The sequence below is a fragment of the Plectropomus leopardus genome, chromosome 22, assembly GCF_026936395.1.
Source record: "Plectropomus leopardus strain MGB_pleo_1.0 chromosome 22, ASM2693639v1, whole genome shotgun sequence".
Lineage (NCBI taxonomy): Eukaryota > Metazoa > Chordata > Actinopteri > Perciformes > Serranidae > Plectropomus > Plectropomus leopardus.
The window spans coordinates 20,427,695-20,716,052 of record NC_142197.1 but is presented as its reverse complement, the minus strand read 5'-3'; the positions used below and the strand labels follow the sequence as shown (position 1 = coordinate 20,716,052).

Below are 288,358 nucleotides of genomic sequence, written 5' to 3'. Positions count from 1 at the left end.
ACCGGGTTGTCCCACTGAGTCATAATGAGCATGATCATATACTGTAGGTCTATATAGAGCCTTTGTACAAACACCAAAAAGCCCACATTGACCCATTATGTTTTAACTCGAGTGTACTTGAGATGTTTTGTCGGAGAGGCGCACTGCACTAATAAATCCAATTTTAAAACGCTGATAGTTATTGACCTGGAGAGCATTTATGACATCCTGTAAAATGACTCCTTCTCTGCTTTTTCTAGAATTTCTTGATATTTTTGCTATTTTTATTATCATATATATTAGTTTTATTCTGCAGTGTGTGTGTGTGTGTGTGTGTGTGTGTGTGTGTGTGTGTGTGTGTGTGTGCGTGTGTGTGCATGCAGCTTGCTACAGTATCCAGACTAAATAGAGCAGCTCACTGGGGTTCTGCTGGTTTACAGTTTCAACCTGAAGCTTGTATAACTAGGCTGCATATGGAGAGGTCAGATGAACTTACACATGCACACACACCATCTCATTGCACTGTAATCTTGCATATTTTTTAGATATAATACATCAGACCTTAAAAGCTTTTTGACATTGAGTGAATCCAAATGGAGCAAATCTTTTAGTTGCAAGTGGCTTTTAGTGTGCCCATGATGTTTGTTGCTGACTTCATCATGACCTCATTCAGTTTGCACTTGCAGTTATTATCCCATGAAAGTTTGTAACCAAATTTTTAAATGTGCTAAACTAGGTGACAACTCATTATTGACCTGTATACCTTTATGTCTACAGAACACTGTGAAATCTGAAAATCTGCAAACTCAATAATTAGATATAAAATAAACACAAATTAAGATGAGTTGTTCTTTTGACTTACATTTTTCAAGGCAATCGGTTTCCCAGATTTTTAAAAACTATAAAATCAGCTTGTCTGATTTTACAATGTAGTAATATAATATTCCCTGTGGTTCATTGTAGCTGCACTGTAAGAAGTATTTGATTCAAAGTACTTCACCAGTGTCTGCAATTCAACCTTTTACAGTGTAGTGAAATTCCTCCATTGCCTCAGTTTGGAGTTGCACTCTTGAAAGCCTCTGAACTCTCTTCAACCTTTTCCACAAGACCTTATTCATGGTTCTTCAGCTGATATCCTGTTTATTTAATTGGGTCTATTCATCAGAGTGACAAACTGTTTTCTGTTGACCATCTGAACAAAGGGCAGCTGGGAGATAAAAGAGAACAGCAGTATGCCTATGATATTTATGTGTTGAACATCCTCCTAAAGCATTAAGTACGTGTGCAGGGAAAAAACAAAACCTGTACAAGGTCAGGTCATGATGTCTCCACCTAAAGGATTCAGACGTGTCACAGTGTGAACTGAAAGTGCGTGGGTGGAGAAACTGTGGTTGTGAAACCACATTTGGTTTGTATGTGCTGTTTGTCGTGATAGTGAGACACTTGTTAAACTTTGCCCTGGATTGAAAGAGAGTGCAGGAAAGATAAAGTTTATATAGGGAAAAAAAGGAAAGTTCTGGGGTTTTAGATGATAACATTATCCTCTGCGGTAGTACTCTTTATTTTTACTCACAGAGGAAAAACGGGCCTGCTAGATAAAAGCTGCTGATGATTCAACTAAGGCTCGTCGAATTCTTATGACTCTGCACTTTCAATAGCCAGAGGCATTGTGTTTTCAGGTTGTCAATCTGGACGTCCCATTCTTGTGAATGTGATAACTCAAGAATGTCCTACGGAAATTTCTACAAGTTTGGCACAAAAATCCACTTGAACTCAACAATGGATTGATTTGATTTTGGTGGTCAAAGGTCAAGATCAGTGAGTCCTTGCATCTGTCTCGTTTTCATAAACGTGTAATCTCAAGACCACCTTTTCGAAATTTCTCCAAATTTGGCACAAACGTCCGCTAAATGGACTCAGCAATGAACTGATTAGATTTTGGTGGTAAATGGTCGATGTGACTCACAAAATACGTTTTTGGTTTTAACTCAAGAATTCCTATGCTAACTATGACGAAATTTCAAGCAAAGTGTAATAGGATAAAATGATGCAGGGATGACATTCTGTCAAAGTCAAAGGTAAGCTTCACTGTGACATAATGTTCTGCAAAAAACACTTTTTCTGTGTTTTCTGTGTTTCAGCAACAAGTAGGGAGATGTTTAGTTAGATATTGAATCCACCATAAAACTGAGCTGATTGTATAGATCTTCTATGCTGGGGGGGGGGGTTACAGACCTGGATCTAAACTGTTACTGGATTGCAGAGGCATAAAACAGCAAATCCATAATTCTAGTTTTTGTTGTATCTCATTGTTTTCTTAAGTATGGACATATATAGGAGCCGCCATTCCTGGTGTAAAATGTGGAATACTAACCTGTCTGGTAGAGATCACCATTGTGTCCTGGTTGTCCTTTTATATAGGAAGGAGACATTCTTTCAATGACAGGTGTTGCTAGATGGAGCATATATAGTTTTTTGCATAGACTGTATTTAAAAATGGACAAGTCCCCCCCGTTATGCCAAAGTGACGCTAAAATATCCAGGAAACGACCACTGCCATCTTGCACTGGTGTCGTCATTCGCAGCTGGAGTCTGTGCACTAGCGACCTCTGCAGTGGGGGAATTCCCACCAAACAACCATCCAACCAATCATGAGCAGCCCCATTGAACGCAAGCACTTGGATTGGCTGACGTGACTATCAATCATGGTGGAAATTCCCTTTTTTGTAGAATTGAATAACTCATTAAAACTGAACTTATCACTAAAACGCCAAACAAACATCAGGGTGATGAGAACTACCTACAGAAAACATATTTGGGAAAAATTTGTTTGGCGTGTACTTTGACTTTTTTCTTTGAACTATGTCCCGGGGGCCGGCTTTATGACCTGCGCTGCAGCCAGACACCAGGGGGCGATTGAGATCAAAAAGCTTCACTTTGGGGGAACTGTCATGTTGTCCATCTTCATATACAGTCTATGGTTTTGTGACTGCTATACCCAGCCATGTCATGCCAGGTGTGTGCTGCTATCATAGTAGTGAAATATTGTTCTTTTGTATGTTTATGGAAACAGATTGGTGGATTCTTGCATGTTTTCATTGAAGATCACGATGGTGAGAAATTCACAATGCATCAAAGACAAGGGGGATATACTACGGAGTGAGATTAGTGCCTTAGCAAGGTTTGTTGAGCGTAAAGCCAGAGTTTTCTGTACTACGAAGGTGGCTCTCTTTTAACCTGGCTGGATCGCCATGGTAACTCATGTGGCAAACTTAACATGGTTGGGAGCAGGTTATGTTTTGAGTTTCAGCTTGAAATCAGCTGAAAAGTATCTTTCACAGCTTCTCTGAGGAGCGTTACTCTATAATAAGTGTCAGCATATGAACCGAAAATATTATACATACACTTGATCCAACTTTTTGAGCGGTAATGTTACATAGATGCCTCCAAACAAAGCTGTGTAGAAACAATATCGCTATGTGCATTGCAAAGCTTTTTTTTCTCCCCACGGGGAGCCTACAGTTTATCAGGGATGCAGAAAATCAGAATATTTTTTACCTTATTCATGTGTTTCTCTCACTGAACTCCTGAATGTGTCTGTGGTGTTGCTGGTCAGTTTGTCCAAAGTGGCTCTAAAAGAAACTTCTATAAAACCACACATTGCATTAGGCTACACATTAACAGGTCACTATATATTTTTAATTAGGAAGATGTAATTAATTTAACAATTTAACAATGCAATATAATTCCTTCAAATCACACCATACCGTTACCACTTCTTATATTTGGTTCTCGTTAGCTGAAGTCTGTTTTTAAACTGCTGTTATTTGACAGGTGATCGATTAGTTTGTTGGTATTTATCACAGATATTCAATGCGTAAAATTCATTTTATTTTGATTTGTCCGATACATCTCCTTCATTACAGGACAGTGTCGCCCCTAAATATAGTTCTTGATTACAATGTTTAAATCTATTGCATTAAGTTTAAAGTTTCAGATCTGCAGAATGAGCAGCTGTCACATTAGAAATAACAGAGTGATATAACAGCCTAAAGAGTCAGCCTATATTAACTTGTGCATTCACTATACATCATTTTCTGTCAGCTCTTGGCTTTATTGAAGTAGCAATTTTGCTTTGTGCTGTAGTACATTTTAATGTTCTTCAAAGGCTGAAATAGGCGGCACGCAATTGATTATTTGTGTGTCAAATGACGTGTGCGACGTCATTTGGGAGGGAATCACCTGACTGACTTTTAAGTCTGTAGTGATTATTTGTAATAATAATTAATTATTTCTGAAAGCCATACTTTAATAATTGGTGATCCATGTGTGAGGCCTAATCACAAAAAGGGTTGCCCCATGTTAAAGCCAAATCCCTACAACATGCTATACAATGGGGTTTCCAGCCCTTTTTTCAACATGTCATGTTTCACATTTTTCGACATAATATTTTCAGTCATTTTTTCAACATGCTATATTATGATCTTTTTGGACAATGATATATCTCGGCATGATATTTTTTGTCATTTTCATCTGTATTTTGGACGTGTCATATTTTGACATTTTTCTCCAAACCATAGTATGGCGTTTTTGGTCATTTTTTCAACATTTTATATTATGGCGTGTCTCAAAATACAATTTCATTTCATTTCAAGCAGTTTTTTAAACATGTCATATTTTGACATTTTTCGCCATACTATAGTGTGGCATTTTCTGTCATTTTTTTTGAAATGCTATATTATGACATTTTTTGCTGTTTATTAATAATGCTATACTATGTTGTGTCTCAACATGCTATTTTATGTCATTTTCAGCCGTTTTTGAACTTGTCATATTTTGACATTTTTCGCCATGCTATGGTATGCGATTTTTGTTTACATGCAAAAATATGATGTTTTTGGTTGTTTTTAGTCCTTTCTTCAACATGCTACACTATTACGTGTCTCAACATGCTATTCTATGTTGTTTTCAGCCCTTTTTTTGACATGTCATTTATTGATCATATACCTATAGTATGCAATGTTTTTCATTTTTTGGACACGCTAAAATATGATGAAAAATAAATGAACGACTGCTTTAGCTGGAGTCCCACCAGTACCCCTGACATACAATGGGGTGCGAGGGCCTGTTCATCACTGCTTGCAGCTTTAATTGAGGTTTGGAATTCATGACATTGAGACTCCTTGTGGCTCCTATTACCAACCAGAGTAGAAAAAACTTGAAAAAAAATGTTTCCTCATTCACATTCTATGTACTATATTCATCTGTTGCTTATTAATTAATTTATTTCCTCTCTGACTGCCAAGTCGGGTCAATCATCATTCCCACATAGAGAATGGGTGAAATCAAAATAAGGCAGTTACGCTGGGGCACCAGGCCCCTAAAAAACTAAATCTGGCCCTGATAAAAACGGAAGCAATGGAGAGCAGCTAGAAAAGAGACAAGTAATGTGTTGTTGTATTTATAAAGAATTCCATCTAAAGTCTGACTTTTGGGCTGCTAATCCTATCAACATGCTTCAAAAAGAGACGTAAAGTGGAGAATCTAAACTTTCCACTGATATCAGATATGCCCTGTTTCGACATCCAGACGCTCCGCACTGAACGTGATTACGTCATCAGTTTCTGCGCATTGATTCGCCAGCGAAACCCAAGTTGTTCCGTCCTCTGAGCCAAACAGCGACGGCTGCGAAGGCTTTGTCCCGCCTCCTGTGTCCCGATTGGATGACAATTTCAATCTCCATCTGCTCTTCACGGAAATTTGAACACACGGAGGGAAAACAAGACGAAATACGTGTGTTTGTTCACATGGAAACATGCACAAAAATAATAGAGTACCAAGACAGAGCTCAGCAAAAAGCGAGACCAAGATGTCAAAATGACGGTGAGCAGCTGAGGAGGCGCTGGAGTCATTTTGTCTGAAGGAGCGGCCTCGCGACGTCGCAGCTGATCCTCATCACAATCAGCTGATGCAGCAGGAGGAGGACACGCAGGACAGCGGACACTTTGGAGATATTAGGTGAGTAACTTCTTTTTTACTCTGTACTTTTAGTGAATCTCTTTGCAGGACTCTCTGATTGAATTAAATGTTACAATTCAAGAATATAAATGTGTAATGTGCCACACTGACTATGCCTGCTGCTCAAACCCACACACACACACACACACACACATACACACACATATATATGTGTCACCAAAGTGACTTTGATGTTGTTTTTGTGTGTTTTATAGGAAACTGGGGCGTCTCCAAAACTGGAAAGCTGGAGAGGACAGGCGCTATGATGCAATGCAAGCATAAGATTTTAAGAAAAGGCTGAATGCACTGTGCTGAATGTGATCAAAATGTGTATCAACCATAATATCTGTGTTGTGTTAATAGCAGTATTAATTGTACTGCTTGTGTTTTCAGCTTTCTAAAAAATAAAGCTTTACTATTTTCAAAATGTTTTTTTTCTCAGTGAATTGATACTGTGACAGGTGTCTCCAGTAACTGTAAAATATTAATATTAACAATAATTAGTTAGTAGAGTAAAGTAGGTGAATATTATGCCAGAGGTTGATGCTTTGACACTCAGTTGACACGTGATTTTTGAAGACCTCCACATACTTTACAAACAGGTAACATATGTGGAGGTCTGGCTTAGTGGATAGAGCAGGTGCTTGATGTTCAAGAGGTTGATGGTTCAAGACTCCCTTGATACGAAGCATGTTTCATTCTTATTCCATGAATCAAATACAAATATCAGCCTTACCAAGAATGTAATAGAATATCAGTCTGACTCATATCAGTGCAGTTTTCAATAGCTGTCACTGGCGAAACTGAGATAAAGGGGACGCCGAACACAGTCAAAGTGTCTGGAGGTTTGGCTCAGTGGGTAGAGCAGGTGCTTGAGAAGCAAGAGGTTGTTGGTTCAAACCTCACTTGATACAATGCACATTTCATTCTTACTCCATGCATCAAATACAAATATCCGCCCTACCAAGAATTTAATAGAATATCAGTCTGACTCATATATCAATGCAGTTTTCAATAGCTGTCACTGGCGAAACCAAGATAAAGGAGGCAACGAACACAGTTGAAGCATCTGGAGGTTTGGCTCAGTGGGTAGAGCAAATGCTTGTGATACCAGAGATTGTTGGTTCAAATCCTGTCTGGGACAGGTGACTTTCAGTGGCTGATGTCTTGGCACAGAGTTCTCAATAGAGCAAACAGATATATCAGCTGATACTTTTTATTTTATTTATGCCATAAAATATCATTTGGCTGTAGATTCATAACTTTAGACACTATTTGTGATATTACAGAACAAATTAAGGCATGTGAAGTTGATTATCTGTTTTGGGACCATGTCACCTGTTTTTCAGCCAAAACCATATATTTATAAAACTTGACATGCCTTAAATTGTTCTGCAATATCACAGTCAGTGTCTAGACTGTATTAAACTACAGCCAAATGATATTTTATGCAGTACAAAAAAAAAATATCGGCTTTTATATATCTGTCTAAAATCGACAGACGTCGCTGCCGATACTGGTTTTACCTGTTTTGGGACCACTTCACCTGTTTTTCAGCCAAAATGATAAATTAATCATCTTTACATGCCTTAATTTGTTCTGCAATACCACAGTCAGTGTCTAGACTGTATTAAACTACAGCCAAATGATATTTTATGCAGTAAAACAAAAAAAATATCGGCTTTTATATATCTGTCTAAAATCGACAGACGTCGCTGCCGATACTGGTTTTACCTGTTTTGGGACCACTTCACCTAATTTATTGGCCAAATTAAAGCATGTAAAGTTGATTAATATATCGTTTTGGCTGAAAAACAGGTGAAGTGGTCCCAAAACAGGTAAAACCAGTATCGGCAGCGACGTCTGTCGATTTTAGACAGATATATAAAAGCCGATATTTTTTTTTTTTCTACTTCATAAAATATCATTTGGCTGTAGTTTCAACAGTCTAGACGCTGACTGTGGCATTACAGAACAAATTAAGGCATGTAAAGTTGATTAATTTATCATTTTGGCTGAAAAACAGGTGAAGTGGTCCCAAAACAGGTAAAACCAGTATCGGCAGCGACGTCTGTCGATTTTAGACAGATATATAAAAGCCAATATTTTTTTTGTTTGTTTTACTGCATAAGATATCATTTGGCTGTAGTTTAATATGTAGACACTGACTGTGATATTGCAAAACAATTTAAGGCATGTAAAGTTGATTAATTTATCATTTTGGCTGAAAAACAGGTGAAGTGGTCCCAAAACAGGTAAAACCAGTATCGGCAGCGACGTCTGTCGATTTTAGACAGATATATAAAAGCCGATATTTCTTTTTTTTTTTACTGCATAAAATATCATTTGGCTGTAGTTTAATACAGTCTAGACACTGACTGTGATATTGCAGAACAATTTAAGGCATGTAAAGTTGATTAATATATCATTTTGGCTGAAAAACAGGTGAAGTGGTCCCAAAACAGGTAAAACCAGTATCGGCAGCGACGTCTGTCGATTTTAGACAGATATATAAAAGCCGATATTTTATTTTATTTTTTACTGCATAAAATATCATTTGGCTGTAGTTTAATACAGTCTAGACACTGATTGTGATATTGCAGAACAAATTAAGGCATGTAAAGTTGATTAATATATCATTTTGGCTGAAAAACAGGTGAAGTGGTCCCAAAACAGATAATCAACTTTACATGCCTTAATTTGTTCTGCAATATTACAATCAGTGTCTAAAGTTATGAATCTACAGCCAAATGATATTTTATGGCATAAATAAAATAAAAAGTATCAGCTGATATATCTGTCTGCTCTATTGAGAACTCTGTGCTAAGACATCAGCCACTGAAAGTCACCTGTCCCAGACAGGATTTGAACCAACAATCTCTGGTATCACAAGCATTTGCTCTACCCACTGAGCCAAACCTCCAGATACTTCAACTGTGTTCGTTGCCTCCTTTATCTTGGTTTCGCCAGTGACAGCTATTGAAAACTGCATTGATATATGAGTCAGACTGATATTCTACTAAGTTCTTGGTAGGGCCAATATTTGTATTTGATGCATGGAGTAAGAATGAAATGTGCATTGTATCAAGTGAGGTTTGAACCAACAACCTCTTGCTTCTCAAGCACCTGCTCTACCCACTGAGCCAAACCTCCAGACACTTTGACTGTGTTCGGCGACCCCTTTATCTCAGTTTCGCCAGTGACAGCTATTGAAAACTGCACTGATATGAGTCAGACTGATATTCTATTAAATTCTTGGTAGGGCTGATATTTGTATTTGATCCATGGAATAAGAATGAAACATGCTTTGTATCAAGTGAGGCTTGAACCTACAACCTCTCACACACCAAACACCTGCTCTATCCACTAAGCCAGACCTCCACATACTTTACCTGTTTTGGATGTTCCATGTAGCTCATTACTGGTAGTGACATCTGTTAAAAACTCTACTGACATATAAGTCAGACCAATGATCAACAAAGTTTTATGTATCCGTCTGCTCTGCAGTCATATGGTGTCCTTCCGTCCTGTCTCTCAACCCAACTTCAGAAATGACCTGTGTCAGCTGAGTCTCAAAGCATCAACCTCAGGCATAATATTCACCTGCTTTACTCACTGAACCAAACCTAACATGTTTCAACTGGGATGGACACCCTGCTGGACAGTGGGTGGGTTGTCCTTCCCATCAATTTCACTATAATAATAATAATTTCTTACTGGTATTATTACTGATTTCATAATTGTTATTATTAATATTTGACAGTTTCTGGAGACACCTGTCACAGTATCAGTTCATTGAGGAAAAAGACACATTTGCCAGGAACATTTTGAAAATAGTAAAGCTTTATTTTTTAGAAAAAAAACCCAACTACAACATAACATTCTACTGTATGTGGTTGTCAGCCCTTTTTTTTCAACACGTAACATTTTTCAACATACTATATACTACTTTTTCTGCCATTTATTTGACATGCTATATTTTGATGTCTTTGGCTGTTTATTCGACATGCTAATGACGTCACTCTACATGTTATATCATGTTTTGTTGAGGCTTTTAAATGACGTCATATTTTGATATTTTTCGCCATTCTATAGTATGCGAATTTTGGTCATTTTTTGTCCACGCTAGAAAAGGATTGTTTGATTGTTTTCAGTCCTTTCTTCAACATAATACACTATAACGTTTTTTGACATGCTTTTCTGTGTAGTTTTCATCCCTTTTTTTTTTACATGCCATATTTTGACTTTTTTCGTCATACTATAGTATACTGATAATAATAACAATCAATCAATTTTATATAGTGTTATTCATCAAACTCAAAGACACTTTACAAACCACATAAGACAAGCAAAAACCAAATGAACAGGTGAAATGGTTGATGGAGGTTAATGGAGGTTAAATGCTTGTTGAAATAGGGAGGTTTTTAACAGTTTTTGAATGCTAGAGATGAGTCAGAGGCCAGAGGCATGGATGTGTTTGGGGAGAGAGTTCCAGAGGGTGGGGGCGGCTATGGCGAAGGCCCTGTCCCCCAAGGTATAGTGCTTGGATTTAGCCGTGGGAGTGAGGAGGTTGGAGTCAGAGGATCGGAGACAGCGGGAGGGGCGAGAGTGCTGCAGAAGGTCAGTGAGGTATCGGGGGGCCAGGTTATTGAGGGATTTGTAGGTGATGAGCAGGATCTGGAAGTGGATGCGCTGTTGTATGGGGAGCCGGTGGAGCTGTTGGAGGACAGTGGTGATGTGGTCTCTGATGTGGTGTGAGTGAGTAACCGGGCAGCTGAGTTCTGTGGAGGGAAGACCATAAAGGAGGCTACTGCAATAATCAAGTCTGGAGGAAATAAAGGCATGGATCAGTTTCAGTGGCTGGTTTGGAGAGGATGGTACGAAGGCGGGCAATGCTGCGGAGGTGGAAGAAGGCTGTTTTGGTGATTTGATGGATGTGGGGTTGGAAGGAGAGGGTGGGGTCAAAAATGAATCCAAGGGTTCTGGTCTGTGGGGAGGGGGTGAGTGTGTGACCATCAATGGAGAGTGTGAAGTCCTGGGTAGAGGGGAGGAGAGATTTTACTATTTTTTGTTGGTTTTTTTTTTGACACCCTAAAAAAGGATGTTTTTCATTATGTTGAGTCCTTTCTTCAACATGCTACACTATAACATTCCTAGACATGCTATTCTATGTTGTTCTCAGCCCTTTTTTTGACATGTCATCTTTTGACATTTTTTTTGCGATTTTTGGTCATTGTTTTGACATCCTAAAAAAGGATGTTTCTGGTTGTTTTTAGTACTTTCTTCTACATGCTTCACTATAACGTGTCTCAACATGGTATTCTATGTTGTTTTCAGCCCTTTTTTTGACATGTCATGTTTTCACTTTTTTCGCCATACTATAGTGTGCGACTTTTGGTCATTTCTTTGACATGCTAAAACATGATGTTTTTGGATGTTCTTAGTCCTTTAATCAACATGGTACACCACAATATGGCTCGATATGCTATTCTGTGTTTTTTCAAGCCTTTTGTTGACATGTCTTATTTTGACTTTTTTTGCTATACTATACTATGCGATTGTTGGTCATGTTTTTGACATGCTAAAATATGATGTTTTTGGTTGTTTTTAGTCCTTTCTTCAACATGCTAGACTATAAAGTGTCTCGACATGCTGTTCCATGTAGTTTTCAGGACGTTTTTTGACGTCATATTTTGAATTTTTTCGCCATACTACAGTATGCGACTTTTGGTCATTTTTTTTGACATACTAAAAAAGGATGTTTTTGGTTGTTTTTAGTCCGTTCTTCAACATGCTAGACTATACAGTGTCTCGACATGCTGTTCCATGTAGTTTTCAGCACTTTGTTTGATAGTGATATTTTCACATATTTCGCCATTTTTGGTTGTTTTTTTGACATGCTAAAATAGGATGTTTCTGGTTGTTTTGAGTATTTTTCTTCAATATCCTACACTATAACGTTTGTCAACATGCTATTCTATGTAGTTTTCAGCACTTTTTTTGACATGTCATATTTTGAATTTTTTCGCCATACTATAGTATGCAACTTTTGGTCATTTTTTTGACTTACTAAAAAAGGATGTTTTTGGATGTTCTTAGTCCTTTAATCAACATAGTACACCACAATATGGCTCGATATGCTATTCTGTGTTTTTTCGGGCCTTTTGTTGACATGTCATATTTTGACATTTTTTGCCATACTATAGTATGCGATTTTTGGTTGTTTTTTTGACATGCTAAAATATGATGTTTTTGGTTGTTTTGAGTCTCTCCTTCAATATCCTACACTATAACGTTTACCAACATGCTATTCTATATAGTTTTCAGCACTATTTTTGACATGTCATGTTTTGACTTTTTTCGCCATACTTTAGTATGCGATTTTTGGTCATTTTATGACATGCTAAAATATGATATTTTTGGTTGTTTTGAGTCTTTTCTTCAATATCCTACACTATAACATTTGTCAACATGCTATTCTATGTAGTTTTCAGCACTTTTTTTGACATGTCATGTTTTGACTTTTTTCGCCATACTTTAGTATGCGATTTTTGGTCATTTTATGACATGCTAAAATATGATATTTTTGGTTGTTTTGAGTCTTTTCTTCAATATCCTACACTATAACATTTGTCAACATGCTATTCTATGTAGTTTTCAGCACTTTTTTTGACATGTCATGTTTTGACTTTTTTCGCCATACTATAGTATGCGACTTTTGGTCATTTTTTTGACATACTAAAAAAGGATGTTTTCAGTTGTTTTTAGTCCTTTCTTCAACATGCTAGACTATAAAGTGTCTCGACATGCTGTTCCATCTAGTTTTCATCCCTTTTTTTGATAGTGATATTTTCACATATTTCGCCATACTATAGTATGCGATTTTTGGTTGTTTTTTGACATGCTAAAATATGATGTTTTTGGTTGTTTTGAGTCTTTTTCTTCAATATCCTACACTATAACATTTGTTAACATGCCATTCTATATATTTTTCAGCACTCTTTTTGACATGTCATATTTTGAATTTTTTCGCCATACTATAGTATGCGATTTTTGGTCATTGTTTTGACATACTAAAAAAGGATGTTTTTGGTTGTTTTTAGTACTTTCTTCTACATGCTTCACTATAACATGTCTCAACATGGTATTCTATGTTGTTTTCAGCCCTTTTTTTGACATGTCATATTTTGACATTTTTCGCCATACTATAGTATGCGATTTTTGGTTGTTTTTTTGACATGCTAAAATATGATGTTTTTGGTTGTTTTGAGTCTCTCCTTCAATATCCTACACTATAACGTTTACCAACATGCTATTCTATATAGTTTTCAGCACTATTTTTGACATGTCATGTTTTGACTTTTTTCGCCATACTATAGTATAAGCTTTTTGGTTGATTTTTTGACATGCTAAAATAGGATGTTTCTGGTTGTTTTGAGTTGTTTCTTCAATATCCTGCATTAAAATATTTGTCAACATGCTATTCTATGTAGTTTTCAGCAATTTTTTTGACACGTCATGTTTTGACTTTTTTCGCCATACTATAGTATGCGACTTTTTGGTCATTTTTTTGACATACTAAAAAGGATGTTTTTTGGTTGTTTTAGTCCGTTCTTCAACATGCTAGACTATACAGTGTCTCGGTTACATGCTTGTTCCATGTAGTTTTCAGCCCTTTTTTTGATAGTGATATTTTCACATATTTCGCCATACTATAGTATGCGATTTTTGGTCATTGTTTTGACATACTAAAAAAGGATGTTTTTGGTTGTTTTTAGTACTTTCTTCTACATGCTTCACTATAACATGTCTCAACATGGTATTCTATGTTGTTTTCAGCCCTTTTTTTGACATGTCATATTTTGACATTTTTCGCCATACTATAGTATGCGATTTTTGGTCATTGTTTTGACATCCTAAAAAACGATGTTTCTGGTTGTTTTTAGTACTTTCTTCTACATGCTTCACTATAACGTGTCTCAACATGGTATTCTATGTTGTTTTCAGCCCTTTTTTTGACATGTCATATTTTGACATTTTTCGCCATACTATAGTATGCGATTTTTGGTCATTTTATGACATGCTAAAATATGATATTTTTGGTTGTTTTGAGTCTCTCCTTCAATATCCTACACTATAACGTTTACCAACATGCTATTCTATGTAGTTTTCAGCACTATTTTTGACATGTCATGTTTTGACTTTTTTCGCCATACTATAGTATAAGCTTTTTGGTTGATTTGTTGACATGCTAAAATAGGATGTTTCTGGTTGTTTTGAGTTGTTTCTTCAATATCCTGCATTAAAATATTTGTCAACATGCTATTCTATGTAGTTTTCAGCACTTTTTTTGACATGTCATGTTTTGACTTTTTTCGCCATACTATACTATGCGACTTTTGGTCATTGTTTTGACATACTAAAAAAGGATGTTTTTGGTTGTTTTTAGTCTGTTCTTCAACATGCTAGACTATACAGTGTCTCGACATGCTGTTCCATGTTGTTTTCAGCCCTTTTTTTGATAGTGATATTTTCACATATTTCGCCATACTATAGTATGCGATTTTTGGTTGTTTTTTGACATGCTAAAATATGATGTTTTTGGTTGTTTTGAGTCTTTTTCTTCAATATCCTACACTATAACATTTGTTAACATGCCATTCTATATATTTTTCAGCACTCTTTTTGACATGTCATATTTTGAATTTTTTCGCCATACTATAGTATGCGATTTTTGGTCATTGTTTTGACATACTAAAAAAGGATGTTTTTGGTTGTTTTTAGTACTTTCTTCTACATGCTTCACTATAACATGTCTCAACATGGTATTCTATGTTGTTTTCAGCCCTTTTTTTGACATGTCATATTTTGACATTTTTCGCCATACTATAGTATGCGATTTTTGGTTGTTTTTTGACATGCTAAAATATGATGTTTTTGGTTGTTTTGAGTCTCTCCTTCAATATCCTACACTATAACGTTTACCAACATGCTATTCTATGTAGTTTTCAGCACTATTTTTGACATGTCATGTTTTGACTTTTTTCGCCATACTATAGTATAAGCTTTTTGGTTGATTTTTTGACATGCTAAAATAGGATGTTTCTGGTTGTTTTGAGTTGTTTCTTCAATATCCTGCATTAAAATATTTGTCAACATGCTATTCTATGTAGTTTTCAGCAATTTTTTTGACACGTCATGTTTTGACTTTTTTCGCCATACTATAGTATGCGACTTTTGGTCATTTTTTTTGACATACTAAAAAAGGATGTTTTTGGTTGTTTTTAGTCCGTTCTTCAACATGCTTCACTATAACATGTCTCAACATGGTATTCTATGTTGTTTTCAGCCCTTTTTTTGATATGTCATATTTTGACATTTTTCGCCATACTATAGTATGCGATTTTTGGTTGTTTTTTTGACATGCTAAAATATGATGTTTTTGGTTGTTTTGAGTCTCTCCTTCAATATCCTACACTATAACGTTTACCAACATGCTATTCTATATAGTTTTCAGCACTATTTTTGACATGTCATGTTTTGACTTTTTTCGCCATACTATAGTATAAGCTTTTTGGTTGATTTTTTGACATGCTAAAATAGGATGTTTCTGGTTGTTTCGAGTTGTTTCTTCAACATGCTAGACTATACAGTGTCTCGACATGCTGTTCCATGTAGTTTTCAGCACTTTTTTTGACAGTGATATTTTCACATATTTCGCCATACTATAGTATGGGATTTTTGGTTGTTTTTTTGACATGGTAAAATATGATGTTTTTGGTTGTTTTGAGTCTTTTTCTTCAATATCCTACACTATAACATTTGTCAACATGCTATTCTATATATTTTTCAGCACTCTTTTTGACATGTCATATTTTGAATTTTTTCGCCATACTATAGTATGCGATTTTTGGTCATTGTTTTGACATACTAAAAAAGGATGTTTTTGGTTGTTTTTAGTACTTTCTTCTGCATGCTTCACTATAACATGTCTCAACATGGTATTCTATGTTGTTTTCAGCCCTTTTTTTGACATGTCATATTTTGACATTTTTCGCCATACTATAGTATAAGCTTTTTGGTTGTTTTTTTGACATGCTAAAATATGATGTTTTTGGTTGTTTTGAGTCTCTCCTTCAATATCCTACACTATAACGTTTACCAACATGCTATTCTATGTAGTTTTCAGCACTATTTTTGACATGTCATGTTTTGACTTTTTTCACCATACTATAGTATAAGCTTTTTGGTTGATTTTTTGACATGCTAAAATAGGATGTTTCTGGTTGTTTTGAGTTGTTTCTTCAATATCCTGCATTAAAATATTTGTCAACATGCTATTCTATGTAGTTTTCAGCAATTTTTTTGACACGTCATGTTTTGACTTTTTTCGCCATACTATAGTATGCGACTTTTGGTCATTTTTTTTGACATACTAAAAAAGGATGTTTTTGGTTGTTTTTAGTCCGTTCTTCAACATGCTAGACTATACATTGTCTCGACATGCTGTTCCATTTAGTTTTCAGCCCTTTTTTTGATAGTGATATTTTCACATATTTCGCCATACTATAGTATGCGATTTTTGGTCATTGTTTTGACATACTAAAAAAGGATGTTTTTGGTTGTTTTTAGTACTTTCTTCTACATGCTTCACTATAACATGTCTCAACATGGTATTCTATGTTGTTTTCAGCCCTTTTTTTGACATGTCATATTTTGACATTTTTCGCCATACTATAGTATGCGATTTTTGGTTGTTTTTTTGACATGCTAAAATATGATGTTTTTGGTTGTTTTGAGTCTCTCCTTCAATATCCTACACTATAACGTTTACCAACATGCTATTCTATATAGTTTTCCGCACTATTTTTGACATGTCATGTTTTGACTTTTTTCGCCATACTATAGTATAAGCTTTTTGGTTGATTTTTTGACATGCTAAAATAGGATGTTTCTGGTTGTTTTGAGTTGTTTCTTCAATATCCTGCATTAAAATATTTGTCAACATGCTATTCTATGTAGTTTTCAGCATTTTTTTTGACACGTCATGTTTTGACTTTTTTCGCCATACTATAGTATGCGATTTTTGGTCATTTTATGACATGTTAAAATATGATATTTTTGGTTGTTTTGAGTCTTTTCTTCAATATCCTACACTATAACATTTGTCAACATGCTATTCTATGTAGTTTTCAGCACTTTTTTTGACACGTCATGTTTTGACTTTTTTCGCCATACTATAGTATGCGACTTTTGGTCATTTTTTTTGACATACTAAAAAGGATGTTTTTGGTTGTTTTAGTCCGTTCTTCAACATGCTAGACTATACAGTGTCTCGACATGCTGTTCCATGTAGTTTTCAGCCCTTTTTTTGATAGTGATATTTTCACATATTTCGCCATACTATAGTATGCGATTTTTGGTCATTGTTTTGACATACTAAAAAAGGATGTTTTTGGTTGTTTTTAGTACTTTCTTCTACATGCTTCACTATAACATGTCTCAACATGGTATTCTATGTTGTTTTCAGCCCTTTTTTTGACATGTCATATTTTGACATTTTTCGCCATACTATAGTATGCGATTTTTGGTCATTGTTTTGACATCCTAAAAAACGATGTTTCTGGTTGTTTTTAGTACTTTCTTCTACATGCTTCACTATAACGTGTCTCAACATGGTATTCTATGTTGTTTTCAGCCCTTTTTTTGACATGTCATATTTTGACATTTTTCGCCATACTATAGTATGCGATTTTTGGTTGTTTTTGACATGCTAAAATATGATGTTTTTGGTTGTTTTGAGTCTCTCCTTCAATATCCTACACTATAACGTTTACCAACATGCTATTCTATGTAGTTTTCAGCACTATTTTTGACATGTCATGTTTTGACTTTTTTCGCCATACTATAGTATAAGCTTTTTGGTTGATTTTTTGACATGCTAAAATAGGATGTTTCTGGTTGTTTTGAGTTGTTTCTTCAATATCCTGCATTAAAATATTTGTCAACATGCTATTCTATGTAGTTTTCAGCACTTTTTTTGACATGTCATGTTTTGACTTTTTTCGCCATACTATAGTATGCGACTTTTGGTCATTGTTTTGACATACTAAAAAAGGATGTTTTTGGTTGTTTTTAGTCTGTTCTTCAACATGCTAGACTATACAGTGTCTCGACATGCTGTTCCATGTAGTTTTCAGCCCTTTTTTGATAGTGATATTTTCACATATTTCGCCATACTATAGTATGCGATTTTTTGGTTGTTTTTGACATGCTAAAATATGATGTTTTGGTTGTTTTGAGTCTTTTTCTTCAATATCCTACACTATAACGTTTGTTAACATGCCATTCTATATATTTTTCAGCACTCTTTTTGACATGTCATATTTTGAATTTTTTCGCCATACTATAGTATGCGATTTTTGGTCATTGTTTTGACATACTAAAAAAGGATGTTTTTGGTTGTTTTTAGTACTTTCTTCTACATGCTTCACTATAACATGTCTCAACATGGTATTCTATGTTGTTTTCAGCCCTTTTTTTGACATGTCATATTTTGACATTTTTCGCCATACTATAGTATGCGATTTTTGGTTGTTTTTTTGACATGCTAAAATATGATGTTTTTGGTTGTTTTGAGTCTCTCCTTCAATATCCTACACTATAACGTTTACCAACATGCTATTCTATATAGTTTTCCGCACTATTTTTGACATGTCATGTTTTGACTTTTTTCGCCATACTATAGTATAAGCTTTTTGGTTGATTTTTTGACATGCTAAAATAGGATGTTTCTGGTTGTTTTGAGTTGTTTCTTCAATATCCTGCATTAAAATATTTGTCAACATGCTATTCTATGTAGTTTTCAGCATTTTTTTTGACACGTCATGTTTTGACTTTTTTCGCCATACTATAGTATGCGATTTTTGGTCATTTTATGACATGTTAAAATATGATATTTTTGGTTGTTTTGAGTCTTTTCTTCAATATCCTACACTATAACATTTGTCAACATGCTATTCTATGTAGTTTTCAGCACTTTTTTTGACACGTCATGTTTTGACTTTTTTCGCCATACTATAGTATGCGACTTTTGGTCATTTTTTTTGACATACTAAAAAAGGATGTTTTTGGTTGTTTTTAGTCCGTTCTTCAACATGCTAGACTATACAGTGTCTCGACATGCTGTTCCATGTAGTTTTCAGCCCTTTTTTTGATAGTGATATTTTCACATATTTCGCCATACTATAGTATGCGATTTTTGGTCATTGTTTTGACATACTAAAAAAGGATGTTTTTGGTTGTTTTTAGTACTTTCTTCTACATGCTTCACTATAACATGTCTCAACATGGTATTCTATGTTGTTTTCAGCCCTTTTTTTGACATGTCATATTTTGACATTTTTCGCCATACTATAGTATGCGATTTTTGGTCATTGTTTTGACATCCTAAAAAAGGATGTTTCTGGTTGTTTTTAGTACTTTCTTCTACATGCTTCACTATAACGTGTCTCAACATGGTATTCTATGTTGTTTTCAGCCCTTTTTTTGACATGTCATATTTTGACATTTTTCGCCATACTATAGTATGCGATTTTTGGTTGTTTTTTTGACATGCTAAAATATGATGTTTTTGGTTGTTTTGAGTCTCTCCTTCAATATCCTACACTATAACGTTTACCAACATGCTATTCTATGTAGTTTTCAGCACTATTTTTGACATGTCATGTTTTGACTTTTTTCGCCATACTATAGTATAAGCTTTTTGGTTGATTTTTTGACATGCTAAAATAGGATGTTTCTGGTTGTTTTGAGTTGTTTCTTCAATATCCTGCATTAAAATATTTGTCAACATGCTATTCTATGTAGTTTTCAGCACTTTTTTTGACATGTCATGTTTTGACTTTTTTCGCCATACTATAGTATGCGACTTTTGGTCATTGTTTTGACATACTAAAAAAGGATGTTTTTGGTTGTTTTTAGTCTGTTCTTCAACATGCTAGACTATACAGTGTCTCGACATGCTGTTCCATGTAGTTTTCAGCCCTTTTTTTGATAGTGATATTTTCACATATTTCGCCATACTATAGTATGCGATTTTTGGTTGTTTTTTGACATGCTAAAATATGATGTTTTTGGTTGTTTTGAGTCTTTTTCTTCAATATCCTACACTATAACGTTTGTTAACATGCCATTCTATATATTTTTCAGCACTCTTTTTGACATGTCATATTTTGAATTTTTTCGCCATACTATAGTATGCGATTTTTGGTCATTGTTTTGACATACTAAAAAAGGATGTTTTTGGTTGTTTTTAGTACTTTCTTCTACATGCTTCACTATAACATGTCTCAACATGGTATTCTATGTTGTTTTCAGCCCTTTTTTTGACATGTCATATTTTGACATTTTTCGCCATACTATAGTATGCGATTTTTGGTTGTTTTTTTGACATGCTAAAATATGATGTTTTTGGTTGTTTTGAGTCTCTCCTTCAATATCCTACACTATAACGTTTACCAACATGCTATTCTATATAGTTTTCAGCACTGTTTTTGACATGTCATGTTTTGACTTTTTTCGCCATACTATAGTATAAGCTTTTTGGTTGATTTTTTGACATGCTAAAATAGGATGTTTCTGGTTGTTTCGAGTTGTTTCTTCAATATCCTGCATTAAAATATTTGTCAACATGCTATTCTATGTAGTTTTCAGCAATTTTTTTGACACGTCATGTTTTGACTTTTTTCGCCATACTATAGTATGCGACTTTTGGTCATTTTTTTTGACATACTAAAAAAGGATGTTTTTGGTTGTTTTTAGTCCGTTCTTCAACATGCTAGACTATACAGTGTCTCGACATGCTGTTCCATGTAGTTTTCAGCCCTTTTTTTGATAGTGATATTTTCACATATTTCGCCATACTATAGTATGCGATTTTTGGTCATTGTTTTGACATACTAAAAAAGGATGTTTTTGGTTGTTTTTAGTACTTTCTTCTACATGCTTCACTATAACGTGTCTCAACATGGTATTCTATGTTGTTTTCAGCCCTTTTTTTGACATGTCATATTTTGACATTTTTCGCCATACTATAGTATGCGATTTTTGGTTGTTTTTTTGACATGCTAAAATATGATGTTTTTGGTTGTTTTTAGTACTTTCTTCTACATGCTTCACTATAACATGTCTCAACATGGTATTCTATGTTGTTTTCAGCCCTTTTTTGACATGTCATATTTTGACATTTTTCGCCATACTATAGTATGCGATTTTTGGTTGTTTTTTTGACATGCTAAAATATGATGTTTTTGGTTGTTTTGAGTCTCTCCTTCAATATCCTACACTATAACGTTTACCAACATGCTATTCTATATAGTTTTCAGCACTATTTTTGACATGTCATGTTTTGACTTTTTTCGCCATACTATAGTATAAGCTTTTTGGTTGATTTTTGACATGCTAAAATAGGATGTTTCTGGTTGTTTTGAGTTGTTTCTTCAATATCCTGCATTAAAATATTTGTCAACATGCTATTCTATGTAGTTTTCAGCAATTTTTGACACGCCATGTTTTGACTTTTTTCGCCATACTATAGTATGTACTTTTTGGTCATTTTTTGACATACTAAAAAGGATGTTTTTGGTTGTTTTTAGTCCGTTTCTTCAACATGCTAGACTATACAGTGTCTCAAATGCTGTTCCATGTAGTTTTCAGCCCTTTTTTGATAGTGATATTTTCACATATTTCGCCATACTATAGTATGCGATTTTTGGTCATTGTTTTGACATACTAAAAAAGGATGTTTTTGGTTGTTTTTAGTACTTTCTTCTACATGCTTCACTATAACATGTCTCAACATGGTATTCTATGTTGTTTTCAGCCCTTTTTTTGACATGTCATATTTTGACATTTTTCGCCATACTATAGTATGCGATTTTTGGTCATTGTTTTGACATCCTAAAACGATGTTTCTTGGTTGTTTTAGTACTTTCTTCTACATGCTTCACTATAACGTGTCTCAACATGGTATTCTATGTTGTTTTCAGCCTTTTTTTGACATCTCACATTTTGACATTTTTCGCCATACTACAGTATGCGATTTTTGGTTGTTTTTTGATATGCTAAAATATGATGTTTTTGGTTGTTTTGAGTCTCTCCTTCAATATCCTACACTATAACGTTTACCAACATGCTATTCTATATAGTTTTCAGCACTATTTTTGACATGTCATGTTTTGACTTTTTTCGCCATACTATAGTATAAGCTTTTTTGTTGATTTTTTGACATGCTAAAGTAGGATGTTTCTGGTTGTTTTGAGTTGTTTCTTCAATATCCTGCATTAAAATATTTGTCAACATGCTATTCTATGTAGTTTTCAGCACTTTTTTGACATGTCATGTTTTGACTTTTTTCCATACTATAGTATGCGAATTTTTGGTCATTTTTTGACATACTAAAAAGGATGTTTTGGTTGTTTTTAGTCCGTTCTTCAACATGCTAGACTATAAAGTGTCTCGACATGCTGTTCCATCTAGTTTTCAGCCCTTTTTTTGATAGTGATATTTTCACATATTTCGCCATACTATAGTATGCGATTTTTGGTTTATTTTTTGACATGCTAAAATAGGATGTTTCTGGTTGTTTTGAGATGTTTCTTCAATATCCTACACTATAACATTTGTTAACATGCCATTCTATATATTTTTCAGCACTTTTTTGACATGTCATATTTTGAATTTTTTCGCCATACTATAGTATGCGATTTTTGGTCATTGTTTTGACATACTAAAAAAGGATGTTTTTGGTTGTTTTTAGTACTTTCTTCTACATGCTTCACTATAACGTGTCTCAACATGGTATTCTATGTTGTTTTCAGCCCTTTTTTTGACATGTCATATTTTCACATATTTCGCCATACTATAGTATGCGATTTTTGGTCATTGTTTTGACATCCTAAAAAAGGATGTTTCTGGTTGTTTTTAGTACTTTCTTCTACATGCTTCACTATAACGTGTCTCAACATGGTATTCTATGTTGTTTTCAGCCCTTTTTTTGACATGTCATATTTTGACATTTTTCGCCATACTATAGTATGCGATTTTTGGTTGTTTTTTTGACATGCTAAAATATGATGTTTTTGGTTGTTTTGAGTCTCTCCTTCAATATCCTACACTATAACGTTTACCAACATGCTATTCTATATAGTTTTCCGCACTATTTTTGACATGTCATGTTTTGACTTTTTTCGCCATACTATAGTATAAGCTTTTTGGTTGATTTTTTGACATGCTAAAATAGGATGTTTCTGGTTGTTTTGAGTTGTTTCTTCAATATCCTGCATTAAAATATTTGTCAACATGCTATTCTATGTAGTTTTCAGCCCTTTTTTTGACATGTCATGTTTTGACTTTTTTCGCCATACTATAGTATGCGACTTTTGGTCATTTTTTTGACATACTAAAAAAGGATGTTTTTGGTTGTTTTTAGTCCGTTCTTCAACATGCTAGACTATACAGTGTCTCGACATGCTGTTCCATGTAGTTTTCAGCCCTTTTTTTGATAGTGATATTTTCACATATTTCGCCATACTATAGTATGCGATTTTTGGTCATTGTTTTGACATACTAAAAAAGGATGTTTTTGGTTGTTTTTAGTCTTTTCTTCAATATCCTACACTATAACATTTGTTAACATGGTATTCTATGTTGTTTTCAGCCCTTTTTTTGACATGTCATATTTTGACATTTTTCGCCATACTATAGTATGCGATTTTTGGTCATTGTTTTGACATCCTAAAAAAGGATGTTTTTGGTTGTTTTTAGTACTTTCTTCTACATGCTTCACTATAACGTGTCTCAACATGGTATTCTATGTTGTTTTCAGCCCTTTTTTTGACATGTCATATTTTGACATTTTTCGCCATACTATAGTATGCGATTTTTGGTTGTTTTTTTGACATGCTAAAATATGATGTTTTTGGTTGTTTTGAGTCTCTCCTTCAATATCCTACACTATAACGTTTGCCAACATGCTATTCTATATAGTTTTCAGCACTATTTTTGACATGTCATGTTTTGACTTTTTTCGCCATACTATAGTATAAGCTTTTTGGTTGATTTTTTGACATGCTAAAATAGGATGTTTCTGGTTGTTTCGAGTTGTTTCTTCAACATGCTAGACTATACAGTGTCTCGACATGCTGTTCCATGTAGTTTTCAGCACTTTTTTTGACAGTGATATTTTCACATATTTCGCCATACTATAGTATGGGATTTTTGGTTGTTTTTTTGACATGGTAAAATATGATGTTTTTGGTTGTTTTGAGTCTTTTTCTTCAATATCCTACACTATAACATTTGTCAACATGCTATTCTATATAGTTTTCAGCACATTTTTTGACATGTCATGTTTTGAATTTTTTCGCCATACTGTAGTATGCGACTTTTGGTCATTGTTTTGACATACTAAAAAAGGATGTTTTTGGTTGTTTTTAGTACTTTCTTCAACATGCTAGACTATACAGTGTCTCGACATGCTGTTCCATGTAGTTTTCAGCACTTTTTTTGACATGTCATATTTTCACATATTTCGCCATACTATAGTATGCGATTTTTGGTTGTTTTTTTGATATGGTAAAATATGATGTTTTTGGTTGTTTTGAGTCTTTTTCTTCAATATCCTACACTATAACGTTTGTGAAGACGCTATTCTATGTAGTTTTCAGCACTTTTTTTGACATGTCATGTTTTGACTTTTTCGCCATACTATACTATGCAATTTTTGGTCATTTTATGACATGCTAAAATATGATATTTTTGGTTGGTTTGGTTGGTTTTTAGTCCTTTCTTCAACATAGTACACTACAATATGTCTCGACATGCTGTTCTATGTAGTTTTCAGCCCTTTTTTTTTGACAGGCCATATTTTGAATTTTTTGGTCATACTATAGTATGCAATTTTTGGTCACTTCCGTGACATGCTAAAATATAATGTTTTTGTTCATTTTTATTCCTGTCTTCAACATGCTACACTATTACGCATCTAAACATGTTACTCTAAGTTGTTTTCAGCCCTTTTTTTGACATGTCATATTTTGACATTTTTCGCCATACTATAGTATGCGATTTTTGGTCATTTCTTTGACATGCTAAAACATGATGTATTTGGATGTTCTTAGTCCTTTAATCAACATGGTACACCACAATATGGCTCGATATGCTATTCTGTGTTTTTTCGGGCCTTTTGTTGACATGTCTTATTTTGACTTTTTTTGCTATACTATACTATGCGATTGTTGGTCATGTTTTTGACATGCTAAAATATGATGTTTTTGGTTGTTTTTAGTCCTTTCTTCAACATGCTAGACTATAAAGTGTCTCGACATGCTGTTCCATGTAGTTTTCAGCACTTTTTTTGATAGTGATATTTTCACATATTTCGCCATACTATAGTATGCGATTTTTGGTTGTTTTTTGACATGCTAAAATATGATGTTTTTGGTTGTTTTGAGTCTTTTCTTCAATATCCTACACTATAACATTTGTCAACATGCTATTCTATCTAGTTTTCAGCACATTTTTTGACATGTCATATTTTGACATTTTTCGCCATACTATGGTATGCGATTTTTGGTCATTTCTTTGACATGATAAAACATGATGTTTTTGGATGTTCTTAGTCCTTTAATCAACATGGTACACCACAATATGGCTCGATATGCTATTCTGTGTTTTTTCGGGCCTTTTATTGACATGTCTTATTTTTACTTTTTTTGCTATAACATACTATGCCTGAAATCTACCACAATCATCCCTGTCCTTAAAAAGACAACACCCATAACCAGCCTCAATGACTACCGCCCTGTTGCCCTCACACCCATCATCATGAAGTGCTTCGAGAGACTGGTCCTACAGCACATCAAGGACTGTCTTCCCCCACACTGACCCGCATCAGTTCGGGTGATACCAGGCGGTAACAGATCCATCTTGAGGACGCCATCCACATAGCTCTGCATGCAGTACTGTGTCACCTGAACAGCAGCAGATCCACGCCTAGGATGCTCTTTGTGGATTATAGCTCGCATTCAACACACAATCCCGGACATTCTGACCACCAAACTGACCATCCTGGGCCTCCCTCCCCTCACATGCAGCTGGATCAAAGACTTTCTGACCGACAGACCCCAGACTGTGAGACTTGGCCCCCACCTCTCCTCCACCCGGACCCTGAGCACTGGTTCACCACAAGGCTGCGTGCTGAGCCCCCTCCTGTACTGTCTCTACACCTACGACTGCAGTCCGACCCACAGTACCAACATCATCGTAAAATTTGCCGATGATACCACTGTGGTCGGACTAATTTCACGGGAAGATGAGACAGCCTACAGAGAGGAGGTCCAGAAGCTGACGACCTGGTGCTCAGACAACAACCTGGCACTAAAACACCACAAAAACAAAGGAGATCATTATGGACTTCAGGAGGAACAGAACCGACCCGCCTCTCTACATCAACGGTGAATGCGTGAAGAGGGTCCACATTCAGGTTCCTGGGAGTCCAGATCTCCGACGACCTCTCCTGACCGGGACAACACCACAGCGGTCATCAAGAAGGCTCAGTAGCGACCACACTTCCTGAGAATCCTCAGGAAGAACAACCTGACAGGAAGCTGCTGCTGGCGTTTCTTCCGTCGTCCATCGAGAGCCTGCTGACTTACTGCATCACCACCTGGCACGGGAGCTGCACTGAAGCAGACAGGGAGAGATCATGGAGGACAGCGTCAGAACAGCCCAGAAGATCATTGGCTGCCCTCTCCCTCCCTGGAGGACATATACACCACCCGTGCCTCAGCAGAGCACATAACAACATGATCAAGGACAGCTCACACCTGGCGCCAGTTGTTTGACCTGTTGCCCTCAGGCAGGCGCTTACAGGTGCATCAAGGCAAGGACAAACAGACTGAGAAACAGTTTCTTTCCGAGATTGGCCACCACCGTGGAACTCTCACAAATAACCACCCTGACATCACAACAGACAATAGACATTGTACATCACATCCCTACCTTTCAATCCACCCGGTAATAATTCCCTAATTACCTACCCATGTGCAATATATTTCTGTGCAATATATTTCTATTCTGTGCAATATACTTCACATACTCAGTAATATGTCATGCAATACACTGAAGTCACTCTGTTCATATTTATAATTTAATCCTATACCTCCACACCCATGTACATAGCTTGTATATAAGTCTATTTTATTTTTATTTCTATCTTTTTTATTCTTATTCCTATTGCTATTTTTTTTTTACCTATTTGTACTTAATTCTGTAAAAAAGCTTTTGTACTTTGCACTGAAGGAATGGAGAAGCTCTCCAATCTCGTTATACACTGTATAATGACAATAAAGAGCATTCTGATTCTGATTCTGACTCTATGCGATTGTCGGTCATGTTTTTGACATGCTAAAATATGATGGTTTTGGTTGTTTTTAGTCCTTTCTTCAACATACTAGACTATAATGTGTCTCGACGTGCTGTTCCATGTAGTTTTCAGCACTTTTTTGACAGTGATATTTTCACATATTTCGCCATACTATAGTATGCGATTTTTGGTTGTTTTTTTGACATGCTAAAATATGATGTTTTTGGTTTTTTGAGTCTCTCCTTCAATATCCTTACACTATAACGCTTGCCAACATGCCATTTTATATATTTTCAGCACTCTTTTTGACATGTCACGTTTTGAATTTTTTCGCCATACTATAGTATGCGATTTTTGGTCATTGTTTTGACATACTAAAAAATGATGTTTTTGGTTGTTGTTAGTACTTTCTTCTACATGCTTCACTATAACGTGTCTCAACATGGTATTCTATGTTGTTTTCAGCCCTTTTTTTGACATGTCATATTTTGACATTTTTCGCCATACTATAGTATGCGATTTTTGGTTGTTATTTTGACATGCTAAAATATGATGTTTTTGGTTGTTTTGAGTCTCTCCTTCAATATCCTACACTCTAACGTTTACCAACATGCTATTCTATATAGTTTTCAGCACTATTTTTGACATGTCATGTTTTGACTTTTTTCGCCATACTATAGAGAAAGCCAGGCATGTCAAACTGGTGTGTGGCTGCAGGTTTTGTGCCAACCAACCAAGAGCACACAGTTTGACCAATCAACTGTCTGAAGACGGAGATCAGTTGATTAAATGAGTCAAGTCTGGTGTGCTGCTACTTGTTGAAACAAAACTCAGAGCCACACCGCCCCCTGTGGACCGGTTTGACATGCCTGGTATAAGCTTTTTGGTTGATTTTTTGACATACTAAAAAAGGATGTTTTTGGTTGTTTTTAGTCCGTTCTTCAACATGCTAGACTATAAAGTGTCTCGACATGCTGTTCCATGTAGTTTTCAAACCTTTTTTTGATAGTGATATTTTCACATATTTCGCCATACTATAGTATGCGATTTTTGGTTGTTTTTTGACATGCTAAAATATGATGTTTTTGGTTGTTTTGAGTCTTTTTCTTCAATATCCTACACTATAACGTTTGTTAACATGCCATTCTATTTATTTTTCAGCACTCTTTTTGACATGTCATATTTTGAATTTTTTCGCCATACTATAGTATGTTGATGTGGCCTGGTGGCGCTGCTCAGCTGGCGACCCGGACTCGTGCTGCTGCTCCTTGTCTTTAATGTTTTTTAATGAGTAGACTGTGTCCATCAGCAACTGCAACGTACTCCTGGTGCCCCAGTCTTTGTTCTGGTGGATTTTAACCACTGCAGACTGGAATTTTCACTACCCGGATTTGAACAGTACATAACTTGTGTCACGCGGGACAATAAAATTTTAGACAAATGTTATGGTAACATCAAAAACGTGTACACAACAAAACCAAAGCCCCCTCTGTCAAATTCTGATCATAATACAATCCAGTTAATACCAGTCTACAAGACTGTTCTCAAACGGAGTAAGCCACAAACCAAGACGGTGACTGTGTGGGACAGAGACAGTATAGAGACATTAAAAGGAGCATTTCTCTGCACAGATTGGGATATATTTCAAAATCTGGAAATTGATTTGGCCACTAAAACAACTACAGACTACATACAATTTTGTGTGGACGGTGTGGTCACCAAAAAGGACATTATAGTGTATCCCAACAATAAGCCTTATATAACTAAGAGTGTGAAGGACTGTATTAATAGGAAAAAGATAGCTTTTAAGAATAATGACAGAGCAGGGGTGAAAGTAGTGCAAAAGGAGCTCAACCAGATGTTAAGAGATGCCAGGAAGCATCATAAGGATATGTTAGAGCAGAATTTTATGGCAATGGACTCTAAAAAGCTGTGGGACTCAATGAAGACATTAACCAACATGAACACAATCAAGAAGCGCCTTATTACTGATGATGATATGAGGAAAGCAAATGAATTGAATAATTTCTTTCTTTGGTTTGAAAAACATGACTTCTCAGAGGAATGTAGCAGTGCACTGGATACAATCTCAGCTGATCCATGCTGTGGGACTGTTGTTGACCCACACAAGATCCAGTCATTTTTTAAACATGTGTGTACTAAAAAATCCACTGGCCCAGATGGTATCTCTGCGCTGCTCTTCAAGGCATGTGCGGAAGAACTCACCCCACCGTGGTGTCCCATCTTCCAGCAATCCGTGGATTTACACACTGTACCTGCTCTCTGGAAAAACTCTGTTATAATTCCAATTGCTAAGAAACCCTGTCCATCTTAGAATAATGATTTTAGACCCGTGGCCCTGACTTCAATTGTCATGAAATGCTTTGAAAAATATATGGTGTCTCTGCTCAGGGCAGAGGTCAACTCGGCACTTGACCCACTCCAATTTGCTGACAGGCAGGGCAGGGGTACTGATGATGCCATTAACAGCATCACCCACCTCACTGTTAAGCACTTAGAAGACCCCAAGGCCTATGCACGTATTTTGTGCATAGGCCTTGGTCACTTCCGTGACATGCTAACATATAATGTTTTTGTTTATTTTTATTCCTGTCTTCAACATGCTACACTATAACGTGTCTAAACATGTTACTCTAAGTTGTTTTCAGCCCTTTTTTTGACAGGCCATATTTTGAATTTTTTGGTCATACTATAGTATGCGATTTTTGGTCACTTCCGTGACATGCTAACATATAATGTTTTTGTTTATTTTTATTCCTGTCTTCAACATGCTACACTATAACGTGTCTAAACATGTTACTCTAAGTTGTTTTCAGCCCTTTTTTTGACATGTCATATTTTGACATTTTCCGCTATACTATACTATACGATTTTTGGTTGTTTTTTTGACATGCTAAAATATGATGTTTTTGGTTGTTTTGAGTCTCTCCTTCAATATCCTACACTATAACGTTTACCAACGTGCTATTCTATATCGTTTTCAGCACTATTTTTGACATGTCATGTTTTGACTTTTTTCGCCATACTATACTATGCGATTTTTGGTCATTTTATGACATGCTAAAATATGATATTTTTGGTTGTTTTGAGTCTTTTCTTCAATATCCTACACTATAACATTTGTCAACATGCTATTCTATGTAGTTTTCAGCACTTTTTTTGACATGTCATGTTTTGACTTTTTTCGCCATACTATAGTATGCGACTTTTGGTCATTTTTTTGACATACTAAAAAAGGATGTTTTTGGTTGTTTTTAGTCCGTTCTTCAACATGCTAGACTATAAAGTGTCTCGACATGCTGTTCCATCTAGTTTTCAGCCCTTTTTTTGATAGTGATATTTTCACATATTTCGCCATACTATAGTATGCGATTTTTGGTTGTTTTTTGACATGCTAAAATATGATGTTTTTGGTTGTTTTGAGTCTTTTTCTTCAATATCCTACACTATAACGTTTGTTAACATGCCATTCTATATATTTTTCAGCACTTTTTTTGACATGTCATATTTTGAATTTTTTCGCCATACTATAGTATGCGATTTTTGGTCAATGTTTTGACATACTAAAACAGGATGTTTTTGGTTGTTGTTAGTACTTTCTTCTACATGCTTCACTATAACGTGTCTCAACATGGTATTCTATGTTGTTTTCAGCCCTTTTTTTGACATGTCATATTTTGAATTGTTTTGCCATACTATAGTATGCGATTTTTGGTCATTGTTTTGACATGCTAAAAAAGGATGTTTTTGGTTGTTTTTCGTACTTTCTTCTACATGCTTCACTATAACGTGTCTCAACATGGTATTCTATGTTGTTTTCAGCCCTTTTTTTGACATGTCATATTTTGACATTTTTCGCCATACTATAGTATGCGATTTTTGGTTGTTTTTTTGACATGCTAAAATATGATGTTTTTGGTTGTTTTGAGTCTCTCCTTCAATATCCTACACTATAACGTTTACCAACATGCTATTCTATATAGTTTTCAGCACTTTTTTTGACATGTCATGTTTTGACTTTTTTCGCCATACTATAGTATAAGCTTTTTGGTTGATTTTTTGACATGCTAAAATAGGATGTTTCTGGTTGTTTTGAGTTGTTTCTTCAATATCCTGCATTAAAATATTTGTCAACATGCTATTCTATGTAGTTTTCAGCCCTTTTTTTGACATGAAATGTTTTGACTTTTTTCGCCATGCCATACTATAGTATGCGATTTTTGGTTGTTTTTTTGACATGCTAAAATATGATGTTTTTGGTTGTTTTGAGTCTCTCCTTCAATATCCTACACTATAACGTTTACCAACATGCTATTCTATATAGTTTTCAGCACTATTTTTGACATGTCATGTTTTGACTTTTTTCGCCATACTATACTATGCGATTTTTGGTCATTTTATGACATGCTAAAATATGATATTTTTGGTTGTTTTGAGTCTTTTCTTCAATATCCTACACTATAACATTTGTAAACATGCTATTCGATGTAGTTTTCAGCCCTTTTTTTGACATGTCATGTTTTGACTTTTTTCGCCATACTATAGTATGCGACTTTTGGTCATTGTTTTGACATACTAAAAAAGGATGTTTTTGGTTGTTTTTAGTCCGTTCTTCAACATGCTAGATTATACAGTGTCTCGACATGCTGTTCCATGTAGTTTTCAGCCCTTTTTTTGATAGTGATATTTTCACATATTTCGCCATACTATAGTATGCGATTTTTGGTTGTTTTTTGACATGCTAAAATATGATGTTTTTGGTTGTTTTGAGTCTTTTTCTTCAATATCCTACACTATAACGTTTGTTAACATGCCATTCTATATATTTTTCAGCACTCTTTTTGACATGTCATATTTTGACTTTTTTCGCCATACTATAGTATGCGATTTTTGGTCATTGTTTTGACATACTAAAAAAGGATGTTTTTGGTTGTTGTTAGTACTTTCTTCTACATGCTTCACTATAACGTGTCTCAACATGGTATTCTATGTTGTTTTCAGCCCTTTTTTTGACATGTCATATTTTGACATTTTTCGCCATACTATAGTATGCGATTTTTGGTTGTTTTTTTGACATGCTAAAATATGATGTTTTTGGTTGTTTTGAGTCTCTCCTTCAATATCCTACACTATAACGTTTGCCAACATGCTATTCTATGTAGTTTTCAGCACTTTTTTTGACATGTCATGTTTTGACTTTTTTCGCCATACTATAGTATGCGACTTTTGGTCATTTTTTTGACATACTAAAAAAGGATGTTTTTGGTTGTTTTTAGTCCGTTCTTCAACATGCTAGACTATAAAGTGTCTCGACATGCTGTTCCATGTAGTTTTCAGCCCTTTTTTTGATAGTGATATTTTCACATATTTCGCCATACTATAGTATGCGATTTTTGGTTGTTTTTTGACATGCTAAAATATGATGTTTTTGGTTGTTTTGAGTCTTTCTTCAATATCCTACACTATAATGTTTGTCAACATGCCATTCTATATATTTTTCAGCACTCTTTTTGACATGTCATATTTTGACTTTTTTCGCCATACTATAGTATGCGATTTTTGGTCATTGTTTTGACATACTAAAAAAGGATGTTTTTGGTTGTTGTTAGTACTTTCTTCTACATGCTTCACTATAACGTGTCTCAACATGGTATTCTATGTTGTTTTCAGCCCTTTTTTTGACATGTCATATTTTGACATTTTTCGTCATACTATAGTATGCGATTTTTGGTTGTTTTTTTTGACATGCTAAAATATGATGTTTTTGGTTGTTTTGAGTCTCTCCTTCAATATTCTACACTATAACGTTTACCAACATGCTATTCTATGTAGTTTTCAGCACTTTTTTTGACATGTCATGTTTTGACTTTTTTCGCCATACTATAGTATGCGACTTTTGGTCATTGTTTTGACATACTAAAAAAGGATGTTTTTGGTTGTTTTTAGTCCGTTCTTCAACATGCTAGACTATAAAGTGTCTCGACATGCTGTTCCATGTAGTTTTCAGCCCTTTTTTTGATAGTGATATTTTCACATATTTCGCCATACTATAGTATGCGATTTTTGGTTGTTTTTTGACATGCTAAAATATGATGTTTTTGGTTGTTTTGAGTCTTTTTCTTCAATATCCTACACTATAATGTTTGTTAACATGCCATTCTATATATTTTTCAGCACTCTTTTTGACATGTCATATTTTGACTTTTTTCGCCATACTATAGTATGCGATTTTTGGTTGTTTTTTTGACATGCTAAAATATGATGTTTTTGGTTGTTTTGAGTCTCTCCTTCAATATCCTACACTATAACGTTTACCAACATGCTATTCTATGTAGTTTTCAGCACTTTTTTTGACATGTCATGTTTTGACTTTTTCGCCATACTATACTATGCGATTTTTGGTCATTTTATGACATGCTAAAATGTGATATTTTTGGTTGTTTTTAGTCCTTTCTTCAACATAGTACACTACAATATGTCTCGACATGCTGTTCTATGTAGTTTTCAGCACTTTTTTTGACATGTCATATTTTGACTTTTTTCGCCATACTATAGTATGCGATTTTTGGTTGTTTTTTTGACATGCTAAAATATGATGTTTTTGGTTGTTTTGAGTCTCTCCTTCAATATCCTACACTATAACGTTTACCAACATGCTATTCTATATAGTTTTCAGCACTATTTTTGACATGTCATGTTTTGACTTTTTTCGCCATACTATACTATGCGATTTTTGGTTGTTTTTTTGACATGCTAAAATATGATGTTTTTGGTTGTTTTGAGTCTCTCCTTCAATATCCTACACTATAACGTTTACCAACATGCTATTCTATGTAGTTTTCAGCACTTTTTTTGACATGTCATGTTTTGACTTTTTTCGCCATACTATAGTATGCGACTTTTGGTCATTGTTTTGACATACTAAAAAAGGATGTTTTTGGTTGTTTTTAGTCCTTTCTTCAACATGCTAGACTATAAAGTGTCTCGACATGCTGTTCCATGTAGTTTTCAGCCCTTTTTTTGATAGTGATATTTTCACATATTTCGCCATACTATAGTATGCGATTTTTGGTTGTTTTTTGACATGCTAAAATATGATGTTTTTGGTTGTTTTGAGTCTTTTTCTTCAATATCCTACACTATAACGTTTGTTAACATGCCATTCTATATATTTTTCAGCACTTTTTTTGACGTCATATTTTGAATTGTTTTGCCATACTATAGTATGCGAATTTTGGTCATTGTTTTGACATGCTAAAAAAGGATGTTTTTGGTTGTTTTTAGTACTTTCTTCTACATGCTTCACTATAACGTGTCTCAACATGGTATTCTATGTTGTTTTCAGCCCTTTTTTTGACATGTCATATTTTGACATTTTTCGCCATACTATAGTATGCGATTTTTGGTCGTTTTTTTGACATGCAAAAATATGATGTTTTTGGTTGTTTTGAGTTGTTTCTTCAATATCCTACACTATAACGTTTACCAACATGCTATTCTATATAGTTTTCAGCACTATTTTTGACATGTCATGTTTTGACTTTTTTCGCCATACTATACTATGCGATTTTTGGTCATTTTATGACATGCTAAAATATGATATTTTTGGTTGTTTTGAGTCTTTTCTTCAATATCCTACACTATAACATTTGTCAACATGCTATTCGATGTAGTTTTCAGCCCTTTTTTTGACATGTCATATTTTGAATTTTTTCGCCATACTATAGTATGCGATTTTTGGTCATTGTTTTGACATACTAAAAAAGGATGTTTTTGGTTGTTTTTAGTACTTTCTTCTACATGCTTCACTATAACGTGTCTCAACATGGTATTCTATGTTGTTTTCAGCCCTTTTTTTGACATGTCATATTTTGACATTTTTCGCCATACTATAGTATGCGATTTTTGGTTGTTTTTTTGACATGCTAAAATATGATGTTTTTGGTTGTTTTGAGTCTCTCCTTCAATATCCTACACTATAACGTTTACCAACATGCTATTCTATGTAGTTTTCAGCACTTTTTTTGACATGTCATGTTTTGACTTTTTTCGCCATACTATAGTATGCGACTTTTGGTCATTGTTTTGACATACTAAAAAAGGATGTTTTTGGTTGTTTTTAGTCCGTTCTTCAACATGCTAGACTATACAGTATCTCGACATGCTGTTCCATGTAGTTTTCAGCCCTTTTTTTGATAGTGATATTTTCACATATTTCGCCATACTATAGTATGCGATTTTTGGTTGTTTTTTGACATGCTAAAATATGATATTTTTGGTTGTTTTGAGTCTTTTCTTCAGTATCCTACACTATAACGTTTGTCAACATGCTATTCTATGTAGTTTTCAGCACTTTTTTTGACATGTCATGTTTTGACTTTTTCGCCATACTATACTATGCGATTTTTGGTCATTTTATGACATGCTAAAATGTGATATTTTTGGTTGTTTTTAGTCCTTTCTTCAACATAGTACACTACAATATGTCTCGACATGCTGTTCTATGTAGTTTTCAGCACTTTTTTTGACATGCCATATTTTGAATTTTTTGGTCATACTATAGTATGCGATTTTTGGTCACTTCCATGACATGCTAAAATATAATGTTTTTGTTTATTTTTATTCCTGTCTTCAACATGCTACACTATAATGTGTCTAAACATGTTACTCTAAGTTGTTTTCAGCCCTTTTTTTTGACATGTCATATTTTGACATTTTTCGCCATACTATAGTATGCGATTTTTGGTCATTTCTTTGACATGCTAAAACATGATGTTTTTGGATGTTCTTAGTCCTTTAATCAACATGGTACACCACAATATGGCTCGATATGCTATTCTGTGTTTTTTCGGGCCTTTTATTGACATGTCTTATTTTGACTTTTTTTGCTATAACATACTATGCCTGAAATCTACCACAATCATCCCTGTCCTTAAAAAGACGACACCCATAACCAGCCTCAATGACTACCGCCCTGTTGCCCTCACACCCATCATCATGAAGTGCTTCGAGAGACTGGTCCTACAGCACATCAAGGACTGTCTTCCCCCCACACTGGACCCGCACCAGTTCGCATACCAGGCGAACAGATCCACGGAGGACGCCATCGACATAGCTCTGCATGCAGTACTGTGTCACCTGGAACAGCAGCAGAACTACGCCAGGATGCTCTTTGTGGATTATAGCTCGGCATTCAACACAATAATCCCGGACATTCTGACCACCAAACTGACCATCCTGGGCCTCCCTCCCCTCACATGCAGCTGGATCAAAGACTTTCTGACCGACAGACCCCAGACTGTGAGACTTGGCCCCCACCTCTCCTCCACCCGGACCCTGAGCACTGGTTCACCACAAGGCTGCGTGCTGAGCCCCCTCCTGTACTGTCTCTACACCTACGACTGCAGTCCGACCCACAGTACCAACATCATCGTAAAATTTGCCGATGATACCACTGTGGTCGGACTAATTTCACGGGAAGATGAGACAGCCTACAGAGAGGAGGTCCAGAAGCTGACGACCTGGTGCTCAGACAACAACCTGGCACTAAATACCACAAAAACAAAGGAGATCATTATGGACTTCAGGAGGAACAGAACCGACCCGCCCCCCCTCTACATCAACGGTGAATGCGTGAAGAGGGTCCACACATTCAGGTTCCTGGGAGTCCAGATCTCCGACGACCTCTCCTGGACCGACAACACCACAGCGGTCATCAAGAAGGCTCAGCAGCGACTACACTTCCTGAGAATCCTCAGGAAGAACAACCTGGACAGGAAGCTGCTGCTGGCGTTCTTCCGCTCGTCCATCGAGAGCCTGCTGACTTACTGCATCACCACCTGGCACGGGAGCTGCACTGAAGCAGACAGGGAGAGACTGCGGAGGACAGTCAGAACAGCCCAGAAGATCATTGGCTGCCCTCTCCCCTCCCTGGAGGACATATACACCACCCGGTGCCTCAGCAGAGCACATAACATGATCAAGGACAGCTCACACCCTGGCACTCAGCTGTTTGACCTGTTGCCCTCAGGCAGGCGCTACAGGTGCATCAAGGCAAGGACAAACAGACTGAGAAACAGTTTCTTTCCGAGAGCCGTCACCACCGTGAACTCTCACAAATAACCACCCCGGACATCACAACAGACAATAGACATTGTACATCACATCCCTACCTCAATCCACCCGGTGCACACCCTAATTACCTACCCATGTGCAATATATTTCCTGTGCAATATATTTCTATCTGTGCAATATACTTCACATACTGTGCAATATGTCATGCAATACACCGAGTCGCTCTGCTCATATTTATAATTTAACTTATACCTCCACACCCATGTACATAGCTGTATATAAGTCTATTTTTATTTTTATTTCTATCTTTTTTATTCTTATTCCTATTGCTATTTTTTTTTACCTATTTTGTACTTAATTCTGTAAAAAAGCTTTTGTACTTTGCACTGAAGGAATGGAGAAGCTCTCCAATCTCGTTATACACTGTATAATGACAATAAAGAGCATTCTGATTCTGATTCTGACTCTATGCAATTGTTGGTCATGTTTTTGACATGCTAAAATATGATGTTTTTGGTTGTTTTTAGTCCTTTCTTCAACATGCTAGACTATAAAGTGTCTCGACATGCTGTTCCATGTAGTTTTCAGCACTTTTTTTGATAGTGATATTTTCACATATTTCGCCATACTATAGTATGCGATTTTTGGTTGTTTTTTTGACATGCTAAAATATGATGTTTTTGGTTTTTTGAGTCTCTCCTTCAATATCCTACACTATAACGTTTGCCAACATGCCATTTTATATATTTTTCAGCACTTTTTTTGACATGTCATATTTTGAATTTTTTCACCCTACTATAATATGCGACTTTTGGTCATTGTTTTGACATACTAAAAAAGGATGTTTTTGGTTGTTTTTAGTACTTTCTTCTACATGCTTCACTATAACATGTCTCAACATGGTATTCTATGTTGTTTTCAGCCCTTTTTTTGACATGTCATATTTTGACATTTTTCGCCATACTATAGTATGCGATTTTTGGTTGTTTTTTTGACATGCTCAAATATGATGTTTTTGGTTGTTTTGAGTCTCTCCTTCAATATCCTACACTATAACGTTTACCAACATGCTATTCTATATAGTTTTCAGCACTATTTTTGACATGTCATGTTTTGACTTTTTTTGCCATACTATAGTATAAGCCAGGCATGTCAAACTGGTCCACAGGGGGGCCGGTGTGGCTGCAGGTTTTTGTGCCAACCAACCAAGAGCACACAGTTTGACCAATCAACTGTCTGAAGACGGAGATCAGTTGATTAAATGAGTCAAGTCTGGTGTGCTGCTACTTGGTTGGAAACAAAACCTGCAGCCACACCGGCCCCCCTGTGGACCGGTTTGACATGCCTGGTATAAGCTTTTTGGTTGATTTTTTGACATGCTAAAATAGGATGTTTCTGGTTGTTTTGAGTTGTTTCTTCAATATCCTGCATTAAAACATTTGTCAACATGGTATTCTATGTTGTTTTCAGCACTTTTTTTGACATGTCATGTTTTGACTTTTTTCGCCATACTATAGTATGCGATTTTTGGTCATTGTTTTGACATACTAAAAAAGGATGTTTTTGGTTGTTTTTAGTACTTTCTTCTACATGCTTCACTATAACGTGTCTCAACATGGTATTCTATGTTGTTTTCAGCCCTTTTTTTTGACATGTCATGTTTTGACTTTTTTCGCCATACTATACTATGCGATTTTTGGTCATTTTATGACATGCTAAAATATGATATTTTTGGTTGTTTTTAGTCCTTTCTTCAACATAGTACACTACAATATGTCTCGACATGCTATTCTATGTAGTTTTCAGCCCTTTTTTTGACAGGCCATATTTTGAATTTTTTGGTCATACTATAGTATGCGATTTTTGGTCACTTCCGTGACATGCTAACATATAATGTTTTTGTTTATTTTTATTCCTGTCTTCAACATGCTACACTATAACGTGTCTAAACATGTTACTCTAAGTTGTTTTCAGCCCTTTTTTTGACATGTCATATTTTGACATTTTTCGCCATCTGATAGTATCACGATTTTAGTTGTTTTTTGACATACTAAATTCTGATGTTTTTGGTTGTTTTGAGTCTTTTTCTTCAATATCCTACACTATAACGTTTGTCAACATGCTATTCTATATAGTTTTCAGCACTTTTTTTGACATGTCATGTTTTGACTTTTTTCACCATACTATAGTATGCGACTTTTGGTCATTTTTTTGACATACTAAAAAAGGATGTTTTTGGTTGTTTTTAGTCCGTTCTTCAACATGCTAGACTATACAGTGTCTCAACATGCTGTTCCATGTAGTTTTCAGCACTTTTTTTGATAGTGATATTTTCACATATTTCGCCATACTATAGTATGCGATTTTTGGTTGTTTTTTTGACATGCTAAAATATGATGTTTTTGGTTGTTTTGAGTCTCTCCTTCAATATCCTACACTATAACGTTTGCCAACATGCCATTTTATATATTTTTCAGCACTTTTTTGACATGTCATATTTTGACTTTTTCGCCATACTATAGTATAAGCTTTTTTGTTGATTTTTTGACATGCTAAAATAGGATGTTTCTGGTTGTTTTGAGTTGTTTCTTCAATATCCTGCATTAAAACATTTGTCAACAGGCTATTCTATGTAGTTTTCAGCACTTTTTTTGACATGTCACGTTTTGACTTTTTTCGCCATACTATAGTATGCGATTTTTAGTCATTGTTTTGACATACTAAAAAGGATGTTTTTGGTTGTTTTAGTACTTTCTTCTACATGCTTCACTATAACGTGTCTCAACATGGTATTCTATGTTGTTTTCAGCCCTTTTTTGACATGTCATATTTTGACATTTTCGCCATACTATAGTATCACGATTTTTGGTTGTTTTTTTGACATGCTAAAATATGATGTTTTTGGTTGTTTTGAGTCTCTCCTTCAATATCCTACACTATAACCTTTGCCAACATGCCATTTTATATATTTTTCAGCACTTTTTTTGACATGTCATATTTTGAATTGTTTCGCCATACTATAGTATGCGATTTTTGGTCATTTTTTTTGACATACTAAAAAAGGATGTTTTTGGTTGTTTTTAGTCCGTTCTTCAACATGCTAGACTATACAGTGTCTCGACATGCTGTTCCATTTAGTTTTCAGCCCTTTTTTTGATAGTGATATTTTCACATATTTCGCCATACTATAGTATGCGATTTTTGGTCATTGTTTTGACATACTAAAAAAGGATGTTTTTGGTTGTTTTTAGTACTTTCTTCTACATGCTTCACTATAACATGTCTCAACATGGTATTCTATGTTGTTTTCAGCCCTTTTTTGACATGTCATATTTTGACATTTTTCGCCATACTATAGTATGCGATTTTTGGTTGTTTTTTTGACATGCTAAAATATGATGTTTTTGGTTGTTTTGAGTCTCTCCTTCAATATCCTACACTATAACGTTTACCAACATCCTATTCTATATAGTTTTCAGCACTATTTTTGACATGTCATGTTTTGACTTTTTTCGCCATACTATAGTATAAGCTTTTTGGTTGATTTTTTGACATGCTAAAATAGGATGTTTCTGGTTGTTTTGAGTTGTTTCTTCAATATCCTGCATTAAAATATTTGTCAACATGCTATTCTATGTAGTTTTCAGCAATTTTTTTGACACGTCATGTTTTGACTTTTTTCGCCATACTATAGTATGCGACTTTTGGTCATTTTTTTTGACATACTAAAAAAGGATGTTTTTGGTTGTTTTTAGTCCGTTCTTCAACATGCTAGACTATACAGTGTCTCGAAATGCTGTTCCATGTAGTTTTCAGCCCTTTTTTTGATAGTGATATTTTCACATATTTCGCCATACTATAGTATGCGATTTTTGGTCATTGTTTTGACATACTAAAAAGGATGTTTTGGTTGTTTTAGTACTTTCTTCTACTTGCTTCACTATAACATGTCTCAACATGGTATTCTATGTTGTTTTCAGCCCTTTTTTTGACATGTCATATTTTGACATTTTTCGCCATACTATAGTATGCGATTTTTGGTCATTGTTTTGACATCCTAAAAAAGGATGTTTTTGGTTGTTTTTAGTACTTTCTTCTACATGCTTCACTATAACGTGTCTAAACATGTTACTCTAAGTTGTTTTCAGCCCTTTTTTTGACATGTCATATTTTGACATTTTTTCGCCATACTATAGTATGCGACTTTTGGTCATTTTTTTGACATACTAAAAAAGGATGTTTTTGGTTGTTTTTAGTCCGTTCTTCAACATGCTAGACTATACAGTGTCTCAACATGCTGTTCCATGTAGTTTTCAGCACTTTTTTTGATAGTGATATTTTCACATATTTCGCCATACTATAGTATGCGATTTTTGGTTGTTTTTTTGACATGCTAAAATATGATGTTTTTGGTTGTTTTGAGTCTCTCCTTCAATATCCTACACTATAACGTTTGCCAACATGCCATTTTATATATTTTTCAGCACTTTTTTGACATGTCATATTTTGACATTTTTCGCCATACTATAGTATGCGATTTTTGGTTGTTTTTTTGACATGCTAAAATATGATGTTTTTGGTTGTTTTGAGTCTCTCCTTCAATATCCTACACTATAATGTTTGCCAACATGCTATTCTATATAGTTTTCAGCACTATTTTTGACATGTCATGTTTTGACTTTTTTCGCCATACTATAGTATAAGCTTTTTGGTTGATTTTTTGACATGCTAAAATAGGATGTTTCTGGTTGTTTTGAGTTGTTTCTTCAATATCCTACACTGTAACATTTGTCAACATGCTATTCTATGTAGTTTTCAGCACTTTTTTTGACATGTCATGTTTTGACTTTTTAGCCATACTATACTATCGACTTTTGGTCATTTTATGACATGCTAAAATATGATATTTTTGGTTGTTTTTAGTCCTTTCTTCAACATAGTACACTACAATATGTCTCGACATGCTATTCTATGTAGTTTTCAGCCCTTTTTTTGACAGGCCATATTTTGAATTTTTTGGTCATACTATAGTATGCGATTTTTGGTCACTTCCGTGACATGCTAACATATAATGTTTTTGTTTATTTTTATTCCTGTCTTCAACATGCTACACTATAACGTGTCTAAACATGTTACTCTAAGTTGTTTTCAGCCCTTTTTTTGACATGTCATATTTTGACATTTTTCGCCATACTATAGTATGCGATTTTTGGTCATTGTTTTGACATCCTAAAAAAGGATGTTTTTGGTTGTTTTTAGTACTTTCTTCTACATGCTTCACTATAACGTGTCTAAACATGTTACTCTAAGTTGTTTTCAGCCCTTTTTTTGACATGTCATATTTTGACATTTTTTCGCCATACTATAGTATGCGACTTTTGGTCATTTTTTTGACATACTAAAAAAGGATGTTTTTGGTTGTTTTTAGTCCGTTCTTCAACATGCTAGACTATACAGTGTCTCAACATGCTGTTCCATGTAGTTTTCAGCACTTTTTTTGATAGTGATATTTTCACATATTTCGCCATACTATAGTATGCGATTTTTGGTTGTTTTTTTGACATGCTAAAATATGATGTTTTTGGTTGTTTTGAGTCTCTCCTTCAATATCCTACACTATAACGTTTGCCAACATGCCATTTTATATATTTTTCAGCACTTTTTTGACATGTCATATTTTGACTTTTTTCGCCATACTATAGTATAAGCTTTTTGGTTGATTTTTTGACATGCTAAAATAGGATGTTTTTGGTTGTTTTGAGTCTCTCCTTCAATATCCTACACTATAACGTTTGCCAACATGCTATTCTATATAGTTTTCAGCACTATTTTTGACATGTCATGTTTTGACTTTTTTCGCCATACTATAGTATAAGCTTTTTGGTTGATTTTTTGACATGCTAAAATAGGATGTTTCTGGTTGTTTTGAGTTGTTTCTTCAATATCCTACACTGTAACATTTGTCAACATGCTATTCTATGTAGTTTTCAGCACTTTTTTTTGACATGTCATGTTTTGACTTTTTTCGCCATACTATACTATGCGACTTTTGGTCATTTTATGACATGCTAAAATATGATATTTTTGGTTGTTTTTAGTCCTTTCTTCAACATAGTACACTACAATATGTCTCGACATGCTATTCTATGTAGTTTTCAGCCCTTTTTTTGACAGGCCATATTTTGAATTTTTTGGTCATACTATAGTATGCGATTTTTGGTCACTTCCGTGACATGCTAACATATAATGTTTTTGTTTATTTTTATTCCTGTCTTCAACATGCTACACTATAACGTGTCTAAACATGTTACTCTAAGTTGTTTTCAGCCCTTTTTTTGACATGTCATATTTTGACATTTTTCGCCATACTATAGTATGCGATTTTTGGTTGTTTTTTTGACATACTAAATTCTGATGTTTTTGGTTGTTTTGAGTCTTTTTCTTCAATATCCTACACTATAACGTTTGTCAACATGCTATTCTATATAGTTTTCAGCACTTTTTTTGACATGTCATGTTTTGACTTTTTTCACCATACTATAGTATGCGACTTTTGGTCATTTTTTTGACATACTAAAAAAGGATGTTTTTGGTTGTTTTTAGTCCGTTCTTCAACATGCTAGACTATACAGTGTCTCAACATGCTGTTCCATGTAGTTTTCAGCACTTTTTTTGATAGTGATATTTTCACATATTTCGCCATACTATAGTATGCGATTTTTGGTTGTTTTTTTGACATGCTAAAATATGATGTTTTTGGTTGTTTTGAGTCTCTCCTTCAATATCCTACACTATAACGTTTGCCAACATGCCATTTTATATATTTTTCAGCACTTTTTTGACATGTCATATTTTGACTTTTTCGCCATACTATAGTATAAGCTTTTTTGTTGATTTTTTGACATGCTAAAATAGGATGTTTCTGGTTGTTTTGAGTTGTTTCTTCAATATCCTGCATTAAAACATTTGTCAACAGGCTATTCTATGTAGTTTTCAGCACTTTTTTTGACATGTCACGTTTTGACTTTTTTCGCCATACTATAGTATGCGATTTTTGGTCATTGTTTTGACATACTAAAAAAGGATGTTTTTGGTTGTTTTTAGTACTTTCTTCTACATGCTTCACTATAACGTGTCTCAACATGGTATTCTATGTTGTTTTCAGCCCTTTTTTTGACATGTCATATTTTGACATTTTTCGCCATACTATAGTATGCGATTTTTGGTTGTTTTTTTGACATGCTAAAATATGATGTTTTTGGTTGTTTTGAGTCTCTCCTTCAATATCCTACACTATAACCTTTGCCAACATGCCATTTTATATATTTTTCAGCACTTTTTTTGACATGTCATATTTTGAATTGTTTCGCCATACTATAGTATGCGATTTTTGGTCATTGTTTTGACATACTAAAAAAGGATGTTTTTGGTTGTTTTTAGTACTTTCTTCTACATGCTTCACTATAACGTGTCTCAACATGGTATTCTATGTTGTTTTCAGCCCTTTTTTTGACATGTCATATTTTGACATTTTTCGCCATACTATAGTATGCGATTTTTGGTTGTTTTTTTGACATGCTAAAATATGATGTTTTTGGTTGTTTTGAGTCTCTCCTTCAATATCCTACACTATAATGTTTGCCAACATGCTATTCTATGTAGTTTTCAGCACTTTTTTTTGACATGTCATGTTTTGACTTTTTTCGCCATACTATACTATGCGACTTTTGGTCATTTTATGACATGCTAAAATATGATATTTTTGGTTGTTTTTAGTCCTTTCTTCAACATAGTACACTACAATATGTCTTGACATGCTATTCTATGTAGTTTTCAGCCCTTTTTTTGACAGGCCATATTTTGAATTTTTTGGTCATACTATAGTATGCGATTTTTGGTCACTTCCGTGACATGCTAACATATAATGTTTTTGTTTATTTTTATTCCTGTCTTCAACATACTACACTATAACGTGTCTAAACATGTTACTCTAAGTTGTTTTCAGCCCTTTTTTTGACATGTCATATTTTGACATTTTTTCGCCATACTATAGTATGCGACTTTTGGTCATTTTTTTGACATACTAAAAAAGGATGTTTTTGGTTGTTTTAGTCCGTTCTTCTACATGCTACACTATACAGTGTCTCAACATGCTGTTCCATGTAGTTTTCAGCACTTTTTTTGATAGTGATATTTTCACATATTTCGCCATACTATAGTATGCGATTTTTGGTTGTTTTTTTGACATGCTAAAATATGATGTTTTTGGTTGTTTTGAGTCTCTCCTTCAATATCCTACACTATAACGTTTGTCAACATGCCATTCTATATATTTTTCAGCACTTTTTTGACATGTCATATTTTGACTTTTTCGCCATACTATAGTATAAGCTTTTTTGGTCATTGTTTTGACATACTAAAAAAGGATGTTTTTGGTTGTTGTTAGTACTTTCTTCTACATGCTTCACTATAACGTGTCTCAACATGATATTCTATGTTGTTTTCAGCCCTTTTTTTGACATGTCATATTTTGACATTTTTCGCCATACTATAGTATGCGATTTTTGGTTGTTTTTTTGACATGCTAAAATATGATGTTTTTGGTTGTTTTGAGTCTCTCCTTCAATATCCTACACTATAACGTTTGCCAACATGCCATTTTATATATTTTTCAGCACTTTTTTGACATGTCATATTTTGAATTGTTTCGCCATACTATAGTATAAAGCTTTTTGGTTGATTTTTTGACATGCTAAAATAGGATGTTTCTGGTTGTTTTGAGTTGTTTCTTCAATATCCTGCATTAAAACATTTGTCAACAGGCTATTCTATGTAGTTTTCAGCACTTTTTTTGACATGTCATGTTTTGACTTTTTTCGCCATACTATAGTATGCGACTTTTGGTCATTTTTTTGACATGCTAAAAAAGGATGTTTTTGGTTGTTTTTAGTACTTTCTTCTACATGCTTCACTATAACGTGTCTCAACATGGTATTCTATGTTGTTTTCAGCCCTTTTTTTGACATGTCATATTTTGACATTTTTCGCCATACTATAGTATGCGATTTTTGGTTGTTTTTTTGACATGCTAAAATATGATGTTTTTGGTTGTTTTGAGTCTCTCCTTCAATATCCTACACTATAACCTTTGCCAACATGCCATTTTATATATTTTTCAGCACTTTTTTTGACATGTCATATTTTGAATTGTTTCGCCATACTATAGTATGCGATTTTTGGTCATTGTTTTGACATACTAAAAAAGGATGTTTTTGGTTGTTTTTAGTACTTTCTTCTACATGCTTCACTATAACGTGTCTCAACATGGTATTCTATGTTGTTTTCAGCCCTTTTTTTGACATGTCATATTTTGACATTTTTCGCCATACTATAGTATGCGATTTTTGGTCATTTTATGACATGCTAAAATATGATATTTTTGGTTGTTTTTAGTCCTTTCTTCAACATAGTACACTACAATATGTCTCGACATGCTATTCTATGTAGTTTTCAGCCCTTTTTTTGACAGGCCATATTTTGAATTTTTTGGTCATACTATAGTATGCGATTTTTGGTCACTTCCGTGACATGCTAACATATAATGTTTTTGTTTATTTTTATTCCTGTCTTCAACATGCTACACTATAACGTGTCTAAACATGTTACTCTAAGTTGTTTTCAGCACTTTTTTTGACATGTCATATTTTGACATTTTTCGCCATACTATAGTATGCGATTTTTGGTTGTTTTTTTGACATACTAAATTCTGATGTTTTTGGTTGTTTTGAGTCTTTTTCTTCAATATCCTACACTATAACGTTTGTCAACATGCTATTCTATATAGTTTTCAGCACTTTTTTTGACATGTCATGTTTTGACTTTTTTCACCATACTATAGTATGCGAATTTTGGTCATTTTTTTGACATACTAAAAAGGATGTTTTTGGTTGTTTTTAGTCCGTTCTTCAACATGCTAGACTATACAGTGTCTCAACATGCTGTTCCATGTAGTTTTCAGCACTTTTTTTGATAGTGATATTTTCACATATTTCGCCATACTATAGTATGCGATTTTTGGTTGTTTTTTTGACATGCTAAAATATGATGTTTTTGGTTGTTTTGAGTCTCTCCTTCAATATCCTACACTATAACGTTTGCCAACATGCCATTTTATATATTTTTCAGCACTTTTTTGACATGTCATATTTTGACTTTTTCGCCATACTATAGTATAAGCTTTTTGGTTGATTTTTTGACATGCTAAAATAGGATGTTTCTGGTTGTTTTGAGTTGTTTCTTCAATATCCTGCATTAAAACATTTGTCAACAGGCTATTCTATGTAGTTTTCAGCACTTTTTTTGACATGTCACGTTTTGACTTTTTTCACCATACTATAGTATGCGATTTTTGGTCATTGTTTTGACATACTAAAAAAGGATGTTTTTGGTTGTTTTTAGTACTTTCTTCTACATGCGTCACTATAACGTGTCTCAACATGGTATTCTATGTTGTTTTCAGCCCTTTTTTTGACATGTCATATTTTGACATTTTTCGCCATACTATAGTATGCGATTTTTGGTCATTTTATGACATGCTAAAATATGATATTTTGGTTGTTTTGAGTCTCTCCTTCAATATCCTACACTATAATGTTTGCCAACATGCTATTCTATGTAGTTTTCAGCACTTTTTTTTGACATGTCATGTTTTGACTTTTTTCGCCATACTATACTATGCGACTTTTGGTCATTTTATGACATGCTAAAATATGATATTTTTAGTTGTTTTAGTCCTTTCTTCAACATAGTACACTACAATATGTCTTGACATGCTATTCTATGTAGTTTTCAGCCCTTTTTTTGACAGGCCATATTTTGAATTTTTTGGTCATACTATAGTATGCGATTTTTGGTCACTTCCGTGACATGCTAACATATAATGTTTTTGTTTATTTTTATTCCTGTCTTCAACATACTACACTATAACGTGTCTAAACATGTTACTCTAAGTTGTTTTCAGCCCTTTTTTTGACATGTCATATTTTGACATTTTTTCGCCATACTATAGTATGCGACTTTTGGTCATTTTTTTGACATACTAAAAAAGGATGTTTTTGGTTGTTTTTAGTCCGTTCTTCTACATGCTACACTATACAGTGTCTCAACATGCTGTTCCATGTAGTTTTCAGCACTTTTTTTGATAGTGATATTTTCACATATTTCGCCATACTATAGTATGCGATTTTTGGTTGTTTTTTGACATGCTAAAATATGATGTTTTTGGTTGTTTTGAGTCTCTCCTTCAATATCCTACACTATAACGTTTGTCAACATGCCATTCTATATATTTTTCAGCACTTTTTGACATGTCATATTTTGACTTTTTCGCCATACTATAGTATAAGCTTTTTGGTCATTGTTTTGACATACTAAAAAGGATGTTTTGGTTGTTGTTAGTACTTTCTTCTACATGCTTCACTATAACGTGTCTCAACATGGTATTCTATGTTGTTTTCAGCCCTTTTTTGACATGTCATATTTTGACATTTTTCGCCATACTATAGTATGCGATTTTTAGTTATTTTTTGACATGCTAAAATATGATGTTTTGGTTGTTTTGAGTCTCTCCTTCAATATCCTACACTATAACGTTTGCCAACATGCCATTTTATATATTTTTCAGCACTTTTTTTGACATGTCATATTTTGAATTGTTTCGCCATACTATAGTATAAGCTTTTTGGTTGATTTTTTGACATGCTAAAATAGGATGTTTCTGGTTGTTTTGAGTTGTTTCTTCAATATCCTGCATTAAAACATTTGTCAACAGGCTATTCTATGTAGTTTTCAGCACTTTTTTTGACATGTCATGTTTTGACTTTTTCGCCATACTATAGTATCGACTTTTGGTCATTTTTGACATGCTAAGGATGTTTTAGTTGTTTTTAGTACTTTCTTCTACATGCGTCACTATAACATGTCTCAACATGGTATTCTATGTTGTTTTCAGCCCTTTTTTGACATGTCATATTTTGACATTTTTCAGCCATACTATAGTATGCATTTTTAGTTGTTTTTTGACATGCTAAAATATGATGTTTTTTTGGTTGTTTTGAGTCTCTCCTTCAATATCCTACACTATAACGTTTGCCAACATGCTATTCTATATAGTTTTCAGCACTATTTTGACATGTCATGTTTTTGACTTTTTTTCGCCATACTATAGTATGACTTTTTGTCATTTTTTGACATGCTAAAAAAGGATGTTTTTGGTTGTTTTTAGTACTTTCTTCTACATGCTTCACTATAACGTGTCTCAACATGGTATTCTATGTTGTTTTCAGCCCTTTTTTTGACATGTCATATTTTGACATTTTTCGCCATACTATAGTATGCGATTTTTGGTTGTTTTTTTGACATGCTAAAATATGATGTTTTTGGTTGTTTTGAGTCTCTCCTTCAATATCCTACACTATAACCTTTGCTAACATGCCATTTTATATATTTTTCAGCACTTTTTTTGACATGTCATATTTTGAATTGTTTCTAACCATACTATAGTATGCGATTTTTGGTCATTGTTTTGACATACTAAAAAAGGATGTTTTTGGTTGTTTTTAGTACTTTCTTCTACATGCTTCCCTATAACGTGTCTCAACATGGTATTTTATGTTATTTTCAGCCCTTTTTCTGACATGTCATATTTTGACATTTTTTACCATACTATAGTATGCGATTTTTTGGTCATTTTATGACATGCTAAATATGATATTTTTGGTTGTTTTAGTCCTTTCTTCAACATAGTACACTACAATATGTCTCGACATGCTATTCTATGTAGTTTTCAGCCCTTTTTTGACAGGCCATATTTTGAATTTTGGTCATACTATAGTATAAGTGATTTTGGTCACTTCCATTGACATGCTAACATATAATGTTTTGTTTATTTTTATTCCTGTCTTCAACATGCTACACTATAACGTGTCTAAACATGTTACTCTAAGTTGTTTTCAGCCCTTTTTTTGACATGTCATATTTTGACATTTTTCGCCATACTATAGTATGCGATTTTTGGTTGTTTTTTTGACATACTAAATTCTGATGTTTTTGGTTGTTTTGAGTCTTTCCTTCAATATCCTACACTATAACGTTTGTCAACATGCTATTCTATATAGTTTTCAGCACTTTTTTTGACGTCATATTTTGAATTTTTTCGCCATACTATAGTATTACGATTTTGGTCATTTTTTTTGACTTACTAAAAAAGGATGTTTTTGGTTGTTTTTAGTCCGTTCTTCAACATGCTAGACTATACAGTGTCTCGACATGCTGTTCCATGTAGTTTTCAGCACTTTTTTTACAGTGATATTTTCACATATTTCGCCATACTATAGTATGCGATTTTTGGTTGTTTTTTGACATGCTAAAATATGATGGTTTTGGTTGTTTTGAGTCTTTCTTCATTATCCTACACTATAACGCTTTGCCAACATGCCATTTTATATATTTTTCAGCACTTTTTTGACATGTCATATTTTGACTTTTTTCGCCATACTATAGTATAAGCTTTTTGGTTGATTTTTTGACATGCTAAATAGGATGTTTCTGGTTGTTTTGAGTTGTTTCTTCAATATCCTGCATTAAAACATTTGTCAACAGGCTATTCTATGTAGTTTTCAGCACTTTTTTTGACATGTCACGTTTTGACTTTTTTCGCCATACTATAGTATGCGATTTTTGGTCATTGTTTTGACATACTAAAAAAGGATGTTTTTGGTTGTTTTTAGTACTTTCTTCTACATGCTTCACTATAACGTGTCTCAACATGGTTTTCTATGTTGTTTTCAGCCCTTTTTTTGACATGTCATATTTTGACATTTTACATACTATAGTATGTATTTTTGGTTGTTTTTGACATGCTAAAATATGATGTTTTTGGTTGTTTTGAGTCTCTCCTTCAATATCCTACACTATAATGTTTGCCAACATGCTATTCTATGTAGTTTTCAGCACTTTTTTGACATGTCATGTTTTGACTTTTTTTCGCCATACTATACTATATGACTTTTGGTCATTTTATGACATGCTAAAATATGATATTTTTGGTTGTTTTAGTCCTTTCTTCAACATAGTACACTACAATATGTCTTGACATGCTATTCTATGTAGTTTTCAGCCCTTTTTTGACAGGCCATATTTTGAATTTTTGGTCATACTATAGTATCGATTTTGGTCACTTCCATGACATGCTAACATATAATGTTTTTGTTTATTTTATTCCTGTCTTCAACATACTACACTATAACGTGTCTAAACATGTTACTCTGTTGTTTTCAGCCCTTTTTTGACATGTCATATTTTGACATTTTTTCGCCATACTATAGTATGCGATTTTTGGTCATTTTTTTGACATACTAAAAAGGATGTTTTTGGTTGTTTTAGTCCGTTCTTCTACATGCTACACTATACAGTGTCTCAACATGCTTGTTCCATGTAGTTTTCAGCACTTTTTGATAGTGATATTTTCACATATTTCGCCATACTATAGTATATGCTATTTTTGGTTGTTTTTTTGACATGCTAAATATGATGTTTTTGGTTGTTTTGAGTCTCTCCTTCAATATCCTACACTATAACGTTGTCAACATGCCATTCTATATATTTTTCAGCACTTTTTTGACATGTCATATTTGACTTTTTCGCCATACTATAGTATAAGCTTTTGGTCATTGTTTTGACATACTAAAAGATGTTTTTGGTTGTTGTTAGTACTTTCTTCTACATGCTTCACTATAACGTGTCTCAACATGGTATTCTATGTTGTTTTCAGCCCTTTTTGACATGTCATATTTGACATTTTTCGCCATACTATAGTATGCGTTTTTTGGTTGTTTTTTTTGACATGCTAAAATATGATGTTTTGGTTGTTTTGAGTCTCTCCTTCAATATCCTACACTATAACGCTTTGCTAACATGCCATTTTTATATATTTTTCAGCACTTTTTTTTGACATGTCATATTTTGAATTGTTTCGCCATACTATAGTATAAGCTTTTTTGGTTGATTTTTTGACATGCTAAAATAGGATGTTTCTGGTTGTTTTGAGTTGTTTCTTCAATATCCTGCATTAAACATTTGTCAACAGGCTATTCTATGTAGTTTTCAGCACTTTTTTTGACATGTCATGTTTTGACTTTTTTCGGCCATACTATAGTATGCGACTTTTTGGTCATTTTTTTTGACATGCTAAAAAGGATGTTTTTAGTTGTTTTAGTACTTTCTTCTACATGCGCCACTATAACATGTCTCAACATGGTATTCTATGTTGTTTTCAGCCCTTTTTTTGACATGTCATATTTTGACATTTTTCGCCATACTATAGTATGCGATTTTTGGTTGTTTTTTTGACATGCTAAAATATGATGTTTTTGGTTGTTTTGAGTCTCTCCTTCAATATCCTACACTATAACGTTTGCTAAACATGCTATTCTATATAGTTTTCAGCACTATTTTTGACATGTCATGTTTTGACTTTTTCGCCATACTATAGTATGTTTTTTGGTTGATTTTTGACATGCTAAAATAGGATGTTTCTGGTTGTTTTGAGTTGTTCTTCAATATCCTGCATTAAAAACATTTGTCAACATGCTATTCTATGTAGTTTTCAGCACTTTTTTGACATGTCATGTTTTGACTTTTTCGCCATACTATACTATGCGATTTTGGTCATTGTTTTGACATACTAAAAGGATGTTTTTGGTTGTTTTAGTACTTTTCTTCTACATGCTTCACTATAACGCGGTCTCAATATGGTATTCTATGTTGTTTTCAGCCCTTTTTTGACATGTCATATTTTGACATTTTTCGCCATACTATAGTATGCGATTTTTGCTGTTTTTTTGACATGCTAAAATATGATGTTTTTGGTTGTTTTGAGTTGTTTCTTCAATATCCTGCATTAAAACATTTGTCAACATGCTATTCTATGTAGTTTTCAGCACTTTTTTTTGACATGTCATGTTTTGACTTTTTTCGCCATACTATACTATGCGATTTTTGGTCATTGTTTTGACATACTAAAAAAGGATGTTTTTGGTTGTTTTAGTACTTTCTTCTACATGCTTCACTATAACGTGTCTCAATATGGTATTCTATGTTGTTTTCAGCCTTTTTTGACATGTCATATTTTGACATTTTTCGCCATACTATAGTATGCGATTTTTGGTTGTTTTTTTGACATGCTAAAATATGATGTTTTTGGTTGTTTTGAGTCTTTTTCTTCAATATCCTACACTGTAACATTTGTCAACATGCCATTCTATATATTTTTCAGCCCTTTTTTTGACATGTCATATTTTTGACATTTTTCGCCATACTATAGTATGCATTTTTTGGTTGTTTTTTTGACATGCTAAATATGATGTTTTTGGTTGTTTTGAGTCTCTCTTCAATATCCTACACTATAATGTTTGCCAACATGCTATTCTATATAGTTTTCAGCACTATTTTTGACATGTCATGTTTTGACTTTTCACCATACTATAGTATAAGCTTTTTGGTTGATTTTTTGACATGCTAAAATAGGATGTTTCTGGTTGTTTTGAGTTGTTTCTTCAATATCCTACACTGTAACATTTGTCAACATGCTATTCTATGTAGTTTTCAGCACTTTTTTTTGACATGTCATGTTTTGACTTTTTTCGCCATACCATACTATATGATTTTTGGTCATTTTATGACATGCTAAAATATGATATTTTTTGGTTGTTTTAGTCCTTTCTTCAACATAGTACACTACAATATGTCTCACATGTTATTCTATGTAGTTTTCAGCCCTTTTTTGACAGGCCATATTTTGAATTTCTTGGTCATACTATAGTATGATTTTGGTCACTTCCGTGACATGCTAACATATAATGTTTTTTGTTTATTTTTATTCCTGTCTTCAACATGCTACAATTATAACGTGTCTAAACATGTTACTCTAAGTTGTTTTCAGCCCTTTTTTTGACATGTCATATTTTGACATTTTTCAGCCATACTATAGTATGCGACTTTTAGGTCATTTTTTGACATACTAAAAAGGATGTTTTTAGTTGTTTTAGTCCTGTTTCTTCACATGCTACACTATACAGTGTCTCAACATGCTGTTCCATGTAGTTTTCAGCACTTTTTTGATAGTGATATTTTCACATATTTCGCCATACTATAGTATGCGATTTTTGGATTGTTTTTTGACATGCTAAAATATGATGTTTTGGTTGTTTTGAGTCTCTCCTTCAATATCCTACACTATAACGCTTTGTCAACATGCCATATTCTATACATTTTTCAGCACTTTTTTGACATGTAATATTTTGACTTTTTTCGCCATACTATACTATGATTTTTGGTCATTTTATGACATGCTAAAATATGATATTTTAGTTGTTTTAGTCCTTTCTTCAACATAGTACACTACAATATGTCTCTGACATGCTATTCTATGTAGTTTTCAGTCTTTTTTGACAGCCATATTTTGAATTTTTTGGTCATACTATAGTATGTATTTTGGTCATTGTTTTGACATACTAAAAAAGGATGTTTTTGGTTGTTTTTAGTACTTTCTTCTACATGCTTCACTATAACGTGTCTCAACATGGTATTCTATGTTGTTTTCAGCCCTTTTTTTGACATGTCATATTTTGACATTTTTCGCCACACTATAGTATGCGTATTTTGGTTGTTTTTTGACATGCTAAAATATGATGTTTTTGGTTGTTTTGAGTCTCTCCTTCAATATCCTACACTATAACGTTTGCCAACATGCCATTTTATATATTTTTCAGCACTTTTTTGACATGTCATATTTTGACTTTTTCGCCATACTATAGTATAAGCTTTTTGGTTGATTTTTTGACATGCTAAAATAGGATGTTTCTGGTTGTTTTGAGTTGTTTCTTCAATATCCTGCATTAAAACATTTGTCAACATGCTATTCTATATAGTTTTCAGCACTTTTTTTGACATGTCACGTTTTGACTTTTTTCACCATACTATAGTATGCGATTTTTGGTCATTGTTTTGACATACTAAAAAAGGATGTTTTTGGTTGTTTTTAGTACTTTCTTCTACATGCGTCACTATAACGTGTCTCAACATGGTATTCTATGTTGTTTTCAGCCCTTTTTTTGACATGTCATATTTTGACATTTTTCGCCATACTATAGTATGCGATTTTTGGTTGTTTTTTTGACATGCTAAAATATGATGTTTTTGGTTGTTTTGAGTCTCTCCTTCAATATCCTACACTATAATGTTTGCCAACATGCTATTCTATGTAGTTTTCAGCACTTTTTTTTGACATGTCATGTTTTGACTTTTTTCGCCATACTATACTATGCGACTTTTGGTCATTTTATGACATGCTAAAATATGATATTTTTGGTTGTTTTTAGTCCTTTCTTCAACATAGTACACTACAATATGTCTTGACATGCTATTCTATGTAGTTTTCAGCCCTTTTTTTGACAGGCCATATTTTGAATTTTTTGGTCATACTATAGTATGCGATTTTTGGTCACTTCCGTGACATGCTAACATATAATGTTTTTGTTTATTTTTATTCCTGTCTTCAACATACTACACTATAACGTGTCTAAACATGTTACTCTAAGTTGTTTTCAGCCCTTTTTTTGACATGTCATATTTTGACATTTTTTCGCCATACTATAGTATGCGACTTTTGGTCATTTTTTTGACATACTAAAAAAGGATGTTTTTGGTTGTTTTTAGTCCGTTCTTCTACATGCTACACTATACAGTGTCTCAACATGCTGTTCCATGTAGTTTTCAGCACTTTTTTTGATAGTGATATTTTCACATATTTCGCCATACTATAGTATGCGATTTTTGGTTGTTTTTTTGACATGCTAAAATATGATGTTTTTGGTTGTTTTGAGTCTCTCCTTCAATATCCTACACTATAACGTTTGTCAACATGCCATTCTATATATTTTTCAGCACTTTTTTGACATGTCATATTTTGACTTTTTCGCCATACTATAGTATAAGCTTTTTTGGTCATTGTTTTGACATACTAAAAAAGGATGTTTTTGGTTGTTGTTAGTACTTTCTTCTACATGCTTCACTATAACGTGTCTCAACATGGTATTCTATGTTGTTTTCAGCCCTTTTTTTGACATGTCATATTTTGACATTTTTCGCCATACTATAGTATGCGATTTTTGGTTGTTTTTTTGACATGCTAAAATATGATGTTTTTGGTTGTTTTGAGTCTCTCCTTCAATATCCTACACTATAACGTTTGCCAACATGCCATTTTATATATTTTTCAGCACTTTTTTTGACATGTCATATTTTGAATTGTTTCGCCATACTATAGTATAAGCTTTTTGGTTGATTTTTTGACATGCTAAAATAGGATGTTTCTGGTTGTTTTGAGTTGTTTCTTCAATATCCTGCATTAAAACATTTGTCAACAGGCTATTCTATGTAGTTTTCAGCACTTTTTTGACATGTCATGTTTTGACTTTTTTCGCCATACTATAGTATGCGACTTTTGGTCATTTTTTTGACATGCTAAAAAAGGATGTTTTTGGTTGTTTTTAGTACTTTCTTCTACATGCGTCACTATAACATGTCTCAACATGGTATTCTATGTTGTTTTCAGCCCTTTTTTTGACATGTCATATTTTGACATTTTTCGCCATACTATAGTATGCGATTTTTGGTTGTTTTTTTGACATGCTAAAATATGATGTTTTTGGTTGTTTTGAGTCTCTCCTTCAATATCCTACACTATAACGTTTGCCAACATGCTATTCTATATAGTTTTCAGCACTATTTTTGACATGTCATGTTTTGACTTTTTTCGCCATACTATAGTATAAGCTTTTTGGTTGATTTTTTGACATGCTAAAATAGGATGTTTCTGGTTGTTTTGAGTTGTTTCTTCAATATCCTGCATTAAAACATTTGTCAACATGCTATTCTATGTAGTTTTCAGCACTTTTTTTTGACATGTCATGTTTTGACTTTTTTCGCCATACTATACTATGCGATTTTTGGTCATTGTTTTGACATACTAAAAAGGATGTTTTTGGTTGTTTTAGTACTTTCTTCTACATGCTTCGCTATCACGTGTCTCAATATGGTATTCTATGTTGTTTTCAGCCCTTTTTTGACATGTCATATTTTGACATTTTTCGCCATACTATAGTATCACGATTTTTGGTTGTTTTTGACATGCTAAAATATGATGTTTTGGTTGTTTTGAGTTGTTTCTTCAATATCCTGCATTAAAACATTTGTCAACATGCTATTCTATGTAGTTTTCAGCACTTTTTTGACATGTCATGTTTTGACTTTTCGCCATACTATACTATGCGATTTTTGGTCATTGTTTTGACATACTAAAAAAGGATGTTTTTGGTTGTTTTTAGTACTTTCTTCTACATGCTTCACTATAACGTGTCTCAATATGGTATTCTATGTTGTTTTCAGCCCTTTTTTGACATGTCATATTTTGACATTTTCTGACATACTATAGTATCACGATTTTGGTTGTTTTTTTGACATGCTAAAATATGATGTTTTTGGTTGTTTTGAGTCTTTTTCTTCAATATCCTACACTGTAACATTTGTCAACATGCCATTCTATATATTTTTCAGCCCTTTTTTTGACATGTCATATTTTGACATTTTTCGCCATACTATAGTATGCGATTTTTGGTTGTTTTTTTGACATGCTAAAATATGATGTTTTTGGTTGTTTTGAGTCTCTCCTTCAATATCCTACACTATAATGTTTGCCAACATGCTATTCTATATAGTTTTCAGCACTATTTTTGACATGTCATGTTTTGACTTTTTTCGCCATACTATAGTATAAGCTTTTTGGTTGATTTTTTGACATGCTAAAATAGGATGTTTCTGGTTGTTTTGAGTTGTTTCTTCAATATCCTACACTGTAACATTTGTCAACATGCTATTCTATGTAGTTTTCAGCACTTTTTTTTGACATGTCATGTTTTGACTTTTTTCGCCATACTATACTATGCGACTTTTGGTCATTTTATGACATGCTAAAATATGATATTTTTGGTTGTTTTTAGTCCTTTCTTCAACATAGTACACTACAATATGTCTCGACATGCTATTCTATGTAGTTTTCAGCCCTTTTTTTGACAGGCCATATTTTGAATTTCTTGGTCATACTATAGTATGCGATTTTTGGTCACTTCCGTGACATGCTAACATATAATGTTTTTGTTTATTTTTATTCCTGTCTTCAACATGCTACACTATAACGTGTCTAAACATGTTACTCTAAGTTGTTTTCAGCCCTTTTTTTGACATGTCATATTTTGACATTTTTTCGCCATACTATAGTATGCGACTTTTGGTCATTTTTTTGACATACTAAAAAAGGATGTTTTTGGTTGTTTTTAGTCCGTTCTTCTACATGCTACACTATACAGTGTCTCAACATGCTGTTCCATGTAGTTTTCAGCACTTTTTTTGATAGTGATATTTTCACATATTTCGCCATACTATAGTATGCGATTTTTGGTTGTTTTTTTGACATGCTAAAATATGATGTTTTTGGTTGTTTTGAGTCTCTCCTTCAATATCCTACACTATAACGTTTGTCAACATGCCATTCTATACATTTTTCAGCACTTTTTTGACATGTAATATTTTGACTTTTTCGCCATACTATACTATGCGATTTTTGGTCATTTTATGACATGCTAAAATATGATATTTTTGGTTGTTTTTAGTCCTTTCTTCAACATAGTACACTACAATATGTCTCGACATGCTATTCTATGTAGTTTTCAGCCCTTTTTTTGACAGGCCATATTTTGAATTTTTTGGTCATACTATAGTATGCGATTTTTGGTCATTGTTTTGACATACTAAAAAAGGATGTTTTTGGTTGTTTTTAGTACTTTCTTCTACATGCTTCACTATAACGTGTCTCAACATGGTATTCTATGTTGTTTTCAGCCCTTTTTTTGACATGTCATATTTTGACATTTTTCGCCACACTATAGTATCACGATTTTTGGTTGTTTTTTGACATGCTAAAATATGATGTTTTTGGTTGTTTTGAGTCTCTCCTTCAATATCCTACACTATAACGTTTGCCAACATGCTATTCTATATAGTTTTCAGCACTATTTTTGACATGTCATGTTTTGACTTTTTTCGCCATACTATAGTATAAGCTTTTTGGTTGATTTTTTGACATGCTAAAATAGGATGTTTCTGGTTGTTTTGAGTTGTTTCTTCAATATCCTGCATTAAAACATTTGTCAACATGCTATTCTATATAGTTTTCAGCACTTTTTTTGACATGTCACGTTTTGACTTTTTTCACCATACTATAGTATGCGATTTTTGGTCATTGTTTTGACATACTAAAAAAGGATGTTTTTGGTTGTTTTTAGTACTTTCTTCTACATGCGTCACTATAACGTGTCTCAACATGGTATTCTATGTTGTTTTCATTCTTTTGACATGTCATATTTTGACATTTTCGCTTGTTACCAGTATACATTTTTGGTCATTTCTATGACATGCTAAAATATGATATTTTTGGTTGTTTTTAGTCCTTTCTTCAACATAGTACACTTGCAATATGTCTTGACATGCACGTAGTTTTGTATCTTCTTTTTGACAGGCTATATTTAATTTTTGGTCATACTATAGTATACATTTTTGGTCACTTCCGTGATATGCTAACATATAACGTTTTGTTTATTTTTATTCCTGTCTTCAACATGCTATAATTATAACGTGGTTCAAAACATGTTACCTAAGTTGTTTTCAGCACTTTTTTGACATGTCATATTTGACATTTTCGCCATACTATAGCATGTATTTTGGTTGTTTTTTTGACATACTAAATTTGATGTTTTGGTTGTTTTGAGTCTTTTCCAATATCCTACACTATAACGCTTTTGTCAACATGTTATTCTTATAGTTTTCAGCACTTTTTTTGACATGTTGCTTTGACTTTTTCACTATACTATAAAAGGCGATTTTTGTCATTTTTGACATACTAAAAGGATGTTTTGGTTGTTTTTAGTCCGTCAACATGCTAGACTATACAGTGTCCTCAACATGCTGTCTCATGTAATAGCACTTTTTTGATAGTGATATTTCATATTTCATGCTACTATAGTATGTATTTTTGTTGTTTTTTGACATGCTAAAATATGATGTTTTGGTTGTTTTGAGTCTCCTTCAATATCTCATACTATAACGCTTTGGCCACATATTTTTATATATTTTTCAGCACTTTTTTTGACATGTCATATTTTGATTTTCGCCATACTATAGTATAAGCTTTTGTTGATTTTTTGACATGCTAAAATAGGATGTTTCTGGTTGTTTTGAGTTGTTTCTTCAATATCCTGCATTAAAAACATTTGGTTAACAGGCTATTCTATGAAGCCAGCACTTTTTTGATATGTCACGTTTTTGATTTTTTTCATAATTACAATTATAGCATGCGTATTTTTGGTCATTGTTTTGACATACTAAAAGGATGTTTTTGGTTGTTTTTGTACTTTCTTCTACATGCGCTACTTATAACGGTCTCAACATGGTATCTTATGTTGTTTTCAGCCTTTTTTTTGACACATGTCATATTTGATATTTTTCATACTATAGTATGCGATTTTTGTCATTTTTTGACATGCTAAAATATGATGTTTTTGGTTGTTTGAGTCTTCCTTCAATATCTCACTATAATGTTTTACAACATGCTATTCTATGTAGTTTTCTCAGCATTTTTTTGATACATGTCATGTTTTGACTTTTTCAATATACTATACTATACACTTTTTGGTCATTTTATGACATGCTAAATATGATATTTTGGTTACTTTAGTCCTTTTCAACATAGTACTACAATATGTTCAGATATTCTATGTGTTTTCAGCCCTTTTTTTGATAGGCCATATTTTAAATTTTTTTGTCATACTATAGGCGATTTTTTGGTCACTTCCGTGACATGCTAATATAATGTTTTGTTATTTTATTCTGTCTTCAACATACTATACCTATAACGGTCTAAAACATTGCTACTCTAAGTTGTTTTCAGCCCTTTTTTTGGATATGTTTGTATTTGACATTTTTTTTCGCCGTATACTATAGTATGTATTTTTGGTTTTTTACATACTAAAAGGATGTTTTGCTGTTTTTAGTCCGTTTCTACATGCTGTACCATACAGTGTCTCAACATGCTGTTCCATGGGGCTTTGTGCACTTTTTGATAGTGATATTTTTACATATTTCTCGCCATACTATAGTATGCCATTTTATTGTTTTTTGATATGCTAAAATATGATGTTTTTTTGGTTGTTTTGAGTCTCCTTCAATATCCTTAAGGAATTATAACGCTTGTCAACATGCCATTCTATATATTTTCAGTACTTTTTGACATGTCATATTTTGACTTTTTCAACATACCATAGTATGTTTTTTGGTCATTGTTTTGATATACTAAAAAGGATGTGTTTTGTTGTTGTTAGTACTTTCTTCTACATGCTTCACTATAACGTGTCTCAACATGGTATCTTATGTTGTTTAGCCTTTTTTATTACGTCATATTTGACATTTTTCATACTATAGTATGCGATTTTTGCTGTTTTGACATGCTAAATACATGTTTTTGGTTGTTTTGAGTCTCTCCTCTTCAATATCTTACACTATAACGTTTCACAATATGCCATTTTATATATTTTTCAGCACTTTCGACATGTCATATTTGAATTGTTTCTTAAGCATACTATAGTATAAGCTTTTTTGGTTGATTTTTGACATGCAAACAGGGATGTTTCTACACGAGTTGTTTCTTTAATATCCTGCATTAAAAAACATTTGTCAACAGGCTATTCTATGGCCGCACTTTTTTGACATGTCATGTTTTGATTCTTTTTCGCTTACTATAGTATATGCATTTTGTCATTTTTTTGACATGCTAAAAAAGGATGTTTTGTTGTTTTTAGTACTTTTCTTATTACGCGCCACTATAACATGTCTCAACATGGTATTTCATGTTGTTTTCAGCCCTTTTTGACATGTCATATTTGACATTTTCGCCATACTATAGTATACTTAGTTGTTTTTTGATATAAAATATGATGTTTTTGGTTGTTTTGAGTCTCTCCTCAATATCCTATACACTATAACGCTTGCCAACATGCTATTCCTATAGTTTTCAGCACTATTTTGATATGTCATGTTTTGACTTTTTTTCGCCATAATTAGCAGTATACTTTTGGTTGATTTTGACATGCTAAATAGGATGTTTCTGGTTGTTTTGTTGTTTCTTCAATATCCTGCATTAAAACATTTGTCAACATGTTATCGCAGGTAGTTTTGTGCACTTTTTTGATATGTCATGTTTTGACTTTTCGCCATACTATACTATGCGATTTTCGGTCATTGTTTTGATATACTAAAAAAGGATGTTTTTGGTTGTTTTAGTACTTCTTCTACATGTTTACCAACGTGGTCTCTCTCAATATGGTATTCTATGTTGTTTTCAGTCTTTTTTGACATGTCATATTTGACATTTTCATTTAATATAGTATGTATTTTTGGTTGTTTTTTTTGACATGCTAAAATATGATGTTTTTGCTGTTTTGAGTTGTTTCTTCAATATCCTGCATTAAACATTTGTCAACATGCTATTCTATGTGTTTTCAGCACCTTTTTTGGATATGTCATGTTTTGATCTCCTTTTTCGCCATAATTATACTATGCTATTTTTTGGTCATTGTTTTCTGACATACTAAAAAGGATGTTTCTTTATTATTTTAGTACTTTCTCTACATGCTCACTATAACGGTCTCATAATATGGTATTCTATGTTGTTTTAGCCCTTTTTGATATGTCATATTTTGACATTTTCGCCATAGTATGCGTATTTTGGTTGTTTTTTGACATGTTAAATATTATGATGTTTTTATTGTTTTGAGTCTTTTTCTTCAATATCCTAGCACTGTAACATTTGTCAACATGCCATTCTATATATTTTTCAGCCCTTTTTTTGATGGACATGTCATATTTGACATTTTCACATTTGCATATGTATTTTGGTTGTTTTTTTGATATGCTAAATATGATATGTTTTTGGCTTTGGAGTCTCATATCTCATACTATAATGTTTACAACATGCTATTCTATAGTTTTCAGCACTATTTTGATATGTTGTTTTGACTTTTTTCACATACTATAGTATATAAGCTTTTTGGTTGGATTTTTGACATGCTAAACAGGATGTTTCATTGTTTTTTGAGTTGTTTCTTCACATCCTAATACACTGTAACATTTGTCAACATGCTATTCTATGGTTTCAGCACTTTTTTGATACGTCATGTTTTGACTTTTTCACATACCATAATTATGACTTTTGGTCATTTTATGACATGCTAAACATGATATTTTGGTTGTTTTTGTCCTTTCTTCAACATAGCACACTGCTACTATGTCCTCATTACGTTATTCTATGTGTTTTCATCTCTTTTTTGACAGGCCATATTTGAATTTCTTTGGTCATACCATATAGTATGTATTTTATTACCTGATATGCTAACATAATGTTTTTGTTTATTTTTATTCCTGTCTTCAACATGCTACAATTAACGTGTTTCAAACATGTTACTCTGTTGTTTTCAGTCTTTTTGACATGTCATATTTTGACATTTTTCACGGTACTATAGTATATGTACTTTTGGTCATTTTTTTTTGATATACTAAAAAAGGATGTTTTTGCTGTTTTTATCCATTTCTACATGCCATACTATACAGTGTCTCATGCTGTTCCAAGGTAGTTTTCTAGCACTTTTTTAGTGATATTTTCACATACTTCGCCACTATAGTACATTTTGGTTGTTTTTTGACATGCTAAATATGATATTGGTTGTTTTGATTCTCCTTCAATATCCTACACTATAACGTTGTCAACATGCCATTCTATACATTTTTCAGCACTTTTGACATGTAACATTTTGATTTTCACATACTTATACTATGCTATTTTTTGGTCATTTTACACATGCTAAATATGATATTTTGGTTGTTTTAGTCCTTTCAACATAGTGGACACTACAATATGTCTCGACATGCTATTCTATGTAGTTTTCAGTTCTTTTTGACAGGCTATATTTTGAATTTTGGTCATATTTTATAGTATGCCATTTTGGTCATATTGTTTTGACATATTAAAAGGATGTTTTTGTTGTTTTTAGTACTTTTCTTCTACATGTTTACTATAATGTGTCTAAATATATTCTATGTTGTTTTAGCCTTTTTTGACATGTCATATTTTATATTTTTCGCCACACTATAGTATGCCATTTTTGTTGTTTTTTTGATACGCTAAAATATGATGTTTTTTGGTTGTTTTGAGTCTCTCTTCAATATCCCCATACTATAACAAGCGCCAACATGCTATTCTATATAGTTTTCAGTACCATTTTTGACATGTCATGTTTTGACTTTTTTCATACTATAGTATGCTTTTTGCTGATTTTTTGACATGCTAAAATAGGATGTTTGGTTGTTTTGAGTTGTTTTCAATATCCTGCATTAAAACATTTGTCAATGCTATTCATAGTTTTCAGTACCTTTTTTTGACATGTCACGCTTTGACTTTTTCACCATACTATAGTATGTATTTTTGTCATTGTTTTGACATACTAAAAAGGATGTTTTTGGTTGTTTTTAGTACTTTCTTCTACATGCTTCACTATAACGTGTCTCAACATGGTATTCTATGTTGTTTTCAGCCCTTTTTGACATGTCATATTTTGACATTTTTTCGCCATACTATAGTATGCGATTTTTGGTTGTTTTTTTGACATGCTAAAATATGATGTTTTTGGTTGTTTTGAGTCTCTCCTTCAATATCCTACACTATAATGTTTGCCAACATGCTATTCTATGTAGTTTTCAGCACTTTTTTTGACATGTCATGTTTTGACTTTTTTTCACATACTATACTATGCGACTTTTGGTCATTTTATGACATGCTAAAATATGATATTTTTGGTTGTTTTTAGTCCTTTCTTCAACATAGTACACTACAATATGTCTTGACATGCTATTCTATGTAGTTTTCAGCCCTTTTTTTGACAGGCCATATTTTGAATTTTTTGGTCATACTATAGTATGCGATTTTTGGTCACTTCCGTGACATGCTAACATATAATGTTTTTGTTTATTTTTATTCCTGTCTTCAACATACTACACTATAACGTGTCTAAACATGTTACTCTAAGTTGTTTTCAGCCCTTTTTTGACATGTCATATTTTGACATTTTTCGCCATACTATAGTATGCGACTTTTGGTCATTTTTGACATACTAAAAAGGATGTTTTTGGTTGTTTTAGTCCGTTCTTCTACATGCTACACTATACAGTGTCTCAACATGCTGTTCCATGTAGTTTTCAGCACTTTTTTGATAGTGATATTTTCACATATTTACGCCATACTATAGTATCACGATTTTTGGTTATTTTTTGACATGCTAAAATATGATGTTTTTGGTTGTTTTGAGTCTCTCCTTCAATATCCTACACTATAACGTTTGTCAACATGCCATTCTATATATTTTCAGCACTTTTGACATGTCATATTTTGACTTTTTCATATACTATAGTATAAGCTTTTTGGTTGATTTTTTGACATACTAAAAAAGGATGTTTTTGGTTGTTTTTAGTACTTTCTTCTACATGCTTCACTATAACGTGTCTCAACATGGTATTCTATGTTGTTTTCAGCCCTTTTTTTGACATGTCATATTTTGACATTTTTCGCCATACTATAGTATGCGATTTTTGGTTGTTTTTTTGACATGCTAAAATATGATGTTTTTGGTTGTTTTGAGTCTCTCCTTCAATATCCTACACTATAACGTTTGTCAACATGCCATTCTATATATTTTTCAGCACTTTTTTGACATGTCATATTTTGACTTTTTCGCCATACTATAGTATAAGCTTTTTGGTTGATTTTTTGACATGCTAAAATAGGATGTTTCTGGTTGTTTTGAGTTGTTTCTTCAATATCCTGCATTAAAACATTTGTCAACAGGCTATTCTATGTAGTTTTCAGCACTTTTTTTGACATGTCATGTTTTGACTTTTTTCGCCATACTATAGTATGCGACTTTTGGTCATTTTTTTGACATGCTAAAAAAGGATGTTTTTGGTTGTTTTTAGTACTTTCTTCTACATGCGTCACTATAACATGTCTCAACATGGTATTCTATGTTGTTTTCAGCCCTTTTTTTGACATGTCATATTTTGACATTTTTCGCCATACTATAGTATGCGATTTTTGGTTGTTTTTTTGACATGCTAAAATATGATGTTTTTGGTTGTTTTGAGTCTCTCCTTCAATATCCTACACTATAACGTTTGCCAACATGCTATTCTATATAGTTTTCAGCACTATTTTTGACATGTCATGTTTTGACTTTTTTCGCCATACTATAGTATAAGCTTTTTGGTTGATTTTTTGACATGCTAAAATAGGATGTTTCTGGTTGTTTTGAGTTGTTTCTTCAATATCCTGCATTAAAACATTTGTCAACATGCTATTCTATGTAGTTTTCAGCACTTTTTTTTGACATGTCATGTTTTGACTTTTTTCGCCATACTATACTATGCGATTTTTGGTCATTGTTTTGACATACTAAAAAAGGATGTTTTTGGTTGTTTTTAGTACTTTCTTCTACATGCTTCACTATAACGTGTCTCAATATGGTATTCTATGTTGTTTTCAGCCCTTTTTTTGACATGTCATATTTTGACATTTTTCGCCATACTATAGTATGCGATTTTTGGTTGTTTTTTTGACATGCTAAAATATGATGTTTTTGGTTGTTTTGAGTTGTTTCTTCAATATCCTGCATTAAAACATTTGTCAACATGCTATTCTATGTAGTTTTCAGCACTTTTTTTTGACATGTCATGTTTTGACTTTTTTCGCCATACTATACTATGCGATTTTTGGTCATTGTTTTGACATACTAAAAAAGGATGTTTTTGGTTGTTTTTAGTACTTTCTTCTACATGCTTCACTATAACGTGTCTCAATATGGTATTCTATGTTGTTTTCAGCCCTTTTTTTGACATGTCATATTTTGACATTTTTCGCCATACTATAGTATGCGATTTTTGGTTGTTTTTTTGACATGCTAAAATATGATGTTTTTGGTTGTTTTGAGTCTTTTTCTTCAATATCCTACACTGTAACATTTGTCAACATGCCATTCTATATATTTTTCAGCCCTTTTTTTGACATGTCATATTTTGACATTTTTCGCCATACTATAGTATGCGATTTTTGGTTGTTTTTTTGACATGCTAAAATATGATGTTTTTGGTTGTTTTGAGTCTCTCCTTCAATATCCTACACTATAATGTTTGCCAACATGCTATTCTATATAGTTTTCAGCACTATTTTTGACATGTCATGTTTTGACTTTTTTCGCCATACTATAGTATAAGCTTTTTGGTTGATTTTTTGACATGCTAAAATAGGATGTTTCTGGTTGTTTTGAGTTGTTTCTTCAATATCCTACACTGTAACATTTGTCAACATGCTATTCTATGTAGTTTTCAGCACTTTTTTTTGACATGTCATGTTTTGACTTTTTTCGCCATACTATACTATGCGACTTTTGGTCATTTTATGACATGCTAAAATATGATATTTTTGGTTGTTTTTAGTCCTTTCTTCAACATAGTACACTACAATATGTCTCGACATGCTATTCTATGTAGTTTTCAGCCCTTTTTTTGACAGGCCATATTTTGAATTTCTTGGTCATACTATAGTATGCGATTTTTGGTCACTTCCGTGACATGCTAACATATAATGTTTTTGTTTATTTTTATTCCTGTCTTCAACATGCTACACTATAACGTGTCTAAACATGTTACTCTAAGTTGTTTTCAGCCCTTTTTTTGACATGTCATATTTTGACATTTTTTCGCCATACTATAGTATGCGACTTTTGGTCATTTTTTTGACATACTAAAAAAGGATGTTTTTGGTTGTTTTTAGTCCGTTCTTCTACATGCTACACTATACAGTGTCTCAACATGCTGTTCCATGTAGTTTTCAGCACTTTTTTTGATAGTGATATTTTCACATATTTCGCCATACTATAGTATGCGATTTTTGGTTGTTTTTTTGAAATGCTAAAATATGATGTTTTTGGTTGTTTTGAGTCTCTCCTTCAATATCCTACACTATAACGTTTGTCAACATGCCATTCTATACATTTTTCAGCACTTTTTTGACATGTCATATTTTGACTTTTTCGCCATACTATACTATGCGATTTTTGGTCATTTTATGACATGCTAAAATATGATATTTTTGGTTGTTTTTAGTCCTTTCTTCAACATAGTACACTACAATATGTCTCGACATGCTATTCTATGTAGTTTTCAGCCCTTTTTTTGACAGGCCATATTTTGAATTTTTTGGTCATACTATAGTATGCGATTTTTGGTCATTGTTTTGACATACTAAAAAAGGATGTTTTTGGTTGTTTTTAGTACTTTCTTCTACATGCTTCACTATAACGTGTCTCAACATGGTATTCTATGTTGTTTTCAGCCCTTTTTTTGACATGTCATATTTTGACATTTTTCGCCACACTATAGTATGCGATTTTTGGTTGTTTTTTTGACATGCTAAAATATGATGTTTTTGGTTGTTTTGAGTCTCTCCTTCAATATCCTACACTATAACGTTTGCCAACATGCTATTCTATATAGTTTTCAGCACTATTTTTGACATGTCATGTTTTGACTTTTTTCGCCATACTATAGTATAAGCTTTTTGGTTGATTTTTTGACATGCTAAAATAGGATGTTTCTGGTTGTTTTGAGTTGTTTCTTCAATATCCTGCATTAAAACATTTGTCAACATGCTATTCTATATAGTTTTCAGCACTTTTTTTGACATGTCATGTTTTGACTTTTTTCGCCATACTATACTATGCGATTTTTGGTCATTTTATGACATGCTAAAATATGATATTTTTGGTTGTTTTTAGTCCTTTCTTCAACATAGTACACTACAATATGTCTCGACATGCTATTCTATGTAGTTTTCAGCCCTTTTTTTGACAGGCCATATTTTGAATTTTTTGGTCATACTATAGTATGTGATTTTTGGTCATTGTTTTGACATACTAAAAAAGGATGTTTTTGGTTGTTTTTAGTCCGTTCTTCAACATGCTAGACTATACAGTGTCTCAACATGCTGTTCCATGTAGTTTTCAGCACTTTTTTTGATAGTGATATTTTCACATTTTTCGCCATAGTATAGTATGCGATTTTTGGTTGTTTTTTTGACATGCTAAAATATGATGTTTTTGGTTGTTTTGAGTCTCTCCTTCAATATCCTACACTATAACGTTTGTCAACATGCTATTCTATATAGTTTTCAGCACTTTTTTTGACATGTCATATTTTGAATTTTTTCGCCATATTATAGTATGTGATTTTTGGTCATTTTTTTGACATACTAAAAAAGGATGGTTTTGGTTGTTTTGAGTTGTTTCCTCAATATCCTGCATTAAAACATTTGTCAACATGCTATTCTATGTAGTTTTCAGCACTTTTTTTGACATGTCATGTTTTGACTTTTTTCGGCATGCGACTTTTAGTCATTGTCTTGACATACTAAAAAAAGGATGTTTTTGGTACTTTCTTCTACATGCTTTACCATAATGTGTCTCAACATGGTATTCTTTGATGTTTTCAGCCCTTTTTTTGACATGTCATATTTTGACATTTTTCGCCATACATAGTATGCGATTTTTGGTGATATTTTTGACATGCTAAAATCAGATGTTTTTGGTTGTTTTTAGTCCTTTCTTTAACAGGTTACATTGTAACGTGTCTCGACATGCTGTTCCATGTAGTTTTCAGCACTTTTTTTGATAGTAATATTTTCACATATTTCGCCATACTTAAAATACTGTACTATGACGTTTCCAGCCATTTTTTGACATACTATACAATGACATTTTTGGCTATTTTTACCCGTTATACTTTGATATTTTTCAACATGGTATACTATGTTGTTTTCAGACGTTTTTTCCCCACATTATACTTTAAAGTTTGTCCACATGCTATTCTGTCATTTTCAGCCATGCTATTCTGTCATTTTCAGCCAAAACAGGGTTTTTTGACATGCTAAACCATGACATTTTTGGACTGGCTATTCTATGTTGTTTCCAGACATTTTTGATTAATTAATTTGATGTCTTTGTACATGCTATCTTTGTTATTTTCAGCCTACAAAACAAGGTGAATAAATATTTTCAATCGCATCTTTTTTTGTCATTATTCATTACATAGTACAAACAATACTATGACTTCTTCATGATATCCAATACTGTACCTTAAATTATAGCTGTAACATTATTTGACCTAGACACAACATATCCAGGTCAACCTACATGCCTATGCAGTGACCCTCACTTTATGCTAAATGCATTGTGACCTCTTGACCTCGTCTCATGTCACTCCCACTGGTATTTAGGTCAGGGTTTAATAGGGAACTGACTGTGCACGTTTAGGACATGCTCACACCATCAGCCTCACGCCTGGTTTCTACATATTCACGCACACAGACTACACACACTGTTGCTACAGGCCAAGGCCCTGAAAACAAACCTGCTGCCTACCCTTAAAACCCCGTTTAGAAGCCTTTCATGGATGTAATTTTGCCTTTTTATACTTCATTCAAAATCAAGTTAAGGAATTCATATTATTTTAGCTCGCTGTATTGCAACCAAGTTGCTATTTTGTAATGATCAGCTTTTCAAACTAAAGGAATGTAATTTTAGCTGAACCCTTGTCCTTTTAAAATAGCAGTAAAGTGGTAGTAGTAGTAGTAGTAGTAATAGAAGCAGTAGTCGTATTTAATGCATTCTTTTGAAAATATGTTATTACTTCACTTTGTCAGGTTCTTATTTTACTGATTTTTATTTGTACTTCTACCTGAAAAACATTTTAATAGCTACTTCTACTTTTTTTGGTCTCACCAAAGCCAACGCCTGTCTTTACCTTAAGTTTCTGCCCCTTGATCTATATTCCCTTGACCTTTGACCCCTGAAGAATAAATGAGGGTGTAAAATCTTTTAAATAGGCCTTTCTTCTCCTTTTTGTTTTTCTATCCAGCCCGTTTTCTGACCTGAATTAAACCTACTCCGGTGGGATCCTTCCTGACATATTTGACTGGAGCCTCCAGGGCCCTTTTGCCGCACTTACATAAGTTCTGAATGAGGCTGGGGCTGTGTTCACTGTCCCAGTCCCCTTCCCATAATCCATCAGGGCTAAGTTAAAACTTGTCAACCTTGGGGATGTATTAACACTTCTGAGGAACCGCCGTTATGTCAGACAAAATTCAGAGTGAAACTAGGCTTCTTTGATATACAGTATACTGCTCCATGTCAGGATGTGAATACGTTTCGCGTGTTTATACTGGGGATGAAATATTTCTCATTCTGAAACTGAAAAACAACTGCAGCTCAGTCACCATGACTTTGCTGATTTTGAATTGTGAATTTCAGAGTATAATAAGCTACACTGACTAACATATGTAACAATGATTCATGGAATAATGATAACGAATTATACACAAGCCATAGTTTATACCATTTATTTTGTCTTGACATAAAGGTATTTTTCATTACAGGAAAAAAAAAATCTACAAGACAGACTCACCGCTACATACAGAGACTTCACTGCTGTCCAGGAAATATAAAAAGAGGGTAATGTACAAGTGAAGAGGGGTTGTGTCCTCATGATGACATCAGACCTGCTCACCGAGGTCCAAAACCCGAAACTTATCTAGGTTGTAGAAGCAGGCCTTGACGACTCGTCCACCGAAATAACGTCCATTCAGATCCACAACAGCTGCAGAGGAGAGAGAAAGCAAAGGTCAAACGGTGCCCAAAGTATACACAGGGTTTATACAAATTTTAACTAATTAATTTCCATGACTTTGAGGCAAACTTTAAAGATCATACATTCTCCACAATGGCAATACAATGGCCACTGGTACTCCTTATTGGTTCTTTTTCATTATTGTAAAACAGCTTTGTAAGATATTTATTACTGACATCAGAACAGGATGAGAACTGAATATTTAAATATAACTAAGGGCCTGTTTTGTTTTTTTAGTGAAGCGTCAACGTGCTTCATCTATTTATTTCAGTGTCACCGATTGCCTTTCGACAAGCTCCCGAAGGGGGCTTTAACATGTGATATGTATGGTTGTTAAAGAATGGGACAAAGTTGAGTCTCTATCTCTTTTGATTTCATTCTGTAGAACAGCCCGAGTTATTGGAAATACCCTGATGTAATGTTACCAGGAAGAAGACAAAAACACAAAACTAAATAAAGCTGTGATTGTTTTTATCAGTTCAGCAGTGTTTTTTATTCCTTTAACCTCCAAGACAGTGGCCGTCTGGTTCTTAGAAGAAATGATTTGATTTGAGTGGAATAAACTGTTGTGAAAAGCAGTAAACTGTTTGTCCTAAGTGCCAGTGATAAAAGCCCTAAAAAAGAAAAACAACTTTGCATCGATTCCCACACTGCTGAGAAAAAAACCCCAAAAGGTTGACATCAATGTTATTCCCCAAGATTTGTTGCTTGTTTGCTCCAAAAGAAGCAGCACACAGTAAACACTTCCCTTATGTTCACACACGCCAAAGTACCCTTATTTTAGGACAACTGAGATACACACACTATCTATTCTGTCCTGTCCAGAAGCAATAACCTTATCAATGAAACAAACAACCTCACACTGCTTATGTGTCTCACTCCAACTGATAATCCATTTTCCTTGTGCGTAACTAATGACTGCCTCAGTCAGCACATGGCATGCATTACTTTTCATTCATGTGTGCGTGCACATCAACTGCAGTGTGCTGACACTGAACGTACAAAACAAAGTGTGTTATGTTGCAGTGAACTGTATTAGTCTGATATCTGAAAGAAGACTGTGAGGCTGTAAATCTCATCAAAACTTGACTCACGCATGTGTGTCGAGACAGCTTTGACATTTTGGACCCTTATAAAGGGCCAAAACTTTTCCTTGAGTTATTTGATTACTAAAACTCATCTTTGTTAAGCCATATAACTATATGCAATGTGTTTTTCACGGAGGATTATTACTGTCACACAACGTTCTTACGCTGTGAGCAGATGATTTAGAGTGAGAAAAATGCAAGGGATGGAGAGGAGAGGTGGGCCGGAGAAAACAACAGAAAGCATCCAGAGTTTGGGGTCATTATAGCTGTAAACAAAGCGAACTCTGTACAAGAGCGTCTGCTGTAAAACAAGGTAGCCTTCGACAATAGCACAATGTCAATGCTTCAACATCTTAAAAGGAAGCATCCAGTCTATGGAGCGGAAACAAAACCAACTTAAGTTAAATTTGGCCTTTAACGTGAAGCTATGTGACTGTTAGTCAAGATGAAGGGCCCCTATCACCACAGCTTACAATGGCTTATTTCTTGTCAGATTACTCAATTAACGCTTCAATTGGTTACTTCTGTAGGGCTGCACCTAACAATTATTTTTTTATCGATTAATCTATCGATTATTTTTTCGATTAATCAATCGATCTATCAATTATTTTTTTATTACTCGATAAATATAAAAACGAATTCACCGAAATTAACACTTTAAAACTTGTCATACACTGCAGGGCATTATTCCCCAACTAAAAATAGCCCAGTCTTAGCTGATAATCTGTGTTTTACAGTCTGATATAAAGTCTCTCCAAAATAAAATTAAAGTAAGAGCTTGTCCCACTCAAGTAAAAGGAATGTAGTGCAATCTACATTTAGCAATCCAACAGCAAAATAAATAAAACAATGTAAAATTCAAGTCACTTAACAAAACAGTTACTCTTTGTTACAGTAACAAACCACAAATCTAGCAGTGCAACAAAATATCAGTTTTTACAGTAAAATTAGTGCAATTTGAATAACATTAAAACTTTTCTAAAACAGAAATAATGTTAACTAGTCCATTCTTTCTGCATCAAATTAGTCCAGCCTTAACTGGGCCTTCAGGCATACAGCTGCCTGCTGATATGAGTGCTATATTTTCATATTTATAAGCACATATTCCACTCATTTATGAAGTTATACAAGCTCCTGCACAGCTGACAACCCCATCCTGTAAATCTTTCAAAATAAAATGCATTGCATCAGCAACTGATGGCATTCTGTCCAGACACACAGTCAGAGGGCTTTTGTTTTGAAAGGGAAGCAAGGTAGTTGAGGTAAAACAAACATCTTTGTATTTCCTCATCTCTGTGACAGAGCGAGACTTTAAACTGCAGTATAAAGTGGTGCAGAGTCAAAAAAAATGTCACGCTTAAAAAAACAGCGAGCCACCGTTTCTCTAGATGTGCTGCAGCTGACGTGCAGCTCAGACGCGCCTGACAGGCGCTGCTCAGGTGAGCAGTGTGCACACTTAAACTTGATACACGAGTGCCAAAACAAATAACATGCCTACACGCGCTGTGTGAAACAGTGCGTTGCATGGGCATAAATGTATTTTTTAAAATGTTGAATATGATGATGTTACTCTGATACCCTCAGTGCTCCTATTCTGGAATGATCGCAGAAAAAGATATAAAAAATGAAAGCTAACATCAATCTTAGACTTGATGAAGTGACTTCACTGAAACGTCACACATTCTCAGAAAGAAATCAGGTGAAACTGGGTCAAACCCTGGTGTGTTTGAAAAAACACTACATACTATGGTCATCTCCAACCTGTTGCTGTGTGACCATGACCTCTGACCTCCCTATCCAAGTCAGGCACGCAGCAGGAGACCTTCTCTCCTGGGAGCAATAAAACATTTCATCATCATCTATAGAAATAGATTACCCAGTGTGACACTTCACTATGTCTGAGGCCCTCTGTATCGCTCCTTGAGTGTCTGTCCCTCTTTCTGAGCGCTGTGATGTAAGCGCGGCTCTGCCGGTGCCGCAGGGGGACGCCAAGGTTGCTAGGCCGCGTATGATATAACACCGCGGGGAGTCTCACCTTGTTTCTGATCTGGGCCAACCCATTTAGAATGGGACACACTTTCACCCACATTATTAGAGCAGTTACACAATGGTAGGAAAAAAGCGATGCCGCTACATAAAGTTGATCGCTTACCCAAAAAACGTCTGCTTACGTATGGAGATGACCCACTGACAGCAGAGTCACAACGGAAATCTGGAAGATTTTCAGTGTTGAAGTTTTCACTGACAACAAACGCAGGCTAAAGTTTGGAGTGTCAACAAAGGTCAGGTCAGGTCAGGCCACTTTTTTTCAGGGCCACTCTGGAGCTCCAGTGACATTTAACCCATTTTGAGGCCACATGACCTGATGCTGGTGTTCTTGGAGATACAAATCTGCTGCCACGTCAGATTTAAAAGGAACATATCATGCTTTTTTTCTATCATATAAAATGTTCCAATTAGAGATGTCAATGCTTAACCATTAATCGGCCGAGTGCAGAGAAAATTTTTGACCAGTTACACATGTTGGTCTCCAGGTTAATTTTGCAACTCTTCAGTTTACTGTCCTGCCCACCAACAACATCTGGTTGGAGCTAGTTAGCGGTCTGGCTCATTGGACTATTACCGCAAACACTGTTTATACATTTTATCGTGGCTAGTCAGCTGTCTGTTTACAACACAAAAAAATAAAATTTCACTAACTCTAAATAGACAGTGTGTTGAAATATGAGACTAAAGCTCCCTGACTAAAAGGAAAGGTCTCTTGTGTCATCTTGTAAATATTTCCTTTACAATTATCAGTTAATGGGTGTGGGGCTATCAAAGGTAAATGTAACTGAAAATGACATCTCTATTTACAATGTCAGATGTTCACATTAATGGTGGCCAAAGTTTCAAATAATGTGGTAGAAGTGATCTCTGTAAGCAAAAACCTCAGGCTGTTATGAATACTCAGTTTCCAATAGTTTTTTTTCTTCTTTGGTTACAAGCGGATGAGAGATTGCATGAGAGATTCCTTTATATGATCAGTTGCTCCAGGCACACTACTGCAAGTGTTTACATTACATGCACAGCTACGTGTAGCTACATGCTAACATCTGAGAAACATGTAATCGTTGTTGCCGACATTTATAATTACTGGCCAATTCTGGATCATATTCTTATTGTAACAAGTCAATTTGTGATGGTTTGGGTTTAGAAGCTTTTATTGGTGATTTTAAGGGGTAAAAGGTGCTGCTTTTCTCCGTTATATTCATTCCCCAGCTGCAATGACATTGCAGAAATGTCCAGGTATGGAAGAGCCAGAAATGCTCATCAATCAGAGCAGACTGAGTTTTTTTGGGAGGGTTCTTAAAAAGACAGGCGCTAAAACAAAGCATTTCAGACAGACGGTAAATAGGTGTTCAAGCACAGACTGTATGAGGAAAATAAAGTGTTTTCGACCATTAAACATATTCTAATACATGCATGAACCAAAAACTGAACAACATAAGTCCCTGTTACATTTTAAGTGTCTGGTGTGTTGAGGCTTTGAGTGGACCAATCAGCAGAGGCCTCTTTCAGGATTGTGCACACGAGGCCACAAGAGAACACTGACCTTTGATGGCTGACTCCACCCTCTCGAACTCCAGAAATATCCTGACAGCTTCATCATCTGGCACAGCTGCAATCTGAGAGGCAAGGTGTGTTTTAGGGATTGTCCTGTTTGATTAATAAAGTCACTTCACACTTAACTCTCTTTTTCTCACCTCAAAAATGACACATTTAACCACTTTGCCGTACTTCTCGCACTCTTCTTTTGTCTCTCCCTCCAAGTCTTCGTCCACCTCTCCACGGCCCACCATGTTCTACAAGACAAACAGAGACATCAGGCCTACTTGCAAGGGACAATAGAGGATAATGAAATCTGATGTAACTGCTGGCAAGTGTGCACTCAAACTGCATAAGAAGGTCCTCTATTGTCCCCGTTTTCTGACTTCTGACTAATTTCCAGAATTGAATTAAACTTGACAATGTGACTCTGTTGAATGTTGATTTGGTAAAACATGAGGCAAGGACTGATCACAAACACCCAATGTCAAAAATGTTTTTTTGACATGTTATTCTATGACACACACATACCCTGAGCAGGACCACTTTTGTCGGGTTTTTGAGGATCTCTGTGAGCGGGTTGGCCTCTGACTTCTTTGAAGAGTCCGCTGGTTGGATGGAAACAAAAGACAAGAGGTCACATTTTTCCCCCCTCATGAAAAGAGTATTCACAGTCTGGAGCAACTGAAGGTGTGCAACAATACGTTTTATCGCACTCTATTGTGCTTGTGTAAATACACTTAATATGTGAAATAATTCTGCAACTCTTTTTGTTAAACAGCTGTTGAAAAATTCTATTCTGTGTTTGCTGAGCTGACGTGATACGCACTCCTTCACGTCTGGCTATTTTCGTCATATTTAAAAGACTGCTGTTTTATTGTGTTTTACATGCTTCTGAGAAAACACTGTAAATGAGTCACTCAAGTGCAATACCACTGTTAGTTTTTCTGAGAAACCGACTAAGCAGCAGAGAGATAAGTGTCTATATACATGTAAATACACGGTGCACGTTAGATTTTAATTTTTTGGCTAGTTCTTGATAAATATTGGACACTAAGACCGGTGGTCCTCAAACTGGTAATCAGGGGCAACAAAAGGTTCCTAAAGGGGGACTTGGCATCTTGTCCTGGACTTTTTTTTTAAAACAATAAAGTAAATAAAGTACTGATTACAGGGATTTCCTCAAAATCCCTTAAAAACTACAGAGGGTTTGCTGAAGATAAAGCAGTGATGATCCAATGGGGATATCTAGTGGCAAAAATCCAACACTGCATCTAAAAAAAAAAACAAAGTCCACTGTTTTTTGTTTTACCGCTCTCATGTGAACAGCTTTGCACCATTTTTGCACCATTATTCTCATATCATTATCACTATTATCAATGTGTAGTCCATGTGTGTGCAGTTTACTTTGTATTAATATTATCATTATCATTATTATTAATCCTATTAATTTCATTATTTGTACAGCTTATTTTAGAATTTCTGTGTTATACCTGCATCAGAATTTCCCCTTTTCCACCAACAAAGGAATGGGTTCTGTTCCGGTTACAGCACCTAATTTTGAACCATTCAGAGCACTTCTACCAAAAATAAATTGGTTCCGAATCCAGACAGTTTTCATTTAGCTGGGACCAAAATAACAGCAGGTTTTCCATGACCTGAGCGCAAACAATGGCAACCAGTGGGCATGTCATGTTCTACGGGTTGGAAAAAGACGATGACGTCCTGCAGGTAATAGTTCTCTGTGTCATCATTATTAGTTGGTCCATGCTTGTTGTTGTTTTGTCTATTTTTTTTATCTAAAAACAATCTGTAATAACTGAACAAACGCTTTCAGATTGATGACAGTTGCTCTGCTCAAAACTGGAAACTAGATGGCATCAAGATTCCAAAATCCTGAACTGAACTGGGTCAAGAACCAGAGCTTATTTAGTGGAAAAGGTGTAAATGTGTACAGCTTTCCTTGACTTTTTAGTTTTATATATATTTTTCTAATTTATTGTGTGACCTTTACTACGTGCCTCTGCAAATGCCCCTCTTTGAAATGATTTGAATGTCTATATGGTGATTATGAAGCTACAGCCAGCAGCTGGTTAACTAAGTTTTGCATAAAGACAAGCTTGGCTCTGTGTTACGGTTATAAAATTCCCCTATCAAAACTTCTGAGACTAACTCATTAATGTGTTACATCTCGCTTGTTAAATCCATGCAAAATCTGTACTGGTATATGCTAAACTATTTCTAGAAATAATTGTATATTGAGCTTATTTTTTCTTTGTCTAGGGCTTAGAAGAATAGGTTTAAAGAATCAGAAAAAATGCAAAGTGCAGGCAAGTCTGAATAAGGAGCAGAATAGAAGGGACAATTATGACTCAATTTAAGATGACAGCAAACAGCATGCATAAGAGGTAAAACATACTTTTCAAGACAAGATGCAAAGTAAAATGAGCAAAAACTGCAGTGTCAGCTCACATTAATGGGGAACACCACCTAAATTAAGAATTCCAATATGTTATTTTCATGGTCGAGGGTTCAATCAATATTTGTGAACATGAGCTGCTCTCTCTTAAAGCCAGAAACCAGAGAAGTGGGTTTCCAGCTTGTGATAGGATATACAGTCTGGAGCCTCACCATAATTAATATATGGGAAGCTGATGTTGTGGACCCACTGAGTATTTCTTTTCTTTGTAATTCTAGAAATTAAAATCTATTCTATTGTAGTGTTCTAAGTTATGAAGCAGAAAATGTTCTCATATACTCAGAACACTCTCCTGGCTGCTATCAGTCTCATGTAGAACATCGTTCACCATTCATAGTCTATAAAGCAGCTCCAGACTTAACACCCTATGACACTACAAATTTGAGTTTTAGTACTCGGATTTGGGACAGAGTTGCTCATGTATGCTAATATTTTTGGATTGTCTTTGACTATAGGAATAACATGTATGAATTTTGAAAAAAAGGCATAGTTCCCCTTTAAGTATGGCCATTATAAGTACACATCCAGAAAAACAGTGTGCAAAGCTATTCTCCTCATATTGTAATATCTTAATACAGCAATACAAAGAACTACTCTTTGATGGCACGGTTTGGGACTTAAAGCATCTGTTTTCAGTTTGATAAGTGCGTGACAATAGCTAAACACACATATAGGTAAAACACATGCAAACACACACAAACACTTCTTAAATGAAAGACTAGGAGTACACTGTACATAATGAAAAAAGAGAGAGATAATGAGAGTAAAGGCTAACCTGCAGAGCCTCCGACTGACGTCTCAGCAGCACCTGTCTGGCTGGATCCAGCTGCTCACACACACACACACACACACACACACACACAGTTGAACAAAATAAAATTATCTATCTATCTATCCATCTGTCTATCCATCTATCCATCTATATTGAAAAAGTACAAAGACGTGCATCCTGGAATGACACCATGAGTATTAAATGCTTCTGTTGCAACTAAAACTCAATGCAGGAAAGACACAGCCTGAGACCAAACAACAAACATATGAGCTGGAGACGACACAAGCAAAGGACAGTAAATGTGGTTGACAGGTAAGGCCACATCCACACTTTTTAAAAATGAAAATATATCCTTATATTAAAGCATTTTAGCACAGTTTCAGAAATAATCTCCCTCCATACTAATGCCTAAAAACGCAAATCATAAGACTCATCTTGTACACTGGCCGTGGTCAAACTGATGTAAACAGGGAGCGGTTTGTCTACGGTTGGGCGCTTGCTTTTATAACATACTACAAAGATGGCAAAAATTAAGAACAGAGATGTCTTTAAAACATGACGAGGTGGGGCTGTTACTGGAAGTAACACGAGCATAAGGCAGTCAAGGCAGGGGAAAAGAATGGGAATCATAAAGCAAACACAGATTACTGGGCACACTGGGAGCATTATTCATCGCCAGAGGAAGCCATGGTGATGGGAAAGGCACACCCACACAAGAAGGAAAAAATCTTACTTAGCTGTAATGTTTTGACTTGACAAGCTGTGACCTATTAAACCTTATCAGGAAGCAAATGTGGGTGTCTATGTCATTGTTTCCAAAAGATTCTGTGTCCGCTTGTCAAGACATTTTAGCAATAGTTATGTCTTTTAAAATAAAAACACATTAGTGTGGAAGCAGCCTAAGAAGAACTTGAAGGAAAGCAAAGTGAAAAGTGAAAAAAGTAAGGAAAAACAGAGTGACATATAAAGCACTGATCATGAGAATGTAGGCAGCAAAGGAAAAAAAACACAAACAAAAGTTATACTTACGTTTTTCCGCAGCGTCCCCTATGATGATCTTCCCGCCTCTCTTGCTGGTCTTCTCCACAGACAGTGCCGTGCTGAGGCCCTGCTCATGCTTCCCCAGGCCCTGGCCTTCTTTGAAGCCGTACTTCTGCATGATCTTATGGGCCACCGTACCTCTGTGGGAGAAAATACGGTGAAAAAAGTTCTGCATTGAAAATTTGTGATTTGTTGTAATATTAAAGTAATTAAACATCTCAGATTTTCATGTCTGAATTATAACAACTGACAGCCTGAATGTTCTGACTGCAACAAATCTGCAGATGTTCAACAACAATGAATGAATCAACACTAGTTCAAATAAGTTCATCTTTTACCTAAGGATGCATTGCACGTGATGTGTCTGGATTATATCAAAATAGCAGGTAATAAGTATAAAAGTCATATACATTTTCTTTGGATGATAATAGTCATGATAATAGATGATAAAAGTCATTTACATAACATACCTAAACATACAGCTCCAACATGTACTAAATACTGAATACTAAAATAGTACATTCTTTTTATCCACTAGAAATACTTTTTTTTTGTGTATGTGTGTGTGTGTTTATGTGTGTCCCACCCACCCCATGTTGGCCAGGAAGGAGCTGGTTGGTGCAGGTGGTGAACGTGGCCGCTCTGAGTCTTCATACATAGGTGGAGGGATGGCGGCCTTTGAACCTCTAGCAGGACGACCTTCATCGTCGTAGGAAAATGAAGATGAACCTAAACAGAGCAAAACCAAACCAAAACACAACAGCTATCAGCGTGTAGTCTAGTAACCACTTTTTCAGTTCCATGTCATATTTACTGTAGACATCCAGAATAAAATTCTGACAGTCATTCTTTATTTTTATATATATATATATATATATATATATATATATATATATATATATATATATATATATATATATCAAGTTAAGGGTCGACAGATTATCTGCCAGGTTGATTATTGGATTATCTATATCTGCATTTTATCTTAAAGATTGCCGTTAAAAGGGACTAATTATAGAGTTCAAAGAAAGTGTCAGCAATGGAGGAACTTCGGGGAGCTGTTTTTATTTATTTAATTTAAATTTTCACTTGACTTATGAAAACAAAAAGTTTCTGGGAACTTGCTGTATATGAAAGATTTTGAAAGATTCAGTTTTGATTAAACATTTGCTAAAGGCGTTTACAAGGCGATTGTGTTGGAGTTTGTTAGATTCCAAATTCTAAATATTGACAGAAAGACTTTCATTTTTATTGTAAATGTATATCTGCTCCAGGTATCAGTCTCATTAACAACTAATCTGTATCAGTCCCGCGAAACCAACATCAGTTCACGCCTATTTCATATTTTGTTATTTTTATCACTGTAACATCACAGCTGCTCTGAGAAGGATGAAAGATGATACTGAAACAAAAAAACATAATCCTGATTAGGGAGGCCAGCCTATGTTTTTCCCTCTGTGTGATTATACATTACATTAGTCATTACATTTACAAGTTTCAAGATATCTCAGACTGTGATGATGAAGACAATGCTGCACTTAACAGTTAACAAGCTTTTCACATCACAAACTGGGGCCGGTCGTTTTTACATGTCATCTCTGTTTCACTCAGTGATCCACATGGTAAATAAACAACTTCCAAAAGTGCACTGCAGGTTACAGATCCAATCCTTGAAAGCTTTATCTCTGCCATTTCACACAGGATTACCATCAACCGCACTGCTGTTCCTGTTCTGCTTCTCCTGAAACTCCCTGTTCTTTTTCTGCTGCTAATACGCTGTTTTCATTCAGCTGATGTTTAAAAGCATCACCACTTGCTGGATCATAAGACTTACCATCTCTGTCTACAAGTGAAGAAGGAGGGGCGATAGCTGCTCCACCTGGAAAAGAGACACAAGATTCATCATGTTAGAGAAGTAGCTCAGATTTTGTTTTGGTTAAGCATAAAGACTAAAGTTGATGAATCTAATCAGACAAAAATCATTGCTAAAAAGTATAATATACTTCCATTTGTCCTTTACAGGGCTATTTTTTTTTTTAAGCGGGGCTATATGAGGTATTTATTCATAGTGTATTAAATACAGTAGATGTCTGTCGGCACACCTCCGATTTGAAAAAAACGGCAAGGACATTGACTCGGAAGTGATGCACTGCTGTGGTTGGGGGCAGCAGCAAAACACATTTTAGCATATAGCACATATTTTTACCGCTTTCCCTTTCAGACAAACAGCCCATTGCAATGGGAAAGCCTTGAACAGCTACAGTTCCCCATCTGTGCTCTCATCAGGGCCGCCAGACTCCATTGAAAGGAACAGTAATTTAGCTCAGTGAACACAGGAACTGCTGGTCTTCTGCTGCTTCAATCAGCTGTTAGTTTGTGTAATTGTGTGATTTTGGTTAATTAGAACAAACATTTTAAAACGCCAATAACAGAGAGCTTTGAAGAGAGCAATATAACAGCTTCAATTTCCTATCATAAACAAGCGCTCTCACTACTTACTTCGTTTCCTTCGCTCTTTCTCGTAGTCCTCCTCCTCATCTGACTCGCCCTCAGCTGCAGGGAAACGGGAGAAACCACTTGGGGCGCCACCATCGTGCCTGTCTTTCCTCTTTCTGTAAGAAACCAAGTTTGAGATTGAAACCACAGTGCTGTGTTCCTAAAATATTTAGTGCAGTGTAAGTACAGTTGGCTCATTTTGGTTTCTCATAAATTACTTTTACATTAAAAATAACTTAATCCTAGAGCACGTTCATAGGTTTGGCCCCATGTTGTGACTACAAGCATGCAATTACAGATGGACCAAAATTTCACCTGGACCCTGAATAGCAGTAAGCGGTCAATGAGTGATTAGAGTAAAAGATCATGAAAGTACTTTTCTCTCTCCTCTATCTCCTTCTGCCGCTCCTGCTCCCTCTGTCGCTGTCGTTCTTCTCGGTGTCGCTTCACCACCTTCTCATAGTCGTTGGGGAACATTGGATCGTATTCGTCTGCCAAAGGGATCAGCACATCGCCAGAGGAGAAACCGCTGGGCACGGCGTCCTGAAGAGAACACCAACACACACAGGCCGAGTACAAAATATGAGAGTGGGAAAGAGATAGCATCCACAGATGTAGCTTTAAAGTTATTTTGATAAGGACATTTATATATATATTTCCAGCAGAAAATGTAGTCTTTGTGCAGCTGCATCACCACCCCACACACTGACTGTGCTATATTAGATTACAACTCTGATTCCAAAAAAAGCTTGGATGCCGTGTAAAATGTAGACAAAACTAAAATGCCATGACTTACGAAATCTTTCAATTGAATTAAAAAAAACAAGACATGGACTTTTCAAACTAATAAATGTCATAGTGATTTGTAAACATTCACATATTCTGGATTTGATGCCTGTGACACATTAAAAAACAGTTGTGATAGTGGCATCATGAGACTGGGAAAGTTGTTAAATACTGAAAAAACAACATTTTGGAACATTTCACAGGTACACAGAGGTCAATATCATGATTGGGTATGACAGAGCCATCCTCAAAAACTCAGTCGTTCAAAAGCAATGGCGGTGAGCGTCACCATTTGTGAAAACATTTTACATGCAAATAGTCCCATAATTTAAGAGCAATGTTTCACAACACACAGCTGTACAGAATTTAGGGATTTTACCATTTAATATCCATAATATCATAAAAAATCAAGAGAAGGGGCACCTTGTGACTCAGTGGATAGAGCAGGCACCCCATGTATAGAGGCCATGTCCTCGCTGCAGCGGCCGCAGGTTCGATTCTGACCTCGGCCCTTTGCTGCATGTCACCCCTCTCTCTCTACCCGTTTCACACTTGTGCTGTCCTATCAATTATTAGAAAAACACGCCCCCCAAAAAAATCTTTAAAATTTTTTTTTTTTTAAAAAAAGAGAAATCTCTGTACACACAGCTGAAAATCAACAGTGAATGCTCGTGACCTGCGACCCCTCAGGCTGCACTGCATTAAAATATAACATGATTACATAGAGGATTTTAATGCATGGGCTCAAGAACACTTTAAAAAAACAGTCAGCAAACACAGTTCTACACTGCATCTATAAGACTACCATGAAAAGTAAAAGCAATGTATCAACAGCCAAAAACGCCTCAAACTTCTCTGCGTCCCAATTCAACTGAGATGGACTGACGCTAAGTGGAAAAGTCTGCTGTGGTCTGACAAGTCCACATTTTGTGGGTGTTGTGCACTTCAGGCTGAAGAGGAAAAAGACCATCCAGATTGTTACCAGCTCAACAGCATGGCTTCATTATAGTGCAGATACTAGACTGACCTGTCAGCCTTGTCTCCCATTACAAAGTCTGGCATATTAAGAAGCCTAAATACGACAACAGTAACCTCGAACTGTTAAACAGCTTGAGTCGAGAATGGGAAAGTATTTCAATTTCATAATTTAACACCTCCTGTCCTCAGTTTTAAAATGCTTATCAAACTTTTTTGGAACACTGTGCTGGAGTCTGATGAGGTAAAAATGATTTGCAAATCATTGCATTTTGTTTTGATTTATGCTTGCAGCATCTCAAATATGGTGAATAGAGTTTGTATTGACATTCCATACTAACAATTTCTTTCTGCATCTTTAGCTAAGATCCAGATAAATCATTTGCGAGAAAAATTCAAGCAAACTTGACGGCCAGATTCAGTGCATACAAACCTTAAGTCCAGCAGCAGCATGTGGAGGAGTGTCTGTGATCTGTCTGTCATCACTTGAGCCTCCTCTCTTAAGATCAATAACTGGAGCCAAGACAGTGGTCTGCTTCATCCGCTGGGTCTACACACACACACACACACACACACACACACAAAACAAAATTATTGAATATGTACACAGTGGATTTATCATGTTTCCTTGTTTTGTTTGGAAATCTTTTTTTCACATTAATGTAGAGTACATATGCATATCATTATTTCAATTTGCCGTCAGTCTCTATTTATTTTCATTTATCTGGTTATACATTATTATACAGAGATCATAATATATACTGTAAATGCACTCTGTTTTTTAACCACTATAAATCACAGATTTTACCTGTGTACTTTACTTATATGTGTCTACCTTTGCCTGAGTCAGAGCTGCTTTCTTCACTTTCAGCTGGGACTGCAGCAGCTTGAAGTTTTTAGACCATCCTTCAGTCTTGGTGTCACTGGCACCCACACCGAGGTCATCATACAGCGACATTGCTGCTCATCAATGCTTGTTTCCTGCTGACAAACAGACGACAGTGCAGATGTAAGTTTTTAACTGAAAATATTTACTTTAATTTATATTAAGGAAAACACACATTCAATACTATTTCTGTAATTGTGGCATTGCTAGTCATCAGGCTAATTTTCAACTGTCGTCTTTTGGCAAGATGTTTTAAAACCTGTAAAATGACAAAACTCAAACAACATCAGCAGCAGGACATCATATAAAAGCACCCAAAAGTAGTAGGACCCATGTACGCCCTGGAGATTTTAACGCTAACTTTGCAGTTACCCAATAAAAAAAGCGGGTGCACTTTCATTGCAACTAAATGGCTTGTTTATTAAATGAAACGACGTGTCGAAATGTTTGTCACTTAGCTGTGTTTTGGATAACACGCTATGTTAACTGCTTGCTAGGAGAAACTAGCTAAACATCACCGTAGCTAACGTTAGCTAGTGCTAGCATAGCATAGCTGTCTGCTCCTGATTGAATACTGTTTAAAAAACAGCCTGTTTTCAGCTTACCGGCTTTAGGAAAACCTGGGAAAACTGAATATAAGTGATAACATTAATAACATTAAAAAATAAACATTTAGCGGCACGTTCAGTGCAGCTCTGGAGAGCCCTCCTCGCTGGATGTAGAAACCGGAAGCTGGCAGCACAACAACAAAAATAAGAGCGACAGTTAACGACCTTTGGCGCCATTTCCAGCTCATGCGCCACCTAGCGGCTGGAGGACTTTACTGTCGCCACACTATATTGTTGTTTTTTGGGTTTTTTTGTACACCATAAAAAACACACGAGAGCATTGCTTTTTAACGGCAGCTCTCTCCCACCATATAACATAACATATGCGAAGAGTAACTTTGTTCAAAATAAAGAAGAAATTGTTTGACTGCAGCCATGTTGGCGGAGTTTTTTGACGTGGTCACCACTTGATGTGTACATCATAAAGAGGAGTGGCAATGAAAGTGAAAGTGAGTCTCCAGAGCAGCAAAAAGGCTCGCATTGAGGATGATCGTCTCTCTCCGCGGTGTAGCCTTCTCGGCGAACATGTTTTAAGTCTCCTCAGAGCTGTCAGATGGATCTGAGTCCTTTATTTTCTGTCTGCTTCATGATGATCTGTCTGCTCGGAGCTGCGATCTGCTCCAACGGCGGTAAGTGAAAAATATAGGCTGTACACATACGATTATTTTCAAAACTCCTCTTAGCAGGTGTATGCTGTGGAAATGTTGTCCAAACCAGGGAACTGCGATATAACAACTAATTAATGAAAAAAATATTGTTTGCTTTTTATTGCTATATTAATGGTTGAAACCTGGATTGACATGAGTTTTCTTATGATTGCGTTCAGACGCCCTTCACAAGCTACTAGTCCATTTTAAACATGAGTAAATGAGTTTGATTTCTGACCTTGTATTTGTTTTTTTAAGTGGTGTAATATTAGAAATGTAAAATTTAAAATTACGTGACATAAAAAAGTAATAATAATATTTTTGCATTTTTTGCATTTTTTTCAACGTTATTTACTTGTCACTCGTTTTACTATTTTTTTTTTTTTTTTTGCAAATTTTTAGGCTGTGTTTTGGTAATTTGCTGGTTGCCCTCTTCCCATGTTTTTGAAAGAAATCAAACCAATTTGCTCAGGTTTCAAAGGGTTAGGTTTCTCTTTCACTACAGTCTGATAATATTTGCACAGTCAGCAGATTAGGCAAAACAAACACCTCACAAATACAATGCCAGTACTATCTCTTAACAAAAAAATATAATAATAATAATAATAATAATAATAATAATAATAACAATAAAAAAGTGCTAATATAAAAATTCATCATTATTCATTATTTACAAATGGAGAGATGGGTGGTGCGAAATGGAGGGAGTTTAGTTAATTGATTTCAGGGAGAGACATTCATTTTTTGATTCTTCTATTATATTATTTTGAATACCCTCAGAACCCTAAAACACACACGTGGATTTTAAAGGCATGTTTCTTTAAAAATATCCAAATCACAGCCAGAAATTGTTTTCTATAAGTGTACCCTCCCCGAAGCTATAAATATTTTTCCTTGAGCCAAAAAACAGGAGAGCCTCTTGAAACTAGTAATAGTACAACAAATGACAAAAAAGATGGTGCTCTTTGGTGAAGGGCATGAACAAAAAAAACAGAAAAAAAGGAGATCAAAGGATGTAGAGCTAAATTAGAACATTTCCAATAGTCCAGGATGTGGGGTTCAGAGGGCTTTTAAAATAAATCTAAAATACAATCATTACAAGTTGTATGTCCCTCACCTTAGCCAAAATAAAAATCCCCTGTTTTGCACCACCTGTTACCCCTTCATAAATAACAAATTGTCCCTAATGAAAAAAATCTAAGGAGAACTTTTTTTTTCAAATTTATTTTTATGTATTTTTTACTTGTGGGGATCTCTGAATCCATATAATATTTTTACCACATGATGTTTTTTTTGTTCTTTGTTTGCAGACAAAAACAGTTGTGAATGTCCAGAACCTCCTAGATTGAATTTAACTGTACCAGCAGGGACCTGCTTCAAGAGTGGCAGCTCATTTCGCTACCAGTGTATTGAAGGATACGTGAGGGAGGCAGGAACTTCAAATTTAATCAGATGCAAGAAGGATGATGACGGTTCTGCATACTGGGCCCCGTCACGCCCAACCCTCAATTGTAAACGTAAGAGTTATTTGTTGTTTGTCTTTACACTTATAGACTAGGCAGCAATTCTAATGTATAATGTGAGATATTTCTCAGAGTAAAGCACCACATGCTTCCACAGGGCTCAGGTAATACGACCAAAGTGCTGAATACTGTCTTATCCAGTAACATGCTGTATAGGTACAGGGACCCTGTAAGACACACGGCAAAGAGACAGAGTCATGCTGTAAACCAAGAACACAAGTAACCGGTGTGTACGCCAAGGTAAACACAAGTATACATACATGCCTCTGTGACAGCGATACTGTTTGGCGCCTGGCGACTCAGTGGATATAGTGGCGCCACATGTACAGAGGCTGTGTCCTCGCCGCAGCAGCCGCAGCTTCCAATCCAGCCTTGGCCCTTTGCTGCGTGTCTCCCCCTTTCACACTTACACCGTCCTGTCAAATAAAGGCAATAAAAGCCCATAAAATAATCTCTAAAAAAAAAAAGATAGTGATACTGTGCATCCAGGAGATCAGATTTCAACATGTGTTCGGGGTTATATATATATTTAATCAGAATTCCCGATCACATCTAAAATGTCAGCAGCTTGTATAATCAAACCTTCAAGATCAATAACGTCAACCAAATTATAGTGAGAAAGGTGTGGTGGGAGAAATGCTGGATCAGCCAAACTGCTGCCAGCACTATGTAGCACCACTGCCTTGCTGTTTTGGCAAAGGTTGTCATTTCACGTTCATCCGCGTGTCTGTCTGCTCCCGAGGAATTACAGTACAATAATTAATGTGGGAAAACACACTGGTGTCCACATATGAGGTTCACAGCCACCTACATGAGGTTTGTTGATGTATTTGAAATGATACAAATCACCTGACTCTAGTGGAAATGCTCCCATTCATCCATACAATAAACTTGATGATTACTCTATTGCAGTATTTTCAAAATTGCACTGATTTGATAATAAGGCGATTCACCATTATATTTACTGAGATGTCTGTACATCTCAGTTTCTTGTGTGGAACTCAGCTGATTTTTATTTACCGTAAGAAGCAATTTTTCATTGTTCAAGAGTATTGTCTTCAACATTAAAGAGGAACTACACAATTTTTGTTCAAAATGTATACATTATTCCTCTTGTCTAAGACAGTCTAAATTATCAGTGAAATGAATAACTCTCTCCCAAGTATAAAAACTAGAGTGCTGAAATTTAAATGTGTGATGTCATTTAAGATGAGCAGCCTGAGGGCCGAAATATGAAATGTTTATTTATGTATACTGTAAAAAGTTAGGGGAATGTGCTTTTACACAACCGTATTTCAGTATTTTTTGCCTATTGAACTGATTTTGTAAGAGCCGTTCAGCAGTGCCGTTCCACTTCAGTTTACATTTAAGTAAGCAATGCATCCAGCATGCCTCAAAATGAAACGGATGAACACGCACAAGAAATGCAATGTAATGCAATGCAAATGACTAAAAGGGAAAGGTTATTCATTTGTGTGCTGAGGTCTAGTTTCCTGTGAAGTCTGTTTTCATAGCAGATCAGACTGCTTTAACTAACCAAAATAAAATCATAAAGTGGATAGAGAACCAGAAATGAGAGCATCTATTTTGCAGCCGATACCCTCTCCAGTAGTCTGTCCTTAATTTTTTTCCATAGAATTCAAAATTCTAATGTGACAACTCCTCAGCAACCCCAGGCCATATGAAAAATGTGCCCAAAGCATTCTTTTTTTATGGCTTTAATTGGCAGAATATAACATTAAGAAGTATGTTTTCTTTAGGGTATAATCACCAAAAACACCAAAAATTGTTGTGTTTATGTGAAATAACAATGAGTCGTTTATATCTAAATAGGTAGCGGGTCCTCCTCTACAAAGTCTGTCATGTTTCTGCAGTAGTTGGAACATACAAAGCAAACACTGGCTCCGGAGAGGGCTTTTCAGTTTTTCATGTTACTGAAGGCCACATTAGGTCTTCCGACACACTTGGAAAGAGAGTCAGCCTCAAGATGCCACTAAACCTTACACTATGCTATTTTAAGTAAATAACTTCATGGTTGGGGAGAGTAGGCTTTGTAGTTATGGTTGTTGCCCTATACTAGTCAAGTCACTTAACTAAATTAATTTTTTAAAAATTCACAAGTTTTTTTTGTAACTTATTCATACTTTCAAGTTTCGGATGATGCTCAAATTTCTTCACATCTTATTTGTTTTTTCAGCTGACCCAAAGAAAACCACAACAAAACCACCACCGAGCCAAGTAACACGTAAGTGTAAGCTTAAATAAAAAACTCTATAATATTTGTACGCAGTGAAGTTACAATATAGGTTGTAGCAAAGTATTTGTTTCACTATTTGTTTCACAGATATGATTAATGATGTTTGATCTTGCAGAGGGTTACACTGATATTCTCCGTGACTCCACTGTTACCACCACAGTCAGTGAGTTCTGTATTTGCATGTTTTGACAACAAAAATAAAACAATTATACCAATAAACTCACAATAAAAATATTCTAATTGTGAAACTAAAACACAGCATCAGCCTAGATATTTCTTGTTAGCAGTGGTCGCAGTAAAGGCAGCAGTAGTCGTGTCACTAGCAATGATTAGAAGCAACAGTAGTAGTGTTAGTAGTAAAGGTAGTGGCACTAATATCAATAGCAACAGTAGTTGTACCAGTAGTTTTTAAAGCTTGGGTAGGCAGAAATCTGGAAAAGGCCCCAAAAAAACCCCACAAAAAAACACAGATTGTAAAAAACACCCTCTACCTAACCCACTGAAGTGCGCAGTGAGTAAAAATTACTTTATCACTTTCAAAGTCTAATATATCAGCACTTTCTGACATTTATGACATGTGAATGGATTGCCTCCCCTGACATTCCAGAGCAGGATGTGTGCTTTCGATGAGTGGTCTGATTTTTGAGCTCTGACTGACTGTTTTTATGGCATCAAAACAATTACTATGAACCTGGGCATGTAAATACCTGTTATAATTTTACTGTGCATCCTATTGGTGTGTGTGCTGTCATGCCAACATCTCTGACTTGTCCAAACAGGAGAAGCATAATAATGCAAGTATTCTATTCACCACACTAACGGAATTCAGCTGTTATCAATTTCATAAACAAAGCCCATGTTTTACAAGTCGAAATGTCCACTTGGAAAATGTTCATTGTAATGTACAGTCACTGATTAAACTAATTAAACCAATTGGAAATGAGCTGTATTCCCTAACCTTTTCACTGGAGCTCTGCAATGATTTTATTGAACTCACAGCATCTTACTCATGTTATGGTAGTGGTTAAAAAATACTTCAAAGCAGCTCTAATCAGTATTTTTATTTAGTGGAGCAATTAGCTCCTAAAGATTAAGATATTTCCCGTCAACAATTAGTGGAGACCAAACCTGAGCCAATAGGGAAGTTTATAATAAAATTATGGGTTAGAAACCAGGTCCAGCCCTCAGGATGTTTTCTGCTTCCCTTTTTTCACCATTTCTTCCTATTAGCCCAACATTTAAACCAGAAGTGACAATATTTCAGCCCAAAGTGGGTGGATATTGATGAATGTTGTGTCAATTCAGAAGTGTAAGAGGATCAGTTTTTAGAATCAGGGCGGCCCTGATTCACCAGCTGTGTCACCATGCCCATCCTGGATACAACACCCGTTGCTCCTTCTTCCCTGTTGGGTATTATCAGCTATATCTGCAAAACTATGTTTAAGTCATATACAAAAGCAAAGTGCAGTAACTGCTTCTGCAAAGGCTATGAAAGTACATGTTGCAACCCGCTCAAACATTCACAACCAGAAGAGCAGCTGATCATGCAACGAGTGCACATGTAATTCTCTGCCCTAATCATTTTGGGTGTTCTTGAGTTTTAAACCAGTTCATGGACTTGTATGTTCTCCCTTTTTTTTAAACTACTCTTAAACCCCCTTCTCTCTCTTTTGAGGATATTGTTTAGCTACAGTTATGTAATTCTTCTTTGTACCCAATTATGAGTTACCTTGGAATGTAATGGTCCATGAATTAAAATCTACATGTCTTGCATGGTTTAAGTAATTGAGTTCATTAGTAATATCCTAGAATTTACATCCAAGTTAAAGTTATTTTAATTACTTTAAATACATTAGTTTTCTGTCCAATCAGATCAATTCAGTGTCCTCTTAAACTTCTTGATTGATTCAAAGTCCATTAAAACTGGCCCACCAGTAGTTGGTCACCTCTGGTTTTAACTGTCATTTTGACATTGAATCATCAGAAACAACAGAAACATCAGAAATTGATTTAGCAACCTTAGCAATGACCGAAACCATCCAATATTTTCCAAATTGGTCAAGCCATTACTGAAATAATGTTCATATTATCTGGAAGCTTTTAAACACTGGGGATCCATACTGTACATTTCTAACATAAAAGTTTGGGGTACTCAACATTTTCTTTCTCACATTGCTGGCAAGCAGACTATCTGGAAGGCTAAAGTTCTGTTTTCTTTTATTTGATTGATATAGTGAAAAATTACACCCATTCGGAATAAAACCTTGTGCTGAAATTTAGGCTTATGAAAATGGAAAGTTTTTTCATTACAAGTGAAACACTGATATCACCATAAAGTTGAAAGCTGGAAAAGATTTTGGAATATTGTCGGTGATAGTATAGGAATAGAAATGCAGCAAGCCCCAGCATCTTATTTTGCTGCTTCCCCTTTTTTTCAGCATACTCTCTGCCAGATTTAATCTTGCTAGAAACATGTCCAAAAAAGAATTTTTTGGGCCCCCTGAGACCAAACGGCTCTGACTTGTGGGTTCTAGTTATCAAGGTATAGGCCAACAGCAAATAATAATGAAAAAACACACGACATGAACATGACTTCAAATAAATGCTAATGATGCCTCGTATCTGCTGTTAAAGTGATAATATGATATTTAGCTAGCTTATTCCTTTGGCAAAAATCTGTTACTACTGCTTTAAAAAGTCAAAACATACAAAACCTGGGTTCGTAGTAGTAGTATTAACATTGTAGTTGTAAAGGTTGTAGTGATTCTCATATCAATAGTAGCAGTAAAGAAGACTCGTACTGGTAGCTTTAATGACTGTGGATAAATAGTAGCGTCAACATTTTTAGCACTAGCACTATTAGAAGTAGGGCCAGCAGTTACAACAGTAGTAGTAATATCAAACTTTAAAAAAACTAACACATAACCTTGCATGTTTTTGAAACGTATGTTATTTTTTGGCATTTCATCTCAAAGCAAAAAGCATGGGCAATGTGTGTAGCACATTTGTGAAAAATGGCTTACTTACAGTACTTACAGTACTTCTGTACCACACTATCACTTGTGCATGATTAAAGACAAACCATAGACATAGGGACTCTCCAAATCACAGTATGGGTTTATTTTTATCAACAGTATTTTTTCAAATAGTAGTGAAGATAGAACAAGCAGTGGTGTAGAAAATGCAGCTGTAGAAGTAGTATTAGCAGGATTAAGTAAATGCCTTTTCTTATCAGCAGCACCTTCCACCAGCCCACAGATGACCCAGAGTGAAAGCCCCTCGTCTTCAGAAACGGCAGAACCCCCCAGCGCAGAGCCAACCACACCTGGTCTGTGGACCGTGTCAGATCACTCACCAGGTAAATACCTTATAGTCACGCATGTTACACTGATAGCAGCTACCTCCATTGACCAAAACAGTAATTTTACTTTGCAGAACACTGGAGTTGCTGGTTTAGCCCTGCCATTATCAGTTAGTTTATAAGGTAAAGCAGTGAAAATATGGTTTATCAAAAACACTAAGAAACACAGCACATAAGATACGCTCACCAGAAATGCTATATAGGTCAGACAGTCATCTTTAAATATGAAAATGATAACAGATATAAACAAGTCTGGCGATTTGACATGTCTCTGCAATTCAAATTAATTGCCTGTTGTCCTACCTGGAGGTGATTGTTGTTGCTGCTACGTCACAGTGACTGGGTCTAAAATTGTGGTTGTATTTCAATTATTAAAATACATGGTGACATATGTTGTTTCATTTTATAAAAACTTCACAGGCAAGTTTAGAAATATAGAAATAGTTCACTTTATTAATTCTGTCTTCTGTTATATTTTTTCTGTAAAACTGACCAGACCTCTTGAATTTCACTGTGTCCATCAGGGAGAATCTCGCTTTTAAGTGAACACTTATTCAGTATGGGAAAGCTATCATGTTTTGGACTTTCTCACGCACAGGAGAGAATAATTCCATAGTTAAACCAACATTTTACTTGACTTCACAAATGATTAAATCTCAATGTTATCCTGCTGGTTCCCCTAACGCTCAGCCCCTGAGTATTTAGCTCTGTGTGTGGTGCTTTCAGCCTACTCCATCTTTTTTGTCTTCTCCCACACAAATATGTCAAATGATCAAATAGCACATAGTCTAAACCAGCTGCTATAAAACATGAGTTCAAACACAACATCAAACAGCACAGGAAACCTGGGAATATCATAAGATCAATCATTCTTTATTTGCAACTCACACTACCTTTATCTGCCAATGCAAAACCGACCACGAATCCCCTGGTCTTGTGTTTCTTTCACAGCAGTAACAGTAGATGTTAGGACAGGGACCAAAACGACACATAGGACAACATCAACCTCAACCACCACTGGGACAGATATTTCTCCGGAATACAACCACGCCGGCTTGCGTAAGCTTTCACACTCATATTGCACACATATGTGCCAAATTAAAGCCATACTGGGGATGTAGCATTTGTAGCTCTGCACTGTTTGTACAAACAATATAAAGGCAGACAAAAAGAGAATCAGGGGCTTGAGTATGTCTCTCTTATTGGCAGAACTTGGCAGCACAACAACTGCATTGATTGGCTGTGCTTCGTTGGCGATCGTCTGTGCTTTGATTGGAATCAGCATCTTTTGCTATAGAGGGTAAGCTATGAGAACAGCACACTGAAAAATGATGTGTAGAATAATGTCACACCACACATTCTTTCACTTGATGAAATCACTCAAATCGCAGTAAAACCGATGGTTGTGATAAACTTTTTTTCCAATGAACAAGCATTTAGCATGTTAGTACCTCAGTGAAATTCCCATTATTGATCCCATATAATCTCATTATTGATTCCTGTATATTGTAGGAGATCAAAAAGCAACATCCCACCAGAGAAAGCAGAAGAACGGATACCCATGAATTATGCTCCAACTGAACAGGCGTAGAGTTTGTCGACCCGCCGCTTTCACAGAGAGCAGCATGAGATTGTCCCCATGCAGAGAAGGATGGGTCAATAAGATGCAGCGATCGCTTCCATCTGACTTATTCTGTTTGCATTATCAGAGAGCACAGTTGCTGGCTGATATCTGTTGTTTGCACATGCCCAAGAAGTTGGACTCGCAACCTGTCTCTGAGCTCATCTCAACCAAATATGCGAACTGCATTCAAGGAACTTTAATTTTGAAGACCCTGTGGTGCTACAGCAGGAGGAGCTTTTTTCTTTCCTCGTAGGGTAAGCTTAAATGTTTCTTACTGTCATCAAATCCCATGAAAGTACAAAAACTTCCAATGAATGAATCCTTTCAACAAGTTTGGTCTGTTAAGCCAAAGCCTCTTATAGTCTCATATATCCTTAGTGCAATATTAAGACCACATCAGTGCGCTGCACCTTTGCCCTAGGTGACATGTTCCTACATCACAATGAACAGTCCTGTCGCTGTAAACAGTCACCAGATGACCAAATCGGCATCTCATAATACAGTTTACCAAGGAATAATGTTCTCTTAAAACAGCAGTGCCCCATTAGAAAATACTTGCTCCAGAAAAAACTGTCCCACTGCTGGCCTCTTTTTCAGTATTGTTAAACAGTGGCACTTTCCGGAACAAATGACCTATTTTACACTACCCAGAAAACAATTGGGAGGAAAACTGTGAAAAATATGTGTATTTATTTAGCTAATGAGACATTTTTTTCCAAAATGATTACAAAAGCTTCCGTTTACTTTCAGAATTGGGAAACACCATAAATCGGTGTCCTTTCTGCCCCAGTTAATGCACGGGTTCAGATGCACAAGTTCCAATTGACAGGGAAGTGTCCCCTGAGCCCCCCCGATCCAACTCTAATGAGTTTGGTGCTGAGAGCCACAGAAAGGCAGGGGAATTTGGGAAGTATTGTGAGACACACTAATTGTTGGTTTTGCTCCTTTCATGGGAATGGTTGTCAATAAGGAAAATATAGTGTAGCTGTGAATTTATCCTAACAGTGTTGATTGCTCAGTAAATGTGAGGTTATCAGGTCTTTGTGATAGTCTGCACTCTGGTTGTAACACTGTCAGTGAATAAACTGGAGTCTTAGAGAGTTAAAGGTCTAGTGTGTAGGATTTAGTGACATCTAGCTGTTAAGTTGTAGAACAGAAATTTCTCTATGTGCCAATAGAGTGCCCCAAAGGTGATGTTTTTCTGTAGGCTGACCAGAAAGTTAGATTCATCCTCCTCCTAAGCCTAATGGATTTTTTCCAATGAATTTTGGATCATTGCCAAAAACAAGCTCTGTAGCAAATCAATGTTTATAATATTTGCGCGATAATCTTTCCAAACAAACACCACTTTCAGGATTTTAGAATCTTAAATGCAATCGCGCCAAATAAAAATCTACTGGCTAGGCTATAGCAAACTATGGTCACGTTGCCACCGCTACGAGGCTGTAAACCTGTGTTTAGCACGGCTTGATGTGATGATGCTTTGTAGCCTTATGTAGTCCCTTGTTAAAAATCTTCAGAATTTGCAAGTGGGGTATCACTTACATATTTATGTTGCAGAACAAAACATGAAGGTCTGTTAAGCTTGTGGTAACCAGACATCTAACCAAAAGTCCATTCAAAAAGCTGATTGACTTTGAGACAAGCAAGCTGGAAAAGGGTGTTTCTCTATTGTAGAAGAAGTACAGCAGTCAACAGGAAAATCTGAATTGCCCTATCTGGAGCCAGTGTTGGATTTGTCAGCCCTGGGCTACTGTAGAACAACATGGTCAACTACGTGGAAGAGGACCATGGCTGTATAAAGAGAGGGAGTGAGTCAAAAAAGGTCAACTGCTGTGTAAAAAAGTTATATATGATCTGCACTTCTTTCACTTTGTGGCCCACAGTTTATTGCTCAGCTAACTTGAATGGCGATAAAACAGTTCAAGCTTGTGTCTTTTAGACTTGCAGAAAGTTATCAGACGTTTTAGGCCACATAGCATAGCGTTACAGATGTTTGGCCATTACAAAAGCTAGAGGCAGAGTGCTTGGCCTCACTATACCATTTTTTTTCTTCTTTAGATTAACTTGTTTGACATTGCTGAACCAGATGTAATTATTTGTCTAGCTGTTGTTTGTTTAGCTGCTGGACCTGTAAACTATTGGTACAGAGCCAGGGTCATGGACCAGTGTTTATGTGTGTCCAACCTTGTCTCCGAGAAGGGTCAGTTCACCCACATCACAAAGGACATATTTTGTCACTTTAATGAGGGCTAGTCATGCATATATTTTATCACCTGAGATATTTAGCTGTGACACTTTGTCTGCCACCTCAGTAAAAAAAGGGTAATAAAAGCATTTTGTTTGTGCTGCTAAGAGAACAAAACCAATGAAATTAGAAAAACTATGCAGCAAGATGTCTTTTTGATAACCAGTCCACAGACAGACCTGATTTTAACCACCCTTTAATTTTAGATATTAAACTGCCCCTTAGTTTAAAAAAAACCCCCATCAAATTCTTAGGAAACTTGTCAAGGAAATAACTTCAACTGTGGCTGTCTGGCCCTGCAGAGTGCAAGCAAAAAGAGGAAACACACCCAGTCACCACGACTGACCACGTCAGTTGAGGTATGGAAACTGTCTCCAAACCAAATTGGTTTGTTCCAACACAGTTTAGATCATGGTCATTTATTGCATAATAGATGATAATAAAGGAGGAAGTTAACACCCAAACCTCATCTGATCCTTCACCAGATTGTTTGTTTTAGATATTATCTCTCACTGAAAGCTTCCTCTTAATGACCTCATAGTGTAAAATTTGTATTCTAGTTACAACTGGCTGAGTGCAGTATAAATGCCCAGTATGATGAAAGTAAATCTTTAATATGGGGTGTTAAAATATGAATCAATGTATGACTGTATCATTATGTATGTACCATTTCCATTTAGGCCTGATATTTATGTACAACTGGATGTTTTATGGTATAAATAATAAATAAAAATCAGTTCATCAGTGTTAATCTGCTTGCCTACTTTTGAACTGTGCATTCCACTTCCATGCAAATAAAAATGTTTTATAATGATCAGTGTGCAAAGATCATCTAAACGTAATCTACTGACACCTTAATCGCCAAGTATGTGTATGTCAGCAGTTTCTTAAGGCAGCGATAACTCTTCTGGATTATAGTCAAGTTTCTCATCACTTTTGTCCTTTTCCTGTATTTCTCTATGCTCTCCACTATCAGTGTGTATAATAAATAAATCTTTGAGGGGAGATACCCCAGGTGAATAGAGTTAAACTTTTAATAGATATCACCATGAAATTTAACCAGTTGACTACAAGTTTTCTAAAATTTATATTCAACTGAGCAAATGAGGCATTATCTCAGTCAAGAGAATTCTGGATATCTCTTTTTTTCTCCATATATCAGAAAATACTATGATAAGCCAGCTAAAAAAAAAATCAAATATAAATGGTAAATTAACTACTTAAATAAGTTGTGGACATTTCCATAGCAGAAATATGAACATTGAATAAAGCCAAGTTAAAAATTCTTCTTTACTTTGAAATAATGGAGTCAAAGGGACTCAATAAGGGATTTTTGGATTACTCCATAAATCAGAAAATACTGTAAACGTTGAAAAAACTATTTTTGCTGTTGTTTTAGGGAATAAAATGTTAATCAGGCTATGAAATACATGAACAAACCTTTTTTTAAAAAACCTTCAGACTTTAGATATGAATAAAATTGGAGAGTTTTTGTATGTAAGTGCGAGTGAGGTGGAGATTTTTGGCTCAGACTACGAGCGAAAAAACTCATTTTGAGAAAACGGCCTTTAAAGATATGTATTGTAAAATAAAAAAAAGACACTAAATAATTAATTAATTAATAATAAATTAATAATTAATTAATTAGTTAATATTTTACCTAGTAGACATCACCATAAAATGTCCCCAGTTAACTGCAAGTTTTCTTAAATTTTGTTTAAATATGCAAATAATGCATTATCTAATTAAATCTGAACTAATTTGCAATTCCAGATATTTCCAAAACAAAAATTTAGAAGACTGGTTCAAACCAGTTCATAATACATTTTCTTTCATTTTGTGGACATATTAGCGTCAAGTGAATTTTGGATGTCTTGTTTTATCACTTCATAAATCAATAAATACTGTCAAAAGCCATTTAAAAAAACATGCTTTTAGGAATAAAATGTTACATAAATCAGACTACAAATCATTTATGAACAAAATAAACCTTCAGAATATAAATAGGAATAAAAGTGGAATGTTTGGTATGTGTTACTGGCCTCTAAAGTGAACTTTCGAGAAAATGGCGTTTAAAGATATGAAGGGCTATTCTAAAATTCTATACATATTTAGACCAAAAATGAGACCTTGCAGGGGATAGGGTTAAAAGTTTTTAACTATTAGATAAACATGAAATTTCCCCAGTTGATATAAAGACAATTATTTTTTTGTGTTACAAGTTTTCTGGATGTTATGTTCACCTATGCAAATAATGCCTTACCTAATTAAATATGCACCCTTTGTATTGATTTACAGAAAAGAATTGTGAACTAAAATAAACATTTGCATGTGTATTTTGGAAATTTTCTTTCCAGTCCTCTGGATCTAAAAACTGACAACTGAATGAAAAAACATGCTTCCACCTGATGTCTCCCATTAAAAAAATCATAAGTCCTATGTTGCCAATAAAAGACTTAACACAGTGTGTTCTTCCTTTTAAAAGAGACAAATATTTTTTTTCCCTCTCCAGTGCTCTGATATTACTTTACTGTCTTCTCCAGTTGTGAGGCGACACTTCCTGTTATATTCTTCTGTCATTTTTCTGCAGAGGAAAACTCTCAGCTCGTCACTTACACTGGTTGATTGTCTCACAGTCATAATAATAATCAAATTAATGTTACAAGAGAATTTCATTTTAAGAGGTGTTGGTTGTCAGCGTCAAACACTTTGCTCAGCATAAACAAACCTTCCTATCAGATTTGGGTCGTCTCTCGTACATGACGTAGTATTTTAATACTCAAAGCATTATTATTATTCATTCTATTTTCAGTCTCATGTGCTGGAGAGTTTTTGTGCTGTTGTTCCAATTGCTGAAATGCAGCTTGTTCCCAAGAAACAGGAATGATTGGTAGCAGCTGTTTGGCAGGCAGAACTGAAAAGGAATTCAGTAAAGTCCCACTGCAGCCATTAGTGCGTTTGTCTGCCTTCCACACATGGTCGAGTACCGTTGTCACAGCTACAATTAAGACTTCCATAGACTTGTGCTGTTCTTCCAATACCACATTATTTACTCTTGTAAATACAATAGAATTAAAATGTTTTATATTGTTAGCTACTTTTTATACACGCCTTATAACCCATAAACTGCCAAAAAAAAGTCACAAAAAACTTGTAGATCTGATTTAAGGGAAAAAAAGTTTCACAAAAGTCTGTCAGCAGCTTTCTTTTTTTTAAATATACATATATATCAAAAGTTATTACAGAATTAAACTGTGCTCTCCAGTTTAACGTCAGTTCTTCAGAGTGTACACTTCTTGCAGCAGATGCTCATTTTGTGTGCGGGGGTGGTGGTGGTGGGGTGGGGGGGTGTTTTTTGTTTGTTGTTTTTTGTGGGCATATCACATTCAACATCACAAACAGGCAAGAGGACCGTATAAAGCAGCATGGATGGAGGCTTGTCAAAACTTCACAGTGATAGCTTATTCAGGCTCTCTTTAAAACTTGGTGCAGACTAATTTGGATCGATGTTGGAGCGCTGCTTAGGCGGAGATGGACGGTATTGTATGGTGGCGTGTCATTGCATCTCTCCGCTTAAGAGGCTAAAATTAATGTGTTCACATGGTTGTTGCGTTTCCATCAATGCCAATTAGAGCTGGAGACGATAAATACCCCTGACTATATTGCAAAATGATTTGACGCTGCAAAACAGATTTTATATTTTTGGAGCTGGATCGTTCATTAGCAGCACTATTGAAATATATATGCTGCTCATACCACTTAGATACTTAGGGCAGACATACTCATCTGCAGAACTTCAGGTGCATTCAAAGTGAAACCAAAATGTTTATCCTGCTGGGTCTGAAAGCATTTACTCAAAAACAGCTGCTCCTCTCATCCATTGATCTGAGTGGATTAGTTGTGAACAGATTATCAAACAGCCCCCCAGCGAGTGACAAACTGCTGCTGAGGAAAAAACAACTCACTGAGAGCTCAAAATTCCGTGCTGTGTGCACGGAATTTTGAGAGGGGACATAGAATGATACGAAGGGGCATTTAAAAAAAAAAAAAGAGAGTTTACTCCACCCCTTGTAAGCTACCACCATAAATACACACTCGTTCTGGTGGAAATACCGTGGGTGTGAATGCTGACTGTTTCTTTTCCAATTACATGAAAAAGCCAGATGTTAGCACGTTTTCCGTGCAGTGGAAAAGGGGCTATAGTACTGGCCACTGGGAGCTATCGGCTGTTCAAAAAGCCCTGAGAGTCCACTTTCTACATAACAATGCACTGTAACAAACAGCGTTGTTTTAGGTCCATGAAGCAGCGTTAAAAAAATGCAAACAGCATGATGTTGTTTATGGGCTGGGGTCGTCGAGGTATAGGTGCCATTGATAAGACATCCTCAGTCATTAAAAAGGCCATCGGTCCAATGCGTGTCCACACACATCTCTCACACAATGGGCCGCCAGCAGACACACCATCAGACTGGACAGAGACAAAAGACAGAGACTTAAGATCATATCAAGACATGTCTTGTTATGTTTCTGACTGGCAAAAACTAACAATAGTTTTATTTTCCTGACTTTTAAATTCAGCCAAATGCTAAATGGCTGATTAAAGCTCACAGTATATTCAGTGACCTTGAAGTACAGCATGCCCATGACAGACACCGTGCTGTACTTTATATAGTATTTGGAGGCATAAGAATATTACGTTGGCTTGTTAGATCTTAGTAGGAGTTAATATGTTCTTACACATTTCATCTGTTGTTTGCACATTATGAATGCTGAGCCGGGTGTGGTGCAGTTGGGACAGTCGGTGACACAGCACGGGAGCGGCTCACCCTCTTTCGTCAGGGTGCCAGGCATCTCGGACTTTAGGAAGTATTCCTAGAGATAACAGGAAGTTATTATATTTGAATGAGAGAGGGGGCCTTGGACCTCTTTACCTACTTCAACACCCTCCATACACTCTAGCTCTCTTCACACATTTAGCCTTTTAGCTTTTTAGTCCATAATGGAGTGTCCATTGATAGATGGATTACATTGAGTACATTTTCAAAGCCTGTGGTCCAGAAGGAAAAGGTCTTTCTGGTGGTCAAAGTTCTTTACAAAATGAGTTGCTCATTCATGTGGTCATAGTAAATTTTTAAAGAGTGGTAAAGCAACACTTACTGTCAAAATCCCATTAAACCGAGGTGGGTGTTCTTTCTATCTGCACTGTTCAGGCGCCAACAAGAGCAACTATACAGTTCATTCATAAAAGTTGTATGAAAGCAATGGGAACAAGAAAAAAGAAGTTCGAAGAATGAAGTGTACACAAATCAAGTTTCAGTTTAGTACTTGCTTCATTTGTTTTAAGTATGGCTTGATTCAACACATCTGCTCCCTGGATGTCTCAACTGAGATCCAATTGGCAGAAAATCCACGCTTTCTAAAAGCACTCAGTCTAATCCTGGCTCAATATAACATTTCAGTTGAGAAATAAATGAGACAGCAAGTTGTCTTTGACTTAGTACTTCTGCTGTGGTTGTGCTACAATTTGGATCACTGAGAATAAGCCCTTTTAAGCATATCCCTAAATAAGAGTACTCCTTTAAGCTCTTCTCTTCTGGTTTAAATCAGTTATATTTCAACGTTTTTTCTATGGGTGGTCATCTGATTAGGTCCTGGGGAAACTCAGGGGGTCCAAGGGTTGTACAATTATGGCCAAATTGATTATCAATTTTTTTTAATATATTACAACTGCAAAACTTTAATCACAATTAATTATTGTTCCCCTGGATAGTGAGTACACCGCGTACTTTAGACTTGAATGTGTCAAGGATGCAGGACAGGTACCTAGAAACATCACCACACATTTATTTTTGATGGACCATAATCCATCAAATGCAAAAAAATAAGAAAAACTGTTTATATTCCTGCAGAAATACCTAATGATACTTTACCAAAGAATTGGTTAAAAATGAACACAAAGAAACGAGCAGATCCTTTTTTGCAGTGGTGGAATGTAAGTACATTTGCTACAGTATTATACCTCAGTACAAATTTGAGGTACTTGTACTTTACTTGTGTATTTCACGCAACTCTATAATTTTACTCCACTATATCTCAGAGTAAATATAGTAATTCACTACAGTCTTTAGTTACTTTTCAGATTACAGTTTTTCTTGCTTCCTTCCTTGATGTGTTGAGAAAATTCTTCTACTTCTTAATACACACTTTCTGAAAGCTTTCTGACACCATAAAACCTTTTTTTGCATTGCTGTACATTTAACTACCAGACAATAAATAAAGAAGTTAAATTGAGCACAGCCTCTAACATCTACACGAGTATGATGCAACATACACATTAATGCTGCGTTAATATTATTATATTAAGCCAAAAACATCATATTTCCCTGCACAGTGAATACTTTTACTTTAAGTACATTTTGCTGATGATACTTAGTTTTACTTAAGTAACGTTTTGAATGCACTTGTAGTGAAGGTGTTCCATGCTGTGGTTTGATTCTTACTTGAACTGCAGTAAAGGACTTGAATATTTCTTCCACCTCTGCCTATTTGCCAAGTACCCGCAGTACCTGCTGCAGCACATTGTGCTGGCATTAGTCTCCTCAGCCTCTGATCTGTGAAGCCCCAATTCTCTGTAAATTTAATTTTAACTATATTTCTACGTAAGCGATGTGTGAAAACAAAAATCCCCTGCCACTGGTAACTGAGACTAATACAGAGCTAAGTAAAGCGTGTGCAACCGGACAAAGAGACAATCAAGTGTTGCGATACAATTATTTATGGTCATATGTTGCATGTCCGCACAGAGCATTTCAAAAACCTGTTTCAAAAACTCATTGGATTGATACGAATCAAACAAATGACCTTTTTAGCCTCCCAGTAAGTGTGAGATAAGCGGCTTTCAGAAGCACATCAACACCCCACTTCACTTAATTATAACCACAACATCCTGACAGCTACATGACAAAATGGCGAAAAAAAAGTTGTTTGTGGTGATGGGTCATCTTTGACGCAAACTCAAACTTGACGCACACGCTTAACTTCTCAAGAAGAAAAAATGGTAGGAAAAGAGGAAATGGAAAAAAAGACAAAAATAATATCATGTGATGCTAATATTTTGTCCTGGCTTCAAATATATGCAGATATTTGTGCATCTTCTAACAAAGAAAGAAAAATGAAGCTGCAGAAGCCTTTAAGACAAGTAGTGTTTGATTCTGTCTTACCCCAGCCACTGTGAGGATGCGGCGGACGGACTTAGTGATGATCAGTGAGGTTTTGGCACGAGTCACTGCCACATACAGCAGGTTCCACTCATCGTCAGGAATATCACCTGAGCAGGGAAGAGAAATATTTAAAGTATGCAATTACTAAACACTTTCAGTACTTTCAAATCTGCAATAACCTAAAGTGAGATGATATATTGGCCTGGCTGAATTATCAGTCTAGCTAAGCTCTCTAACAGAAAAATGAACGAAGAAACAGGAAAGCAAGCCCAAAACGCAAGACATTATGAGATGTTGGAAACAGATACAGGATATAGGATAGCTGAGAGGGTGTTTGACAAAATACATGTAAAAAAAAAAAAAAAAAACAACATACCAAACCTGAAGTCTGGATTAAAGTGCAGGTTGTGCTTCGAAGCAGGAACCTTGGCAAAGTCATCAGTAATCATCACAGTGTCGAACTCCAGACCTTTGGCCTTGTGGACCGTTCCAACGATGAAGTCTGGGACAAAACAGTGAACATCAGTAACAACCTATCATAAAGGGAAGTGCATTATGTAGTTTTTATTTTTCTTAAAAAATTAATTTCAATGCTGAGGATCACATTTAAATGCATTTTAAGACATAAATATGTAAGCTTAAAAAACCCACTTTCCTGTTCCTTAGGGACAATAAACAACTTAAACTTCTGTGTAAGACTAAAAACAGAAAACTGTCATTTAAATTGTGCCATATAGCTTAAAAAAAAAGAAAAGAAAACTCTACTAAATCTGCTACTGAAAACAGCCTCTGATAAAAAACACCATTCACTGCTACACAGAGCATTAAATTAACTTTTTTTTTATGTTTGTTACCTGCTGTGCTGTTTGTAGGTTAATGTTTTATGTTTCTCCTTTGGACAACCAATATTTTGGTAAGGCCTTTTATTTAAGTAATAAATTTAAGAAGTTTTTGCTTACCTGCTTTGTGGAAGTCCTCCTCAAAGGCACTCTCCAGGCGCTTCACCAGTTCCGGGATGCGCTTTCCGTATTTTTCAACGATGTTGACTTTGCCGTCCAGCTCTGCGTCCTCGGTCTGTGAAACATACTTCTTAAAGGCCCCGTAGGGATTTTGATTGTTTTTTCTGGCAAAGCAGCGAATCAATGGATCTTTGATGACTGGAGGCAGAGGAAATTCAACATTAATGTCAAAGGATTAGTTATTTTTTATTATTTTTTTAAGGAAAATCCCATTTTTCATTTCTACCCCTACCTGTCTTTCAGTGCTTCCCCCCCCCTCAGAAAAGAATGACAAGGGTAAGTAATTAAAATCTTCCCTTATGAAATAGGCCAACTCTTCAAGTCCTTGATAATTAATCGTTTAATCTTAATTTTTATAATGCTTGCATAAAGTAGATCGAAACAACATTAAACTAAGATAATGCAATGGCTCTATTGTTTCTCCCTCTATTTTTGCTTGTACAGCCATCTTGCAACTTTTTTTTCCTTTTTTTGATAGTCGAACCTTGTTCAGAGCCGTCAGGACACAAGACTCCAATGCAAACTAAAACAAAATGCACTGCAGGAATTGTATGATGCCATCAGCAGCAACACGCTCAAGCAACCTAACAGAATTTTCATAGTAGCTGGTGATTTTAATCAACTCATCCTTCAACTCCAAAGATGTAGCAGGCTCTCGGACAAATTTTAAATAAGTCTACCTTGTACCTTGTAGATTTCTCAAAACACTCAGCTTAAAGTTTGCCTCTGAAAAACCTTGGTTTGGAGGGCCATGTAGCCCTCAGACTTCACCCTACCCCTCAATGTGACCGCGCAAAACAGAGGTAATAGCTAAGTGGTTGGAGTAATGGGTGTATTGGGATTTAGCCAAAGGGTAAACATGTGCATGAATCTCACATCTTTGTTGTCCATCTCCTTCCATCAGGTGCCAGATGTCCAGGATCCTTGTCAGACCGTAACCGTCGACACCCTGAGGGGAAAGGTAGATCTGTCAATGATCGGTGTGGGTTTTTGAATACTAGTTAGACAGATATCACCTGTAATCTAATGTGACTTCATGATTTCAAACACGCTTGCTACTACTTCCCTGAGTATGTCTGTTTGCACATCTTTAAATTCTTACCCCTATAAAGTGGATCCGACAGTTCGGGTTGGAATCTGTGAGTTTGACTGTTTCACTGAAAACATTGAGATTGCATCTTGACAAGATGGCCGTCTTCCCTCGGCAAAGACTGACACCCGTCTTCATAGCTGCTCCAATCTCGTCCGCCGTCTCGTCACACACTCCGCCTATAAATGGACATGCAGCACACACAGAAATGCAAACAAAGCAGAGACAATGTAATGTTTTCATCTTACATTAACCTTCAGAGGATTAAACACATTTTTTTTTAAATAAAGTTGTATGTTTTATAAAGAGACAACATATTAAAAAGTTTGCAAAATTGACCTTCTTGTCTTCCTCCCACCAGAATCTTCTCCACTCCCTTGCACACTTCGAGGATGGTGGCACCCACGTAGGCGATCTCAGCACCGAACCGAAAGCTCTGAACAAACACATCAGAAGAATTGAGGTTCTCTGATTAACACTAAACAGCTGAGGGCTAAACACAAGACTCTCTTTATGTGACTTACAGTGTTTGATTAGTGTCAGCTCCTAATGAACAAAGCCAGAGCCTCAGGTGTTAAGGAATATATTAACACACGGTACATGTCTGACTGGATGGAGAAGTGTACTACACTTTATAAGCTTTAGTTTCATTAACATGCTGACACCTCTTGTTTTTCACTGCCTTTTTCAAATTTGTGCTGAATGTGTTTTCAGTTTTGGCGATACAGTTCCCACCATTTTTTTAGGTCATGTAAACAGGAAGTGATTTAACTGCGGGAAACACAAGAGAAGCTTAAGAGTACACCTGCACTACTTTGATGCCACATTACCCATCAGCAGTTCCTGTTTACACAGAAATGAATAACTGAAGGAAAAAGTCTCCGTCTTGGTGATGATGTGGCAAGAGTTTTCAGATTTACTTTTTGAATTAAGTTTTAAATTGACTTAAGGACTTTTGTACTCAATAGAGATTGTTGATACTAGGTATATGCATGTTCTGATTTTGAATATTTTGTGTGTTGTATAAAGACATTATTGTGGAGTTTTGTTTTGATAAGCCTAATTAAGGCGTAAAATCCAAATATCAATATTCTTAGACTATATTGCATTACACAATATTTATGTCAGTATTTGAAAATTTACTCTAAACCACTATAGACTACTAAAACACAAAACTGTTAAATGAACTACAATTACAATAAAAGTAAAGTACCTTTATTATAAAGTTAAGTAAAATAATTGTATTCAAAAAGATAAATAAAGTGCTGAAAAATAAAATTAAATACTTTTACAAAATAAAGTTGAATACTGTACTGTTATAATACAGCTAAAGACCATACTGTAACAATTAGGTCAAATAAAATACAGTTATAATAAAGGTAACTAAAATACAGTGATAATACAGTTAAATGTGATCATGTATACCTGTGTCAGGTAGTAGATGTGTGTGTGATCAACAATGTTCAGGGCATTGACGGCTCCTCTGAAGGTGTAGATCTGTTGATGAGGATCTCCCACCAGGATTTTCCCACAGCGCTGGGACAGAAGCACATCCATGATGGCTGAGAGAGGGAGGGAGGATGTCATCACTATTGCAAAATTAAGCAAAAATAATCACAGATATGCTTATGGACTGTGATAGTTATTGTATCATTACCTGGAGTGCAGTCCTGGGCCTCGTCGATGAAAAGGACATCATATTGGTCAGACAAGCAGGGCTTTGGGTGTTGGAGCTGCCATAATTTCAGGTAACCTGGGAATGAAAACTTACATTAACCACCTCCAATATGAGAACAGAATCACTTAAACTCATTTGCAGTTGGCGTACCGTCATGGACCATGTTGAAGCCTTCTACTTTTATCACATTCAGATCCTTCATTTTGTTCCAGATCATCTGTGCATCATGGGCAAACAACTAGGATTTCAAAATAAAAGATGTAAGTTGAAATGCGTCTTTGCAGAACTTGCTTAATATTTATTCATAGTAAAAGTTAAGTATGCAGTGTAACACTTTTATACATTAATACCTCTTTTTCACAGCCGTCTATAACCTCCCTGAGGCCGTTCTTGGCCTTGCGGGTCAGAGGGACGTGAGTAATGTTTATAGCCTTGTCCGTTGAGGCCATAAAGGTCTTGAGAGTTGTGGTCACTATTTTGGCCTTGGCAAAGCCGCCGCGGCCTTCCGGCAGCACGGAGCTGATGGAGAATGGCTTCAGGTTAAAGGTTAGCTTCTTACATTCACTGTATCTGCAGCAGAGAAGATCACATAAAGCAAGACAGGAAACGTGGTTTAAAAATGAGAAATAACTGATACACACTGCAGTGTAAAAGTTTGGACTCTCCTGCCGCAAAAGCTTGATTGGGCACAGGCGCATGTCTGAGAGGACGATTCTATATGTTTGAATGCTCTTTGATGCTTTTACGTTATAGAAAGTTCTCTTTTAAATAGATGAAATTTTGTATGAAGGGTTTGTTTTGTACATGGAGAACTAAATTCTTTACAAAGGTTCAACCACACTTTTTTATTCAGATTTATTTATTCATTTTTATATTTTGAACTTACAAACTAGTTTTAAACATTGTATAGCAGCAAAAGGCACAGCTTTATATTTTACACTTTACACACTAAGCCCAGTATCCATATTCTCATTTAAATGTTCACATACTAGTGATAATTGTCTATTACTGTATACTTGTGCTTTTACTTATTCCTACTTGCTATAATTTGCTATGCTGGCATCAGAGCGAGCATAATAACCACAGTTTTCCCCCAGGGATCAGTATTTCTGATTCGGACAACTGAAAGGGCAGAAAGAGACAAAAGATTAAGGATTCACAGATTTATCTGTCAAACATCAGCATCTGTCATTAGCCTGTTGGTAAATGACTGGCATTTGCTGATGGTAGGTGTTTTTTCGTAGTGTCTTATTTATTTTGTGCAGAATAAAGAGCAGGGTTCGAGAATAACAGCATCCAGTCCTCCCAGGGACAATTAAAAAATAGTCTGGGACCAACAGAGATCTTCCCCGGGACGCTGTCTGGATGAAAGGGCACAGTAAACTCATGAGAGACAAGTCAAATCTCTATTTTTTCTCTGATAATACTATTCTGTGAACAACAAAAAGCATGTTAAAAGTGGCAGGAGGAGAGCTGGTTAACAGTGTTAAAAACTAACAGCTAATGGAGGTGGCATCGAGTTGCATTATGATGTGTTCAAGCTTTGTTCTGTAAAAATGAGTATTGGGTTAAGATAATTTATATTGTTTTCATGATGTGTTCAGTGTAATCTTGTAAAATGTAGTTTATGGCTGGGATCTTTAATAATACAGCTGTTTGATGTTTTCCAAGCAATAAAAAATAGGTATAAGAGAGGGAATCATGGTGTAAAATATACTGTATATATATGTTTTTCTGTCACAGATGTTTTTCATGTGTTATATTAAAGTTTCATAAATTTGTACAATTAAATTTGTGCTCATTCAAACACCCTTTAATGAAGGCCTGAATTACTTTTAAATAGTTCTTTTTTATAATGAGATTTTTGCTTTCCTGGCATGCAAGAGGGGACAAAATAACAACAAAAATGAAACATTGGTATCAGCCAAATTGTTATTTTAAACACTGGAATAAGCCCAGAAATTCACAATTTGTGCATTCCTAACAAAAATACACGTCACTGGTAAAAGAAAGTGGAGGCTTAGCATCAAAATGCGTGCAGATTTAAATAGAATCAGGTTTCTGTATCAGTGTCAACATGTCAACATGTTTGTTTTGGCAAAGCTCTTCTTTAAAGCTCACAATAGATTCAGAAAGTTAGTTTAAGGATTAGCACTGGTAAAAGTTTAAACAGATTAAATCTAACCACTGAGCAGAGTGCAGAGGGCCCAAAGAAAACCTAAACATTTACAGCCCGACTGCACTACCGTGCTTCAATAATGATCGATAGATCACTTGTGCTCTTCTGGACTGGAAAACAAATTCAAAATCCAAGATCGAACACTATTCTCCACTGTTATGCAACACTGTGAGGACTAAATGGAAGTTCTCCTTTTAGGGCCCATACTATTTCAAAGGTAAATGACACACCTGGTGTCTGAATGATACTGTTTTTTAAATCTCTGTTACAAGAGCTGTTATTTAAGGAAAGGAGAAAGACACAAATATGACGTTTGATTCCAAACTTTTGAACAACGCTGTACCTGAAGAAAAAGAGAAGTTATGACAGAAAAAAAAGGCAAACAAGCTAAAGTCACGGTTATTTTATTGCTGCACTATTGAGTTACCATGGGTTTAATCAGAAATGCATCAGATAACAGTGAGGTTTTTTGGAAGTGCAGTTCAGTTTTTTTGGTGGTCATGAACTCATAATTGGAAAGTTTTGTGGGCTTCACAAACAGTTAAGCAGGAAGTGGGCATTCAGTCTAGATGCACAATCAGATTAAGTTGACATGAGCTGACGCTAACTTAATTTTTCAAATGATGCGAACAAAGTGGTTGTAAAGTCTTAAACTCTTCTCTCCTCGCCCTATGGGATGCATGAAGTTAAAAAAATGCAGGTGTGTCTGTTGGTACTCTCATGATTTCTCTCATACAACTGGCACCAAAGATTAAGTCAAATGTTTTGTGATATGTCTGACATGCCCCCCGGGGAATAAGTCAGCAATTAAGCTTGTGTGTACATGAACAAAAAACACTGAAGTAGGTTTACTGCAGCCAAGTGTCCAAATACAGTGAGTACGTGTCAGAGATCTGATTCTCTGCCTAAACCTGATTGGGCCCGATCCGGACCCACCGGGTTCAGGCTGAGCCGGGCTGTAATTCTTCACTATTCTCTTAGGCTAAAATCAGGTTACCAAATTAACATGTATTTCTGTAATTATTTTTGTCAAACTGATATGAACTGTCTCATGCTTAAATGGCACTTTGGCAGGAGTTTTCATGGACTGATTCAAAAGGGAATGCGGCAGAAATAGGATGGAGAAAGAAAGGGGAACTGTAAGGTGAATCGGTTGGCAGTTTCAGCTTTTTCTTTATCAGCAGTGGTAGAGATGTAAACATGCAGTTGAAAGTGGTGATTAATATCTATGCGCTGCACTGCCATTGCCATGCGTGCTAGACTTACAGAGGGATGCAGCCTTTTTGCTGAACCTTTCACGCACAAGATGACAGGCTTACAGAGGGAAGAGAGGAAAAAGTGGTGCGAAGAAACACTCCAGCCCTTAGCTCGTAATACATGTTTTATGATTTAAAAAATAAATAAATAAGTAATATACTGTAGGCCTATTTTTACAGTGCAAATTTGGGTTTCAGTTGGGCTTGGGCCCAAAACTGCTGCCTAAGCTCTAAGTCTGCATCACCCTCTGTTGCTGCACTTCTCCATAATTCTTTACAAAGATTCTTTCCCACGCATATTCAGTTAAACTGAATGAAAGGCGTAACTCCCTGTATGAATTTCACTCGCGCGGCATTTATTAGCAGCAGTGTTATCCTGATGCTCCACTTTCTAAAATGAATAGTGAACAGCCAGTGGGGAATATTTGTAATGTATGTTAAAGGTTTAACATCAAAATAGTGTTTTTGCCAACAGTCTGTATTTATGAACAAAAACTCAAAAGTTATGATTGCCACTGGGAGCATCTGAGGGGAAACTCACCTCCTCCCAACATCGTGGAAAGCCAATGAGTGGACAGTTTTGCAGTCCACGTTGCGGGGAAAGCGGCGCCGCGCCTCAAGGGCCACTGACTTGTTGAAGGCCACATACAGGAAACGTAAGTGTGGCCGCTGCTCAGCGTACTTCACCAATGTGGTCGTCTTCCCCGTACCTGTGGAAGACAGCACGGACTGTTAAGCTAGGACACTAAGGCTTCTGATCTGTTCACTTTACACAGCAACACTGATAAAACTGATTAGTGATCTCAAACTCTGAGATGTGAAATTGCATTTAAGGTGAGTTTAAAAGAAATACAAATTTAATCTGTGCAGAAATCAAATGTCACATTGTAACAAAACATATTAATATGAAACGTATTCTTGCATAACTTTAGAGCAGACATGCAACCCAAAGAAACCTCCGGTCATTACATGAGAATGTTTAAACCCTTTGGGTCCCTGAAAAAGTCTTGAACAGACCTATCTGGATCCTAGTGAAAGGGAACCCCCTGGTGATGTTTCTGACACTTTACATCTAATGTTGCGTTCCTACTACACACATACACTCACCGGCCACTTTATTAGGTACACCTGTCCAACTGCTCGTGAACGCAAATTTCTAATCAGCCAATCACATGGCAGCAACTCAATGCATTTAGGCACGTAGACATGGTCAGGATGATCTGCTGCAGTTCAAACCGAGCATCAGAATGGGGAAGAAAGGTGATTTAAGTGACTTTGAATGTGGCATGGTTGTTGGTGCCAGACGAGCTGGTCTGAGTATTTCAGAAACTGCGGATCTACTGGGATTTTCACACACAACCATCTCTAGGGTTGACAGAGAATGGTCTGAAAAAGAGAAAATATCCAGTGAGCGGCAGCTCTGTGGGCGAAAATGCCTTGTTGATGCCAGAGGTCAGAGGAGAATGGCCAGACTGGTTCGAGCTGATAGACAAGCAACAGTAACTCAAATAATCACTCGTTACAACCGAGGTATGCAGAAGAGCATCTCTGAACGCACAACACATCGAACTTTGAGGCAGATGGGCTACAGCAGCAGAAGACCACACCGGGTGCCACTCCTGTCAGCTAAGAACAGGAAACTGAGGCTACAGTTCGCACAGACTCACCAAAATTGGACAATAGAAGATTGGAAAAACGTTGCCTCGTCTGATGAGTCTCGATTTCTGCTGCGACATTCGGATGGTAGGGTCAGAATTTGGCGTCAACAACATGAAAGCACGGATCCATCCTGCCTTGTATCAACGGTTCAGGCTGGTGGTGGTGGTGTAATGGTGTGGGGGATATTTTCTTGGCACACTTTGGGCCCCTTAGTACCAACTGAGTATCGTTGCAACGCCACAGCCTACCTGAGTATTGTTGCTGACCATGTCCATCCCTCTATGACCACAGTGTACCCATCTTCTGATGGCTACTTCCAGTAGGATAACGCGCCATGTCATAAAGCTCAAATCATCTCAGACTGGTTTCTTGAACATGACAATGAGTTCACTGTACTCAAATGGCCTCCACAGTCACCAGATCTCAATCCAATAGAGCACCTTTGGGATGTGGTGTGCAGCCGACAAATCTGCAGCAACTGCGTGATGCTATCATGTCAATATGGACCAAACTCTCTGAGGACTGTTTCCAGTACCTTGTTGAATCCATGCCACGAAGGATTAAGGCAGTTCTGAAGGCAAAAGGGGATCCAACCCGGTACTAGCAAGATGTACCTAATAAAGTGGCCAGTGAGTGTATATTGCATGTAGGGAAGTCATAGAAAAGCCAAAAAAAGAAAATATTTATAATGCAAATGCATGTCCACTTCTTATTGTTGGTGGTGGACACAGGATTCAGGTGTGCAGGAAATAACAAGCAGTTAATTAAAAGCTTGGCCCTTCAAGGAAAAGCAAAAACAATACAGAAAAGAATAAGGGGAAAATGGATTCAAAATATTTACAAAAAATACAGATTTATTATTTCTATGGCACTCCTATGACTGCACAGAGGACCACAGCAGAAAGCTGTGTAATTCAGTGTTTTTTGAGACCAAATGCAAATCCTGTGGGTCTGAGCCAGAGTAAACCATAACAATGTGTATGTCAATTTTACACTAACAATTGTCATTGTCTTTTACTCAGAATCACTAATTTTAGTGTTTTATTTCAGTGCGTTCTTGATGAAATAAAACCACTTAAATGAATGTCAACGGCTACGATGGCATGAGCAGTGGTCACTGTACCTGCAAAAGCCACGATCTTGACCACATGGTCCTCCTGGATGTCGTGGCTGAGGATCTGCTGCTGTTCACGTGTGAGCTGAATCTGAGGCAAACTAGTAGAAACACACACAGACACAAAATGATGACTGTTGAAAAGCTACAACTCTTCAGATATCCGTTACAACATTCCAGGTTTTGTTGCCACAGTGTTACATCACCAGACTGAGAGCCATATTACAGAAGTTGGAGTAAACTTTGTTTACAGTGCTTGACCTCTTTCACCCAACAGACCCTGAAGTGGGTCTGTCATTATGAAGTAACTGATGTTGATTTACAAAGAGGGACGTACCTATTTGTCCTGTACATTAGTGAAACAGGAAAGGGGCCGTTCTCCATCAGGTGAAGCACATAGTAGATGTTGTAATGCAACCTGGAGAGACAGGGAAAAAAGAAGCAAGGTCGACAAGCATTACGTGAGAATTTACAGGGATAGGTCAGATCTTTTTTAAGTGAAGTCGTATGAGTTACTTATTTTATAGTCAGTGTAACAAGAGTAGATGGCAGTTGGCATCCCCCCAGTTTGGAGAAGCAGACTGGAGTACCGCCATGAAGACTAGGCAATGTATTGTTGTGGACTGAGGCAGCAGCAAAACATATTCTAACCACCTAAAAAGTCAATATCAGTGTAAGTATACACTATATTTACAATATTTTGATCACATTACCTGGCTGTTAGACAGTCCTTTCTGACAGGAAAATGTGGTCATTATCTTTGCTCTCTTTTGAAAGCAACCAGACTCTTTTGACAAAACAGTACTTTTACCTCTTAGAACACAGGAGTTGCTGCTTTCATCAGATAGTTTGTGTTATTGTGTGACTTTGGTGTTTTAAGGGTTAGCTGGGACTCATGAGGCTCACACAATAACTCATAAATTATCTGATCAAGAAAGTAGTAGAAAAGCAGCTCCTGTGTTCGGTGAGTTAAACGTTTTTGTCAGTGGAGTCTTGTGGCTTTTAACAGAGCATAGATGTAAATATTACCTTCAGTTCCCTGTAAGAAAAGGGCAGCCTGACAGCAAGATAAAGCTGTGTAAATATTCTTAAGATACAGCAACACACACCTAAAACAATACTGATTATTTTACTGATTATTTTAGGCGTGGCTTTTTTCAAGTGACAAAAATACATTTTGCTGCTGCGTCCGCCCAAAGCAGTACACTGCTTATCTTCCGTAGCTTTCTGCCTGCACGCAAAACTGGGGAAGTTCTGACCTCCAGCTGTTGCAGATAATATCTCAAAGAAGGGACTACTACTTGTATAAATGTAATCAAATGTGGAGTAGGTCAGTCTGTCAGGTACAAAAATACTTACTATGGATGAGTACTTCAGACAACCCCACTTCAAAAAGTCTGATCTATCCCTTTAACCCTTTAAAACCTGAGCAAAATGGTTTGAATTCTTCAAAAACAGGGGTAGAAAGCAATGTGCAACTCAACAAGACATTGCCTGAAAATGAGCAGGAAATTAGCAAAAAAATAAATCAAAGTAAAAAACAAAAACAAAACAAATTTAAATTTACATTTAAGGCAACATAAGTAACAGAATTTTAAATATATAGTTCAAATAATAATGTATAGTTTTCTTGACATTTTTCCCTCCAAATTTTTTCCTCTTTTTTTAAACTAATTTTCAGGTAATTTTCTTGTCGCCTTTTACTAATTTCTTGCAATTTTCAGGACATTTCTTGCCAAGTTCCTTATTGCCTTTTTTCTCTTGTTTTTGAAGAAACTCAAACCAATTTGCTTGAGTTTCAAAGATCAAGTAGCCTGTAAAATGCATCCCAACACAGCAGAGAAAAACTGATGTCGATCCAGGTTTCAAGGGGGTAAGGTGCTAGAACTTGCAGCTCTTACCTGTTACTAATCTTGATGTTGCTCCTCTTTATGGCGAGCAACATCATGGCCATGTGACTGAGGTACTCTGTGATGGCGGTGTGCGACATGTAGTTGGTGAGCAGAGAAACCAAGGCCTGCACGTCACCAACATTCTCACTTAGCATCAGGATGACAGCCATGGCTGCGTAGGGGTTGGGACCCTGGAGATGGGACACAAAGGACGTGAAGACCTTAAACTTTGACTTTAGTTCCACAGAGGTCATACGAGCGAGCAATATATCACTTATACTTGATGTATCACAGCTGGTTTCAATTGGGAAATAAAAAATGACTGTAATGTAACTTTATGACAACACTTGATTTACCTTTATTATGACAGTTCTTCATTTAACTGAATTATAACAGTACTTTGTTTTTAAAACAGTACCTTATTTAACCTTATTACAGCATTACCCTATTTAACTTTATTATGACAGTACTTTAACTTGATTATAACAGTACTTGAATATGACAATACCTTATTTTATTTTATTATAACAGTATTATTTAACTTTACTATGACAGTATATAACCGTACCTTATTTAACTCTATTATGACAGTACTTTAACTTTATTATGACAGTACGTGATGTAACTTTTTTTTATAGGTATTTTATTTAACTTTATTATGACAATACATTATTTAACTTTATTATGACAGTACATTATTTAACTTTATTATGACAGTAGATTATTTAACTTTATAATGACAGTATTTTATTTAACTTAATTATGAAAGTACTTTAACTTGTCATTTTTTATGAAAGAATTTTATTTAACTTTATTATGACAGTTCCCTTTTTTTAACTCTATTATGACAGTACTTTAACTTTATTGAAACAGTACTTGAATATGACAATACCTTATTTCATTTTATTATAACAGTATCTTATTTAACTTTACTATGACAGTACATAACCGTACCTTATTTAACTCTATTATGACAGTACTTTAACTTTATTATGACAGTACTTTAACTTTATTATGACAGTACTTGATGTAACTTTTTTATAAAGGTTTTATTCAACTTTAGAATAACAGCACATTATTTAACTTTATGATGACAGTATTTTATTTAACTTAATTATGAAAGTACTTTAAAATGACAGTACCTTATTTAATTTTTTTAAAACAGTACCTTTTTAACATAACTATGAAAGTACTTTAACTTGTCATTTTTTATGAAAGTATTTTATTTAACTTTATTATGACAGTTCCATTTTTTAACATTATAATGTCAGTACTTTATTTAACTTTATAACAGTCCCTGATATTACTTTATTATGACAGCACATTATTTAATTTCATTATGGCAGTACCTTATTTAATTTAAAAATGACAGTTCTTTACTATAACTGCACATTATTTAATCTTATTATAACAGTACTTTATTTGGCTTTTTAATAAACTTACTTTATCTAACTTTATTGTAACAGCAGTTTATTTAGTTTAGTATTTTAGTAGCTTACATATTGAGATAAATACTGTGTATTTCCATGTAGCCTGTTCATTTTTGCAATATTATTTGCAGGCCGTATCACCCAGCCGTAAGTGGTCATGTACACTCATGTAGTCCATTTTCTCTACATGTTTACAAGAGGACCTTGGTGTGTTTATGTGTGAGAGTCTTACCTCAATGCCAAGGTTACAGAACTTGTGAATATCAGGAATATGTAACCTGATGGAGGCCTCAGCCTGAGGAAAAAGACGATGTTTCTTCACACACTCCAGAACATCCTCCGGCCTCACCCAATCTCCGACCTTATGCTGGGCCATCAAACTGACCAAAATGTAAACAGAGGAGATGGTTACCACGGTGAACATTTTAAAATCTATGCATGCTAGCATTTGCATACTTTTGTCATTTCATATAATTATGTATAGTTATTTAAAAGAAAATGGTCCACAGTGTAATGATATCAAAAAGAGTTGCAAATTTCAAAGAAATAATAATGAGAGCTGTCAAGAGTTTACACTCGATCCAAATACTAAGCAGCTTTGTGTTGCTATAATTGGTTAGCTCAGTCTGAGCTTTTGCTTTGGAGGTTTTAATGTCTGCTTGGTATTTATCTGTAAGTGACATGTTCCATATTTGTATCCTCTGTCAACATCCTACCACTTTGTCTCCATTAAAATACACACTAGGGATGCACAACATCGGTAGCCAATGAACAAAATAAAAAAAAACAACTTTTTGTTAATATTGATAATTAAATTTGAGACAATATTTCCATCAGATAATGTTGACCCTACTAGATGAGGGTCGGCACATGAAACCCAGCTCTGAATTTCTTTATTTATTTATTTTTGATTTTCGTCTCTGTCTTTTTCTTCATGTTGCTACCTGTGTGCAGGGCTGAGTTATCTGCACTCAAACACAGCAGAAGAGAGGCCACCACTGAGTAAACAATTTAAGGTTAGATTTTACTCAAATATATTTTAATGCTTGCTATCCATAAGTGCAGCAAAATCCACCAGTAAGGGAGACAGTTCAAACGATTTATCAAACAAGCAGAACATGAACTTGCAGACGTGGGACATCTCTGACTGTACTCCATGCAGACAACTCACAGATCTCTTTTTATCGACAGCCAGTATGTTTTACACAGTCATTCAGAGCTTTATTTATCATGAACGAGCAAAAAAATTAAGACATATTAAACGGAAGAGTTGAGCCAAATTAGCCATGCATGTTAAGATTAAAATCATGAGACTTTAAGTTAAAGAGGAACCTGCCCCTTCTCTCCACCAGCAGTAGCTGTCTACACTTAGTCACTTCAGATTAGCAGCAAAGAGAGGATGACAGAGCAGTCCAAGAGCTTTAAATAAACAGCATTCAGTCCGATAGTATAAAAAGATATTTTGGGGGATTTTATAGCTTGCACATCAATAAAGGGATATGGTGCATAATGTGATTTAGTCTACATTGTAAAAAAAGCTTATAGTAAATGGATGCATTCTTCTTTACTCTAGGGATGCTGAGGGCTCCCTCAACATTGGTGTTGTATTACAAAGATAAATAGCTAAATCTCAAAATGCATATTCATAGTCCTCTTTACATTTTGAACTTATAAGATTAATGCTATCACGAATTGAGGTTATCATTATCGTTAGCCCTGGAATGCCATTTTGTGGATTTATGATACAAAACATTACAGAGATTCTTCTTCATGTATGTTTTGTTTGCTTGTCCTGACAAAAATGATTGATTGTAAGGTACGTTACACTCCCCTGTTTTGTCTCCTTAATGACTTCAGTAGCTACAGTGCATGGTGCGTAAGAGAGTACTAGCGTACGATGAATGAGGCCTCTGAGTAAATTAAAAGAATTTCTATGTATAATATATAATGCTGCAAGACTTGATGTGATTCAGAAACTCCTGCAGCATGTTGATAGTTTTATTTTTTTCCTCAGACACGTATTTTTGTGTTAAATAATGTAGAGATCTAGTGTGGTGCATGGGTGGAAGGAGGTGGGGGATCATCGCCATTAATTTGTTTTGTTTAATTTGAATTTTTTAATGCAATGCAATGTATCACACATGTCTACGCTTTCATCATCTGTGGGTATCTTGAAACTGAATTTTTTTTTGATCACCAAAATAAAAAAAAAAGAAGCATTGTCACAGAAATGCTAAATGCAGACTTACACAGCAAGGTTTCGGATGCTGTTCTGTGATGATGCTGGATCTGTTATTCTGCTGCTCTCCAGGATGGATTGGATCTCCCGCACCGTTTCCTTTTCCCTCATCATGTAGCGGTAGTATTGTTTCTTAAAGGGGACAAACTGCACAGTGGAACACAAACACACAACATCCACAACAAATGTGTTAAATTGGTGCACTTTAACTAGGGACATCCCGATTGGATCTGACGGATCAGTGTTGGGCCAAATGAAGCATTTTATTATTGATCAGGATCAGTTAACTTGTATTTACCGCTACATTTCAATACGACTAGAACGGCAGAAGAGACGGCTAAACAAGCTTCAAAATTACCTTCATCACCCTGCTGAAAATGTTAAAGTAATTTTGTGGTTTGTTTAACCTTTGCATCCAGGACAATGTTCCTCCAGTGATGGCAGACAAGGCTGACAGTGCGATAGAGGTCCTGAGCTGGGACAAGGCACAATATTTGTCTCAGCACCTCCTCTGGAAGATCATCAATACAGCCCTGGGGCTCCTGCAGGTTCTTGCTGCTGCCCAGTAGCCCGTAGTGGGCATCAGGGAGGGCTTCCACCTCCTCGTCCTCATTGAGAATGTCATCGTCACATTGGTCAAATTCACAATCATCTCCAAACATCTCTGCTGTCATTCCCTCCAGATAATCCACCACTTCCCCCTTCTTTGTCTGAGGCTGTGACACCATCTCAGCAGCTAACAGGCTCACATCATCAACCTCGTCCTCCTCCGCTTCAGGTTCTGTCGCCAACAGGACCGCTAAAAGGCTTGCATCATCGTCCTCCTCATCTACTCTCGCAACTTTTTGCTCTTTTTTGGGAAAAAGTTCTCCATTGAGTCCATTTTTGCACGTGGACGAGCAGGGCTGTGGGGATTTGCGCGGACTGGAACTGATGACTCCTGTCACAGAGAAAAAGTTGTTGATGCCCTTCTGTTGTCCAGCAGGGCTCCCTGAGGGAGATACTGAGAAAAAACAGAGTTTTAAAATCTGGCATAAACAATGGCATGCTACAAAAATGGGTTTGTAACAGAAGATTTAAAGCAGATTACCCCACTTTCGTCTCTTGGTGGGTGTTTTAGGGTAAAGCCCCTGGTTGGGATTGCGGTTGCCTTGACTGTGGTTGACAGTGAGGGGCTGGGTGAGGGCTTCAGTGCCTTCTGCACTTTGTCCCAGTTCATCACACTCCTCTGCATTCAGGTGCCTCCTTTTGGCCTTTCCTAGAAACAACAACAAACACTCAGTCATGTCAGCAAAACACAAATCACTCTTTTAGGATTTTCCTTACACAATATAAGCCTTTTCTTAGTTTTCCTATTTGTAATGGTATTTAAGCTAGTCGGTCTTTAGAGTTATACAAACATGCCAGGGGGGGGCAGACTGCAGGGAGAAGATTAAACATTTTTTCGTAATGTACAAATATATAAAAACAAGGGAAACATCACACGCTGACGTATAATAACAGCTATGTCTTGTCATTTGAGAAAATGAATTCAAAGTTATGTTACATTACTGTAATTTCATTTATTTTACATAACACATTTCCATGACTTTTCTATAACTTTCAATGACGTTTATGAGTTTCATGACTTCTCCAGGCCTGAAAAGTTGGGACTGAGAAATTACATGACTTTTCAAGGTTGGACCTTGGACTGTGGGAACCCTGACTTTAAAGGCATGTTTTCTTATAAGATTCTCCTAAATCACTCATATTTTTTATTTATACTCTGGAAGTCTCCCCTAGCCGCCTTCTTCTCTGGTAAACAAAAAATACAGTCCCTAACTGAGTCCAACTTCGGTGTTTCTGTCCGTTAACTCGCCTGTTTTGAACACAATTGCTAATGTCGGACCCAGACTTCACTAAACATTAATTGTATTATGTAGCTTGAAAAATGTGTAAAGTTATTTTACCGTTGTTGATACACAGCTTGTGTGCTTCTTACTTACCTTTAACAGCCATCTCCATCTTTGTATCCAGCTCATCCGTCTTTCACTCACAAGTTTACATGAGCAACAAAGTTTAAGAATTAGGCTTGCCGAGCCCAAATTAAACTTAAAAAAAACTTCAACAGAAAGCAATCGATGTAGTTTCCACCAAAATACAGCACTGAACCGCTGAAGTCGCTGAGGATAACTAGCTAAACATTACTATAAAACGACTGTTGGTAGCATCTTTATACTTAAGCTAACATTATTTCTCACTCATGTTTGTAACCACCAGCCTGTTCGGAAATTCAGACACCGCCACTAAATTAACTCACTGGCGCTGACATTAGTGTTGTTGCGTTTGTAGATCTTCAAAATCTTCGAGGTATGCTAGCAATAATATGAGGAGAGGCTTTCAACTGTTTGTGTTGGTCAAGAAGACGCCTGACTGTAACATCTCTTCTTCTTCGTTTATCTTATTATCGGTCGCCACACTATCTTCAGGGCGCATTATCGCCACCTACCGAGCTACAGTGAGAAGTGACGCTGGCAAATCAACATGTTTATCCATTTGAAGTCTGGAGCGACAGCATTTCTATTGTGCTGCTTTTATAGGACTATTTAACCTTTGAACCCTGAGAAAATCGGCGTTATTTCTCTCAGACTGTTGAAAAATGTTTCACAATTCCACGAAATTGCTATATTTAGGAAATTATTTTTTTGGAAAGCTAGCCAAAAAAAATCTAATTATCATAAGTACATATTTAAAAATGTATTAAAAAAGTTATTATACATGTTTAGGTTTTTTAGTTTTCAATTTTATTTGGGGTTTTTTTTGTACTTTTTACAAGCATTTTTGCTAATTTTTTGGTCATTTCTTCTTTCACTGATCATTGATTTCTCTCCATGTTTTAAGAAGAAAGCCAACCTGTTTAGATTTAAAACGAACCCTCTATCCAAAAACATGGATAGAAGGCAACAAGCAGTTTAACAAGACATTACCTAGAATAGTAAAATATTAGAAAAAAAGTTAAGAGAAAATAACCTGAAAGTAAACAGGGAAAAAACACAAAAACAAAGAACTTTAAAAATAGAACTTGCAATATATGTATATAAACATTTATTTCATAAATTCTATTCTATTTTTTTTCTGAACATAAATATAAATATAGTTTACTGTGATATGAAGGTTTACTATTATCATACTGTGTACATTTGCTTTATGATCATACAAATACCAGTATTCTTCCTTGACCAAAAACAGAAACAGACAAAAACACAGACTCGGGTAAGAGCAAAAGTAGTACCACATTTATTCATTGGTCAGTTATTTTTAGTTGTTAGGGTAAGCACATAATTAAAATCCAGCTGATTGCACCACAATGGGGTTACTGCCTTTATCACAACAGTATCTCTTGTACATTACAGTGAAGTTACACAAGTAAGACCCACCCTCATATTGTTAACTGTTGTTAATAAACAAACCAAATATTAATGTAACCGTTATCACAATTGAAATGCTGTTTTGTTACTGATGGCTCGTCAACGTCGTCTTTAGATAGCGAGTTCCTTTAGTTCCCACAATGCCTTTAGACAACCATCAGAAGAAGTATGTGAGCATGCATGAAGTTATCCAAGAAAAGAATCAGAATAAACCAAACCAGCTCAGCATCTGTTAGTTTTTAAACAGGAAAAGGGTTTTGAGGTTGATTGGTTTCATCAAAACTGTATGTTGGGAATGTCTTACAATCACTAAATAAAAAGTACAACAAATTTCATCTCATCAAACTAAATGTAATCTCATAAAAACCTGGAAAATGACTATTTGTCATGTAAGGCATTCAAGACTAAAGGCCGAAACATATTCTGTGTTTAGTGCAAACAATCATCAAATGGCCCCGGCAGAGTATGTTTCAGGCCTTCAGGTGTATGGTAGCATCTCCATACTGAGAAAGGTGGTCCAGTACATTGTAGTGTAAACAGGGCTCCTTCACAGGTTCACTGTCTCAACCCAAGGATTTTTCAGGACTTCCATTTCATCATTTGATTTTTGTCTTCAGTATGATTAACACAGAGTTTTATTGTGTTTTATGTTTTCCATATCGCCCTATGGACAGTCATAGAAATGAATATTAAAATATGAGACTACATGGTGCCTAAATTTCTCATCGCAATTTGGAAGTCTTCTTTTTTTTTCTTGTGTAGGAGCCGTGTGTAACAGAAACGACCTTTTCTTTTTCTTGTCCTCACTCTGAATGTTTCTCCGTCACTGCTTCAGGACAGGCAGCTCCTTCGGCTTAAAGAAGGCCTGAACCATCCCCATGGCAAAGATGTACACTTTAGCGTCCACCACGATTTTTTCCTTCTTCAGCAAATCTGACAGATGAAACAAGCAGCATGGTTTCCACACGTTCTGACCACAACTTCTCCATGACTTTTCAGTAATATTTTGCTTGCTCCATTTTCACGACTTTAAAATGGGTAGGCAAACACTTGCCAGGCATTTCTAGATAAGTAATCTGCTAGCGTTGCTGATTTTACTCGCTCGTTAGGCATTTCTGCCGCCAACTACCTGCATATGCCAATAGAACAGACCGGTCCAGCACATACGGTTACTAAGGAAAATGTCAAGGCAGCACCTTTTTAAGGGATAGAAAAACTAAATTCTTGTCAATGTCAATGAACTTCGACGTGTTTGGATTTTTTTTTTCAAATGCGTATGCATTTGTTTCTTGTTCAACTAGAATTAATGTTGTTAAGTCAAAGTCGATGTTTGCACCATATTTAAAGAAATTCCCTCGAGGCGTTCTTGAGATACTGGGTTCACAAGAAAGTGGCAGGTGAGCTCACAGTGACCTTGACCTTTGACCACCAAATTCTGATCAGTTCATTCTTAAATCAAAGTGGATGTTTGTGCCAGATTTGATGACATTCCCCAAAGGTGTTCTTGAAATAGTGAATTCATGACAATGAGACGGATGCCAGGTCATGGTGATTTTGACTTTTGATCTTTGAACCTCCAAAATCTAATCAGATTATCGTTAAATCCGTGTGGATAATTTGCAGACAATTACAGACGCTGTTCGTAAGCAGCCTTCAAGTACTACTCGGAACTATCGTATTCACGGTATTTCCCTTATTTACTGCTTGTACGAGTTATGAGCACATGAACAGCCCTCCAAAGTCGCAATTACGAGTGGGAAATATGGAAATTTTGATTGTTACCGTTTTTTTTATAGCTATCATTTACCCTTTAGAAGTTGCATATTTCAGTATATGCATCTATTAACTGTAGCGAACAAGCAAACTTTAACTGTAAAGCACGCCAGGCCAGTATACTAAGATTAATAACATTATTTTATAACCCAAGTTGTAAATAAATACATAAACGTGGCGGGCAAAACTCAGTGTTTGGTCGATGGTAATTCATATTTTAAATATCAATTTTTTAGTGAAATTTTAAGTGTAATATGGTATTAATGTTAACAGCTGCTCATGTAGAGTGATCTCAGTTAAATATAAAAATATAATATAAAATATATAGAATAAAAAATAATATATGAAAATAAAAATAAACTGGAAACAGCTATCAACCTTATTTAAACACTCAGTATTAAATGCAAATCATCTGAACCCATGAAGTCGGAAGAGCGACTCCCCAACTCGGAAGCTACGACCTTCCGTCATCACATGAATGCAGCGTTCTTCTTTGAGATAGCTGCTAGCTGCTACTTTTTAATTCTCCCACGTTGGATCACACACATAACATGTCATCACAATGTCACACCTGTGCCGCCCATCATCCCGGCCTGCCGGCGGTCCCGTTTGTACTGATATAATTTCTGCACTGTTACTACCACCGATTCCAGAATAAAGACGAGATAACTCTTTCCTCTCATTCCCAGATTGTACCTGACATACAGAACAACGAGGCGGCATTACAGCGTCAAATTCCCGCCTTAAAGGGGCAGTGTAAAGGGCGCTCCTCTTAATTCCAAAACATTTCTAGGCTTGAAAAACAGTTTTACTAATTTCACAACTTTTCCAGGAATTTCATGATTGTGAGAAACCAGGTGAACGTATTAGTTATTGTGCTCGAATCACTCACCATCTATTTTCATCTGGAATTCATCGAGAGGTAAAAGAATGACTTCAACAAATTCTGCACAGAGAAGATGAAGACGTGTGTTATGATTTGCTTTACGACAAAAAAAAAAGGATTATTTTGAATGTTATAAAAAGAACTTAACTCACCTCCATCACCTGTGGAAGAACAAAGAGAACAAGATTATTCAACGTGTTTTTCAAATTACACATAACTACTTTTTTTCTGAGGTTTTTAGTCTTTGGTGAAAGTTGGTCTTTTCATAAAACTGGGCTGTCTGTGCCGTGGAAAGACGCAAATGCTTTTTCTTGCTTTATATGGATATGTGTAGGCGTGTGTTTACATATATATAGTTTATATGTGAGTCCTGATCATAGCTGGCTGAAAAGCAGTGTCCCTTTGAGTCACTCAAACATGCCTCTTGAGGAAAAATCTGTTGCTCAATGAGTGTCAACTGAAAGAACGGATGAGCAACGAAGCCAACAAGTAAATGAATTGCTACGTGTATGAATGTGATAAACGAATACACAAGTAAATGTTTAGTTAGACAGGAGAGTCGGGGTGAATGAACGACTCCTGTCAGTTTTCTCACCGAGCTGTTGTGTTGGGTGGATGTTCTCCCCTTCATCTCCGTTGATGTTGACCATGACGATTTGGGTGGTGCAGTTAGACAGACCGGGGTCCAGACAGGTCACTGCCATCAAAATGAGAACATTACCATACTTATTGTATTTTCCTCAAAATAAAAAAGGATAACACAACTTCTCAATTTGCACCGCTGACCTCAGAACCTCTCCAAAACACACAAGATAAGATACAGCAAATAGGGGCAGCTTATGTAATCAGGCTTAGTGTATCTTTGTGTACCTGGAGTGACTCCTACTACTTCTCCTTTGTAGCCGGTTTCTTCTTTGAGCTCCCTCAGTGCTGCAGCCTCTGCACTTTCCCCCTCGTCAATCAATCCTGAACACAAAAACAGAGGCAGGTGAGAGTTACCTCGCAGTTGCATGCCTCCAAAAATCAGTCAAGTTGCATTTAGTTTACATCCATGTCTGTGAAAACACGAATGCTTCACACACACCTTAACCCCCAGCGGCAAAGATGATCCATCGGTGGCCACCCAAGATCGTGCCACCAGTTCAGTTTTATTTGAAGTTTTGTTGTAAACCACTGACGTAAATCCAAAAACATGTTTTGTGGGGTCACGCTGACCTTGACTTTTGACCTTTGAACACCAATTTTTGCTAATCAGTTCGTCCTAAAGTCCACGTGGACATTTGTGCCAAATTAGAAGACATTCCTTCAAGGTGTTCTTAAGATATTGTGTTCACAAGAATGAGACAGATGTAGTCACAGTGACCTTGATCTTTGACCACTGAAATCAAATCAGTTCAAAGTTGAGTTCAAGTGTACGTTTGTGCCATATTAGAAGAAATTCCCTCAAGGCCTTCCTGAGATATTGCGTTCACGAGAATGGGACGGACAGAGTGAACACATAATGCCACTGGCTATCACGGGAGCGGAGGCATATAAAACTCAGATCAATCGGTTACAAAAGTCTCAACAGCCCTTTTGCGCGGCAAAATAAATTATTGCATTCAAGAGACTAAGAAACAAAACTACATGACATTAAAAGTTGGATACAAAACAAAAAGACACAGAAGACTGTCTGACCTGCAGGAAACTCCAGAGTGTGGCATCCTATAGGAGGACGAAACTGCTTCACCATCACCACGCAGTCTTTATGGAGCGTCCGCTTCAGCAGGGCGATAATTCCAACACCTGAAGGAGAAGGGTGTTTAAGACTGTACAGCGACATTTCTGAACTAACTATCAGTGCATGCTCGACTGGACTGACCAGCTTCAACAGAAAAAACAGAGCTGTTTACCGTCCGCCTCTGTGTTTGTTTGTCTTGTTGTCCTTTTCACGGTCTCCCAGGTTCTAGTAGATGAAAATAACGAGTGAATCCAGGAAACATGTTACATTACATTTACTTAGAGCTGATGTTTTTATCCACAACGACTTACAATTATAGTATTTAAACATGTAGATCAGTTGGTGTGATTGTGAAAGACAGAACAGTACCTGGTGTTTCCAGCACCGTCCACATATGTCGTTTTCTCCAGCTTCACCCATTTTCCCGCTGCCATGAGCTGCAAACACACAGACTTTTTTAAACAGCATCAAATGCAACCTGTGTTGTGGTTTGTTGTGAACTCAAATTATATTGATGAATAAAGTTAGAACAGAGTAAAGCTGTTTATGCACCAGACTTTAAGTCAAATATACTTTGCATTTGAATTGTATTAATTAAAATTTATTTTTAAAAAAAGTGGTTTGAAGAAGACTCAGAACAGGGTTCATACACATTTTCGACCATAAATTTCCATGACTTTTCCATGACAAATTTTAAAGACAATACATTCACTGAAACGATGATAAATACTACTTATCCTTATGAATTTCAAAACAGCATTAGAACTGATTATTCAAATATAATTTAGCGACTGTTCGTTATTTATGAGAGAGGAGAGGGTGGTGCAAAAAGGGGGAGGCATGTCAGATAATTTCTTAAGCACTGGGGAGGGACTTATGCTTTTTATTTTTGGCTTAGGGGAAGGCATACAAGAGGCAAGGTTGGAAAAAATACATATTATTCAATTTTGGGACATTTTTTAAGAAATCATTTTGGTAGTTTTTTTTCTTTAAAATAATAATAAATTGAATTTCTGACACACGAAATTGCCATTAATAAGCAAATAGAGACAGTATCTGATTTTGCGTCACTGTCCATAGAAGGATCAGACTTGACTCCACAGTTCCAATACTAGTTTCATCATAGCTATAAAAGGCACTGCTATGATGAAACTATTACTATAATGTGAGTCATCAGTTTTTAGGCAGGTCTGTACAACCCTTTGGAATCTCATACGAAAGCCCTGAAGAGAAGCTCATAATTATTCAGCGTTACCTGAGACTTGGCAGAGATTAGTTGATTCAGAAATGAAGTAAAAGAACAAATATGGCAAAGTCAACAAAACTGATCATTATAAGCCCCACAAAGACAGCGTCTATTTCTGGATATTGTATTTAAGGTCCTACATAGTAAAAAGTCCAGTTTCAGTGTCTTATTTAATGTACAGCAGTGCTCTATAAATACTGTGAAAGTATCAAACTACTCAATGCACAGAGAAATGTACACAGCCCGTATTCAGAATCTGTGCTTTTAAAGGTGCCATCAGGATTTCCATGCATTTGCAATGTCACAACTTTAAGCTGCTATATAAAAAAATAAATCCAAACTTACACATAAAGATTTTAAATTACTCCATTTGTATTTCCTGTTGGGATATTTTGCAATTTAGGGGTAGAATGGAGTGTTTTAGAAACCCAGCTAGCAAATTTTGGTTCTAAAAATGTTCTGGGAATGGTACAATGCAACCAATGCATAAGTTTTAGTAACATTTTTAACAGCAAGTTTTCTTTTAGTTCCCAGAAAGTTCTTGAAGTTAGGGTAACGCTCTCTATAAGCCTTAAAAAGTACTAAAAAACAGGGGAAAACGGTGAATGTCGGTGTATTCAGGCAGACCACATGAGAAAAACATGGTGTTTTTTGAACGGTCAAGCATATAAACATGTTCTAATAAAAACCCAGAATACAAGTATGAACGTGAAAATAAGCATCATGTGGGACCTTTAAATTGGATTACATATTGCAGGCTCAGCTACTAAATAAGTCATTGTACATAACAGCCCGACGTCAGCATTATAAGGCAGCTGTCACGGGGTTTTGTAGTAAAAAAAAAAATCCCTTTAAAACACAAAGCAAATCAAACAAAATAAGAGACGTACCTCTTCTTTCACTATGTGTGGAGTACTGGTCACTTTGGGATCCTCAGAGTTACTCATTTTCAGTTTCCAGCTGAAAATGCAGAAGGTCAAAAGCTGTTCAAGCAGTCAAAACACGGTCCACTACGAGCTCAACAGACAAACAAAACACCACAGCACACTCAGAGACACAAACACCGCTGCGATACCGACGAGACTGGACGTTTCTAATCATGAGCTGCTCAATTAGCTGCTGCAGCTAAACAAACTCGACTTCCCGCGTTACGTTGCAACATTTCTGTCTTCTTCTTTGTTTATTTAACTGTAGACAGCTGCTTTACACTTAGTGCTACTAGGATCAGGAGTTCCTGCATCGTAAGCTTTAAATAATAATTTCAAATGAACAAACTAAACTTAACTCACGTGAAATCCAAACTGTAGTAGTAATAGAGATAGAAAAGAAGTAAAGATGAGTCACTCTGCCACCACTTCCGGGTACCGTAAACGTCACCGGTGTTTAAGTTTTGTCCTCAAGTGAAATGAAACACTATTTACTAGTTTTTAATAAAGTATTTTAAAGTAGAAAATGAATCAAATGGTATAAAGACTAAAGGGATTTTGATGAAATATCACTATTTTAAATTTTAAAAAAGCTGACAAAAGCTTTTGTTGCACGTAATGTGTCCAGGGACAGTCCGAAATTTGAAAATCCAGCCAGAATTTCTATTTTTACGGTTACATCTGTTGTAAATGATGTAATTGTGTGATTAAAGAAAACATGCCTGTTTGGAAGGCATGTTTTATATTTCATCATTTTAAAAATGGCAAATAAATACTAAATGCAGTCATTTAAAGTTGTTTGCCCTTTCCCTAAGCCAGAAAAAAGTCCCCCCCCCCGTGCTTAAAATTTCTAATAAATGCCTCCCCCTTTTTGCACCACCTCCTCCTCCATCACAAATTTCTAAAAACTACAAACTAACAATCCCTAACAATTTGAAATAAATTAATTGTATGTAGCAAAAAATTGATTAGTATAGAAATAGTGGCTCCAGTATCGTTGGTTATGCTAACTGATTGTTTTAGCCAGTCATATTATGTCACTTTTAAAAACTAAGGGTTTTTAATAATTGCGCAAATAAAGATTGCCATGCATATGCTCGTGTTTTTTGTTCAGGTACGGAGTGATTCCTCATCTTTATAAACGATCTCTGTCGCAAATCAGCGGTTTTTCATCGAACACGCCTACAGGTGCTCCTCAAAATAGCTTCCCCCTCTGTAAAGATAAATGTATTACAAAACCACCAATAGGATTTGAAAAATTAAAAAAACAAATCATAACAATGCAAATAGAAAGCACGTTTGTTTCCAAATTTAGATGCGTTGAATGGGATTGCGACTTCGAAAATTTTCAAAATATCAAGAGTCCGGAAGATATTTACTGATGGACACATTTCCATTACAGGATATTGCAGCATGAAGAAGGAGCAAGTTGTCAACTGTCAGTTTTCGGTTTGGTATCCGATTTTCAAGAAACATACGATTAAAAGGTAAACAGCTTACGTCTGTAAAGATATTCTCTAAAATTATTTCGTTGTTGTTGATGTAAAACATGTAGCCAACAGCTAACGATAGCCACCAGACAAATAACAGCTAACTGCCATCCCCATCTTCATACCCATCTTATATTTATCGAATGTATAACTAAACGACTGTGTTTAAATCCTTTTCAGAGACACTTCCTTCAGTATCCTTCCTTCCTCTGCTGTCAGGCTTTTGTCTATTGTGTATTTTATTATTAACATGTATTTACATGTGTTATTATTCTGAATTGCAGTCAGATTCTCCCACTGCCTCAGAATGTAATAGAATATTTACTGGACGATGGCACACTGGTAGTCTCTGGGAGGTAAGAGGCCGCTGACGCACACTAACACACACATTCTGTTCAGCATCAATGAGAATAATAATAATATTAATAATAGCAATGATTATTAAGGACACAGAAAAAGGTCCATAGCACACTGTACTAAAACAAACAAAAGTCTATGTACAAAAATACAGTAGATGCAATAAGTACAATTTAAAAATTCAAGTGACTGCACCCACAAACAAACTGGTGCACCAGTGACTCCATAGTCTGGAGGAAAACCAGACTGGGCTCAGCTCAGGTGTGAATAATACAATTTTCGGAGACAGAAACATGTATCAGTGCATACGATTTCGTATTAAGGCAGAGTAAGTTGGCACACTAACATCAATAAACATTTGGCTGACACTACAGCATCCTGGAACCCTAAGAAGCAGTCTCATGCCATCATTATAGGCCACAATAAGTCTCGACGTGTCGCTTTTTCTATAAGGACGCCACAAGTGGGCAGTATATAACAGAGTAAAAAGTGCTCTAACTAAAGCTGTTTTCACATTAACTGAGCACATGCTGAATTATGAGCAAGCATATTAGGTTGCTCACACAACTTGCAACACTGCCTGCAGATATCTTTATCATCAGATAAATCTTTGATAACAAAATGGCAGAGATTTTTAATGTCATTACACTCTTTAAGATACCAAATAAGTGAGTACAAATCTTCAGTTGTCGTCACTTCTCTCACTCATAATGTCGCTCTTATTGACATCATATTTGATGTCAAAATCAGCGCCATAGTGTGAACAAATCATCAACTGTAGACAAGCACTATGTGGTCAGATATTCAAGTTGCCTTTTTTGGAATCGATGCCAAAAATCAGCTCCATGTTGAGGTGCTGCTCCTTCTTAAGTACTTGAATGCTTCTTGCTGTGTTTGAACAGCGCTGATGTAAAGATGCTGTGAGGGTTTTTCTCGGTTCATGTTTTTGGTGAACAAGGTTACAGGATGACCCTGCAGTTATGGTCACGGCAGCTTATTTCAAAGCACACATCTTTTTCTATATAAATGTGTGCACTATTATTCTAGATTTGTTATGATGCAGCTGCTAAATTGACCGATCCTTCTGTTTTTGTTTTTTTTTTTTTACCCCTGTCAGTGACCATAACACACAGCAGACACACACGAACAACAACGATTCAGACGCAGAGGAAGACATTCAGGTAAGGGAACAGAGACTGAAGTTGTTTGTCCACTGCGATGCTCTCTTTTTCACTATTTATCCTGTGTTATTTTGCCTAATTTCTTAGAAAGAAATAAAGAATGAGTCAGTGTTTTACTTTTTACAGTTTAAAAATATTATACATTTGCAGAAAATCATCGGACCTCTGCTACAATTTAAGAAATTATTTTGTATGTTTTTTTTGTTGGTTTGTTTGCTTGCTTTTTTGCGTATTATGGAGCCACCAAAGACCCAAAAAAATGTATTAAAATATATATATATATATATATATATATATATATATTATACACAAGATACCAACTTGTTCCCACAAATAATAACTTGACAGTAACCACAAGATTTTTTATATCTTGTGCGCACAAGATTAAAAAAAATTCACCTTCTAGACTTTCGGAGCTCAGTAAGGTACGTTAGATATTTGTGCAGTTATTTGTGTCTGTAAAATTTGCCAAAAAGCTACATTCTGGAATGGCGTACAGACCATCACAGGACACTGACACCAGACTTCTGTGATGTTTTTGGATTAGCAGCATTATGCTGACCGACCACAGCTTCTTGAAAGTAGAAAGACTGAGATATAGAACACTTAATGTAAAAATGAACATTCAATTATAGTGAAACATTAGTGGATAAATGCATAGACACACAAATGTTTTGTAGGTTTCAAACCTGTTTTCAGAGGCTTTTATCAAAGAATGTGTCATCATATAGTTTGCCATTAATTACATTTTTTTTATTACATCTCTTGTTTGCCTGGTGACACAACCTTATAGCACCAACACAACACTTACTTAACAGTGAAATCAGAAATAAGAACTGTATATCAGGTTGATGTCTACCCTCTTTTCCTGTTTTGTGCTCTCTACTTCCCTCTAGTGGTCAGATGATGAGACAACCACCACTGTTACTGTAAGTACATGCAGTGTTTTTTATTATGATGCACTGTCTGTATTCTTAAAGGGACAATTCACCCAAAAGTCAAAATACAGAATTTTCCTCTTACCTGTATTGCTATTTATCAAAATATTTTTTTGGTCTGTGTGAGTTTTGAATGTTGGAGATTTGAGCTGTAGAGATGTCTGCCTTCTCTCCAATGTAATAAAACCAAATGGCACCCGACTGCAGGTGCTCGAAGCGCCAAAAAATACATCTGAAAAACTCAACAACAATGTCTCTTTCTAGAAATCATAATCCAGTTACTCAAGATAATCCACAGACCTAGTTGTGAGCAGTTTCATTTAGGAACTATTTTCTTTCTACCGAACTACACCTGCCATCTGTATCACCGCACAGAAGTAAACTGTCCCTTTGAGGCCCAACAAATGTGTTCAATATATTTTCCACCTGATAAAACATTTCTACATTTCAGAAACCTTCATTTACAGTAGGCTTGAACAGTGTCTATGTTTTTTCATGCCTTCATACTTGCATGAAACTTCACCAGGGTATGTACAGTATATGAGGGCATTTGTGTAAAAAGGAAAGAAAAAAGAAAAAAAATGTTAAAGCAAGGCTCCTGGTGATATAAGTCATTTTAGCATGTTTGTCATTATCTTGCATATAATGTTTCGTCTCTCTAATTTGCAGTTAGTCTACTTGGACAAGTCTTATAGAGAATAATGAATAGATTTTTAACAAACGCCTGTCTTGCTGTAGGACCCAATGACACTTTTTATCCCGCAGATACCAACAAATCAGTGGACTGATGATGTGTTGAATAAAATCTTTTGGCTAATGAATGATTTTGTAGTTAAAAGACGTCATCTCAAGAAAACATTATAGGTGGCAATACCCCCCAAACAGGGACAAAGACATTTTTCTTTTTTACTACTCCTGTAACGTTATCCCCACCATTCTTAGTCGCCATCTTTCTCAGCTCAGCTGCTTGTTCCACCAGAAGAGACTGACCTCTGGTGGCGCGCACTGTACACTACATTGCCTCAATACAGTGTCTCGGTATCAGTTCAGTAGAAAGACAGTGTTACCAAGGTCATGAAAAAACTTGAAAAATTCATGGAATTTCATACTCTTATCTTTCAGGCCGGGAAAAATCATGGACTCAGTAAAAATCATTGAAAGTTTTGGAAAGTACCTGTTTGTAATGAAATTGATGAAAAAGATGAACTTCCGCATAATGTAACATAGTGGCGAATTTATTTTCTGTACGTTTATCATTTACACACCATAGCTTTAATACATGTCAGTGGAGTGTGGAAACCTTTGAAAGAGGAGCGTTTCTATTTTTGGGTCTTTTGGGACCTCTGAATACCCTGCTTATACTGTGATACCTTGATACCACACAAGCCTAGCTTCCACACCTATACTATGTGTCACTACCTCTAAAATTGTACAGCATTTTTTAGAGGGCAATGTTTGTTTTATACACGAGGAATGGTTATGGAAATTCTATTATAGATCCTTGAAAGGTTGATTTTTTCCATGAATATGTGTGAGGACCCTGATATCATTTATTAGTGTAAATATTATGACTTTTGTGTGCGCTAGGCTCCTGAGTTCCCAGAATTCACCTCTAAAGTGCTAGAGGCCATAAACGCTCTGGGTGGGCGTGTCTTTCCCAAACTCAACTGGAGCGCTCCGCGGGTAAGATACTGCACTTTTAGGAATATGAAAACATTTTCTGCAGGCTTCATTTTGAGTTAGCGAAGTGGTGAATTCATTAGGATGACTTATTTTTATTATTATTTTTGCATAACCCAATTATGTGTTGGCTAAAAGCCCTGTGCATTTGGGTGCAATGAAGAATAGAATTGCTTTTTGTACCACAGCCAGCCTGGAGGATTGAGGCATAACTGTGTGTGTGCATGCGTGTGTGTGTGTGTGTGTGTGTGTGTGTGTGTGTGTGTGTGTGTGTGTGTGTGTGTCTTTCAGGATGCTAACTGGATTGCTCTCAACAGTTCCCTTCAGTGTCACAGCCTCAGTGATATATTTCTGCTCTTCAAAAGTTCAGACTTCATCACCCACGACCTCACACAGCCGTAAGCCTTGCCATCCAGCAACACACACACACACACACACACACACACACACACACACACACATATTTTGCATTTAGATGACAACTGTTATCAAAAAATAACCAGGTTTGGTGCACGCAGGCTGATTTCGGTCTGCAGTAAAACACAAGTGGCAGCTGGAGAAATTGCTGTGATGTAGATTTATGCGCCTCTCCGCTCTGCATGACAAACATTTAGTGCAGCGGTGATTTACTGCAGCGCACAGCCTCAGGAAAACTGTTTGTGCAAGTGGAGATGGCAATGTGATATATGCTTGTTTGTTGGACTCTTTTAAAAACTTTTTCTCAAACTTCCCGAAAACAACACAGCAGCTAGACTGTGACTGATCTGCTTATCGTGAAAACAAACACAACATTGTTGTTTTTGTAAAACGGTTATAATTTCATTGTGCAGATTCCTCGTGTGTAGTGACCAGGACTCCCCAGATCCTGTCATAAACTATGAGGTATGTTAAATATTAATTTCATTATCTTAATGATTTTTAGTGCTCCATCATGCAGTTACAGTTGACCATCTCCTTGTCTTCTGTCCCCAGCTGGTCCTGAGAAAGTGGAGCGAGCTGATTCCTGGTGGAGAGTTTCGCTGCTTCGTCAAAGAAAACAAACTGATTGGTAAAAAAAAAAAACCTTCAACATTCTCTTTGTCTGGTCTCAACTTTGAGATACTTGTACTTTACTTGTGTAGAGGGAGTGAGATATTACACTTTTTATGCCACAACATTTATTTACTATTTGTAATAATGATAATTATTATTATTATTATTATTATTACTGGGGAAAAAAAACTTTTTTTTCACCACCTAGTTTTTTTTTCACCATCTGTTGTAGGCGCTCTGTACATTTACACCACAAATTGATGCTGAAAAAGCCAGAAGGTCTATGTAAAATTACCAAAATGCAGCAAATTGTTTGATACTAAAAAAATTGTTAATAAAAAAAAAGTTTTCTTCATAAATTCAAGGTAATACAGCATGACAAATTCATAAACAAATGGTCATTTGGTGGGTGAAGTATTTCCTTAAGTAAAATGTCAAAGTAGACAATTTCTTCCACTGTATCTCCATTGCATTGGAGATTTGACTAAGTTTGATTGGGACTGAAACATGCTTTATTGCTTTATGGCACAAAACAGCAAGAGGATGCTGTTTTTCCAGGACCAAGCTGGATATGTCTGAAAAGGGAATTAATTTGAAGAAAAAAAAGCCTCTCATGTTACAGCTATATAATGATGTTTGAGCTGTACTTTTACTCAGCAGGCTAATTTAGAAACAATTATAAAAATTCAATTTGAGCTCCACTTATAGTGTACTTGTCTGTTCCCAGCTATCTCCCAGAGAGACTACACTCAGTATTACCCGCACGTCCTGAAGCAGCAGGAGCAGATCTGTCAAGCCATACAGGAATTCTTCAGCCAGCACATACAGTACAACTTCCTGGACGAAGACTGTGAGCATCAGCATCCTTTTTTCTGTTTTTGTTTTTTTTTTACTGTAGTCTGGAGAAAGCTTCACAGTTCACACCTCCTTCAGCTCGGCTCAGACAGAAACAGATTGCCTCTTTTTTTTTTTTCTTTTTTTTTTTACAAGTCATTAAATATTTACTGTTGTAAACAGGATATTGGGACAGGATAAAATGTAGGGAAAGATTGAACAAATGTATAATTTTTCACTTGACTGTGATTTTAAGAAATATTTCAAATAGCGTTAAACGTTTATGAAATTTTAGTAGTGTGTTTGTGAAACTGGCAGACCTGTACGTCATGTAAATGTTAAATAACTGCATGTGTTTTTCTGTTTTACAGTCGTGTTTGATGTCTACAGAGACAGTCAGGTAAGCACACTGATGATTTTTATGCCTCTGCGCCAGCTATAGTCAAGAACAGAGGCATTGTGTTTTTTGGGTTGTCCATCCCATTTTTGTGTATGCAGTATTTACAGAATGCCTTTTGGGGGATTTTCTTTAAATTTGGCACATCTGCTTGGACTCAAGCATAAACTGATAGGATTTTTGTGGTCACAGGTCTTAGGTCAAGGTCACTGTGACCTTGCGTCCACCTCATTTTTGTGAACGTAAAATCTCAAGAAGGCCTTTCGGGAGTTTCCTAAAATTTGGCACCAACGTCCACTTGGACTACAGCATGGAATTATTAGAATTTGGTGATTGTAGGTCAAAAGTTAAGGTCACTGTGACCTCACAAAATATGTTTTTGGCCATGACTTAAGAAGTTATATGCTAATTCTGACAAACTTTCAAACAAATGTCTAATAGGATATAATGATAAAGTGCTGACGTTTTATATCCAAAGTGTCAGCTTCACTGTGACATCATAATGTTTTGCAGAACACTTTTCTGACGTTTATTAAACATCATAATTTATAAAAACAGAAAGGGGACATTTGATCAGGCACTGAATTGGTGACCTGAATCTTGGGTGTTTAGATCTTCTGTGCTGCCAGATGGAAAATGTGTGTGAGTACAGCCAGTTTTTCAAAATGACACTTGCAACCTGAGTCACACTTCTGTACTTTGCGTGTGTTGCAGGGAAAGGTTTGGCTGATAGACGTGAATCCATTTGGAGAGGTGACAGACTCGCTGCTGTTCAGCTGGGAGGAGCTGACATCCGGTGGGGACATCGCTCAGCAGCAGGTCAGACATCATGACACACCCTCTGTATGAAAAAAAGATTTTGTTGTTTGGAGTGTGATAAAGGCTCAGATGAGATGAAAAGTATTTGTATTTGACATTTGCCGTAACTCTGATCTTGAGCCCCAACTGCAGCTGAAAACAGCTTTAAATTAACTATGTGGTTTCCTTATATGTGCAGGAAGGTCCGGCGATTCGTTGCACCACCAGCGAGGTGACAGTGCAGCCGAGTCCCTGTCTGAGCTACAGAATCCCACGGGACTTTGTCGACCTCTCCACCGGAGAAGACGCCTACAAACTCATCGACTTTCTCAAACTGGTGCGATGCTGCTACGGATCATGTTTCATCATAGTATTTAGCAAACAGATAGCATGTCATTGCTTTACAATACCACAGATTGCTGGGGACGGGTATCTCAGTTCCACTAGTATAAGAATCAACTCAACACATGGTGAAATAGCATGTAGCAAGTCTGGCTGTCATGCAGGTGACTGGAGTTCACATCCCAACACAGACCTGCAATTAACACCTGCCTGCTTATTAACCAGAGACACAATCTTTTGTGTGTTGTAGTTGCCTGACCTTAACCACACCCTAAAAATCTTTCCCTAACCATAAAGTTGCAGTCCTTAATATTTTCATCATATCAAATCAAAATTGATATTTAAAGTATGTATTTTACTACTGCAATTAAATACATTTGCACTCAATACTTACCTCTTTATACAGTAGTTTGTATTGTCAGCACAAGCATAGGAGTGGCAGGGTCTGCCACTCCTATGCTTGTTTTAAATGGTGTGCCCATGCACAAGTGGTTCACAGAAATTAACCAGTTAAACAAATGTACATACTTGAGAGAATTAATTTATACAATTTGGAAACTGGGTATAGGGCTGCAATTAAGGATTATTTTCATTATAGATTCATCTGCTGATTACTTTCACAATAATCAATTGAGCATTCAGCCTATAAAATGTCCCCCCCAAAAAAATGTGAAAAATGCTCAACACAATTTCTCACAATACAAAGTGATGTCTTCAACATGTGTCTTATGTCTAATCAAAAGTCCAAAACTCAAGACTCTTCATTTGCTATCATAAACTACAAAGAAAAGCAGAACATAATTATTATTAATAAAGAAGCTAGAACGTTTTATTTTTTTCCTTAAAAATAAACCAAAACAATTATTTATCAAAATAGTTTTTGATTTCTTTTCCTTTCTTTTTTTAAAAGAAAAGAAAAGAAATCGTCTTTTGTCTTTTTTAAACACAATCAATCAGCTCTGACAAACATCTACACCCATACACGCACACAATATACAGTGTGTAAATCAGCACAAAATAATACGAGATAGTGAGAAATAGGAAAGAAAGGCCCCAGTACACATTCATATATACACTGGGTCACAATAATATTGCATGATCTTTCATTTCCACTGTGTTTACTTGACCACTATTGTATTATTTGTCGATGTCCATTGGTTTTCGCATGCCATGAGCAAATTAGAAAAATGTTTTGCCTTTGCAAAATGGCATATTTCAGTGCATGCAATAATATTCGATATCAGTTAGTACTGATAACTTATACATAATGAGTATACATAAAACATAAATAAGTAGAACTTAAAAAAGAAAAAAAGACAACAAATCAAAAAAAAAATCTTTCAATCAACTACTTGTTGCAGCTCAAACCAGGTATATATTGAAGTTTTATCTTATTTCTTGATCTTTCCACAGACAAAAAGCCAACAGGAAGATTCTGAAGAAGAAGAGGAGGAGGAAGAGAACGCTCCACAGTCACACATCTCCTCTGAAACCTGAAGAATAGCTACTGGTGTCACCAGCCCCTCCACATAATGTCCTCTGCATGAAGTGACTCTTTACCCTCTGTCCCGTTTGAGCTTACTTTTCATCTCAGCCTTCATTCTCTCACGCTCGTCTGAGCGGTACACCATGTACCCGGGGTTTCCTAAATAGCTCTCTGGTGTTAGTCTATCAGAACACGTTAAATTAGCAGATCATGCCGATGGCTCTTTGAGGAGTCATTTTCTTTTCTTCAGGTTGTTCTTTGCCTCTGACACTGTTGAGCCCCTGTTGCTGAGCGTAATTGCTCAGTGAGACGGGAGAGGGAGCGATTAGCTGTTTATTTCAGTTTGGAGGGAATGATTTGTTGTGTTACTGCAAGGCGATGTATTCAGTAATACTGTAAAGAATGCCTGCTTTTATACTTAGAATAAGTGTGTCAATTAGTTGATGTATCTTTACTGCAGTCCAGTCTGGATTTAACAGGAGCTAGTCCACACGCACATTTCAATGTACGCATTTGTGTGTTGTGAGGCTATGACAGACCTCTCTATTTAACACTAAAGCTGTTCATCATCGAGTCACCTTTAATTTTTCTTCCCTGCTCCTCCATCTCTCCCTGCCAATTTCCTCTGAGCAGTTTTGACACACTCATTGCTCCGAGCCGCTCTGGGCGCTCTTTTCCAGTCCTGTTTTCCCCCATCATGCATCGCTGTAGACAGTTGCTCCAAAAAACACCATTAAACTTCTTGTCGTGTATCGGCTCGGCTGTCAGTCTGGCGGGTGCTGTAAACTAGCACATTAGAAATTGATTGTGCTTTTACGCAACAGCTCTCATTACGCCAGGAGCTAAATGAGCTGTGCATGCACAACGCAGGGCAGTTCATTTGGGGGTTTTTTTTGTTTTTTTTTTTTGCCCCCCCCCCTTCCCTCGCTGAATTGATAGAGCAATTACAGGGAGATGGAAAGAGCTGGTGTGATGAGAGTTACAGCTCCCCGGGTGAGAGGCTGTGGACGGGAAACGGTGTACAAGGCACATATTGCAGGGAAATGTTTCACGTTAATCATCATTTTAAAAATGAAATCTGGCTGTAAACAACCCAGCCAGACCTGGAGGAGGTGTCCTGCTTTGACCTGCGGTGGTGGAGGATGAGCTTCAATGTCTGTACACAAGGTTTTTTTAACCAGTAAATACAAAGCTCAGCCAATGACAAACTCCCTGCTGCAATACACTAAGGCTAATGTACACATAAGAGAATATTATGCAGCATATTTAGTTTTTTTGAAAAGATGTACAAGCAGTTGCTTTTTTATTCACCTAGTCAAAACTAATGTGGTATAATACACAGCAATGCAATGTGTTACTTCATAATGGTAATTAGGTTCAGTTCTTGTTTAAACTGATGTTGGAGGTATTTATTGTGCTGAGTTTTATTGACAGATGTTTCAATAAACCTTAGTACAATGCAGTTCTATTCATTTTTTAGTTGTTGTGTTAGACTGCATTAGTTTTAGCTAGGGGACCTAATAAAATGCCTACTCAATCTATTATCATGTATCTAAAAGCTGCACTAATCAATATTTTTGTAACATTTCAAATCACTTCAGATCAAATCACCAGTTTTATATAAAAGGGACAGCTCATAGTGACAAAGCAATCACCCGAATCACCCAATTCTGCTGGCCCACAGATTCAATTTTTTGGATCAGTCTTAACAGTTCTTGTCAGTGCCATTTTCACACACAATAGCTATTTTCAGTTATTCCCCCTTTTCAGCTAAAACTAGCATGTGTATGCTTTTTTTTTTTACATGGGAAATCCTGCTAAAAGTGGACAATAGACTCCTTTGCCATTGCCAGTAGACCAGAGATCTGTACACAGCTCTGCAGCAGACGAGTATGCCTTTCTGTTGTGTTGGTTTAGGATGGTTTTTTGTTTGTTTTTAATGGTGTGTCACGTTCAACATCACGAAAGGCTGGAAAACAGCTGCTAAGTGGTGGAAACATATCTAAAGATAGAGCAAAAGAACCGCAGTCTCTGAGGCTGAAAAATGTTACCCTGGCGCTCCCTAAAAGATAACACGACATAGAAAAGGCAGATTGACAAGTCCTTTCTTTGCTAAACAAGCTTCTGCGGTAGTTAAATGAAGTGAAAAAAATCTTATTTTGTACCTCCCACTAAGATTAATCAGTTATATCATTTATTCCTGAGGGACACATTGGAAATCATCAAATGCTTTTTCACAGCAGGCATTGTGACATGCCCCAGCGGGAAAAGCACAGGTGTTGCTAACATTAACAGCAGCTCTGTTCTATTCAAAGTGTCCCAGTAAGCCTTGACATCTTGACAGTGAGCCAGCGTGTATAATACCAAGAATACAGCCATCATCCAGCCTATTTTATTATTTACAGCTGTGCTTTTCTGACATGCCAAAGTGTCATCCATGAAAAAGACCTATGATTTGTGACCCGAGCGGTGTATGAATGAGCTGATGTGATGAAATTAGCTTTCAGTTTGCGTGCCTATCTGATCCGTCAAATTATAGCGTGTATTTAAAGGGAGTCCTCAGATGACATGACAGTGCACAGCCAATGGGATGATTTCTGTATGTGCACACAACTCTGCTTTATGGCAGTGCTTAAGCTGCAAACGGGGAGCCTGTGCTTTCATCCTCCTCGACCTTCATACTCCTTTTAACCATCTCTCTGATGGCCTCCTCCTCCTCCTCCTTCCTTTGCAGCTGGGTAATCATCTTTCATCAAGGGGAGGTCAGATGTGCTGACTTGGAGTAAAGGATGAGGGGGAGGGGGAGGACGATGGAGGGGATGGAGATGGGGAGGAGGGAGAGGAGTTTTCCTTGGTTGCTGCTGCTGCTGCTGAGGAAGAGCTGCAGTAGTTTGCAGCCGGAATACTCATGAGCAGCTGAGGCTGCAACACATTGTCCCCTCCCTCCCTCCCTACACTGCAAAATCTGACAAGTCAATCTTACTTAAAAATAATCTTGGAAACCAAATGCCTTTAAAAACCAAGGGAAATATAACCAAATGCATGTTCACCATATATTAGGGCTGTCAAACAATTCATGTTTGAAATCACAATAATTGCATTTTTCAATCACGTTTTCAATTTCATTATTTTGCATTACAAAACAGTCATGAATTCAGTGTTGACAAGGCGAAGCAATTTTTTTAATCAGATTACCTTGATTATGAATCAAATCAGAGCAAAAAAAAAATAACTGCAGGGGACTAGCATTAAGTAGGCATGTCTTTAAAGGGAAGACTCATTTTTATTCAGCTATCTTTAGGTCAGAGGTCAAGGGACCCCTGTGAAATGACCATGCTGTCTTCCATCGCCAAAATTTTGCCTTACTTTGTAACGTTATTATTATTCCTTACTGAGAAGCTAGCATGAAGTGGTTGGTACCACTTGATTTCTATATCTTGTAGTTTCATATGTATCATCGGTGTTAAAACTCAGTCTGGTACACCCTCTTCAAGACAGGAGTGTCGGGAAGCATTTAAAAAAAAAATAATGCATTATGTACGAACCTTAATCGCATAGAGATTAACGCATTAAAAATGGCAAGTGAAATTACCCTGTTCTGTCTAACTGTTATCAACTTCAGTAAACTAAGTTAGTCTCACTTAACTTGACAATGACTAAGAGGATTTTGAAAAAAAAAGAAGTTAGGAGCTCCACAAGTTCTGTTTTCTTATCTTGTTTAAAAAAATACAAATATGACTGACAGGTGTGCAACAAGCAGAAAACAGACATACAACACAGTATACTTGGTTTACTGAAGTTGCTAAAACTAAGTAAGACTGATATAATTAAAAATGTCATTTTTCAAGTTGCAACGACTTCACAAAATTAAGTAAATATAACTAAAATTTAAATAAACTTAACAAATAGATATTAAGGTAACATGAATTATAATTTTTTTATTTTTTTGTTGGAATTAAAAAATTTTTTTTTTTGATAAAATCTAATTGTCAGATTTTAGAGTGAACAGTATTACACACACAAGTAACAATGCTAGAAGTCCGGAGCTCTGGTGTGTGTGTGTGTGTGTGTGTGTGTGTGTGAGAGAGAGAGAGAGAGAGAGAGAGGTAACCCGGCCTGAGCTGACCCCACCGCCTGCAGCTGTCAGAGTCCGGGGGATCAGTGCTCCTCCGCAAACTGAAACTTTGTAATCCAGGTGTTATGCGGGCTGGTTAAACCCAGGTGAACGTGCAGCAGCAGCCGGGGGTCACTGCTGATCCTCGGGCGGCTGTGCTGAGCCATGCCGACGCCTTTGGGAATCCCAAATAGTGATAGGTGCATGATGGTTGTTGTCAGCAAGTTGGTGCATTGCGAATTTACTGCTGCCACGTCCTAACCGGACACACACACACACACACACACACACACACACACACTTCTCCCTCTGTTGAACTGGATGCACGAGCAGCATCCCATCAGCTCTCTTCATTGCCATAACATCCTGCACTGCAACAGTAAGGCTCGATTTTGGGTCATTAAACAGTGTACAGTTATATAGTTAGGGAGTTTACAATGAGAAACGATTACTTTCAACGCATAAAATTGTTGATGGTGGATTGGAAAACCCGGAAAAGTGCCGACAACACAGCAATTAACGACGTTTGTACAATCGCAGGTGACAGCAGGTCCGTGGTCAAGTTAGACTGACGTAACCAGCGTGATACAGGACATTTTGGAATATTGACTTCAAAATAAAAGCACAACAGCAATGAGGATTAATATTAAATATTGAAATTGATAAGCCTAATTGGTAAATTGATAAACTGTTAAAAATAGAGAGTTTGGAGAGGAGTAACTGTTCAGTTTGGTGAAAGTGACATATCAGTTTTCAAATGAGAGTGATTTTACATTTAGTTGAAAATTTCTGAAGCTTGTATGACTGTGTATGATGATGATGATTTCTTTTTATTACTTTATTATTTAAGTCATTTTATTGGTAATAATAGTGTTAATAGTAGCATACACACTTTTTTTATTTCTGTTACAGACTCACAAATAGAAAGACAAAAAAAAGAAAGAAAAACCAAACACACTCAATTCTAGCAATTCACGAACGTATAGGTAAACTTACTATTTCTAACCTTGTCCTAACCAACATTAAGATCAAAATTGAAACCAGCTCCTCATCTCTGTCTCTGTACTGTCATCTCAACACAGACAACATGTAATGTTACAGTGACTGTAGTAGGCCTAACTCTAGGTCAACAACGACAAGACAAAAAGAAAAGATAAATAGAGGACAACAACTGTCATTAACATTTAAAAAAAATGTTAAATTATTTCTGGAGTAGCATACACACTTTATTACTATGGACAATCTAATAAACAACTCATATATAATATAATATAATGTAATATAATATAATATAATATAATATAGTATAATATAGTATAATATAATATAATAAACGTGTTACATGATAAAATAATATGTAGTATAAATATATAACAGCCATTTAAAATGTCTTCTTTAATCTGTAATCTTTCCTTACGTCGTTAATAAAGAGGCTTTTATTTCGAAAATTCCGACGAGAAGTGCCTTTATCTCCTCGTGACTTTGACAGCTGCTGTCCAGACGGCCAGAGAGGAGGAAGGGAGGAGGGAGAGAGAGAAGAGGAGGAGGGAAGCAGCAGGGACACGGTAACCTGCAGGAGGACTCACATGGTCCTGCAGCAGAAGAGCACAGACCACCAGGACTCTCCAAACCTCTTTCACTCAGCTCGCCTTCCTTTCATTTTTGAGGTACTCCTCCGGTTTTATTTTCCCTCCGTTTCACATCCCTGCTCCCGCAGCCCAGTGTCGGTCGGACTTGCGCCGGTAAAGCAGCGCCATGGCTCGGGAGAACGGAGACACCGGCAGAGGAGCGACTTGGAAAAAACAAGTCGACGACATCAAGAAGATTTTTGATTTTAAAGAAGTCCTCGGCACGTGAGTTGGCTAACTTCACCTCAGATACCTCTGCACATGATATTAAAGTTATATTCCCACTGGTGAACATGTGGGGCACCGTAGTGAGTTGACAGTGACCTTAATGCACTTAACCAATGTTACAGTTTTCCAATGATATCCCAATAGGGAATCAAAATATACCTCAGTACTGACCTTACACACTTGGACTTGTTTTACACATTTTTTTTCTGTAATATCACTGCAGCAGAGGCTCATTAACGTTACATGTCTGTGGTTTCTCTGCTTAGCACGGGTTTTTAACCACATCATGGTTTTTTTTATATGACATCACTGTAGTTAGTTAGTGGGCTGTGTGAAATGTAATGTACAATATTTCTGTAATTTTCCTGAATGGGTCTGTTGTGCTAAGAAAAAATACTGTCTCCTCGTTCTCCATAACAGTAGTGACTTAAAAACATTCGTTAATTTAGCTTTCTATTTCAACCATTTATTCAACTTTTGGCAATGTCAATCATTTATCAATTGACGTTACATTTAGCTAACGTTTGCTAATTTATTTAAAGTCATGGTCAGTTACTTTTTGCTGACATGCTAACTCCTTCAGTATTTTTTTGCTTGTTAATTTTAGCTAACTATTGGAGCAGTATACTCATTATTTTAAGCTTTCCATTTTAACAATTTATTCAGCTTTTATTCATTTAAATAATTTATTCAATAACATTACATTTACATTTCAACTCATTATCCCATATTTTTAGCTAACTTGGTATCAAAGTGTCTCTTTAGCTAATGTTATGCCACCGTTATTAGCCTACATTTGGCTAACTATTTGAACAGCAACTTTTTTCTATCAATTTCAACCATTTAATTTTGAGCTGTCTAAATAACTTATTCATTAACTTAACATTAGCTAACATTAGCTAATTTATTTAAACTCATTATCTTTTACCTTTACCTAGAATACTGCTTTAATAATTTTAACTGATAATTGTTTTTAGCAAACGCTATGTTGTAGCTTAGCTGCTAGCCTACTTTTAGCTAACTACTGAAGCAGTGTAGGCACTATTTTTAGCTATCTTTGTTAACCATTTATTAGGAATTATTCATCTGTTGACGTTATATTTAGCTCACCTTACCCAATTTATTACAGCTCATTCTCAGTTACTTTAAGCTACCATATTAACTACCTCAATAATTTTTCATGTCAATTATATCTAGCAAACGTTATGTCCCTATTTATCAGTTTTAGCTTAGTTATTAGCCTAACATTACATTTTTATCTATTTGAACAGTGCACTAACTATTTTTAGCTATCTATTTAAACCATATACATTAGGAAACTTTTAGCTATTTCAATCATGTATACATGACATTAAAAGTTAAATTTAGATAACATTAGCTAATTTATTTCAACTGTTATTTACCTATTAATGATTTTTGGCTAACGTTATGTAACCATTTATCAGTTTTGGTGTAGCTTTTAGCCTGTTTTTTAGCTAATGCCAACTATTTGAATGGTGCATTTATTTATTTATTTATTTATTTATTTGCTGTCTATTTCAACCATTTATCAAACTTTAAGCTATTTCGATCACTTATCCATTAACGTCACATTCAGCTAAAGTTACCTAAATAATTTAATTGATTATCAGTTACTTTTGGCTAACATTAGCATATTAACTACTTCAACCATTTAACCAATTCATTTTTAGTTATTATAAATTCTGCCCTTAGCTTATTTTTGGAGCCATATACTTTTTTAAATTTTTTTTTGAGCAAACTACTAATCAGTTATTCTATCTTGACGTAGGGATACATATTTTAATTAAATGGTAATATTATTTTCCAAAAATAAATTATTGATATCATATTTATTGAAATTCACTTCAGTTTGCCCACTCCATGCAGTAGTGTTCATGTTTTGTGTTAATATGTTTAGTGTTCCATTGTAATTTTATAACAAGTTCACAGAGAACCTCATAGCATTTTTATTATCTCTTGTGCCGTGAGTAATATTCCTGTAGAGTTCCTGTGATTTTAATGTAGTCTGTTCTCCTTCTGTATGTGGTGTTTACATAGGAACCTGTACTACAGCTTTGGGTGACAGTGTTACTTGGAAGTGAGTTTATAGTAGTGCAGTGGTTTATCACATTCTGTAATTTTCCTGGAGGGGATGTTCTTGTTGATGACAGCAAGGCTTAACAGACCACAGGAATTTCGTTCTCACAGCAGTAGTAACAGTGTCGTCATTACACTCACTGTCTCTTTCACCTGAGTCATGAAGGAGATCTTGCTCTCCAGGTCCATGTTAGGAAATCTCACCTCTTCCTCTTCTTCTTCCGTCTTCCATCGTTCTGTCCTCTTCCCTCTCTTTCTCATTCAAACAGTGACAGAATACAGGTTGATGCTCCCAAAATCTCTGACAGCTAGTCCCTGTTAGTGTCTGTCTGCCCATTCTGTTTTTCCTGCTGTGAGGAATGAGCCCCTGCGTCTGTTTGGACGGCAGCCTGGAGGGGGACACACAGTGCAGATGCAGACTGGGATTAACTGCACAGGGATTAGGAAAACTTCCCCTGAATAGAAGGAAGTTCAATCGTGTTGTGTAATGACTGGCTGGCTGGAGTTTGTTACTCCAAATCACCTTAAATTTGGAGCGGATGTGAAAAAAAAATCACACACACACACACACACACACACACACACACACACACACACACACACTTAGGATGCAGACCGGTACAGGACTCAATGATCCGAGTCAGCCATGTTGCAGCCACACATTAACCAGAGCTGCTGACGGATCGTTGAACCTGATGCATCAGCAGAAAAGAGGAAAGGGGGAGTGTGTGTGTCAGATGGGGAAGTGATTTGCGGTGAGCATGGAAACGCAGGATGAAGGAGAGGAGGAAGAAGAGATGGTGGCTGTGACTCAGTGATAAACAGATGAGAGTTTTTATGATGAAGCCAACAGAGTAGGGATGAAAGCAGCAGACTGAAATTTTGTTGTTGTCCAAAATTTGCCAGCTGATTGGATGACCAGCCAAAGACACACTCACAGCAATAACAGTGAAAGTAACAGAAATAGCAATTTAAATGTTTGCAGCAGCATTGTGTTCAGGTGCAGCAGCACCTCAGAATAATAAAGCTCAGGACAAGTCCGAGTGTTACTGCAGCGTTCAATGTTTTCTGCGTCAGCATTTCTGAGCTGCATCTGTGCTGACATGATGTGATGTCACAAATCTGACAGTGACCCATCATATTTTGTCTCCTCACACTGAATCACCCCTACATACACTAGCAAGTTTGTGTGTGTATGTATGTGTGACACACTGAAATCCTGTTCTGGGTCTTAATATCCTTCCTTGGTGTGTGACATACCATTTGTTTGTCTCCTAACAGGGATTAATCTGGCCAGTATTAGCTTATGGTGCCGTGTGTGTGTGTGTGTGTGTGTGTGTGTGTGTGCGCGCACGTGCGTGCGTGCGTGCGTGTGTGTGGTTGCAGGCATGTACATGAGGCACTCCTTGGTGTCTTATTACCATCCCCCGGTGTGTATGCTGTGTGTCCCTGTTGCTCACTAGTCAATAATTCAATACCAACAGGACTGTGTTCTTTGTGCATGTGTGTTTGAGTGAGTCTGTGTGTGTGTGTGTGTGTGTGTGTGTGTGTGTGTGTGTGTGTGTGTGTCTCAGGTAGGCCACACCTCTGCAGGAGGGATCACAGTAAGAAGCAATACTGTGCAAAAGACAGACAAAAAAGAGAGTATGAGTGTGTACTGTTGTCACTTAGAAAATTTCAGTGTGCTGTCACTCAACACAATGCTTGCAAAAGTTTGGATTAACCTCATGTTAAAGGGGCAGTTCTACCCAAAATCAAAAATACAAATTTTTCCTCTTACCTGTAGTACTATTTATCAATCTTGATTTTTTTTTTTTTTTGAGTGTGGAGATATCGGCTGTAGAGATGTGTGCCTTCTGTCCAGTATAATGGAACTAGAAGGCACTTGGCTTTTGGTGCTCTAAGCACCAAAAAATGCATTTGAGAAACTCAACAGTAATGTCCCTTTCCAGAAATCATGACCCAGTTCCATAGACCCTTTTTGTGAGCAGTTTCGTGCAGGAACTAAGGGTGTGCCGTGTCATATCATTCATACTGCTACTATTGGTATATTTTTAATATGATAAGGAAAATTGATATTGTGATAATGGCAATATTTTGACTTGTTGACATAACGACATCATACTGTTTTGCATGGCAACAAAAAGCATGGCTGAAAGTGAAATTGCTTATGGCTCCATGTTGGAAAAGCAAAAAATATGAATTGCTATATAAAGATTAAAGTTTACATTTTTTTTCTTGACAAGTGTAGATATGTAATTTGTGGTGGTAGTTTATTTTGTTGTATATATAAAACTATAAACCAAACTACACCCAGCAACCATATCGCGGCACAGAAGGAAGTGTGCATCTATTCATGGACAAGAGGTTCATGCTTGTGACAGCAGGAGATATAAACATTAATGGCGATGAAACGTTAGCCAGCTCAGTGGTGCTAGGTGGGCTAGCAGTACATGCAAACTTCTCCTGTGCAGTGATTCGGTTGGCAGGTGTAATTAATTCAGAAGAAAATAGTTCCCAGATGAAAATGTTCACAACAAGGTCTGTGGATTACCTTGAGTAACCAGGTCATGATATCTGGAAAGAGACATTGCTATTGAGTTTTTCAAATGTACTTTAAGAAGTCTAGGACTTTAGTGGACACGGTGACACAGTCTTTCCAAGCAGCTCTACAGAAAGACAAAGTGCAAAGTGTGTGTGACTGAGATAGAGACATAAAGTAAAGAGGTGGCAGTGATGGTGGTGCATTGTGGGAACGTCAGTGTGCCATCTAGGGCACGCTGCCCTTAATTGATGCTCCACTTCCCTGCTGCTGGCACTGTTCTCTCCACTGTTTCTGGGACTGCAGAGCCCCACCCCCACACACACACACACACACACTCTCTCTCTCTTTATGTCTCCCTATATCTCCCTCTCTATATCTAACGCTCTGTTATACACCTTCCTGTGTGTTTGTGTGTGTGTGTCCCTGTGTTAAACTCCAACAAGGTTTTCTTTGTTTTTTTTCTTCCTTTGTTTAGTGAAGGCATGAAGCAGATTTTAAAGTTTCCACTCTTTTCTATCTGTTATAAATAGCTTCTTATAAATAGAACAAAAGATGATTGTTTGCTACGTGACAACTTCATCTGTGGACTGCTAGCCCACATTTTTAACAGTGTGTGTGCCTGTTAGATGCACTTACATTTGTGTGTGTGTTTCTAAGTTTGTGCACGCGTGCACACATTCTCAAACACAAGTTTTACCACATTGGAGTGAAATTTGAATACTTCCAGGATGTCAGCAGGCCTGTCCTCTGTTCATCAATCCATCTGTTTCGATCCTCTTCTCTTTTCTTCCATTTTTCGTTCCGTTGAGTCCTCAGGCTGTGATTGGTTGTTGTGTGTTGTTGCTGATGACTGTGTTGGGTTAATGACGCAGCTGTTGTTGTTGATGGCATTGGTAATGTCATCAGTCATTATGTTGGATTACTGAAGGGGCTGAAATGATCAGTTTTGTTTGTTACTGTGATTAGCTGATGACGTTGTTAGCATTGTTTATTTTGCTGATGTACGTCACAATCACATTATTGTCCATACTAGCTTTTGTCAACGAAAATAACAAGATACCAACAAGGTATTGATGACGTGGTTTGTGATTTTGATGGATAGCGAATTGTGTTGTTTTTTGGCATTATTAGTGTTTGGACAGTGACCTCGATGATACTTGTGTTGTTATTCTGTTGTCTATATACATTGAAAATGATATTAATTTGTTTTTGTTGTTCATTCTGTTTGTGATGTTCATGTCAACCAAAAAGATTTGGATTTTTAAGAAAATAATATGAAATCAAGGTCCACTTAATGTTTTTTCCTAGCGGCTTTCAATCTCATGTCACAGTCTTCATCAGTGGGCAGAGATGACTCAGTTGTTACGGAAACAGTCATTGAACTTGTATCACGTGATAACAGGGGATCATTTGCTGTTAACAACAACTGAGCTTCTCTGTGGCAACTGGGCAAATGACATCCACTGCTGATGAATGTGAGATGCAGTTGAAAGCTCTGAGGGATAAAAGCTTGTAAGTTTAACTTGAGTTAAGATTGTTTTGCTATACTACCACCTTCGAGGGCAGGAATGAACTTTTTCATTGGGTCTTAGTTTCCTTTCTATCAGTTGAAATTAAATTGTACTCACAAAACTAACTGGCTGACACTGCAATATTGCTAAAACAAAGTCTGGTGCAGAAAGAAATGTGATCAGTTAGTAGAGTTGGGTGATATGATGGTATATACTTTGTGAAAGTAGAAAAGTATCCACTAGTGTAGATTTGGCGTCACGGTTTCTACCGTGGGAGGTATTCAGGGCAAGTTATATAGCAAATTAGGGCTGGAGTCTTGTATGATCTTGTAAATCCAGCTGCTTCGCAAGGTAATACAATTTGGGCATGGTGGAGAGGAGTAAAGTTGTAAATACAGAAACCTGTAACACTTGAAATTATGTTCCTTTAAAATGTTTATTTTGAAATAGTTTTACTGTGTGGAATCTTTTGTTTTTAACTCTAGTGTCTCATTTGAGGCAGTTGGTTTTTTCTGCCTCCAAGCTGGTGATAACGGTGGCCAGAGGCTTTGTTTTCTGGGTTGTCCGTCCGTACATTCGTCCCTGTTCTTGTGTACATAATATCTCAAGAATACCTTGAGGGAAATGCCTCAAATTTGGCACAAACATCCACTTGGACTCAACAACAAATAGATTAGAATTTGGTGATCAAGTCTAGATTGTATTCCAGTTCCAAATAAAAGAAGAAAAAATTAAGTATGGTATGCTTAATTTAATTAATTTTTACAATGACTGTATTCAGATAAATACTGTTATCATGATGTAAAATTACATACACTGAGACAGAAGATTTGGGCCATATTGCTCGCTACTTGCAGACAGACCAGATCAGATACCTTAAAGTGAATACACCCAGAATCTCTCTTTGCAGGGCTGTGTTGAGGCAAACTCTTTGCGTTTTCAGAACTTTAATTATTGCTGTTGCTGTTATTGTGGCTTTGTTGATGACTCTGTGGGTGATGGTTTTGTTATTTATCACTGTTGACGTTGATACTTTAGTCTGTCTTCTAGTTATAGAGGAGTGGAGGATCAACAGAGATAAATACTGAATATGCTGATCTCAGTTTGGCATCTCAGTGCTACTAAATTTGAGCTACAGTCATGTTACACACCCCGCCCACACACGCACGCACACACACACACACACACACACACACACACACACACACACACACACACACACACTTAAGCAGGACATTTAAAAGCAGCAGAGGGGAAAAGTCACTTTTTCCACTTTATACTTTCAGCAATTAAAACACTTGCTTTTGCCAGCTGTCAGGACTTTCCTCATCACTAAATGCATTTAATGTGAAATTGTGTGTGTGTGTGTGTGTGTGTGTGTGGAGGGGGTGGGGTACCATCCCTCTCTCTGCACAGATTGACACGTGTATCCAGACCTCTGAGTATTAATGATCATAAACTTTAGTCCATTATCGGATCAGCGCTCTATTTTAAGCCTCTCGGCGACCACATCCAGCTTATAATGGCCCTGAGCTGAAAGCCTGTTGTCTCCGTGCTGCTCTGTCCGACAGCTGTGTGCATGCTGGCGTGTTGCTGTCCATGTATGTAAACACAGTCACCATCTTCAAGAAGAAGTACGGAGACAGTTTGTGTAAGAAAACTAATAAAAATGTTTTTTTTAATCACCAAAAAATTAGAAATTTGAAAATTTCAATTGTACTTTTTTTGAGCTACCTCATTCTGTACTATTAGTTGTAAAAAGAGATAAAATTTATGAAGCCTCCATAACATTTCATGCTCTTTTTGTCTGGTGCAACTTGTCCAGATGTCCCACTGTGACTTCTTTTTTTTTATCAGTTTGTTAAGTGACAGCTATTTCAAGAAACACAGGTGAAGATAGAGATGTGCGGAGAGCGCATACGCCCACAAAATACATTTTCCATCCTTAATAAAATCCGCAGGCACAGATGAGGTACATGAACTGTGCAGGGAGACAGAATGAATGCAGGTGCTTTTGGGCAGCTGAGGAAACAGCACACTCAATTGTAATGCGTCAGATTGTTTCTCCTGCCTGCAGGATTTGGTTTCAGGCCTGTTTCGCAATCCTAAAGGGTCTCGACAACAACATCTGCTGTTCGAGAGGGGAATCAGGGCCACAGCCTGCTGGGGGACAAATGTTGCTTGTTCTAATGAAGTTTGAAGTCGTTGGGGCGTCCATATTTTGGTGATCAAGGACGACAGGGTGCCGGGGGTCGACAGAGTTTTAGGGGACGTGAGCAGTGTTGCTAACCGTCCTCCTGCAGGCCATTGGCCTCACAAGACATCATTACAAGTCAACAGAAGCTATTATTTGGTACATTTGTTACAGCTCTGCTCTCTGCAGAGAGGAGCCACACTGTGTATGAATAAGTGTTTTTTGTATTGTCCTCAAGATACCATGAAAGCCCCATTAAAACTCAGTGTCAAATCTTAAGTATTTCTCACATAAACAACCTACAATTGTCATATCAATCCAACTAAGCCCTGCCTATTAAAACAGCACAGACAAAACAACACAGACAGATGTGAAAGTTTTAACTGTTCTTGGAAAGTGTATGTTCATGTAGGCTAACGGAAAAAAAAAAACTTTCCCAGGGTGCAAGAGGAGGTTAGGAGGAGCACAGGACTGCAGCCCTAAATGACAACTAAGTGAAGTATAGACTCACAGCATTGTACTTTATTACATGTCTGTTTTCATACAAACATTTACCTGATGGTGCTGCAGATGACCTTCTGAGATCTACTTGCCAAACGAAAAATCTACCCACCTTTGGGTGAATTTTGGGCCCCGGCTGCCTAGTTTGTCAGGTGGATGACAGTTCACGAGCAGCAATCAACATGTTTGACAGCTGTCTTAGAGAATCCTCAGCTCTGATTGGTTGTTCTCGATCACATGCAGTAAGGACTTTAGAGGCAATACAAAGAGGCAATGAAATATGATTTGTTTCAAAGATCACCTGACTCATGTACAACTGTGTGAATATAGTGGCAGTTCCAGCAGTTATGACAAAAAACATTATTTCTATAAGAGTTAACAATTACAGCTTTAATGCAGAGCATTTAAACATTCTTGTTGCTGGGTTTGAAACATGACCACTGTTTATTAGCTGATTTTCAGAAATGCATTTGCTAGGTAATCTGAGGATTCACACTGAGGTCATGTCCTCTGTGTTGTTTCTGGGAAATGAGGAGATTTAGTGGCCTGAGCGCACCCCGGCTGTGTGAAGAAACAACATTTAGACCCTAATGAATTTGTAGTAAGTATAACTGAAGAGTTGAAAGAATACGTTTGGAAAAGGATGTTTTATGTACTAGCATTAATGTTGGTGGCTTAAAAAAGTATTTTGTGGGTTGTGTTGTGCTGAGGGAAATTAGACTCATCATGACCTCAGCATTTCTTAAATCCTGGCTTGGCAAAAGAAAAGGGAAAGCAGTTAGGGACAAGCCTGTTGAACCAGCCGGGTACACATGTAAAAAAAAAAAAAAAAACCCGTCCTATAAGCAAGGCACCAAAATAATGACTGTGTAACCTTCGGCTGGATTTTGAAATGTGACTGTGAAGCAGAGCTTCACTGAAACAGAGCAGAGCCTGTTTCCCGGATAAATCAAGATTAAATATTTCAGTAAGTGTTGCGGTCACTCTCTGGGAAACGCTCTCATAATGCATCTTGTGTTGGAATTACTTTGGTTTTAGTTTCACCACAAGCTTCCGTCCACTCCCACAGAGCAGCCAAACAACCCTCAGTCTGCAAACCATAACAGTGATTAGCTTAAGTGTCACACTATATAACACATCTGGGCTTCTGGTCGATGGCTAATTCATGCTCAGATTTCCCATAATTCATTTCATCACAGCAGAGGCACAGCTTCATATTCCAACCACACAAAATGCTGGAAGCCGTGAGTAGATTGATATCCGCAGAGTTTATTTATTTGAAAACGCGCAAGGTCACTATTGTTAATGCTTTCTTAGGAGAGCTTCAACAGTAAACTCAATGGCTGTGATAGCAGGCGACTGCTGACAGATTTTCATCCTCTACCTGAACAGAAAGGCAAGTCAGAAAGCAGCTTAGCATATTTTCCCTTGAGGCACGGCTGCTTCTGACAGTGGCAGTGCAAAATATTACAAAATACTAGAGCAGAGGAGGAGGAAGAAGACGGAGAAGAAAAAGAGATAACTGAGTGGAAATAAGGAATTGTAATGAAAAGCAATGAGGGAGGGGAATGGAAGCACATATAAGCATTAGGGGGTGGCCTCAGGGGCCCCTACGGGTGTCCTGTTCCACCGCTAAAGGATAAATATGTTGGAAGTGATTCTTCAATCAGCCTTCTTTTCCTTCCACCATCTGTTGTCTCCAGAAACTCTAAAAGAACAGCACTCTCATCTTGTTTTGTGCCTTCAGATTTCCCTCCAAACACAAACTGACGATTTTGATCATAATGAATTAATGGTGAACCGCCGCAGCGTTTGGCTCACATGAGAAACGGCTGCCCAGTTTGGGGAGAGGATGTGGGGCACTGTTCAGAATCCAGAGTGAATCATCAAGCAGACTGTCTCAGTCTGGGTCTGTGTGCGCGCTCTCTCTGCGAGGCTTTGTCCTCCGCAGGAACACAGAGATCTGAGCCTCCCTCTCTTTCAGCTCGTCTCCTGTTGAGACTGCAGTGAGCCAGAGAACAGGTTGCACAGCTGCAGCTGTTTCAGAGCAGAAAACTTTGCAAAAAGAGATAGATTCATCCCAGATGTTGTGGTGAATGAAAATTTGTGTTTCTTTTGACCTCTAGTGATCACCGTAATGCTTTTAGCCACATTAACAGAATTGTATCTCCAGGAAGCTTTTATCAGTTGGTTGTTTTCAACCATGATCTATGCGAGGGTTCCCTGGTAGATGAGATTTTCACTGCTATCAGTTAACAGATGTGGGTACATGTTTGATTGTACCGTATATGCGCCACTGTGTCTTGTGATTGTTTTGTTCTTTTAAACTTTAGATGAACTCACCATGCAGATGCAGTGTTCTTACAAGTATGATATATGCTCCTGACCCAGCACTAGAAGAAACAAAAACAGTGCCAAATTCAAAATGAACTGTTCGTTTCTCAATGATACCCAGAGGTCTTTGTGGAAAGTTTATCAAACCATTTCCAGAATGCTGGTTTTACAGCTCAGCATCAGTTAACCCCTTGAAACCTGAGCAAATTGACTTAACCATGTTCAAAAATATGGGAGGAAGGCAATGAGCAAATTCACAAGAAATTGCGGAAAATTAGCACGGAATTAGAAAAAAATTGCCAAAAAATTAACACACAAAAAAAGAAAAGAAAAGTAGAAAAAACATAATAATAATAACAATAATAATAATAATAATAATAACACAACAAGAAGTTTGAAAACGCAATTGTAATTAACTTTAAATATGTAATTATAATTCTAGAAAAACATCTTTTTTTAAAATAATTATTTTCTGGTATTTTTTTTCTTTTTTTTTTCTCTCTCACTCTCTCTCTCTTTAAAATTATCAGTTCATTCCTTGTCAGCTTTTCTAAATCTCTTGTAGTTTACGGGACATCTCTTGTCAGCTTGCTTGTTGCCTTTTTAGCCATATTTCAAAAGAAATCAATTTTTTTTTTCTAAGTTTTAAATGCTTGTGAAAGACGACTTAACATAACACGAGAAACTGATGTTGATCCGGGTTTCAGAGGGTTAAGGGCACCACCACTGTCTTTGTTGTTAGCTGTAATCTGATCTTGATACAGTGCATCACAGTTGTAAATGTCTGTTCAAGGGACCTGGAACATTTCCGTCACAAAGGCGTTTAGAAAATGTGTCACGGAGAAAAAGTAGTTCACCTTGGGGAAAGCATGTCCTATAGGCAACTCATTAAAGAAAAAAATTAAATGTTAGGCAGGTGTAAAATAACAATAGAACAAAGGTGACTGATCAGGTTTGGGGTGATTTGCATCATAGTCAATGTAACTCATGTTCAGTCAAAGATGCTGCAGAATCTTCCTCCTCATGGCCTAAAGTGTCCTGGGAACCAGAATAATCTGCGAGCTCATGTTTTATTTGCTCATACAGATGCATCTGGTCCCCCCTGCTGTTCAGACAGACTTCCAGCCAACCTGTTCCGCTTCTGGCCAATCTGTTTATTGTATATGAGATGTGTTTCAGATGATTTCAGCCTTACAACTTATAGAGTCTTTGCACCTCATGTAAATTACATGATGACATATTTTTTGTCTTTCACGCCTTTGCATCGGGGACTCTATGGCGAGCATGAACCTAGCGCCACTGAGGCATTTTAAAAAACAACCGAGATCACAGCAGCTGATTTGGAACTTTCTATTTAAATGCTATTCAAAATCCTGATAGCAAAAACGGAAACACATACAGACATATTGGTGCTACATCGCAGCTCGTTTCTGCTGTAATCAGTTTAAATTTGTCCCTCGCTCAGCACCACATCACACGTTTTGTTGAGCTCATCGGTTGTAGACTGACAGATTTGCACATTTTTGTGTACAGCTGTAGATAACACTCCTTGGAAATCGAAAATTAACGAAGAGGTTTAGACGAATTTGCATTTGCAGTTTGGTCTGGCACTCTCAGACCAGGCCTAGAGTGCCTTTTAGCAACATTATGCTCATTTATTAATTAACTTGCTGAGGCGACAGATGAGGGCAGCCTAATTCAATGTGGATGCTTTTCAGCTTCTAAACTATTGTATTCTGATATTAGGTATAACACCACTTCTGTCCACTTCCTGCAGGATGGGTTTGAAGTGCTGAGTTGTAATCAGCCTGCAGTTAGCATCACTCTTTCTTGGGTCGTAATCTGGTAAAATTCATCATTCTATAAAAATTATTCATGTAATAATATAGTAAAATTAAAGTAAAGTTACCGTGGCCATAAGTCGAATGTTGTGTTCGCACTATAAGCAGCAACGTAACGGTGTGAAATGATAAATTATTGCTGAATCGCTACTGAAATGTTCCTCAAGAGCTCATTAACGTAGTTATAACGCCACAGGCTTGTGTCTCTGCTACATGCCACAAAGCAACGCTGTGGTTAATGATTCACCACATCATTGGTCAGCTCAACTTTTATTTGTCGTTTGTCAGTGTGTATTTTGATATCACTGGGTTCCACTGAAAATGACTTGTAGCCTGTTTCTCAAAGTATGAACACAGCTGAACACTTGACATTTTGCGCAGGTCATTCCTGTAATGAGCACCAACGTCCAAGAATCTTTGTCACCATCAGTTTATCTGTAATTTTATACTAGTTTAAATACAGCTGTAGGCTGTCTAGCCTTGACGTGTGATCAGTGAGATCTAGGTGGTAGTTGTGACCAGTGGACAAGACATTTTTATTTCTGTAGTTAGTTTTATGTAGAGTCATTTTTATTCGCTAATAACTCACCTGCTCCTCGTCTTCGTTTAATGTTTTATTTAAATAGAATAATCTTTGTGGGGCCTTATCCTATAGCTATCTGATTGCTGAGATTAATTATAGTGTAACAGCGTGTACCCAAATAATATTTGGCAGGCATGCAGAAGGTTGCCATGGTAACAGCTTGCTGTTGCCCATCAGATTGTGAATGATTGGTGCCGTTAATGGAAACAGCGCTGCAGCAGCTCCACTGCTGGCCAGAATGCACTCCGTCTTCTGGACAGGTAATTTGGGGAGGAATGAACTCACGCAAAGAAACACACTCTCTCACACACACACACACACACACACACAGATGAGCCAAGTCACAAAAAACAAAAGATACACAGTATCTGAAAATGTCAGAGAATCTCTCTCTCTCTCTCTCTTTTTTTCACACACACACACACACACACACACACACACACATACACATACACACATATACGGGCCAAAGCACAGCATATTTATGTAAATCCAGTTTTTGTTTAAAACTTACCAAAACTAACACACATACACAGTGTTACTATAAAATGACACGTACACACTTTCTGCTCTGGTAGGCATTACACTTCTCAAGAGTGACACACACACACACAAGCGCACACACACTCATCGGCACCTTAGGGGCTTTTTCTGTATTATAGCAGACCTACTTTCACAGAGTCCCACTACTGTACTTAGATGAGTGTGTGTGTGTGTGTGTGTGTGTGTGTGTGTGTGTGTGTGTGTGTGTGTGTGTGTGTGTGTGTGTTTATCTAGCGCAGCTTGGCCCAGATACACTCAAGTTGTCCTTGAGCAGAGCACAATGTTGCGCACAAAAACAAACGCTGAAGTGCCAAAGTTTTGAAATGAGTTGTAACAAGTTTTAAGGAGAGAGATTGAGGCTGTGTTGCAGCTTTACCATTTTGTCACACCCAGCTGTGTGTGTGTGTGTGTGTGTGTGTGTGTGTGTGTGTGTGAGAAAAAATGTCCTATGCGTCATCAGTGTAGTCAGAGCAGCGCTGTCTAGCTTTCAGTTATTTGTCTGAATGCCACTTAAGCGCACACACTCACACACAGTGCATATAGTCACAGCTCTGAAGCAGATGTGTGTTTCATCATTTAATTTGTATGTTGGTGTGATGACATCAATGTGACATAATAGTCAGTCATTCACATTTTGTGTTTAGGAGGGGAAAACATTTGTACTTTGAATGATGCTCACTGGATTTCCAAAAACATAATTGTAGAAATGACCCTGATTGATTGAAAGAGGTTTTATTGTCATTCGGGAGCAAATACAAATGACAGCTTATAGTTCAGCGCAGACTGTTTCTTTTCTGCCCCTCAGACATCACTGGTCAGGTTTGGGATTTATGCATATAAACAGCTGCAGTAACGTTGTTTTCTAAACGTTATATAAAGGAAGAGAACAGCTAAACTCTGTATCTTCTTGATGGGCAATTAGAGAAGCCTGATTTTTGCGGCTAGATTTTTCTTGGAGAATGCAGATTTATGGCACTATATCTGTAACCACACAGAGCTGGACTTTAGTTTACAGTATATGCAACATCCCTGGTGCGATTGCACGGGAAAATCAACTGTTGCATGTCATATTCTTCTCATGTCCCTGTGTTTCCTGTCTGTCCCTCAACTGTCGCTACAGTAACATTAAAGGCAAAAGGAGAGGCAAAAAAATCTCTACGAGATGAAAGATCATTGCAATGTTCGACTAAAACTAAAACCCAGTTAAAAAAATAACAACTAAAAGTCTCAAAAATTCTGAATATTTGTAACATTCACTATTATTATTCTTATTATTATAGACTGATTTACCCTGTAACAGAAAACTGTGCTCTCAATGCTCACAGCCCTCTAATGGCACAGAGACACTAAACTTGCATCAAAGAACTGGTGGCAACGAAGGCTGACTGTTGCATTGCCTCATGTTGCCTGTGTCTTGGCCAGAAAGTTGCACCTGAACACATCGCAGAAACTACAGCCAAAGGCCAACAAGCACGTTTGTCTGTGCCTGCGTGAGAAGACATAACTCTCCATAGCAGCAGGTAGATTAGATTATTATTATTAGATTATTACAGTAGATTATAATTGTCATTAAAAAAGGGAAAACTAGAAGACAGACAGGCAAGATCTAAAATGCTACTTTGCCTGTTAGTACCAGCTAGTACTTTAACAGCACAACCTCACGTTAAAAGAACAAATTCTATATTCACTGTATTCACTGTATTAAATAACACAATCACAAACCATTTCTGCCAAATGGCTAAAAATATACTCTTACCTCATATCATAAGTTTGTTTGGATCCCACGCCCTCTTGACTTAAGCCGTTAGTTTACTTTACTCATTCTGTTTTCCTTCTCGTGTACTGAGCCGAACTGCCAATCAGATGCCGATTTGAAATACTAAAAAAAATGCTGACTTGTGCCAATTGTGCAAAATACACCACCGCCAAGACAAGAGTTTTTTCAAAACATGAAAAAAGGCAATGAGAAACTTAGGAAGAAATTACCCAAAAATTACCCCCCAAAAAAACTGTAAAAAAGTACAAGTAAAAAAATTTAAACAAGAAAAAAAAGAAAGAGGAAATGTAAACAAACAAGGAAATTACCTGAAAAAAGTGATTAAAAATAATTATATTTCTCTAAAATAATTTTAAATATATAAGTAGAATAATTGAAAATATAGTTTTTATTACAAGTGTGACAAGGTGTCAGCTGCAGCCTGGAGTCGTATGGTTTCAACATGAGGTCAGCCGTGGAAGATGAAAAGCTAGCTGGCATGATCAGTGATGATGAAAAGCACAGCTTTAAAAAGAAATATTTTTCCATTCCATTACTTTCTTGCAATTTGTGAAACGTTTCTTGTCAAATTGCTCTTTGCCTTTTTTCCCTGTGTTTTCAAAAGGAAAGCACACTAATTTGCTCCAGGTTAGAAAGTTTAAATACTTGTCGAGGCGTCAGAACGTAGCACAAGAAAAGTAATGTCAATCCAGCATTCAAAGGGATAAAGGAATAGTTTTGTATTTTTTTAAATACATTTATTGTCTCTTTAACCTTGTTAGATTCATAACTCTGCCTCATGTCTGCATGCTAAAAATTGAGCCAAAGCCAGGCTTAGCTTAGTTTAAAGATGGGAAACAGGAGGAAATAGCTAACCTAGCTCTGTACATTGGTAACAAAATCCACTTAGCAGCACCTCTAAAACAAAAAATATGAACCAACATGTATTGTGTCTTTTTATCCTGTATAAAAATCAAAGTGTAAAGAGTGTGTTGGACGATTTCTTAGCAGGGTATAGTGCCTTCCTGGTTTCTTAACTGGTAAGGGGTAAGGGTTTTAAGATTTATAAAATTCATAAAAAAATAATTAGGCACATAACCCCAAAAGCAAAACCACAAGTTGTTTTTACACTTGGTCGAAAAGCATCTGACACGTTAATTTTTCAATAACCACACCGTAAAATCTGACAAGTTGATCTTACTTAAGATAATCTTGGAGGCTGATTACTGTGAAAAGGGAAGGTAAATATAACTGTGAATCTTAATACGTGTTTACTTTTATCTAAGTGTTAAGTTTGCTTGAACTTTTTGAACTTTTGTTAAATTGTTGCAACTTAAAATGTGAAATTAACTTGTTCTTGCCAAGTAATAGCAACTTCGGTAAACCAAGTCAGTCTGACTTAACTTGATCATGATAAAGAGGATTTTGCCGATCATGAAGTTTCGAGATCTGTGAGTTCTGTTTTCTTAACATGTTTAAGAGAATACAATTATGACTGACTCATTTGCAATTGGCTGAATACAGATATAAAACACAGTAAACTTGGTTTACAGAAGTTGTTGAAACTTAGAGAGATTAATTTAATCAAACTTCTTAATTTTAAATTGCAACAACTTTACAAAAGTAAGTAAATACAACTAAATTGTAAGTAAACTTAGCAATTAGATATTAAGTTGGCATGAATTAAGATTAATAGTTTACACTTTTCAAGGCAGTTGGTTTCCTGGATTTATTCAGGTGAAATCAACTTGTCAGATTTTACAGCGCAGGTTTCTGAGTGCACATAAACATTAAAAGTATCAGATATTGCTGTTGGGTTGGTTTGATGAAACGCTGAACACCATTATTGCATGTTTGCATGGCACTAAAGAACTGGCTCCTGATTCTCTCATGGAGCCTGCATTATTTGGGAGCTGACATCATTATTAGGTCATATCCTTCAGCCACACTTTAACACTTATATTACATTCACATTTCATTTGTGTCGCTGACACTCCTATTTACAGTTATTCATAATGATCAGGTTTGCTTGGCAGTTGGTGGGAGCCTTCCACTTTTTGACCTAAAGGCCTGCGGCACCCTGACGCAACCTTCTGCTCCTGTTAACACACCTCCCGTGTTATGTTTGTGTACCTTCTGATAGCGTGACGTTAGCAGTGATTTATATTAATTCGTAATCTATTGAACGGAGCCAAGATAAAGCTGACTAAATGACTGTTATGCTGCACCACTACCTTGTTAACATCTTTTCTCTTGTGTGTGACTGTGTCTGGGTGTGACGGAGATACATGTAGTTAGGTTTGTATGTGTGTATATAAGAAATACAGTGGAGCTGGGAAAAACAAGTGTGAGCATGTATCAGTGTGTGCCACGACATGACATTGTCTTTAAATATTAGCAATAGGCTTGTTTATACTGAAAGAACCAATACAATAGAGACAGTTTTATCATGAATCTCTAAAGCAAACATCTCCGTCGTGGAGGAAGCTTTGCCTGTTAATTACTTATTTGTCTGGGAACAAAGAGCGACATCTCTCAGCTTGTTGCAGGGAAGCTAGAGGGCCCTTCAGTTACACTCTCATTCATTCTTTAAACAGATGCTGGGGCTTCAGTTTAAACATAACCGATGCCACTCAGCTGATGCCAGAGTGACCTAAGCTTCACAAATGAAAGGATTTGCATCTCCATTGTACATTTTGCACCTTTTGTATTTTGCATTGTCTGTATTTGGGGTTCACTGTACTTTTAAACGACAAGTCTTTTCTGACAGAGGAGTCAGAGGATGTGTTGCCCTCCTTAACTGTCACTCAGTCTCCACTCTTTTAAGATAACAGGAATGGAAAACATAATGAAAGGGCTGCATCTCAGACAGTGATGTTGACTCACAGCTTGTGATACATGTAGATTAAATCCCCATCGACCCAACAGGTAATATAGACGGACTACATGGTTGTTTCACCTCTTTTGCTGCTTTTCAAACAACAGCTCAGTATATATTGATATGTTTTTATAAGATGTCCTTGAATTCAGGTGTCCCGGTCTCTTAACGCTGAAAACACTACAAGCAGCAGTGAAGTGTTGGTCTTCCGCATGCTGACATGCAGTGGCTCTGGAAAGCTGTTGCTCCAAGCTGCAGTCACTTGCATACGGAATATCAGCAGCCAGGGCACCTGGTGGCTCTTTGCGTGTGCTCCCTATACAGAGGTTGTTTCCTTGCCGTAGTGGCCGCGGGTTAGATTTCGACCTCGCCCCCATGCTGCATGCCCCCCCCCAACTTCATGCTCGAACTATCCTATCGATGAAAGGCAATAAAGCCTCAAAAAATAATCCTTTTGTTTTCTCTCTCTGTTTGCCACCCTCACTCAGCATGGCTCTTGTTGTCCTGACTTGGAGTCTGCAGTGCTGTGCTGGCAGTGCTCATGTTGCTGTCACTGCAGTCAGCCTTGTACCTTTTTGCTACATTTGATGCTATTGTTGGCCATCCATTGTGTGTGAGTGTAGGCCTATGTGTGTGTGTGTAAGTGTTTAGGGCAGTCTCCAAGGTCACAGGAGACAAACTGCTGAGTCACCTACTGCTCCGTCATCAAAACAACCTTCTTGCAGTCGCAGTCTATTAAGGTAATGCTCTGTTGCTTTTATTAGAGACTTAAGACATTAATAAATGTTACAATTACATAAAGGACGCTGTCATAATACCCGGTATTCCTTGATCTGACCTTCTCACCTATACACAATCAGCTAGCACAGCTGTGGGTGCTAAAGTTTGTGCTTGAAGTTGAGTGAAAAATGTAAAAATATAATATAGCAAGTAACAATACAGCAAAAGAAGAACCAAAAAAACCCTTTTGTGTGTGGTTTTGCAAGAGTTAGTCAGGCAATGAGCATTCCTTGATTGCTCCTTCCACCAGCTACAGCTTACTTTTTATATTTAGGGAGCATAACCAGAGCACCAATCGTGTTGCAGAAAACCTGGATAGTATTTGTTTCTGTTAATACTAAAATCTGCATTCGTGGTTTGTCTGGGGTTTTTTTTTTTTTTTTGGCCAAGCTGTGGCCATAGCTTGTATAAAAATAATGGACGTTACCATGACGTCACTCATTGGTTTGTAGATGTAGAGTTTGGCATTTTAGTCATCACCATCTTGGATTTCTGGAGCTGACCATATTTGGACAAAAGGGTGGAGCTGAATGAGAAGTTGAGGACCCGATCTGTAGACAGAGTGTCATTCAAAGCAGCCTGTCATTAAATATGCCAAATTTAAATCTAACCTCCGTGCAGTCGTCATAAATGTGAAAAAAAAGTACATTTACCCCTGAAAAGGAAAAGCAACGCAAGTCAGTGCTAGTTACTAATAGATATTAGCAGAATATGTGCACTTAAAGGTCCCTTTTAAGTGCACATAAGGAACATAGGGTTTTGTTTCGTGTTTTTGGACACTAATGGTACTACATGTGCATGACTGAGTCTCCAGATTGTTGTGGATAGGAAAGGAAGTATGCATGACCACCTGTGGAAAAAAACTGTTTGCAGCCTAGTGGTCCTGGTATTGATGCTCATGTATGTTTTCCCAGACTGCATGGGAGAAAACAGGCTGTGGGAGGGGTACTTGAGGATGTTGGAGGCTCTGCATGTGCAACGTTGGTGGAGTATGTCTGACAGGGATATGTCTGGCGAGGTACCTTAACATGGAGGTCTAAGGGGAATGACTTGCTCTTGGAGCCAACCTCAAGTGGCCATTAGAGGAACTGCAGTTTTTGGCACTTTCACATTGGCTTCATTTTTCATCCCAGGAGATTTCTGCTTGGTTCTGGCAGCTGCATAGCTATAGCTAACACCTTTGTTGTTAAGGAGTTGCCTGAGGAGAGATCGGCTCCTAAATACTCTACTGTGTTCACCAGCTAGATGCTAACTTTAACCCAAGTTTATGAGAGCAGTTAACCAAAACTGAAAAAAACAAAAATACCAAAAAATGATGAGAAACAAAATGCTTTGTATAGATGATGGGAACTGCAGGGTGGGTCAAGATTATATGTGGGTTTGCAGTCGCAACTTTAAGCATCTCCTTTCTCAAGGCACATTTGATCTAGTGAGTGATGTTCCAGGAGTCATCATTTATAGTGCTGTTTCCTTTTTTCCCCTTTTTTCTCCTCTTTTGTGTAACATGTTGTCATTTTAGTCTTAGGAACATCTACCCATACTCATGACTCAGATTGAAAAACATGCATAAAGGACCATGAACACACACACAGTCTTGCTTTCACACACAACATGGGTATACCCAGAGTCCTCACACACACACAGGCTGAAGCTGTGTTTCCCCGAGATCCCAGTATTGGTCAGGACTGTTGCCATGGCGAATCCATAACTCTGAGGCTGTGTGCATGTGTGTCCATGTGTGAGTGATATGAACACAAAAAAGACAGGAGGCATCATTTTTCTTTCCTCTGTAGTCACTCCCCTTTTCCACTTACTTATACACACACACACACACACACACGCACGCACGCACGCACGCACACACACACACACACACACACACACACACACACACACACACACACACACACACACACACACCTTATGCCACTCCTGAATCCAGCTCATCAGTTGTTTTAGCACTAATTCTCCGTTAGAAAAACAGTGGGAAAAAAATGAGCTGAAACAAAAAAATGAAATAAAATGAGTTGAATCAGAAGCATTTTCAAATACATGATACAGCCAAAGAATGTATTAGAAACATTATTCAAACAAGATAATATGACCTAAAACATTAACATTGTTGCCTGCTTTTTCATCATCAGTGGTTGCTTTAAAGGAACAGTTAACAGCGAAATCCAAAATACATATTTTTCATCTTATTGGTTTAATTGGATATATCAGCTGTAGAGATGCCTGCCTTCTCTCCAGTATAATGGAACCAGATGTCACCCAGCATGCAGTGCTCAAAATGCAAAAACATGCATTTAAAAAGCTCAACAGCAACGTCTTTTCCCCAGAAATCATGACCGGGATACTCAAGATAATCCACCAACCTTGTTGTGAGTGGTTTCATGTAGGGACAGTCAACCGTATCACAGCACAGAAAGAGGCGTTCATCTACTCATGGATAGAAGGCTGATGCTTGTGAAAGCAAGAGGTTTAAACACTATTCCTGCTGGCAATGGTCGTCAAAATGATGTCAGAAAGATGTTGGACTCTGACCTCTCAGAGGTGTTAAATTTTGGTTGGAATGAAAATCAAGTCAGTATTTTAAATTTCTAATGAAGTTAGAATTTCACGTGGTATGGACGTTCAAATTACAACGTTTGGCGGGTGTTGGTTTCCATTAACACCTAAATGTCGGTATTCATGACTTTGGCATGGGGCATTTGGAAGATGTCAGATTTGGTTGCTTAACAACACAACTTAAAACCAGCAAAATATCAGCGTAATCTTTTGTCAGTATTTTATATTCAATACAAGTGACGTTGGCATTAAAATTTTGTCACATAGTGTTACTGCCTTAATTCAACCAAATATTAACGTTGAAAGCTAGTGAGGGTTAGTGGGTGTAGCTCTGTAGAGAGAAAATAGTTCCTACATGAAAATGCTTGCAAAAAGGTCTGTGGATCATCTTGAATAACCAGGTCATGATTTGTGTAAAGAGTCATTGTTGTTGAGTTTTTCAAATGTATTTTTCTAGGCACTTTGAGCACCAAAAGCTGAGTGCCATCTAGTTCCATTGTAACGGGGTGTGGTAAGACCCAAATGCAGCACAACAGGGCAGGTGAGTAGTTGATAATGACCTTTATTTAATCTTTTGGCAGATTGAATGGAGCAAAGGAGTGTATAATCAGGTTGCAGGTATGTAGGGACAGTTATCAGTTCTGCGGTGAAGCAGAGTTCATGGGTCAGGCAGAGTTCGTAGAGTGACTTGGGTGAGCTCACATTCACAGGTGATAGTTCAGATTTTGAGTGGGGAAGTTGTGAACGTAGAGCAGACTGGCAGGTGAATGTATCAGGTAAGTTGCAGAGACACTTAAAGCAGGGAGCTCCTGGGAGAAGCGGGGACTCCAGAGAGGGGCAGGCAAGGCTCGTGGTCAGGGAGGAAGCAGAGTTGGCGTCAGGCAGGCAGCGGAGCAGAGGAATCCAGTAGGAGCAGGCAGCGGGATCAATAAGGACAGGCGGGGAATTGATGTACCATCAGAACAATAAACACTAGCGGCGCTCACACAGAGGAGATGTTTTGCTCGGCAGGAGGCTCTGAAGACGGCTGAAAGAATGGCGACCGCTCCCGACGGAGCTGAAGCAGTAGAACACTGCACAGCCACAGGCAGAGGTGAACCAGGAAGTGCACAGGAAAAACTGGTGGTTGGAGACAAAAGGCTGTTAGGTTTGCCGGGGCAGAGTCGAGGACTGGTGGTCAGAGGTGAGCCGAATCGAAGCCAGGAGAACAGTCCAAGAGTGCTGGAAGGTCAGGCATGGAAGCGAAGACAATCTGGGCAAGAGTGAGGGATTTGGGGGTGGAGTAAGTGGAAAAAATCCCACAGCAGCAGGAGGGAGGCAGAGCAGACTTAAATCCATTATATTGGAGAGAATCAGCTAATATCTCCAACACTTGGTAACTCACACTAAAACAATCTAGACTGATAAATAGCACTACAGGTAAGAGGAAAAATATGTATTTTTGATTATGGGGTGAACTGTCACTTTAAAGCCGTTCTTATCAGCCTTAGTTTGACTTGTGTTTAGTGCCAGTCTGCAAATATTTGCCTACCAACCTCAGCTTTGGCTCCTTTTCTGTAGAAGAGTGGCAGCCTGTTAATTCAGTATGTCACAGTTTAGGTCCAGATAACAGTTTGTTTTGTCTGCAGTTTGGAGAAATCCACATCTGTTTTTTGTTGAATCTCTGTTTTGAGTTCATCTGAATTATGGTTTTAAATCATTATTACTCATAACACGCACCTCAGTATGTCTTTAACATAAATCCAGTGCATTAATTCAGCCACTTTAAATCTTTATTATTTGATGGTGACCTGAAGTAATCTCTCCCAGCATGTATTGGTTCATGTTTTTCTGTTAATGTTTAATTTGGTCCTACAGAGCTCTGCATGCATGTCCCATCTGTTGTGGTATTGCTGGTGGAGTGGAGCCCATTCTTCACACCCATATGGACAATGCCGTGGATTACAATGTGTTGCGCTTTTAGGCCAAATTCTGCTTGACATGTCTGTTATGTGGATTTTTATCTTAATTGCATTGAAGGCTGTACAAGCATTTTCTCTCTCTCTCTCTCTCTCTCTCTCTCTCTCTCTCTCTCTCTCTCTCTCTCTCTCGCTTGTGTCTTCATTTTCTGCTGTCGGAGCCACTGTGAGAATACAGACTATAATTGGCACTTAATTGCTGCCGTGGCAACAGTGCTATTTAAGCCTATGCGCTCAGCTACTAAGGCATATAGCGCACACACAGTCATAAAAAAGAGGAAGGAAGACACACAAGGAGGAAAGCTCTTAGCTCTCTCCACCTCATTTAACTCCAGGTGTTAATGGGTTTGTCTTTTTCTGGGGGCGGGGGTTGTTTTTTTTTTTTTTTTACATATTGTGACTAGTTTGTTAGTAAGGTTTTGCAAAAAAACTCTGTGTCTTTGACAGACAACAGTGTTTCTGCTCTGTTGTGTTGCACAGCAGTGGTAATGAAATCCTTGCCCATCACGCCTTGCCTCCCGTTGCCATAGCGATTGAGATCCACAGTTCTCCACCCGTGGGTCAGAACCCTACAACAGGTCCTGAGATCATCTTTTTCACGGGTTGTGAGATAATAAGAGATGTGTACTCTGTGAAGTTAAGGTCTGCTGTTGCTGATCTCTTCAACTCGTTTAAATTTACTCTAAATAAATATTAAAAACTGACCCATTAAGTCACACAGTGTGACTGTCAATGTTCAATACTGGACTTCCTCTTAAAAAATCTTGCTGGTTGTATTTAAGATATTAAAAAGAGAGCACAGGCTATTTAAAAATGTATTGTTCTGAAAGTAGTTCCAGTTAACACATAACAGGTCTCTAATGAGTTTCATTGCCCAAGATGAATAAGACATGAAAATATTCAGTGTCTCTTGCATCAGTTCATTCACATTTATGTTTAGACTGTGTTACAGTCGTGAGCTGTTATGCTTTGTTAATGTTGCTATGGCAACCTGGCTTCAATGAATCCCTGTCTTCGTCTTGCCACCAAGTTCACCTGCCGAGGTGCAAGGAGACATCTCCACACACACACACACACACACACACACACACACACACACACACACACACACACACTCGCTGCTTGGTGTGTAATAACTGGCTGCATTCAGAGCAGTTTTTCTGAACTCTGTATTATTTTTGGTTTTGGTATTTGGTATTTTTGGGTTATGGTTAGGGTTATGATTTTTTGTGTTAAGTGACCAGTGGAATCAACAGTTCTTAAAACTGGTCCAGTATTGACAAAGACACAACAGCTGCAGTGGCGAAAAAAACCTGTAAATAATCTCTACAAGCAATTATGTGCCAAAATTAATGGCCACTACAAGTGCTCGTTTTTGCCACTGACAGGCTCAAATCGTAGTAAGTGTCTGACAGAGAAATGAAACCTTACCTTTCATTTGTCTTTTAGTATTGTCACCAAGTCTTGCTCAAGAAAGGGGTCTTATCCTGAAATTTCAAAAGAGGTGATTTGTTACTGGGAAAACAACAATAAGTCAGAGCTGATGGGCAGAGGACCGCCGGAAATATTTTGTTGTGTTTAAATACAGGAAAGTTTAGATTTCGACAATGTTGAAAAGTTCAGGAGATTCAAGAACCAGACTTTTATTTGAGCGAGACTTGGTCAGAATAACAAATTGAGTGGATTAGGAATGCAAAAGTATGAGATTTTCATGGTATGCTAACAGTCCCAGAAAATATGGCAGTTTCTTGGTATTACAGAGCTATTGCTACTATCAGTTACAATGACCTGTAAAGGAATAAAACAGGTTTTTAATTTGACTGAACAATTGTTTCATTATTAGAATTGAAACTTGAAGCCTTTTAAATAAAATTATTAATAAACACTCTCTTAGAATATAACTGAAATAAACCTGAGATTCTTTGTTCAAATGCATTTTTTTCAATACCGCACAAAAGCAAATACCTTGAAAGAAGTATACCACTGAAGATCAGATCAGCGTAGGTTAAGGAAATACATAAAATTTCTCTGCAAGGTCCTTTCCATAACGTTGTCAGACACTTAAAATAGCAATCTGAGCCTGTCAGTGGCAAAATAAGCACCTTTAGTGGACTGAAATTGAATACACAACTGTACTTAGGAATTACAATTACAGCCTTTTTCATTGCTGTAGCTGCAGTGCTCTCTCAATTAGGGATGCACGATAACTGTTTTTTAAAACTGATACCGATAACCGATAACTTTCAGCTCCTAAAGGCCGATACCGATAACCGATAACCGATAACACACACATATACCTAAGATCATGAAATCAATACTATGAACAAAACCAAAAACAGGGAGGGCCTCATTCATTGCCTTTTCCATATTACGAGCATTATCTCGTAAGACAACATGCACCATCTCCTTCTTAATATTCCACTTCAAATTCCAATCAAAGTGTGAATACATTTGGCAATTGCATCATACTTAGCTGGAAGGCACACATCAGAAAAGTAGCGGCGGCTCGGCAATGTAAACCGTGGCTCCAAGTGATTAATCAGACGGGAAAAGCCTCTGTCCTCGACCAGGGTGAATGGCTGGTCATCAAGCGCCATATGTCTATGATTAAATCTTCAATAGCCTTAGCCCGTGGGTCATCTTTGGAAAACCTCTTGGATTTTTCGAAAGCCTCGCCGATGTGTCTAAGTTTTAAGTTGCTAACGTTAGCGTCTTTAGCAGCCCGGGCGTCCTCATACGCTTTCAAAACTCCGTCGAAGCGGTGGTTATGTTTCAGGTGGCTGATCAGGTTTGAAGTATTAGTGCTAGTTCTCCCTCCTCGTGGAACTCGCTTGGAACATTTGTTACAAGTAACCAGCGAACTGTCTTCTTCGGAAACTTTGAAGAAGTTCCACACAATCGACGCCATGTTCTTTGTTTTCGTAAACACGCTGCTGCATGCTGCATTCAAGGTGTAACGTAAATTCCCCCATTCCCTCGTTTGCTAGTCGTTCTTTCGACCTTTTTAAGTTTATATTTCTTTTTTTTATGTGTAACGTGGAAAAATAGCGCAGATATCAATTTAAATCAGCAACTACCAAAATTATGACCGAGTTAACAAGTTGTTTTCTGACATGAGGGGGTATTCTTGATTTTTCCTAGTGAGAAAGAGATTTTCTGATTATGCCGACATCACGTGAACGCAGCATTCACTGCAGGCCATTCGGGTCTCATAGTGGGAGCGAGGCACTGCCGTGCTGACAAAAATATATATGTTATTAAATATATATGCTTTTTGTCATGATATCGGACTTATCGGAATTACGTCATAATTTCCTGTTATCGGCCCGATAGTTATCGTGCACCCCTACTCTCAATAATGGACCCATTTCAAAATCTGTAGTCACTTAGACACAAAAACATAGGAAAATACGCTCCAAGTTCGGAATTACACAAATGTTCCTCTACAGTACAAGAGAGGATGGTGAAGGATGACATGCCACTTAAGCTCTTGTTAAAATGTTCAGATGTGAGAAGCAGTTGGGCAATTTGAGCCCAAATGAACCTAATACTATACAATAAATGCAACAAAGTAAACTTTTTGAGGTCACTCTCCAGACTCCCAGTGCACCAAAACCACACAGCTTGCTGGAGGGTAGTTCAGATGAAATTTATCTGTCTGGCAGCCAATTGGATTGTCCCCAAAACTGAAAAGGGAACGAGCCAAGTATTTTCCCACCATACCACACCACCTACCTGCAAACTACATTACTTGGTCTGTCTCTCATTCTCTCTGCCTTTGTCAATGTCGCTCTTATCTGCTTCACACAAACCCTCCAATCACTTCAGTTATTCTTTCTTCTTGTCTTTCCATTTTCTCGCTGCTTTGGGTTTTCTTTGTATCTTTGTGTCATTTACAGCCTTTCAACTACCACTTTGTGTGTGTGTGTGTGTGTGTGTGTGTGTGTGTGTGTGTGTGTGTGTGTTTCAGGAACTAGCCTATCTTTTCGCTGGCATCAAGACAATGACACACAATCCAAGCAGATTACTTTGTATTCAAAGCACATGAAAATAATGGTGCATGTGTGTTAATGTGTGAGTGTACGCAGTGGTGACGGTAGTATGGCGCTGTATAATTGTCCTTGTCCATGCTCTGTCATTATCAGGCCTTCTGCTCTGTGGATTTGTGTGTGTGTGTGTGTGTGTGTGTGTGTGTGTGTGTGTGTGTGTGAGAGAGAGAGAGAGAGAGAGAGAGAGCACACACTCAGAGGCAACCGCTTCTGCTTTGATTAAACTACTAATTATTGATCGGGCAGCAGCAGACCTACAGAACTGACATTATCCCTCTCTGCATGCATGTGTGTGTTATTGTGTGTGTGTATGCGTGTGATCTTGCTGGTTATTTCCCAGCTGCGTTTTTTTTTAAAAATATTTTTTGTTGTTTAGCTCCCATTCTTATTTGTTTTAGAGGCTCTAATTGATTAAATTTAAGAAACAACACTGTTCAGTGATAGGAGCAGGGAAGAAAACCATTGGAAGGATTAGGAAATTGTTAAGAAGCTGATAAAATCGCAGTGTAAAGTGGATGCAGGAGCAATGATCTCCAAACACTGAATAACAGGGAGTTAACAAAGGGCTGCAGAGTAGATTGTGCATGGAGAGAGTTTGTGGATGAGCGTGATCTTGTTAAACATTTTGTGCTTGGTGAATTAATGCAATTATATGTGCTGTTAATGCTGTTCAATTTATGTCAATTCCACTGTACTTGACCACTTTGTGAGCCAACAGAAGGGCTTTAATGGACTTTGTGTTGTCTAGGATACGTTTGCATCATTGACTCTGGTTTAACGGCCCTATTTATGTAGGTTTGTTATTACGGGTGTTAAATCATGCCAATTAGACAAAAGTCATTAAGCCATTTTCACTCCACAATTAAGTTACTTTATTTATCAAGTAGAGATAATAACTTTTGGCAATGAATAAATCAGGTTTATTAAATGTCCAAACAATTCACTTCACAGTGGTTTTGAATGCTATGAGATGGGATATCACAAACCAGCAACCTTGAGGGAAACAGTAGAGCAATGCTATTTAGGCTACAAAAGTAATATGTACTTGCATGCATTTGATTGATCAGTGCCGTGCTTTGTGGTCATTGTGGCAAATGTCCTGTTTTATTGCCAGTGTTTTGTTTTTTGCCAACCTTCTGTGTAATCTCATTGAAATGAATGAGGCTGCATTTTTTTCACGCAGCACCATTGTCAGGCTGAACTAAATCTGATTATACCATCAACAACTGGCCAAGATTTTCAGTAATCAATCTGTGTTTCCCACAGAATTAAAGTGAATGTGTGGCAGTTGCTGAAGAAATGCATGCATCATCCTGTGCTACCTCTCTAAACTCAGAGGTTTTTGCAGGTCTATGAATGCAGCACAGGCCTTTCCTCAACAGCAGTTTATGACTTGTAGAGTGGTTAATTGATTTGTTGATCCCTTCAGAGCGAATCAAATCAGTGATTGATGATCAGTGGGTGAGAGGAGCAGTTGCAGTGAATCAATGCAAACTTGTACACCCCGCATAGTTAATGGTTGAGTTTCACTTTCACTACGGCTGATGTTCTACTGCTCCATCTGTGCCCAGAGTGTGCTCTGCACTCCGAGAGTGGAACGGTTTATATATTCTAAGAGTGCTCCTCATAATGGTCTAGCTCCAAAAGAATTAAAAAACCTATTTGTAGTGGCAGATATTTTAATCTGATTCATATTTATTTCAATGTAAACTTAATACCTTTGAGTGAGTTTATGATCATTGATCATTGAAAAGTACACCACATCAATGATCAGTGAATCAAGAAAATAATAGAGAGATAAATTGAAAAAGAAAAAAGTTGTTTCTTTCTTTCTTTCTTTAGACGTAGAGTTTGAATGAGGCCATAAAAGGTTTGTTTTTTATTCAGAAATCTCCACCAACAACTTCTTTCACTTCATAATTCTTCCTCCTAATTCCTTATACCTGCAAAGTCGGACTAACTCACCTCGATAATGCAGCTGAGGGTCGATTTACTCTGTCATGTACAGTATATGCTTACCATTGCCCGCGGAAGTTGAAATACGTTATCAGCCTCAGTTAGTATACTGGGATGATTGTATACTGGGACAAGGACAATAGTTCAATTAAACGGACTAATGGAGCCATAACTTATCTGTGCATGTAAACGTACTGACTTAAGCATTTAGCTCAAAACTTACAGTCCGACATCCACGTACCTGTTGACTCTTTGAAGCTAGTAGCTAATTACCTAGTAAGCTAATTAGGGACAGGAACTTGTTGTCTTGTTGGTAAAACAAATTTGGATACATAAAGGCTAAAGGATGTTAAAGGCTTTGTTATAGTCCGACCTCGCTTGTCGTGCTGCTGCATTGTGGTCAGCTCTCCTGCTATGACCTCTTAGCCTCTTCTGTAATGGATTTCTCTGTGTATGATTGTCTTGTGGTGGCTCTCAGAGAGAAGCTCTTGGTCTTTGACACTAAAATGTGAGGTTAACCACTAGCTGAAGCATTTTCCATTACCATACTTTTGTGCAGCAGCTGATAATAGCACCAGGTCATCCACAAAAAACATTCAGCAAAAGAAAATGTGAGATCGATTAGTAGTTTTACTTTAAGGTGAGATTTTTGCATCAAGTTAAGAAAAAGAATCTGATGACTGAACATTTTTTTTATAGTTAACATCTTTTCAACCTGAAATTGAGAAACACAGATGGCTGCTGTCAGTCTTCTTGTTTAATGTGTCACTGTCACCTTGTCAGCCTATTCTAGTCTCTCCGCTCCTATCTATGTCGTACACTGTGTGTGTGTGTGTGTGTGTGTGTGTGTGTGTGTGCATGAGACAGACTGTTTCCCTGTTGGATATGCACTTGATAGAGAAACACACACATGCACACACCGCTGCTGTCAATACTTTTCCTGCGCGGCGCACTGACAGAGGCAGTGGAGCTCGACTGACACAATTACACAGGTTCATACAGGAGGAAATGCAATCATTGTTGCTGCGGGTAACAGCAAGCAGGGACTGTCAGCCAGTCAACCCCCAACACACACACGAACACACACACACACACAGAGCCCAGTGTGTGGACTCAGCCGCCAGATGTTATACAAGCTCCTTTTCTCCAATCAAATGTACCCACAGCAGGGTCCAACAAAACATATTTTCCCCACTTGACCAGTAGATTTAGATCGGCCCTTGTATGTTCACTGGCCCTGCACTCAGAAAGTGAAAACAACTTTTTTCTCCCATAATTTTGTTGATTTATTATACATTATATGTACAATGGTGAAGTTCAGCTTAGATTTGGTTGTTGTCCTTTAGTTATCGATATGTAATAATGATATACAAATTTGTACAAAACATACCAAAAACACTGTTTTCCATCCAGGAGTAATGCTGCTCTTTTTCTCTTTATAGCCTTCTTTAGCTGACATTTTATTCAAGTACCAGTAAGAGGCTAAGGCAGGCAAGAAGTCATTTTTGCTTGATGTTAGATATGTATTAGGGATGCACAATATTGGATTTTTTTGCAGATATTCAATATGCTGATATGTAACAGCTCATCTCGCCGATAACTGATACCGATATTGATATATATCCACTTTTTTCCCATCTAACTTTAGTGATCAGCAAGTCTCTTCTGTAGTTGAATTAACATCATATAATGCATACCTTTATTGTGATAGCCCCCCAGCAAATAGACATAAAATGCGATACATGATGTGCAGTATGATATGAGAATTTTAAAAAGGACTGTATTTTTGACAGCATTGTAAATCATTCTGTTGGGATTTTTGAATACCCTTTTACACTGTAATATGGTGATGCTGCCCAAGCCTACTGCCCACAGCGTGCGTGTGTGTTTGTGAGCCGGCAGGTAGCTTTTAATAGGAGGCCCATTCTGCCGCCATTCATATTGTCGCCCTCTCTCTCTCTCTCTCTCTTCCTCTCTCTCTCTCGACCTTTTTCAGTTCTGCTTTTCTTCCCACCATTCAGACATAACATTCAGCATGAATGAAAAGAGCGTGCATGTGTGTTAAATGCAAATGATATACAAGTCTTTTCTTCACTGATGTAGTAATCAGTTGTGTTGCTTCTGGTTGCATTATCATAATTGCTAACTGCAGATTAGAGCCTATCCACATTTTGTTGACCGTCACATCAGTGTTGATTGTTTGCACGTCATCATTGTTTTTCCCACAACCTGTTCTGATTATGGCTCTGAAGGCAGGATAGGTTAATCAGTGCAGCAATTATGGGGGGCTCTTCCTCAAGTGATAAAGATAAAAAGATAAAAAGCAACATAAAGCGTGTTATTAAGGTGTTAGGCCACCACAGGTCTCCAGAAAAGCTTCAAGGCTCTTTGCAATTGGAGACTACTGGAGGGATGAACGTCTGTTTCCTTATTTTTCTGCCGAACACATTTTGTAAAACAACCATCCCTCTTTGCTCTGTTTTTCTGCATACCTCCTAACCTTCTGCACTCGATACCCCACCTGTTAAATGACTGTTCTGATTGGTTATAGAGGCCTGAATGTCAGATTAAGAGGCTCATGGAACAGTTTGCATACATTAGTTTTAATGTAAAACATATTTCACTACACACCTAAGCTAATAACCATTTTAGTATGAAAAGTTATTGGACGAAATTGCTGCAGGTATAGTTGTTCAAGGTTGGTCAAACCTCCATTTACCACAGCTGAGTGGATGCATAGATAAGTTTTAGAGTAGGCTTCTTATTTCAGTCCAGCACACATGCAACAACATTAGCATACATTTCGGGTCCTCTTTCTGGTCGCCTGATGAGAGTAAAGCTGTATTCACACTACAAGCGACACTGCAACAGCGTACTCAGCTACGTTATTGCTGAGTCACTGTTGAAGTGTTGCTCAAATACTTATTAACATCATTGATGCACAATAATATTGGCACGGTATTGGTATCGGAAGATATTGAAATATCCATATTTGCAAACATGCTGATTTCTGCTGATATGACCAATTTCTTTACTTTAATTGACAAAGTCAACATGTACAAAACATAACCCCTAATTTGAAGTATTTTTCTTATTTTGTACAATGAATGAATATTACATAAATTGAAAAACATTGCATTTTATATCACTACCTGCTGGTGGGCCATCACAATATGCGTATGCATAATATGATGTTAATTTCACTACAGAAGAGAACTGATGATGACTAAAATTAGGTAGGAATAAAAAATAATATTTACCAGCTTGTTGCCAGCTTTGTTTGTCTGCTGTTTGGTGCTGAGAAGGTAGTGTATGGCGGCCTGTTGTAGCCAAAAATAACGCTAATAAACGCTGTGAAACTGAACTGAAGTTGTGACCGGTGAGTTGAGAGATGCTTAAATGCTTTTTCTTTAACATCACACCAAGTCATTTGTTCTAATGTTATTCTAGAAATGGACAATAGCAGCTAGAAACAGTTGTTCCTCTGATTTATTCCTCTAATGCATTTTCACTGAATTATTTTACACCTTCAGCTGAAAAATACTGACAGAATCACATAGCACAAAGGCAACTGCAGCTGCAATCTGCCCACCTGTGATGATTTACAGGAACTGCAGCTGTGAAAATTTAAGAGCCACTGCGTGCCATAATTGCCAATACCACTAGTGTGAGACAGAGTTAAAGATAACCAGTTGTCTCCAATGCAACAGGAATGTTTGCTTACAGTAATTACGCTAATGCAGTGTAATCATTTCATAATGACCGAAGAGAAAGCTTGGATTTTGAAAGGGTAGTCACATCATCAAAGTGAACTCATATTAATTCTCGTCGTTTTTTTAGTTTACCAGACATAATGTGTGTTCTCTACTGTTATAATTGTGGGATTATTGGGATTATGAGGGAGTGGAGTTTAGTGGAGATTAAGGCTGAGTTCACATATTGTCAGCTGGGTTAAAGACATCCCTCATGCACACACACACACACACACACACACACACACACACAGGCCTGGGGTGTGTGAGAGAGAGTTTATCAGCACATGTATCCTTGTGTGGCTTTTTTGTCAGTGGATGCTCATTCATGTATGTACCACTCTCTCTTTTCTCTCTCTCTCTCTCTGAGGGTAATGAATGGAAACCTCCATGCGTGTGCGTGTCTGCCCATGTATGTTAGCGAGGCAACAACACAAACAGTACGACCCACTTGTTTTGTCTGGCTTTGACGTCGACCAAAACCCCCAACAGCCATTATCAGTGCAAGCAGGTGTCTGTTGTCTGTGCGTGCGGGGCGACTGAAGCAATCTGATTGGCTGCTGGACAGTCCCCCTCGATCACCAGGGGCAACCAACAGCCTGATCACTTGTCACTGCAAAAGATGTGCGGAGCGTGAGGTGTGAGAGACAAAGAGAGGGATGACAGAGGGAGGGAGAGGAGGAGGAAGCGGAGGTGAGAGGAGGGCGAGATTCTCGCTGAGAGGCGTGAGAAAAACACTAAGAGCAAGCCGTTCGGGAAAGGCGGCGACAAAGTGTTTACCACTGTGATGGCATGCTGGTGTTCTTAAGGCCAGTCGCCCCAATTGGCAGATGGGCAGCTTGTCAAATGTGCTTCGCGCTCTAAAGGGCTTGAGGGCGTTCTGCACAGCAGCACGTATTGATATGAAAGGGAGCTCATTCACAATGGCCTCTTTCTGCTTGAATGACTAGCTGAAAAAACAGTGCAGATATACACACCGAAATACACACAAGCGTGACAATGAATGGGAAGGAGGACGTGTGATGGGGTGAGGTGGTCGACTGTATGAAGGGCAACCTGAAACGAGACTCATTTTCCAGGCAGGCAGGCGAGTGAGATGGAGAGTTGGGGGTTAATTCATGAATTGAGTCATGACTGATGTAAATATAGGGCTCCGACAGATGTTAGAATGAAATGTTTAATCAACAGAAAAAGGTTAGTGGAGCAATCTTAAAACACAGTTGGACTCTCCACCACTTCCTTTCTTTCTTTTGATTGCTCCCAGTGGTGTAATGTATTACACTTTCAGATTCTTCCCTATAAACCTGACTGCTTTTTCAACTTTTTGTGAGTTGAAGGTGGTGGTAAAGTTAGCAGCTAGCTTATGAACATAGTGGAGCAAAGAGCAGGAGTTAGTGGAGAACGAAACAGAGCTAAAAGCAGAGCAAGTACTGGACTTCTGTTCATCAGGTGGCCAGAAAAACAACTTCTAATCAATGCTAATGTTGCTCCATGTGTGCTGAATGTGTAAATAAGAAACAACTTGTAAAACATATTCACATCTACCACCATTTTTTTGTTTCTCTGTCCCAAAGTAGACAAAACAAGAAGTGAATGCAATAACCTCGCCTATAAAAGTTCGGCAAAGAGATTTATATATGATACTGACTTAGCTAGCCTAATTTCCACAGGCAGGTCTTCTAGAGTCTTATTGCCTGATGCACAGTTTCTATCCTCATATAAACTCATATGGACTTAAGGTCAGAAGTATACCAAGCAGCCAGATCATAAAGTGCCTTAAAAGAGCCTTCTTATGGTCTTAAATTCAATATCACTGTGTATTTTGCGGGTCTTAGAAGGTTATAAATCTGGATTTGTGTCAGCTGCAGGTTGCTTGAATGCTGTACAGGGAGAGATGACAGATGAAGAGACTGAGGGAGGAGAGATAAACAGAGAGAGAAGAGATAAGGATAGAGAGATGTTTACCCTAATGCGACATCAGTGAAGCTGATGGCAGATCGACACAGGAGTCAACACACGGTTCACACAGATTAACTTGCAATAGGCTCATCTTCATTCATCACCCTGCTTGTCGTCCCGACGCACACACATACACAAACGTATACACACACAAAAAGAAAGACTGGTGTCGGCATTATTACTGAGGATCATCAGTTTTTATGGTGCAAGAAGCAGAAATTTGAAATGACTTCGAACCATAGCAGTCCCTCTGAGTGAATTAATGAAAAGAGACTGCTAATGTTCTAATGTTACACTTGGCAGATCCAATCACATTATCATTGCAGTGTAATTTTCTATTAATTAAGATTATCAGATACCTGTACCTGTTGTTAATGGGATCTCAAAGGCAATATCACTGAATTCACATTAGTGTTGAATCTGGAGTTATTCTGACTGTATTTTTCATTTAGGATAAAAGAAGGTTTTTTTTTTTCACTTCTATTCGCTATGTTTAATTTGGCTACAGGAATGGCAGTGAAAATGTGAGTCGTGCTATTGTTCAGATGAGGTAATATTGGTGCAAAATTGGCCCCTTTCCATGCAAATAAGCTTCATGGCAAAAACAGTCCAATTCACAATGTTGAGCGCTAAAAGCCACATGAAGTTACAGTGAAATTACTGTTTTAGCATCTTCGTGGAGTGGGTTGTAACTGAAGCGTGTTGGGGTGTCACGCCTACATGCAGCACCAACAGTACAGACAGACTGGGACATTAAATCCCAATATATTTTTTCCTCTGTCATGTTTAAATTCCCTGCCTTAAGTTTTGAGGAATGCCCCTGCAGCTCATCAGTCAGGACTTGTACCTCGTGGTCTGAATTTATTTATCTAATTCTCTCTGCCATTGTTTTGCCTTTATTTCTAAACAGCAAATTGGACTCGGCCTTAATACTTAATTAGCGTGTTTATGCTGTATTATCATCAGCGCAATGACTTTTGTAAATCGGACCTTGAGACCGGGCAAGTGATGCCTAATTCATCGTGCTGTTAGCGTTTGCAGTCCGTTCTTTGTGAATTCACCCATCTATGTGCTTCTTGTTTTTATCATGCTGGTTTATGCAGGGGTCGAGATTTTAGTGATTTTATTGGTGAGTGAAAAGGGCAGCACAAAAATAACAAAAACAGTGTATTGACAGGTAATGCATACATGAGGGTAAATGGAGATGGGAATTTAGAAAAAAACGGACAAGACAGGACAAAACAAAACAAAAAGAGAACAAACATACAAAATAATAATCAGGCATAATAGGTTTTTTTCTGTTGTTGATATGCAAACGGGTTTATATGCTTAAAGGCGCATGCGTGTCTGCAGCCAAGATAGAAGAGAGAAGAAGGGCTGAGCAAACAACACTAAGAGGAAAATACACAATTTAGATAATTAGAGTAGGGATATATATAATATTGCATATACATAATAGTGAATAGAACAAAAATGAAATAAAAATAACAAAAAAGGGAAGAAAAAACGAAACTGAATAAATAGCCAAAGAGAAAAATAAAAAGACAGTGGAGCTGGCGAGATGGTGATGGTGGCAGTGGTGGGGGCAGGATTTAAGGATGAGATCAGACTAGACCCTGCAGGGTGCGCAGCTTTCCCCTCACAGTCGACAGAATGCAATTTGCTTCTCAGCTTTGCATCTTTAAAACTTAATTAGTGTGAAAACCAGCAGGGCACCAGTTGAGGACGAAAGGACGTATTTTTGATAAAGGATCTGCTTGTGACTCACGTGACCTTTTTTGTGTTCACAGAGGAGCATTTTCCGAGGTGGTCCTGGCCCAGGAGAAGCTGACCGGTCGGATGTTTGCGGTGAAGTGCATCCCTAAGAAGGCCCTGAAGGGGAAGGAGAGCAGCATCGAGAACGAGATCGCCGTGCTGAGGAAGTGAGTGCAGTTATAAAAACACATTCATACACAGGCGCACAAACCTCCTAATTCCTGGTTACCGGGGCAACTGTGCATCTCCTCTCTCTTCCACACATCACAACCCCCTCCCAAAAAACCCCCCGCCCCCAGGTCACGATCCACAGCCCACCTACCACACATCTACACATCACGACTGAAACTTCTGTCTGTCTGAGCACAAAACAGCTGCGCGGTATTAACCACAAGAATTCTGTAGTGAACTCTGTGAAGACACTGCTTCTTTGTTGTAAGTAAATGTGAGTGGTCCAGTCAATATAGAGGAAATGTATTGATTTCTAAAGGCTGAATTCATAAAAGAACACATTAAAGAACAAATTATTCAGTCAATGAGTCAGAACTGCGCTCGCTGCAGTGAAAGACATCCATTATCAAAGTACGGTGGTGTATTTAGGCAATTGCAGTTAAAAAAAATATATACGGAGTCGCGGAAGGCATAATATTCTAAGAATAACAACATCTGAATCTCCAGGATTAACGTGGTGAATTTTAAAGAAGAAAAAACCTTTACAAATTTATGAGAAATAAAGTGGACTATAATACATGTTCTAAAGTCATAAATCTGCAGGGTTACTTTTTCTTTGGTCACATCTTCGGCTTGATATTTTTCAAAAACATGGAAAGGAGTCGATGAGCAATGAAAGAAGGAATGATCCAAAAAATAGCAAGAAATAAGCGAAAAGGGCAAGAAAATTACCTGAAAATTGGTTTTAAAAAAGAAAAGAAAAAAGAAAGAGAAGTTAAAAAAAATGAACTAGGCAACAAGATGTGGAAAAAGTGCCTTAAAAATGATAATAATTCTGTAAGATAATTTTAAATATGTAATTTGTTAGACATTTTACCCTTTTTTATTTTATTTTTTTCTAAATATACTAATTTGCAAGTTGCTAATTGCCATTTTTCTTATGTTTTTGAAAGAAAGTGCACCAATTTGGGTTCAAAGGTTTAAATACTAAATAAACAGGGATTGCCACATGCACTCATTAGTGAGGAGGTGCAAGCGTATGGACGCACAAAAGCTTTCACCCTTTCATCCAAATGGACATGTTGTTTTCTCCTGAATAGACAAATCACCATGACATCACAACAACACAGTCACTTCCAGATAGACAACTTGCAATTGCGGAGCTTTGTGAAATCAGCAAATATGTTTATTTCTGTTGTCATTTTCCGCTGTAACTTCATCATTTAAAGATATGTAGTTAAACACTTTGGTCCAAGTGATCAGATGCATTTCTGTGCTTATTTTATGTACTTGTTGCTTTGCTATTACTTTCGATAAACCAAATCTACCGGCACGGAAGCTCAGCAATGTACTGCTGTGAACCGGGCCGCAGTAAAATATATTTAAGTCATCTAAAAAAGAGAAAAAGGCAATGAGCAGCTTAACTGGCCAGAATGGCCAGAAATTTAGCAAGTAAATATTAAAAAGAAAAGCAGAGAGAAAAAAAAAGAAAGCAGCCTAAAAATTTGTAGCATCATTTTAAATGTATAATTATAAGAATGATAAATATATTTTTCTGGATATTTTTCCCTAGTTTTTGGATCATTTTTAATCATCGCTCCCTGGCTAATTTTAGGTCATTTTCTTGCCACTTTTTGATCATTTTTATTGCTTTTTCTGGACATTTTTAGCCAAGCTGCTCATTTAACCAAACCAATTTCCTCAGGTTGCAGAGGTTTAAATGCTTGTGAAAGCCATCTGAACGCAGCACAACAAAACGGAAAGGGATTAACACAGAGCCATGAGAACAACTAGATGGTTAGTAGTCAGTGAGAGCAGCTAGTAACATGCCAGGAAGGTAAATTAGATCGTCTTCAGAAAACTTTCAGAATTAAAAAACACTCTTTGTCTCCCTCTTACACACAAGCATGTAACCACATGATTACACAAAAATGTCAAACTGCTTGGCTTCTCTGCGCAGTGACAATACAGATGTATTATTCTAATAGGTCCATTAAATTTGTTGGTTTGGCCACCCTGGGTAGAATTAGAGAAAATGAGAACTGCTTCCAGTAATGAAGGAGAGATGCAGACTTTTATTTAGACAAATGAGTGTCATTACAGCAAACAAATGAGAGCATAAGTGAGCAGACTGGCAGTCTCTATCAGCCCCGTTCACTGTGAGACATCCGGGCGGCCTTGGAGGAAAATCTGACAGATTACTTTACGGCACAAACCAAGAAGACGATGATGCTCACCCCACAGCAAACAGAGCTTTCAGAGAAGCTTGTGGCAGCAGATGGTGGAAAAAATTCCAAATAAACCAAGACATTTTGAGAAATGTGGTCTTTATTTTGAAGAACCCACACTAACAACATCACCTGCATTACAGTAGGTCGACAGCATCATTCTCATAGTTGACATTTCTGTCTTATTTCCCATGGTTCCAGATTTCTAGGGAATGTCTCAACCTGAGTACAAAAATAGCTGGCGTGCAAAGCAGCAGTCTCATTAGCTTTCAGGTATTGTACCAGGATAGAAAAGCAAATTCCTCTTGTAAATAGTGCAGGAAATAATTAACCCCCTAAAAGCTGAGCAAATTGCCTTTAATTCTCGCAAAAAAATGAAAAAAGGGAATGAGTAACAAAAAATCACCCCAAAATTTGCAAGAAATTAGAAAAAATGAAGAAGAAATTACCTGAAATTAGCACAAAAAAAGAAAAAAAATTGAAAGAACACAAAATTAAATAAATTAAATAAAAATAATGTATAATATATATAATAAATAATAATAATAATAATAATAATAATATTATTATTATTATTATTATTATTATTAAGGGTTTTTACGTAACCTAATTTTAAAAACAGAATTAATAATGATGATAATAATAACAATTCTTGTTGTTGTTATTATTATTATTATTATAAAAGGGTTTTTTCTGTTATCTCTATATCTAAATCATCAATAAAAACAGAATAATAATAATTATATATATATATATTGTTCGTTTGTTTGTTAGTTTGTTTTATTTTTTTTCCATTGTTATAAGATAATTTTCTAATGATTCTGTCTTACTTTTTAAAGCTAATTATCATGTCTTTTTCTTGTCACCTTTCACAAATCTTTTAGCAATTTGTGGGACAGATCAGGCCAAGTTGCTGATTCCTTTTTCTCCAATAGTTTTTGAAAGAAATCAGGTTTAAATACCGAAATGCATCTGAACAACAGCACAAGAAAACTGATGTCTATCCAAGTTTAAAAGGGTTAATAGTTTGGTAAGCAGCAAATGCTCACAATTGTGAAGCTGAAATCAGAGAATGTTTGTCAATTTTACTTGATAAATGACTTAATAATTAAATGCTTACTAAACAATAAATCAACTTATTTCAGCTCAGATCAGAGCTAACATTATATGATTTATTTAAAAAGATAAATAAACAATCTGTCAGTGCAGAACAGATCCATCTGCACAGCAGTAATAGAGGACACATGCAGGAGAAATCCATGAATGACAGCAACTAGCTGAATCATAAAGCCCATGATGTATGAGAGTGTTTTTCTGAATGCATCCTGGCTCTCCTCTTCCATTACACTCTCCTCATTATCTCCAGCAGGGCTTAAATACACACACATTATCCCTTTTCAACCTGTGTGCCTGTGTATATGTGTGTGTGTGTGTGTGTGTGTGTGTGTGTGTGTGTGTGTGTGTGTGTGTGTGTGTGTGTGAGTGTGTGTGAAAGAGTCACGTCTCAGCTCTGCGGTTCATTGCCTGCTTGCCATCGCAGAGGTCGCACGCGCTCTAATAAGTGTTAGATGCTCACATGCGCACCTGCTGCTGTGCATTCCTCTTTGTGTGTGTGTGTGTGTGTGTGTGTGTGTGTGTGTGTGTGTGAGAGAGAGAGAGAGAGAGAGAAAGAGAGAGAGAGAGAGAGAGAGACCAGGGGGAATTACCTCTGTTCACAATGAAAAAGATGATTAACCCACACACCCACACACAAAATCAATCGTGTTTCTACAAGGTATGAGGTGTTAGAATAACGAATGTACACCTACACACGCGCACGCACACACATACACACACACGCATATAAGGATGGAAACACCCTCATCACAGAGCTGTAACCATGGAGAAGAGCTGACAGAAATGAGCAGAGCGGTGAGGGGAAGATGAAAATGGGTTTTAGGCAAAATGGCCCACTGCGATCATAAGATTGTTGGCTCAAATCCCTCGAGGTTTTACGCCGAGGAGCAAAAAGAAAATGTTGTAGTAATGTAGTGTTAAAGTCCATTCTTGATGTCCTAGCAAAAACATCTCAATTCAAGGTACATTTACATTTTACTTCCTATTTTTCACAGTGCTTTCAACCACACCTCTTCTTCAGATGTCACTGGGCCTCCAGACACAATAAACTCCCCTTATAATCCATTTAGTAGCTTTCAGTCACATCATTTGATCTTCATCAGCAGATGGTGTTTACTGTCAACTGGGAAATTTGAGCATCCACATCTCCATACTGGACAACCTTTCTGCAGATGAAGATCATGTAATATGTTCAAAAGCTCCAAACAAGCTTTTAAATGGACCTTTAGCTGTGTGGATACTGAAATTTGTGTTATAGGGCACCCTAACTTAACACTGCTACAGTGTCAGTGTGGATTATCAGTTACAGTTATGTTTATTATTTCGCAGAAAATGAATTAGGATTGAATGTCATTTATTTCTGTTAATGGGTTATTGAATGATGTAAGATGTGTTGAAATAAACACTCTACTGACGGTTTGTCTTTGCAGGATCAAGCATGAGAACATTGTGGCACTGGAGGACATCTATGAGAGTCCTGACCATCTCTACCTGATCATGCAGCTGTGAGTTGAAGTTTTATGTTCTTTTTTTGTTGCTCTGTGCTTTTGGAAGATTGGTGTGTGTGTGTGTGTGTGTGTGTGTGTGTGTGTGTGTGTGTGTGTGTGTGTGTGTGTGTGTGTATGTGTATCAGTATGAGAGAAAACGGACCCTGTGTCCCTGCGGTCTAGCACAGACAGTATGGAGGAAAATAAAAGTTGGGGTTTTTTTTAACATTAAAGCAAGTAAACATATTCTAGTGGAAACCATAAATACAAGTATGAACTTATAATAATAATGTATTTACATAATTTGTAATATTTAAGCTCTGCAGCAGCTTTGATTAACTGTGGAGCACAAAAAGGTCTCTTTCTGAACCTAAAAGCCAGTTCCACTGGAAGGTGAAGGTTTTTTGTGGAGTTAAATGTGTCTGTTTCCTGACTTATTTATAAGGAGAAAGTTGTGGTTTCAGACATTTCTCTATTAAACATGCAGAGCGGTATGACTCAGCTTTCAACTTTTCACCAAGTGTTCCCTCACAGGAGAGAAAAACGCGGCCTGTGACCAGGTAATTTGACTTTTAGACACCTGGGCTAATGCAAAGATGCTAATCAATGGCATTATGGGAAATGTAGGATACAGCATTGTTAAAGCGTGTACCGTATAAGAGTCGAGTAAAAGTTTATGCTGTTGGAAGTGTTTGATTGTTGTCCTGACAGATTTTTAGTTTTTATATGAAATATAGACAAAAACAGAAACTCTCAATTTATCATGTGTGTTTATTGTTTTATTTTTTTGTTATGTTTGATTTTTCAAAATAGAAATAAAAGAGATCTTTTCAGAGAAAATATAAGACCATAAGAGCAATTTCTCTGTCGATGCAGAGTACAATTTTCTGATTTGATTCTCATTTTGATAGTTGATAGATAGCTTACAGAGCAGTTTGTAAAAACTGCAATGTTTATTTGTGTTATTTATTTAAATATATATATATATATACATATATATATATATTTATAAGCCAGGGATTCATAAAATTCCATCTCTGTCTTTTTCACACTTTTAATTTTATTCTTCTGCCCACCCACCTATCACCACACACACACACACACACACACTTATATTCCAGCTCTACTGAGACAACAACAGCTCACACACTAACACAAAAGAAAGCCCACCCGTCCTCCCACACACATACAAACACACCACGCGGCTATAAGGCCTGGATTACATCAGCAACATCTCTGCTTTGATGGTCAGCTGTGGAAGGAAGCAGGATGGCCCGGGGTTCACCCATGGGTGCCCTACTAACCTCCTCTGCAAGGTTGCTGCTGCTTACGTAAGGGCTGGAAGTTAGGCACTTGTACTGGAAACATTTCAGTCAAGTTCAGGAGAAAGTCACGGCTGCCGATTACACAACAGTGGTTATGTTTACGATCTGACGTTTGCAAATTATCTGTTCGCCTACAATACATGGGTCCTTCTACACCAACTCTGGTCAAAATACAGGGATGAGTTTTGTCTTGTGATACCGTAAAGCCTTAACGTTTTTAGTTGTACTTCATGGAATAAACTCTTGAGCCTTGGAAACCTCGGCAAATTGTATTGATTTCTTTTGAAAACATGGAGGAAAAAGGGACTGACTAACCTGGTAAGAAATGTCCCACAAACTGCAAGGAATTATGTAGAGTTGACAAAAAAAATTACTTAAAAATTAGTTAAAAAATAAGGCAAGGACTAGTAATATTAATATGAATCCCCCCCCGAAAAAAAGAGAAAAAATGTCCAAAAAACTCTATCTGTAATTATAATAAAAGATATATTTAAAATAATGTTCCTGGAAAAATATAATAAATGTTCAAAATGAGTATATATTTTTCCAGAGCATTTTTAGGTCTTTTTTTTTTCAGACAATCTTCTTGTAACTTTTGACCGATCCTTGATTTTTGGACCATGTCTTGTTTAGTTACTTGTCACCTTCTCCTCATGTTTTTGAAAGAAATCAAATCAGTTTGCTGAGGTTTCAAAAGGTTAAACCTGAATCAGAATTTACACGTTTTTGTCTACAATGCACTGCATTTATGATAATGGACTGGTAGGCTTTAAGCTTGTCAAAGGTTTGTAGCAAACAGAGCATTATATGTTTTCATAGACAAACCACAGGAACTTTAGGCTCACAGTGTATCACAAATTAATAGTAACGACTGTGGAGGAAAACTGGCAAACATGCTGGTGTCGGTGACAAAGTGTTAGAAGCAGAGATTTCCTGTAGTTGAAACACATTGTTGTGGTGTGGCTGTACAGTAGTAACATTCTCAGTGATAGGTTAATAAGATTTGTCTCTAAATAGGTTACTGTGGCATACAGTAGTTACGTCAGGCCTCATCTGATAATGGAAGCTTTAACTGACATCACTGATATTTAATGATATTTATGTTCAGCAGCACTGACATTTTCAGTCCAGGCTAAAGGCATCCATCTAAAGAAAACTGCAGTGTTTTTGCTGTACGTGTAAGGCTTAAGGCATTAGGGATACTATTTCCCTGTTCATTTATATTTAAAGGGACAGTTCAACCAAAAATCAAAAAGGCACATTTATCTGTCGTGCTATTTATCAGTCCAGTTTTTTTTGTTGTGAGGTGATCAGTGTTGGAGATATCAGCGGCGGAGATGTTGCCTTCTCTCCAATGTCTAGATTGCACTCGGCTTGTGGTGCTCAAAGCACCAAAAAAAAAATGTATATTTGAAAAACTCAACAACAATGTCTCTTTCCTGAAGTAATGATAATCCACAGACACTGTTGTGAGCAGTTTCATGTGGGAACTATTCTCTTTCAAAGTTAGGGGCTTCTTTATTTGTAAGATAATTATTTATTAGTATTATTACTGGTGTCATCATTAACTGCGATTAACTATGGAAATTCTGCGAGTCATCGTGATTTAAAAAATTACACCTGCTAACAGTGACATGGTGAGATGTAAACATTAATACTGTCCTTATTGGCTGAGCTGTCACGTCAGCTCAGTGGTGATAGCTGTGCTTGCAGTTGGACTGGACCCAAATTTTTGGATATTATTTATTTATTTATTTTTTATATTCTTTATTTAGTAGTTTAAGAAAATCATACATACCGTACGACAACATAAAAATTATATATATTCAATCATAAAGAAAATTTTAAAAAAGACAGTAATAATAATAATAATAATACTAAAGTAATAGTAATACTATGGGAATAAATAAATAGATAAATATACAAAACAAAAAAGAAAAGACAAATAATATACCTGTGTCCCACAACCCTCATCTGGAAAGGTGGTCTAGGAAGCCCATTGTTCCCCTCTGTATGTGGACCCATATCATATAACAAACAGAAAAATTCTCCCCGATCGTCCGCAAAGCTCTACAGCTTTTGTGATTAATTGCTTAGGTCTGGATTTGTTTCTTGTTTTCTTCTTCTTTTTTAAAAATTCATTTCTTTTCCAACTGTATTTCTGTTTATGTTCGTTACTTTTATTTCTAACCCGAGATTAGTTTTCAGAAAATCTTATTATATATATGTTATAAATGTTCAAGTATACAAAACTCCAGCCAAATTTTGGGATATTCTGGTATTCATTACTTGGGTGGGTCTTCGGTTTTCAACTTAGGCACCTGAGTGGAGCCGTTTCCTGCAGCACAGGAAGCAACCCCCAAGCTCCAATAATTCGCTCTTAATTAATGGCGAATATCCAGAGTCCAGAAAATGGTATTTGGGACAGCCCTCGCTCGTATGCTTACATGCAGTGATACAGTTGGTGGGTGTAGAATCATTTAGTTCCATTATAGCAGTTAAGTTCTCATTAATTCAACTTGTCATTTGTGAGGAAGAATGCGTTATTTCTTCCATCCAAAGTTGCTTATTTTTCAGTTATTTTCAGACAGTCAAACGGTAAATGAAAGAAACACATTCAGTCTTTCACAGAGCTGAAGGTCCCCCAACACGTCTGCTGTGTTACATCACATGAAATCCCTCTGTTGGCCAGACTGCAGCCGAAGGTTTTACTCTGATTAAGCTGTTTACCTTCAGTATAAACCTTTTGATGGAGTTTCCTGTTGTCATGAATAAACCAGTGAACTGAGTTTCCTGGCCGCCTGCCACCACCTGTTAGGTTTACCACTGTGAGAGGGAATGGTGGGATGTAACTAATTACATTAATTTAAATTCTGTACTTAAGCACACATTTTAGGTACTTTGTTTAAGTATTTTCTTTTCATATCACTTTTCATGTGTTCCACTATATTTCAGAGGGAAACATTGTACTTTTTAATTCCCTACATTTGTCTGAACGCTTTAGTTGCCTTACAAATTTAGATTTTTGCATAAAAAACATAAGAAGAGTTTATAAAATGTGATGCTTTGTTACAGATTAAATTATCAAACAGTTTTCAAGTATAGCTGTAATTATTACTTCATTAGTCAATCAATCAGTGAATTAACAGAAAATTAACTGCCAACTATTTTGATAAACATTTTTTTAAATTATTTTAAGATGTGTCTGTGTTTTTATTTTCCTTTTTTTTTTTTTAAAGAATTTTGAGGTTCTGGATTTTTTTTCTTTTAAATGAATTTCGGCCTTTGGGTTTTTTTTTTTATTTTCAAATAATTTTGAGGTTTTTGGGGATGTTTACTTTCCAGTATTTCTAATAATTTCCAGTTTCTTGATTTTTTTAAATTTTTTATTTTCTGGGGTGTTCTCTTTTTTTCTGCATTAGGTACCTTTGCTTTTAATACTTTTAAGTACATTTTCCTTAATATATCCTTACTTACTTTTACTTTAGTAAAATTTTAAATGCAGGACATTAACTTGTAAAAGGGTATTTGTACAGTGTGATATTAGTACTTTCACTTAAGTAAAGGATCTGAATACTTCTTTTACCAATGTTCCTGCTCACTCTTAACTTTAATGTTAAATAATTTTACACCGAGCACTACCAACACACAAAAGTGATTGCAACCAAAATTACGGCTGCAGAATTTTTCCATTTTATCCAGGATTAAAAAATGGGATCTCATCACTTTAGGTGGCAGCTTTACAAAAAATGTTACTTGCTATCACTGCTGCACCTTCTGTCTCTGGGCAGCAATTCAGTTTATTACAAATCCTGCTGGTTATGTACTTATTTCTTCTATACCGTGTAGCAGAGTCAATAAATCATCATCCCAGGAGGTTTCAGCTGTACAAACTGCTGATTCGTTTCACTGCTTTCACAGTGTTTTTTTTATACCAGTCACTTGGATAAATTGAAGCAATTGCTTTCAGAGCAGAAGATCGTTTTAATTCTTAAAAAAGTGTGACAGAGACAGTAACAGGAAAGACACGACCTCTGCTCCTTCGTCCTCCTGTACTCCCTCCTCTCTCTCACACCATCTGCTCTGTGCTTCTTTCACTTCAGTGTCTCCTTTCCTCTCCTCTCACACTTCATTTCCATTGCCATCACCTCTTGTCTTCTTCTGCTCACTTGCAATTTTACTTTTTTTTTTTTTTTCAGTTACCATCTATTCATGCAATATAGATCAGTTACCGTAGTTACCGTGTCAGAGGTAACGCCTGGGTGATAACAATTCAAGGAGGCCTTGAGAATTTCAGCAGATGGCATTATTGATATTAGAATTTTAAAGTGTCTCAAAAAATCAAATGTAAAGTAGCTGCATTTGGGCTGCATATCAACAGTAACTCATGTTAAAGACAAGGTGATGTTTGTCTCTATCAAACACTTTAAAGAAATGCACCAGAGTGAAGCTGATAGTGAATTTTAGCAATAATTAAGTTACATCCATACTGTACACTCACTGCTTTGTATATGATTCTATGATGATATTATACGTGATGATAATGCAATTGTATATATTTGCAAAACAATACAGAGCAAATATTTTTGAGACTGGCCATTAACAATGAACTAGCTTATGCAAAGTACTTTTTTTGTCTTCCATGAAGGGATGCTCCAACTTATCAGCCAAACATCAGAACTGACTGCGATTGGCCTGTCTGCAAAAAGCAGGGCTCAAGGCTAACAGCATTCAAGGGAATATAGAAAATATATTTGGGATGAACATAGATCTACCCGAGACACCCTCTGGATGAAGGGACACAGGAAACTCATCGACACATCAGGGGACGCAGTATTTTTTCACCGTTAATGCTTCATTGGGGGTGCTTGTATATCTTCACACTAAAATGAGAGTTGTTCAGTCTCTACTTCAATTAACAAAGTTATATATGTCACAAATTCACTTTTGCTCAGTGCTCCGCTGCTCCGTCTTCCCTCGACAGAGTGCCCAGAGTACGCTCTGCTGTTCTGAGAGCGCGGTGCTCTGGATCATTTAAACGGTACATTCCAACAACGCGGCCCAGTTTGTGCCAGACTGAACCCCAGCACTTGGACTGGAGTATTTCCAAAAGCACCTGTCTCAAACAATGCTGAAATCAGCAGGAGGGGAGCAAGATAACATTAGGTGTTTGCTAAAAAAAAACAGAGGTTTGATGTGTGCATACTCTTTTCAGTAACAATGAGCACTGTTTAGTTAACTTCTGACGCTATCATGATGTGTTCAAATTTAATCTTGTAAAATGTAGGTTTTGGTAAGAGACTTGAAAAAATACAGTTATTTGAAGGAGAAGTTTGTTAATATTTTCACAGCAATCAAAATTGATAAGCGATGTCTTTGTTTCATGCACAAAAGGGGGATAAATGCTGCGTTCCATTGCAAGCCGGGAGTCGTAATTGATAATACCTGTGCTGATTTGTCCGACTTTTAATCTAAATGCGTTCCTGTGCAGAAAACATGGATGCCTGCAGGAAACTCATGTTTGTTTGGCTAGCCTTTAAACAGTCCCAACGTGAAAGGCCATTCCATTGCACTTTTCTGAGTTGGCGGTCATTTTTTTCCCTGAGTACAAAGGAATGTGGCATAAATGGCAACAGCGACAAAATAAACAGGATAAAAACAGAAGAGAACAAAACATTGTTATCGGCTATCAGCTATCCACCAAATTATTATTTTAAACTTCAGTATCGGTCTACAATTTCACAATTGGAAGAACTGAGAGTGCATATGAGACTTACATTTATTAGCTGGCTGGAAGAGTCCATAGTTTTGTCTGAATGTGTGAATAGACAACAATTTGTGAATGTGTTTTGCATCACAGCCTTATTAGGTGATTAAATGCATAAGAAGTCTGATTTTTTTTTAACTTTTTTAGCTTCACCCTAATGCAGCTCTTATTAAACCATTACTTGTTTATATGTTTGTGATTTTTTTTACTTATTTAGACAAGCTTTTGGATCATTTAAAAGCACCTTTGAGAGTACCTTTGTGAAGGTTATAATTCACATTTTTGCTCTGCCACTTCTAATTCTGTTTGACTGTTTTTACAGGACTGTTTTAAGATTCTGCATTTCTTATGTTCAGAGAATCAGAGAAAGACTTTCTTGACTGTAAAAAATATGTTAAAATATATAAACTAAGTGTAAAGGCACCAGAAAAAAAGTAGTTCATTCTTCCTTTTCATCTGGCCTCAGTGCTGCAGGCAGTTCTTCTTCATGCTGCACACAGAAGCTTCATCATGAAACAGAGAGCACTCGTGTCCGTGTTGCAGTAACTAGTGACTGCAAACTGTCACCAGTGCTTCAGCAAACACGAAGCAGAAATTTAAGCAGTGCGTTGCATAAGTCTGTACCAATCACTACTGTAATAAGTCACCTCATTTTTTGTAATTATGTGCATTTATAGAGATGTCAGGAATTTCATTTAGGACCAAGGATTTTTGAATATTTTCTGTGTAATTGCGGTGTGGGGGATCGATGCAGTCTGACAGAGCCTTCTTCGCTCCCGTTCATCACAGCTTTTCTTACGTAACCTTGACCGCAGGGAGGCAATCAGTCCGTGCTGCTATGGAAATCGATGCAACGTAGTGCAACATGGGCTTTATATTGATGCTGTTTGTATTGTGAATTGCATATTAGTCAAAGAAAAAAACACGTTGTGTAGAAAGAAAGTGGCCTCTAAGCAATCCACAAGAAGTATGCAGCATATGATGATATATGATGAGGCTTTCAGTAAACAGGCAGGGTACATTGCAAATAAGTAGACGTGTGGTATAATTTTAATCCTTAGAATATAGTTTTTGATGAGTTTTGGATTTTTTTGCTTTTCCTTTTGTTTTCATGCATTCATAAGAAACCTAAAGCAGCAATAAAGGCAAGAAATCAAGCTCTTAAACACACAAACTGGTACAGCAAGGCAGTTATTCACTACTTTTAGCATGTATCGATTTTTGATGAAATCGTATAACGACAATCTGATCATATTTCTCACTTGATACAATGTTTTCTTTTATATTTTTCAGAGCCTCTTACAGTGCAACTCATAAGAGTTTAACACAGCTCAATGCATTTGACATCAGTGCAGTGAACTGAAGACCAATTTTGATAAAATGTCTAAAAACCCAAGTGTAATTTGGCATACATTTGCCATATTGTATATGGGGATAAGTATCAATATTATCATGGATTTTAGTCATATCACCCAGCCCTCAATTTTTTGTAATGTCTCAGAGAATATGTGTTCACCATTAGATTGGCTACAATGCTAACGACGCTAAGTAAATTTGATTTAATATAATTGTGATTTAATGTAATTTTCTGGTCTTTTTTTAACTACAGCTCAACATTAATGGGTGCCAGGTTGCCATTGGTAACCACTTGGATTGATTTGTAACTAAATTTTTTAACAAATTAAAAATAGGGAACAGCAAAAAGTGTACACAGAAATAAAAAAAGATAACATTTTTTAAATTATAGATATTTTAATGTTGCTGTTAGAGTCAGACAACACTGCACACATGTTGAAGCTTTTACTAATGCACTGGCATCAGCTGGTATTTTGTATTGCAGGAACTAAAGGTGGACACGTTAACTGATAACACTTAAGATTCTGTATCAGATAAAATACAAACTACAAAGAATTTTGTTCAGTTACTGTGATGAAGCTGCAATAGCGCATAGCAGATTCATCACTCAAATATAAGGTGACTGAAAATGGCAACCATATTTAAGTTTTGTCAACCTAAAGCTGATGGCTGGTTGCCAGCCTTGCGACCACTTTTGAGTTAGTGATGAGCCCTTTTCTTTCAATTTTCTACTTGAATTTAGTTTTCTTGTTTTTTAGTACCTGTTTTTATGGAAATAAGCCCAGCGTTTTTCGTTTTATCTCTATCAAAGTCAGGTTAGCTGCTTCCGACCCTCACTGAAAGAATAAGACCGCGGATACAAGCAGCTGAAGTGAGTTTCCTCTGTAAGGTGGCTGGGCTCAACCTCAGAGATAGGGTGAGGAGCTCAAACATCCACAAAGTAGCAAGGTGAGGTGGTTCAAGCACATTCCTATTGGCACCGCCTGTTAGAGAAATTCTGTGCACGCCCACCTGGTAGGAGACCCTGGGGTAGAGTCAGAACACGCTGCAGGGATTATATATCTCATGTGGTCTGGGAGCGCCTCGGGATCCCCCAGGATGAGCTGGAAAACGTTTGTAGGGAGAGGGACGACCTTGCTCAGCCTGCTGCCGCTGTGACCCGACAGATGAAAATGTATGCGTGGAAGAATGTGATATAGTTAACAGGCGATTCATGATAATTCTACAATATAAAAAGCTGTAGAGATTGATTTGGTGTCCATTATTGTAGTGGGTGCATTCGCAAATTCAAAAAACAAATGCCTAAATAAGATCTAATTATCGATCTATTACTTGATAAATGCCTGGCTGTGTCAATCAGGTTGTGTTTACACAAATCAAGTGATAAAAAATTAGTGTGATTAGAGTGTTTACATGACAGTTTACACTGCAATGCCTTCATCTGAATGAAGTGTTCATGAAACCAACACTGACGGGATCACAGCAAGGACACCAGAGGTGCAAGTGCAGCCTTAAAAACAGTAGGGCCATTGTGATGAGGTAGTCAGGTCCCAAAGACTGTAATGGCTCTTTATCTCTGCCAGCATGTTTCTCACACACACACACACACACACACACACACACACACACACACACACACGCACGCACGCACGTGCTTGAGACTAAGGCTTGCTGTCAGCCATGATGCACAACCATCGCCTCGAGAGAGCGATTCAGCTGCATGCCTCTAAACAGATGAGCTGACGGGGGAGAGATAGATGTAGGGATGGTAAAACGGGAGAGGGGAAATATTAATATCTAGAAGTCATCCGTCAATAGTCGGAAAACTGAGATGAATGCAACCCCAGAAACACATTTGTGCTTTAAGCAAGCATCTGAAGATAACTTCACATTTGTAATGTAGTTGTCTCTTAATGTGCACGATAATTTAAAGCCCTGGCACACCTACACAGGTGTTTGTAATTATTCTGGCTAATCAGGTTGAAGAGTTTAGACCTTTTTGATCAAAGACATTGTGACTGAAGAAAAAGGACAGGTGTAAATAATATTATTAATGGTGGCTGAATTCCATTTAGCTGCTTCAGTTTAAAGGTCCTGGTATTGTGCATGTTGGTTCAGTGTCACACTGTGGTGACCTAGTGGGACACTTAAATAAAATGATCGCATAGTTAGATGCCCATCCAGGCAGGTATATTGTCGTTAAACCGTTAATGTCATTGTTTAGATATGACATTTGCTCTCTCTGTCGACCCTTATTTTTTTTCGAAATCCAAAATATTTCCGCACTGCTGATCCATTCCAGAGTAAAGTGCATTATCCTCATTGTTTTTCTCTTGCCATTACCTGTCAGTCTTTGTGACACAGAACTTCAAAATAAAGGCCAGTCAAAGATGATGACATGAATCAATGTTTTCACTTTGCATCGATCTAATTGCATCATTGATCATCGAATCAATATATCCAATCAGCATCGTTATGCCCCTACACAGCATTCTGGTGTGTTTTGTTCCAAATGTGTCAAAATCTGCGCTGAGTTGAAAACACACCTGACCAGCACAAAGGGGCACTGTCCCGGTCAGATTAAGAGCCCACCTACTGAAAGCACAGACTGTACACGCCCACACAGCTCTGAGGAGCTTTAATCAGCATCAATAAGTGAAAACACCTGTGAGGACAGACAGTTGGTGTGGAGAGACTTTAAAGGTCAGTGCAGAGATTTAAAGGTCTCATGCTGTAGAAGAAAAACAAAAACTTGGTAGTGTCCCACATGAATTTATTTTGTTGTTATTTAGTTTTTTCTAAATGCAAAAAAATGTCTAGAGCAGTAGGACCCTGGTAACATGTGCATCCTTGACTGCATGTAGACTGGAGCCAGAGTTCCCACAGTCATGGAAAACCTATTTCACATCACACAGGCCTGGAAAATTAAAGGAAAACAGAAATTTGTAATAAATGAAATAAATTACATTACCACTTTTTTTTTCCTTTTTTTTCCTTCACATTTTTGTGGTGAAACACTAAAAAAAAATTTCTTTTTCTGAAAAATTTTTGGCAATTTATATAGAAAATGTTTTGTGTTTTAAAAAAAGGAATTTTCTATATTTTTCTTTTCTAAAAATGTGTTTTTTAAAGAAAAGCCCAGGTTTGAAAGGCATTTTTCTTTAAAAACATTTATATATTCTATTATAAAAATAGATTTGTCTATTTTAATAGAAAATTGAAAAAGTTGTTTTTTCAGGTGTTCTTTAAATATGTCTAAAACTACACAGTCCTGGAACACATCACTGGGGATGTTGGAATTATGTTTATTATGTTTAGGTAGTGTTTGAATCTCACATGTTTGAAAGACGCTGGATGGGTGAGCTAAGGAAAAATAATGGGTGGTCCTTAAGTCTTTTTAAATTCTGTCCTTGAAAATGTGTTGGAACCCTGTGGAGCTGAGTCCACAATCACTCCCTCTGTCACCTGTTCATTACTCTCTAGGTAACAGGCAGCAGTTCACTCCAGAGTGAACAGTAAATTGAGATATTGGACACTTATAATCCTCATTATTCTGCACTAGGGTCGGGGATATTTATAATAATGCAGCCAATATCAGTGTAGATTATTGGTATCTCAATATGGTTGGTGTTGTCTTTTCTTGGTTTTAAAAGCTGCATTACATTTTTAAGTTACTTCATTTTTTTTGCCATTACCCACTTAGTCATTATATCCACATTACTGGTGATTAGTTATCAAAAACATTACCGCATAAATGTTTTGTGAAAGCACTAATAGGCAATATTGTTACAATATCCATATTGAGGTATTTGGTCAAAAATATCTAGATTTATTTATTTTCCGGCAATATTGCCTAGCCCTTTTTTTTGCATCATGAATGACACGTGCAGAGTGGCATCATTTTCTCATCGATGAAACAAGACACACTGCATTGTGGGATTGTTATCAGAGTCTGAATGTACCAGAAGTTTGCGAAGGCACTATATAAAGTACACACTTTACACTCAGAATACTGACGGGTAAAAAAAACATGTCAGTAAATACAGTGCAGTACAGTGAGTAGTAAGGGATTTTTGGCACAGCCTGCGACATTAATGACATGTCAGGGTGCTGTGACCTTTGACCTTCTTATTACTGGATGTTTAAAGATTTTTTTTTTTTATTGTGTATCAAACGAAAAGCCGATCTAAGACCATTTGACAATCCCTCAGCTTTATTTTACTGGCTGTGTGTGTGTGTGTGTGTGTGTGTGTGTGTGTGTGTGTGTGTGTGTGTGTGTGTGTGTGTGTGTGTGTGACAGTGTGTTAATGTGTACTGTGTGTGTTTGCCTTTGATGTGTGTGAGCGTGTTTGTGTGTGACCTTGTGAGTGTATCCTTGTGTTTTCCATGCTTTTCTTTGTGTGTGTGTGTGTGTGTGTGTGTGTGTGTGTGTGTGTGTGTGTGTGTGCTTGCTTTTAATGTTTTTCTCTTTGTATGTGTATGTGGTCCTGCCCTTGCATCTGTATGTGTGTGCGTGTGTGTGTGTCCATGTGTTCTTGTGTGGGTGCTCCTGTCTGATTGCCATGGTCTCCTTACGCAAACGCTTATGCAACCATGCAGCCTGGTGGCTGATCTCCCTTTTGCCGTGTGTGTGTGTGTGTGTGTGTGTGTGTGTGTGTGTGTGTGTGTGTGTGTGTGTGTGTGTGTGTGTGTGTGTAGTCCTTTCTTGTCATTCCCAGACATGACTGCCTCTGAAACTGAACAAGTCGCTGCCCTCTTTGAAGAGAGAGAGGATTAGCAATTAATTCTGATCTCTTTTTTTTTTTCCCAGAACTTCATTAGAGTTTAACTTCCACAGGCTCTAATCTGATCCGTCGCTGTGACGACGCCCCACAGATATGCCATGCAACTGCGTGTTTGTGTGCATGTGTTTGCCTTTGTGCATTCTTATGTTTGTAGTGTCTTGTGCACAGTTGTGGCCACCAGTGTATGTTAGTGTTTGTGTGCCTGGATTAGGGGTGTCCTTTTTTATGCTTTTAAGTTTGAAGTACAAACATGCAGTACATACGCAATACTAAAATTGTGGTTTAGGGCTACTATTATTACTTTTAGGACTACCACTATTACTACCATTATTATTACAGGTCATATTACAATTACTGCTACTGTTGTGTTGCTACAGTTACCCCTTAAATGATGCTCAGTTGTATTGGCACTTTTTGCCAAAGTTTGTATTAAAAATAGATTCAGACAATCATTAGATTAGATTAGATGATATTGTGAAAAAGAGGTTAACCTCCAGCAGGGGGAGCTATGTCTCTGCAGCACTTGATGATTCAGTTCCCCTTCTGTACATACTGTATTTACACCTGAACAAGTCATTTCATGTGGTCTGGAGTCATAAAACATCAAACTAAACATTGAAAGAATCTGCCAGAGGGAAGACTTTAAGGTGAACTTTAAGTGTTATCATATGCTGGTTTCTTTCTTTTGTTTTTCACCGGCGTTGACAGGTTTAATTGAATCTGCTTGCACCGAGCTGCACTGCAACTATGTGAGGATATTTTAACAACCGTGGCCGAAGCTTTGACTCGCTTTTTTAATCTACTTTAAAAATTGAGCAAAAAATACTAATGTTGTTTTTGTTGTGATTTTTCTCAGAGCTGCGCTGCTGTGATGATAGTTGGATTTAATCCATTTCCAAATCCATTTCATGTGTGTTGAGATCTGGATTTCTGACAGATTTTTTGCACTGAAAACTTAAAATTTCATCTTTATGGTGTACAGAGATGCAAATCATTCACTCCTATATGTGTCAGCTCTTTTTCATTGTCCACTGCCATCTTTTACTCAAGTAATACCCAACCCCCCCCAAACTATCATTTTTGTACAAATTACTTATCCCATGTTTCATCAAATTTTTAAAAATAAACGCCTTGCGTGCCTGCTCTGTGAATGAAGAATCCAAAAATTGGAGAAAATCTTGAGGTATTGCAGTAACAACAAAACTAGATCTCAACATCAGTTAACAAACGCTCGCACAAGTCGTGCAGTATAATCCAAATCTTCTTTATCCAAGTCTCATTTATCCAGGCATGTGCTTGGTACTTCCCGAACCCACAGCCCTTTTAGATGGTAAACTGAAGAAACAGATAGTGAAACTTCATCCGCACCCTCGTCAAAGCCAGACTCCAGTGACAAAAAAAAACAGTCATTTGACCTCAGTGAACATAGAATAACTCTCTACCACTGCCTCCATCAGTTAGTTAATTTGTATATTTGTGTGACTTTGGTCTTTAAAAGGTTAGTTTTCATTCAGATGGAGACAATGTTAGACCAGCAACTCTTGTGTTCGGCGATCTAAAATAAGCATTTTTGTCGATGGAGTCTGACCTTGAAAATCAGAGAGGCTGTCTGTTTGGGAAGTACCGAGCATTCAACTGGATGAGTGAGATTTGGATTAAACTGCATGAGTTGGAGAGTTGGTAAATGGATGTTTTGACATAGTTTTGCTGCTGTTAAACACGGACCCCCTTGACTTCAATTTATCAAGAATATACTTTGGATTCTATACTGGAGGCTTGCAACAAAAGCAAAGTTTTCCTGTCAAATTCAGTGTGACAAAGGATGAGTAACTGATATATAAATGATCATTTATGGGACAAAGTAGTTATTTAAAGCTTTTTCTGCTGCTATTCTAACCTTAAAAACAGACTTTGAATTGATCCAGGAATAATCAAGGAATCTCCTTGAAATTTGGGAAGTGTACAAAAAAGGACAGGAATGTGTTTGAAATAATAAAATCCCGTGGGGCATCAGTATGACGGATGAAAGGAAACACTTTCCAGGGAAAAAAGAAAACGCAGTTTCCGACTTTTATCACACTTTGAAAAATAACATGTTACAAATAATGGTAAATGCTGCAGGGTATATGAGTGTTTTGTGTGTAAAAGTGTGTGTGAGTGTGGTAGCACATGGCTCACAGCTTGCACACACTCTTGGCTGGAAACATCTATAGCTCATAAATTACCAGAAATCTTGACCAAGCAACCCCCCCAGCCTTTAACCGCTTACTGCCATGTGTTTATGTGTGCCTGGCAGAGTGTGTTTTGAACAAACATATACTGACACACACGCACACTCTTTCCCATTCTGCAGGGTGTCCGGTGGTGAGCTGTTTGACCGTATCGTGGAAAAAGGTTTCTACACGGAGAAGGATGCGAGCACGCTGATCCGACAAGTCCTGGATGCTGTGAACTACCTGCACAAGATGGGCATCGTACACCGAGACCTCAAGGTACTCTAACACACACAGGAGTAGTAGCAGCAGTGACGGCAATAAGGGCTGTAGTTCACAGCAACCCTCATAAACGAGGGCTGTGTCTGTCACTGTCCTCTTAAGTTGTATTTATATTAATAATCATCATTTTTCCTTTATATGAGACCCAATTTTTAACAAATAACTGAACAAAGTGACCACAAAGTTAAGAAAACCACATAACTGAAATAAAAACACTTGATTCTCTCCCTCTTTCTCTGTTTCTTCCTCCAGCCAGAGAACTTGCTGTATTTTAATCCACAAGACGAGTCAAAGATTATGATCAGCGACTTCGGTCTTTCCAAGATGGAGGGCAGTGGTGACGTCATGTCCACCGCCTGCGGCACGCCGGGATATGTGGGTAAGTCAGACATTCTTCTCTATAAACTGTATAGTTGGTTGAAGTCTCTGATAAGTGAAGCTGATGCAGAAGTGCCTGCTTACAAAAAGAAGTCCAATTGTATATGAGTGACATGTCACCAGTCCAGGTTATTGGACAGGGCGTATGTGCCGTGACATCACGGATGATGATGATGATGGAAAATAATTTCATTTTCATACTTACAAAACAGATTTTTCGTCAGTGTCATCTGTGAATTTTGAGAGCATCTGGTTTACAAGATAAATCAAATGTATCAAAATGAGACTTCTGGAACAGTCACACTAAGAAATGCTATTTCAAAAAATGATACGACATTATAGACCATAGAGTATGTTAACAAAATGCATCCATTTATTCAGAACAAAACAAACATTTTCCTTGTTTGATATATTTTTAAAAAAGTGCAAAAGTGAGTGTAATATAATAGAATTCTGGGGTGAAAAGTAACATCATATAATAAACATCTAACAATCAATAAGAAAAAATAAGTAGATGCAAATAAAATTAAATCCAGTGGGAAAAATCTGACGTATTACAAAAAATTTGCAATATTATATAATAAAAATCTGAAAATACAATTCACTCAATAAAGTAAGCAAATGAACAACCAAACAAAAAACCTATAAAGAAAAATCATTTAAGTATTGAGTATCAAAAACAATAATAATATATGGTATAAAAAAACAAATAATAAGTTCAGTATGAAAAAATAGAACTGAATACAATTACAGTGTGATTATAATAACAAAATCTAAAACCTCCAGTCCAGGTTAATGGGCAAGACTTATGTGCCATGACATCATGAATGATGTCACCAGTCCAGGTTAATGGGCAAGACTTATGTGCCATGACATCATGAATGATGTCACCAGTCCAGGTTAATGGGCAAGACTTATGTGCCATGACATCATGAATGATGTCACCAGTCCAGGTTAATGGGTAAGACTTATGTGCCGTGACATCATGAATGATGTCATCAGTCAAGGCTGTATGGCAGGGATTATGCCTTGTGACATGACGAATGATGTCACCATCTGTTTCAGAGAGTTTATGAATAGAACCCCTGGTCTGCGTTCAGATCATCGTTCCCTCCAGTCTCTGGAGGGAGTGTTGCTGGACTGCTCTGATGCCCGGGGCCCAGCCGCTGGCAGCGCCTTGCTTCATGCTACATGTTGCAGGCCAGCTGTTTCGCGTAGGGCTCGGACAAGCCAGAAGTGTCCGAGCCCGCAGCGCAAGCGCGAAACTGACTGAGACTGCTCCAGGCTGACTCTGTGGAGACCAGAGAACCAAGCGGGTGGGTGGGTGGCAAAGACACAAACAAACACATCAGTCATCATGGACGGTTACATAGTGGACGTCGGAGGACCTGTTTCCATCCAGCCATTAGCCAAAAATCAACTGCAATGTATCAACAGCTGGTGACGAAGACTGACGGAGGTTAAACTGAGTCACTTAATGATACCTTCAAGCTCCATTCGGTTAAAATGAGCACTAAGTGAAAGTCAAGTTCCGTGATGTGTTCAATGCGACCCTGTAAGATTTAGGTTTTGGTGAAAACTATCAATAATAAACAAATCAATAATACTGGCATTCATCGTATAAGTGGCAAATAATTTCATTTTCATTATTACAAAACAGATTTTTCATCAGCGTCGTCTGTGAATTTTGGGAGCATCTGGTTTACAAGATGAATCAAATGTATCATTTGAAATGAGACTTCTCAAACCCTTTAACAGTCACAGTAAGAAATGCTGTTTCAAAAAATTATACGATATAAGAGACCATAGAGTATGTTAACAAAATGCATCCATTTATTCAGAAAAAAAACAACATTTTCTTTGTATAATGTGTTTAAAAAGAGCAAAAGTGGTTGTAATATAATAGAATTCTGGGGTTAAAAGTAACATCATATAATATACATCTAATAATAAATAAGAAAAAATAAGTAGGTGCAAATAAAAATAAATCCAGTCAAAAAAATTTGTGAGGAATTACAAAAAAATTGCAATATAATATAATGAAAATCAAAAAACACAATTCACTCAATAAAGTAAACAAATGAACAACCAAACAAAAAATAAAAAATAAAATAAATTCATTTAAGTACTGAGTATCAAAAACAATAATAATATATGGTATAAAAAAACAAATAGTAAGTTCAGTATGAAAAAATAGAACTGAATACAATTACAGTGTGATTATAATAACAAAATCTAAAACCTCCAGTCCAGGTTAATGGGCAAGATTTATGTGCCGTGACATCACAAATGATGTCACCAGTCCAGGTTAATGGGCAAGACTTATGTGCCATGACATCACGAATGATGTCACCAGTCCAGGTTAATGGGCAAGACTTATGTGCCATGACATCACAAATGATGTCACCAGTCAAGGTTGTATGGCAGGGATTATGCCTTGTGACATGACGAATGATGTCACCATCTGTTTCAGAGAGTTTATGAATAGAACCCCTGGTCTGCGTTCAGATCATCGTTCCCTCCAGTCTCTGGAGGGAGTGTTGCTGGACTGCTCTGATGCCCGGGGCCCAGCCGCTGGCAGCGCCTTGCTTCATGCTACATGTTGCGGGCCAGCTGTTTCGCGTAGGGCTCGGACAAGCCAGAAGTGTCCGAGCCCGCAGCGCAAGCGCGAAACTGACTGAGACTGCTCCAGGCTGACTCTGTGGGGACCAGAGAACCAAGCGGGTGGGTGGGTGGCAAAGACACAAACAAACACATCAGTCATCATGGACGGTTACATAGTGGACGTCGGAGGACCTGTTTCCATCCAGCCATTAGCCGAAAATCAACTGCAATGTATCAACAGCCGGTGACGAAGACTGACGGAGGTTAAACTGAGTCACTTAATGATACCTTCAAGCTCCATTCGGTTAAAATGAGCACTAAGTGAAAGTCAAGTTCTCATGATGTGTTCACTGCGACCCTGTAAGATTTAGGTTTTGGCGAAAACAATCAATAATAAACAAATCAATAATACTGGCATTCATCGTATAAGTGGCAAATAATTTCATTTTCATAATTACAAAACAGATTTTTCATCAGCGTCGTCTGTGAATTTTGGGAGCATCTGGTTTACAAGATAAATCAAATGTATCATTTGAAATGAGACTTTTGGAACAGTTACACTAAGAAATGCTATTTCAACAAATGGTATGACATTATAGACCATAGAGTATGTTAACAAAATGCATCCATTTATTCAGAACAAAACAAACATTTTCCTTGTTTAAAATGTTTTTTAAAAGTGCAAAAGTGAGTGTAATATAATAGAATTCTGGGGTAAAAAAGTAACATCATATAATAAACATCTAACAATAAATAAGAAAAAATAAGGAGATGCAAATCAAATTAAATCCAGTGGAAAAAATCTGACGTATTACAAAAAATTTGCAATATTATACAATAAAAATCTGAAAATACAATTCACTCAATAAAGTAAGCAAATGAACAACCAAACAAAAAACCTATAAAAAAAAATCATTTAAGTACTGAGTATCAAAAACAATAATAATATATGGTATAAAAAAACAAATAGTAAGTTCAGTATGAAAAAATAGAACTGAATACAATTACAGTGTGATTATAATAACAAAATCTAAAACCTCCAGTCCAGGTTAATGGGCAAGACTTATGTGCCATGACATCACAAATGATGTCACCAGTCCAGGTTAATGGGCAAGACTTATGTGCCGTGACATCATGAATGATGTCACCAGTCCAGGTTAATGGGCAAGACTTATGTGCCATGACATCACAAATGATGTCATCAGTCAAGGCTGTATGGCAGGGATTATGCCTTGTGACATGACGAATGATGTCACCATCTGTTTCAGAGAGTTTATGAATAGAACCCCTGGTCTGCGTTCAGATCATCGTTCCCTCCAGTCTCTGGAGGGAGTGTTGCTGGACTGCTCTGATGCCCGGGGCCCAGCCGCTGGCAGCGCCTTGCTTCATGCTACATGTTGCGGGCCAGCTGTTTCGCGTAGGGCTCGGACAAGCCAGAAGTGTCCGAGCCCGCAGCGCAAGCGCGAAACTGACTGAGACTGCTCCAGGCTGACTCTGTGGAGACCAGAGAACCAAGCGGGTGGGTGGGTGGCAAAGACACAAACAAACACATCAGTCATCATGGACGGTTACATAGTGGACGTCGGAGGACCTGTTTCCATCCAGCCATTAGCCGAAAATCAACTGCAATGTATCAACAGCCGGTGACGAAGACTGACGGAGGTTAAACTGAGTCACTTAATGATACCTTCAAGCTCCATTCGGTTAAAATGAGCACTAAGTGAAAGTCAAGTTCTCATGATGTGTTCACTGCGACCCTGTAAGATTTAGGTTTTGGTGAAAACAATCAATAATAAACAAATCAATAATACTGGCATTCATCGTATAAGTGGCAAATAATTTCATTTTCATAATTACAAAACAGATTTTTCATCAGCGTCGTCTGTGAATTTTGGGAGCATCTGGTTTACAAGATAAATCAAATGTATCATTTGAAATGAGACTTTTGGAACAGTCACACTAAGAAATGCTATTTCAACAAATGGTATGACATTATAGACCATAGAGTATGTTAACAAAATGCATCCATTTATTCAGAACAAAACAAACATTTTCCTTGTTTAAAATGTTTTAAAAAGTGCAAAAGTGAGTGTAATATAATAGAATTCTGGGGTAAAAAACAATATCATATAATAAATATCTGATAATAAATAAGAAAAAATAAACAGATGTAAATAAAGATAAATCCAGTGGAAAAAATCTTTGAAGTATTTATAGTTACAAAAAATTTGCAATATTATATAATAAAAATCTGAAAATACAATTCACTCAATAAATAAACAAACACATCGAGCATCAAAAACAGTAATAATATATGGTATAAAAAAACAAATAGGAAGTTCAGTGTCAAAAAATAAAATAGAATTACAGTATCATCAAAATAACAAAATGCATTGTATATAATCATTTATTTAAAATTAAATTGGATTTTGTCAAGTTTTTAGTGAAGCAATCTGATCATGAAAAAAATGTCTACTGTGTATTTGCAATGCCTGTTAAGGGGTTTATTTTGCTGGTGACTCAATATTTCTTGTTATATGCATTTACCATCTAACATAAGTTTACATTTAAACAGCGCATTCACATCCGTTCTGAACTGAACGACGTAAACTGATGATGTCAAAACTCCAGGTTAATGGCTTCTGTGCCATGACATCACAAGCTTCCTTTAGATTCTGTAGCCATCGATCCAACATAACACATGAACATTTCAAAGAGCAAACGTTTCCATCTGACTCCTTTTATGTTTCCTGCTTTATCTCTGTTTGCGTGTGTTGTGTGTGTGTTTGTGTGTGTGTGTGTGTGTGTGTGTGTGTGTGTGTGTGTGTGTTAAATAGTCAATCTGTGTGTACCTCACACATTCACACCCATCTCACCAATTGTGCAAATCACTCTCTGACAGACCCCACCCACCTCCTGTTGAGTCAACATGGAGCTAAACTTAGCTGGTGTGTGTGTTTGTGTTTGTGTGTGTGTGTGTGTGTGTGTGTGTGTGTGTGTGTGTGTGTGTGTGTGTGTGTTTGTGTGTTGCTGTAAGAGACAGATGTTCAGTGTTGAAAGTACACACTCTACTATGTTGGAACACCAACAGACTGGTTGTTCTGACAAACAGCGTTCAAACTCTCACATAAACAAATAAACAAATCTGTCACAGAAATTCAGACATACTGATGTAGAAATGAAGAAATGAACAGTTTTAATTTTAATGTTGGACTTGAAATTGATTTTGTAGCACCTTTATTTGGCCAGCTTTACTAGACCCAGCTGAAATTCATGTTGTGGCACGGTTTGATATTTTTTTTGTAGTTTTAGCTGTATCAGCTGCACATAGCTGTTTGTAGTTTTTTTATTTTTTATTTTAAAACCTATAAATTTGATACAACTGCAGACCATTGGTTAGATATGTACAGGTGGCGACATATGCTTACTCGCAAAATAAAAAAAAAAAAAACATCCCAGGAGCCAGGATTTGGCTTTAAATTGTCAAATCTTAGCATCATTTTCTCCCCTTTCTCTCTCCTTTATAATTCTCTCCTTACCTTTTTCTCTCATCCATCCAACCATCCAAGCTCATTTTGGGCTTCAGCCCTGACCCCATGCCTCCGCACCCTCCTGCAGAGGCTCGCTTGGCCGCAGGGCATTTCCACTTCAGACAGTGAGTGTCTAAATATAGCTCAGGAATAAATAACCCTGGCACGCACCAAATTAAAACCAGATCTGAACGATGAGCATGAGTACATGCATGTGCATACACTTACGAAGAATTTCCGTTGACAGAGTCGCCTCACTGGGCCCATGGAGCTCTCCAACTGAAAAGCTGGAATGTTCAGCAACACTGTGAAACTACTTTTAAATGTGTCACTGAAAGATAATTTCAGTATATTTACACAAATTTCAGGTCTGTTCATTACTGATGCAAGTTCACAGTAATGCATGAGTCTAAACCAAAAGTTGGAATGTTCCACCTATCAATAATTGCTTTTTAGGGGGATCAAAGAAGATTCCCCACATTTCCCTGCAAGCAACATCAGAAATGTTTTACATGCTAACCAAAGTATGGCTGTATTGTATTAAAATAGATGCTCACAGTGTAAAATGTGCATTTGTTATGGATGCAAACGACCATAAACATAGTGTGCCTCTCACTTGCACACTCACACACACACACACACACACACACACACACACACACACACACACACACACACACACACACACAGAACATTCACTCATTACACCATAAAGTCTTACATAAATCTACATGTAGCTGGATATTTATGTTGTATTAAATGCAAATAGATGAGATTTATTTATAACTTTTGATGTTGGGAAGGTGTTGGTTTTGGAATTAACTATGTCTTGTCATTCACAATGAAGGACTGCTTACATAGTGAATAGGCTTGGGCGGTATCACAATGCCATGGTATTTTATGGCACACAGTTTATAGGACTCAGTCAGCGCAAAACCTGTTTCCTACATTACAGCAAAAGTACTCCTAAATTCTCAAAGCATTTTGTTGTTGTCTGTCACAAAAAAGTGGGACAAACCATCTAAAAGCTTATTTTAACAAGACTCATTTTGGCACAGCACAATCCACAGCAACAGCAGTTTGTTTAGAAACTGAACTAAAAGAGTCAACACAGAGACTCAAACTCCAAATATGAGTAATTTGTAGAACATGTAGTGTTGAAATACCAAAGTAATGAGTATTTAGCAACAGAAATGGAGTTAACCCCTTGAAACCTCACCAACAAAGGAAAAAATGACCCAAGTAAAGAGTACAAGAAAATTACCTGAAGATTTATTTTTCAAAAACGTAGCAAAACAATGTCAAACAAATAAATGATCAGGAAAAGCACAAAAATATGTAATATAATTTCGAATATATAATTGCAATCAGTTTTTCCTAGCTTTTTAAAAATAATGTTCTAATTGTACTAATTTCTTGCAATTCGTGGAACATTTATTACCAAGTTGCCAATTGCCTTTTTTTTCTTCCAAACTGCATCAATTTGCTCAGTGTTCAAAGGTTTGAATACTTGCAAAAGGCATCTGAAAGCAGCACAAGAAAAATCATGTTGCTCCTGGTTTCAAATGATTAGATAAAGTTTAAAAAAAATCAAAAAATCATATTACTACCATAATTTATACATTTGCTCTATATCTGCACATTTGACCCTAAACTCACTTTAGAAATGGTGAGCACCAGACACGATGACCTCAGTGTGTAAAAATGTCCTAATTCTGAATCCAACAAAACAACACAAACACACGCACACACACACACACACACACACATAAGTACACATACACACAAACACTTTTACAATGAGTCAGGGTAGACCTATAAACAAAGCTCTGATTCAGCACACGTGTGCAAAGTTTATGTTTTGCTCCAGATAGCCGTGGTATTTCTTCATATCATGCTATGTGTGTGTACACGTGCCAAGTCTATTTAAATCCAACCTTGTGTGTGTATGTGTGAGGTGATGTTATGGTGAGCTCACCGTCGTAAGTAATTTGCTCTGTCCGAGGTCGGTAATGAGCTGCAGGGGAAGGTCAGGCCGGGGCAGTCTGCCTTGTAAACAGCAGTTAGCTGTATGCTGGAATACAGGGAAAGTAAAAGAAAATTAGCAGATAAAACATGACATCATTCCTGTGTTTGGGTTTTTATTTTAAGTTGTTTTGTGTCAGTTACAACTTTTTGCAGCCGTGAGAACCTGCACCTCCCGCAGAATATTTCCCACCATTAAACAACATGTGATTTTAATTTGGACGGACTTGGAGAGTCTGCACATTTTCTCTCTATTCAGGCTCATAAAACAGCTACTTTTTCATGTAAAGGGAGTTTTTACTGGACCTCAGGCTTACAAAACACAATCCAGATTTAAGCTTTGTTAAAAACCAGGCTACTGTAAAACGGAGTCAACAATAGCAAAAAAGAAGTAAGCACCAGTTTTCTTCTGTCACTTTCAGCTCCAGAGGTTCTTGCCCAGAAGCCGTACAGTAAGGCCGTGGACTGCTGGTCTATCGGAGTGATCGCTTACATCCTGTGAGTACAGACTGGTCTTCATTGTGTTACATCACACTGGGTTTCAGCAGTCTGACTGATCACCACACTTTCACTATCAGTGTTAGATTCACAGTTTACATGAGTGTCGCACCAGGAACCACGTTAATCACACTAGCACCTTATGCCGGATAATCAAGTTGGCTGAACACATTGTAGAGTTCTGCTCAGACTTTCTTTTGCTTCGAGCCTTCACCGGTTTTACTGTTACAATCGTTTACACGCACAATAATATTCCACTATTTAATTCAGGTGATCTAAATAACATAATCCATTATTTTCTGAATTACACCTCATTCTGAATGTAGCATTTTCTGATTAAGAAGTGCGATATACCTGTATTATTCTGTTTTTAGGAGCATTATTTGGAAATGTACACAGCGCACTTAGAATATGTACCTAAAATGGAGTTTATGTCGCAGTTTGCAACACAGCCTCTTACCTGTTCAGTCAGCTCTGTGCGTTGTCATGGATGAGTCGTACACAAATCAACTTGTTTGCCCAAAAAAGAGGCCACATTTATAGTCGAAAGGAGAAACACACTTACTTTTATAGCCAGAATAGGAACAGTACAAAGTGTGCAAAGGGAACACCTACTTTTAAACATGAAAACTTAGGATATCAACAGGTTTTTGGACATGCACAAATATCATAACGCCCACCTTTCCAAGAATGTGGTTCAAAGAATAAAAGAGGAGGGCTGTTTCCCCGGGTAAGATATTAAGCCCCAGCGTGTGAGCGCGTGTGAATTGTTACTAAGTCACAGGATGCACCATGTGTGGTAGTTTTGGTTACAGCTTGACGGGGTGTTGATGGGGCATTTTTACCATTATTCCAACACCACATATATCCACAAATGCACAAATGATAGAGAGATTTCTACACACAGAAACCATATTTGTGCTAAGTATTATTTTGAGTAAGAATTTCACAAAACTTTATTTACTCTTGTAAATAAAATTATCAATCCACACTAGTTGAGTCTCCATCAGATCAATTGAAAACATCCTTGTTCGCCATCACGTTTTCCTCTTCATTTAGGAATCTGTAAGAGCACTAACATCGAGAATCACAGTCTCGTATGACACAAAATGACTCACCTCCAGCTAAGTTCGTACATGAACACGAAACCACCGGCTGAGTTGTGATGTATTGCACACTTAAACACTTTGAACCACCTTCACATTCTTTTGGTTGTCATGGACTTGCAGCTGCAGCAACAGTTAGCAATGCTGCTGCATACTCATGTGTCCATGGAGCCTTTTGTCCTCAAAGGTCAAATAGCACCACTCTGCTCTGGAGCTGAACTTGTATTTGTTTATTTTTCTCTGCCAGTGCGTGTGTGTGTGTGTGTTGATGCTGCTTGTGTGCCGTCATCAGTGCCAGATGGAGCTCTGCTAAATGGCCTTGTATGGACATGGAGCTGCAGGCTAGACTTCTTTTTCTCTGCTTTTTGTTTTTCTTCTGAAGCGTCACCCCCACCTCTTACCACCACACACACACTTTCAACTGTGTGTGTGTGTGTGTGTGTGCGCGTGTGTCATTTGAGGATGACCACTAACGTATGAAGCTGTTGATGCCTGAAGCCACCACTTTGATTAGTTTGATTTGTGCGTGTTTCTCCATCTGTATCTCAATTAGTGTGCGGATGATTGTGTGTGTGTGTGTGTGTGTGTGTGTGTGTGTGTGTGTGTGTGTGTGTGTGTGTGTGTGTGTGTGTGTGTGTGTGTGTGTGTGTGCGCTCCACCTGACAGAGATGTTATCTTGTGCCTGAGGTCAGATCAGGGGTCAAAGGTCAACAGCAGGTTAATAAAATGCAGAGTGTGTGAGGTGGCAGTGAGGAAGGCGCGCACAAACTATTTTGTGTCCAATGTCCGTGATGTGACCTTGATGTGTTAAGTAAAGGTCTCTCACTTTTTCCTGTCTGTCTATCCTTCTTTTGTATCATATACATTGTTGTGTTTGTTTGTGTGTCTTACAATATTTTGTCTTTGGATGTCTGTAAACCACATGTTCAATACATCTTTTTCTGTAAAAGTGAGTAAAAACAGGTTTTGGTGCAGCTGCCATCTCAGTAGAGAAAGTTTGTGTGTTCCTCTGTGTGTGTGTGTGTGTGTGTGTGTGTGTGTGTGTGTGTGTGTGTGTGTGTGTGTGTGTGTGTGTTTGTGTATCTGTGTGTGAGAGAGAGACAGAGCGGCTCCCTGCTGGCAATTAGCACAATTAGCGTTGGGATTCAGACCTTGTTAGCTTTTAGCTGTTGCTCAGGTGGAAAGATCACATTAGCTAATCAGCCATGATAATCACCTGGGATCTTGAGTGTGTGTGTGTGTGTGTGTGTGTGTGTGTGTGTGTGTGTGTGTGTGTGTGTGTGTGTGTGTGTGTGTGTGTGTGTGTGTGTGTTCAGTGGGATGGATGGTGAGCAACAACTGAGTCTCCAACCAAACGTGAAAGCAGAAAAACAAAAGGGAAGCTTCTCTTCACACCAGGCAGAAACTTAGTTTCTTCCTGATGTGTGTGTTTGAACATTTGTGTGTGTGTGTGTGTGTGTGTGTGTGTGTGTGCTTGTTGTGAGGGTGCTCGTTGGAGTGGAGGGTTAGCCGAGTGACAGGTGAGTCCTAAACCAAATGAGAAACCAGAAAAACAAACGGAAAGTTTCACTTTCCTAACAGCAGGCAGACTCTTTATTCCTGGTGTTTTTCTTTTATGCCTGTTGTGTGTGTGTGTATGTGTGTGTCTGTCTGTGTCTGTGTCTGTTTCTGTGTGCGTGTGTGTGTGCGTGTGTCTGTGTGTGTATCGATGGAGAACGGCATTTTAATGACTTTTTATCAGAATCTCTTGGTGCATCCAGAACTTGAGTAATGAGGTGCAGATGATGTTTGTGGTTCAGCAGCAGCTCTGCTGTTGGTTCAGTTGGCTCATTATGGAGAATCAGACTGGAGCTTCAGTTCATTTGTGTTCACCAGCACTTCGAACCAGTAATCTCATGTTAAATTGATTAAGTTGATACACCAAACTAAAGCCAGGACTATGAGTAAAGGGGCTGTCACACTGACCGCTGTAGTGACCAACATGACTGTGTTGCCTGTCTCTAAAATAGCCATTAATGACTGCTTTGAAATAGGAATATTTCATGTAAAATGTTCTTCAGGCCCTGCGATGGTCTGGCGAACTGTCCAGGGTGTACCTCGCCCTCCACCCGATGACAGCTGGGATTGGCTCCAGCCCCCGCGACCCTTACGAGGACAAGCGGTTACAGAAAATGACTGACCGACTGAAAATGTTCTTCAAAGTCACTATTTAAATGAGTCAGCGCATGACAGAATGAATGGTTGATCTAGGAAACTTCTTGCCTGCAGGCTGTGTGGTTACCCTCCCTTTTACGATGAAAACGACTCCAAGCTGTTTGAGCAGATCCTGAAAGCCGACTACGAGTTTGACGCACCGTACTGGGACGACATATCAGACTCAGGTGAGCCATCGTCGTTGTCCACTTTCTTTTGTGTTTACTTCACCACTTTCCCTCCTCCGTCCACCACACATGGCACATATGGACCACACAACACCTCTCCATCATGGCCTCTGACATCATCCGCCTGGAATGAATGTCTTTGGGAATGTGAGTGTGTGTTTGAGGGGGGTCATCAGTCACCACCACAGTTATGTGTAAAGCCTGGCAGGAAAACCAGCTTTTGCTGGAAACCCGTTCAAGATTCCAGTCCAGTGTGTGTGTGTATGTGTGTGAGTGTGAGTGTGGATGGGGATAAAATAGCATTTATGTGCTGTCAGGTAAAGCCTTGTTTCCAAAAGTATCAGGTTTCCTCTTGAAGCAAATCTTGCAGACAGTGAGCAAATGGAAATCTCTCAAAGCAGAGTTACGTAGGTTTTTCCTGACGACAGATTTCTGCTATTTTTAGGTTTTTCACATCAAGTGAAGATGCAGCTCTGTGGTGACAATTTTCAACCCTTAGTCAAAGTCATATCAAGACTGTGTTTAAATCTTTGAAAACTGGATCTGCATCATTGTTCTTTTGTTACATTGTCACAAGTATTTAAACATTTGAAATCTACAGAATTATTATTATTATTATTATTATTTTATAACTATTTTTCAGGTCATTTCCTTTATTTGATCGTTTGTTTTGTTTTATTTCACTTTTTCTTTTTTTTTTCCAGTTTTTAAGTAATTTTTTGTGTAGTTTTTCCTTTTTTTAAAAAAAAAATTGGGGGTCATTTCCTAAGTTGCTTATTCCCTTCTCCCAACGTTTTTGACAGAAACCAAGCCAGTGTGCTCAGGTTTTAAAGGGTTAACCATGTTATGGTCATGGCTCTGTAGATGACTAATGGTCCACCACCCTGGCCCAGACTAAAATATCTAAAAAGTATTGATGGACTGACATGAATTTTTTTCCAGACACTTGGCTCTCAGAGGATAAATCATGATGACTTTGACGATCCCTGACTTTTCCATGAGTGCTACCATGAGTTTGACATTTGTGCTTTTTAGTGAAATGTCTCCAAATGTCTCACAGCTATTGAAATGATTGCTGTGGACGTTTGTTCACAATTTTTATGGTCCCCTTATAATAATTTGTTAGGGTTAGGGTTAGGGTTAGGGTTATTTTACATCATAACTTTATATCTAGCACCATCATCATGTTGAATTTTGCTTGTCCAATACTGATTTATTTAAAAAAAACAAAACTGCCCAATTAATGACATTTCTATCAGCCTAAGCTGTATTTAGTGCTACTTAGCACATGTTAATACGATGAGCATGATAATCCATGCACCTGCTAAAGATCAGCATTGTCTTTGTGAGTGTGTTTGTGTGATGATGTGCGCATTTGGCACAAAGCACTGCTGTGCCTATAGGCTCATAGTAACACTAGGGCTGCAGATTCTTATGCTGCTTTCACATGAAAACAGGCAGACAGACGACACATTCTGGATGGCATGGGGAAAACGAACAGCACGACAGAACGGCAGAATAGCGAAGCAAAGCATGTGTGACGAAATGTTGCAATGGTTATGTCATTTTGTTTCCAAAGAGTGGAATTAAATTTATTAAATAAAATTACTATGTGTTTATTGTTTTGTGTAATTGTTCAAGTAATGTTTAGTAATTGTCCGTTTTCTCCCTGTGCGAGGGAGCTATATAACATCCAGTTGTTAATCCTGTCACAGAGGATGACAAAAAGTTAAAATATCTTAACTTTGGATGGCGATGCCATCTACTGTGGCCAATGTTCTGCTGCTTCACCCAATATCCTGCTCTTGTCTGCCAAAATTCTATCCGGTTTGCCATCTACTGTCTGCCTGATTCCATGTAAACTCAGCATTAGTCTTGTGCTTTGGAGAGATTATGTTCAACAGATACCAGGTTTTCAGCAGACGCCAGCAAAAACACATTTGCGCAAACAATCCAAACTGTCTGGAATATCAAAGTTTATCATTGTTATTTGTGTTATCAATATCTTTTTAAGGCAGATTACACAAAAAAATGTATGAAAATTCTGTTTAGGGTTGGTGTTTGTGTGTCCAAAGTTATTAACCTTTTATGACCTTTTTGATGTTTTTTTCCCCCCAGCCAAAGATTTCATCGGCAGTCTGATGGAAAAAGATCCAGTCAAGCGTTTCACCTGTGATCAAGCGCTCAGACACCCCTGGTGAGAAACACACACACAGAATATCAAACACAGGCTCACAAAAAGGTTTAATATATATATATATATATATATGTACTATCAGAATTAATGTACTATCAGAAGAAGAAGATAATTTGTGCATGTGTGTGTTTATATAAATCAGGATTGCTGGGGATACAGCTCTCTGCAAGAACATCCACGAGTCAGTCAGCCGACAGATCCGAAAGAACTTTGCCAAGAGCAAATGGAGGGTAAATGTTGTTTACTGCAGTTTATTCTTTGTGGTTTTGGCTCTGTTGCAGCATTTTACTGCGGTACAACTCCTCAAACGATTGTCTGTGTTTTTAGGAGATGAATCACTGTAGTAAAAAACCTGGCTCGCCATATGGTCAGCAGTTAACCTTCATCATCCACTTTTCTCCTGCAGCTCTCAGAAAAGAGAAAGTAACCTGCAGACTTGAAACAAATTCCTCTTTCTTGAAGAACCACTCTGCACACAGTATGTCAGTTTGAGCTCTGGCTGTTGTTAGAACATCCAGCTTGTGTTATATGTGAAGCTCAGATGCTTTTGATAAAGATAAACTACATCAGAAGACCATATCATTGCATTTTTGCGCCAGTGCCAGTTCATCGAAAGCAGATTCTGGTCTGCAACTTCAAAGCTTCTATGAAATGAAAAATCACTTTTTTGATCTTTTCAGTGACGTAATATTAAAAACCCTTCATAAAATTCCACTCTTATTCATGAAAGAGTACATTAATAGTGCAACAACCTCATGCCAAACCAATAGATAGAAATAAAAACCTTAATGAATCAAACTATCACAGAACCGTTTCACCAACTGATACTCATTCCCCTCCAGCAAGCGTTTAATGCCACCGCTGTTGTTCGCCACATGAGGCGGCTGCAGCTTGGCAGCAGCATGGGGAGCAGCATGGACGCCTCCAACCCGCCGACCAGGCCGAACCAGACGCAGAGGCCGGCCCAGAGCCAAAGCCAAAGCCAGGCGGGCCAGAACCAGCCAGCTCAGAGCCAAAACACCGGCCAGGCGGCGCAGAGCCAGAGCGCCAACACAGCCGCCAGCAAAACCTCTTCCACAGACAACAACATAGCAGCTCCCCGCAAGGAATGTGAGTATGAGTCAGGCGTATCAGTCGCACCAGAAAGTCAAGAGAACATATGTGAATACCAAAAAGTTAAAGAATTCATAATTGGCTAAGGTTATCCCTTTAACAGGGATTGTCCAATCCTAGTATAGCAACTGTAACTAGGCTCAACAGTTTGAAGAAAAAAAAAAGAACTGAGAGAAAATAAAGGAAGAAACATCCTACAAAAAAAATCAAAACACTCACACTGCTATATCAGAGTGTAAGCTAATATTCTGAGTTTGTGAACAGGAAGTGGGCACCATACTGTTTCCTGTTAATCAAATATAAACCAAGATTCAGTTACAGAGTTGCATATTTCTTGTGTCAAATGTTTTCAGATGTTCAAATGTTTTTAGGGTACCGTTTAACTGTAATGCACGATTGTTTTTTACCAGCCAGCCAGTATTGTGTTGAAAGAACCAGTTTGCGTAATGTCACCCACCAGCAGGAGTGTTAATTGGTCTGGTGCATTGCAGTGCATTCTGGTATTTGTAGTTTTTCTACCTCTTGAGGAAAAGAGTCCCTTCTCTCTTTCTCTGGTCTTGTAGCGCCAATTTCAAAAGTATTTGACTACACTGACTTTCCAGTTTCACGAAAACACCCTCTTTCCAGTGATGAAAAACATATTTAAATTACAGCGTTTTCAAAAAAATACTGCTGATCCATCTGCCGTCTCTTCCCTCTCAGGTGTAACTGCACCGGTCACACCCTGCAGTTTGGCGTCTGCAGCGTCTTCTCCCGCCGCAGGGCAAGAGCTGAACCGGCCACATCCCTCAGCAGTTCCTGCCCCGGTGCTCACGGAGACCAAGTGACGCCAGGTCCCGCGGGGAACCAGCTGGGAGGCCACAGCGCTGTGAGGCAGAGAGATAAGAGACGGAGGGCGACAGGAGAGGAAAAGGATCCCCTTCTTCTTCTTCATCCCTCCCTTTCCTCGCTGCATTTCTTCTTGAATGCGCCCCCTCAGCAAGTTCCCCGCCCTGCTCCTGGGAGAGCAGAGGACTTTACCTCCACCCCACCGATTCAAGCCACACAGCGCCACACTGTACACTCACCACCTACCCACCCAGCAGGACGCCGCGTAGGATTCTCTCTGCCACAGCAACAGCACGGCCTCTCATTGAGGATGTTTGTACAGCCGGCTGTGATTGGTTGCTGCTTAATGATACATGGGAGTCGACTGCGTGAGCAGTGATTGGTGGTTCACGGTGGGGCTGGTGGTGTCATATTATTCAATGTAAGTCAACATCAACTTCCCTCTTGAATCTGGTCTTTCCTGCGACACTCTATTTAGCTTTTTTTTTCAAATTAGGTTTGACTGTTGACAACTGGATTGTTTTATTTGTTATTATTACTGTGGATGTTAAAGGTGGTATGTGTAAGTTTTAACGTCATTGTCAGATTGATCGTGCTACTTTGGTATAATTACTGTAAATAAACAAGAGCATGGCCAAGACGCCTGCAGCAATTTTCCCTCCATGTGTGACCTGGTGAGCGTAAAATGCAGAGGAGAGGCTGACAGGTCTTATTTGTTTGCACTAATTTTACTAATGTGGCATGAATGATTCATGTTAAATGCTACATATAGCACCTTTGACACATTTGATATGTCCTTATGGGCTTGTTTGTTTGTTTGTGCTTTAAGAAGTGCTTTAAAAGTACCATACGACTGTTGAGATGTGGAAACATGAGTAAGCGCTTTATGTATTTTTGCACACAGAAGGTCAGATATGTTCTCAGACACAGATTAGCCGCCATCCACTTATGTTTATCAGAGAGTAGAGATTGTAAACCTTTATAGATAAAAAAAAAAAACCCAGAGTGGATGTCAGAGCATTGTACAACTTGTTTATTGTCTGAAAGATTCTGATCTGTTTATTATTTTCTTACTTTATAAGACTTTTATAACAATCACCCTTTAAGGGACACACACACAGGTTACTATGAAACATGCAGCAGGTTTAGGATATGATAGGAAAGGGGAATTTACCGGAAAACTGCCTCCAGTTGAGAATGTTAGCAACTACATGATAGTTTTGGCATTTCATTTTCTAAACTAAGGAGTCACAAGCAGCACAGTGAAGTTTAAATGTGGCTAAAGAACACAAGACGTGTTACAAACCGTGTCTGAGATATTTAGCTGCTTCCCACATGGGCCCTCAGAGTGTTTGGCCTGTGTGAAGACAAAATCAAAGATGGAGACGCTGTCGCCTGCTGCTGTTCCTTCCCCCATATAAAGAAGCCATGATCCTACATTTTCGCATCGTCAAGCTGCACCCAGTTCAGAAGTGCTCAGGGAAAACTGCGGCTGCACTGTGAGCTGGTGAGTACAGACTTCCTAGTTTAGGTTTTTCAGTCAGTGTTGTTGGTCCAGGTGTTGTGGCATCACAGTTAATGATCCAGTGCTTAAGACTTTAGCTGTGTCCTTATTGCAGTGTTGTGGTGACTCGTGACTTGAATATTGAAGACTGGGGCTTAGACTATTCAACCAAGGACTCCAAGGTGTTTTGGACTCGATCTTCTCAGCATACCAAACTTGTTCCACTACTTTGGCTTTTATGTTTTGTTTATGCAATTCCCAACCTTTGAACAGCATAGCAGAGCTTTTTGCTTGAATAAATTGGACAGAACTGCCAAAGAACCATGGAGGATCGGTTCATTCTTGCTGTATCCATGATCCCTTCCTTTATGACTCAAAAGCAGTCAGTTATTGTATCTGAAATCAGAAGCATGGTTTGCGTAGCTTGGTTCTCACGATGGATGAAAGGTCTTAACAATATTCTAGAAGGATTTTTCAAAGCCAAAATATTTTGTTTCAATAAGGCTTCCATTGTCTACAACCTGCTTTCATTTTTACTGAGGGTTAGTCTTTAAACAAAGTTTTTAAAAACCCAATGCACACCACCCAGTTTGACACCGGGTGGAACAGTACACAACATCTCATAGAAAATGTATCCGATGATACATAACATCGATGACAATTTGCACAACCGTTTTTAATGTTTTTATTTCAGATGTAATGACTTAAGTCCACAGCGTGGAGTCCTTGTTTGAGTATCTAAGTTTAATATGACTGACTGACTTAAATGTGTTCCTGATTGAACCTTTTCATGACTCTGACTTGACTACAGCAGCCTGGATTGTGCCACTGGTTGTAATGTCCTTTTAGACAGCAGAGATGTACGACGTTGGGTGCTCACTCACACATATCAGATTGTCACATCTTTGTTAGATGCAATGCTACTGATCCCTTTATTGTGAATTAGCCAAAGACTAGTGCTAGGTTCGTATACAATTTGGTTCATTCTACTCCATCAATTAGAACTAGTCAGATATGAAGATGTTTGAGACACAAGTGGACTAAAACTAAGGGCTGAACTTAATCTGAGAGAAATTGATTGAACTTTGATCCTTTCCTTATCTGTTGCCATTTTACTTTTTTTCTTTTTAATTATCTACACAGAGTGCTGCTGAAAAATGTCTGTAAAATATTCGTAGTGCTTGTTTTAATCTGTATGGCATGTCAGAAAGGTGTTAGACCACAGCTGGATGAAAGTCAAGTTACATTAAAAACGACAGTAAATCAACACTCACCCAAGCTCACTGGAATTCACCCTTGGCTCACTGAGTCGTTTTGTGTATTAAATTCCACCTAATTGGCACTGAACTTGACTAAAACAAGCCAAGAAGACACATTTGTGAGTGCAGTCCAGTCTAAATCTGTCTCCGTCCTCACTATGCTCTCTGTTCTTTGGCCGCAGCGCCTTCTTCCTTCAGTAAGCTCTGGAGGAACAATTCCAGTGTGTTTGGTTTCTTTGCTCTTTATGTTTCCAGGCCCGAAAAATGTTATGAACATTTGTAGCTCTCAAAAGCCCAGTGGCTGCTACTGAAAACATGAATCTTTCAAAATGACTCACAAGTATATAGCTGACATGAGACAGGACAATATGTAATGCTTTCACTCAGAAGCATCAGTTTTTGCTTCATCATCACGCAGAAATACAGAACCCACCTACTGTCCCTGAATGTGCACATTAGTATGAAACATGTAAATCTATAACTGTATATCTATAAATGTATTTAATATTAGCAGTCTGGTTGTTGGATGACACTGTCTGCAATAGATTGCTTAAGGTTTAATGCCTTATTTCCACTGCATGGTTCAGCTCGACTCAACTCACTTTTAGTTCCAGTTCCTTTTCTCTGCTCTGTTTTCCACCATGGATTTAACCTCTTCGGAGTCGGCCTGAAACTGCTGTGACATCATCTTCAATGCGATTCTTCTATAACCAAACAGTGAAATGTATGCACCTCGTCAGTTTATCCTCATAAAGTAGCAAGCATGACATCCTACAAACTAGCGCCCCACGAGTGATGTTACGTCTTAAACGTAAAGTAACGTCGTTATTGTGGCTAGGGTCAGGGAAAGAAACATGGTGAGGACATACTTTAAAACAAGTCAAAGTTCACACCAAAATTCATAGTTTATGCACAAATTACTGGCTTAAGATTACATGGGATATGTACAAATTTGGGTGCAATAATTTTGTAGGAAAACCTACGAAGGGGGAAACCTACGAAAACTGCCCGAAAACAGTCTGATGTTGTATATTTCTCAGTTTTGTAGGCTGCCATTTTTTAAAAATCTGGTTCAAGTCAATAAAAAATTTACAGTCACTGTTGGCTATTTAAAAATGGCGGGTTTATGCTGGATATCCCATGTGGTGCAAGTGACAAAAACCAGAAAAGAGTAAGTCAGGCTGGGGTTGAGTTGTGATGTAGCATGCAGTGGAAATGTGGCATAATTTATGCTCTTAGCAAAACTTCTCTATAATTACTTCTTGTGTTCCATGAATGTAAAAACAAGAGAACCATACATCCACCTTTTAGGAATACATCACCCACAAGATGACCGGTTTTGGATTCCTCGTTCACTGTGGAGACATGCGAGAGTTTTCTTCACAAATTCAATATAACAGGCTAATAAGCTAATATGAAAATTGTCATTTTGTGGGTAAAATTCCTCGAAAAGTTTTTTTGTTAGAAACCTCTCATTGTCCACCTTACTTCTTCTCCAAACAGACATTAGATCTACAATATTACTGTTCAAGTACTGAAGCACACATTTTAAAATGTGCAAATGTGGTAACAGCACTGACATGGTTGATGCCTTTTAGCTGAATCATTTTGGTAGCATTAGGTTTGTGAGAAAAGGCCAGTTAGCCTGATTTATTTTGCCATTTTAAAAGCGCAGTCATAGAGTAAGTTAACTTCAGTGTTCCCTCCTGATTTATGATTTTTCCTTCCTTAACACCCACATGCCGTGTCTCTTACTGCATGACTACACAGGTCACCTTACAGAACATATATATTAATTTTGACATTTTTACAGTGGGGTCTTGTGTTACATTTTTCTCAAACTCAATCCATGTAATTATCCATGTGTTACTGAGGGGAACTTTCAACCATGTAAGGGCTTTATTCCAATGATCACCTTAATCTAATTATTCACTGTAACCATGTATACATAACCATTGATTGCTATGCATTTTTTTTAACATTTTAAAGTGTGTTGTCAAAGCTTTTTTGTGGAAGTAGGATCTGGAACCAACATCAGCACCTATAGTTAAAAAAATAGTTTTAGGGACTAAAGACACTGAATCCCTGACAGATCTTAGACTATTTCAATTACTTAACTGTTAATTATGATTATGATTGAATGAGCTACATTGTTTAAGTGTTGTGCCAGATGTTTTTTCTGGCACAATAGATGTTATCGAATCGTCAGCCAACACTGTAAGAATATATTTCATTAAATGTGATGCCGTCCACTTCAGTGTGGACGTTTGGGTTTACGAATGTATCGTGAGGCAGGTGGAGGGTCAAGGTTCATGCTGCTCTGTGGTTTTATGTCCGCTGTTTAAAAAAAAAAAAAAAAAAAAGTTTTCTGAATGAATCTTTCCATGTTAAAGATGCTACTGTAAATAGATTGTGAATATGAATGATCATTTTCAAGATAATATTTACAAATGTTTTGCTGTTCAGGCATGTGAGAGTGAATGCGTGAGCGAGTGAGTGTGTCGAGGGAAGTTGATTGTATTCTCTATGGAATGTTTAATGTATTAAAAAAAGAAGCTAAAATCCCCTTTACTCCCCACTGCTGTCATATATACTGTCCAGTGCCGTGTGACTGCCACCTGCAGAACCACATGGTGCAGTTTAATGCCATCAGTGTTCCACCACCACTTCAGTGTCAGTCCAACAACAAGTGAAGCATCGTTTACCGAACTCAGGCTTACGTTTTTGCCATTCTAATGGAAGAAATCCAAAGCTGTGACCGACTCAGAAACACACTGTTAAGGACGATTTGTGGCTACAACCCGCTCTCGTCCGTCCCCTTCCCCTTTGAGCTCACACTCCTTTTTTTTTTTTTAACGATGACGTCACAAAAGATGAAAACACAAGCATGTCGAAAAAAGTGCTTCAAGAATTCAACTTCACCATGAGTGTTTGCATAATCTTATATGCCCTTGTATGATGTTAGTATCTCTGTATAATGTAAAGACGCACACAGGTTGAGACGTCCGAGTCCACAAAAAGATGAGTTTTACTTCTACAAACAGTTTTAACAAGCAGAAATGATCTCACCGATAACTGCAGACTAGCCAAGTGACTTTTTTTTAAAGAAACTGGGTACCCTGTTCAAATGCAAGTTGCTCTAGTGCTGCTTATGAGAACCACTTCCAGCTGATTCACTGCATACATGGATGAAGATGTGGAAATAATCTCTTAATACTAATTCAACAGTTTTGAGATAATTTAAGATTTTTTTATTGTACCAAGTGGCAAGGACTGTTTGTTTTTTTTTCATTCATGACTTTGAAATTTATTACATCATTGCACCGAGCTTAGATATGGCCCAACTCTGTGGCTCCAAACTGGTCCACATTTTTCCTTAGTCATGAGATTAAGGTACGCACATTATAAATGACTAAATATTCCATTTTATTTGCCAAAATGTAAACAATACATTTATTTAGGACACGTATAAATAAACCATTTGGCAGGGGTAAACAAATAAACCAATGTACAAAAGTGATTTCTCAGAGACATGGTTGCAATAGCCTTGTATGGCTAAGAAATTTCAGCTAGGCTAGTTAGCTAACTCAGATAGCTTTGTACGTTAGGAAGCATATTTTCTATACGTACTTACAAACTTTATAAATACTTTCAAACTTTCTATACATGATTTAAAAAGTTCTATTTCTTATATACATAGAGAGAGAGAGAGAGAGAATTTTTTATCCCAAAAACGCAAAGGCTAGTCCTGTTGCAAACTGTGCTTATAAGGAAGTAAATTGATGTTGTTTACTAGTGGTAGATGTAATACTTAATTTTGTGCAAGAACATAGTTGGTATGTGGGCTAAGTCTCTGTAAACTGTTGCCAAATGCTTTAGGAGTCACAATATTAGCATTTCCACTCAAGAGCTGAGAAAGTTGCTAGTTTCATTAGCTTTAGTAAAGTACCACACAGCTGCCATGCTGCTGTCCTTAAGATCTGGCTGGACTAATGACAGCGGTGAATGAAGTACCTGAAAGTCATACTTAAGTACAGATATCTTACCACAGAATGACTTTGGTAGAAGTTAAAGTAGGTATTTAGTGTGCTTAAGTATCAAAAGTAATTTTATTATATTCATTATTTTTATGTATTGAAAGTAAAGTACAAATAAATACTGGTAATTAAAAAACAAGCAGCCAGAATTTTCAGAATTATGTGGTCTGTTTCTTTGCAACAGATACACCATCATAAAAATGGAGCATACACACTAGGGGGATAAAAAAGGACTTAAAGGTATTTTACGACAAAATCACGTTTTTCCATCCCTCCCACTTCTTCCTTCCCTATTTTGTAGTAATTGACTAAGATACATAGGACATATGTAGTGGAGTAAAAGTACTTTTTTTTTAGGAAATGTAGTGGAGTAAAAGTGAACATTGACAGAAATATCAAAACTAAAATAAAGTACAGATACTCCCAAAATATACTTAAGTGCTGTAACAAAATACTTTTACTTTGTTACATTACAACAGTGACTAATGAGAATAGTTCTGCCCCTGAGAATTGTTTGTACTAAAACTCTATACAAGCTGCTTTTTGGGACGCGGCGTCTCCCTGTGGCTGTCCTTGTCCAGAGCCTGCTGAGTTAGCTGGCTGTATTGTATTTACTCTCTCTGCATGTGACCACGACAAACTCCCATCCTGTGCACTGTCGTCACGCCGACGACACCCTCATTTCTCAGAGCGGGCGCCGCCTGCCGCACTTATTGTGCTGTGATGATGATGATTTTCTGTTAATGGGGCTTGTATATCAGATGCCTTCGACAATCATGTGCACATATCAGAGTTACCATGACGACACAGGCCAGAGCGACTGATTGTGTTTCGTTTGTCTTTCTCCTGGAATAAATCCTGAATGATCGTAACATATGACTCTTTACACATGTTTTGTGTGTGTGTGTGTGTGTGTGTGTGTGGCTTACTCATACTACTCATTCTCAAAGTTAGAGCTACATTTCCTACAAATGTAAACTCGTGTGTTTGTACTCAGTATTTCAACACTTGCAGACTCCAGGATCCATGCATGTGGATATTAAGCAGACCATTTTACCACTTTGACCATATTGCCTGCATATATGCTGTGCAACAGATGTTTAGCAGACACAAGACAGATGTTGCAAACACATGAGGCACATGTTGCCTTCACTAGCACATGCTGGAATACATTATGAGGCTTATATAGCACTAGAAACATAATGTCTACAGATGTTACTCGCCCATATGAAAGTGTGTTTGGCCTCCTTGGGTTAACACTCCAGTGTCCTCGCACTGAAATGATTGTGCAGATGCAGCTCAGGGTTCAGTAAGAGTTCAGATAAAAACAGTTTGGAGAGACATTCTTGTATTATTGCTCTGTATCAGTGTTTTTCTTTAACAGCAGTTTCCAGACATCTTTGAATCCTTACAGCTGTCCAGTAGAACCAGTTCGGGTGACTCAGTGAGTGAGTGCAATTTAGCGCATGTGTGTATGTCCCACTGGCTAGCTCATCGCCGCTACTTTGCATTACTCTCATATAGTGGTTGGGACACCATTTTTGTGGAAGTATAGCATCCACCCTCAGGTTAACACATTTCTGTCAACACTGTTGCTGGCGTTAAGCATTAAACGTGCTGTTAGGACCATTAGCTGCCAGCTCAGCCACCACTGAGTTGAGAACTATCCACAGACAACCTCTGAATCATAGACATGCTTTACATATTGTTAAGAGCTTCTTTGATATTGGTCTGTTATTAGCAGAGTGTTACCTGTGCTGCTTCATCACACTTCCTCTGCTTTCCCTTTGTCTGAGCTGGAGCTTTTCCTCCCGACTGCCTGTCTATCTCAGCTCAGCACAGAGACAAGTGCACACACAAACACACATATACAGACACATACACACAATGCTTGTTCAGAATTATTCATCCATCTAACACACACACACACCAAAGCACTGAAATGAAAATCGTGAAATCAAAGTATTTTACATCCCTTTGACACTCATGCAGTACAGCATCAGCATCAAATGCAGTCGTGCACACACACACACACACACACACACACACACACACACACGCTCACAGAGCAAAGCAGCAGAGTTTTTGTTTAATCAAAATTGCCTGTCACTTTCACACACACTGATAGAACTCGCTTGTTGACTTTGGCTGTCAGGCTGTAAGTGTGTTTGTGCTCGGAGTCACTGATCTCTCTGCTCCTTAAAACTGATTTCACCTCATCTTTAATTCAGAGCTTCACCCTCCTCATCCTCGTCTCCAGCTTTTCTCTCACTGCGGGCTTTTTCCTCCCCTCCTCTCCTGTCTCTCTCCCCCGCAGAGACATGTTGTTTTGTTCTTTACTAAGCAGCATATGTATATCCCATAAAACTAATTACGGGCCAATCATCTGAAACTGTGAGATAACACACAATTATGTGCGCATGCCGGGGAATCTCAAGTGTGTAAAGACCGTCCGTGTCATTTGGACAGACAGTTCTGAGTGCCAACAGCAGGGGGTGATGTGATGTTTCCCTCTCATGTCTCACTGTCTGTTTGCTGGCAGTCAGTAAGATAGAACTAAACCAAACTTTCAGCTGTGATGGAAATCATCTCACAGGATCGCACCAGCAATGACCTCGAAAGACATTTCACTTTGAAGGGAAAACGCTTTTATATAATATCTTCTTTCAAAAGCAGATACTCAACATCTTATCTTAACATCCTCCCTCAACTTTAAAAAAAAAAAAAAAATCTGGTAGATGGTGATTTCAAGTCAAAACTGTAACTTTCTCTAAGAGTCCATGATACAGCCATTGGTGAATGTAGTATTCAGATGCTTTACTTAAATAAAAGCACTAATACCATTCTGTGAAAATACTCACAAAGTCTTGCATTGAACATGTTAAGTATGATCAGGAAAATGTATTTTAAGTATTAGAAGTACACAGGGTAGAAAAATCTTTAAAAAAAGAAATAAAAGATAAAAAAAACAAATAAAACGCACAAAACCTAATTATTAAACACCTAAAAAAATCGAAATTATTAGAAAATCTAAAACAAAAAAAAACCACTCCAAACCCTTTAAAATTAAATACTAAAAATATTAAAAATAAAACCACTAAAAATAAAAATAATAGAAAAGAGGGGGGGAAACAACAATAAAATTTAAAAAATATTAAACAAATAGAAAAAAAGATACCCAAAACCTCAAAATTATAAAATTAGATATTTTTTGTGTGCTTTTCCAGATGCTACACCCCCCTCCTCTTCCTCCCACTCTGCAGAGACTAATTGAGCACACCTGTGCGTAATCTGCTCATTAGGAGCATGCAGTGTTTGAGGACTGAAGAAGCAAACTGTGGGAGGCAGCGGGTCAGCGAGGCTGTACTGGAGTCAGTACAGGTTGGTGAACGCTACTTTGGCAACACTTTACCTTTGGGGAAAGCAGTTTTTTGAATACTCATTATGTACCCTTTGCTGCCATTTCTTGTCAAGTAAATCATCACTCTTGTTTGTGTACCTATTTACACTTGCCTTGCTGCTTCTATTTGAACAATTAATGTTATTTTATATGCACGTTTGGCTGTATCTGCGAAGATATAAAGTACTTCCTGTACTTGTGTTACTTGCAGGCTAACTAATGCTGGGTTCAATTCAAAATTGCAGGCCCAGTTTGACCAAATGTAAAGAAAAAAACAAGACAGACAGTGATGAAGTAGTGTGTCTGTGGTTAGTCCATGGACAATTGGACTATCAGCGGGGTTGCCTCTTTATATTTGAATAATATATTAATATTTAATACTAATATTAGAAATAATATAATACTAAATACTAATATTTTGTTAGTAGATGTATTATTTTAATTAAATACATGCAAATATACTTTATGTTGCCTTTTAGTAGATTTCTTACTATTGAAAATGTGCGCCTCCATGGCATGGATGCTGCCATTGTTGAGAGACGTCAGACCGCTGAAGCTACATGGACTTCACAAGCAGGAACTGTACTTTTTCAAGCAGGAAGTCAAAATATCTCGACTTCCGAGTTTTCTGGAACGCAGTGTAAGCATAGACCAAGAAGATGAAGGTTTGCTTCATCTTTTTGCAGAAGGGGAACATCTCTGACAGAATGTAAAAACAGTGCAACACTGTTATATTTTTATTTTAGCATCTCGATCACGGACTGCAGGCGATAAATTGACCGCTTCTTTATTCCCCCGCCTCACCATCACTGAGTGTTTGACGATGTGCCATAAGAGAGAAGCTGCAGTTTAGCATTTGATGAACACCTCTCTCTCTCCATCCCTCTCCGTCCACCCTGCCTCTCGTTTTGTCATCTTTCGCTGATTTGTTTTCCTCATTCGCCGTGGTCTCATGATGTGACGGCTGCTTGCCTCCCTCCAGAGCTTTTGGTTTTCCAGACTGAATTAGAAGAATATTTCAGCGACGTCCTGCTGTTCAGAACATTGCTGCCCACACAAACACATTCCAGTCACTTGATGGACCAGACACACACACACACACACATGCATACACACCTCGTTCTCCTCTCAAGTACGACACATATACAGCGTCTCCTCTGACCTTAACCTCTCTTTACACTCTCTGCGTGATGCTGTGCAGCTTAACTCCACCACTGAGCGTGTGTGGCTATTTGTTTTTTTGTACTCCACTGACCCAGATGTTAATAGTCTTCTTTCAAAACATTGTCACGTTCACACCGATGTTCATCCAAGTTCAATTTTATATGCAGAAAAACATTCGTACAAAAATATCCACGTATACAGGCTGATGTTCCAGACTTTAAAAAGCTCGACTTAATAATAAATGAACAGTCTCAAACATCCCAGACTTCTCATTCTCAGATACACATCTCTCTGCTCAAAGATAAACTCACAACATTAAAATTATATTTAATGTTTCTTATCATTGCTTCACCAGGCCATGATGACATAGATAGCTTTTTGGAATGTGTGTTTTCTTTGGTTAACTGTTTGGTTGCTGCAGATCGTCCTAAAATATGTGTTGCAAAAAACGAATAAGCTATGAGGCTAAAATGTCTTTCAGTTATTTATAGCTGCTGTTATGATTCATTTTACTGTATTAACAATGGGTCAAATTAGTATGTGCATCGTGAAAAGGGATGCTTATAGTGGAAAAACCCACAAAGAATTCTCACTCAAATCTGTATTTTTTCTTAGCTCTGCAGAGTATTTTAGCATCTTTCAGCTCACTGTTTTGGTCTTTCAGCCTAAATGTATTAATTTAATCTAATCGCTTTTGTCAGCATTGTTTCCATTTGGCAGTACGCAGCTGTTTTCTGTAATTAAAAAATACTCCAATAAACCCATTGTACACCAACTGCCCAGCATGTCATACCATTGTTTCAACAGCTCATAATTCGGAAGCCCCAATAGTCTGGGGGGTTAAGTCAAAATTGATGCAACAGAGGCAGAAATATCCTGACTTTTAAACTCTGGATCCCACACTTTCCATAATGCAATTCTGCAATTCAACGCTGTTTTCCATTAGACCCTCCTACCTGACCCTACTTTGTAAATACTGATCTCTTTTAAACTTCATGTGCCAAATGTGTAACACTTTATGTTATGAGGATTTCTGTTAAAACCAAAATAACCCTAATGACATCATGTTATTTTAAGACTTGACACCAGAGCCATTAAAGATATTATCGACCTGCTTTCACAAGCTCCATCTGACTTGCAAACTGATTGAAATGTACAATAGGTGGAGTGCCCCTTTAACTAAACTCTTACATCTTGTTGTCTCGCTCCAGCATAAACTGACATAAAACATGACTTTCTTTTGTCATTTATTGTTTTAAAACATGAACCACTTTTCCTCCAGGTTGAGAGAACCAGCACTCTGATAAGCTCCTGCTGCTACTGTTACTATTGTCACTAAGAGCTTCTCTTTGTGTTGGAGCAAAAACACTTTCTATGTGATCGCAGCCTGAGAAGCAGCTGAGCAGGAAGTGAATCCAGTTGTAGGAGGCAGCAGAGCTACAGCTCTGCTCCACCTGCGAGAGTAATCATGGAGAAAATAAATGTTTGATTCTCTTTCAGGAATCTTCTTGCTCTTTTGTCAGTTGACCAGGAATGGTCCTGACCTTCACTCTTGTTTTATAGCAATCAGAGATACAAAAGAAAGGGCTAGTTTATGTACAGAAAGTCTATGTAGATTATAACTTTAAAATTGTGTTTATGCATATGTTGCTTTTTATTTGTCCCTTTACATAGAGACCATCCAGCAGTCTCTCGCTCTCCACGGCCAGCTTTCAGTCCTGTCGGGTGGCAGACGGGGTGGGAAGGATTAGTTAAAGTTGCATTCTCTTGCGTATCGTCGTGCTTGAGTAACGCCCCGGTGGAGGCTCCTCCTGTGTTATGGCGTTGAGGTGATGCCCCACCCTCCGCTCCGCAGCCTTCAGCTTCTCTTGCAGCTCCTGCGCCTCCTGCTCGGCTTTGCGCGCAGCCTTGCGGGCGTTCCTCAAGGAGCGCTTCACCTTCCGAATGCGCTCTTTCAGCTGCCGGTTTCTCCTTTCCGCCGCGGCCAAGCGCTCCTGCATCTTGCGGCCTCGCTCCTCCTCCTCGAATAGCGCGGCCTGCACCGAGGAGCACAGTAGCTGGAGAAAGTGAGGAGAGAGTGAGTTAACATACAGGAAGGGTTGTTTTCTTAACCCTTTAAAATCTAGCCATATTATTTCTTTCAAAAACACATGAAGAAAGAAGTTCATGAGAAACAGAAGAAATGGAACCAAAACTTAACAAGAAATTAGTAAAAAGGTACAAGAAAATTACCTGAAAATAAGCAAAAAAAAAATATTTTGGGGGGTTTTGGCCTTTAATCGACAGGACAGATTAAGCATGAAAAGGGGGAGGCAGAGGGGGTACATGCAGCAAAGGGTCGAGGCTGTAAATATAATTATTATAATTCTAAATATATTTTTATCTCCTATTTTCTCCTACAGCTAATGTTCAAGTCATTTTCTTGTCACCTTTTACCTTTTTTTCCTTTTTTTTTTGCAATTTTCCAGACATTTCTGCTGCACCAATTTTCTCATGTTCCAGAGGTTTAAAATGCTGGTGAACGACGTCTAATGGCATCACAACAAAACTGATGGTGAGCCAGGTTTTTAAAGAGTTAACCAGCAAAGCAAACAGTTGTAAACCTCCAGATGCCATCTTGTCAGCTGGTTGTGAAGTGTGGGAGCACTGGTGATGGGCTTTTCCCAGCAGCCTTTCTAAAATGAGAAAATCTTTTTCCCTTTGAAGTCCACAGTGCTGTTGTTTCTCCTTTACTTGTGTATTTTCTCCTCTGCAAAGCCCAACACACTTGTAAGGGTGGAATTTGGGGAAATAAAATAAAGGTCCTAACCCTTGTCATTGACATTTATCCCCACAGGCTTACTACCAGTGCAAAAACACCAGGGGATGATGTTTATGTGTGTCTGTGTAACATAAATGTATCACCCTACAGACCTCCCTTCCCTCCCTGACGATGCGGGGGTCACGTACTTGGGTAGAGCGGAGCTGACCTCAACCAGCAGGGTTAACAGGGGTGAGTGCTCTTGTAGTCACAGCGGAAAATGTGTCTTTATATCCGACAGCATAAAGTCCAAGGAGCATACAAATCGAGGGAGATTTAGTCCGCTGCTTAAAGTCCAGTTTGGATTTTATTGAAGTGGGGTTGTACGGTTGTATCCATAGTCAGTGTATTACATAGAGTAGATGACAGATTGTACACTCCCAGTTTACAGTAGCAGACAGGAGCACTGACTGTATTGCTGTGGATGTGATCAGCACGTATTTTATCCGCCTAAAAAAGTCCCACCTAAAAAATCGATATCAGTTCATAGGACCAGTGTATGGGATTTTAGGGGACATACTGGCAGAAATGGAATATAATATAATAAATATGTTTTCTTTAGTGTAAAATTACCTGAAAATAGGAATTGTTGTGTTCTCTTTAGAATGAGACGTATATATCTACATAAGGAGCGGGTGCTTGGTTCATGGAGATCTACATGCTGCACTGCCACGTTTCTACGGGTCTAAAACATACAAATGTACGATATACAAGATACAATATTGCAAACTGGCAGATAGGAGCAATAAGTTATATAAATAATAAGAGAGCACATCTTACCAAGTAGTAGTGGTCTCTGATAGTCATTCTGTTTTCATTGTCATATAGCATATGGAATAAAAGACTCTGTATAAATGTTACGACGAGTTTTTGGGACACTAAATTGATGGTCAGACAGGAGCAGCTCAAACTCTGAGTGTAATGGATGTGGGGCATCTGCAATTATATTTTCCTTCCTGTGTACAGCACTGTCAAATAAAATGCTGAGTTAAGCACTTTTTTCCAGGCCGTTTTTTTTCCCCAAACTAATTTTCAGGTAATTTTCTTGTACTTTTTACAAATTTCTTGCACATTTTTTGGGTCATGTCTTCTCTCATTGCCCTTCTCCCATGTTTTCATGTTTCTTATAAGCTACTCACACAAACCCACTTTAAAAAAATCCGCTGTCCCTTTAATGCTAATTACTACTTGTGTAACACTAGCACTTAACCAACAAACACAGCACTGATATCACCAGATCTGGTTGGCTATTCTGTATCAGACAGTAGATTGATGATATTTTTTTATGCCCAATTTGGAAATGAAGATCACATTAAAATCCTGTCAAAAGAACTTGCAGCGGCCTGTTCTCACCAGCCTCAGATGGCTGCAGCAGATAATGATGGGCTCAATAGTTACTTTTGAATATTCTAAGGTGTGTCTTAGTGCCAGTTTTGAGAGCTTTGGTTCAGGTAATACACATTAACTTTTCCTTCTAAAACATTGTCACATGATGCATATCATTGCATAGTTACAGAATTTTAAGTGTCAGAATGGCTTTTTTTGTCTCGGTGTTAAATACACTGTAAGTTATATATTTCATTATGGCGTCAGCTACTACAGAAGAAATAGTTAACGGTGAAGTCTTTGGATCATTATGAATAATGTGAATACTGTTTCTGGAAAAAGAGGTTTTTGATATGTAACAAAGGTCTCCAGCTGGAATTTAACCAGGGTTATTGCAAGTAGGGCGATTGAACGCCCTACTGTAGATTTTTTCAAAGCTGTGAGTACAAACAAAACTGCATTCATATCCATTTTACTGCAGTGAGGTGAATTTAATCACAAAGATGAATAAAACCGAGACAAAACATCTTTTTTCTAATTTGTGTGAACTGAGCCTTTAGATGAAGTCCTTTTCCACTCATTTATCCAAACAAAAGTCAAATCCAGATTATGTAACACTGGTACAAGAGTTTGAACACTTTCTCATGCTCATAGGAAGGCTCTCAGCAGGACGCCCCCCAACACACATGCACACACACACACCACCTGTCAAAACATCCGGGTGTTACCTGCCTGCTGTTCAGCATCATCTGTATAAACAGTGGTTAGAGGACATGAGAAGACACACACATGCATGTGCAAAATGTCCTTGCATTCGAATTCACAGTCACAGTCAGGCTGCAGTGTCAAAACTTAAAAGGCATTTAAAACTGCTCTACATAATGCACAGAATAAAAAAGATAAAATAAAAGCAGGTGCTCATTGTGATGAACCCATGGGAAATTATCACCTAACTCTGCAGTTTTCCTTTAGCTCTATGGAGCGTTTTAGCGTCTTTCAGCTTATTGGTTTTTTTTTTTGTGAAAGTAGCAACTTTGTTTTGGTTGAGTCCACTACTGTCATCACGATTTAAAGCCTCATCAGAAAGTTATTGTCACAGTTATCCTAGTTACAAGCTTATAAACGCAGTGGAACTCTTTGCAGCTTAGAGCCAAATATTATGTTCAGGAGTTGGTGAGACCCAAAACAGTGCTAAAAGTAGAGTTGAAATTAGACTGAAATTATGAGTTGGCCAGAAACACAACTCAGAATGAATGATTGTTACCTCGTATCTGTTGCTGATGTATAAATTATCAATTGTTCCTAACGCTAACATGATTGCCATATTCACGATTGCCACACTGCTGAGGCTAGGAGATGTGCAAATTTGTGTTATGGTTTCAACTCACAGACCAATCACAAGGGCAGAGCTTTTGTGTGATAAATAAGGAATAAAATAAAGATTGTAAACAGAAGAGAGTAAAGGAGTTAAGGGAATTGGGAGGCATTTGTATGTCTGTGTGTGTCCAGCCTGACCTGACCGCTTATTTATTTGTGCAGACTTTCAATTCCCCTTTTCAACTCCCCGTCTTTAGAACTTCACTACTGACGTCAGAGAGAAAAGCCAGGATTTCAGCTCTTCTCCTGAGGTTTAATTTGCTTTGTGCATGTGTGTGTGTGTGTGTGTGTGTGTGTGTGTGTGTGTGTGTACGCATGTGTGTTTGTGTGTGTGCATAGGGATGCGTGATTAGAAAACAGACAAAAAGAAGAAAAAGCACAAAGAGAGAGTGAGTGATGAAGAGATAAAAAGAACAAAAAGGAGGCAGAGAGAGGAAGGAAAAACAAAGACGAGATGGACAAAACAGGAGCTTTAACTACTAAGTGAGACCAGCAGACTGTTGTCCTCCTTTTATAAATCTACATGTCCACATAAAAACATTACTCAGAGTTGAAAATAACCTTCTTAAAGGTGTTTACGTGACTGTGATAACTGGAGTATTCCCTTGCTGTGGTTATGATTAAATCATTAGAGTGAAAGTAGACAAGAAAATCTGCTGATTGAGAAGTATTTGGGGAATTTGGCTCTTTCTTGTTGTAGCTGAAGGATAAAGGAAAGAAAATCATAAAATAAACGAGATGTCTTTCAGGGGAAAGAAAGAAATCTGTATGAAACAGCTGAACGATGGGCTTACAGCAGCGTCATGGTAAAAGCTGCTCCGAGTGCTGCTGATAAGAGGAGGCTTTCACAAAAGCTAATTGAAGGCTCTGGCAGAAAAGTGGAGGAAGTCTCCAGTTTATCCTTCTGGAGGGGCGTCTGGTTCCCATGAGGCTGAAACCAGAAGCAAACAACCTCCTGACTCCAGTTTTAAGGGATGTTTTGTGTTGAAACTCCAGCTGAATGATGTCTTGAAACCTCAAAGCACAGAGACAGTGATTCAGCAAAGGAAACACCTTCGAGATCCTTTGTAGATAGATAGTGATATTAGAAATCTGATCGTGTTGCTTTTAATTTAATTTTAATTACAGTCCGGCAAAATTTGAAGGAAAAGAGCTTTTCTTTTTGCTTTAAATTTGATACGAAAAGGCAGGGAAACATGGAGGGGTAAGAGGAGACATGAAGAGGACAGAGAAGGTCCTTCCATCTCATCATCCTCCATAAATTCCAGGAGTAAAACACCTGTTTTGTCCCGCCCGGACGGGAGGTCACAGCCTCTACATGCGAGTGCTCGTCCTCTGTATAATCAGCGTCTTTAACCCCTGCGTCACTGACCTTTGACCATAAAGCTCAGACCCTGCAGGTCAAACCTGAGGAGAACTAAGACACCAAACCACTGCACCTTTCCTCATTTAGTTCTGCATTTTTGACTGCTGGCTATACAAAAAAATGCTATAAATCCATTCAGGAAGCAATTAACTATGTCTTCCTATGCTGCAGGCAGCGTTCAGGTCAGTCCGGAACAAGATGCAACATCCTGACTGCGAATGCAATGATGCCAATTTAAAACATTTTTGTAACAAATTACACAAATTTTTCATCACTGTAATGATGCCAATGACATTTCTGTTTGATGTCAAAACAGTATGACTTTTTCGTGTCATACTGATCTGAGTTGTCCATTGAGGCAAGTCCAAATAAGGTCAATGAAGGTAGGTCCAAGGCCAAGGCTCAGGTCAATAGAGGTTTGTCACCGTCAAGTTTCAAGGAAATTGCGACCTTACAAAGACAAGGCTCAGGTCAATGGACGTAAATCTAAGAAAAAAAAATCAAATCAAGGCATGTCCCAAGTAAAGTCACTCAGGACAAGCCCAATTCAAGTCTCAAGTCCTCTAGACATGTGAAGTCAAAACCCATTTGGCACAAGTGCAAGAAGACAAGTTTCAAGTCAGTGGAGACAGACAGAGGCAAGTTCGAGTCAAGTCTCAAATAATTTGAGAAGAGACCATGTCAAGTCTCAGGAAAATGGAGAAAAGTGAAGTCGAGATTTATTCTGATAAAAGTCAAGTTAAGTCTTATGTCATTGAAGACAAGCCAAGTCAAAATTACGGCACAACAAGTCCAAGCCGAAGTCTCGAGTCACTGAAGACAGGTCAAGTTGAAATTCATTTGACACAAGTCCAAGTCAGACCAACAGAGATAAGTCCAGGTCAATGAAGATATGTCAGAGGCAAGGCATAAGTCAGTGCACACAAATCTTGGAAAAAATAATCAATGCAAGACATATCCCAAGTCAATGATGCTACTTAGGACAAACCCAAGTCCTTCAAGACAAATGAAGTCAAAACCCATTTGGCACAAGTGCTAGAAGCCAAGTTTCAAGTCCATGGAGACAAATGGAGGCAAGTCTGAGTCGAGTCTCAAATGATTCGAGAAGAGACCATGTCAAGTGTCGTTGAGACAAGTGAGGTCAAGATTCATTTAAAACATATCAAGTCTGTCCTTTGAGACAAGTCAAAAGTAATTCAGTACCAGTTCAAGTCAAGTCTGAAGTCACTGAACACAGGTCAGGTCAAAATTAATTTGAAATCCAAGTCAGCTCTTGAATCATGTAGACAAGTCTAATCAATTCTCAGCTCAATGGAGATTAGTCTTAGTAAACTCTAAAATAATTCAAGATCAGTCCACGTTCATTCTCAAGTCCAATCGAGTCTCAAGATATTAAAGACAAGTCCAAGTCAAGGCTTAATCTGGAGAACTCAAATCACCAGTATTCAGTGAGGAATGCAAGTATATGGTAAGTCTTTCAGGTCTCTAAATGCTGACAAATATTCATGTGTTTTCTTAGCTGATACAAAGTCCCAACAAAGTACAGGCCTGTTTGTAGCCCTGCAATCAGAATTTTACAGCCCAATACTTTAAATTTGAAAGCAAGTTTGCTGTTAATAAGTAATTAAGTCAAATCTTTAAGGAGTCAACTCTTAAGTAAGTCAAATCTTACAATGCTCATGTCCAAATCATGTCTAATTTTTGTTACTTAACTCTGACTCGAGTCTCAAGTCTACAACTTTGATATACAAATAGAGTAAAAATGACTTATTATACTGATGCAGTGCTACTGAATGAAAACCTCTTCAACATCTGAACAGTTGCCCTTGTATCCTTTCAAACTGAGGGCAAAGACTTGTTCCATCTCCAGCTGCTGTGTTCTGTCTTGTCTGAAGTGCGACCTGCTCAACTCACTCAAAGGAGGAGTGATAATTAATGCAGCAGAGCTTTCTTCCTCTGTCGACAGGGTTCGGCTTATCTCTGCTCCCAGGTCAGCAGCATGTTACTTCACACTGATAGAAATCAAAGCTGCAGACTGACACACGTCCAAACTGACGCCTGCTTAAGATGTGCATTTTTTTTTTTTTTTTTTTGCTATCTGACCTTTGACCTCTGGATGGTTAGCATCCTGTCTGCCTGTGGAGCCAGAAGCACGTACCTCAACCAATCAGCATTTGCTTTGATCTTGGGACATGATTGCATGTGACCAATCACATGCTGGGAGTATTTTAAGAGTATAATCATGTCTTTTGTGCATGTGTGTTTCTATTTGTTTTAAACCTTTGAAGATAAGAACAGTGAGCTGATATTTTTAAATGTGTGTGTGTGTGTGTGTGTGTGTGTGTGTGTGTGTGTGTGTACTCTGCACTGTGCCAGAGGGTAGTTTTACTGTGTTTCTACTGATCCACACCACATTCCTGTCAGCAGAGTCACAACTCAGCTCAGGATTAGGTGTCCACACACACACACACACACACACACACACACACACACAGACACACACATACACAAACATACCTCACTCTGCTGTTGTAATTTTCTTCACACTGCATCACATTAACATTTTAGCTAAGTAATATTCCTAAAAATATATAGTTGACTAACAAAACCACAAAATCTTAACGGTAGCTCTTAATCCCCCACCATCTCCAGTTCCCTGCACCCTGCTGTTTATCTGGCCCATTAATCTGTTATCTCCACGGTAACGAGATGGTGTCCCGTTTGTTTACATTCTCTGTAAACTCCCAAAAAGCTGACCTGCCTGAAAAAGACTTTTTTTAAATCTTATACTTCTCACAAGGTAACGAGGTTGTACAAGGAGATAGAAGTCATTTCTGTTTTCAAGAAAGCAGCCAGCATCACTATGGCAACCAGCTATCTAGTCATGCTGCATGGCAGGCCTCTGGGTTGCAACTCTTGGTTTAGTTTTAGACATTAATAGGGAGAGAAGTTGCCTGATAACATACATGAAAAAAAGGTGTGTGTGGTGAAAACAGTAGCCTCTTTAACACTGCCTGTTCAAGGCAGGAATGTCGTGCTGTTATGCTGCCTCGCTGCCTCGCTATCCTGAATAAAAGGTACAATCGTGGAATAAGGGGACAGAATTTCCTTGCCTTTAGGATGCCATGGGAGGTAACTATAGCAAAAAAACCCTGTAAAAACAGGACAGCCAGCAGGACAGGACCATGCTCAGGAAGGGTAGGACGTTTTGACAGCGTGTTATGTGTGTGACCCACTGTGGAAGATTTAAAAAGCAACAAGCAGCAGTTAGTAGCTAACTCAAAGAAGAAAAGCAGTCGCAAATGTCAGTAAATTGAGAAAACAATGAGGTCCCGGGGCTCTTTACCTTTCTAGCAAAGGACAAGATCAGCCACTATTTCACAGGACGGTAAATGCTCGTTATTGCCATGTTAAGCCATTGTTATTGTTCAGAAAGGCCGACACATATAGGTCACATGAGAGGCGAAACACTGTTGTGTTTAACATCTTGCCTGTCACGCCTCCTTTGGTTCTGCGATGCCAGCATGCTATGTCAAATCACACATACCCCTTCTCACCAACGTAGAACAGATTCTGTTCCGATTCCTGCACCTAATTTTAAACCACTCAGAGCATGTCGACCAAATATGAATTGGTCCAGAACAAAAAAGTCGATTTCCAGCTGGAAATTCCTGCTCAACAACCAGAGCTGATTTGGTGAAAAAGGAGTAACAGTGGAGCGGGATGATGCCGCCGTCATTTGGCTCTGCGTAAAATTACAAAAGCAGCACAAAGCTCAGACTTAGTAACGGCCCTATAGTGTGATCTCTGTGTAATAAAAGTGCTTATATAAAACCCTACCCTGCTGTCCTCTTGGGTGTCCCACTCAGGGCTGAAGGTGTGGAAAGGCTGGCTCCCTTGGGTGCAGTTGGAGAACTGGAAGAGGCTGGAGAAGGTGCGCCTGTTGTCAGACGTGTCGGGGAAGATGGCGTCCTGGAAGTTGACGCCGTGTGGGAGGATGTTGTAGTTGTCGTCCATCCTGCAGAGGAGATAAACAGGAAAGCTGTGAACAAAAAGCTGAGGCTGCTGCAGGAATAATCGAGCTGTGCAGATGCTGTTTTGAATTTGCATCAAACTTTGCAAGCTTTATGGACTGATGCACTGCAGAGGTTAGAGATGCATAATATTCACAGTAATGAGCTTGCAGTTTGCTTGGCAGGTAAAATATTTCTTTGCAAAATAATTAGAAAGCACAGCTGTCAAAGAGATGAAGTGAATAACAAGTACATCATTTTAAGTCTCACTTGATGGACATGCTAAGGCAGCTTCACACTGTCAAAAGAGACTAATGGTTTTAACTTTGAAATAGTTAGTGTCCGGGCTGCCTTAAAAATTTAAGTTGACTGAATTTGAGAAGAAAAAATGAATTATTACAAAATTAACTCAAGTTGTCTTCTCAAATTCAGTCAACTTAAAGCTTAACTTTAAGACAGATAGGACACTAACATCTTTAAGTTAAAACAAAAAGTTTCTTTTTACAGCGCAAGTGGTACACCTCAAAATTACATTTAAATACAGTCATCTTGTAGTCATCTTATATCTGACTGTAAATCACAGTTTAATCACAGAAGAGGTATTACACTGTAAAATCAGACAAGTTGATTTCACTTTTTTCTTTTTAAATCTAGAAAACCAACTTTCTTGAAAAATTTAAGTAGATACAACTATGATTCTCAGTTTCATGTTTGTATCCATCTGCTAAGTTTACAAAAAATTTAGTGACATTTACTTAAAAATGAAATCATCCTGTTGTAAGTTTTAGCAGCTTCAGTAAACGAAGTTTTCTGTGCTGTAAATCTTTATTCTGCTGATTGCAAACTAATTAATCATATCTGCACATCCTGGAAACAGAACTTGCAGATCTTGTAACTCCATCATTGGCAAAAAAATTTCTTTTTCATGATCAGGTTAAGTCAGACTAACTTGGTTTAAATTACTAACACTTAAAGAACAAGGTAATTCCACTTGTCATTTACTTGCACCAGTTTCACAAAATTAATTACATCTAAATATTAATTAAACTTAACAGTTAGATATAAGGTAAACATGAATTAAGATTCCTAGTTATTTATATATTTATTTATTTACCTTTTTCAAGGCTGTCAGTTTCTAGGATTATTTTAAGTGAGATCAACTTTTTACATTTTACAGTGTAGAGTGTTAGTTTAAAGTTGCTTCTTTGCAAAATGCATTTGTGTTTAGCTGATGTAAGTGCAGTTTTAATCAATATTTAGAGACCAAATTTCTGTTGGACCTATATGGCTAAAGGCCTTGCGTTCACCTTAGGAAGAAGAAGTAGGAGTAATTCTCCATCACGGTGTGGGACTGGCAGGACAGGTATCCCAGTCCGGTCAGGTTGAGCCTTGATCCAGTTGGCACTTCCAGCATGCTGCCCCACGCCTGGTCGCACAGCAGCTCCACCTCCGCAGAGTACAGCAGCCCTTCCTCCGCGCCCTCGTACCCGTACCCGAACCCAAAGGGCAGCGAGTTGTACAGGCTGCCCGCCCCGCCGGCCATGGGCTCCCGGTGGATCGCCAGGACCCGGGCGTACACGATGATCTCCGCCAGCTCCGCCCGGCAGCCCTCGCTCAGCGGCCGCCACTCGGAGGGGAGCTGGCACCCGTGCGTAAAAGTGTCCAGATGCGTAAAAACGCTGAGCGCTGCGAGGAGAGCCACGGGAAACATCTTGACGACCCGAAGTGTTACAAACTTCTGGACAGTTTCTAAACCTGGTGGTGATGCTTCACTGAAGAAAAAATCCCTGTTTGATCAAAATTGACTGCTTAATGTTAATTTCAGAATCTTCAAACTTCACAGTCGCCAGAAGTGAGTTGAAGTAACTTCTGATCATTTAATAGTCACCTGGAAGCTTGAGGATGCTCTACTTGATCAAAAACTAAAAAAAAATATATATATATATACAAATTTCACACGGAATTCAACCACAATGTTTTTGCCCATTAAGCAAACTTGCATGAGCTCATATCTTCTCGCTTCCAGACTCTAAACTAAAACTAAAAACTAAAACTAAACATTCAAATCTATTTGCAGAGACTTCAACTTCTCCAACCTGTTGCTCTGCTCCCAGTGCTCCCACCTCATCTGTCTGCAGCGGGAGCGACAAGCTTCAGCAGAGCGCGCCGGTGCTGCGTTCAAGGACTAAAGTGACGCTCCGACATTTGATGTTTCCATGTGAACTGGTTGGTGAGCTCAAGCGTTATGCAGTCGGAAAATAATAAGGACATAAAAGTTACCATTTGATACCTGTTGCCACCTGTTGAACTCGATAATGTCCTTAATGTTATAAAGCAAATAGGCCAATACACCCATACATCATCATTTGTGTTTTATTTTATTTAAAACATATATACAGTTAGTTAAAGTTCCTTTTAACGTTTCACGTGATCACTAGATATTTCATTAGAGTCAAGGTAATTACCTACCTGAATTCAGAAATTCTGCTTATTATTGAAGCCCATGTGATGGGAAAAAATCTGTTAAGTCATTATAATGACCAACTTTGTGGAAATAATGACTTAATATCTCAAAATAATAAGTATCTTTAAAGTATGTAATTTTTAATTAACATCATTCATTTGAGAAAGCTTCTACTGCCTTTATCAGGATTGATAGTTGCACAGGATAGCTGAAATACACACATGATATGTATATAATATATATATAAAATCTATATAAATATTTAAAGAAAAAATAGCCTAGAAATATAATTGCACAAAGTAGTAAAATATTGCACAGTAGGACATTATACGACGAGTTACGCAGTATAAATATAAAAAATACAAATATGTGATATGATTGTGTGGATATTTATTGTCATTATTGAAAAATAGATAATGTATAGTATATAATCTGAGGTGGAAATAGGCCTCGTGCAAAAAAATAGTGTGTTTTTACAGCTATGGATTTTGCAGTGAAAACACTGCCATCTAATGGACACTGACATAAACAGCATGTATATATGTTTCTTTTTCTATCACTGATTATATATATTAATCGAAAAAAAGCTGTAGTATTTTTATATTTGCCTTAATGGTTACATTGTACTCAAGTTTGGACTTAAGCAATCAATTGGAAGACTTATTGCAATTTATTAATATTCAGTAGTGACCTTGATGCGTTTTTGTAAAAAAGAAAATTGCAAGGTATTACATCAGAAAGGATTATATTTAAATAATTATTCTATATGTTTCCAAAGGCCTAAACACGTAAACGCGCAAACTGCCAGGAGGTTTAGGGAGTCTCCGGTGTCTCCTCTGTTGTTTCCAAAGTGCAGCAAGGTGACTCCTGCAGGGAATTCCCGCTGTCACATGACGGCTGTCCTCGCCCTCACTGATCTGTAAAACATGCGGATGGGCCTGTCACACAGCGGCTATTCTCATCCAGCTGCCGCCTATCTCACTCAGATCTGTTCACTGCTCTGCGACGTCACTTCGAGGAAATGAAAACCCTCGTTAGCCTTAGATCCTCTCTGCGTCATACCTACGATGGTTAGATCGTTGTAGACAGGAAGTACGTTGAATGAGCTTTTAAAATAAGAGCTAAAACTTGAAAATGATCAAATATAACAAATTAACGATAACAATATATTATAATGGTAACCTAATAGAGAAATAGTGTAGCAAGGATTGGTTATATATCGTAAAAAGGTATTTATCATTTGATTAAATAATGCAAAATGCAGGGGAATCATGTAGCCCAATTAAATGCAATTGAATTAAAATATTAATGAAAAATGACATATATATATATATATATATATATATATATATATATATATATATATATATATATATGATATCACATGATATCATGTATATGGCCCCGACCGGGTACCATGTGGCCACAAACCATATTTTAAAATAACAACAATAATGATAATTATAATAACAACAACAACAACAATAATAATAATAATAATAATAATACACTTTTTTGTATTTTTAATATAAAAACTGTGTCAGAGTATAATAATAATAATAATAATAATAATAATAATAATAATAATAATAATAATAATAATAATAATAGTTCTCGTACCTTCTTAAAAAAAAGCTACAAAAAAAAGTATTCTCAAATCAGGATTTTATTCTGAAAATGATTACCGGAAACTTTGTGTTTCATGACGTGTCTTGACGTTGCTACAAACGAGAAGCACTAGCACACGGTTGAACACCACATTTAGCCATTTCTGAGTGTTTCTCTGCGTTTTTGGAGTAAACATACAGACTGTGTTTAGTTCCGGAGTTGACAACAGGTGAGTTGAAACATTTTGACTTGTTTTTAACGTTTGCTGTGACGCACTTTGGCTCAGGTTAAACCACATCCGTATTGTGTAAGTTACTGGTAACTTTTCAGTGTTTACCAGGAGTCGCACAGCGGATGCTAGTGCATGGGCCCACCTAGAGAAAGTGAAAGTAAAATTATTCGTCCATATATTAAAAAATATACATCCATACCATTTCAGAGTGCGACAGTGTGGCTGTAATATACAAAGAATGTTTTAAAGTCGCATTTATCCAACTGGTATTCACAGTAGTACGTTATTACCAAAGTGGGTTACAGTTAAACAGTTACATCTCCTATTAAAATAGTATTTATGTATGACAGTCATTATATGAGGGCAGAAGCAGACCATAGTGTGTGTAGCATACTGCTGACATCTATTGTAATGTAATGAAACTATCATGTGAGCTGCTGATTAGGTAATTCCGGCTGTATGCTGCTTTTCTTCTGCTGCATGCTGAAGCACTGAGTCATTGGATGATGTCAGCATGGAGCATTTTTATATGTGTTTTGTTGAAATGAAAACATAGAAGGTAATAAGACAGGGAAACATGAATGAGTGTTCAGTAATTGTCAAAATTTTCTATTTGTTTAATTGGATTCTGACTCAAAATGTTATCAAACAAAGATTGTCTAGTTGTATCTGTGGATGTGATAATGCCTGTACTAGGCCCTGTGTATAAGTAGTCTTGGTAGGCCCCTGTCATGGTCCATGACAGGGCATAATCCATATATATATATATATATATATATATATATATATATATATATATATATATATATATATATATATATATATATATATATAGAGAGAGAGAGAGAGTGTAGAGAATATATATATATATATATATATATATATATATATATATATATATATATATATATATATATATATATATATATGTCAATCCAGGTTTCAGAGGGTTGAAGAAAAAACCCTGTTGTAGGGCAGACTAAGCCACATTGTGCCTTTCAGGGGTGAGAGGGGCCTCAGAGAGCTTTCACTTTTGTTTAAATTAAGTTCTGTCTATTAACTGAAGTATCCTGCAAATTTTAATTTTAGTTATGGCATGAAAGATTGAGTGAAAAAATTGCAAACAAAACCAAAAACCTTTAATTCCAGGTTTTTCCAGGTTAATCAGTCCCCACAGTTTCCACACGGCTCAATAATAAGTCAAGTAAGATTATTTATTTTTTTTAGAATTGACAGTACAAAAACAAATAATGTTAATGCTGGTGGGACAAGAAAGTTATGTTTCCCTCCAAAATGTTATCACTGTATATCTAAATCATCTTTATTACATTTGTGATGAAACAAGAGCTAAAAGAGGTCAACGTATTTTCATTTCTGCCACTGCAGCATTTCTACTGATGGTTACTGTGTCATTAGATAAATATCAATATTCTGCTGACATGATCAAACATCTTAGTGCCTTTTTCATTTTCCTCTTCTCAGCGTCATGGCGTCTGGAGGCCCCATGATGAATGGCGACATCTCTCGCTCACCTCCCAGTCAGTCTGGCACGCTGGAAGAAACCCTGCAGCAGATGAACATCCTCATCCAGGAGAACCGAGACTTGAAAGGTGAGTGTGTGGAAGTGAGGAAAACGTTTTTCGTTTGAGCTTATTATGTGCTGTTGCCGCACTATTAAAGACATCTGTTCCAGTCTTAGGAACAGTCAAAGGTCAGTGTACACTGTGTTTCTTACAGCTCATGTCAGGGTGGAGTTTCAGAGGTGAGGTGTGATAGAGCAGCTGAAGTGTGTTGAGACAGTAAACATAATAATAATGGAAAGGGACATAGTTTGACGCTTTGAAACCTAAGCAAATTGGCTTGATTTGTTTCAGTAAATAAGGCAATAAGCAATTTGAGGAAAAAAATGACCCAAAACTATCAAGAAATTAGTTAAAAAAAATAAAATAAAATAAAAATTCATTAAAAAGCAAAAAAATTAACCTGCAAAAAATTTAAATAATAATAATAATAAATTATTATCACTATTATTAATAATAATAATAAATATGTTTAATACATACTTATGATTATTATAGAAATATTTTTCTGGACATTTTTCGTGTTTTTTAAAAACTTTTAAGATCTGGTTATTTCTGGCAGTTTGGAGAAAATTACTCGCCAAGTTGCCAATTACCTTTTTCCAGTCTTCAAAAATAATTCAGACCAATTTGTGTCAATACCTTTGTTTGAATACCTTTGAAAGGCGTGTGAATGCAGCCCAAAAAAAAAATGATGCCAGTCCAGGTTTCAAAGGGTTAAATGACTTGGCTCGTACAATGTAAATTTATTTGCATTCTCCATTTGTGTTGCGCTCAGAGGCCCTGCGCCAGACCAACCTGACGATGAAGGAGCGTTTCGAGGGTCTGTCTGCGTGGCGACAAAAGCAGAAGGAGGAGCGGGACTTCCTGGAGAGCAGGCTGGAGGAGGCTCGGGGCCGCATGGAGGCGCTGACCCTCCAAAACCAGGAGCTGACCAGGAGAACAGAGGAGGAGGGGAGGATAGGAGGAGCTGCCGGAGGCTTGATGGTGAGGATATAACCCTGATATTAATTTTGATTATTTGTCAAAGCACCTAAGAGCCAGTGTTGTGTTCTTCTGATGTTATATATTTTTAAAGGTCTTCATCATATTTTCTGTTTTATATGATATTTCATCTTTTGACACTTTGTCCAAATTATTGTGAATTAAAGGCCAGTTTCAGTATTTTTTAACCTGGATCCTATTTTCCTATGCTTTTGTGACTAATGGGATCAACAGTCTTTTAAATTGGTCCAGTACAGAGCAGGTGGCCAACAGTCAGCAGCGGCAAAACAGGCGTATTTACATTCACTGAAACTGCTTGTTTTTGCCACTGACAGGCTCATATTACTATACTTAATTTCTGACATTATGCAAAGGATCCCTACAGAGTAAGACCTTTTTGTAAAACAGTAAGATCATTTTTGTTTAACTAGAAACAGCCAAATCGCCATTTCCAAACTCACCAGACTGCATTTAAATAAACAATAATTTCATCATGCATTGAACCAGCATATTTTCACATCTAACTGGGTGAATTAAGGATTTATTTCAACCTAAACTAGAGTTGGTGATCGTTGGAAAAGTGGAAAAGATAACAAAGACAGCTTTTGTGAGTTTTATTTTGCTTCTATTGACTCAAAATCAAGTCTGTTTTAAGATGATAAGATTAGTGTTTATTTGAATGGAGGCTGGTGGGTTAGGCGATGGTGGGTTCAAGGCTGTTTCTGGTGGTTAAGCATTTTACTTTTTAACAATAAGGTCTATCTCTGCAGAGATCCTCTTCAATAATGTTGTCAAACACTGCAGAATAATAATCTTAACCTGCAAAAACAAGCAATTTTAAATGTGACCTGTTGATGCGAAGATGCCTGAAGTGGTTACATTGAAGTCAGTTTCTTGATTGTAAGCTGCAGCCCTCCTTCCAATACTGGACCAACTTCAAAAATGTTTGTTCCCATTAGTCACTCAAAAACTAGTGAAAATACCAAACATATCCTTTAAAATGCGCTATATTTAAGTTGCTGTCAAATTGTAACCACATAAACCCCTTTACTTCTTAATATTCTGCATTGCTGACGTGTGATGTCGTCTCCAGGCGCTGTCAGCCAATCAGAGTGCAGAGCTGGATGCCCTGCGTGCCCAGGTTGCTCGCCTGCAGGCAGAGAAGAACGACCTGGTGGCTATGAACTCTGAGCTGCAGCTGAAGGCGGAGCAGGACTTGCATGACGACTCCTTCATTGAGATCATCCAGGTCTCGGTGAGGAGCGACACACACACACACACACACACCATAATCAGTGTTTCCGTCAGAACTGTCTTTTTTCTGTGCTGAAAAGCCTCATTTAACACAAAATGCCTCCACTTAAACCCACCAATCATCCTGTTTTAGACATCCAAAATATTCCACATAAATGTAGTCAGGTGCTTTTCTTCTCAGGATGGCGGCGTCGCGGGTGTGAATGATGCATGTGGTTTGGAGCGCAGCAGACGTGCGGACCTGAGCATGACGGCGTCCCGGCTGGACAGTGAGGAGATGACTGTCAGCCAACTCCTCCATTCCCTGAGGAACGAGACACAGCGGTCCGAACGGCTGCAGGCCGAGCTGCAGTCTTCTGCTGCCAGGTAGAGAATGGCAACCTAAAGGAGCAGTTCACTCTAAATAAACTAAGTTTATAGCATCAGGAAACACAGCGAGTCAAGGTGTTTGCTGTGCCAATTTTCTGAGAACTGGAGCAAATTAATAGGAAATACCACCTTCTTCCTATTTTTTTATTTGATATTAAGCACAATGTGTTCATGAAGTTTATCTAATCTTGTCTCTTGATATGTGTTAGTTTTTCAGCTTTCGTAATTTTTACACTTTTTTTTTATCCAACAGAATTAGAGAGCTGGAGGAGAGGAAGAGTATTGTAGATAAATCAACACAGACCACCGAAGAAGAGACCACAGTGACCAAGGAGGATTCTGGGCAAGAGGTAAAGGTATTAACTCACTAGTGAAAGAACGAAAGCGAGCAGCATTTTATTCATGAGAAAGAAAAATGTAGCTCAAATAGGTGGTTTTAACTGTGTCATTGTATATTCTGATAAAAGGTTGCTGTTAAAGGGATAGCTAGGATTTTATGAAGAAGGGTTGTATGAGGTACTTACTTGTCAGTGTGTTACTTACAGTGGATGGCCGTCTGCACGCCCCCAGTTTGGAGAGGCAGGCAGGAAACTTAAGCAATGTACTGCTGTGGATGGGGGGCAGCTGACAAAAAGTTATTTTAGCCACTAAAAAAACCCATCCACATTAGTTAAAACCTTTGAAACCCGGATCAACATCAGTTTTCTTGTGCTGCATTCAGACGTATTTTACAAGCTTTTTTAGCCTTTGGAAACCGAGCAAATGGGTTTTATTTCTTTAAAAGAGGTAGTGACCAGTTTGGTACGAAATGTCACAAAAATTGCAAGAAATATTACAAAAAAATTGTTTTAAAAAGAGGGAAGGATTATTTGAAAATAGGTTTTAAAACGGGAAAAATGTCCCCTTTAAAATTATTCCACAGAAAAATATATAATAATAAAGATTTTTTTAAGGTGGATGAAATTGATTTGCTGCTGTCCCCTATCTAAAGCAGTACATTTCTTAGCTTCTGTGGTGTTAATCCTGTCTGCCTCTCCAAACTGGGAGATTATCGACCACCATCTACTGTAGATAATACTCTGACTACTATAAGTACCTCCTACGACCCCACTCGAAAAAATCCAAACAATTCCCTTTTAGGGATAGTTTAAATATGATTCAACATCATATTTGAAGAAATAAGTTTGAAGTTTTATCTCAATGTACTGCTGTTGATCTACGACTTAGTAACTGCCAACTGGCAGAAGTCCACTGATGTTTGTAATATTTCGGCTCCAAATCGTAATGTTCATGTAACATTACATGACAGGCAGCGTCTGAAGTGGAGAATCTGAAGTCTCAGATGATGACGCTGTTTAAAGAGCTGCAGCAGGCCCAGAGCAAGCTGGATGAGGCCGAAGGCATGAAGAAGAACCTGCAGGACAGGTTAGGGCCACACATACATGTATACCCACACTGTTAAATCATGTCAAGCATTTAAGCCAACCAAAATAGTATGTGCACCAACAAATAAGGCCAAAGTTATGAGTTTTTTTCCTGTGATGTTATTGTAGATTACAGGGAAATCCTGTTTGGATCTTTAAAGGAAAGCAAATATTCCTCTTAAACCTGCCTGTTATGCATAACGTAGCAACAATAATGTTCCCAGATCAAATTAACTTTATGCATGTTTAACCATCTGAAAGTAGTACATATTTTCTCCATAAACATTTTCTTTAGCTAAATTCATCGCAATTTTATTAATAATTAGTGTAATCAAGGTTTTTGCCTCTTACAGATCACAGGTAATTAATGAGAATACACTCATTTTCCATTAAAAATAATATTCAAACTTTTTTTGTATACTTTCAAAAACTTTCAACACACTTTTATATTAAATTTTTTTTTTTTTACATTTTTGAAATAGGTTCTAGTATGGGTGCATGTTGGTTCACTCAAACAACACATCTCTCAAATTTACATCTTAAAACTACATATAATTTAATTTTAATTTTTTTTACAAAAGGAAATCTTAACAAGGAGAAAACATTTTTTTGTGTATTTGCGTGGTTTCATGCTCCAAATATTATTAAAAATGTTTCTTCTGTATTTTAAAACTTCAAAATGAGTCAGTTTGACCCGCAACATAACTGGAGGGTTAAATCGATGTTCCTGTGCTTAATCTGGATCTGCAAGTATTCAGTTTTTCTCTGGTGTGTTAGATGTCGGGAGGTGGAGCAGGATGTGGCCACCTTGAAGGCCCAGCTGGTGGAGAAACAGACCGTTCAGTCAGAGAATGACCGGCTGAAGCTGCAGGTGGACAGCATGCAGGCCCAGAGCCAGCTGGAGCAGAGGAAGGCTGGAGAGGAGAGGTCAGAGGAGACACATACTTATTTTATTTATTTGTATAGTTTATTTGATTGGGACAATGTAAATTAACGTAGTACAACTTTGGCCTGATGCAAAAAAAACTGTAGTAACTATTGTTACATATATAGAGTTAAGAGTTATTGCTAGTTTCCAACTCCTGTCCCTGGTTTGGCTTTTAGTAAAGAAAAAAGAATTAAAAGGAGAGGATATAAAGGTGACATACAATAGCATGCATGTAATAAAAGTTATGGTTAACAAAAGACAAAGGTAAATATTTACATTTAGATTACATAGATTACAACATAAAATTACAGTAAAAAAAGATACAAATATCTATGTTGCATATGTTACATATCAATGTTACAACACTCAATTAAAAGACAAAATAAAATTGTTAAAAATGCTCACATCCGATGTTCACATATGCAGGGATTATGACTGTACATGTTAAATTGAGTCTAAACTGTTTTTATCCTCCAGAAAAAGTAGATATTAAAAATGTACTTGCTTAATGATGATACGAAAATAAGTTAAAATGTAGCAGTTTACATGTAGGGACAAAATATACTATATGACACTGATTTGCATCAGAAGCCCCCATTTTACCACCATCAGAGTCTATTTCCCAGTAGTGATGAGAATATATTTGGACTCACACACTGAGTCATTGGTAACTCCCTTCTGTCCTCCCTCACAGGAACAATCTGGCCCAACTGAAGGATGCATACACCAAACTGTTCGAAGACTACAATGAGCTCAAAGAGGAGAAAAAGAAGAGAGAGGTCGGTTTATGCAGCTCAGTGAGGACCCTTTTCTTCTTTTTTAGCAACAGCCAGTCACATCTGCCTGATTTCCACAAAGCCTAAAGCAGCTCTAAGCACATAAACACTCAACACAAAACACAACACAAAAACGAGAGCCGGATGTGTTTGACCTTTGCCCTGTGGTCTTGCAGTCTCAGCTGGTGCAGAAGGAGGTGGTGGATCAGCTGCAGGAGCGTCTGAGTGCTGCTGAGGAGGCTTTGGCTAAAAAACAGGAACACATAGATCACATGAAGCAGGAGATCTTCCAGAAGGAGAAGGAGCTGGAGACCATATCTGTGTTCCAGGCTCAGGTCAGTGAGTGAATAATGAATCAAGCATCTAGCATTGGATCTTAAAGGTACCATATTATAAAAAGACAGATTTCTATATCCTTTTTAATTTTTTTTTAAATTTTAAAGCAGGTTGAGGTGCTGTATAACTGCTGTCTGTGTAAGAATCAAAATGCACAAAGTCCATATTCAAAAATAATGCTTTTAAACGAGCTGTCAGGTTTTCCATATCGTTGTGATGTCACAACTATACGAGGATAGAAGGTTGAAGGTCTCTCTACTGTCATTCCCCGTTTGTAATGAAAGCGCAGAGACACCAAGAGTGGAAATGTGGAAGACCTGAAAACACTGACCAATCAGAGCAGACTGGCCATTTTTTGGGAGGGGGGATCAAAGAGACAGACGCTAAAATGGAGCATTTCAGACAAAAAATAAACACAGGAGTCCCAATACAGACAGTGTGAGAAAAAGAAAGTGTTTTTTTACCAACCCAAAATAAAAATATGAATCTTAAAATCAGCACAATATGGGACTTTTAAGTGTCAGAAGTCCGCATGACAACTTGGCTCTCTTCATGGCGGTCATCGTGCTTTTTGTTGTACTCTCTGTGCAGGCAGAGGTTTACTCCTCAGACTTCTACGCAGAGCGAGCAGCGAGGGAGAAGCTCCATGAAGAGAGGGAGCGTCTGGCTGCTCAGCTGGAGTACGTAAAGAAGCAGAACAGCCAGCTACAGGAGGAGATGGAGTCACTGGGCAGGTATGGAATATATATATGGAATAATATGGAAGACCGAGTTTACACCTGCAGCTCAGATCAGGTGATCTGGACCAAGGAAAAAAAAGTTACAGTGCATTGTTCTCTTTCTATTCTAGTCTAAATCCTGTTTTTTCTCAGCTTTGCATTCACCCCATAAATGAACTGCACCTTCTGAGACCCCCTTCATTATGTGTTTCTTCTCAGACGGTCGTTGAATGAGATGCAAAGGAGACATGTGTCGCTGGGAGGAAATCAACACGGAGCTGGCGCTAGTCTGGTTGGAAGAGGTAGACATGGCTTTTATTTATGGCCTGAGCATAGCCTTTCAAGCAGACTTTCTCATATAAAGAGTATTTAGTGAAAATACTGTACTCTAATACTAATTTATGGAGCCATGCAAGCAACTGTATTGTCAACAACAGGGTTCTGCAAATACTTCAGAATAAAGCCTTGTGTTAACGACTTAAGGAAATCTGTCGACAGAAATGATGTCAGAGTGCTTTTATTTTGAAACGGAAAAGGTCGAGTAAAACATAAATATTTGTATTTCTCCATGTGTGGGACAGGTATAGGCATGAAAATTGTTGTGAAAGGTGGTGTAAGGTCAGTATGACCATCAAAACACATTTTTTACTGTCTGTTTTAAGCAGCAGCTGCACCTGAACAGCATACTCTAACCTGTCCAGGCACAAAAATATAAAACAGCAGGTTTTTCAACGCACATGTGCTGCTCAAGCAGGCAGTATGGCCTGGACATTGGGCTTCCTGTTTTGCATACAGACATGAGAGTTTTACCAATCCTCTCAAATAACTCTTTGCAAGAAAGAGAAAAATCATATTTACCAAAATGTTTAACTATTAGTTGAATTATCTTGACAGTATAACCAATATTTGATAAGTGAAACTTGTTGGGACATAAAGTGTGGGGTGAAGTGCAGGACAAACAGTTCAGTTCAGTTTAACTGGAACATCTGTCCAGCATGTTCAGGTTATAACAGCGTCTCTGTCTCTCAGGTACAGACTGGCAGCATCAGGGGAATATTCCCGAACACGCATGTCCCAAGTGCAACGAGATCCTGCCGGACCTGGACTCACTGCAGATCCACATTATGGACTGCATCAACTAGACCTGTGTCATTACGAGCATCCACGACAACAGCGGCTACATTAGCACCTTAATCTGAGTCTTCCTCTGCTTTTACCTGTACCTCAACTCGGGTCCCTGAGACAACTCGCCATAGTTCCACGATAAACTCAGTACCATTTATTCTAGGATGAGCACCTTACTTTTGGTAGGATTTAAGATAAAAGATTTCAAAGCTGTAGCAGGGGTTTTACTTCCTGAAAATAAATGGCCATCTCTAGTTTGTTTAATCTGAGAATAAAGATTTGAAATGGAACCGAATATTGCAGGATGTCATCTGGTACATGGTCTGTTTGTTGCTGTAAGGGCTGAAATGAAGTTGGAGATTAATTTCTTCAAGAAAAAACCAAATCTGTAATAAAAAAAAAAAGAGAAACTGCAGGAATGCTTTGATATTAATTTGGTGCTGTCTGCCTTTCATGCACATATTAGATAAGTTCTGTTTTTACAAGTTGCATTCGTTTACCAAGTATTTGGTTGCTGAAGGCTTTATTTTTGAAGATATTCCCCTCAAATTAAAATGAGATTCTGTCTATATTTTTAGCTTGAGAAGGATATTTTAGCTCATGACTGCATTGTTGGTGTTGGAGGGAGCATGCACCATGTAGGCACTTTAATATGAAGATATATATTTTATTTTGACTCTGCAGATGATACCTAGTAATCTGAATGTAATATATTTAACTGGTAATCAACCTATCACTGTAAACGACAGCCTTTGTAAGTTTATATGCAAGGAGGCTACAACACCCGGCTGATTCTGTTGTCTGTAAAGTATAAAGGTCTTTTGATTCCATGTTGTATTTCTGTGAATGAAAATAAAATAACGGTCAAATTTCTGTCTGTCTTTAGTCATATTGTGACATAAAACCTTTACGTTTTTTTCTTTGATCAAGTATACGAAAACACGTGTTAGATATTTTTTATAATATTTAAATTACTCTGAATTGAGCCCGAACATCAGATTTTAAGTCTTAATGCCAGGGAACAATAGTATAAACCCTGACTTCAGTCTTGCAGACACACTTCTTCCTAGACTACTTATACAGTACAGCCATGAAAACAGTTAAAGGCCAGTTACGGTACAGCTAGGACTGTGGATGGTGAGCAACAGGTTCTGTAAACCACAGCAAGGTGTTATTAAATTATCTGGTGCAGACAGGCCAGTGGGCCAGTACAAAGTAAGGTATACCTGGGAGCCTACTGTCTGGGAAATGTACCCACAACAGCAGTCTGTTCCTGTCTCACCTTTTAGGCTTCGCGGTTCCCAATGGATACAAATTTTGACAAAATCAATATCATCAAACTATATTTTGCTTAACATATTCTTATTTCACGACATTATTTACTTGGAAGACATTAAGTTTTTATATTTTGGTCGAAACGTCATTCTACGATACTGAGATACATGTTTTCAGTTGGGCAGATCGTTGGGCACCTAACAGAACTTTGACAACACAACGGGGTCCTTCGTTTAGCGCCAGTTTAGATTTTCTCCCTCGCGCTGAGTTCAGGTTGTGAAGAGTACAAGATTAATGTGTCGTTTCTAGAAAATATCATCTTTGACTTGCACATACCTACGCCCGGAGCAAAGTATCGGAAAATAAGCTATATATTGACACGTTGAACGAAGTTGTAAAATCCGTTAAAGTTGCATTTTGGAGCTCGCAAAGGACACAAAGCTGTAATTCAAGAGGCCGGGGTGAGTTGGCTGTCCCGTTACCTTTGTGTAAACCACTAAATAAATGACTTTTTCCCCCTTTTTTCTAAAAATATCATTGTGGTATTAACAGAAGAAGCAGTATTTATATCCTCAAAGGTTTACATGTATGACTTCTGTACCTGCTAACAATTTATTTTACGGTCTGTCAGTTTAAAGGGGCCCGGTGAAGGAGAATTTCAATGCTGAACTAATCTCTGTCAAATACATTTACAGTTTCTCTCAAGTATGTAAAGCCAGTGTTTCGCCTGCATAGCGTTTAGGTGCACTGAAAGACAGACACCGTTTACAGGGCGGTTTTGATAGACTGCACACAGTGGGTACTGTATGAAGCTCACACAGTGTGAGTGTGTACTTGCAGTGTGTGTGGCATTACATCACGTTTGTTACTATGTTTGCTGTGCTTGCACAAATAAATTTTACCAGTGTGTTACACGACCAACTTATAGCTGTCTGTGAGACTGTTTTTGTGCCAGCAATTACACTAAATACATTAAAGTAATCTCAAGGCACGAGTTTATTATAGTTTATATACTATGGTGTAATTACTTAATATTTTGCACAGTGTAATACTGTAATATTGATTAATTAAATATTAACCAGTGAAAAGAACATTTCAGTTTGTTTACTGATGCAAGAAGATACAAGTATTCACATTCAAGCTTGCATCAGAGCATTTATATATTATACATGATTGATTGATTTAATTTTATTATTATGACATGCATAAACTATATGCCCAGCCTAAAGGGGATACAAGACAGCATTAAGAAAACAAAAAGACCAGAAACCAAAGGAAGACGCTTGATTAAACTAACATTAACACAATAAACCATCCTCACATTTCTTCCAGGCTTTTGAGACATAAGTAGCTAACTTATAGATATTGAAAGTAAACAACCATATCATCCTGTCATCATCAGTGCTCCAAAACATTTCAGGATTTTGAACGTACATTTCATTCATCAAAGGTGATCTTAACTCCAATTCATAAAATGTACAATATAAAAGGAAAATAAATGCATTCTCAACTTCTCCTAAATCACAAAGTTCACACATTCTTTGTTCCTCTGGGATGTTTTTAAATCTGCTGACTTCAAGAACCAGAGGAATAGATACAATGTGTGTGATAAAGCTGAGTGCCATCTAGTTTGGTTCTATATGGAGGAGAGCAGACATCTCTATGGCTGATATCCACAACACTCACCAATTCACACCAAAACAATCTAGACTGATGAATGGCTCTACAGGTCAGAGGAAAAAATAAGTGTTTTTGATTTTTGGTAGTATTGTCTCTTTAAACACGACACAAAAATGCTCAGGTGACTATGATATTGACCTGGAAAAGTGCAAGTAAAACAGTAAAATGGCAACACGAAGTTGTACTGATGAGCCATCGCCCAGCTTTGATACAACATTTATCTAAGATGAGAAAAAAGAGTAAGGTGGGCATTTGCGTTAATTTAACATCAGGTAAGAGAGGATTAATATAGGTAAACCAACCCTGAAAAATACAGTAAAGAACACTTAAGTGTGTCAATTTTACTGTTTACTCACTGTTCAGTGAATCATTTAAAGTGTTAAATTATATTTCAAATTACTGTATTTCTAGGTCGATTGCTGGCCAGGCATGTAGATCTAGCTTTGTTTTCTGAGGCTCTCAAATTAGTCTTTCCTTCACTTCACACAATAATGTAAGTGTCTGCCCTCCTGTAGGTCACAAGGTCATCTGAAACCAGCACCAAAAGCAGTAACATCTTAAAAATGGACAGTAAGTATCATGAGGTTTAAAAAACATTAAAGTGCAGCTTTATGAAAGGTCAAAACTTAAATAGGTGTTATCACCTCTGTTCAGGTGATGATGGTCTGGATGGTCTGGACCTTTTGACGGAGCTGCTGGCTGAGAGCGAGGCAGTCGGAGAAGAACAGGGCAGTCAGCAGCAGGCAGATGACTTGGACGACCTGTTTGACGGAGACGATGATGAAGAGGAAGAGTACAAAGAGGGCGCTGAGGAGGAAGGGCGAGGTGTGGAGACAGAGGATGCAGTGTCAGATCTCTTTGGCGATGTGGATGACATTGAAAATGAAGAGAAAGATACTAAGAGAAAAGAAAGCGGTGGCGAAGCCTGTGAGAGCATGGACACATCTAAGGAGGATTTACAAGGTTTGTGTTGCAGATGTTTTTCATCTAATCTCCTTCTTGTTCATGATGTCATGTATGAGTTCACTAGTTTAGTGTCATGTCTTCCTCAGACCAGCTGAGGCGCATGCAGGAGCAGATGCAGCGGTTGCAGCAGCAGCTGGAAGCAAGTCAGAAGTCTTCCACGACATCTTCAACTCCAGTCAACACGGCAGGGAGCTCAGCTGGTGCCAAACCAGTGACCCCCAGACCAACACCCCCTCGACAGCCGACTCAGACCAAACCAGCCTCTACTACACAGAAGACCAAGACACAAGCAGGTAAGCATTTTGTTATTTACTAGCCACAGCGGATCACAAATTCTGAACTCCACAGAAAAACATCCACGAAGACACAAATAATTGCAGCTGCAACAGAAAAATGATTTTGTTTTTCTGACAGCAGCAGCATCTTCATCCACTCCAGTCAGAGCAGGAGGTCTTAAGCTCCAGGAGTCCTCTGACTTTTTTGATCAGCTGAACAATGCTGACTCCTTCAAACGCAAACCCAGGGTAGCTCATCAACCCAAAGCCAGCACATCGCCAGGTAACACTTATCCTTACATTGCTGAAAGAATTTGTCATTGGAAGTTCCACCATAGTTAAGGAAACATAGCTTTTTTACTGTATTTCATTTCTACCAATATGTCTAAGTTCTACACACTGGACCTTTAAAATGCTACTACTGTATTTATTTAAGTGTATTTTCTTCACTGTTTCCTCATCAGAAGGAAGAGGGCCACTGGTGGAGATAAAGATTGGCAGCTCCTTCCAGCCAGTAGAGAGCACCAGCAAGGTTTACAAACCTCTGCGCTCACCTCCAGCCTCTCAGAGCAGACCTGCGCCAGCTGCACCTGCTGCACAGCCTAAACCCTCCTCTCTTCCTCCCCTTCCTAAAGATGTAGGTGTTGAGAAATACTCTGGACTGCGGCTCAGGTTAGGGCACTTAAGTAATGGAAATACTCGCTTTTTGAATTTAAAAAACATTCTCAATTTGAGTCTTATACACAGAAAGATTTTTTTGTCCAGTTTTTCAATCTGTATCTTTTCATTTTCAGAAAACCACGCGTTTCCTCCAGCGAGATGGACCGCAAGATGGCCGACCGCCGCCTGATCCGTCTGTCGCAGGTGCCGGAGCGCTTGGCTCGAGAGAAGCTGGAGGACAGCGACTGGGTGACCTTCGCTGTGCTGGTCAACAAGGCCACACCACAGAGCAGCAGCAGTGTAGGTCTACGTTCACACCTCCCATCTCTGGATGTTACCCTCTTGTGTTTTGCTGAATACAGTGATGTGTAAACAGTAACCGTCTGTTTGTCCGGATTTCAGAAAACTGGGAGCTTACGGGGTTTCCCACACATTCATTTGTTTATGGCGGTCACCTGTCATATATAAATATTCTATTTTGGGGGCTGGTCCGTTTAAAAAGTCTGCTATTGGAACATATATACCATTAAGTTATTTATTTAACGACACTGTCAGAGCACAGGAGTACTCTAGGCACAGACGGAGCAGTGAAAGTGAAACTTAACTGTTCATTGTGTCAGGTTTAAAAGTTTGCTTTCACTCACCTCAGCAGCTGCTTCTTTCATCCATCGCTGATCATTTCTGACTGGATTAACAGATCACTTATCCATGCCGACTGCTACTACTACTCAAAGTGCCGCTGAGAAAGAGACAGACTCATGCATGTTCTGCCTGCGCTGCCTTCACAGACCCACAAAAACATCACAACTAAATGCATAACAATTAATTTAGAGAGGGGACTTTTGGGGGAAAAAAGGATGCTATAACATCCAAACCATATTTTTTAGCAGTTTTCAAGCATGTGAAAGAAGCCCTCAAGAACTCTGCACAAGACCAGAATTTAAAATAGATGAATGGACTTTCTACTGGCTTTCTATGAATCAAAAAAATAAACAACATTTTTTGCCATAATTCATATTTTTTTTCCAATGCCTACAATATCAGATTTTTGTTTTTTTAATGCTGTTTCTTAAATGTTGTAAACTGTGTTTGCTCGGGCACTAAAGCCACTGCTGCATGAGTTAACTCTGCTTCTTTTACATGATCCTAAAGCTTTCTTTCCATTCCATACAGACTTGTCTCTCCAAGAGTAGAGGCAGTATGTCATAGATGGAAAGACTTATTATTTAACAACACATGTGCAGTTCAGCAACAGTATTTTTCCAACTGGAAGCTTCAAATCTGGGCTGATGGGAAATCAAAGCGATTTTGTTTCATTAGACAAATCACCTAAATTATCCAAAGTTACGTTTAACTAAGCAAATCTGAAAATGTATTGGAAACACTGTGCATTGTCACAGTATTTTTGATGGAGCTCTTCCTCTCTGCAGGGCAAAACCTTCAGCATCTGGAAACTGAATGACCTCCATAACCTGGAGGTGTTTGTGTCCCTGCTGCTGTTCGGTGAAGTCCACAAAGAGCACTGGAAGACGGAGCCGGGCACCGTCATCGGACTCCTCAACCCAAACCCCATGAAGCAGAAAGACGGATATGACGGGGTGAGTGGACAGTTTGAACTGAATATATTTGTACATAAAGTAAAAAAAAAAACAGGGTTTTCTCATTACCTTATTGTTGTTGTAGTCATATAAGTGTTTCTTACATTTACATCAGAGATAATTTGTCAGTGTCAAGAGCCTCAAGTCACCTCCACCAATCAGAAGTCACTTCGTAATGTGGAGTTTAACATATATGATCATAAGTTTCTGCCAGAATCTGAATTAAACATCATTAAAGATGCTTAAATTCAATTTACAGTTGTATGTGGGGACTCTGCTGCTGTGAATTTAAACTAATTACAATATGTCACCGCTAAAGCATAAAAAAATCACCTGTATAATGGAATACAGGTAAAAGTATCCAAGAAAGTTTAATTCTGAGATAGTAGAGTTTAATTGAAACGTAGCTGATTATTTACATTTCTGCTTTAAAGTTTCTTAGAGATATGGCGGGTTTCATTCTTTTCTCACGTGCAGCAAACATGGCTTATTTTACAAATAGATGGATTATGGGTAGATGTGAGAAGAGAAAAGGAGTTAAAAGTATAAACCTGTTGACAGAAAAATGGGTCAGAAAGAAAACTGCGTGTGATTGTTTGCTCATTATCCTGGAAAATGAACAGCTTTTCATCCAAAGTAAAGTGATAACCTTGTTTAATTTATGTTTGACGGAATTGGTTACAAGATTTATTTTTTTTCTCTTTGACTGGTTTGGCAACCGAAGGGTCGGTCAATTAAAGCAGAAAACAGACTGGTGGTGTTGGTGAAAATTGCCAGTAAGGTTGCCAGTTTTAGCACCGCATGACAAACAGAGATGTTAAGAGAGGAATGTGGTGAGGAAAGCCAAAGCTTTTCCTCAACTGCATACCACACACACACACACACACACACACACACACACACACACACACACACACACACACACACACACACACACACACACACACACACACCACCTACATCGGGCCATTGAGTTCAGAACCTGTAATCTCAGTCACAGGCTGGACACAGTTTAAGTTTGTCAGTTTAATCTACATATGAACAAAATGATGCTGTCCTGTATCAGATGATGTGTGTAGGATAAAGCGCCGTCGTTCACAACGACATTTTCGGCGTCAGTATCAAACTTAAAAAAGCTGTTAGCACTGAGAGCAGCCTTGTAGTAGCTTTCACAGTTTCTTTTAGTGTTAACTGGATGTTTGTGTTTGAAAGCCAAACTTTGCCACAGGTACCAGTTTGTCAGCCAGTTCAGATGAGCTGGAAACTCAGGAAAGGCTTTTTTAATGTTTGTCTCCTAAAACACCAGTTTTACACATCAGTGTATTTTTCAGGGTGTTGGGGAGGGCTATTGTGTCCTAGTCCTATTGAGCCTGTTGTGGCTCTAGAGGAAGCTGTGTGAAATCTGATCACTACTTCAAGCGATTTTATTTGAGTTGTAACTTGAGGTGCATTGTGTGTAATTTAGGCACTGAGTTTTGACTAGGAAGAGGAATACGTGTAATAAAATAGATGATATCTGCAATATTTTTTTTATTACGCACATTTAGAGATGATCACTGGTTCTGCATCAATTTTGATCCTTCTTTAAACTGTCCATTGTTACTATGTAAAAGGAGTGCATGATAAATCAGTGGAGTAATCTTTTGATGGCTCTTTGTAGCTTTGCTGATGCTCTGTGTTATAGCTCTGTTCCTTTTGTTGTCCCTCAATTCTTAGTAAGATTTTTTTAAGTATTGCTGAAGAGTTTGACTGTTTCAAATGTCAAAATGTCAAAATCAACATCCATATTTTGCCGCTAGTGACATCCATCTTCAAATGTCAAATATAATGGAATTGAAGAATTTCCATTTCATTTTTTTAGAGCTCAAGGTGCCAAATTTACTGAGCTTATTATATCCAACCTGCAGTCTAAACCCAAAGACATTAAATTATAAATATGTAAATAATATTCAAATATAAAACAGATTCCCAAAATGTAACCACTGATGTTCTTTTCCTTTTATCAGTCATGTTGCTTAAAAAATTACTGAAATAATAATTTATTATCCAAATAGTTGCTGGTAATTTATGTGTCCATCAACTCATCAATTTATTGACCTGTTATATCTGAGATAAATAACAGTGACAACAGACTATAAACTTTATAACAAACATAATAAGAAGTATAATATGAGTCCCAGCTATAAGGAGAAGACATTTAAAGAAAGAAAAGAGAGAGAATGCAAAACAAGAGCTGATTCGTTGTCTCTTGTAAGCTTTTGTTTGACTTTTTGTTTTGACTGATCATCACTTGTTACTCCTTTAAGGAGATTTCCCAAAAATAAAAGCTTGTTTTGAATGTGCAGGTGAGCCTGACGGTGGATCACCCTCAGAAGGTGTTGCTGATGGGTGAGGCTCAGGACTACGGCACCTGCAAGGCCATGAAGAAGAACGGAGACCCCTGCTCTCAGATCGTCAACATGGTGGGATCCTGCCGCACATTTTTCCACATAATTTTGTTGAATTAATAATTCATACTAGGAATTTTAAATTATTATTCCCATCTTTTCATTAATAATCCACACTTTTGAACCAAATTACCCAATAAGGAGTCAGTATTCCTTACAGTCCACTTGTCTCTGTGTGGTTCTTTGTTTACAGTATGAGTGCCAATACTGCCAGTATCATGTCAAAGCCCAGTATAAGCAGATGAGCTCGAAGAGGGCGGAGCTGCAGTCAGCGTTTTCTGGAAAAGCTCCTAACAAGGTGAAGGGAAAGGGAGGCAACCTCAGAGAGCGGCTGTGTCAGGACGGCTTCTACTACGGCGGCGTGTCTTCGTCTGCCTGCGCTGCGTCACTGTGAGTGTTGTTAAATGTTATCGTTTCATCGTGTATTTTTGGAAATGTGGTTTTCCCCGGCTATTACTGCAAATCATCCCTTTAATGCACAGTATCTGATCATTACAAATAATGATATTTAACACTGAAAGCCCCAAAGTGTATGACTGAAAAATTGCAGTCAACTGATAGCAGACAACAATGTGCAGCGAGGTCACAACCCTGTGCCATCTGGATTCTGACTGAGATTCTATTTGCACTTTTACAGTGTGTTGAAGTTAATTTGTGCAGTCTAACTGCAATTTGCAAAGCCAGGAACACAGTGTGGGACTGGGCAGAATCTAAGCTGCCTGACATTTTCAGTAACATGTCCCTGTGTTGCAGAACGGCGTCCAAACCGAACAAACCCGTCCAAAAGACTCTGGACAAGCTGTTTGTGAAAGGCTCGGCTCAACACATCAATCAGGCCAAGAGGCTGGGTAAGGACTGATTCTCTCTCTCTCAAAATGTCAGGACTGTCAGTTTACCTGATTTTGTCTCGTTGCCTTTTTAAAAAGAACAGTTCATTTTCACATTTTCAGGCTCATACTTGTATTTTGCATTTCTACTAGAACATGTTTTTATTTTTAAAAGTTCAAAAACACTTTATTTTCCTCACACTGTGCTCGATCACCTGCAGTCACCCTCTTTCTGAGACGTTCTGTCTTAGTGCCTGTCTCTTTAAGAGCTGCCCTCAAAAAACCCAGTCTGCTCCGATTGGTCAGTGTTTCTTTATCTTCTGCATTTTAACATCTCTGAACCACTATTACAGCCGGTTAGTGACTGTAATTAAGTATAGCGTCACTTTCTACTGTGAAAAATCCCAATCGAATTAAATCTTCTAAAGCAAAGTATTTACAACTGGACATATTCCAGCAGGACTTTGATCTGAAATAAGGGGGAAATGTACAACTTAAGCAACCAAAACTACATGTTTTTTTTTTTTTATGTGAGCATGTAGCTATATGTAGCATTGTACTTGCAGCCACTTGTCTTCGTCAGCGTCTTCTCAGTACAACCAGGTATATTCCAGCAGGAATATGATCCGAAGTCAGGGAGGAATTTCAATGCCAACCAAGATTACATGTTTCCCTGATGTCAGCATGTAACTACATGTAGCAATGTATGTAATGTGAACACCTGGAGTGATGCGCCTGGAGGAAATTACCATATGAATAAATCCGTCATGAGCTGATGTCATTTTGTAGCCAAAGCAAAAAAAGTTAGAAACAGCACTGCTCACAGTGATTAGTGACACTGTGTGTGTGTGTGTGTGTGTGTGTGTGTGTGTGTGTGTGTGTGTGTGTGTGTGTGTGTGTGTGTGGTTTTTTTTTTTGTTTTTTGTTTTTTTTTCAGCCATGCAGTCCGGTGAAGTTTCAGGTTGTTCAAATGACTTCAAGAACCTTCTGTCAGCACCAACACCCGGAGCTCTGCAGCTGAAGAAGCACTTGACGCAGGGCAGCCAATCAGGTACACAGCCTGGAAATATCACTCTGCCTTTCACCGCTCAAGATGAGAATGAATGAATGACTTTAATTCTATACAAGTGTCCCGTCATCTCATGGCCACTCTTTTATTGGATTATATGATATCACTATTTGGGGGCGCCCAGTAGCTCAGTTGGTAGAGCAGATTCCCCATGTACAGAGTCTGTATAGATTCTGACCTCGGCCCTTTGCTGCATGCCATCCCATCTCTCTCCCCATTTCACGCTTGTCCTGTCAAATAATAAAGGCCTAAAAAAGCCCCAAAAATAGGATAGAAATATTTACAGTATAAGTGCTGTTAAGGCAGTCAGTTAAGATGATAATAATAAAAAGCAAGAAAACCAGCCCTTACTGATACAAAGTTTCCTTCCTGAATTCCCACTAATTGACACTTTGAAGGACTCTTTTTAAAACAACCATTTCAGTCACTGTGAGTCATTCATATCCATCAACTTACTTACTTTGTGCCACTGATAAAAAGATCACAAAGTTTCCAGTACAAAGGGCATTTGATTAGGCTCTTCTTCCACAGCAGCAAAACGACCTGTTTCAGTATGAAGAAATGGTATATATGCTCAAAGCGTTGTTCAACTTATGAACTTTGAATTTAGAATAAAGTCCACTTATGTTAACTTGTCTATGTTTAAGTTTACCTTTCACTTTTTTCTGAACCTGCTTTCCATGTTCAGTCTCCAAAGGTGCAGCTCCAGTTCAGTCTATCTCAGCCTCAGACCTGCTGAAGCAGCAGAAACAGATCCAGCAGGAGTTTATGCAGAACCGTCGGCGGAGGGCAGACGAGACCCAGAAGAGGGTGCTGCAGAGCTCAGCTGAACCCAGACCCGGGACTTCATCCTCCACACTGAGCCGGAATGGTCTTATGTCACCGAAAGCTGCTTCCGAGGTCCCCAAGGCCACCCAGAGCCCAGCGGCTCCCCACACCCCCACCCTGGGCCGAGGCTTCTCTGAGGGGGAAGACATCCTGTTCTTTGAGAACAGCCCTCCACCCGCGCCTGCCCCGAGCGCTCTCAGCCTATCAGCCGCCAAGGTGGCTGCTCTGAAGAAGCTGAGAGCCAAAGGGGCGGGGCTTGAAAAGGAAGACCCCAATGCTGTGAAGAGGAAGAGGAGTAACGACAGTGAGATCAACGCACGAGTGGAGAAGAATCTGACCTCACCAAATGGTACATGGCTGATCCACAGTTGCAAGTCAAATATAAAGCGACTTGATTTTCGCTTGCTCTAACCCTTCCTCTTAATTCCTGTGCAGGTGAATCATCCAGTAACGACGATGAGGAACCGGCCCAAAAGAAGAAGCGAGAGCAGCTCCTCTACATCCAGTCAGAGGAGTTTCAAAAGATCCTTAATGCCAAATCTCGCCATGGGGCTGCACTACAGGCGGTACGACAAATGGCACTTCATTCCATAAATCTATTACACTTGTTTTTCTTAGCCAATTGTATATTACAGCTGTTGCACATAGATATACGTTAGATCTGATTTTCCCTTAGTTTTCTGCAAATTCAACCTCATTTTTACATTTAAAACATTTCATCTGAATCTCCTCATTCTCAGGCGGAGTACCAGCTGCAGGAGAAATACTTTGACCCTCTGGTGAAGAAGGAGCAGATGGAGGAGAAGATGAGGGGCATCAGAGAGATGAAGTGTCGAGCTGTTACCTGTAAAAAGGTACTGAGTTCAATTCACACCTACTTGGTTCAGATATGCAGGAAAAAACCTGGAGAAGTCATGGGATTAGTAAAATCCTTGAAGTCAATAATTGTGTGTGTGTGTACCATAATAAAATTAATTGAATTTGTTTTTTAGGACAATGTATTGACCGTGCCCTTAGTTTGAATTATTTGACGTAATTATTACAATAACCAACAATTACATGTTAAAAAAGGTTGCTGTTTAATTTTCATACAATAATTAACATGTTGAGTCAAGTACTCTCTGCGTGTGTGTGTGTGTGTGTGTGTGTGTGTGTGTGTGTGTGTACATGCAAGTGCGTGTGCGTGTGTACGTGTGCATGCATGTGTGTCCCCTTTTATTCATCTGTGTCTATTTGGACATGTTTGTGTGTTTGTGAACACAGCACAGGTGGAACTGGTGAGGTTTTTTTTTTCCTCTGCATAAGTTTGAGTCACATCGTTGATAATTGATCTGTTGATCAGATCAGATCAATGGATCAAAGCAGCAGCTGAAATCAAACGTTTAGACCCAGCAAAATGAACGCCAAAGTTTCATTTCTACTGCGCTTGATGTTCTGCTGCTGTCTGTGTTCAGAGTACTCTCTGTGGTCCGACATTGTGTCATAACGGATGACTGGACTGTATATGTATTATAGTACAATATAATACACTACAATACAATCCAAAAATATAAAATCAATATGTTGTGGCAGATGTTTTAATTAGGGCATTATGACGCAAATAAATGAATGTGTGGTTAACCCTGTACTATACAAGTTTGTGTGATACATTGTAAACGGTTATTGAAATTTTATAATGGATACTTAATAAGATTTATCTTTGAGGTAGTGTTGTTACCATGGTGTAATAAACATAAATGCAAGCATAATGAAGGTAATTAAAGCCCTAAAGCTAGAAAAATAAGTAAGCTGCCATTTTTCATGTTCTTTTGCTTCCAGTGTAATTACACCTACTTCAAGCCAGCGGATCGCTGTGTGGAGGAGAAACACGATCTGCGGTGGCACGATGCCATGAAACGATTCTTCAAATGTCCCTGTGGACAGAGAGCCATCGCCCTAGACAGACTGCCGAACAAACACTGCACGTAAGACTCAGATGCAGATGTTATGAAGTGGAGTTGTATGAAGTACTTAACCATAGTCATGTATTACATAGTTGTTTCTATTTACATTATAACTGATGTTGTTTTCCCATTTCAGTAACTGTGGTCTGTTTAAATGGGAGCGTGATGGGATGCTGAAGGTAAACTCTCTCTCTGGCTCACAGATTAGTTCTCATTTTTTTGTGACAGAAAACAGACCTGATGTTGCTCTTCCTGTTTTATTTTAGGAGAAAAAGGGACCAAAGATCGCTGGAGAGCTTCTCCTCCCTCGAGGAGAGGAGCATGGCAAGTTCCTCAACAGCTTGAAGTGACGGCACTAGGATTTGTGTTTGTAATTTAAGTATCTTAAAATTTTTTGACATTTGTATGAATTATGTTTTTAAAGTTTGATGATGTTGTCTGGATATATTGCTAATATGCAAAATATCCAGAAATGAGATGATTAAAGCAATAATTTGCAACATTTCATGTTAAATGTCTGTTTCTGAAAAGCCAAGCACAGATTCTGTTGCAGATCTGGAAAGTATGAAATGTGATATTTAACTTATTCCAGCAACATTTCTGCGTTTTGTAACTGGATAGCACCATTTGCTTTCCCGACAGTTGGCCCAATATTCCGCTTTCACAAGACACGTTGAGATGGCACAGCAGGAAAAGTACAGGTGTAAATGATAAAATCGGTGATGGCTGAATTACATTTAGCTGCTACGGTTTTCAGGATCCTTGTGTTGTGCATGCTGGCTCACTTTCACAGCTAACTGGGACTCACAGAGCCATCGTTAATGTTATTAGCAACAGCTGTGCTTTTCCTACTGCAGTGAGCCAAAATGTCTGCAAAGGAGGCCTGTTCTTGATACAAGCTTAAATATCAACCTAACTTCATATTTTTTTTCTTTTCAAACACTCATGCCCTAAATTCTGTGTGAAATAAATAATGACTGGCAATTCCTTAAGGGTAGGTAACTCTATATTTTAAAGATACGTTGTTTGTCTTTGTTATATTAACCAATCAAACTGCTGCAAAATGTCAAAAGTAAATCTTACAGGAAAGAAAATCCCCCCTGAAACATTTTAGCAATACCATGCAATAAACTTGATATTATTTTTTCTCTCTGGTGCATGTGTTTGTTTATTGCTGCTTCTTCTCACACATGGACTGTGTCACATCGATAACTAGATGTTTTCAGCAGTTAGTTTCTGAGGACAGAAAAACCTTCCACCATCGAAATCATCAATGGTAGGTGCAGCTTTTTTTTCTAAAATCGAAGTTTTGCATCAAAATTATGAAATCAAACAATAAATCAGAGACATTACAATGTACACACCCACATAATGCAAAGCATATTCAAGAAAGGTTGAGTTTAAGTAAAGACGTGGTTATCACCATAGACATTTCAAATGTATGCAAGCTAAAAATGTCTTTCATTTTTTTGTAAATGATATCTGAAGATCACTAGTTAATTATTTTGAATCTCGAGATAAAAAAGCTCTTGCGATTGTGGGTTAATGTATGTCAACTGTTGTGAAAACAAATGGCAGATCGATCCAGATAAAATTCATTGAAACAAATTTGTTTTCTGATGATAAATTACCTCATCATGGTGAGAAATAAGCCTTTTGTTTTCTTCAAACTACACAAGTTAACCTGTTGTCATTAGAGAGCAAATTTTGTTATCGCATGATAACAAAATAATTAACTTGATCTCAAGATAACAACCTTAAAAAATTGCAAACATGGTTGTTCTTGGTTTCTATACACAACCACAGCTGAATGATAAGGTGTTTATTTTGACTACGTGTTACCAGGGACGTAGCCATCATTTCAGAAGTGAGGGGGGCAGACTGCTCAGGAATAAGTCGACTTTTATTGAGTGATTTATCATCCTCTCACATTCAATTCTGCCTCTCCTTAGAGGCTAAAGAACCAAATAACCACAAAAAGCTACAGTATGGCACCTGGGGACTGTCTCAAGTTCTTTTAAATTATCAAAATTATTTAACCTCTAACCCCAAAGTCATTTTCATTCTATAAATATATTTGCTTCTGTGTTTATTGCAATAAAAAAAATTGTTGTGAAATAGCTGTGGAAATTAATGTCAAAGTCACTTTAATTCTACAGGCATGTGCCCCGCACTTCCCGTATCTGTGCCCTCTGCCCCAGCACTTTTTTACAACCGTTCATTTCATTTGTAGCATATGATACCTCGTTTTTCCGAGCGGTCTTAAAACGCACCATGAATAGAGGGCGGTCACGGTCACGCGCTGTCTTGTTATGATCACGTGACGCAGTTGAGACGTGCGTTGCCGGCGCTGCTCTGAACTGATTTTAACTGAAGTTCTTCAAATAATGTGCGGCAAACCAACAAGCAGGAGGCAAAAAACCCAGCACTCCTTCTTCAAAACAAACCGTGTAAGCTGAGTAAAGCTGTTGCCTGTTGATAATGGTAGTTAAATTATGTCAAATTATTTAGACGCCAATATAGCTCGTGAACATGCTAAGTTATTGTTACTTTTGGCTGGCTAGCTAGCTTCATGCTAGGAATAGACCCGCTCCTCCTTAATTTCTGCGCAAAATTTGTGCTCACTATTGCTTTGCACATTTTTCAAAAATCTTTAATGCTGCAATAGAAAGAGCAGGGAGGAGAAGGTGGACCAGAAGGCAACACTGATGGTCACACAGGGGCTTCACAGGTGAGGGGACATTATAATTGGCTGATAAAATATATTTATAGCATTAAAGTGACTCTGAAATTAATTTCCACAGCTATATAAAAACTATTATTCTGAATTCTGTTTTTGTGTTTGTAAATTGTTGCTTTGCAGTTTGCATATTTTTGCATTTTTTTAATCTGTATTTTTGCAGTTGATGTAGCGAGGAGAAGGCAGCATGCAGCGGTCGGGGCAGAGACCAGGCTCCAACACTGGCTTTCAGGGAGAGGCTTCGCATGTGAGTAGAGATTATAATTTATGACTATAGGGAAATATATTTATAGAATAAAAATGACTTTGGGGTTAGGGGGTTATACAATTTTGAAAATGTGAAATAACTTGAGATGGTCCCCAGGTGCCGTACTGTGGCTGTTTGTTGTTATTTGGTTCTTAAACCACTAAGGAGAGGCACAATTGAATGTGAAAGGATGATAAATCACTCAATAAAAGTCAGATTATTCCTGAACAGTCTTGTCGCCTTCACTTCTGAAATGATGGTTACACTCCTGGCTAATAACAGTTTCTCCTCACCTGTGAAGCCCCTGTGTGACCATCAGTGTTGCCTTCTGGTCCACCTTCTCCTCCCTGCTCTTTCTATTGCAGCATTAAGATTTTTTAAAAATGTGCAAAGTAATAATTAGCACAAATTCTGCGCAGAAATTAAGGAGGAGTGGGTCTATTTCTAGCATGAAGTTCGCTAGCCAGCCACAGGTAACAATAACGTTAGCATTCTTATTCACCGAGCTATATTGGCAACTAATGAGCTAACATTATCAACAGGCAAGATCTTTACTCAACTTACATGGTTTGTTTTGAAGAAGAGGTGCAGGCTTTTTTGCCTCTCGCTGCTTCGTTTGCCGCACACTATTTGAGGTACTTTAGTTAAAACCAACAGTTCAGAGCAGCGCCGGCAGCGCACGTCTCAACTGTGTCATGTGATCGCAACAAGACAACGCCTGACCATGACCACCGCCTATTCACGGTGTGTTTCAAGACCGCTTTGGAGGTACGACATGTTACAAATGAACTGAACGGTTGTAAAAAGTGTGGGGGACAGAGGGCACAGCTATGGGAAGTTAGGGAGGAATGTCCTATACGTCCCACGCATCTGTTATGCGCCTGCATGTTACCACATTTGAATGAAAGTTGCATTTTCATGCCTCTCCTGCTCGGGTTATTGAAAGGTACCCTGGGAAATGTAGGAACAGCGATGAAAATAAGGCACATGAACTATATAATGAAATACTTCTTTATTATATAAATAGGGAGTTAACACATTACTGCTTTGAAGAAGCCCACTTCCAGTTTAATATATCATATAAGGAGTGAACCAGTCTTCTGTATCAGGACACAAACACGTTCCATATGTTGGAGTAAGTACTGCTGTGGCCAGGTGGCGTTCACTCAGGTTTGCGAGCCAATCCACATGGCATTAAACAATAAATGTCCGAGGTTGAATCACAGTATAGATACAAAATAAGGCTTCTGGATTTGAAGCTCTGTGATTGGTATGTTTGGATTACCATGCCACATTGTCTTGAGGATTTAATTTGTGCTCATTATCCCGTTGCTACTGTTTTTTCCAACCTCATCCTCCTCCATCTCTTCTTTGCCCAGTTTGTGTCTAATATTTCCACTCAGGAATGTGGAATTCATTTCGGCCTGATGACTTCTGCAGCTCACCTCATATTCTCTTTTATTCCACACTGCCTCCTCCCCTTTAAATACTCCAAATACCAGACGGTACTAGCTTTGAGTTAAAACACATCAGTGGTCTGGGATTCAGGAAACTCATCTTTATTTGTCATTTTGATTTAAACACATTAAGCCAGTCTCTTTGCAAAAACGAAGCCACTATCAAATCGCTTGTTGATGTACAAGGTTGTTTTACTGCTGCTAATGCCACAGGCTGACATAAAGGACATTCTAGCTTGTATGTACATGTAAAGAAGGCAGTAAAAAAGCATGCAAAACACATAGCCTCCATTTATTATGACAACGTTTAGCTAACAACACAAAAACTGCACTTTTAATACATTTTACAGTTTGACGTGGAGACATATTGCACAATTTAGGTTTTCATAAAAAGTCAAAGCAAATAAAACCTTTATTTTGTAGATTAAAGTAGAAAGAAATATGGACATGATTAGCACTTGCTCTCAAAGTGTCAGCAATCACCTTTGGGTCAGGTGATGGCAGTATGAGCACTGCTCTGATGAGAGGTGCTGTAGCCTGGCCCTCCATGAGACTCAGTGGAACCAGTAGTAGCGAGGATAGAGGCCATCGTAGTGATACTCTCGATACTGCTCAGTCGTCTCCCTTGATCTCTCAGTTTGCTCTGTGGATGAAAGTGAAATTAAAGTGACTATAATCATTGTTTATATATTATCAAAGCATTTTATTTTGTATTTCCAAAGCATCTCATGAGTATATGTAATGGGTCAGTTGTAGTGAGAATTATTATTGGACATTGCAGTTCCCTTCTGCTCCCTGAATCTTTGTAACATCCTTTAGCTAATTAGCTAATTTTATTAGCTAATTCTTTCTTTCTTTAGCTAATTAGCTAATTTTATTAGCTAATTAGCTAATAAAAAAAATGAAATTAGCTTTCATTTAGCTAATTTTAGTTTTCACTGTATGCTATTTAGGCAATACTAAACAACAGACAAACTAATTTAAGTAGTTAGCTGGTGAAGCTAGTGGAGAATTTAACAGCTAAAGAGACATATTGCCTCCTGGATATACAAGAACAGCTAAAAGGAAAGAAACATGATTCCAGATAGCCTACATGCTAATGTTGCTGCGCGTCTGCTGGTGTGTAAATAGGCTAATTTTTGCTATTATGTTTGTCATATCATATTACATGATGAAAATAGTGTTCCAGGGATGACGTTTTTCTGTAGTCAGATGCAAAACGTTAGTTTCGCCCTGGTCCCTTCATCTAAAAGCCTATGGGACCTTTCCATTGGATTTTGCATTGTTATAGAAAATAAGCTCTGCAGCAAACAAATGTTTATGAAATGTACACGTTTTGATCTGCAAGATGATCTTCACAAATTAATACCACTTTTATGTTTTTTGAAGCTTAGATGTAATCGCCAGAAGTAAAAAGCTATCGTTAGGCTATAAATGAACTACACCAAGGCAGCCAGGCAGCATACAGACCATTAGCATCCAGGTACTAAAAAACATTAATGTTGGTTGTGATTTCTAGGAAATATCTGGGATATCTGTTAGCTATAATATCTTCTATTTGGTGAAACCAACTATAAGTGCGTCAACAAACTACTGACAAGAGCCACCATAGCTACTAAATTAATTCAAATTTCAACACCAATTTAATGGATTTAGCTGATAAATTTGTGTCTGATGATTTGTGTTCTTCTCCTTGTTCTGACATGGTGTAAATTCAGCAATAACCAACAATCTAAAGAAAAGTAAGAAAAATTAGACTTTTGACATCTATGACTGATTGGCCAGTCTCTACAAAACTTTAGCATGGTCTGTCAGCAAGTGGAGACTTTTTTGTTTTCCTAAAACATCTCATTGACTCAAACCACCCAGAACTCTGTGTGTCTTAGATATAAAAACCCATTCACATCTTTATGGTTAGCAGTTCTTACTTTAGAAACTCTCACTGCAACCATATCACACCAGACAGACAACCACAGGGAAGATTGTCAGCTTGGGGTCGACCACAAATTGACACTTTGATTTGGTGTGGACTCTCAGGCACTCCGTTGTGGTCCAGAGGCTCGTGGGTGCCGAGAGATTTATTCAAGATCCAAACTGTCTTCCTTCAATGTGTTTTCTCTCGTGAGCCCTCTCGTGACGACCAGCATTCAAGTATATCTTAGGCTTTTTGCAAGGATGTATTTACTGATACGAAGCCTCTGTGCTTTATTTTTCTGCTTAATTTAGTGTCTGGGAACAAAGTGTTTTTGAGAACCCACTTTAATGTTTGTATTTTCAGATCTCTCCGAAAGGGTTGAAAACTAGGGTTTGGTGGAGGGGTATTTCTGCATCCCAGTCTCACCTTCATGCAGCTCCCTGGTGTAGATGTCGTACTCGTCCCTTTGCTCCTCATTGTACTCCCTCCATCGCTCGTTCGCAGAAATCTTAACCCTCTGCTCAGCTGTGGGGAGAGGATGGGAATAGATGAACGTCAGAATTCCACTTCGGTCCAGACTGAAGTATCTGAATCCTAATGACTTTAGTGGTTCCCTGACCTGCCTCACCAGCAGGTCAAAATTTGTACTTGTCTTTAAAATACCTTAACTTCTACTAGATATTTTCAGTTTTTAAATTATCTACAGACATTCAGGGTCCCCAGAGGAGGGAACCTATTGACTTTTATGGTCCCCAGGCTGTTCTGGTGCCAACATGAGGTTTCTTGTTTTGTGCAAAATGTCTCAACAACTACTGGATGAATTGGCACCATCATCCAGTCCAAATTTCACTTTGTGCTGTACAAAAGTCTGACGTTCTCATCAGCCTCAGCTATTTAAAGCTTAACCTTTAAACTATGATTGTAAACATGATTAGATGGATAATCCAGCCCAAATCAAAAGTACACATTTCTCCCTTACATGTAGTGGTATTTATCAATCAATTTCACCAATCTGTTTTGGTGTGAGGTGCTGAGTGTTGGGGATTTTGGCCGTAGAGATGTCTGCCTTCTCTCTGTTCTAATGAAACTAGATGCAATTCGGCTTTTGGTGCTCAAAGCACCAAAGAGTAAATTTAAAAAAAATCAACAGCAGTGTCTTTTTTCAAGAAATCATGACCCAGTTACTCAAGAGAACCAACAGACCTTTTTCATAAAGAAACTGTTGTCTTTCTACTGAGCGACACCTGCCAACAGTGTTGCTGTGCAGAAGGAAGTTTGCATCTACTGCTAACTCACCTAGTACCACTGAGCTAGCTAATGTTACAGCTCAGCTGAGGACGTAATTCATGTTTAAATCTTGCGCTGTCACGAACCTCTCATCCATGAACAGATGCATGCTGTCTCATGCGCAGTGATAAATTTGGCAGGAGTAGTTTGGTATATCTGTATCTCCAACGCTCAGCTGCTCACACAAAAACAATCAAGATGATGAAAAGCATGACAGGTAAGAAAGAAATATGTATTATTGATTTGAGGGTAAACTGTCCCTTTAACATAATATATATGCGTAATATGCTTGCGTGTTAGTGTTGTTTTTTTCGGTGTATTTCACACTCGTGTTAGCATTTAGCCCAAAGCACTGCTGTGCCTACAGTCTCCCTTCATCTTGTTAACCATTTGAAAACAAATGTGGCTAACCACTTACTGTAATGTATTAGAAATGTGTGAAAACACCTACACCTCTGCCTGCAACCTCACTGTGCAAAACCAAACACCCCCATCCATGCAGTTACACGGAAGCCACTGTGTGCATGAGACATTATGCTGTCATCTTAAAGTCCCTCATTTTACTTTAATCTCAACATGCTAGTGTAGGGATTACATCACAACATTTCATGCAAACAGACCCGTATCCACTCTGCAAACTGATTTTCCCTCTATATAGGCCAGTGACTTTGGGGCTTAGGTGTATTGTAGGAAACATAGCTAACACCCAACTTCACACCAACTTTACGACCTCCCTGTGACACTGCAAACTCATCCTATTTTTAAAAAAATCAAATACGATCAGCTCTTTGTGGGCCCTCTTTTTAGCTGAGAGTTGGAATATTGGTATTATTTACTTTGGTGAGAACTGAATAGAGCCAGGACCTGAAATAAATCCGGCCTGTATAGTTTCTTATTTTCTCATGTGCATTCAGCCTTCTAGCATTGAACATGGATGTAAAAAAAGTGACATAAAGTGACAGCATGAGACGTTTAATTAGAGGAAAACAACAAAAACTGAACTTTTCCAACATCAAAGAAATAATGTAATTTTGTCTTTCCTAAACACCTCTCCTTAACCTCAAAATAAAAGATCATAAGCCAAAAACAAAGGTATAAGGGGTTTGGAAAAAACAACCACAGCTATTAGAAAACTGCACCGAAGTCACTCTATGTTGTGCAATAATCCAACATCTGTTGAAATTATTACATTTACCCAATTTGAATGTTGCTGTTTAAATAATGGAGCAATTCAGCAAGAAGGTAATTCCTCTTTTCTCTTGAATAATTTAGTATCTTAGACTAAATCAGGTTCAAAAGGTTAGAGAAATTAATGAAACTGTCTGACAAACCACAACAGAATTACTCTGATTGCCTTAACAACCTGCACATTACTGTCTGGCAAAAAAAAAAGCCCTAACAAACAGTCACTTGGCTGGCCCCTCAGTTTCACATGAACTGTGCTGGCAAGAGACATAATCAGCCCTTTTCTAAGTAATTTATTTTTTTCCAAGAATGTGGCCCTGTGTGTCCGGAGCCAAGGTCCCATCTAGTGCTCAGATTGGCGGGCAAGGTGAAATGACCCGCAGCCTGTCTCTGGAGGACTCCTCTGATGGGTTTTCCACCAGAAAAGAGAAGAATAACAAGGACATACTTTAAAGCTAAAGGAAGATAGGAATCCTGTTTTGATTTTTGAAAAGTTATTTTGGTGACAGTGTGATAATAACTTCCTGTGCAAAATTGTCCTGAAACACATCTCATTGGTGTGTTTGTGCATGTGGTTTGAGGTGTGTTGGCGTTGTGTATCGCACTGATGCTGGCAGTGGAAGAATGAACTCATTGTACCGAGAAAAAGAGAGGGAGAGCCGGCTCCATACTACCCTGTGACTCCTTCTGCAGCCTCCAGCCTGCCTGTGTGTGTGTATGTGTGTGTGTGTGTGTCAGATTAAAGAGCTGCTACTGTATAGGAGCACACCTGCTTGAGTTTCCATTACTCTCTTTCTACTTGTCTCTTGAACTTTCACAGCTTGCAGTCAAAACCTCAAACCATATAATCCTCAGAGTCCAATGAGACACCAATAAACCAACACTCCCACACACACACTTCACATACAGTGAGTTTCTATGGAAGGCAAAACATGCCAAATTTACCACTCTCCACAGTGTGACCACATCAACCACACATAACACCAAACATAAATAAATATAAGTCCCTCTACCCCCATATTTGGAAAAAACACTTGAATCATGATCCTGCTTTCTTTCTTGCAGCAAAATGACAGACAGACTTAAACAGAAAGCTCAAAACAATTTCTAGCTTTCAGATAACCACAGCCAACTCATATCTTTGCTTTTAGGCAGACATGTTAAATAAATATAGAAGGACCTGCCTTGGAGCTCATAGTATCGGGTAGAGCGGCGACTGCGGCGTTTGAAAACGTTAGCGGCGTCCGACTTGGGCATGAACACCTGCCGTGCTGGCCCTAAAAGTCAAAGGTCAGACAGTCAAGGTCACATAAGGAGGAAATGTGGAGCAAGGTATTGAAAAAAAATTAAAGGGTATCACGTATCACCTTTTGGATTGCTTGGTTTTGAGTTGTCCCGCACTGCCGCATTTTCCACCACGCTGGAAACTAGAATGAAAAAGAGAAATTATCATTTCCTGTCTTTACACTGAAGCATGCATACAGGGTCACTTTTATAACAATAATATTTGCATACGAATATCGACAGCTGTAAAAATATATCACAATCGATATGTGCCTATGAATAAGCTTTGAGAACAAGAACATGTGAACAGGATATTTAAAATATTTTCTCAAAAGTGGCCTTTAGTAAGTATTTAGCGTAAACTGCTGGAAAAACAGAATTATGGAAGGTTGCATGGGCCATTAATGTACCTTTACAAATAATCAGTGTGGGACATTGTAAAAGGGTTAAAATAGCCATAGACATAATTTTTCATAAGTATAGATAAATATAAATGAATTCTACAATGTTCCGACTTGCACAGCTATCTACCAAATTGTACATTACTCACTGTAGTCTGGCATGGCTTAATTCAAATTAGTGTTGCATATTGTTGTCCACGCCCAGCAGTTCACTGATTGGACTATGTCACAGCTGTCTTTTGGACACATGTCTCATAGTGGAAAATAAGATGGTGAGAATCAGGTTGTCCTCTGGAGGACTACTGGACATCTCTGGGCAAAATTACAGCATTTTTTCTCTCCTCCTCTTGGCTCGTATAGTCAAACATACAGTACTAAGTTTCCTTACTTGCCTGTACTCGACTAAAAATATGACTTTGAAAACTCTGATGCAAATATGACCGTCAATTTAACCAGCAATTATTGTACAAATTGACTTTTACAACTTCAACAAAAGTTTTATGAATTGATTTACACTGATACATGTTGCCCCCAAATCAGATTATACAAATTAGGTATGGTTCTCAAGATGAAATTTGAAAATAAATGTGGAATTCACATGTCAACTTTGATAGATTCATATTCTTATACTCACGTAAGGTCTAAGCATGATGCTGGAGTCAACAAATAACTACCAGGTTTAAGTTTTTGTTTCTATATTACATAATTACCGCACATATTAGTGCTTTACACCCTCAAAACCATTCACCCTATCTCTCCTGACATGGTATAATAAAAAATAAATAAAAACAACAACAAAATAAACCCCCATCCCACCCAGACAAGGTACTTACAGGTGAGGATGAGGAGGATGGTGATCAAAGAGAGCGCAAAGACTCGAGTCCAGGACATCTTGATAGTAAAAGGATTACAAGCACAAATTCTCTTGGACTAAGCACCACACCTTAGTGAGCTGAAATGAACTGAGAGAGGAGAGGATGATGAGGGAGGGAAGGGAGGAAGGTGGGAGAGGCAGGGAGGGTAGAAGAGAGTGGGAGGAGAAAGAGGGAGAGAATATCTTGGGGAGGGGAGGGAGGTTACTGGAATATCGTTTGCCCAAGGGATAAGTAGACAAAAACAAGGAGAAAAAGATGAATGATGGATTGAGGTAATTTGAGTGAAGAAAGCAGTAGAATTGAAACTTGGATTCAGTAATAGATGGAAGTCAGAAATTAAGGAGAAAATGTTTGCTACTATAGATTTTTATGGCCACTTGGGGCAGCACAACAAGTTGTAAAATTGGCATACTCTATTAAGCATCTTCTAAACTTGATATGCTACCATGTTCTCAAACAATTGCTTACATAATACATGGAGTAACATTGTCATTTATTTAGAGTCATATTTCTGGTCACCTGGTGATCAATCTTCACTCTCCTTTTAGCTCTGTTTTTAGTCTCCTTCATCTCCTAAGGGAAATATCTGGCTCTTTAGCTGCTAAATGCTTCCCTCTGTTCATCGGCTAGTTGCTAACTTTGTTTGTCTACAGTTGAGTCTGATAGCATACTTTGGGTATTTAAGAGCTTTTTTGCTGCAAGCAAGGTTGATGAGAACAATAAGACTGAACTAAAGCAGTAAGGTTGTGATCCAGATAACCAAACCAATTTGATAAAGGTTGCTAAAACGCTCCATAGAGCTGAGGAAAACTACAAAGTTGGTGATAATTTGATCTGAGTTTGTCAATATAAGTGACTGCTTTCATACTCCACATAGTCATCTGACCAATTATAGGAAATAAATAGGCAGACATCAAAAAGACATCACTGTGCATTGTTGACACCAAATCATACTAATATTCAACATTGTTCCCTGCTATAGATTTTTTTTAATGTAGAAGGTTTGACATTGGCAACTTTGGGGCAATAATACAAGTTGTGAATACAATGTTGACATATTATTACGTTAAAAAGTTGATATGCTGACATTTTAGCAAAACAAATTGCCAAAATAAAAGGCGCAATTTAACATTACCTTGCAGCTGTGTTAGTGGTGACCTTGTAAAGTTCAATGTTCACTCTCTTTTTAGCTCTGTTTTGGGGCTCCACCATCTCCTGAGCAAAATATATGGCTCTTAAGCTGCTAAATGTTCCACTACCTTCACCAGCTAGTCGCTAATTCTCTCTGTCTATAGTTTAATGTTTGTGGGAAGGTAGTGTACTGTGGGTATTTGAGCTTTTTTTGCTACAGTTGAGGTGGATTTGAGCAGAGACTGTACAGTAAAGTTGTGGTCCAGATACTCAAAACAATTAGCTGAAAGATGCCAAAATGGTCAGTAAAATCTCTGTGGCTTTCTCTCCAAAAGAGCCCCCTATCACACTGCATCATCTGACCAATTGTAAATATAAAAGTATTGATTTGTGCAGCTTTTAACATGCAAAAAACAAAATGAATTATATTCAAAGCACTGTTTTCTAGGTCTAAGGATAGTTGGATTTTTGCACAGAATCAAGAGTTAACAAGCAGCAGGAAAGTATTGTCAACAATAATGACTTTGTGCCTCTGTTTCTAATTCTGTGAGAGTAAACGGGGGTCGGGATGGAAAATAACCTGAGGAAACAAACACTGGTTTGCTGCTTTTGTGACTGCTGCAAAACATTAAGTCATCCCACCAGCAGACATAGCCACATATTTTTTCAAAGAGGGAGGACAAGGACATCAAATAATGTCAAATTAGTATATGCTAGCCTTGAAATGCATCTCCTTGGCCCAGTATTTACAAATCGTGGGTTATATCTATTGTGGGTGGATATGCTTATATGCTTTTTTACCTGTAGGATGAAGTTCATACAGAATTCCGTGATAGCTGCCCATCAAAAGATGCTGCTTTTGTGTATTTTCTTTGTTTTACGGGTTAAGATTAACTTCACTTCGCTCAAACTGGCATTACGTGAAGTAAACAAGTTAGTCGGCAGTTTGGAGACCATAAAGTTAAAAGCTAGAATCCCCTCAAAAGATAATAATACTATACTGTATAGGTATAATAATATAGGTATAAATTATGTGAAAGGGTTACAAAATAATACCACTTTATAGCACTATTTAATGTCAAAGAATTTAACAGAACTGCTATCGTTTTGAACCTGTTGGTTTTATGAAATGCTCTGTTGTGTATTGTTACCTTACTATGAATAATGTCTATTTCCCTTGCAGGCACAGTGTGCAGGTGGTAACATCCTGAAGCTGCACTGGACCCATTCATTACCATTCCAGGTATGAGTTATCTCAGGGTTAAACCCACTAAGTTGCACTAACATCTAGTTAATGTCACAATATGTTAAAATGTTAAAATTTTGAAATGTCTGTGAGGAGTTTTGTTTCAATTGAGCAATGTAAAATTCACTGTGAAATCTGACAAGTTGATTTTATTTTAAAAACATCTGAACATCTGACACCAATAGCCCTGAAAAATGTCAGTAAATATAACTATTTTTCTTATTTTATGTTAACTTTATATCTAATTGTTAGGTGTGCTTAAAATTTAGTTAGATTTACTACATTTTTCAAAGTTGTTGCAACTTAAAAATGACAAGTTTAATTAAATCAATCTTTCTAAATTATAACAACCTGAGTAAACCAAGTGCGCTGTGCTATATATTTGTATTCTTCCAGTAGTGTACTAGGTAGTCAAATGTGTATATTCCTAAACATGTTAGCGAAACAGAATTCACAAATCTTTTAATTTCACCATTGGCAAAATCCTCTGTGTCATGTTCAAGGTAAGTTAGACTATATTAATCTACGGAAGTTGCTAACACTTAGAAAGAACAAGGCAATTTCACTTGTCATTTTAAGTTGCAACAACTTCACAAACTTAAGTAAATATAACTACATTTTAAGTAAACTTGACACTTAGGTAAAAAGTATACAGAAATTAAGATTTTAAGTTGTATTTAAATTATTTTTTCAAGGCAAATGGTTTGGGGGATTATTTAAAGTAAGATCAACTTGTCAGATTTTACAGTGTACATCAGTTGTCATGGATTTTTCCTTTGATTGTGTGTGATGTAGTAAAATCAGAGATGTGTGTCAGTTCCCTCCAGTGGAAACTGGGCAGAAACAAGTGGCTCAGAAAGTTGCTCAAAAACAGATCTGCAGTCTGGGAAACATTTCGCAGAAAATGAGCCTGCAGTCAGACCTGTGTGAGGGAGACTATTTGCTGTGTGCGCATGTGTGCAATTTGGTGAATGTGCATTTGTTTTCATGTGCATTTTGTATGTTTGGGTGTGCAAATGTGAATGCATTATATTTTTTGCATGTATGGGTGAATTTATGTAACTGTTCCTGCTTCTGCTAAAGCTTATTTGGTGTTTGTTTATATCTTAGACTTTATAATTTATATGCATGTGTCAGTTCACCATCTGCTGTGATGCTGACTGTGACAAAGCTTCCACATTTCTGCTCTCCTCCGTGTGAATCGCGTGTGAATGGATTTCCTGAATTTCTGAATTAAAGAGCCCAGAGCTTCCCTCTGGGTTTGAACAAAGACGCTGTTTAAACACACCCACACACACACACACACACACACACTCTTTGCTGTGCTGGATGAGGTGTTTTTTGGGGGGGTTCAGCTTGGGGATCCAGGAAATAGCCAGGCCTCCATCTAAAAACAGACAAACCCTCAGAGACAAGCATGTGAGTCAAGTGTCATTTGGTGCTGAGCAACATATCTGATGCATTTAAAGCAGTGATTTTAATGTCTGAAAGGCAAATTCAGCTGGCAAATACTGAAAAACTTATGAAAATGTGCTTATATGATTTTGAATTTGGTTCATCCAGGTTGATGCCGCCCAGTTCCAGTCCAAATAGAGCTTAAAACAGATGTCTCACGGCTGGACTCGACTCTTACCTGTTTGTTATTGTGACCTGTCATCCTGCCAGGTAAGAGATTCAAAACAAATCGGATAAGAAAACAGATAACAGATAAGACTGCAAGAGTGCCGATAAGGCCGGTCTTATATAATGTGTGACTTTATTTTGTTGTGCTGTTCTTTCCAAGCGTGATGATCCTCTTAACCATAATCCCCTGTGCTTTGGAGTTCCTCTCTCTGGTTATATAGTTTAACATCTCAGCCCTACTAAACAGAAACTTAGTTTAAG

The 288,358-nt window shown here is 37.4% G+C and overlaps 10 protein-coding genes and 2 long non-coding RNA genes across 23 annotated transcripts; 7 read left to right on the top strand and 5 right to left on the bottom strand.

Moving 5' to 3' along the window:
- The first annotated feature begins 5,196 nt into the window (after window positions 1–5,196).
- LOC148185909 (uncharacterized) lies at window positions 5,197–6,424 on the top strand. Its single transcript, XR_015775537.1, has 2 exons — window positions 5,197–5,997; window positions 6,213–6,424. It is a non-coding gene; the product is annotated as an uncharacterized LOC148185909 (long non-coding RNA).
- Window positions 6,425–72,223: 65,799 nt separating this feature from the next.
- rbm17 (RNA binding motif protein 17) lies at window positions 72,224–87,393 on the bottom strand. 3 transcript variants are annotated; one of them, XM_042511265.2, is made up of 13 exons: window positions 87,243–87,393; window positions 86,587–86,735; window positions 86,185–86,301; window positions 84,367–84,533; window positions 83,994–84,106; window positions 83,329–83,373; window positions 82,085–82,223; window positions 81,483–81,634; window positions 80,457–80,507; window positions 77,734–77,810; window positions 77,361–77,459; window positions 77,210–77,282; window positions 72,224–72,496 (listed from the first exon to the last, which is right to left on the bottom strand). In XM_042511265.2, the coding sequence occupies exons 2-13, from the start codon at window positions 86,707–86,709 to the stop codon at window positions 72,393–72,395; spliced, it is 1,260 nt and encodes a 419-aa protein (XP_042367199.1). In that variant the 5' UTR covers window positions 86,710–86,735; window positions 87,243–87,393; the 3' UTR covers window positions 72,224–72,392. The 3 variants fall into 3 exon arrangements, with proteins under 3 accessions (XP_042367199.1, XP_042367200.1, XP_087928924.1); XM_042511266.2 differs by having other exon boundaries at window positions 86,587–86,732; window positions 87,243–87,391; XM_088072798.1 differs by lacking the exon at window positions 80,457–80,507.
- Window positions 87,394–87,677: 284 nt separating this feature from the next.
- On the top strand, window positions 87,678–99,656 carry il15ra (interleukin 15 receptor subunit alpha). Of its 7 annotated transcripts, none has more exons than XM_042511161.2 (8): window positions 87,681–87,874; window positions 89,203–89,409; window positions 91,613–91,660; window positions 91,788–91,835; window positions 94,911–95,030; window positions 95,985–96,092; window positions 96,243–96,333; window positions 96,546–99,656. In XM_042511161.2, exons 1-8 carry the CDS (start codon window positions 87,799–87,801, stop codon window positions 96,622–96,624), a joined length of 777 nt encoding a protein of 258 aa, XP_042367095.1. In that variant the 5' UTR covers window positions 87,681–87,798; the 3' UTR covers window positions 96,625–99,656. The 7 variants fall into 7 exon arrangements, with proteins under 7 accessions (XP_087928530.1, XP_042367095.1, XP_042367094.1 ...); XM_042511160.2 differs by having other exon boundaries at window positions 94,908–95,030; XM_088072403.1 differs by lacking the exon at window positions 91,788–91,835 and having other exon boundaries at window positions 91,613–91,666.
- A 2,276-nt stretch (window positions 99,657–101,932) lies between these two features.
- Window positions 101,933–124,122, bottom strand: fbh1 (F-box DNA helicase 1). Its single transcript, XM_042511300.2, has 21 exons — window positions 123,667–124,122; window positions 122,772–122,939; window positions 122,089–122,684; window positions 121,692–121,828; window positions 119,675–119,822; window positions 118,022–118,203; window positions 116,458–116,538; window positions 116,130–116,221; window positions 113,889–114,057; window positions 110,263–110,482; window positions 110,063–110,150; window positions 109,892–109,987; window positions 109,660–109,796; window positions 108,574–108,670; window positions 108,247–108,413; window positions 108,021–108,093; window positions 107,085–107,282; window positions 106,502–106,627; window positions 106,126–106,232; window positions 103,643–103,777; window positions 101,933–103,373 (listed from the first exon to the last, which is right to left on the bottom strand). Exons 1-21 carry the CDS (start codon window positions 123,683–123,685, stop codon window positions 103,215–103,217), a joined length of 3,195 nt encoding a protein of 1,064 aa, XP_042367234.2. The 5' UTR covers window positions 123,686–124,122; the 3' UTR covers window positions 101,933–103,214.
- Window positions 124,123–128,232: 4,110 nt separating this feature from the next.
- On the bottom strand, window positions 128,233–132,116 carry nudt5 (nudix (nucleoside diphosphate linked moiety X)-type motif 5). The gene is made up of 7 exons (XM_042511773.2): window positions 132,003–132,116; window positions 131,604–131,673; window positions 129,837–129,904; window positions 129,640–129,692; window positions 129,425–129,532; window positions 128,618–128,713; window positions 128,233–128,444 (listed from the first exon to the last, which is right to left on the bottom strand). The coding sequence occupies exons 2-7, from the start codon at window positions 131,658–131,660 to the stop codon at window positions 128,290–128,292; spliced, it is 537 nt and encodes a 178-aa protein (XP_042367707.2). The 5' UTR covers window positions 131,661–131,673; window positions 132,003–132,116; the 3' UTR covers window positions 128,233–128,289.
- Window positions 132,117–132,974: 858 nt separating this feature from the next.
- On the top strand, window positions 132,975–142,926 carry cdc123 (cell division cycle 123 homolog (S. cerevisiae)). The gene is made up of 13 exons (XM_042511624.2): window positions 132,975–133,126; window positions 133,414–133,485; window positions 134,604–134,667; window positions 135,564–135,596; window positions 137,193–137,288; window positions 137,577–137,683; window positions 138,116–138,167; window positions 138,258–138,333; window positions 139,045–139,167; window positions 139,523–139,551; window positions 140,263–140,367; window positions 140,546–140,683; window positions 142,102–142,926. The coding sequence occupies exons 1-13, from the start codon at window positions 133,053–133,055 to the stop codon at window positions 142,183–142,185; spliced, it is 1,053 nt and encodes a 350-aa protein (XP_042367558.1). The 5' UTR covers window positions 132,975–133,052; the 3' UTR covers window positions 142,186–142,926.
- Window positions 142,927–147,787: 4,861 nt separating this feature from the next.
- Window positions 147,788–230,765, top strand: camk1da (calcium/calmodulin-dependent protein kinase 1Da). Its single transcript, XM_088072670.1, has 11 exons — window positions 147,788–148,141; window positions 185,740–185,871; window positions 190,650–190,724; window positions 206,292–206,430; window positions 206,686–206,812; window positions 215,393–215,468; window positions 218,843–218,955; window positions 221,074–221,152; window positions 221,295–221,382; window positions 221,995–222,262; window positions 222,968–230,765. Exons 1-11 carry the CDS (start codon window positions 148,044–148,046, stop codon window positions 223,090–223,092), a joined length of 1,320 nt encoding a protein of 439 aa, XP_087928796.1. The 5' UTR covers window positions 147,788–148,043; the 3' UTR covers window positions 223,093–230,765.
- Window positions 230,766–234,597: 3,832 nt separating this feature from the next.
- Window positions 234,598–247,445, bottom strand: ccdc3a (coiled-coil domain containing 3a). The gene is made up of 3 exons (XM_042511481.2): window positions 246,647–247,445; window positions 245,167–245,344; window positions 234,598–236,514 (listed from the first exon to the last, which is right to left on the bottom strand). The coding sequence occupies exons 1-3, from the start codon at window positions 247,048–247,050 to the stop codon at window positions 236,209–236,211; spliced, it is 888 nt and encodes a 295-aa protein (XP_042367415.1). The 5' UTR covers window positions 247,051–247,445; the 3' UTR covers window positions 234,598–236,208.
- A 2,051-nt stretch (window positions 247,446–249,496) lies between these two features.
- optn (optineurin) lies at window positions 249,497–260,011 on the top strand. Of its 3 annotated transcripts, XM_088072796.1 has the most exons (14): window positions 249,521–249,640; window positions 250,793–250,847; window positions 251,126–251,253; window positions 252,002–252,210; window positions 253,301–253,462; window positions 253,643–253,827; window positions 254,084–254,180; window positions 255,140–255,255; window positions 256,032–256,181; window positions 256,877–256,979; window positions 257,135–257,293; window positions 257,886–258,028; window positions 258,233–258,315; window positions 259,043–260,011. In XM_088072796.1, the coding sequence occupies exons 3-14, from the start codon at window positions 251,130–251,132 to the stop codon at window positions 259,153–259,155; spliced, it is 1,644 nt and encodes a 547-aa protein (XP_087928922.1). In that variant the 5' UTR covers window positions 249,521–249,640; window positions 250,793–250,847; window positions 251,126–251,129; the 3' UTR covers window positions 259,156–260,011. The 3 variants fall into 3 exon arrangements, with proteins under 3 accessions (XP_042367588.2, XP_087928921.1, XP_087928922.1); XM_042511654.2 differs by lacking the exon at window positions 250,793–250,847 and having other exon boundaries at window positions 249,497–249,640; window positions 256,877–256,961; XM_088072795.1 differs by lacking the exon at window positions 250,793–250,847 and having other exon boundaries at window positions 249,497–249,640.
- A 603-nt stretch (window positions 260,012–260,614) lies between these two features.
- On the top strand, window positions 260,615–273,390 carry mcm10 (minichromosome maintenance 10 replication initiation factor). 2 transcript variants are annotated; one of them, XM_042511435.2, is made up of 18 exons: window positions 260,615–260,874; window positions 262,609–262,663; window positions 262,748–263,056; window positions 263,146–263,352; window positions 263,477–263,617; window positions 263,799–264,006; window positions 264,129–264,294; window positions 265,425–265,592; window positions 267,938–268,054; window positions 268,233–268,429; window positions 268,793–268,887; window positions 269,804–269,917; window positions 270,624–271,112; window positions 271,199–271,329; window positions 271,504–271,617; window positions 272,582–272,727; window positions 272,843–272,885; window positions 272,973–273,390. In XM_042511435.2, the coding sequence occupies exons 2-18, from the start codon at window positions 262,657–262,659 to the stop codon at window positions 273,054–273,056; spliced, it is 2,736 nt and encodes a 911-aa protein (XP_042367369.1). In that variant the 5' UTR covers window positions 260,615–260,874; window positions 262,609–262,656; the 3' UTR covers window positions 273,057–273,390. The 2 variants fall into 2 exon arrangements, with proteins under 2 accessions (XP_042367369.1, XP_042367368.1); XM_042511434.2 differs by having other exon boundaries at window positions 260,616–260,874; window positions 263,474–263,617.
- Window positions 273,391–275,292: 1,902 nt separating this feature from the next.
- LOC148185908 (uncharacterized) lies at window positions 275,293–288,139 on the top strand. The gene is made up of 3 exons (XR_015775452.1): window positions 275,293–275,693; window positions 286,412–286,471; window positions 288,038–288,139. It is a non-coding gene; the product is annotated as an uncharacterized LOC148185908 (long non-coding RNA).
- Window positions 277,237–284,215, bottom strand: ucmaa (upper zone of growth plate and cartilage matrix associated a). Its single transcript, XM_042511687.2, has 5 exons — window positions 284,056–284,215; window positions 282,905–282,964; window positions 282,722–282,814; window positions 279,492–279,590; window positions 277,237–277,793 (listed from the first exon to the last, which is right to left on the bottom strand). The coding sequence occupies exons 1-5, from the start codon at window positions 284,111–284,113 to the stop codon at window positions 277,705–277,707; spliced, it is 399 nt and encodes a 132-aa protein (XP_042367621.1). The 5' UTR covers window positions 284,114–284,215; the 3' UTR covers window positions 277,237–277,704.
- Window positions 288,140–288,358: the final 219 nt, after the last annotated feature.

Excerpts from the sequence above, each read along its gene's own strand:
- rbm17 (XM_042511265.2), bottom strand. The coding sequence starts at position 86,709 with ATGTCGCTGTATGATGACCTCGGTGTGGGTGCCAGTGACACCAAGACT. Across the intron at positions 82,224-83,328 it reads TTCACTTGTAGACAGAGATG|GTTCATCTTCATTTTCCTAC; the intron begins GTAAGTCTTATG and ends TGCTCTGTTTAG. Across the intron at positions 77,811-80,456 it reads GTCAGTCGGAGGCTCTGCAG|CGGACTCTTCAAAGAAGTCA; the intron begins GTTAGCCTTTAC and ends CCATCCAACCAG.
- il15ra (XM_042511160.2), top strand. The coding sequence starts at position 87,799 with ATGGATCTGAGTCCTTTATTTTCTGTCTGCTTCATGATGATCTGTCTG. Across the intron at positions 89,410-91,612 it reads CCCAACCCTCAATTGTAAAC|CTGACCCAAAGAAAACCACA; the intron begins GTAAGAGTTATT and ends TTGTTTTTTCAG. Across the intron at positions 95,031-95,984 it reads CGTGTCAGATCACTCACCAG|CAGTAACAGTAGATGTTAGG; the intron begins GTAAATACCTTA and ends TTTCTTTCACAG.
- fbh1 (XM_042511300.2), bottom strand. Across the intron at positions 108,414-108,573 it reads GGTGGGAGGAAGACAAGAAG|GCGGAGTGTGTGACGAGACG; the intron begins GTCAATTTTGCA and ends GTCCATTTATAG. Across the intron at positions 106,628-107,084 it reads GGAGGACTTCCACAAAGCAG|ACTTCATCGTTGGAACGGTC; the intron begins GTAAGCAAAAAC and ends GTTTTGTCCCAG.
- nudt5 (XM_042511773.2), bottom strand. The coding sequence starts at position 131,660 with ATGAGTAACTCTGAGGATCCCAAAGTGACCAGTACTCCACACATAGTG. Across the intron at positions 129,693-129,836 it reads GACGGTGCTGGAAACACCAG|AACCTGGGAGACCGTGAAAA; the intron begins GTACTGTTCTGT and ends TTCATCTACTAG. Across the intron at positions 129,533-129,639 it reads AACAAACACAGAGGCGGACG|GTGTTGGAATTATCGCCCTG; the intron begins GTAAACAGCTCT and ends CTTCTCCTTCAG.
- cdc123 (XM_042511624.2), top strand. The coding sequence starts at position 133,053 with ATGAAGAAGGAGCAAGTTGTCAACTGTCAGTTTTCGGTTTGGTATCCG. Across the intron at positions 139,552-140,262 it reads ATGTCTACAGAGACAGTCAG|GGAAAGGTTTGGCTGATAGA; the intron begins GTAAGCACACTG and ends CGTGTGTTGCAG. Across the intron at positions 140,368-140,545 it reads GGGACATCGCTCAGCAGCAG|GAAGGTCCGGCGATTCGTTG; the intron begins GTCAGACATCAT and ends TTATATGTGCAG.
- camk1da (XM_088072670.1), top strand. The coding sequence starts at position 148,044 with ATGGCTCGGGAGAACGGAGACACCGGCAGAGGAGCGACTTGGAAAAAA. Across the intron at positions 206,431-206,685 it reads TCGTACACCGAGACCTCAAG|CCAGAGAACTTGCTGTATTT; the intron begins GTACTCTAACAC and ends TTCTTCCTCCAG. Across the intron at positions 222,263-222,967 it reads AGCAGCTCCCCGCAAGGAAT|GTGTAACTGCACCGGTCACA; the intron begins GTGAGTATGAGT and ends CTTCCCTCTCAG.
- ccdc3a (XM_042511481.2), bottom strand. The coding sequence starts at position 247,050 with ATGTTTCCCGTGGCTCTCCTCGCAGCGCTCAGCGTTTTTACGCATCTG. Across the intron at positions 245,345-246,646 it reads TCCTACTTCTTCTTCCTAAG|GATGGACGACAACTACAACA; the intron begins GTGAACGCAAGG and ends TCTCCTCTGCAG. Across the intron at positions 236,515-245,166 it reads ACACCCAAGAGGACAGCAGG|CTACTGTGCTCCTCGGTGCA; the intron begins GTAGGGTTTTAT and ends CACTTTCTCCAG.
- optn (XM_088072795.1), top strand. The coding sequence starts at position 251,130 with ATGGCGTCTGGAGGCCCCATGATGAATGGCGACATCTCTCGCTCACCT. Across the intron at positions 251,254-252,001 it reads GGAGAACCGAGACTTGAAAG|AGGCCCTGCGCCAGACCAAC; the intron begins GTGAGTGTGTGG and ends TGTTGCGCTCAG. Across the intron at positions 258,316-259,042 it reads CGCTAGTCTGGTTGGAAGAG|GTACAGACTGGCAGCATCAG; the intron begins GTAGACATGGCT and ends TCTGTCTCTCAG.
- mcm10 (XM_042511434.2), top strand. Across the intron at positions 263,618-263,798 it reads CAAAGCCAGCACATCGCCAG|AAGGAAGAGGGCCACTGGTG; the intron begins GTAACACTTATC and ends TTTCCTCATCAG. Across the intron at positions 264,007-264,128 it reads TACTCTGGACTGCGGCTCAG|AAAACCACGCGTTTCCTCCA; the intron begins GTTAGGGCACTT and ends TTTCATTTTCAG.
- ucmaa (XM_042511687.2), bottom strand. The coding sequence starts at position 284,113 with ATGTCCTGGACTCGAGTCTTTGCGCTCTCTTTGATCACCATCCTCCTC. Across the intron at positions 282,965-284,055 it reads CATCCTCCTCATCCTCACCT|TTTCCAGCGTGGTGGAAAAT; the intron begins GTAAGTACCTTG and ends TTTTCATTCTAG. Across the intron at positions 279,591-282,721 it reads CCGATACTATGAGCTCCAAG|CTGAGCAGAGGGTTAAGATT; the intron begins GCAGGTCCTTCT and ends CTCTCCCCACAG.